This window comes from Oryctolagus cuniculus, chromosome 2 (genome assembly GCF_964237555.1).
Source record: "Oryctolagus cuniculus chromosome 2, mOryCun1.1, whole genome shotgun sequence".
Lineage (NCBI taxonomy): Eukaryota > Metazoa > Chordata > Mammalia > Lagomorpha > Leporidae > Oryctolagus > Oryctolagus cuniculus.
Window position 1 is genome coordinate 129711077 of NC_091433.1, and position 247179 is coordinate 129958255.

The 247179-nt window shown below is 54.0% G+C and overlaps 3 protein-coding genes, 1 long non-coding RNA gene and 1 pseudogene across 8 annotated transcripts in view; 3 read left to right on the top strand and 2 right to left on the bottom strand.

Annotated features, from left to right (window-relative positions):
- Positions 1-23960, top strand: part of LOC103347655 (uncharacterized) — a 57132-nt gene extending 33172 nt beyond the window's left edge. The window contains exons 2-3 of the long non-coding RNA XR_011386532.1: positions 20743-20870; positions 22189-23960. This is a non-coding gene — a long non-coding RNA (uncharacterized lncRNA). The remainder of the gene's footprint in view (positions 1-20742; positions 20871-22188) is intronic.
- Positions 23961-29180: 5220 nt separating this feature from the next.
- LOC100356099 (small ribosomal subunit protein uS2 pseudogene) lies at positions 29181-30135 on the bottom strand (annotated as a pseudogene).
- Positions 30136-57428: 27293 nt separating this feature from the next.
- Positions 57429-93762, top strand: RAB11FIP5 (RAB11 family interacting protein 5). 3 transcript variants are annotated; one of them, XM_017340671.3, is made up of 6 exons: positions 57498-58161; positions 79785-80221; positions 80332-81019; positions 86388-88337; positions 91067-91256; positions 91523-93762. In XM_017340671.3, the coding sequence occupies exons 1-6, from the start codon at positions 57731-57733 to the stop codon at positions 91724-91726; spliced, it is 3900 nt and encodes a 1299-aa protein (XP_017196160.1). In that variant the 5' UTR covers positions 57498-57730; the 3' UTR covers positions 91727-93762. The 3 variants fall into 3 exon arrangements, with proteins under 3 accessions (XP_002709799.1, XP_017196160.1, XP_017196161.1); XM_017340672.3 differs by having other exon boundaries at positions 57507-58161; positions 86700-88337; XM_002709753.5 differs by lacking the exon at positions 86388-88337 and having other exon boundaries at positions 57429-58161.
- A 1739-nt stretch (positions 93763-95501) lies between these two features.
- Positions 95502-218225, top strand: SFXN5 (sideroflexin 5). 3 transcript variants are annotated; one of them, XM_002709756.5, is made up of 14 exons: positions 95502-95699; positions 111485-111553; positions 129833-129910; positions 146091-146117; positions 146650-146704; positions 149393-149418; positions 163286-163339; positions 164277-164333; positions 165675-165740; positions 175508-175598; positions 191848-191963; positions 193126-193211; positions 200830-200947; positions 215285-218225. In XM_002709756.5, exons 1-14 carry the CDS (start codon positions 95592-95594, stop codon positions 215360-215362), a joined length of 1029 nt encoding a protein of 342 aa, XP_002709802.1. In that variant the 5' UTR covers positions 95502-95591; the 3' UTR covers positions 215363-218225. The 3 variants fall into 3 exon arrangements, with proteins under 3 accessions (XP_002709802.1, XP_017196165.1, XP_051693460.1); XM_017340676.3 differs by lacking the exon at positions 191848-191963; XM_051837500.2 differs by lacking the exons at positions 191848-191963; positions 200830-200947.
- Positions 218226-224994: 6769 nt separating this feature from the next.
- Positions 224995-243353, bottom strand: EMX1 (empty spiracles homeobox 1). Its single transcript, XM_051837507.2, has 3 exons — positions 240913-243353; positions 235375-235559; positions 224995-225570 (listed from the first exon to the last, which is right to left on the bottom strand). The coding sequence occupies exons 1-3, from the start codon at positions 241430-241432 to the stop codon at positions 225403-225405; spliced, it is 873 nt and encodes a 290-aa protein (XP_051693467.1). The 5' UTR covers positions 241433-243353; the 3' UTR covers positions 224995-225402.
- Between the last annotated feature and the right edge of the window lie 3826 nt (positions 243354-247179).

Here is a 247179-nt window from a genome sequence, read left to right on the forward strand (position 1 = left end):
AAGTCCCGTGTCTCTGCAGTGGCAGAGCCGGGCTGAGCCTCTGTGTGTGTGAGCCGTGGTCTCTTCTGCTTGCACACGAGGCAGATGGTGGTGACCCCATATTCTGTGCCTCCTGTAGGGGAGTATGGACTGGCGGGGGTTTCCAGGCTTTTCTCGTGGCCAGAGACTGTGACAGGGCATGTGTGAGCAGGTGGGAGTGTGTATGATGTCATACACGGGCTCTGTGTGTGGTGTCAGCTGAAGGGTGCATGGATTCTGTTGGATGCGGGCGCAGGTTTGGGGGGCGTTGGCTGAGTATGTGAGTCTGTGTGTGAGTGTGTAGGTAGTGTCTCCTGGGCTGTGTCTGTGTTTGTGTGGTGTTTGGGAAGTGGTGTCTGGGAGTGTGTGTCTGCAGAGTGTGTGCAGTGCTGGCTGGGACGCACGGGTGTGATGTCTGCTCTGTGTGCACATAGGTGGCTGGGCTCCTGAAGGCTGCGTCATGATGCTGTAATATGCCTGGTGTTCTGTCCCCACCAGTAGCTCTGTGCCTGGCCGGATGCCGCTGCCACACCGGGAGCACCCAGGGAGAGAAGTCCAGTGTCTCAGGAGGTCAGGCAGCTGCGGGACAGCAGTGACGACTGCGACCAGGGATGCAGAGCCGCGGGCAGACACAGGTGCTTGTGCTTGGAGGCCTCGAGTCCTCTTGAACAGAGATGGCCAGGCCCCACACCATGCACACCGGGGAGGAAGATGGGCGAGTCTCGTCTAGGTCCTGATGGGGAGGACATGTCCTGAGCCTGAAGGACCGTTCAGCCCTGGGAGAAGGCACAGCTCAGGTGCTTGGAGCAGGCCGGGGAGAGAAGTGAGCCAACTCTGAAGGGCCAGGCTAAGCCAATGGCACCCTTCTGTAGAGGCAGCCCAATGCCAGGGCATGGGACTCAGTGAAGAGAGCAGGAGCTGAATTATAGCCCCACTGCCCCCAGCCAGGTGTCCTTCCCACCCATACAGGCAACCCTGGACGTCGGCCTGGAAACCTGTGATCTTCTGCTTCCTCCGCAGTGGCAGAGGACCAGAGGACTGAGCAGAAGACACCTGCCTCACACGTGGGAGCCTGCCAGGGAGGGATCAGCCTGGAGGCACTGAGGGTTCAGCCCTGCTTGGCACATTTGTATCACATATCAGGGTGTCTGTCTTGAGTCCTGCCTCTCTGCACTTCTGATCCATCTTCTTTTTTTTTTTTTTTAATTTATTTGACAGGTAGACTTAGAGAGAGAGAGAGAGAGAGAGAGAGAGAGAGAGAGAAAAGTCTTCCTTCCATTGGTTTACCCCCTAAATGGCCGCTACGGCCGGTGCGCTGCGCCAATCTGAAGACAGGAGCCAGGCACTTCCTCCTGGTCTCCCATGGGGTGCAGGCCCAAGCACTTGGGCCATCTTCCACTGCCCTCCCGGGCCACAGCAGAGAGCTGATCTGGAAGAGGAGCAAGCGGGACAGAATCTGGCACCCATATGGGATGCTGGCACCACAGGCGGAGGATTAGCCAAGTGAGCCATGGTGCCGGCCCCCTGATCCATCTTGTGCTTGGGAGGCAGCAGATGATGGCCCAAGAACTTGGGCCTCTGCCAACCCACATGGGAGACCTGGATGGAGTTCCTGGCTCTTGGTTTCAGCCTGGCCCAGACCTGGCTATTGTGGCTATTTGGGGAGTGATCCACAGGATGGAAGATCTCTCTTTGTGCCTGTCCATCTCTCTGTCATTCTGCCTTTCAAATAAACAGATCTATAGGAAGGAAGAAAAGAAAGGGAGGGAGGAAGGGAGGAAGGAAGAAGCTTGAAAGAGGAATCACCAAATGACACATTAATCAGATTCATCATCTTGAGCCATGGCCTCGGTTTTGCCATCTGATTAAAAGGGTTGGATCCTTTCTTAAGGATCCTTTCTCCAGAACTCCAGCCACAGACAGAATTAGCTTAGCTCGGCCAAGGTCAGCTTTTTCACTGGCTCCTGTCCTCATTCCCAAGGGGAACCTGGCTGGGGAGGACTGGAGAGTGTGGCCGGCTCAGTGCCGCCCAGCACCCCCAGACTGAAAACCCAGCTCGGGCCCAGCTCTTGCTGTCTGGAACACCATGCTCCTGTGTGAACAGAGATGTGGGGCTGCTGCATCCGGCTGTCACTTCTAGCTCCGAGGAGGGTTGTGTCAGTCTTAATTCAGGCATCAGATTTGGATCCTACATCTCCAGACTTCCAGGCCCAAGAGTCTGAGAAACACCACTCAAACTCCAGAGCTGCAGCCAGGACCCTGGGCCCCTGGGCCCCTGGCTGTGGAGGACAGAGGAGGGCAGGAGGCAGCTGATTCCTGCCTTTGGAGGTCACAGATGGTGGAGGAGGCGGGGTGGGGTGGAGGTGGGGGGCAGGCCGCCTCACACAGGAGGGAGGGGCAGCGATGAGCAAGATTTTCTAGCCCTTCAGTAAAATAAAACAAAAAAAAATTATTTCTCCCATTTCCTTCTCTGAGATTAATGATAAACTGTCTATCCCCTAGAAGAAGATGATAAAGACTCTAATTTTACTTGGAGGCTTAGAAATGCCATTTCTAGGCAAAACAGGGAGGCGGTAATCAGGCCGCGGCGGGCGCCGCTTTGATGGAAGATGCTCTGCTCTCCCCATGCTTTCTTCCCCTCCTCTCCCTTGCAAACCAAGATGCCCGACAGCTAAGAACAATGCTCAACAAAGTGAAATAATATTTTAGTCAAAATAGCCCGCGACTGCTCCCAGCCAACTGTAAATTAGCATTTTGAGGGCAAATATGCAGACAATTTGAGATAATGAAGGCTGATTATTCAATCCAATGAATGTTAACTAGGGAGCAGAGGCTCCCTGCCTTATCTCACTCCCTTCCATTTATTTTTTTAATCGTTTCACATTTGAACTCTGTATTTGTTTCTGTTTTATGCTCCCCCTTCCACATGCACACACACACACACATGCACACACTCTGTCTCCTGCCTCTCTTCCCTCCACACCTGCCCAGGCTGCAGAACACAACTGGCAGGGGTGCGGCAGCCTGTCCCTCTGGTCAGGGGCAGCAGCCCCCATGGAGCCCCCAGGTGTGCATGGTCCTTTGTGGAGCTGGGTGGGGTGGGGGTCGATGAGCACCAAAGGATGAAATAGGCTCCGAGTGGGGCTGGGGTGCAGGGCCTGGGAAAGTGGTGCATGTTTGGACAGGAGCATTCAGGCTCTTTGTGAGGCTCAGGAGTGGGGGCCACACAGGGAATCGCCAACACCAGGAGAAAGGCCTCTCCCTGACAGACCTAGGAGGAGCACCTGCCCCCAGAAGTCAGGGAGAACTTTTAGCTCTTCTTCCTTCCCAGCAGGACTGACTGGCTTAATGTGGGGCCCAATGTCAAATACACACACAAGGCAAGTTTTTGAAAACTTATTGGCTAGGAGAACATGATGACACCAAGCAGGGATCCATTGGCCCGGGGCAGACGGCTGCAGCTGGCAATGGCAATGGCCTGGCCGGGTAGGTCATCCAGCGAGGCTTTCAGAGTGAGGATGAAGCCATTAAGTTTTTAAGTGATTAATTCAAACCATAGGTTAGTTTAGACTAAGTACATTTAGAGTTAAGACTTCCGTAGGTTAGTTTAGATTAAGTACATCTAGAGTTCAGATGTAATAGTGTGTGATAGGTGATGTAGTATGTTAAGATTAAGTTTTAGTGATGTAAAGTATGGGGCAATATGTCGTATGTGCCGGTGAGAGCCCCAGCTAGCTGGAAATAAATCCTCTTGCTGTTGGATCCAGCCTGCCTTTTGTGAGCTGTTTTGGGGAGGGTCTCCGATCCGGACTCGACAGTAGCACTGTTTCTGTGATCCTGGGGAGGGTTTCAGCTGACCGTGGCTTGGGGGTGACAGGCAGGATGCCCAGCTCCTAAGCAGCTGTCTGTCTGCATGGCCGTGTTTCCCCTCGAAAGTGCCCACCCTCAAGCCCAGACCTGACACTTCCTGGAGTGGGAAGAACGGCTCCTGGGCTCTGGGCTCCCCTGGGGCCTTAGCTTCCTCCTTGGCTCTGGCTCTCTCCCGCAGTCCTCACCCCGCCCCCCCACTGGCTCTGGACTGGGGAGGCCCTTACATCTCCTCCTTCCCGGAATGCTCCTTGCTGCTCTTCCTGGGTGCGGCCGGAAGTCTCCCCTGCCCTGCCCCGCCCTACCTGGCCTCGCCCCTCTCTACCCTTCTTCTGGGTGTGCCCACTGCCTCCGAAGTCCTGCTCCTTCAGTGCCCTGTCCCCACCCTCATCCACGGGGGCCTCCGTCTATGCCGGGCCCTCATTTGGAGGGTCTGCCTTCAGCCCCCTAGCTGCCCATCTGCATCTTTGCACCCTGTCGCCGACATGAGTGGGAAGACAGAATGAGCAGGCAGGCTGGCTGTCCCCACTGGGACGCCTCCTGGGGTTACAGCCTGTAGGGCCAGCTGCCCTCTCAGGGGTCCCTGTCACAGCATACCCCTCAGCCTGACGCCTTTCCTCCACCAGATGGGAGTTTCCCAAGAGTGGTGAGGTGGACACCGAGGATGGGCCCCTCCTCTTTTGTCTGGAGCGGTTGAACAGTTAAGAAGTGTGTTCTCCAGACCCCCTTGCAGCTAAGGTTCTAGAAGTAGATCAGTGGGTTCCATTGATCAGTTACCCTCATGGCACTGGGAAGGGGGGTGGGGCTGAGGCCGGCTTCCGGCGTGAGCGTCTAGTGGCCACAAGACTGCAGAGCAGGACTGGCTTTTCTGTAGCAGGCTCCCACCATCCATTCGCTGGCTTCAAGGGTCAACAGGCAAAATGGCCATAGTGTCAGTAGTGGGTTAGTTCTGCTGTCTTGACCTCTGCTTCGCATCTGCAGCGGTTTTAAACCCATAGTTTGAGAGGTGGCCTCAGAGGTTATCTTGCTACTGGGGCTCAGTTCCAGATTCTTCTGGAAGTCATTCCTGGGTGACCAGGTTGGTACCCACTAATCTGGCCCTTCCAACAATTTCAAAAGTATCTAACTAAATCTGTCCTTGGTTCAAATGCCCAAAGGGGTTTTTTGCGTGGAGCCCTGACAGGCACAGGGGAAAACCAGCCCATTGCCTTCTCCTGAACACCCACAGTGCAGGATCTAACATGGGGCTCCGTCCCCTGAAGAAGCCTCGTCTGTCATGCTGGCCAGCCCAGCACTGTGCTTGACCTCTGAGCTACACACTATGTGCTGGTCACTTGCCCGCGTGTGCTTCCCTTCACTTCCTGTCCTTCCCCCGCCCTGTCCCCTATGCAGGGGGGTGATCCCTGCCAATGACCTTTCCCAGGCTACCTTGTCCACTGGTTTCCTGCTGGGCCAAACCACTGCAAGGCAATTGGTGGAAGATTGGAGGGTGGGAAGAGGGGGTGGTGAGTGTTTCTCATGACTACAATGCAATACCTGAGGGAGGCTAACTTCATACAGAAAAGAGGTTTATTTCGACTCACAATTCTGGCCCAAGGGGCAGGGGATGCATCTAGTTATGGCCTTGCTGGTAGAGTCCCAAGACACAGGGTTTTCATGGTGAGAGAGAGGGAGCACCTGTGGCTATGTGTGTCTCTCTCTGCTTATAAAGCCACCAAATCCTAAGCATTTCCCAAAGGCCTCACCTCTGAACACCATAGTGGGTTAGGTTTCTGCCCTCAAATCCCTCACAATGGGGCTTAAATTTCAACACATGAAGCCTTGGGGGGCACTCGAACCATACCCAAGCTTCAGAAGGCGGAGGCCAGAGTTTCTCTCCCTCCCTCTCTCCTTCCAGCATGGTCTTTTCTGCAGAGTCAGTTTCCGCAGGGCAAGCCCAGTGATTCTGTTCCTAGCTGTGGCTCTGACCCGGCAGCCCGGGCCCTGCCTCTGGCTGTAAGGACCGCAGCTGCTTCCTGCCATTGTGAGTTGCCTTGCCTCCTCCTGTTTCTAGCTTCTCCAACACTCATGGAGCCTGACACATGAACTAAATCCCCCTTCCAGGGGCTGCCTTAGGGCTTGGGCTCTTCTAACCCTGCCATTCTCCTGCACCCCTGCAGTGGGCTGAGGGCCTTGAGCCATAGTGTCCCTCCTCAGGGCACAGAATGCCTCCTCCGGGGCCTGCCTAGCCAGTCTGTCCTGGCCCAGCCTGCAGAAGCATCTGGGCAGCATCTTGGGGGGCCCTTTTCCCAGCCGGGGCGTGGGGGCCAGGGGAGGAGCCGAGTGGGAGGCCGCTCTCCCTGACACCTCGCTCCTCTCTCCCCACGTGTTTACTCACAGGCTGTCTAGGAAGTGAGAATCCTCCCTAATGGCTGTTTCACCCAATTAAATAATAAACCACGGGTGTTGCTAAGCGTCCTATCTTCCAGTCCTGGAGGCTGCCTCCTGCCAGGCTGTGAATGCTGCCAGCCAGGGCCCTGCCATGCCACAGAGGCTGAGACAGGAGAGGCTGCGGGCATGGCCAGGAGGGCCGGGAGGGTGGTGGGTGCTGCATGCTCCTGGGGCAGGGTAAGCACGTGAGTGCACTGAAGGCAAGGAGCTGGCACAGAGGCACAGGAGCAGGCGGCAGAACTTTCTGGAACTTTTCTATTTAGTCCTTCACGTTTTCCCTCACCCCTCATTCGTCCCACATCCCACTTCAAGGTAGGGAAAGGAAAGAGATGGCGACTTCTTGCAGATGTGTGGTCTCTGGTCAGTGTCACAAGAAGGGAGCCGAGCTGAGCTGCTATCCTAACCAATCAGGTCTGCCCGCAGGGGGGAGGTGGGGTGTTGCTGAGTATGTGGTGGGTCATTCATACCCTGGACTGTCACTCAGAAAGAGGTCTTTTTGCATGCATGGGCCAGCAAAGATCTCTAAGCTATTGTAAAGTGGGAAAACAATGCAGGCTCCAGTACATAAAGTTTCATTGAAAATATCGTCCATGCACACGGATGCAGAGTGTTTGCAGGGGTGACTGCTTGGGTAGAGGAAGCAAGGGCCCTGTTTTGCTGGCCGTGCCCTGAAATGCCTGACTCTTACAAGATATATCACTGCTGTCATGAAGATAAAATATAGTGAGGAACGCAATAAAAAATAAAGAAAATACACAGTTATGTTTTTAAAATGGCACAAAAGAGAATGGGAGACTTAGAATAAACTGAAGAGATTCTTAATCCCAAGGAATTTAGTTTTTTTTTTTAATATTTACTTTATTTATTTGAAAGGCAGGGTGACAGGGAGATAGGGAGGTAGAGAAAGAGAGATACCTTCCGTCTGCTGGTTTACTCCCCAGCTGGCCAGAACAGCTGGGGCTGTTGGAACCAAGAACTCCACCTGGGTCTCCCACATGGGTGCAGAGGCCCAGAGACTTGGGCCATCTTCTGCTGCCTTCCCAGGTGCATTAGTAGGGAGCTGAATTGGAAGCAGAGCACTTAGCACTTGAACCAATGTCCTGAAATGGGATGTCAGTGTCACAGGTGGCAGCTTAACCCACTATGCCACAACACTGGTCCTAGATTTTTGGATTTTTTTAAAGATTTATTTACTGGGGCCAGTGCTTTGGTGGAGTAGAGGGTTGGGCCACTGCCTACAGTGTTGGAATCCCACATAGGCATGTGGGCACCAGTTCTTGTCCTGACTGCTCCACTTCTGATCCAGCTCCCTGATAATGTGTCTGAGAAAACAGCAGAAGATGGCCCAAGTGCTTGAGCCCCTGCTACCCACGTGGGAGACCCAGAGGAAGCTCTGGGCTCCTGGCTTCAGCCTGGCCCAGCCCCAGACATTGCAGCCATTTGGAGAGTAGACCTGTGGATGAAAGATCTCTGTTTCCTTCTCCTGTATCTCTGCCTTTCAAATAAATAAATCAATCTTTAGAAAAAAAGATCCTGAACCCAGGAGCCAGAAACTCCTTCCACGTCTCCCAAGTCTTTGGGCCATCTTCCTCTGCTCTCCCAGGAGCATTAACAGAGATCTGGATTGGAAATGAAGCAGCCTGAACTGGAAGATACTGTATGTATACATCCTTTATGAGATGCCAGCATCATAGGCAATGGCTTAACCTGTTGTGCCACAATGCTGGCCCCCAGTTCCTAGATTCTTGAATCAGTATTTTTTCTATTATTTTGCCCTCAACTCACAGTAAGAAATAGGTTTTAAGCAGATCCCAGTAAACCCATGTATCCTGCATTCTTGTATTTGAGACAGTTCTTCCAAAAAAGCATGTTTGCATGTGGTACATACCTCATTTGTTTAGATTTATTTACTTGAAAGGCAGAGAGTTACAGAAAGGCAGCGAGAGAGAGAGAGAGGGAGAGAGAGAGAGAGAGAGATCTTCTGTCCACTGGTTTTACTCTCCAAATGGCTGCAACAGCCAGAGCTGGGCCTCTTCAGGGTCTCCCACACGAATGCAGGGGCCCAAGGACTTGGGCCATCCTCCATTGCTTTCCCAGGCCGCAGCAGTGAGCTGAATTGGAAGTGGAGCAGCTGGGACTTGAACCAGTGCCCATATGGGATGCTGGCACTGCACGCGGTGGCCTTACCCACTATGTCACAGCATTAGCCTCTGGTACATATCTTGTACCAAGATATTTTCTATTCTTCAAATTTTCCCTTTAAAAGGTACTCATTGTGACCTTCTAAATGGATTTCAGGAGCATTAATGAATTCCAAACAGCAGTTTGGAAAATGCTGCCTAAGCTGATGGGCCCTTTTGGAAAAGGCTTGGCCATTGGGCTGTTAGGGACTCAGGGGGACAGAACAGGATCCCTGCAGTCCTGTTTCAGATCCTTGCAGGAGCAGGGAGAGCTGTCCTTCAGGACATGACCAGTGGGTGGCAGTGCTGGCTGCCTTTGCCACCAATGTGGACTCCGGCAGAAAGGTTTATCTTTAAAGGCTTGAGGAACCAGGGTGAACTTCTGTCTGCTTCCCCCTCCCGGGAGGCTCCTGAATGGATGGACATTACAGGTGACCCCACATAAGAAGAAAAGAACCCATAGCACACTATGGGAGCGTCCAAAGACAGAGAGAGAGAGGGTGAGCCTCCCACCTGCGGGTTCCCTCTCCGGTTACCCACATTGGCCAGGGCTGGGGCTGGGCTGGGCTGGGCAAGGCTGAAGTCAGGAGCCAAGAACTCCATCCAGGTCTTCCACGTGGGTGGCAGGGATCCAGGTATTTGAACCATCAGCACTGCTTCCCAATATATGCATTAGGAGGAAACTGGAATAGAGAATGGAGCCAGAACTTAAACCCAGGCCATCCATTAAGGAGTGCAGGTGTCCCAAAACACATCTTCAGAATGTCCACCAATTAGCCCAGTCCTAAGAATGGAAGCTCTGTCTCTCATTCTCTCTCTCTTCTTCTCTCTGTGTAACTCTGACTTTCAAATAAATCTTCAAAAAAGGGGGGGGGGTGGCGCTGCGGCATAGCAGATAAAGCTGCCTCCTGTGAAGCCGACATCCCATATTAGCGCAGATTTGAGTCCTGGCTGCTCCACTTCTGATCCAGCTCTCTGCTATGGCCTGGGAAAACAGTGGAAAATGGCCCAGGTGCTTGGGCCCCTGCATCATCTTGGGAGACCTGGAAGAAGCTCCTGGCTCTTGGCTTCAGATCGGCTCAGCTCCGGCCATTGCAGCCATCTGAGGGGTGAACCACTGGATGGAAGACCTATCTCTGTACCTACCTCTCTCTGTAACTCTGTCTTTCAAATAAATAAAAAATAAATCTTAAAAAAAAAAATCCAAGTTCCCACTATTATCTGTGTGGTCCAGGGGCAGGTTCCTTAACCTCACTCTGTATGTTTCCTCATCTATAAAATGGGTATAGATAATACCCCTTCCCTCGGGGAGTTGTCCAGGTAAAATAGGAGCTAATACCCACAGAGCCCCAGGAGCAGGTGGGCAGGCAGGCAGTGGTAAGAAGTCCTGATTTACTGCACTGCTTTCCTGCTGATTCTGCCCACTCAGAGGGTGAGGCAGGCGATTAACCCCAGAAATGAATGAAACTGGGAGAGCCATTTCCTCCTCTCCCTGAGGCGGGGCAGTGGGCCGGAGTGGTGGGTGAGGGGGTGGAGTGTGGCCGGGCAGATGGGGCTGATAAGCCACGACTCCACTCCCTGGTGACTGGCTCTTGCCTGCCCCCCACCCTCACAGACCCTCCCAGAGGCTGGCCTATCTCTGCCATCACTGGCCCCCGAGCCAGGCCCACCCTTCCCCTGACCCATGGGGCGGCTCAGGAGACATACACACCCTGTGGGCCCTGGGAATGGCCTGTGCTACCCTCTCTGCACCAACCTAACTTCCCTTGGAAGGTGGGGCAGCTCCCACCACCTCCCCTCCTCTACACCTTGGGCATATGTGTGGCTCCCGTCCAGGGCCACTGCCTCTGCAGGGCTCGGCGTCTCAGGTCAGCCCCTCTCCTGGGAGCCTCCAGCCTCCTCCTCCTCCTCCTCTCTGGTTGGGCTGAAAAGCATCCTTGATGCACTGATGCACTTTCTATATATATATATATATATACACATATATATGTATATATATATTTGAAATCATATATATATGATCTAGAACAGTTCATTGTCCCCCCAACATCCCCCTGGGTGGTGTTCTGGGCTACCTCCCCTCCTTGCCATGCACAGACACTCATCTGTTCTCTGTCCCTGTAGTTTCCACCTTGTCCAAAAATGTCTTCTGAAGAGAGCGACACAGTACCTCGCTTTTTGAGTCTGACTTCTCTTGTCCTGCAAAATGCATCAGATGAGGTTCACTCATGTTGGTGATGTGTCAGTCATTTGCTTCTCATTATATAACGAGACTCCCAGCTATCATAGGCATTTAGGGAGTTAACTAGTTGAATGGAAAATATCTGTCTGTCTCTCTGCCTCTCAAATAAATAACTATTTTTGAAAAAGGAAGTGGCCAGCGCTGTGGCATAGTAGGTTAATCCTCCGCCTGTGGTGCCAGCATCCCATGTGGGTGCCAGTTCTAGTCCCAGCTGCTGCTCTTCCAATCCAGCTCTCTACTGTGCCCTGGGGAAGCAGTAGAAGATGGCCCAAGTGCTCCATGGAGGCTGATGGAGTTCCTGGCTCCTGGCTTCAGCCTGGTCCAGCCTGGGTTGTTGTAGCCATTTGCAGAGTGAACCAGTGAATGGAAAATCTGTCTCTGTCTCCCTCTCTCTGTCACTCTGCCTTCAAAATAAAGACATAATTTTTTGAGAAAGTAATTTATATTATTACAAATTCTGAAGATAAAAGAGATACACAGTAAGATGCTTCCTCCCTCCTGTCTTCCAGCCGCCCAGTTCTCATAGGAAACAAGTATTGTTACTGTGGTATCTTGTATATTTTCTCAGAGATATCTTGCTGCAGTAGCTTTACTTATTATTATTATTTTTTTTAAGATCTGTTTATTTGAAAGTCAGAGCTACAAGGAGGGGAGGAAGAGAGGGAGAGAGACAGAGGTCTTCTATCCACTGGTTCACTCCTCAAATGGCCACAATGGCCAGGGCTGGGGCAGGCCAAAGCCAGGAGTCAGGAGCTTCTTCCAGGTGTCCCATGTGGGCACTTGTATCATCTTCGGTGCTGCAATAGTTTTAAAATGTCCAAAAATTCTGGCCGGCGCTGCGGCTCACTTGGCTGATCCTCTACCTGCGGTGCCGGCACCCCGGGTTCTAGTCCCTGTTGGGGCGCCGGTTCTGTCCCAGTTGCCCCTCTTCCAGTCCAGCTCTCTGCTGTGGCCCGAGAGTGCAGTGGTGGATGGCCCAAGTGCTTGGGCCCTGCACCCACATGGGAGACCAGGGGGCACCTGGCTCCTTGCTTCAGATCGGTGCAGCGTGCAGGCCGCAGTGCACCGACTGTGGTGGCCATTTGCGGGGTGAGCCAATGGAAAAGGAAGACCTTTCTGTCCATCTCTCTCTCTCGCTAACTCTGCCTGTCAAAAAAAAAAATGTCCAAAAATTCTGACATGGCTGCATTTGGGAGGCAGCACTTCATCCCATTCCCTTGAGTGGCGGCTGGAACTGGTGGCTCATTTGTAATACGCAGACCATAGCAGAGGTGGGGCGCAGACTTCCAGAGGACAGTGTGGACGGGTTTGCAGCTTCCTCCTTGCCCAGCTCCCACCTGAATCCCTGGTTCTGGGGGAGATAGCGACCACTCCCGAGGACGTTCAAGCAGCCCTCTTGAGAGGCTGGCACAGCCAGGGGCTGCGGCCTCCTGCCAACAGCCAGTGAGTGAGCCTCAGTCAAACCTCGGGGTGACTGCAGCCACTGGCTGCCATCGGGTCTGCAACCTCATGAGCGACCTTGAGTCAGAACCAACCAGCTGAGCTGCTCCGGATTCCTGACCCACAGACGTGGTGAGATAAGACAGCCGAGTCTCATTCCTTGCAGTGGTTATCATCTGTGAAGTTGGCAGCAGTGCTGTGTCAGCAAGTCCTGAACTATGCCTCGCTGCAGCTCCCGACATGCAGCTTGTTCGATGTGTATTTCTATTGAGAGACACCGTATTGAACACATGTTGCTGGATCCACAGTGCATGCCTGAACGAAGCTTCTCCAGCATGTGCAAACTCCTCTGTAAGCCACACGGCAGCCCTGGGCTCAGGGGTACCAGGCAGCATCAGACTTGGAGCAGCATCCACACGTGGAGGCTGCTGTGAACCGCAGACCCATCAACAGAAGCACGTGAATGTGAAGTGCCATCCTATAGACTTTGAAAGGGACACCGGTTTACAGAATGAGAGCTGAGACAAGGAGAGCCTCCCCTTGTTCCACTCAGCTGAGTATGTGTGTGCTGGTCACTCACTTTCAGATTTGTCACTGCTCTGGGCATGTTCATGAATGACCTTAAGTGCCGTTGAGTATTGAGTTGGGGTTGATAAATTAAAGTCAGAGAACGTATGAATTCATAGAGTCTGAATAATGAAAATCAACTAAATAGTTGCTGTTTTAAAAATTATTTTAAAATATGTATTTATTTATTTGAAAGGCAGAATTACAGAGAGGCAAAGGCAGGGGCGGGGGTAGGGGTCTTCCATCCACTGGTTCACTCTTCAGTTGGCCACAACATTCAGAACTGCACTGATCTGAAGCCAGGAGCCAGGAACTTCTTCCAGATCTCCCATGCAGGTGCAGGTGCTGGTGCACAATTACTTGGGCCATCTTCTACTGCTTTCCCAGGCCATAGCAGAGAGCTGGATGGGAAATGGAGCAGCTGGGTCTTGAACTGGCACCTATATGAGATGCTGGCCCTGCAGGTGGTGGGTTTTACCTTCTATGCCACAGTGCTGGCCCCAGGATCTTTTTTTTCTAAAGATTTATTTATTTACTTGAAAGGCAGAGATGCAGAAAAAAGGAAAGAGAGAGATCTTTCATCCACTGGTCTGCTCTCCAAATGACGCGGTCTCCTTGTAGCCAAGGTCAAGGGCAGCTTCTGGGATCCCTGGGTACCCCAGGAGCTCCGCTGCTGCCCCTCCCTCCCTCCTGAAGCCCTGTCTCCGAGCGTCCCCGGCTACACACCCGCTTCTCTGTGTCCCGCCTCAGGTCCAGCAACCTCGGGGCTTCCCTCGCCACCCCACACCCCTCTTTGGGGAACTTGTGCCACAGGGTCCAGTGCCATCCGTGTGTTGAGGTCTCGTCTGCGCCGTGTACCCCCTTCGCCAGCTTGTGCAGCAGCCTTTTTTTTTTTTTTTTTTTTTTTGGACAGGCAGAGTGGACAGTGAGAGAGAGAGACAGAGAGAAAGGTCTTCCTTTGCCGTTGGTTCACCCTCCAATGGCCGCCGCAGCAGCGCACCGCGCTGATCCGATGGCAGGAGCCAGGTGCTTCTCCTGATCTCCCATGGGGTGCAGGGCCCAAGTTCTTGGGCCATCCTCCACTGCACTCCCTGGCCACAGCAGAGAGCTGGCCTGGAAGAGGGGCAACCGGGACAGAATCCGGCGCCCTGACCGGGACTAGAACCCGGTGTGCCGGCGCCGCAAGGCGGAGGATTAGCATGTTGAGCTGCGGCGCTGGCGCAGCAGCCTTCTTAATGGCCTGACAGCACCGCCCCTGGGCTAGTCCCGCGCAGGCCCTGCCATCTCCCTCCCTGGCCTAGTGATCCCTTCCTTCTGCTCCCCATGCTGGAAGCCTGGGAGGAACTCGGGCGCCCTGTCCTGCTCCACGCGGTCAGGAGCACTATGACCAGTGAGCAGCAGCGATTCTGCCTTCCTAGACCTCTTGCCTTCGGCCTCCATCCTCCTGACTGAGATTTGCTTCTGTTTCTTGACGATGGGCACCTGCTCCTGGCGGTGGAGCCCGACTTTGCACCAGGACATCTGTAAGGCTTTGTCAGAGAAGGCACTCTGGTCTGGTGAGGAGGCGTCGAGCTGTGGGACCTGGCACTAGGCTGCCCTGTAGGCCTTCCCACCCACCCTGCAGCAAGAGGGGCGTTTTGAGTTGCCTGCCACAGGGCGCCCATGCATAACCTGGTCCTGCAGGTGGCACACAGCCGCGCCCCGCCCCTCTGAGCCCAAAGGAAGCTGTGCGGCGGGGAGCAGAGCGGATGTGAGGATGGTTATGGGCTGCGGAAGGAAGGATGGCCTATTTTCTCACTGTTGGCGGCTTTGTTGGTCTGGACAAAGCTATTCCCTGGAGAGACCCAAGTCCAAACCCTTAGGGGCCACCAACTCTGGAAGGTAGCCGCACAAAAGAATGGTAGTTCCGTAAGTAAGCAGCAGGGGGCGCCCTCAGTTCATTGTTGCCCAGGGCAAGTGGTTGTATAAGGGCGAGGGGTGCGCTCATGCTTTTGTGTAATACACCCTGGTCCTCAAAAAGTTCATGGAAAACGTATTATTTTAAAAGACTGCATGGGTAACTTCAAACAGTTTAACAATTCAGTACATTATCATTATCTGCAGTCACCTTACTCTGCTATCGAATACCGGAACTCTTCTCTGATCTAACATAACGCAGTACTTATTAACCCACATGCCCTGTAGGCGGTATGACTTTTCCTTTTGATTGCTCTTTTCTTCTTCTTTTTTAAAGATTTATTTATTTGAAAGGCAGAGTTACAGAGACACACACAGAGACACATACACAGAGAGAGAGGTCTTCCATCTGCTGGTTCACTCCCCAATTGGCCACAATGGCAGGGCTGGGCCAGACCGAAGTCAGGAACCAGGAATTTTATCTGGGTATCCCATGTGGGTGCAGGAGCCCAACCAATTCGGCCATCTTTCACTGCTTACCCAGATGCATTAGCAGGGAGCTGGACTGGAAATGAGACAGCTGGGACACGAAACGGTGCCCACATGGGATGCTAACATCACAGACTCAACTTGCTATGCCACAGCACCGGCCCTTTGGTCTTTTTAAAAAACTTTTCATTGCAGGAAATTTCAAATATACACCAAAGTAGAGGGAGCATTTAATGAACATCTGTATTTCCCAAACCCAGTTTTGAAAGTTAGCAATGTTTTTGCCATTGGTTGTTTACTCTGCCTCTCTTCCACAGACATTTTTTTTTTCTGGAGCCTTTAAGGCAAATTCCAGATCTATAGATGGATCAGATTATATTTCTTATAGATAAGGAGCTTTTGCTTTATTTTTGTGTTAATTTCTGAATAATGTCTAACTTGCTATGCATGTTCAAATCCTTCTGATTGGGGTCAGCACTGTGGCATATTAGCTTAGGACTCTGCCTGTGGCGCCGGCATCCCTTATGGGCATCAGTTCGAGTCCCAGCTGCTCCACTTCCAATCCAGCTCCCTGCTAAGGCACCTGGGAAAGCAGTGGAACATGGCCCAAGTGCTTGGACCCCTGTACCCATGTGGGAGACCCGGAAGACGCTTCTGGCTTCTGGCTTTGGACCAGCCCAGCTCCAGCCATTGCTGCCATCTGGGGAATGAACCAGTGGATGGAAGACCTCGCTCTCTCTCTGTCTCTCCCTCTTTCTGTCTATAACTATGCCTCTCAAGTAAATAAATAAATCTTAAAAAAAGACAAATTCTTCTGATTTATCCAAAAGAGGTCTTTTTACAGCTGGTTTGTCTCTCAACATCCAAAGTCCACATAATGCATTTGGACTTTGTCTCTTGTCAGCTGTCACATTCGCATTCTTTTTTTTTTTAATATTTATTCATTATTTACTTGAAAGAATGAGAGAGAGAGAGAGAGGGAGAAAGAGAGAGAGACAGGGAGCAAGCATGCTGGGCCTGTAGGAAGGCAGGAGCCATGGATTTTATCTGGGTCTCCTGTGTAGGTACAGGGGCTCAAGGACTTGGGCCATCTCCGCTGCTTTCCTGGATGCATTAGCAGGGAGCAGGACTGGAAATGGAACAGCCAGGACATGTAAGAGTGCCCACATGGGACGCTGGTGTCAGGCTGCAGCTTAATCCACTACGCCACAACGCTGTCCCCAAAAGATAACATATTTTAAATTTATCTTATAGACAAAGCCTTATGGCTCCATCTGATTATCATTTTTGATTCTGCAGCTGTTCCACCTTTAGCCATTGCCCCATGTTCCTTAAAGGTGATCTTAGTAGCTGTTGGTGGTTTCCTGAGTTTATGGCCTGGGGAGCTCTCCCAGGCTCACCGTGTACACTCTCCACCAAAGAACTGGTTCTCTAGGGAGCCCTGGTTCCCATTAGTGATACATGCTGTTTCTAGAAAACAAAATTGGTTACCAGGGGTACTTCTTGCTACCTTTGCCATTTTTCCAAGGAACAGAGCTGGAAAACACATATTATTTAGAAAGAAAAATAAGGCATGAGTATACTGATGTTTTTAGTTCAATTTTAAAATTGGGTAATAACAAGGCCTTTTTTTAATATTTATTTATATGAAAGGAAGGATGAGAGAGAAATACACACACACAGACACACACACACAGACACACACACACACAGACAGAGAGATCTTCTATCTGCTGGTTCACTCCCCAAATGTTGACAATAGCCAGGGCTGGGGCAGACTGAAGCCAGGAGCTAGGAGTTCCATCTGAGTCTCCCATGTGGGTGGTGGGAACTCAAGTATTTGGGCCCTCATCTGCGATGTAACAGGGCCTAGATTGAAAGTGGGGGAGCCAGAACTTGAACCAGCACTCCCATATGGGATGTGGGTGTCCCAAGCATCAACTCCACTGTGTGTGGATTCATATATTTCATCAGTTCTGAAACACCTTTTCTTAATTTCTTCATATATGAGGGTACTTCAAGACTTTCATGAAAAAGTAGAATTAAAAAGTAATTTTAATGGGGCCAGTGTTGCGGTATAATGGGTTGACCTGCGACTTTCAACTCTGAAATCCCCTATGGGCACTGGTACAAGTTCTAGCTGATCCACTTCCAATCCAGCTCTCTGCTATGGTCTCGGAAAGCAGCAGAAGATGCCCCAAGTCCTTAGGCCCTTGTACCTGTGTGGGAGATCAGGATGAAGCTCCTAGCTCCTGGCTTTGGTCTGGCCCAGCCCTGGCTGATGTAGCCATTTGGGGAGCGAACAGCAGATGGAGGATCTCTCTCTCTCTCTCTCTCTCTCTCTCTCTCTCTCTCTCTCTCCCTTTCTCCCTGTAACTCTTTCAAATAAATAAAAATAAAATCTTTTCAAAATTTACTTTAATGCAAGAAATTTAAAATCTATGTGTAATTCTTATATAATATGCATTTCCATGAACATTTTTGAAAACCCCTTGTATATGTAGATTGCAAATTTTTTTTGCATAAAACATTTATCTTTTAATTTCATTTCCATGAAATTTCTGAAGTACCCTCATATTTCTTTTCTTACATTCTTTCCATAACACCTTTCTGGGATTTCAGTTAGACACGTGACAGGCCTTTTCATACTGCATGCCATAGCTCTCAAACCCTTTCACATTCCCTACCCTTTTGTCTCTCTGCGTTGCATTTCAATATCTACCTATTTATTTGAAAGGCAGAATGACAGAGAGAGAGAGAGAGAGAGAGAGAGAGAGAGATCTCCCATCCACTGGTTCACTCCTTAAGTGCCCATAGCTCCTGGGGCTGGCCCAGGACCAAGCCAGGGACCAGGATGTCCAGCCAGGTCACCCATGTGGTCGCAGGAATGGGTTACCTGAGTCACCATCTGCTGCCTCACAGGGTTGCATATAAGCAACCTGTAATTCTGCCTTTCAAATAAATAAATAAATTTTATAAAAAATGATTTAAAAAATAGGAGTGAGTGTTTGGCTTAACCATTAGGATGTCTATATCCCATGTCCGAGGGCCTGGGTTTGGTTCCAGCTCCACTTCTGACTCCAGCTTTGTGCAGAAGCAGACCCTGGGAGGCTCCAGTGATGGCCCAAGTGACTGGACTGGAAGATGAGCAACCGGGACAGAATCTGGCACCCCAACCAGGACTAGAACCTGGGGTACTGGCGCCTCAAGTGGAGGATTAGCCAAGTGAGCCGTGGCACCGGCCTCTCTGCCTGTTAACATAAATGAATAAAACGTTTTTAGCAGTTCCTGGAGTGGGTGTTTGGCATAGCAGTGAACACGTTACTTGGGACCCCTGCATCCCACACAGGCAGAGTACCTAGGTCTGATCCCGGCTCCAGTCCTGAGTTGAGCTTCCTGCTAACGCAAACTCTGAAGGCAGCAGAGTATACGGGTCCCTGTATACGGGTCCCTGCCACTCACACAGGAGGTCTGGACTGACTTCCTGACTCTTGGGTTCGGACTGGCCCAGCCCTGGCTGTTGTGGGCACTTGGGAAGCGAACCAGAGGGTGGAAGAGCTTTCTCTGTCTCTTTTTTCCTCTGTCTTGTTGCCTTTCAAACAAAATAAACAAAGAAGTATCTTAAAAAGTTATATTTTATTATGAAAAATTTCAAAGATACCTAAAATCCGAGCCAACGGTTTATTAAATTGCCATCCATATACCTGTTACCCAGAATCAAAAATTATCAAGATTTCATGGAGCTTGCTTCATGTTTTCCTCTTCTGTGTGTATGTGTGTTGTTTTTGTTGCTGCTGAAGCATTTTGAAAGAAATTCTGGAATTAATACTTCTCTTACATTTTCTTTTAGAGACAAAAGACCATTATCACACTTAATGAACAATAATTCCTTGATATTCTCTAAATCTAGGACATATTCAGATTTCCCAAATTGTCTCAAAAATGTCTTTTTATAGTCGGTCTGTGGGCATTAGGACTCACATATTGCATTTGGTAATTATGTCTCTTAATTTAGCAGTCCCTCTTCTTGGTTCCTTGTGACAGCAACATGTTGAAGACACTGGATCAGTTGTCCCAATTTCTGGTTCTATCTTCCACCTTCCTCCGGCTGTCATTTGACCTGTTTGTCTTTCCCCTGTGTCGCTGTGAACCAGAACCCAGCTCGGAAGGCTGGAAGATGTGTGTTCTTGTCCAGCCAGGCTGCTTGTCTATGCTATAGCCCATCAAGACACCTGTCGTGTCCAACCATTCCCTGCCCACCAACTTTCCACCTTAACAGTTCCATTGTCCTGTCCTGGAAGTTCTGTTTTTTCTCTAACTCAAAGAGTCTCTTCTTGCTTGCTGACTTTTGCGAGTCCATCCACTTCCTTACATACTTCAGACGTAGGGGTCTCTATCTTATGAACAATCACTGTGCTCTTGGGGGCCTCCGTGTTGTCTAGCGTTTCTGCCGACTGTCATCCACGGTGCTTCGCTTCTCTTTGCCTGAGAACTCGCGTTTAGGTGAGCAGGGATTCGTTGCTAGGAGGGTCTGCTCTGCTCCGGGGAGAAACGGTGGGCACCAAGGGACTGCAATCCTTTTGTTGCCTTGTGGAGTCCGCACCTTGATGCCAGAGTCTCAGGTTCAGGTCGGGGTCTCATGGGCGGCTGGAAGGGCACTGGCAGGGTACCCTGACTAGCAGGTTCCTGGTGTTGCCGTTATGGGTTCAGCTTGAGAGGCTGCTGCTTTGTCTTTGCTCTTTCTTTCCTCCTTTAAGGGTCTTCCTGCTGCATAAACACCATGCTTTGTGCAAGCCCTGGCTATTCTCAGTAGGAGGGTCCTTCCTGTGTACCCAGTGGGCCATGTTCCCGGAGACGGGAGCCCATGGCAGCTTTCAGCACTTGAAATATGGAAACAACCTGAACGCCTGTGTGCAGGGTGCGAGCTTAATGAATTAGGCGCACAAGGGCAGGGAACCCAGTGGAGTCATTTAAATCAAGAAGGGCTGGATCTGTGTGTGGTGACACACAAAATCTCCAAAGAAAGAAAAAAGCCAAGTTATGAAAGAAAAAGGCAAGTTTGGAATCTTTGTCATGTGACCCTTTTAGAAAACACACAGATGAATGTATACGAGGTAAATAAATAGAAAAAGGCTTTGGGCTGTGGCACAGCAGGTAATGCTGCGGTCTGCAGTACCAGCATCCCATATGGGCGCCGGTTCAAGCCCCTGCTGCTCCACTTCCAATCCAACTCCCAGCTATTTGCCTGGGAAAGAGTAGAACATGGCCCAAGTAATTGGGCCCCTGCACCCTGCACTGTGGGACACTCGGAAGAAGCTCCTGGCTCCTGGCTTAAGATCAGTCCAACTCTGGCCATTGAGGCCATCTGGGGAGTGAACCAGAGGTTAGAAGACCTCACTCTCTCTGTAACTCTGCCTTTCAAATAAATAAATAAATCTTAAAAAAAAAAAAAGAAAAAGAAAAAGGCTTTGATGGGTCCACAGCAATCTGTTCACGATCGCTACCTCTGAAGCTGCAGGGCGAGCTAAGGCTGAGCTGGGCAGTGTTTGACTGCTTCTCTCGTTGCTCTCTCGAGTGCTTACATATTACTTGTGCAAATTTCCTCTTCGAAAGGAAGTTGTCTACAGCGCCATTGCCTCAGAGGGGCCAAGAAAGGACTGCAAGGATCCACCGAATTTGGCAACTTCAGGATATTGGTGACTCCAGAAGAGCTGCTGGTGAGGTGGACACCAAACCTCCAGGTAAGGAAAGAGCTGGAGGGGACATGAGGCAGGAGGGTCACCTGTGAAAGGAGGGAGAAAGGCAGGGCAGACGCCTAGGGACCTGGAGCAGGGTGAAGAGAGGTTCGGAGAGGGTGGTGTCTGCGAGCCAAGGTGGTAGCCAGCGCCAGGTGTGGCTCAGAACAGAAAGACAAGAAACCAACAGCCAGAAGTCTGATGACTGGGAGTGGGCTGGGAAGCATAGACAGGTCAGGGTGATTTATTCAGGAAAAGGGCTATGATGCTATTCAAGAACATCAGTGGCTCTTTTTCTGAGTGTGTATGCTTGCATGTGATGTCTGGACCAGGGGTGTTGGTGCCGGGTTAAACGGGCATTGCTGGAGTGGGCATTTGGCACAGTGTTTAAGCCACTGCTCGGGACACCTGCATCCCATATCAGAGAGCCTGGGTTTGAGTTCCAGCTCTGCTTCCAGTTCCAGCTTTCTGCTAATGCATGCAGAGGGAGGCAGCAGGGGATGGCTCAGGTAGGTGGGTCCCTGCCACCCATGTGGGAAACCTGGATTGAGTTTGGAGCGCCTGGCTTTAGCATGGCCCAGCCCTAGCTGTTGCAAGTATTTGAGGAGTGAACCAATAGATGAAAGACCTCCCTTGGTGCCAACATTGTGGCATAGTGGCCTAAACTGCAGCCTGCAATGCCAGCATCCCATATGGATGCCGGTTTTTGTCCTGACTGCTACATTTACAATCCAGCTCCCTGCTAATGTGCATGGGAAGGCAAGGGAACATGGCCCAAGTACTTGGGCCCCTACACCCTTATGGGAGAACTGGAAGTTCCTGGCTCCTGGCTTCCACCTAGCCCAGCCCCAGGCTGTTGTGGCCATTTGGGGAGTGAACCAGGAAGTTCTCTTTCTCTATCTACTCTCTAGTCACATAACTCTGACTTTCAAATAAATAATTTTTTTTAAAAAATGAAGATCTCTTTCTCTTTCTTTGTAACTCTTTGCCTTTCAAATAAATGTAAATAAATAAAATTTAAAATTACAAAAGGAGCCTTGCAGAACAGTGTGATTGACCTTGGATAGTGGCCCCTTGTTGGGGCAAGTACAGGGGAAGCTTCAGGGGCCAGGCTGGGAGTGCTGTGACAGAGAGTTGAAGGGATGCCCCTAGGAGGCCATTAAACAAGGAATGCAGTGAGGAAAGAACATAGTAAGTGCTGTACCTCGCAGGGAGTTGATTTTAATAAATTCTCATTGACTATTTTCAAGGTATTTATTGACTGCCCAGTTACTAGTTGGCCTCTCCTGTGGGCTGACTCACAGGCATCTCTCGGCTGTTCCAGGTCCTGCCAGGATGGGAATTTTCCTGGGCTGTTGGAGCCCTCCCCAAGTCAAGCACACGAGAAACTATAGAAGGAGACATGAAATCCAGGAAATAATGACATTTCTTTGACAAATGTGGCAGACACGGATGAAGTTCCCAGCTCCAGCCATTGCGTGCATTTGGGAAGTGAACCAGCAGATGGGAGCTTTCTCTTCTTCTGCCTCTCAAATAAATAAATTAAATTAAAAAAATCTGTGTCCCCATCCTCTCCTTGAAAGTAATGAGCTGGTTGGGGCCTGCACTGTGGCACAGTGGGTTAACACCCTGGCCTGAAGTGTCAGCATCTCATACAGGCGCCAGTTCGAGACCCAGCTGTTCTATTTCCAATCCAACATGGGAAAGTAATGGAAGATGGCCCAAGTCCTTGGACCCCTGCATCCATGTGGGAGACTCAGAAGAAGCTCCTGGCTCCTGGATTTGGATCGGCACAGCTCTGGCTGTTGTGGCCATCTGTGTTGTGAATCAGTGGATGGAAGACCTCTCTCTCTCTCTCTGCCTCTCCTTCTCTGTGTAACTCTGACTTTTGAATAAATAAATAAAATATTTTTTTTAAAAGAGAAAGTAATGAGCTGGCAGACACTAGGGAGTTGCCTTCTGTTCTTCCCCAAAGGGCATAGTAGCCAACCCCTCACCCCCAGGAAATACGGGCCCACAAGTCAAAATTGTGAGACACCCACAGAGTAAAACTAAGGGCTGGCATTGTGGCTCAACAGGTTAAACCACTGCTTGCGACGCCCATATTAGAGCACTGGTTTGAGTCTTGGTTGCTCTGCTTCTTCTTCTTTTACAAAGATTTATTTATGTATTTGAAAGGCAGAATAACAGAGAGTTGGAGAGACAGAGTGTTCACCTTCTGGTTTACACCCCAAGTGGCTGCAACAGCCAGGGCTGAGCCAGGCCAAAGCCATAAATCTGGAACTCCTTCCAGGTCTCTCATGTGGGTAGCAGGGTCCCAAGTACTTGAGCCATTTTCTGCTGCTTTCCCAGGAGCATTAGCTGGACCAGAAGTGGAGCAGCGGGGACTTGAACTGGCACTTGTGGGATTCTGATGTCAGAGGTGGCGGTTTAACCTGCTGCACTACAATGCAGGTGAAACCCCAAAAGCTTCCTTTAACTCTGTGAGGCAGTATAGCAAATGATTGGTCCTGAGAAGGTTTGGGAACCTCTGATTTATAGCCAAGTCACATAGACGTGTGGGAAACCTGGGGATCTTCTACTGAGGCTGGTGTTTGAAGTGGGAACAGCCTTGTGGGACTGAGCCTTTAACCTGTGGGGCCTGACTCTGACTCCAGCAGATGGTGTCCAAGCCGAAAGGATTCACTGGACAGCTATTGGTGTTGGCAGAGGACAGGAGAGTTAACGTGATATGGAAAAAGCACCCCTCCCATCCATATATGTTTTGAGTATAAATAGTTGGTTTTTCCCTTAAATACCTATAAAAGGGGCCAGCACTGTGGCACAGCAGATTAAAGCCCCAGCCTGCAGTGCCGACATCCCATATGGGCACCAACTAGAGTCCTGGCTGCTCTACTTCCAATCCAGCTCCCTGTTCATGTGCCTGGGAAAGCAGTGGAGGATGGCCCAAGTCCTTGGGCTCCTGCACCCATGTGGGAGACCCAGAAGAAGCTCCCAGATCTTAGATTCAGACTGGCCCAGCCCCAGTCATTGCAGCCATTTGGGGAGTAAACCAGCAGATGGAAGACCTCTCTCTCCTTTTCTGTCTCCACCTCTCTCTGTAACTCTGTCTTGCAAATAAATAAAATAAAATTTTTAAAAGATTTTATTTATTTATTTGAGAGGTAGAGTTACAGACAGTGAGAGGGAGAGACAGAGAGAAAGGTCTTCCATCCGCTGGTTCACTCCCCAAATGGCCGTAACGGCCAGAGCTGCGCAGATCCGAAGCCAGGAGCCAGGAGCTTCTTCCTGGTCTCCCATGTGGGTGCAGGGGCCCAAGGACTTGGGCTGATTTCTACTGCTTTCCCATGCCATAGCAGAGAGCTGGATTGGAAGAGGAGCAGCCGGGACTAGAACTGGCGTCCATATGGAATGCCAGTGCCGCAGGCAGAGGATTAACCTACTGCGCCACAGCGCCGGCCCCAATAAAATAAATCTTTTAAAAATCCCTACAAAAAGCACTTTTTGGAGAAATTGACAAGCTGCTGATGCTGCCTTTTTTTTTTTTTTTAAGATTTATTTATTTATTTGAAAGGCAGAGGCAGGGGGTGGGGGGAGAGGTCTTCCATCCACTGGTTCACTCTCCAAATGGTTGCAACGACTGGGGCTGGGCCAGGCCAAATCCAGGAGCCAGAAGCTTCTTCCAGATCTCCAAACACTTGGGCCATCTTCCACTGCTTTCCCAGGCCATAGCAGAGAGCTGGATGGGAAGTGGAGCAGCTGGGACTCGAATTGGTGCACGTATGGGATGCCGGCACTGGAGTCAGTGGCTTTACCCGCTATGCCACAGTGCCGGCCCCCAACAAGCTTATTCTAACATTAATATGGAAATGCAGAAGATCCAAAATATCCAAAACAATCTCAGAAAAGAGCAAAACTGGAGGACTCAAGCCTTCTGATTTCAAAACTCACTATAAAACTATAGTATTCGTGACAATGTGGTACTTGTGTAAGAACAGACAAATAGACCAAGATGGACGAACAGACCAAGATAGTCATATAGACCAGTGGGTAGAACTGAGAGTTCAGGAATGAGCCCTCACACTTAAGGTCAATTTACTTTTGGAAAAGGTGCCAAGGCACTGCAGTGGGAAAAAGATACTTAATACAGAGTTGGCAAGGATATGAAGAAACTGTATCCTTTATACGATCCTGATGAGAATGTAAAATGTACAGCCCCTTTGGAAAACATTTTGGCAGTTTCTTTAAAAGTTAAAAATAAACGTAACCATTCAACTCAGCAATTGCATTCCTAGGTGGCTACCCAAGAGAAATGAAAACATATGTCCGCACAAAGACTTGTACATGAATATTCATAGCAGCACTACTCGTGCTAGTCCCAAACAGGAAGCCACACAGATGTCCATCAACAGGTTAATGCATAAACAAATTGTAGAATATACTTCCACTGGAGCAGACTCAGCAACAAGAAGGAATGACTGCTAACACTGTTGTGACACAGATGCACTCAGATGCATGCTAAGTGGAAACCACAGACATGACAGGCTGTCTATTGTACAACCCCACCATAGGGAAAACAGGCCCCTGAGCAGGGTTAGAAAAAAGAGTGGACCCTGGGTGAATTCCGGCAAATTCCACCACCAGGGAATCCAACATAGGGGTGGGGGTGGGAAAGCCAATCCCAATAGGACCCTGCTGCATGCACTGGGTGAAGGAAGGGTCAGTACGTTGCAGGGAAGGAGGGTGGGAGAAGGAACTAACACACAAGAGACCAGCCCTGCTTGGTGGACTCCAGCTCTGGGCCCCCTCCTCGGTGTGGGGAGCTTTTGCTGCTTAAGGCAAATCAACTTGCTTTCACTTCTGCACTCTGTCACTGTACTGAGTAACAAGTCCGCAGACCAGGGGAGACCGCTCCCCAGCCAGGAAGCGATGCCACTTATGTCAACCATGCAGACAAGGCAGATTTATAAGGAGAGGAACAAATCAGTGGGGGCCTGGGCGGGATCTGGGCTGGAGATGCACTGCAAACAGCATAAGGAAATTTTTTGGGATGAAGGAAATCAAACGTCCTAAATACGGTTTGTGATAACTGCACTGCCCTATACATTTACCAAAAACAATGGAATTGTGTATTTTGCAAATGGAAGAATCTTATAGTATGTGCACTAAACCTTAATAAAGCTGTCAAGAAAGAAAGGATCATAGGCTCAGAGCCTATGGGGATATTTTATTATTCCACTTAGGGGAAAAAATTGTCATTTGCTCCCATCCCTAACAGGATCCTAATAATTCTTTCTTTGACATTTTCCAACTCTGCACTCCTTAAGAGGAGGGTTCATGCAGACCCCTGCCATCATTAACTTTGGTGCTGGATTCAGATCTGGCAGCTCGTCCCCAATTCCATGTCTGTGGTCAGCTGAATCATACCCCTCCCCAAGATATTCGGGTCCCAATTCTGGAATGTAATGGGAATGTAATTGTACGTGGCAAAGGGACTTGGCAGGTATGGATAAATGAAGGAGTTTTGAGAGAGGATTATTCTGGATTCTCTAGGTGAGTAGGACTTGAAGCAGATCACAAGTGCCCTTGAAAGAGGGAGGTTTAAGTACAAAAGCAAGAGATGGGAAGGTGGAAGCAAGAGGCTGGAGAAAGAGATCTTGAGCCAAATAATGCAGTGACCTCCATAAACTGGGAGGGCAAGGAAATGGATCCTCCCCAGAGCTTCTGGAAGCAGAGCAGCCCGCTGGGCACCTTGCCTTTAGTCCAGCGACATTGATTTTTTAAGAGTTATTTATTTATTTCAAAGTCAGAGTTCACATACACACACAGAGTGGGGGGGGGGGGGAGAGAGAGAGAGAGAGAGAGAGAGATTCTTTCATCTGCTGATTCACTACCCAGATAGCAGCAACAGCCAGCACTGGGCCAGGCTGAAGTCAGGAGCCAGGAGCCAGGAGCTTCTTCCAGGTCTCCACATGGGTGCGGGGGCCCAAGGACTTGGGCCATCTTCTACTGCTTTCCCAGGCCATTAGCAGGGAGCTGGATCAAAAGTGGAGCAGCCAGGAATGCAACGGGAGACCATATGGGATGCCGGCGTTGCAGGAGGTGGCTTCACCAGCCATGCCACAGCCCCGGCCCTGCACTGAAATTGGTTTTGAAAGTCTGCCCTCCAGAGCAGTAAGAGAATGTGTGCTATTTTACAACCAGATTAGTTTGTGACTTGTTGCAGGGGTGACACAACAGGAAGCTGCTCTAATGTCCAGCCTCACGCATGCTTGCTTTACCTTTCACAATTCTTGAATTCACTGCCAACTTACACATTTTAAGATTTCACTTCCAGGTCTGGATGTGTGGTTTTGTTGTTGCTAGATCTTCCCACACATAGGACAGCCCTCAGTGTCTAGGGCTGAGCACAAGGCCCCACCTGCCAGCTGGCTTTCTGGGGCCTGCTTGCCCCTCCGTCATGTCTGCCTTGCCCCCATGTGGCGGACTTGTCTATGATGCCTATTTTAGACTGGGTACCCGGCTTGCATCTGTGTCTGAGGTCGGGCCCAGTCACAGAGTGGCCATGACGCCTTCCCGACTCCGACTGCATGGATGATGACCGTCTTCTTTTCGAGAGACCCTAAGGAAAACAGATGCCTGATTAGCTCGGGCTGTGTGCCTTCACATCTTCTCAACAGCCCTGCCCATGGTACCCTTTTGTCAAGCTTCCTGCCCTTCTAGAGTATATGAGGGGTGGCATGGGCATCTCTCATGTACACACCCAGCTTGTTTTTCCCACTTTCCTGGGTACCGATGCATCACCTCTTGGCAATTAAGGGCCACCACCCTCTCTGGAAAGATGTCAGTGGCATGACGGTGGCCTCAGTGGTACAGGCAAGGGGACACTGGGAAAGCCGTTCTCTGTGTCTGGGGCTTGAACATCGACTTGTTAATCACTCACTTTAGCTCAGAGGTCTGGAAGCAGACACACTTCTTTGAAGTCTTGGGGTGAATCGCAACTTACAGAAAAAAACACACACAAAAAAACAACTCCTAGAAGTGTATATTAGAACAGCCCAGTACTCAGTGGCCAAGTGCCTCCACTCAGGTCCCCTCCTGAGGGGCCGGGGTTGTGTGGCACAGCAGGTTAAGCTGCCACCTTCAATGACAGCATCCCATAGTACAATGATGGTTCAGGTCCTATCTGTTCTGCTTCTGATCCAGCTTCCTGCTAATGTGCCTGGGAAAGCAGCAGAAGATGGTCCAAGTGCTTGTGTCCCTGCCACCCACAAGGGAGACACAGGTGTGGCTCCAGGTTCCTGGCTTTGGCTTGGCCCAGCCCTGGCCATTGCAGTCGTTTGGGGGAGTGAGTGAACCAGCAGATGGAAGATCTCTCTGTGTCTCTTCCTTTCTCTGTTACTCTGCCTTTCAAATAAATACAAGATAAATAAGTCTTTAAGTCCTCTGCTGGGTACTCCCTCTCTCTCAGCCCTCAAGAAATGATTCCTCACGCTGGTCAGCTTTCTGGACACTTTACATAAGCATCCCCATTGGCTGCACCCCACCCCCACCTCAAAGTACACAGTCCTCCTCACTGTGCCCGGGCGTTAGCACCCACCTCTGGACCCGCAGCAGGTGACTCGGCACAGCCAGCAGAGGCCCCTGGGGGCTCCCTGTCCCCAAGAGGAGCTCTGCCTTGAGTCCTGCAGGCTGCCTTCCTGGCCCTCCTCCCCATTTCCCCTCCACCAGGAGGATGTGCTCACACAGGCACAGCTGCGAAGACTGCCTCTCTGACTCATTTCTAGAAAAGGAAACATTTTCCTAATCCTTACATGGTTTTGCATTGCCTTCACTAGAAAATCCTGAACTTGACTGTGGCCACGAGGCCTCGGAGGGTGCCCCTGCTTTTCCTCTGGCCACCCACGTCTCTCCTGAGGCCACCCCAGCCTTTAGTGTCCCAGAATCAAGTCCTGTCAACTCCTCACTTTTCTTCTGACTTGCCCAATGTGCTCTCTTCAGGGAAGCCCTGGTGGACCTGCACCCACCCCCAGGGAGTCCCCTGGAACTTGGGCTCCCAGAATCCCATGTGTGCCCTTCCTGGTGCTTGCCGGGGTTTGTGGTTTCCTATTTCTTGTAGCAATGTATTTCATGTCTCTACTCACAGAGAAGAAGCCATGTCCGTTCCGCATTTGATGGATCTGCAGATGAATGAGAGGTAACGTTATTTTGTTTTGTTTTGTTTTAAACTTTTATTTAGTAAATATAAATTTCTTTTTTTTCTGTAGAAACTGATGTTTATTTTCTGTCAACCTCATTTCCATGTTTGCGTGAGAGCCCATGATAAGCAGCCTAGGACCACTCAGTGGTTGTTCCCACCCACTCGGTGGCCTGAGCAGTGGGCGCTGCAGACCAGTCTTCAGTGGTGGGCTGAGCACTCCAGTCTTCAGTGGGGAACTGCTGAATAGGCACAGAGGGCACCTGCACGCCTTCGGACCAGTCAGCAACCTCTGGCTGAGTAGCAGTGAACTCGGGCGCTGGGGCCGTCCATTCACCCTGAAACTCCTCCTTGGTCACAGCTTTTTCAGCGGCGGCCTACTCTTCTTTTTCAATCTCTTCAGGATCTCTGTAGAAGTAGAGATCAGGCATGACCTCCCAGGGGTGTTCACGGGAGATGGTACCACGCATGCGCAGAACCTCCTGGGCCAGCATCCACCACATCAGACCCACTGAGTGGGCTCCCTTGTTGTTGCATGGGATGGCAATGTCCACGTAGCGCAGAGGAGAGTCTGTGTTACACAGAGCAATGGTAGGCAGGTTCACGTAAGATGCCTCCGTGAGAGGCTGGTGGTCAGCCCGAGGGTCGGTAACCACCAGAAGCCGTGGTTCCCGGAAGGCTGCCGGGATCTGGATAGTGAAGGTTCCAGGTGTGAAGTGGCCAGCAATGGGAGTAGCTCCAGTGGCAGCAGCAAACTTCAGCACAGCTCTCTGGCCAGTGTTCCTGGAGGATATCACACTGACATCAGCAGGGTTTTCAATGGCCACAATAGCACGAGCCGCCAACAGCAGCTTCTCCCAGGTCCTCTTCAGATTGATGATGTAGATGCCATCACTCTTCCTTTTGTAGATGTACTGTTCCATCTGGAAGTCAAGGTTGGTGCCACCTAGGTGGGTTCCTGCTGCAAGGAACTTGAGGACGTCCTCCTCCTTCATTTGCAGGATGTCAAGGGCTCCGGACATTGTGACAGCTTCCCCTTAAGTTACGCCGGGAATCAAAAACAACGCCGTATGGACCCCTTGCCGGGTAGCGCGGAAAGTAAATATAAATTTCGAAAGCACAACTTTTGGATTATAGCGGCTTTTTCCCCCATAACCTCCCTCCCACCTGCAACCATCCCATCTCCCATTCCCTCTCCCATCCCATTCTTCATACTGTTTGAGTAGTAGTTTTACTATTAATTTGCATAGTACAACACATTAAGGACAGAGATCCTGGCCGGCGCTGTGCCTCACTAGGCTAATCCTCTGCCTTGTGGCGCCAGCACACTGGGTTCTAGTCCCGGTCGGGGCACCAGATACTGTCCCGGTTGCCCCTCTTCCAGGCCAGCTCTCTGCTATGGCCTGGGAGTGCAGTGGAGGATGGCCCAAGTCCTTGGGCTCTGCACCCACATGGGAGACCAGGAGAAGCACCTGGCTCCTGGCTTCGGATCAGCGCCATGCACTGGCTGCAGCGCGCCGGCCGCAGCGGCCTTTGGAGGGTGAACCAACGGCAAAAAGGAAGACCTTTCTCTCTGTCTCTCTCTCTCTCACTGTCCACTCTGCCTGTCAAAAATAAAAAAAAATTAAAAAAAAAAAAAAAGGACAGAGATCCTACACGGGGAGCAAGTGTACAGTGACTCCTGTTGTTGATTTAACAATTGACACTCATATTTATGATGTCAGTAATCATCCAAGGCTCTTGTCATGAGCTGCCAAGGCTATGGAAGCCTCTTTTTTTTTTTTTTAATTTTTTGACAGGCAGAGTGGACAATGAGAGAGAGAGACAGAGAGAAAGGTCTTCCTTTGCCGTTGGTTCACCCCTCAATGGCTGCTGTGGCCAGTGCACCGCGCTGATCCGAAGCCAGGAGCCAGGTGCTTCTCCTGGTCTCCCATGCAGGTGCAGGACCCAAGAATTTAGGCCATCCTCCACTGCCTTCCCGGGCCACAGCAGAGAGCTGGACTGGAAGAGGAGCAACCGGGACAGAATCCGACGCCCCAACTGAGACTAGAACCTGGGGTGCCGGCGCTGCAGGCAGAGGATTAGCCTATTATGCCATGGCACTGGCCTGGAAGCCTCTTGAGTTCACAAACTCCAACCTTATTTAGACAAGGTCATAATCAAAGTGGAAGTTCTCTTCTCCCTTCAGAGAAAGCTACCTCCTTCTTTGATGGCCTGTTCTTTCCTCTGGGATCTCACTCACAGAGATCTTTCATTTAGGGTTTTTTTTTTTTCTTTTGCTACAGTGTCTTGGCTTTCCGTGCCTGAGAAACTCTCATGGGCTTTTTAGCTGGATTCGAATGCCTCAAGGGCTGATTCTGAGGCCAGAGTGCTGTTTAGGGCATCTGCTATTCTACGAGTCTGCTGTGTATCCTGCTTACCATGTTGAGTCATTCTCTCCTTTTTAATTCTATCAATTATTATTAGCAGACACTAGTCTTGTTTATGTGATCCCTTTGACATTTAATCCTATCATTATGATCAATTATGAACTGAAACTGATCACTTTGACTAGTAAGAAGGCATTGGTACATGCCACCTTGATGGGATTGATTTGGAATCCCCTGGCACATTTCTAGCTCTAGAGAGGTAATCTTTTACAAAAATTCTCCCATCCTATTCCCAGGAATTTTTTTTAAAAATATATTTTTATTTATTTGAAAGGCAGAGTTACAGACAGAGAGAGGGAGATACAGGTCTTCTGTCTGCTGGTTCACTCCCCAAATGGCCTCAAGGGCCAGAGCTGGGCTGATCTGAAGCCAGGAGTCAGGAGCCTGGAGCTTCTTCTGGGTCTTCCCACGTGGGTGCAGGGGCCCAAGCATTTGGGCCATCCCCCACTGCTCTCAGGCACACTAGCAGGAGCTGGATTGGAAGTGGAACAATGGTAGGCAGTGGCTTAACCTACTATGCCACAGCGCCAGTACCCATCCCCAACAACTTAAAATATGCAGCAGGGATGGCTCAAGTGCTTGGGTCCCTGCCACCCACACTGCAAACCTGAATTGAACTCCTGGTTCCTGGCTTGAGCCTAGCCCAGCCCTGGCTGTTGCAGGCATTTAGGGTGTGAACCAGCAGATGGAAGATCTCTCTCTGTCTCTCTGCCTTTCAAAAAAGGAAAATAAATCAAAACCTAAAATATTTAAAACTGCTTCTTGTTTTTGTTTAATATTTATTTATTTGAAAGTTAGAGTTACAGAGAGGCAGAAACAGAAACAGAAATCTTCCATCTGCTGGTTTATTCCCCAAATGGCTGCAGTGGCTGAAGCTGGGCCTATCTGAGGTCAGGTGCCAGGAGCTTCTCCCACACGGCTGCAGGGGCCCAAGGACTTGGGCCATCTTCTACTGCTTTTCCAGGCCATAACAGAGAGCTGGATCAGAAGTGGAACAGACAGGACTCCAACTGGTGCCCATATGGGATGCTGGCACTGTAGGCGGCGGCTTTACCTGCTACACCATAGCGCCAGCCCCTGCTTCGTTTTAAATGCCTTTTTTTTTTTTTTTTTTTTTTTTTTTTTTTTTTTTTGGCCAGGCAGAGTTAGACAGTGAGAGAGAGACAGAGAGAAAGGTCCTTCCATTGGTTCACTCCCCTAAGGGCCGCCACGGCCAGCACTGCGCCAATCCAAAGCCAGGAGCCAGGTACTTCCTCCTGGTCTCCCATGCGGGTGCAGGGCCCAAGTACTTGGGCCATCCTCCACTGCCTTCCTGGGCTACAGCAGAGAGCTGGACTGGAAGAGGAGCAACTGGGTCTAGTACCTGGCGCCCCGACTGGGACTAGAACCAGGGGTACCGGCGCCACAAGCGGAGGATTAGCCAAGTGAGCCACGGCGCCGGCCTTAAATGCCTTTACTTTAAAATTGGATGTTGGATGTATGTTTCCAGTTTTCCTAACCAAGAGGTCCAAAGCTTAAGACTTTTTGTTTTTCCTCAAAATAAAAAAGTCACAAAAGATGAAGTCTGGCATTTTGAGTGTCACTTGCAGGCCACAGCTTGTCCTGAAGGGGGTGCAAGGTCAGAGAGGCACGCTTCCTTGGAGCCAAGGTGGGGAGCTCGCCTGAGAGGCAGCTCCCCTCTCCTCAGCCACCTGCAGGGCTTACAGATTTTTCTTTCATGTGCTCTTTCTTCCTTATCTCTGTCAAAGAATATTTAGGCTCTGCCCCAAGGGTTTTGCTGTTTTAAATCATCAGGAATCACATCCTTACAATTTCTTTGAACAGGGGCCAGTGTCTGGTGCAGCAAGTTAAGCCTCATGGGAGTGCTGGTTCAAGTCCCCGCTGCTCTGCTTCTCATCCAGCTCCCTGCTAATGCCTCTGGGAAGGCAGCAGAAGACGGCCCCAGTGCGTGGGCCCCTGCACCCAGGTGAGAGACCCAGATGGGGTTTCAGGCTCCCGGTTTCAGCCTGGCCCAGCTCCGACTGCTGCGGCCATTTGGGTAATGAATCATCAGATGGGAGATCACTCTGTCTTTCTCTGTAACTGCCTATCAAATCAATCAATCAATCTTAAAAAAAAAAAAAGGTATTTGAATAAAACGTGAGAATTTCCTTAGGGTAAATTCCTCTAAGTGGCATTTCCAAATTAAAGGAACCACCCACTTTGAGTTGTTGAAAGCAGTTGCAGGCATTTAGCTGGAGTTTAAGATACCCTTGTCCCACACTGGACTACCCGGGTTTGATTCCTGGCTCTGGTTCCCAATCCCAGCTTCCTGCCAATGCAGACCCTGGGAGGCATTGATGGGACTCGGGTAGCTGTGTCACTCGTGGTGGCCATTTGCCTTGATTCTTTTCTCACTGGAGTAATGAGTTACAGATCTGTGAGATGGAAGTAAGGAGATTAAACAAGTTTGTGTTCCAATGGGCAAAATGGGCCAGTTGGGAGAAAAAGTGCCTCCCTCTCTTCCTGGTTTGGGGCTTTAACCCTAGAAGTATGAGGGGCACTGAGTGAAGAAGCAGCTGCAGGGCCCATGACTGGCATTTTTGATTGACACCTGGATGTTGAATGCCTTTGGACTCTCTGCTTTTCTGATTTGACAGAGTGCCCATCCTACCAGGGTACTTTAACCACAAGCTAAACTTTAAAGTGGGCGGTCTTGCATGGCCCTGGGCAGACAGCGGGGTATCACCCCTGGAGGAGGGTCTTGCAGCCCTTCTCCTGGTCACGCATGTCTCCATCTCTGCCTGACACTTGGGTCCCTGTCTCCCACCTGGGAGGCCTGGATTGTGTTTGGGTCTTCTAGCTTCAGCCCTGGCCCAGCCCCAGCTGTAGCAGACATTTGGGGGATGAACTAGCAAAAGGGAGTTCTTTGTCTCTCTCTCAAATAAATAAATATTTTAAACAATTATTCATAGAAATCGCTAAAACAAAGGCTGTGCCAGTTTATGCTCCCACCAAAAATGTCCTCCCACCCCTTTCCTCACCCTCCAGACATCACTGTTGTTTTAAGTTGCAGTTTTATTTATTTATTTATTTATTTTTGACAGGCAGAGTGGACAGTGAGAGAGAGAGACAGAGTGAAAGGTCTTCCTTTTGCCGTTGGTTCACCCGCGGTTGGTTCACCCTCCAATGGCCGCCGCAGCTGGCGTGCTGCAGCCGGCGCACCGCGCTGATCCAATGGCAGGAGCCAGGTGCTTCTCCTGGTCTCCCATGGGGTGCAGGGCCCAAGCACTTGGGCCATCCTCCACTACACTCCCGGGCCACAGCAGAGAGCTGGCCTGGAAGAGGGGCAACCGGGACAGAATCCGGTGCCCCAACCGGGACTAGAACCCGGTGTGCCAGCGCTGCAAGGCAGAGGATTAGCCTATTGAGCCATGGCGCCAGCCTTAAGTTGCAGTTTTAAACCAGTAGCGAGATTAAGCATTTTTGTTTGTATGTCACCTGTGAATGCTCAGATTCTTTTAGCAGACAAGATAGAACTCTAAACTTAAAGAATAAATTCCTGTATTGTGGGGCCAGCGCTGTGGCATAGCAGATGAGGCTGCTGCCTGCGGTGCCAGCATCCCATATGGGCACCGGTTTGTGTCCTGGTTGCTCCACTTCTGATTCAGCTCTCTGCTATGGCCTGGGAAAGCAGTAGAGGTGCTTGGGCCCCTGCACCTGCATAGGAGACCTGGAAGAAACTCTTGGCTCCTGGCTTGAGGTAGGTGCAGCTCCAACCGTTGCGGCCATTTGGGGGGTGAACCAGACGATGGAAGATCGATCTCTGTCTGTACCTTCAAATGAATAAATAAAATTTTTCTTATTAAAGATTTATTTATTTCAAAATCAGAGTTACACAGAGAGAGAAGGAGAGGCAGAGAGAGAGAGAGAGAGGTCTTCCATCTGCTGGTTCAGTCCCCAACTGGCCACAACGGCCAGAGCTGCGCTGATCCAAAGCCAGGAGCCTGGAGCTTCTTCTGGGTCTCCCATGTGGGTGCAGGGGCCCAAGGACTTGGGCCATCTTCTACTGCTTTCCCAGGCCGTAGCAGAGAGCTGGATCGGAAGTGGAGCAACCGGGACTCAAACTATTGCTCATATGGGATGCTGGCATTGGCCCCAATAAATTTTTTTTTTTTAAAATTCCTGTATTGTATTGTATTACTTTAGTGGAGTTTAATATTTACAGTTTTATTCTATCTGACATCTTTTTTATGATTTAGGAGTGGACTTTGTATTTACTATTTATTACTACTCTTTTTTTTTTTTTTTTGACAGGCAGAGTTAGACAGTGAGAGAGAGAGAGAGAGAGAGAGAGAGAAGTCTTCCTTTTTCCGTTGGTTCACCCCCCAAGTGGCCACCGCCACGGCTGGCGCATAGGGCTGGCACACTGCACCAATCTGAAGCCAGGAGCCAGGTGCTTCCTCCTGGTCTCCCATGTGAGTGCAGGACCCAGGACCTGGGCCATCCTCCACTGCACTCCTGGGCCACAGCAGAGAGCTGGACAGGAAGAGGAGCAACCGGGACAGAATCCGGCACCCCAACTGGGACTAGAACCCGGGGGCCAGTGCAGCAGGCGGAGAATTAGCCTAGTGAGCCGTGGCGCCAGCCTATTACTACTATTTTTTTTTTTTTTTAATGAGGGGCCAGCGCTGTGGTGCAGTGGGTTAATGCCCTGCCTTGCAGCGCTGGCATCCCATATGAACGCCCATTTGAGACTGGCTGCTCCACTTCCAATCCAGCTCTCTGCTATGGCCTGGGAAAGCAGTAGAAGATGGCCCAAGTCCTTGGGCCCCTGTACCCACGTGGGAGACCTAGAAAAAGCTCCTGGCTCCTGGCTTTGGATCGGCGCAGCTCCGGCCATTGAGGCCATCTGGGGAGTGAACCATCGGATGGAAGACTCTCTCTCTCTCTCTCTTCCTCTCTCTGCCTCTCCTCTCTCTGTGTAACTCTGACTCTCAAGTAAATCTTACATTAAAAAGAATGAAAAGTAGACTTGTCCTTTTCTAACATATTTGAAATACCATCTTTAGTCACAGATTAAATTCTTATGCCCATGTAAACTATTTTCAGATTTTTTAAATTCTGTTTCTGTTGACTCAATTTCTGTTTCTGGCTCCTCCCCACATTGTCTCAATTATTCCAACTTTGTAATACATGCCTGGCCCCTACCAGGCACTCAACAAATATTTGTTATCCTCCAGATTTACTCTTCAATTTACCCATGAGTCAATCTGTAAAGTTATTTTAAAACCCTTAGAGGTTTTTATTTCTTTTACTTTCAAATTCCTCAAGCTTAACCTGCTACACCACAACACCAGCCCCTACACTGAGTTTTTGTAACCACATCTGAAAGTATTCTTCTTTTCATTGATGAGTTTCAGGCACTCAATTATTGTTATAGAGATATTTAGTCTTGTCATCTTTTTCAATTCCAGATTGCTTTTTAATATTCCCTTGTTAATATTTCCCTTTTTCTATCATTTCCTTTCTGCTCTGTTTTCTTTGTTATTTCTCCCCACTCCTAGCAACTTGAAAAATTCACAAGCATAATTTTTAAAAATTAATCTTTATCTTTTCAATTAAAAAAAAGATTTTATTTATTTATTTGAAAGGTGAGGTTACAGAGAAAGAGAGGGAGAGACAGAGAGAGATGTCTTCCATCTGCTGGTTTACTCCCCAAATGGTCATAACGGCTAGAGCTGGGCCAGACTGAAGCCAGGAGTTTCTTCTGGGTCTCCCACATGGGTGCAGGGGCCCAAGCACCTGGGCTATCCTCTGCTGCTTTCCCAGGCACATTAAAAGGGAGCTGGATCGGAAGTGGAGCCGCTGGGTCTTGAAACGGCGCCCATATGGGACACTGACACCACAGGTGGCAGCTGTACTCGCTACCCATCTAGCGCCAGCCCCTATCTTTTCATTTCTAAAGAAACATATTTAGTCGATGACTCCAAGGTCACTCCTCTTAGGAATTAAGAGAGCAAGCACAGAGTAAATAAAAATATTGAAGATGTAAACAATAAAATTAATACATTTGACCTAAATATAATAAAACTCCAACAGTTTCACTTTTTTAAAATTTGAGAGAGAGAGAAAGAGAGCTCCAACCTGCTGGTTCACTCTAAACACAGCAGAGCTGAGCTGAGCTGAATGTGGGGGTTGGGAACTCCATCCAGGTCTCTCTCATCAATGGCGGAAACCAAATTACTCACCCGCTACCTCCCAGGGCCTGCAGTAGCAGGAAGCTGGAATCAGGAGCTGGAGCAGGGAAGGGAAGCCAGGCACTTTCTTACTTTCTTTTTTTAAGGTTTATTTATTTATTAGAAAATTTATTTGAAAGACAGAGTTACAGAGAGGCACAGGCAGAGAGAGAAAGTATTCTGTTAGAGTCCGAAAAAGCCCACTGCCCGAGGAACGACTCCAAGAGACTTTTCTCTCATGCAAGCAGCAAGGGGAAGCTTTATTGATTATCCAGCATGCCGGGGCTGTCTGATCATACAAGAGCAGAGCAGCCCCGAATAACCAAAGGTTAGGGTTTATAAAGGCAAAAACCGCAAAACCGGGAAGGGGGGAATACACAGTTGCTATGCACAGTTGCTATACACAGTTGCTAAGATCAAAAGAGAGTACATAAAATCAAAAGAGTAATGGTTACTGGGGTCAACATAACCTAAAACCTAAGTGAAATTAATATTCATCATAATCTTGACAATACCAGTTACAATCTTACAATTAGCAATTAGGACTTGACATTAATGTAAGACACAGACAAATCACATCTTTATTATTAGCCCAGGTAACCCAGGTGCAACCTTTCTACTTTTAAGCTTGAGCAATCATGCTAGGGGGTTTTTGTGCTCTGCCAAGGGTGATGTAGTGCACTGCTATTGTCCGACTATTTGAGATCATAGTTTCAGACCAGAGTCTCACGGTGGGGGGGGGGGGGTGCTTTCTCAGAATGGAGTCTCAAGTGCTCCAAAATGGAGTCCCGACTGTCAAGGTGCTACTTCATTCTGTCTTATTTTTACAGCTGTACCAGGAAGGTTTAAACCTGTAAGCTTAAGCTTAACTTTTTACACCCGCTACAATTTTAACTCTTCAATTCCATCTGCTGGTTCACTCCCCAAATGGCTGTAATGACCGGAGCTGGAACCCAGGCACTTTGATGTGAGACATGGACATCTTCACCGCTGGGCCAAATGCCGCCCCCACGTACTTTTAAAAAGTGCCAGAGGAACATTTAAGTTGGCTATAAAAGGAGCTGTAATAAATGTGCCAGAATCATCCGACCATAATGCACTAAAATTAGACATTAATTAAAGTCAGGCTGAAAAGCACAGGTCTCTGGCAGTTCTGTGGTTCTGCTGTCCCCTGCCTGCCCTCCCTCCTGGGCTGCTGGAAGGCTCTGGGAAATTGAGATCCCAGCTGTGCATGGCAGATCGGGGTCTCCTGCCTCCCCTCTCCAGCTCAGCTCCCAGTGCAAATCTCCTGCTGCAGAACCTGTCCTGGGTTCATCTGATTTACTGGGCTCCTCCCACCTAAGGTTTTAATGGCAACTTTAATGGCATCCAAGCACTTATGTGTCATGAGCTAATGAGCTAGAGACTGTGTTGGGCGCTGTGGGGCAAGCTGAGGAGCCAGAGACCCGGCAGGCAGTGGTGCTTCCTGCTCTAATGGCGCTTGTGCCCGGCTGGGGAGAGAGACACAAAATCAAACAGCCTCCCAGACAAGCGTGGCGCTGGGAGCCTTGCTGGGAGACAAAACTGTTCAGTGACACTTGCTAGAAGGGCAAGGAAGACTTTATTCAGGACTGTCTGGTCCACTGCAGTGGGGGAGAGAGATTGGGTTCAGCTCAGAATGCAGCCAGGGTGGGCAAATGGGAATTTATAGCCAAGGGGCAGGGCGGGGTGGGGTTAGGGTGGCAGCAGTCAGTGCATGGGAAATAAGAGGAAATACCAGGGAAAGAAGGGATTCTGACCAAACCAACCCCACGGGATTCTTGATGAGACAGGCCAGGCTGTCTTCACCTGTGTGGTGGTGGAGCATGAGAAACCAAATAGGTATCAAAGGTGATCAGATACACATGCTGGGAGTATTCTCCTTAAACGGACTTAGCAAGGCTGTTACTAAAACTAGATTTACGGGTCTTGCATAGGTGGACCTAGAGGAGGTTCAAGAACCTCACTCAAGTTGGGTCAAACAAAGCATCTTCGTCACTGTCCAGTCAGGGAGGCCAGGGAAAGCTGTATGGGACAGGGGTGCTGGGATGGTGTCAACAGAGGAGTGGGAGTTACCGTGGCAAAGAGAAGGGAAAAGGACACTTGTCGGTGGGAATAGCAGGTGCAAAGGCCCTGTGGAGGGAAATAGCTAGGTAAACATGACAATCGGAAAGTAAGCCAGAGCAGTAAGGTGTCTGCAAGCAGAGAGAGGCTGGTAGGTGGGCCAGCACCAAGCCAGGCTGATACAGCTGCATTTATTCCAACAGTAGTGAGAAGCCTTTACAGATTTGTTTGTTTTGCTTTAAGTTTATTATTGTTAAATATAACACATATTTAGAAAACCCTACAAAGCAAATGTATCATCTAATGAATTACTACAAAGCAAACCCCAAGGAAGACAGGAGCTAAGAAGATGAATGATTAAGTGTGATGTGGGATTCTGGGTTGGCTTTTTTTTTTTTAATTTTATTTAAGTTATACAAGTTTCATGTATTTCATATATCTGGGTTGGCTTTAAGGACAGAAATAAATTAATGGAAAAATTGGTGAAATCTGTAAAATCTGTCATCTAGTAGACAGTATTGTATCAAAAGTTGGTCTTTTACTTTGGCAAGTAAAAAGGCATTGCACTGTGGCAAAGTGGCTGCCTGCAATGCCGGCATCCCGTTTGGGTACCGGTTCAAGTCCGGGCTGCTCCATTTCCGATCCAGTTCTCTGCTATGGCTTGGGAAAGCTTGGGCCTCTGCAGCTGTGTGGGAGACCCGGAAGAAGCTCCTGGCTCTGGATCAGCCCAGCTCCAGCCATTGAGGCCATTTGGGGGAGTGAACCAGCAGATGGAAGACCTCTTTCTCTCTACTTCTTTCTCTCTCTGTCTCTCTGCCTCTGCCTCTCTGTAACTCTGCCTTTCAAATAAATAAATCTTTAAAAAAACTGCATTTCAAATAAATAAAATCTTTAAAAATTTTTCAAATAAATAAGTAAATCTTTTATTTATTTATTTGAAAGGCAGAGTTGCACATAGAGAAGAAGAGGCAGAGAGAGAGAGAGAGAGGTCTTCCATCTGCTGGTTCACTCCCCAGTTGGTGGCAATGGCTGAAACTGTGACATTCTGAAGCCAGGAGCCAGGAGCTTCTTCCAGGTCTCCCACACGGGCGCAGAGGCCCAAGGATTTGGGCTATCTTCTGCTTTCCCAGGCCATAGCAGAGAGCTGGATCGGAAGTAGAGCAGCCGGGACTAGAACTGGTGCCCATATGGGATGCTGGCACTGTAGGCAGTGGCTTTATCTGCTACACCACAGCGCCAGCCCCCAAAATAAAATCTTAAAAAAAAAAAAAAAGGCATTGCATTCCAGTAAAATGTTAGCACAGCAGGAAACCTCACAAAGGATCTACGGGACCACAGCACTGTCTTTGTAACTTTCTGTAACTCTAAAATTATTCTCAAATTTTCAGCTGACGACTACCAAAAACAACCTCAAATCCAGAAAATCATGTTTTTTTTTTTAATTTAAAAAAAACCTAGCTGTTTCACATACTTCTGTAATACTTCTTCCCTATTTGGTGGTGGCAGAGGAGGGGTGATCATATCTTTATACAATGGTTTTGTAATATTTTGTAAGGGGTGTATAACAAGTAATTTAGTCTTTAAATAAAAAAAAGTGGAGTGGGGCACCACTGTGGCTTCGTAGGTTAAGCCTCTGCCTGAGGTGCCGGCATCCTATATGGGCACTGGTTCAAGTCCTGGCTGCTCCTCTTCCAATCCAGCTCTCTGCTATGGCCTGGAAAAGCAGCAGATGATGGCTCAAGTCCTTGAGCCCCTGCACCCAAATGGGAAACCTGGAAGAAGCTCCTGGCTCCTGACTTCAGAACTGCCCAGCTCTGGCCGTTGTGGCCATTCTGGGAGTGAACCAGCAGATGGAAGATCTGTTTCTGTAACTCTGCCTTTCCAATAAATAAAAATCAAAGTAAATAAAAAGTCAAGACTAGAAGGTAGTGTTTATGGATTGCACGTGGGAGATGTGCACTGGACAGGAGCATGCGCTGCTGAGGTCTCCCCCAGGAAGCATGGTCTCCTGAGTTCCCTGCTTCTGTGGTTGCTTCTAGGGTCCTTCCTCACGTATCACCACCTTGGTTACTTTGGAGGGCCCGATTAGGTGTCTTGAGGGATGTCCCTCCATTTGGATGTTTGTTTTTCTTCTCTTGATTGGAAAGCAGCTATGGGTTTCTCAATGGGCGCCCTTCTCGATGGGATCCACGCTGTCAGTAGTCTGGATCATGGAGGAAAGTGCTGTCTGCCAGCTTTGCAGTGACAGTGACAGTGAGAGTGGCAGTGTCCCCCAGTGTACGTGGGCGCCCTCTTCCCTCCAGCCCACAGTGCTCAAGGCCCTCGGGAAGGCAGCATCATATTTGCACAAAGCCTGCACATCCTGCTGCAGACTGAATTGTCTCCAGGTTCCCACAATACCTAGTATCGTGTAAATGCCATGTAAACATTGTCGCACTGCATTGTTCAGGGAATAATGACAAAAAGACTATACATGTTTAGAACACATACAATGTTAATTTTTTTTTTTTTTTTTGACAGGCAGATTGGACAGTGAGAGAGAGAGAGAGAGAGAGAGAAAGGTCTTCCTTTGCCGTTGGTTCACCCCCCCAGTGGCCGCCAGAGCCGGCGTGCTACGGCTGGTGTGCCAAGCCGATCTGAAGCCAGGAGCCAGGTGCTTCTCCTGGTCTCCCATGCGGCTGCAGGGCCCAAGCACTTGGGCCATCCTCCACTGCCTTCCTGGGCCACAGCAGAGAGCTGGACTGGAAGAGGAGCAACCGGGACAGAATCTGGTGCCCCAACCAGGACTGGAACCCCGGGGTGCCGTTGATGCAGGTGGAGGATTAGTCTAGTGAGCCGAAGCGCCGGCTGAAATTTTTAAAAATTTATATTATTTATTTGAAAGGGAGAGAGAGAAAGAGAGAGAAAACTCCCATCAATGGCTCACTCCCCAAATGCCCATAACTGCTGGGCTGGGCCAGGCTGAAGCCAGAGCCAAGAACTTTGTGTGTCTCTCACATGAGACACAAGTACTTGAGCCCTCACCTGCTGCCTTCAGGGTTCACATTAGCAGGAATCTGGTATTGGGAGTGGAGCTAGGATGCAAACTCCAGGCACTTGGATATGGGATGCAGGTTTTCTGAGCAGTGCCTATTTGCTCTATCAAACACCACTCCAAGGAACAGATCTGATTTTTTAAAAATATGTTTGATAGGCCGGCGCCGCGGCTCACTAGGCTAATCCTCCGCCTAGCGGCGCCAGCACACCGGGTTCTAGTCTCCGTCGGGGCGCCGGATTCTGTCCCGGTTGCCCCTCTTCCAGGCCAGCTCTCTGCTGTGGCCAGGGAGTGCAGTGGAGGATGGCCCAAGTGCTTGGGCCCTGAACCCCATGGGAGACCAGGAGAAGCACCTGGCTCCTGGCTCCTGCCATCGGATCAGCGTGGTGCGCCGGGCCGCAGCGCGCCGGCCGCGGCGGCCATTGGAGGGTGAACCAACGGCAAAGGAAGACCTTTCTCTCTGTCTCTCTCTCTCACTGTCCACTCTGCCTGTCAAAAAAAAAAAATATATATATATATGTTTGATCTGTGGTTGGTTGAATATGCACATGTGGAGCCTGCTGCTACACAGGGAACACTGCGCTAGTTTTCAGAGAGAGAGAGAGAGAGAGAGAGAGAAAGAGACCTTCCATCTGCTGGTTCACCCCCTAGTTGGTCGCAACAGCCAGGGCTGAGCTAGGCTGAAGCCAGGAGCTTCATCCAGGTCTCCGGTGTGGGTAGCAAGGGCGCAGGTACTTGGGCCAACATCCACTGCCTTCCCAGATTCATTAGCAGGCAGCTGGATAGAAAGCTCTGAGAGCAACCAGGACTCAAACCAGGGCTTGGATATGAGATGCTGGTGTCACAAGCGGTCGCTCAACCCTCTGTGCCACAACACCAGCCGGCATACTTTATCCTCTGGAAAGTCTCAGAGTCCAAACCCCACCTCTTGAAGGGGGCCATATCTGCATATCTTATTTACAGTTCTGTAAGGAAGGTTTTTCTCTTCTCCCTCATTTACCTTATTTATCCATTCACTCATGTATAGACTCATGGATTTTTTTTTTACTTTATGGATTATAATCTAATACAATTGTGGTTGATTTTGTGTCTCAAATTGTCCCAGCTCTGGCATTAGGAACTTTCTTGGTTGGCTTCTGGGTTGCGCCTCTGTGACCCCAGCCCATTTTCTCTCAAGGACTTTCTTACTTTCCCGCAACACAAAACAATCCAGGCACATCTTGTGGTTTCCTTGCCGAGGTCCAAGACTTAACCATTTCTCGCAGGAGCCTGGTGCTTTTCATGGAATGGCAGTTAGAAACCGTGATCTGGCACTGGCTGTGCTCACTGCTGCTGGTGCAGTTACCAGTTTTTAGATTTCTCTTCTAGCTCTTTTTTCTTTGCAACTTATTTGTTGAAAAGATTGGCTTGTTTGTCCTGTAGTTTCCCATTGTTTGCATTCTGCCAGTCACTTCTCCAATCATTAATTTAGCATTCTTCTCTGTCCTACGTATTTCTTGTAAATTTGTAGCTGGATCTAGAGGCCTGATTAGATTCTGGTTAAATTTTTCTGGAAGGGCAAGACCATCTTATAGGCTGTGGTGTATTCTCAGGAGGCACATAATTCCCGGTTTTCTCCTTTTTTGTGTGTGACATCAACAGCCATTGACTATCACATTCAGTCATTCATTAGGGGATGCAAAATGGTGATATTCTAATGCAATCATTTCTTCCTCATTCATTTGCTGCAACACTTCTCTAAAAAGACACTTTTCCTTACCCACTGTTTTATTTCCTAGTGTTATAGTTCATATAGAAAGGGCATAATTCTTTTCCTGAATGCAACAGTTTTCAACACAAAGTGTTAATTCCTTAGCACCTTCTAATTAGGACAAATTTAATTTAAAAAAAAAAAAGATTTATTTATTTATTTGAAAGGCAGAATGACAGAGAGGCAAAGGCAGAGAGAGAGAGAGAAAGAGGTCTCCCATCCGCTGGTTCATTCCCAAAATAGCTGCAACAGCCAGAGCTGGGCTGATCTGAAGCCAGGAGCCAGGATCTTTTTCCGGGTCTCCCACATGGGTGCTAGGGCCCAAGCACTTGTGGGCTACCTTCTGCCACTTTCCCAGGCCATAGCAGAGAGCTGGATCAGAAGAGGAGCAACCGGGACTCGAACTGGTACCCATCTGAGATAAAAGCAGTACAAACAGTGGCTTCACCTGCTATGCCACAGTGCCGGCCCAGACAAATTTAATTTTTAAAGATTTCTATGAAATGAAGGATTTAAATATATTTAATGTATTTCAGCACACTGGTTTATTGTCCTTAATGATGCTTAATTTATTGTGCCTTTGGCCAGTAAAAGCATCTCAAGTGAGCTCCGGAGTGCTTTTGACATCTTTGCTAGCATCTTCACTGGTTTTCTTCCAATTTGACACCTGGGAAGCAGGCAAGAGGCAATGCCTTGTGCAGCCGTGAAGTGGCAGTGTTTCCACCTGGTATCATCCTTTTTTTCCAAAAAAATTTTAGTTAGCTTTTAGCAGATTCAATATAGTTCATAAATATAATGTCCAGTATCATCCTTGAAGAGGAAAATACTGCAATTTCTAGGTTTCTGGTTAGGGCTCTGAGGGATTCTCCAAGGCAGGAAATAAAGGAGAGGGAGCACATGGAGGTAGGGATGATGATGCATTCAACTTTATTTATTTATTTGGTTAGTTGCAAGGCAGAGTGACAGAGAGAGATGGAGAGACACAGAGAGCGCTCCCATCTGCTGGTTCCCTCCCAAAATGCTCACAACAGCCAGGGCTGAGTCAAGTTGAAGCCAGCAGTGAGCACTCCAGCCAGCTCTCCCATGTTGGGGGCACGAACCCAAGTGCTCCAGTCATCATCTGCTGGCTCTCTGTACAGGAAGCTGGGCTGGGTGTGGGGCGGCACTCGATCCCAGGAAACCTGATGCGGGATGCGAGTGACCCACTGCCTCAGCGTCCACCCTGAGTTCAACTTTTGACTTTACTGTGGGATGAGCTGTGTCCCCTCAAATTTCGTATGTTGGAGTCCTAATCCTCGGTGCAATTGTTCTTGGAAACAGAACCCTGAAAGAGGTGACCGAGGTAAATGAGATCATTTGGATGGGGCCTAATCCACTATGACCAGTGTCTTTGTAAGAAGAGATTAGAACACAGAAAAACACCCAGACCTAGGAACAGCTATGTGAAAGATACAGTTGGGGGGTCAGTACTGTGGCAAAGTCGGTAAAGCTGCCGCCTGTGACTCCAGCATACCATATGGGCATCATTTCGAGTCTCGGCTGCTCTGCTTCCCATCTAGCTCCCTGCTAATGTGCCTGGGAAAGCAGCAAGTCCTTGGGCCCCTGTACCCATGTGGGAGACCCAGAAGAAGCTCCTGGCTCCTGGCTTTGGTCCAGTCCAGCCCTGGGCATTGTGGCCATTTGGGGAGTGAACCAGCAGGTGGATGGAAGACCTCTGTCTCTCTCTCCCTCCCTCTCTCTCTCTCTCTCTGTAAGTGTGCCTTCCAACTAAATAAAAATAATTTTAATAACCAGATACTAAAAAAGACAACCATCTACAAACCAAGGAGAGAGGCATCAGGAGAAACCAAATCTGCCAGCACCCTGACCTTGAACTTCCAGTCTCCAGAACTGTGAAAAAATATTTTACCACTTTTTTAAAAAAGATTATTTTCATCTACTTGAAAGGCAGAGATAGAAAGAGAGAGAGATGAGAGATATCTTTCATCTGCTGGTTCAGTCCCCAAATGCCCGCAATAGCCAGGGCTGGTCCAGGCCAAAGCCAGGAGCCCAAAATTCGATTCAGGTCTCCCTTATGGGTGGCAGGGGCCCAAACACTTGAGCCATTGTCATTGCCTCCTGGGATGCATTAGTAGTAGGCTGGGGAAGAATTGAAGTAACTAGGACTTGTACCAGCATCTATAGGGGATATAGGTATCCCAAGCAGCAACTTAACCTGCTATACCATACCACCTGCCCCTTTTCTGTTTTTTTTTTTTTTTTCAAAACTACTCTATCTGTGGTCTTTTATTAAGGCAGTCCTAAAAAACTAATATAGGCCTGTTAAGTTGGAAAGTATGTGTGGGATGTTTCATGGGTGGAGCTGGGGTTTAAGGAGGAGGACTGAGCTGAAAGTAGATATATGGGAGTTGGGGACATATACAGCTGTCTCCAGGGAGAGTCCAAGGAGTGAAAAGAGGAAAAGATTGAGAATAAACCAAAGCTTAGAGATTGAGGAAGGAAAAGAAGTCTCTGAAGTTCTGATGGCTAGGTAGGAGGAAAAGTAACGAAGAATGAAGTCCCGGAGGCAGAGAACAGGTTGAGGGGGTTTGGAGAGGTTTAATTATCAAATGCCACAGACAGGCTAATAAAGTGAGCACTGAAGGAGGGCCCCAGGATTTTGCAATTTTGAATGGGGAAATGGTTTGGGTGGGAAGACAGAGGCCAAGCTGCAGCGGCTGGAATGTGAATGGGGAAGTGAGAGGGAGAGTCTAAAGATAAAATCTGGCGGAAAAGGGGACATGGTATAGGCTGTCAATGAGAGGAGTCTGTTGTTTTCTGTTTTTATTGGGAGTGATGAGAGGAGGAGACGTGGAGGAGAGGTACAGGGACAAAGGAAGGGCTCCGGCTTACTCCAGGGCTGAGGAGGGGAAAGGAAGCGCATGGGAGCACCTTTGCAGGTAGAGATGGGAGGTAGGGTATGAATGTCCACACACAACTTTCTGGGTGGCTGTGTGCTTTCATTTCTCTTGGGTATGTATCTAGGAGGGTGAAATTAGCAGGCCACACCAGAATTGCTATGGCTTGAACAGGATTTGGCTCTTCAAACCCATGCAGATGTTTAAACCCCAAAGCCTTAGGGGTTAACAGTGAATGGGTTCATGTTAGTGGCTGATGCATTAAGACTTGGACTTGGAGACTTGGTCTATTTATGGCATCTGGGAGGTGGGTTTAGTGGGACACCTGTAGGTCTCTGGGTGTTGCACTTGGAGGGTAGTTTTCCTGAGAGGGTTGGTTATTGAAGCCATGTGTCATTTCCTGCATCTCTGCTTCCTGGCTCACTGTGTGACCATCCCTTTGCACGTGCTCCTTCATGGCCAGCCTCCACCAGACGCCTGACTCATGGGACTGCCTGATCTTGGCCTGTGAACCTCCAAACTGTAAGGCAAGACAAGCTTTCTTCCATCGTAAGCTGCTCCTCTCAGGTGTTTCAGTTAAAGTAGTGGAAAACTAGTATACTAACAGCAAAGTGGCTGTACCATTTTGCATTTCTTCCAGCAATAGATAGAGATTCTGTCTCTACATCCTGACATTGCTATTATGACTTTTTTTATTATTATATTCATTCTAGTAGGTGGTATCTCATTGTGATTTTGATTCACATTTTCCTAATGGCTAGTGTTTTTGGTGTCTTTTCATGTACATGCTGGCCATTTGCATATCTTCTTCTTTTTTAAAGACCTATTTATTTATTTGAAAGTCAGAGTTACACAGAGAGAGAAAGAGAGGCAGAGACAAAAGAGGTCTTCCATCTGCTGGTTCACTCCCCAATTGATCGCAATGGCCATAGCTGTTCCAATCTGAAGCCAGGGGCCAGGAGCTCTTCTGGGTCTCCCATGTGGGTGCAGGGGCTCAAGATCTTGGGCCATCTTCTACTGCCTTCCCAGGCCATAGCAGAGAGCTAGATAGGAAGTGGAGCAGCTGGGTCTCAGACTGGCGCCCATGTGGGTTGCTGACACTGTGGGTGGCAGCTTAACCTGCTATGCAATAGCACCGGCCCCAGCATATCTTCTTTAAAGGCTATGCATTCAAATCATTGCCCATTTTAAAATTGGGTTATTTATTTTTTATTGTTGAATTATGCAAGTTCTTTATATATTCTGAATACTAGTTCCTTATCAGATACATAAGTATTTTTTATTCTGTGAGGTATCCTTTCATTTCTTTCATTTTTTAAAGTATTTATTTATTTGAAAGGTAAAGTTACAGAAACAGAGAGAGAAAGACAGATTCTCCATCTGCTTGTTCACCTCCCAAATGGCTGCAATGGCCATTGCTCAGCCAAGCTCAAGCCAGGAGCTAGGAATTCCATCCAGATCTCCCATGTGGATGACAGGAGCCCAAGTACTTGAGCTGTCTTCTGCTGTCTTAAGCAAATTAAGAGGGAATTGGAGCAACCAGCACTCAAACTGGTGCTTGGGTATGGGATGTTGATGTCATAAGTGTTGGCTTAACCCATGCCACAACATTGGCCCTGTCTTTTTACTTCTTGATAGTGTTCTTTGAGGCATAAAAGTATTTTAATTTTGATGAAATTGGGGCTGCGGCTGTGGTATAGTGGGTAAAGCCACTGCCTGCAGTGCTGGTATCCCATATAGGTGCCTGTTTGAGTCCCAGCTGCTCCACTTCTGATCCAGCTCCCTGCTAATGTGCCTGGGAAAGCAGCAGAAGATAGCTCAAGTACTTGGGCCCCTGCCCATGTGGGAAACCTAGAAAAATCACTGGCTCCTGGCTTCAGATTGGCACAGTCCAGCCATTGCAGCCATTTGGGGAGTGAACCAGCAGATGGAAGGTCTCCCTCTCCCTCTCTTCTCTCTCTGTAACTCTGTCTTTCAAATAAATAAATAAATCTTAAAAAATTTTTTTGATGGAATTCAGTTTATTTTTCTTCAGTTGCTTGTTCTTTTTTTTTTTTTTTTTGATTTCTTTATTTATTTGAAGGGCAGAATTACAGAGAGAAAGGGACATGCACAGAGAGAGAGAGAGAGAACGAGAGAGATCAATCTTCAATTCGCTGGTTCATTCCCCAAATGGCTGCGATGGCCAGGGCTGAGCAGGAATCATGAGCTTCACCCAGGTCTCCCACAGGAGTGCCAGGGACCCAAGCACTTGGGCCATCTTTCACTGCTTTTTCCAGGCCATTAACAGGGAGCTGGATTGGAAGTAGGGCAGCTGGGACACACACTAGTGCCCATATGTATTGCTGGCATCAGCAGCTTTAACCACTATAACACAATGTCAGCCCCTGTACTTTTGTTTAAAAAAAAAATCTATTTTTTACTTACTTGTAATGCAGAATGACAGAGAAAGGGAGAGATGGGGGTGGAGAGAGATAGGGGGTGGGGAAAGATTGAGAGATTGTCCATCTGCTGGTTCACTCCCTAAATGGCCTCTGACTGGTGCTGGAGCAGGCCAAAGCTAGGAGCCCAGAACTCCATCCTGGTCTCTCACATGGGTGCCAGGGGCCCAGGTAGTTGAGCCATCTTGTGTTGCTTTTTCCAGATGCATTAACAGGGAACTGAGTTGAAAGTGGAGAAGCTGGGACTTAAACTGGTATTCCGATACTGGTGCTAGCCTTGCAAGTGATAACTCAACCTGTGGTGCTATAATGCTGATCCTTAGTTACTTGTACTTTCGTTGTATATCGCAGAAGATTTTGCCTGATCCAAGAGCTTGAAGATTTACTCCTATATTTTCTTCTAAGAGTTTTATGGCTTTAGTTCTTTTTTTTAAAGATTTATTTTATTTATTTGAAAGCCAGAGTTACATAGAGAGTGAAGGAGAGGCAGAGATAGAGAAAAGTCTTCCGTCCGCTGGTTCACTCCCCAGATGGCTGCAATGGCCGGAGCTGTGCCAATCTGAAGCCGGGAGCCAGGAGCTTCTTCTGGGTCTCCCACGTGGGTTCAGGGGCCTAAGGACTTGGGCCATTTTTTTTTTTTTTTTTTTTTTTTTTTTTTTGACAGGCAGAGTGGACAGTGAGAGAGAGACAGAGAGAAAGGTCTTCCTTTTGCCGTTGGTTCACCCTCCAATGGCCGCCGCGGCCGGCGCGTTGCAGCCGGCGCACCGCGCCGATCCGATGGCAGGAGCCAGGAGCCAGGTGCTTTTCCTGGTCTCCCATGGGGTGCAGGGCCCAAGCACCTGGGCCATCCTCCACTGCACTCCCTGGCCACAGCAGAGGGCTGGCCTGGAAGAGGGGCAACCGGGACAGAATCCGGCGCCCCGACCGGGACTAGAACCCGGTGTGCCGGCGCCGCTAGGCGGAGGATTAGCCTAGTGAGCCGCGGCGCCGGCCACTTGGGCCATTTTCTACTGCTTTCCCAGGCCACAGCAGAGAGCTGGATCAGAAGTGGAGCAGCCGGGACTAGAACCAGCGCCCATATGGGATGCTGGCGCTTCAGGTCAGGGCTTTAACCCGCTGTGCCACAGTGCTGGTCCCAGACTATACTTTCCCTGTTGATAGGTCGTGGCACCTTTGTTGAAAATCAATTAGCCATAAATGTTAAGAGCGTCTTTCCAGACCCTCAGTTCTACTGCACTGATCCATAGGTCTGTCTTGATGCCAGTACAAGACTTACTTGATGTGTAGGAAGTTTTAAAATGCAACTTTGCTCTTTTTTGAGATTGATTTGGCTCTTATGAGCCTCTTGTATTTCCATGTGCTTTTCAGGATCAACTTGTCAATTGTGGCAAAAGCAGCAGTTGCGATTTTGATAGGGAACGTGTTGGATCTGCAGGTCAGTTTTGGCAGTATTGCCATCCAAACAATAAAATCTTCTCAACCATGAACATGGAATATATTTCCATTGATTTATGTCATTGGTTTTTTTCAGCAATGTTTTATGTTTTCCAGTATACAAATCTCACATTTCTTTTGTTAACTTCTTTTACAAGGAAAATCTGTCTTAAAATTTTTAAAAATTATTTTCATTTTTTAAAGATTTATTTATTTATTTAAAAGGCAGAGTTACAGAGAGGCAAAGGCAGAGAGAGAAGTCTTCCATCCGCTGGTTCACTCCCTAGATGGCCGCAATGGCCGGAGCTATGCTGATCCGAGGGCAGGAGTAAGGAGCTTCCTCCGGGTCTCCCATGGAGGTGCAGGGGCGCAAGGACTGGGCCATCTTCCACTGCTTTCCCAGGCCATAGCAGAGAGCTAGATCGGAAGTGGAGCAGCCAGGTCTCAAACTAGTGCCCATGTGGGATGCCAGCAGTGGCTTTACCCACTATACCACAGTGCCAATCCCTTATTTTCATTTTAAAAAAAAATTTGAAAGGCAGAGAGATGGACAGAGAAATATCTTCCATCTGCTGGTTTACTCCCCAAATACTTGAGATACCTTGGACTGGGCCTGTCTGAAGCCAGGAGCCCAGAATTTAATCTGCGTCTTTCACATGGGTGCCAGGGACCCAAGTACTTGAGTCATCACCTGCTGTTTCCCAGGCAAGGTGCACATCAGCAGGAAGCTGGAATTGGAAGTGGAGCCAGGACTTGAACCCAGGCACTCTGACAGGGGATGAAGGCATTCTAAGCGATGTCTTCATTGCTGAGCCAAATGCCTCCCCCACTTCCCGTTAAATTCATTTCTAAGATTTTGCTTTTCTGATGCTATTATAAATGGAATTGTTTTCTTATTTTAGTTTCAAGTGTCCATAGCTAGTGCTTAGACATGTGGTTAATTCAAGCATATTGATCTTGTACTCTGCAACCTTGCTGAACTCACTTATTCTAATTGTTTTTTCTAACAGTTTCTCTATTTATAAGCTCATATAATCTGCAAAAGGAGATAGTTTTTCTTTTCTTTTTCTTTCGTAATTGCCTTGCCTAGAATCTCGAGCACAATGTTGAATAGCAGTGGAGAGAAGGCATCCTTGCTTTGTTCCTAATCCCAGAGAGTATATCATGACTTTTAATTGGATAACTGTAAAGATGTCAACTTCTCTCACAATTCCAAAAAGAATTAGAGCTCACTGCAGATGAATATATGGGTAATAGCAGCTGTAATATCTTTCAGAGAAAGAAATGAATAAAGATTTGCTCTTCCATTGTAAAAAAATTTAAAAGAACAATAATTAAAACAGACTGATATAAATATCAATGGACTAGAATGCAGTGACTATTATTATGTATAGGATTTATGTCATAAGCCTGATTGCTTAGCAATAAGGTTCTGCAATACTGGGAAAGTTGGGTAGCTTTTAGGGATGAGAGTTAGATTATACCTCAAATCATTCACTGAAATATCTTACAGAAGGATTTAAGAAGAATGAAAGAACAAACAAAAGCCCAACAACCTAAAAAGTAGAAAACATTTGAATGAGTATCATTGGACTCTTGAGTGTGGAAGAACCCAAGTTTACTGTGGAAGACATTCAAGGATTTTATATAGCTTCTTATGTCAAAAACATGTTTGCAGCTGGCGCCACGGCTCACTAGGCTAATCCTCCGCCTTGCGGCGCCGGCACACTGGGTTCTAGTCCCGGTTGGGGCGCTGGATTCTGTCCCGGTTGCCCCTCTTCCAGGATAGCTCTCTGCTGTGGCCAGGGAGTGCAGTGGAGGATGGCCCAAGTACTTGGACCCTGCACCCCATGGGAGACCAGAAGTACCTGGCTCCTGCCATTGGATCAGCGCAGTGCGCCGGCCGCAGCGCGCCGGCCGCGGCAGCCACTGGAGGGTGAACCAACGGCAAAAAGGAAGACCTTTCTCTCTGTCTCTCTCTCTGTCCACTCTGCCTGTCAAAAAATAAAATAAATAAAAAAACATGTTTGCAATAAATGTAAAAGACGAGTTTTCTATTCTTTTCAAAAAATATTTATTTATTCATTTGAAAAGCAGAATTACAGAGAGAGGGAGGAGAGACAGAGAATCTCCCTTCTGCTGGTTCAATCCCCAAATCGCTGCAACAGCTAGAGCTGGGCTGATCTGAAGCCAGGAGCTCCTTCCAGGTCTCCCATGTGGGTGTAGGGGCCTAAGCACTTGGGCCATCTTTGCTGCTTTCCTAGATGCATTAGCAGGTAGCTGGATTGGAAGTAGGAGTTGAACCAGCGCCCATATGGGATGCTGGATCACAGGCAGAGGCTTAACCCACTATGCCATGATGGCAGTCCCAAGTTTTCTATTCTTAACATAAAAAGAGGGGCTGGCGCTGTAGCGTAGCAGGTAAAGCTGCTACCTGCAGTGCCTGCATCTCATATGGGTGCTGGTTTGAGTCTTGGCTGCTCCACTTCCGATCCAGTTCTCTATTATGGCCTGGGAAAGCAGTAGAAGATGGCCCAAGTCCTTGGGCCCCTGCAACCACGTGGGAGACCTGGAAAAAGCTCCTGGCTCCTGGCTTCGGATGGGCGCAGCTTCAGCTGTTGCGGATAATTGGGGAGTGAATCAGCAGACGAAGACCTTTCTCTCTCTGCCTCTCCTCTCTGTGTAATTCTGCCTTTCAAATAAATAAGTAAATCTTAAAAAAAAAAAGTAGAAAGAGTTAATATGAGTTAAGAACATAAGGCTTCAGAGAAAAATAGGCACAGTAAATAACTTAGAAAATAGAGAATTCATTATAGGAATAAATACAGATGACTATGACCTGTTGGAAAAAATGTCGAATTTCACTGGCAATCAAATACACGCAAATGAAACAGAGGTATAACCATTTGCTCTTAGGTAAGATATCTAACATGGTAATATTCATTACTGCTTATGGTGCACCAGGCTAGCTGTCACACTAACCCTATGAAATCATTTCCTATTACAGGACCATTTTAACAGATGTAGGAACTGAGGCTCAGTTATTTGCTCCAGTTTATACAGCTCCTAGGTGGGGGCAGCAGGGTTCAGTCCTGACTGTGTGCCTGTGCTATCAAGAGGAACTCCGACAATGGCTGCAGGAGGTGACCAACAGGGGTGGAGGGGTGTAGCTTGAAGAGCCCAACAACTGTGTCTGGAATGCCTGCTTGGAGGACAACCTGGCTTAGATGGTATTGCAGGGGAGAGAGATGAGAGGAAGCTGCCGGGGCCAGCTCTGCCTGCAAGAACTGTTCCTACTGGCTTAGAGGCCCAGGTCAGCAGTGAGGACAGCCAACCTGGGGGTGGGGGGAGCAGAGCAAGCTGGGACTCTCCGGATTCTCACGCAGGCTGTAGGAATTAGGGGTGGGAGGTCTCATCTTCGAGGAGGGAAGGACACCTGTAGGCGGCCAGGACCTGGTGTCTTTGGAGTGTCTGCTCTGTTTCCCACTGCAGCCGCTGGCAGCCCTGCCCTTTCCTTCTCCGGCTGAATAACTATTGGGAGAGCTCAGACTGGCTTCACTGGCCCCTGACAACCAGCACAGTCCTGAGCCAGCAGAAAGCTGCAGCTTGCCAAACTGCAGGGCCCAGGGCAGGAGGAAGAGCGAGAGGTGGAGGAGCCCCTCTGAGTTCCCCTTCACCCCTTCCTGGAGCCTTGCGGCCCCAAAGGGGTGGGGTGGGCATGGGAGCAGTCCCTTTGGAGAGTAGGCAAACAGGAAACAACCTCTGAAGGAGTGGCTCGTGTTGGCTGACGTTTGGTAAAAGTATCTTCATTTGCAAAGCCCTTGCGAGAATCCACTCTTTTTTTTTTTGTTTTTGAGGATTTATTTTATTTATTTGAAAGGTAGAGTTACAGAGAGACAGAGAGACAGAGAGAGAGGGAGAGAGAATCTTCCACCCTCTGGTTCATTCTCCAGATGGCCACAACAGCAGGGGATGGGCCGTGCTGAATCCAGGAGCCAGGAGCCGGGAGCTTTAACTGGGTCTCTCACATGGGTGCAAGAGGCCAAGGACTTGGGCCATCTCCTGCTGTTTTTCCCAGACCATCAGCAGGGAGCTGGATCAGAAGTGGAGTACCTGGGACTCAAACCAGTGCCCACACGGGATGCCAGCATCAAAATGGCAGCTTAATCCTGTCCACCACAACACCGGCCTCAGAACCTACTCTTAAAGTGGGGGCTTCATCCTGACTTCTTAGCCTCGAGTAAGTCTGTTAACCGTTTTGTATCTCAATTTCTTCATCTGTAAAATGGTATGAGCACTTCCTGTTAATCAACATTAAATGCAGGCAGTGCTTAGATGACCCACAAGTTAGTGTGGGCACAGGGAAGTCTGCAGTTTTCCAGTAGGAGGCGTGGGGGCGTGGGGGCTCACCTGAGCTCCCTCTGCTTCAGTCTCCTCATCACTGAAGTGGGAGGTAGCAACGGCACCTGCCTTTAGTGATGGTGAAAACATGGCTGTAAACGATAGATTCAGGACGCCAGATCCCCCGGGTTTAACTCTCACACTCAAAGCCACAGTGCATATAAAACAAGATAAATGCAAAGACTGGGAAGACATTCAATACATTTCTAACAGGGTTTATCTCTGAATGGTGGGATTTTGACTCATTTTTATTTTCTCCATGGCTTTCTAAATCACTTTTATCACCAGGGCAAAGGCTGCACTTTGTGATTGGATGCCTGGACATCATTTGTGGTGATTTCCGCTTCCTGAAAATCTCTGACGATGTTTTCTCATGTCAGCTCAGCAACTGTTGGGGGGCAGGAATCATCGTCCCCATTTTCCAATCGGGCTGTCTGCAAAGCCGGGGGCCGTCCACAGGGATGCGCAGGGAGTGGGTGTGTTTCTGTGGGTGCCCTCACACACAGCCTTGGAGAGTGGGAAGTCCAGGGCACTGTGGGGGGTCTCCCTAAGGAAAGAAGGCTGCTGCTATCCAGGTACCCTACAGAAGAGCTACAAACCTGAGGGCAGCTACCCTACCCGGGCAGGGAGGTGGCCATGAGGGCACCGACTCTCCGTCCAGTGCAGCAGGCAGGCCAGACAATGGCCAGGCCTGGTGAGCAGATACAGCTGCACAAGCATTTTACATGGCCATGCAGGGGTGGCCATCAGGGCACACGAGCGGCTTGAAGTACAGTCCCTGGACTGAATTTCAGGCTGGATGGAGAGGCTGGTCCTCGTGGTGAGCCTCTGACCTATTTGATCTTTTAAAGCCACGTACATTTGACTTAAAAATTATTTTAAAGGAACAGGCCCTGAAAATTAAAAAAAAAAAAAAAAAGTACAGGCTGTGGTGGCGGCGGAGGGGTCATCCATGTGGATTCAAAGGCCACCTCTGCCATTAGGGATCTTAGGCAAATTTCACCTAAACTGCAATTTTACCTCCTGGAAAACAAGAATAAAAACCACACTCGCGCCTTGGGGTTGCCCTGAGGATAATATGAGGTAATGTATATGAGGCACAGGGCCGTGCAGGGTGAAATTAGCATCTGTGATTATTAATGCTAATATCAGAATTATTAATAACAGCCGGCGTGCAGGGCCTCGGCATGCAGTGGGCGCTCCACTCAGGGTGGGGGCCATTATTTAAAACCCCCACCGAAGCCTGCAATTTCCCCCACCCCGTGACGCACGAGCTGCAGGCTCGGGGTGGACACTTAAATATTGATGCGGTCACTCATTTATTCATCACCCGGCTACTCGGCCTCGCCCTCTGGCGCCCCGGGCGGGGTCGGGGGCGGCAGCAGCTCACCCGCTTCCAGGTCGCGGATGCGGGGCCCTCACGAGGCGGGGCACGACCCGCTCCGACCTCACGCGGGCATTTGTCCTGGCAGGGGCGGGCGCTTTCCGGAGCGGGGGGCACCCAGCAGGAAGATTCGGGATTGGCCCGCAGGCCCAGAGCGCGGATTTCGGACCTGGCCGAGGGCGTGGCGCTCCCGCACAGCGAGGCGGGGTTGCGCGGGCGCCCCCCGTCCGGGGCGGGGCCGCGTGGGAGCCCCGCCCACCCCGCTGCAGAGGCCGCGCGCCGCCCCCTCGCTCTCTCCGCGGTGTGCGCCGGCCGGGGCGGAGCGGCGCTCCCGCGCCACTGCCGCACCGCCGCGCGGGTCGGGGCCGCGGGCCGCGGGGCGGGGCCGGGGCCGGGCGCTGACGTTGCGGCGCGGCCGGCGGCCGGCGGCCGGGGAGGCGGGGAGGCGGGGAGGCGGCGGCCCCTCGGCCCAGCCCAGCCCAGCCCGCAGCTGCGGTGGCCGGGTGTGCGGGCGGCGGCGTGCGAGCAGGCTCCCCGCCACCCTCTGCCGCTGCCAAGTTTGTCGCCGAGTCCCCGCGTCCGGCTCGCCAGCCCCGGCCATGGCCCTGGAGCGGGACGCCGAGCCGGCTGCGGGGCCCTCCCGCTGGCTCCCTACGCACGTCCAGGTGACGGTGCTGCGGGCCCGCGGGCTGCGGGGCAAGAGCTCGGGCGCCGGCAGCACCAGCGATGCGTACACCGTGATCCAGGTGGGCCGCGAGAAGTACAGCACGTCGGTGGTGGAGAAGACGCACGGCTGCCCCGAGTGGCGCGAGGAGTGCTCCTTCGAGCTGCCGCCCGGCGCCCTGGATGGCCTGCTGCGGGCGCAGGAGACGGACGCGGGGCCGGCGCCCTGGGCCGCCGGCTCCGCCGCCGCCTGCGAGCTGGTGCTCACCACCATGCACCGCTCGCTCATCGGCGTCGACAAGTTCCTGGGCCAGGCCACCGTGGCGCTGGACGAGGTCTTCGCTGCAGGCCGCGCCCAGCACACGCAGTGAGTGGGGTCGCGGGGGCGCGGAAACGGTTGAAAACCTAACCGGAGGGGCTGGTGAGGGGAGTCAGGACCCCGGACCCCTCCAGGGCGGTGAGCACTTGTCTCGTGCTCAAGGGCATACATAAACTGACAGGTCGCTTCTTGGCACGCTGAGGTCCCCTGCTAGCTCCCCAAACAGGTGCTGGGCGCCCGGTGGGCCCCAGGCGGCCTGGGGGGAGGTGTGAGTGTTGCGGAGGCAAGTTAGGGGTGGGATCCAGCAGAAGCCTGGGGCCCTGGAAACCTCTAGAAGAATGATCTTCGGGCCCCCAGGCCTGTCTCCCTTTCCTGGAAGCCGAAGGGGTGCCCAGCGAGGAGCAGGCCAGGTGTCAGCCGTGCAGACCTGGAGGTGGCCGAGGGCATATGCCTCTTGCCTGTTCTTGGATGCCCTCCGGCGTGCCCTGTCCCTCTGCATCCTGTGTCCCTGGTCTGAGGACAGCAGGTCTCCTGAGTAAAGAATGGAGACTTCAGTCAGCCGGCAGGGGCCTGCCCCATCCCAGGTGGGGACTGCTGGGTGGGTAACGCACAGCAGATCGGCTCCCAGCTACTTCCACCTAGAAGGGCCACTGGGTTTTCTTAATCATTTATTTTGGCAGCATTTCACCTTCCCTGGGCGAAGATCAAGGCTTCAGACCTGGAGCCCCATTTCCTGTTTTGGGCTCTGGAGGGATCTGGAAGCCAGCCCCAGGGCTGACAGCCTGCTGTGGATCACTCAAGGGATTAACTGGGGGGTGGGGGGTGGGGTACATAGGCGTGCCCTAGGTGGGGAGAGGTGCTGCAAAGGTCTGCCCCAGGGGGGCATGTGGATACTGGGTAAATCTGGGAAAGTTCCCTGGAGGAGAGGGATGAGCTGTAAGCCCTGTGCAGACCCAGGTGAAAGCAGGTTTTGGGTGGCAAAGGATCTGACCTTGACTGTTTTCAAAACCATGGGTGGGGAAGGGCCTTCCTGGCTGGGCTGTGGCCTGCCTTCTGCCCCCCTCCCCGCCTTCTGCCCTGCTTCCCTCATGACTTTCTCCTTGGTTGCTGGGTGTGGATCATGTGGTATAGCTTGGCCCTTGTTTTGTTTTTGCCTCCCCCTTCTGTCCTCTCCCTCCTTCCTGGCTCAGGGAGCCCAAGGGGATGGGTGTGGGGCAAATGCCTTCCCCTGATCTCTCCTGTTCCTCCCCTCCCCAGCCCGGTCCTCACCCCTCAGCTACTGTGACCACACCGGCAGATGGCGGATCTGGGTGGGGGGGGGGGGCCTGGGGGTGGACCTGGGAGAGACCTACAGGCAGGAGCTGCTTTGATTATTTTTTCCGAGTTCCTGCCCTTGCTTTCCTCTTGGCCTCTGGCTCTTCCTTCTCGGAGCTGGCCGAGCCTGCAAGTCCAGGTGGGCCTGTTTTCAGCCAAGAACAGTGTGTCTTGGAGAATTTGACTTGCCACCCCTTGGTCTGAATGGTAGCTATAGTTCGCTTTAGAGAAGTCATCTTTTCCACCGGGATCTGTTGGCGTGCACCTGTCTGGCTGCCTTGCCTCTGATGCATTGACCAGGGCTATTTATGGAACCTGGACAGGGCAGGAGTGGGGTGGGGCACATAGGATGGGCACAGGAAAGGTCTATGAAATTGGCTCACTGGAGCCAACAGCATGCCCATGGCAGGGTGAGGGTCGCCACCTCTGATGGCCACTCCTGGTGGTGGTTCCTGGAGTTTCCTGGCGTGGGCTGTGGCCTGCATGTTGCCCAGTAACAAGAGGGCAAGACAGAGAAGACCCTCTCTTTGTGTAATGATGGGAAGAACAATATCCACTCTCTTTTTAATTTTTTAAATGATTTATTTATTTACTTAAAAGAGTTACAGAGAGAGATCTTTGTCTGCTGGTTCACTCCCCAAATGGCTGCACCTGGGCCAGGCTGAAGTCAGGAGCCAGGAGCTTCTTCCAGGTCTCCCCACATGGGTGCAGGGGCCCAAGGACTTGGGCCATGCTCCCCTGCTTTCCCGGGTGCATCAACAGGGAACTGGATCAGATGCTGGCACTAACCTGCTTAACCCGCTGCGCCACAGCCTGCCCCAGTATCCACTTTTTAAGCCCAGGAGCCAGCTGTGGTGGCTTCTTGGAGGGCAGATGGTAGCCCCGTGTCTCCAGGATGGAACCCGACTGGAGAAGAGTAGGTCCATGGTCAAAAGGAGGGAACTGTGGATTTGCACCCAACAGATGCCAGTTCCAATTCTGCCACTTGGTGGCAAGTCACAGAAATTCCTGGGGCCTTGGTTTTCCCATTTGTGAAATGGGGATAATTTATGCCTTTGCAGTACTGATGTGAGGAATAAAATGGAAATTCAAGTTCAGCTCCTGGTGCAGTCCCTGGGCATGCTAGGTGGTCGGTGAGCAGCAGTGATGGTGGAGGGAGATTTTGGTCACAGTGTGTGCTAGTCCCTCTGTCCTTTGCTCTGAAAGAGCTCCCCATGAAAGGAGGGGAGACAGTCCAGACCTCAGAGCCTGGGGAAGCCTCAGGCTGTGGGTGGTAAGGTGCACCCCTAGTGTGAGGCGCCATTCCCTTTGCTGCCAGTGGGTCAGGAACTAGGGCTCGGGGCCGGCGCTTTGGCGCAGTGGGTTAAAGCCCTGGGCTGCAGTGCCAGCATCCCATATGGGTGTTGTTTATAGTCCTGGCTGCTCCTCTTCTGATCCAGCTCTCTGCTATGGCCTGGGAAAGCAGTAGAAGATGGCCCAAGTCCTTGGGCCCCTGCACCCACGTGGGAGACCCAGAAGAAGCTCCTGGCTTTGGATCGGCACAGCTCTAGCCATTGTGGCCATCTGGGGAGTGAACCAGTGGATGGAAGACCTCTCTCTCTGTCTCTACCTCTCTCCGTAATTCTGTCTTTCAAATAAATAAAATAAATCTTAAAAAAAAAAAGAACTAGGGTTGGCTTGGGAGTCTGCCCTGAAGCCGGGCTCAGATCAGTCTGCAGCTAGCCGGGCAGCCCTCCTCCCTGGCAGTCTTGCCTGGAGCTGCCCCTGCCCAGTGGGAAGGCAGGACAGCACCATGTTTAAAACCTGGAGGCTGGGGATTTGCTTGCAGTTCTGTGACGCCCTGGCAGGCAGGCAGGGTACGTGCCCCGTTTCCTCACTTGTACAGAGGTCAAGATGGTGGTCATGGAGTCGTGCAGACTGGATAGCACACGATCTGGACAAGCCTTTGTGTGGTGCCCGTGCGTGGACGCTTGTTCAGCCCTTCCATTGGGGTCACTCTGGAGCCCTACTCTCTGTGGTGCTGGGGACTGGGGTTCTAGGCGCCCGGGTAGCCCCCATCAGCCTTTGTCAGCAGGGTGCTCTTTGAGGTGAAGGATTTTGCTGGAAGCTTCCAAATAATTGAAGAAGAAATTCCCAGACACAGTTTGAGATAATGCACAGATTCTGACCTCTCCCCTCGATAAAGCCGCGTGTGGGACCTCACAGTTCCCCCGGGTTCTGGAAATCCTGGGAGCTGCTCCTCCGCCATCCCTTCTGCTCTGGCTTTGCCTCCGGCATCCTTCCCAGTGCTCCCTGCAGTGTTGTGTGCCTGCCTCCCAGGCTTCCCCGCCAGCAGTGGGTCCTTTGGACCTCTGTGGCCTTCCTGCTGTTGGTGTGGGTCCCACCCCCAGGGGAGTGGCCTTGGGCAGTCAAAAGAGGGGGCTGAGGAAGCAGCAAGGTTGAGTGGGAAGCTGGAAGCTGCCTGAGGTGGTGGTGGTTGGAGAGACTTGGTCTTTGCCCGCTGGCTGGGTGTGCCGGTGAGGAGGAGAGGGCTCAGGGGTACTCTGCCTCCCTCCCCTGTCCTGATGCAGAGTAAACCCGTCGCTGCTGTCAGGGCTGGAGTGTGCAGAATAGAACCTCTGGGCCCCTTGGGAAAGTCGAGGCTGTAGGTTCCATTTAGGCTGGGACTAGTTTGCCTTTTTCCATCACAAAACCTGAAACGTCGGGACCCAGGGAGAGGTTCTGGCAGGCCCTGCCCTGGCTATGGGTGGAGGCAGAGTGCTCAGAGAGGCCTGTGGTGGTGGAGGATGGGAGACTGAGGCCAGAGCCTGTGTCTGCCTGGGCGTAGTCTTCTGAGCACTGCCCCCCCCCCCCCCCACACACACACAGGGGGCGATGCAGCCCTTTTATTGACCTGAGGCTGGGATTGGCTGTGAGGGCTGCCGTCCATCCCTCAGCCCTCAGCCAGCACGTGACCCCACAGCCCTCCCCCACTTGCTCCCAGCTGTGACCTTGCTCTTCCTGAGACCTTGGGCAGGGTGCTGCCGGGCAGGGCGCGGTTGCACTCCGGAGGCAGGCAGTCATTAGGATGCCGGCTGCCTGGGTTATAGGCAGTTTCTCTTTGGAGTTGCTTGAGCTGCAGCGTCTGGGGGAGCGGGAAGGGGTAGGAAGTGTGCCTCCTCCGTCAGGCTGGGCGGCTCCTGCTCGCTGGCACAGCGGCTTCCCCTCCCTTCCTTCCGTGTCTGCCCCTGTCCTGGGCACTGGGTAGGAACCCGGAGATTACGAGGGGCCTGTGGTCAGCCTCATCTCAGCCCTGCTCTCCCCACCCTGGGAGCAGCTGGGGCCAAGCCCAGCTCAGCAGAGCCAGAATCCTGGCCGCCCTCTGCGGGCACGCGTTCCTGCTTCCACTCTGGTGCCTTGACGCCCTTGCCAGATGTTTCCCCTGTCCCCGGGACAGATTATTAACCACCACAGGAGCCCTTGTTGGTCTGTGGAAATCAGCTAGCTTTACCCCACCCCCACCCCCCGCAAATGTGTAGCAGAGAAGCAGCTTTGTCCTTCCCCTTGGCCAAGTCCACACTTGGGTCCTCTGCACCTGGCAGTCTTAGCTGGCCTGATCTCTTTAGCTAATTTCCTCCTGCAGGAAGGCTAGTGGCTGGGCAGGAGAAGGAGGCTTTGGTGGGGGCGGGGAGGGCTGGGCCCAGGCCCCTCCCCAGCCCCAGTAAGCAATCAGTGAGTCTCAGGTCAGAGCTGGAAGACAGCTTAGCCGCCTGGAACCTGAGGCTCGAGGATGGACCGGAGCCTGCTCTCAGCTGTGGAGCAGTTGGTGGTGGGCTGGCCCTGGCTGGTTTCTGTCAAACCCCAGCCGCCTACAGAGCTGCGTTCACCCCGAGGTGTCTGAGGCAGGCTGCTGGGAGAGGGATGAGACCCTGGCACCCTGGGTAGAGGCCAGGACCGGAGGGGAGGACATGGTGGGAGACGTGCTGGTACTCAGTACTGTGTCCTGGGGCCTAGACAGGGAGCCCCGGTGATGGCCAGAGCAGGCAGCCAGTGGAGTGGGCTATCATGTGGACCTGCCCGGTTGGCCACTGGCCTGCCTGTCTGCCACGCCACCCTCGTATGAATCCCCATGCCTGGAGCGTGGATTGTTACTGTGGCTGTGTTGATCTACTGTGTCACTTTAAGCCCTTTCTAGGGCTGGCCCTGCCCAGAGGGCTTCCATGAGCTCACAGCAGGCCTGCTTCTGTGTGCGACAGCTGAACAGACGCTGGCACAGGGAGGTGAAGTGACTTTCCCAAAGGCGCACGCACACGCAGAGTCAAGACCTGAGCCCGGCACTCCTGACTGCAGGGCCTGTTCTCTCTCGCTCTCTCTTTTTTCTCTCTCTGTCTCTTTTTCTTCCCCCCAAAATGTTCCACGTTTTATTACTGACCCAACCCACTAGTCCCACCCCTAATTACACATGTCCAGACAATGGTGACACCTTGCCCTTGGTAATGGTTGGGGTGATGGTGACTTTGATGCATCTGTGTCATCTGAAGTGTGGTCTTTCATGGACATCGCTTGATTCTTCTCCACTGTTTCCTGTTGGGGCGCACCTGATACTATTACCAGTGACTCTCTTCGATTATGAAGGTGTTGTGAGAAGACATGGCGAGGAGGCGTCAGGTACACCCACTGCAACAGTAGAGAAAAGGAGGAAACCAGAGCTTGTTCTCCCTCTTTTTATTTATTTATTTATTTGAAAGGTAGAAGTAGAGAGAGGAGAGACAGAGACAGAGACACAGAGAGAGAGAGAATCTTCCATTTGCTGGCTCATTTCCAAATGTCTGCAACAGCTAGGGCTGGGCCAGACCAAAGCTGGGAGTGTCATCCCGTCTCCTATGTGGGTGCAGGGGCTCAAGCACTTGGGCCATCTTCCGCTGCTTTCCCAGGCCATCAGCAGGAAGCTGTGTTGGTAGAGGAGCATGGGGACTCAACCCAGCACCCATTAGGGATGTTGGCGCTGCAGGCAGCTTTATGCAGTGTGCTACAGTGCTGGCCCAGGCCTGTTCTCTTGACCATTGCGCCGCATTGCTTGTCTCTGTCTGCCCCAGGTTTCCCCCGCTTCTGCTCTGCACAGGGCCAGGTGTTCAGCAGCCACCCTGTGCAGGCTTCCTCTGTCCTGCGAGGTGCAGATCTGGGCTTGGGCGTGGGCCTCTGGAAACGAGACCTGCTTCTCCTTGGCTAGCTCTTGGTATGTGGGAGCGAGCACGTGTTCTCTAGCCTGGCAGTGTCTGTCCCAGGGGCAGGAATGTTGCCTGGCACTTGGGGAAGGAGAACATCAGAGCCAGCAGGTGCCTCTCAGGAGCGGGGTGAGGCCTGCAGAGCTCTGCCTTGGCCTGGGCACTCCCTGCCCCAGGGCTTGGGAGCGTCTGCCGAGTAAGCCTTGCTGGCCTTTCCCAGAACCTCATGTGGCTGTTTACCGCCGTGGGACATTCCAGGCCACCCAGTTCCTCCTGCAGCTGGGCAGCCATCTGCTGCTTGTCCTCTGTGCTCATCATCCAGGAAGCTGCGGTAGCCATTGTGCCTAGATCAGTGCTGGGCAGGAAGCAAGGGAAAGAAAACAGCCCTTCCCTTAACAGGGCGGAGCATGCTGGGGACCGCACTCACACAGGAAGGAGAATCACTCTATGAAGCCGCCTGGGAAAACTGACCTGGGTTGGTGTGACCAGGGTGGGCATTTGGGGCGAGGCAGGGCAAGTCAGAGGCTAGGAGAGGGACACTTGAGGGTGGTGGGGCCAGGCCTGTCAGCAGGACGGTGAGGAAGCTCACACGGGCCTGAGTTGTGAAGGTGCGGAAGGTGCATGCTCGCCCCGACCACGAGTGGCCCAGCTTCTGTTCTGAGGCCACCAGCTTTTTCAGCTCTTGTGTGACCTCCCTAAGATATTTTGCACATTAACGAGCAAGTGCCTTATATATTTTCTTCTCCACTCCCTTAAAAATTGTTTTTAAATTTATTTGTTTTATTTGTAAGGTAGAGAGGCCAAGGGAGAGAGAGAGAAAGTTAGACAGAGATTTTCCCATCTGCTGGTTCATTCCTCAACTGCCTGTGTCAGCTAGGCCTGGGCCAGGCCCAAGTTAGGAGCCCAGAACTCAATCCAGGTCTCTCATGTGGGAGACAAGGACCCAAGTACTTGGGCCATCGCCTGCTGCTTCCCAGGGTGTGCATAGCAGGCAGCTAGTGCTAGGATCAGGAGCAGAGCCTGGACTGGAATGGAGCCGGGACTCTTTCAGGCCCCTCCCTGTAGGGTGCTGGAGTCCTGGCCTAGTGCCCGCCCCTCCTTGCTGTCTGCTCCCATGCAGCATTCTCAGCACCCAGTTCTGTTTCTTCCATGGCCCTGCCTTTCCCACACAGGGATGTTTGCTGTTTGTCTGCCCCTGGCAGCTACTGGGGCTCCTGTGTGAGGGGGATATGGGGTGAAGAGCACACTGGGGAGGGGATGGGTTGAGTAGAACTCCTTGTTCATTCTCCTGGCGCCACGGATGCCCTGGGAGAGGTCATCGCGCGGGGCTGATGGCGGCCTGTGAAAGGCCTCTGGTTGACAGTAAGCCCAGGTAGCCGTGTGTGGTTTGGCCTACTTTTCTCAGTGTGTTCCCAGCATCGCCTCATTTCCTTCTTCCCCGAGGGTGGCAGGGTGACCCTCATTTTTGCAGACTTGGAGGCTGGGGTCTCAGGAGGCGGAATGACCTGTCCCAGGTTGTGGAGCTCGTGAGTGGCAGCTGGCCCTCTGACCGCCAGGCCCAGTGCCTCTTCCCCTGCATGGTGCTGTTTGTCCTGAATGATTTTTGACCTTGCCTGCTCTCTGCGCGTTTCTATAGCTGTCCTCATGCCAGGCAAACATGGGTCCCAGGCCCCTCCTGAGACAGGGTGACAGTGACAGAGCTTTGCAGCCTGCAGGAGTAGCATGAGGAGTAGACAGAAGTGTTTGTGCCCAGGAGCGAGGGTTGCCAGGGGAGGGCCTGGTTGGTGTCTCAGGGGAGCTGAGCCCTCGGAGCTGTGCCCACAGAGGCAGGGGCACCTCATGAGTGACAGCCCGTGCCAGGCCTGGTGCCGTGCCAGAGGAGGTGATAAGAACCACCTTCTGTCTGGCCTGCTAAGAAACCGAGTCCCGGCTGCGATTGGGTCTGGCGTGCCTTTCACTATGGATAGCACATCAAAGGCTGGGTTGGCTTGTGGGTGTTGCCAGACAGAAGGATTGGCCTGAGGCCCACACACCTCCTCTGCTGGCGTGCAAGACGCTGCCTGGGCGGGCCATTTGGAGCTGAGAGAGGCGGTCTTCTGGATGGAAGAGACTGTATGTGTGTGTGTAGGGGTGTTGGGGGAGGGATTTCCCGGTTGTCTCCCCAAACCCTGAGTGCAGCCGTCCCTCCTGGGTCCAGGACCCCGTGGGTAGCCATTCTGTAGATGCTCAGGTCCCTTATGTAGAATGGTGAGGTGTCTGTGTAAAGCCCATTGTACATGCTCGCGTCGACTTTAAATTGTCTCTAGATTACTCATAGTATCTAATGTGATGTCAGTGCTGTGTCTGTGGTTGTTAAACTGTGTCATTCAGGGAATCATGACAAGAAAAAGCCGCACATGATGCGTGCAGGCACCAGACTTTTTAAAATTTTTTTTAAATTTTTTTTTATTTGAAAGGCAGAGATACAGAGAGAAGGAGAGCGAAAGATACCCTTCCTTCCGCTGGTACACTCCCCAAATAGCCACAACAGCTGGTGCTGGACCAGGCCGAAGTGAGGAGCCAGGAGCTTCTTCTGGGTGTCCCACTTAGGCGCAGGGGTCCGAGCACTTGGGCCATCCTCTGCTGCTTTCCCAGGCATATTAGCAGGGAGCTGGATTGGAAGTGTAGCAGCCGGGACTCGAACCGATCCCCGTATGGGATGCCGGTATAGACTTTCTGAGTGTCTCGCGGTCTGGATGTAGAGGGCCGACTGTATGAGCATTGTAGCTGGCACTTTTCTCTGTCTTTCATTGGCGCATTTGATCCTTTTACCAAGCTGCCGTGACTCATTTAAGCCACTTGGTGACTCAGAGCCAGGACCAGAACCAGGCCTGCTGTCTTCAGGCTGCTGGGAGTTTCCCACAATGGCCTTACAATAGGTTTCTTTTCCGACTTATTTTTGAGACTAAAACCAAGCCCTCCTGATTCCTTCTCATTTACCTGACAGGTGTTAGAAAGTGCCCTGTGTTTCAGGCCTTGCCCAGGTGTGAGCCACAGTCCTCACTGTCAACAGCTGTGAGAGCACAGGGTGGCATGGCTCTGGCCCTACCTCCCCATGGCTCCTCTCCTAGCTTGACTCATTCGCTCCTTCTTTCCTCCCTTCCCTCTCTCCCCACCTTCTTAGAAACCAGAGTGCCAGTTTATGATGAAAAATAACTATCAGGCCGTAAGGAGTTGCTTGGGTCAGCCTGGCCAAGGGACCTTCCCTGCTCTACACCTCTCTTCCTACAGCGAAGTGTCCACCAGGCCTGGTCTTTCACTTGAATTCTGCAGTGCACTTTGGGGCCCAGAACTAAGTTGCAGCTCCTCAGTGTGATGTTGGAGGCCGTCTCCTCTCTCTGCCAGTCTTTGCACGTCTAACCCATGTACTGTGTCCCTTGCTCTGGGTGTGTCTCCCTGTGCCCCCTTCCCCCCTTCCCCCCACTGTGCAATGCCTCCTAGATGCATGATCCTTTTGTGGTGAGAAGGATAAGCAAATGCTTGGGATGTCCACATCCCATGTTGGAACGCCTTGTTCGAGTCTTGGCTACTCTGTGCTTTCTGCTAACGCACCTGGGAGGCAGCAGAAGATGGCCCAAGTCCTTAGGTACCTGCCACCCATGTGGGAGATCTGAATGGAGTTCCTGGCTCTGGTTTTGGCTTGGCTCAGCCCTGTCTTTGCTGGCATTTGGAGAGTGAACCAGCAGATTGAAAGGTAGAAGGGGGCTGGGGAGAGAGAGAGAGAGAATGAGGGATAATCCATTTGCTGGTTCACTCCCCAAGTGTCTGCAATAGCCAGTATTGGGCCAGGCTGAAACCAGGAGTCTGAAGCTCCAGCCAGGTCTCCTACTGGCTGGCAGGGACTCAAGTACTTGAGCCTTCTCCTGCCGCCTCCCAGGATGCACATTAATAAGATGGACAGGGACTGAGGCACTCAGATACGGGATGCAGCTGAGGCTTAACCCACTTAATGCCACAATGCCCACCCCAGTAAATCTTTTTAAAAAAGCCTCTAATATGTAACCCCCTCCAAAAATCATCTCATCATTCCCCTTTAACCTGTGCATGCGTTTGTGTGTTTTTGTGGTGTTGATCACCTTCTCCCTTTATTTACCTGGCTGTCTTGTTTCTCTCCCAAGATATAAGAACACCCGCTTTCTTGTTCCTGCAAATACCTGAGGAACACGTGAGCAGGGACCTGGCTGGCTGAGGCCTGTGCTGATTGGATGGGATTTCGCTGGCATGTTCCCCATGCCTCTAAGAGTGGGTGAAAGGTGCTGGCATTGGGGGTGTCAGGCTGGGCTGCAGGATTCCACAGGCCAGCCCCTGTGCTGGGGTGCTGAGCTGAGTTCACATGTGAGCACGAGGCCCAGGGACTAGGATGGGATGAGGAGTGGGGGCTCAGTCCTAGGAGCAGGGCCCCAGGACCATGTGCTAACCTGACGCTAAGCCCTGACCTCCACAGGGCTGTGTGTGAACCCATGGTTAGTCCTGAGTGGGGCCAGGAGAGCAGGAGTAAGCCGCCCTGGACCGGCCGGACACTCTGCGGAGCAACAGAGATTCTGGGTCCTCTGTTTCCAGTCTGGTGATGACTTTGAAATGAAAACTCACACTGCCTCGTGATAGCATTTGTGACAAGAATCACTGAAGGTTGCGAGCCTTTTGAGAGCAAATGATTTCACCTGCACAGTGTCCCTCGAAGTGGCCGCGCTCTGGCCTGGTGTGGAGCTCTGCGGCAGGCCATGTCGGGCAGATGTTTCGGTGTCTTCCCCAACCTTTGCTCTGAGTCCCACGTCTTCTCTGCCCTGGAGCCCTGTGGGCTCCTGTTTCTGCTGACTCTCCAGGGAGGCCAGGAGGGGAGATGGAGGCCAGGAAAAGGAGAACTGAACCTGTACTTCTTCTTCACGTTGGCAGCATACTTTCCCTTCCAGGAGATTCCGCCAGCCGGTACACAGGGGCAGCCTAGTTGCCTTGGCTAAGGGTGTCCTGAGTCCTGTGCCTCAGGGATGAGGCTGCAGAGCTGGGACTGGCTGCCTCGTGGATGAGGCTTGGGTGAAGACCAGCCCAGGGGAGTAGGAGATGGTGGTGTGGGGGGCCTGATCCAAACAGGCTCCCTGCATAGCCTGCACCCCCGCTCGCAGGCGCACGGGGCGTTTGTGTTTCTCTGGTCACCTTGGTCAGCAGGCCGAGTGTTGAGGGGCAGCCAGAGCACCGTGGCATGACGCTGCTTCCCGCTGCCCTTCAGAACCTACTTGTCCCTGGGTGCTCCACAGTGGGTGGGGAAGTGAGGACCTGGCCTCCTCTCCACCCTGGAGTCCCTCCCCTTTTCCCACAGACCTCTTTGGTGCCTGGTTATGCCTAGGGAGCCCCCTCTCAGAATGAGGTTCTTAACGCTTCCAGGATTACAGAGTACAGCAGTGGTCTTGAAGCGTGTTTCAATGTCTGCTGAGCCAGTTAAGAAATGGCCAGAGCCTTACAAAGGCACTTTTCAAAAGAGGAAATCCACATGGCCAACAGACGCGTGAAAAGATGCTCAGGATCACTAGCCATCAGGGAAATGCAAATCCAAACCACAATGAGGTTTCACCTCACCCCGGTTAGAATGGCCTTCATACAGAAATCAACAAACAGCAAATGCTGGCAAGGATGTGGGGAAAAAGGTACCCTAATCCACTGTTGGTGGGAACGTAAATTGGTAAAGCCATTATGCAAGACAGTATGGAGATACCTCAGAAATTTGAATATAGACCTGCCATATGACCCAGCCATCCCACTCCTGGGAATTTACCCAAGGGAATGAAATTAGCACAGGAAAGAGTTATCTGTACTCTCATGTTTATTTTAGTTCAATTCACTATAACTAAGATATGAATCAACCCAAATGTCTTTCAACCCCAAATGCCCATCAACTGAAGCCTGGATAAAGAAATTTGGGGGGGAGGGGCGGCGTTGTGGCGTAGTGGGTAAAGCTGCCACCTGCAGTACTTGCATCCCATATGGGTGCCATTTGAGTCCCGGCTGCTCCACTTCTGATCCAGCTCTCTGCTGTGGCCTGGGAAGGCAGTGGAAGATGGCCCAGGTCCTTGGGCTCCTGCACTCACATGGGAGACCCAGGGCAGGGGGTGGTTCCTGGCTCCTGGCTCCTGGTTTCGGATCGGTGTGGCTCCGGCTGTTGCAGCCGGTTGGGGAGTGAGCCGGCAGATGGAGGACCTCTCTCTCTCTCTGCCTCTCCTCTCTCTGTGTAGCTCTGACTTTCAAATAAATAATAAATAGATCTTTAAAAAAAAAGAAATTATGGGATATGTAAACCATGGAATACTACACAGCAGTAAAAAAGAAATCCTGTAGTTTGCAACAAAATGGATGAAACTAGAAAACATTATACTTAGTGATACAAGCCAGTCCCCAAAGGACAAATACCATTCCCTGATCTGTGATAACTAATAGAGCACCTAAAAGGTACTTTATAGAAATGAAATTGACACTTTGAGATGCAATGACTTTGAACAACCCTTGTCTTAACTGTTGAGGAATAGGTCCCCCTCCCCTCCCATACTATTTGTTGAACTCTTTACTTACTATAGTTAATCATATGTATATAAAGTGAATTGGAAATAGATATTAGTGAAAACTAAGAAAGGGAATAGGAGAGAGAGGAGGAAGAGAGGTGGGAGTGTGGGTGGTATGGTGGAAAGAATCACTGCGTTCCTAAAGTTGTATTTATGAAAAGCATGAAGTTTGTATTCCTGAAAAAAAAGGTTTTTTGGGGAAAAAAAAGTGGTATATCCCATTGAAAAAATGTCTGCTGAAGACATGTGCTCCCGTAGTCCTGTGTTGCATACTGTGACCTGGTGGTGATCTGACGACTTTACGGTTCAGGACAGTGGTGAGGAGAACACATTCTCTGGCTTCTGCAGCAGCCACAGTGCGGCCTGGAGCTCCCTGCTTTCTCCGGGCGACAGGCTGGCTGGCACTGCGGCTACACCGTGATGGTTCCACGCCACATTTCAGTGACTGATCAGGGGAGATAAGGAGTTTGGATTCCTTGTCTAGGCAGAGACGTGGTAGGGGGCCTCTCGAGCCTGGGGGTGTGTTGTGCGTGACACAGGGTGATGTCAGGGCGCAGGGTTCTCTTGCTCCTGTAGGAGAAGTGACCTCAGCATGGGGCCCGGTCTGTTACCCCACCTCACAGAGAGCGAGGAAACTGAGGCACACAGAGGTCAGGTAGCCTGCCCAGCGTCACACAGCCGGTGGGGGCTGGGGCTGGGGCAGGGGCTTCAACCCCAGCAGCCCTGCTCCCCTCATCCACACCTCCAACTGCTTTCAGGGCCAACCTCCCACCCTGCCCTCAGCTGGGGTTGTGAGGAGGGCAAAGGGAGGTGTCAGTCAGGTGCTCGGGGAGCAGGGAGTGGCTGCCCCGGGGATGGTGGTAAGGTGGTGGGCGGGCATGGGCGGGGTCAGCACTCACCTCCTCTCCTGAGGCCCAGGGACACTCATGACGTTCTCAGCTCAGAGGTGGGGGCTGACGGGAAGTCTCACACTTTCAGAAGGCTCCCTCTTTAGGGTTCCCCCTTTGAGCCTGGCCCTTGGGCTCCCGTCCTCTGCAGGCCCCTTTCTAGGGACAGGGAGGACCCTCTCTGCAGGAGCCCATGCGATGGCACTGGTGGAAACACCAGAGAACTGCTGTGAGCGGGGCCCGGCCTGTTCCTACGCTGAGCTCATAGAGGAGCGCGCTGGGCCATGGGATGCACATTTGAGCGTCCGCTGAGGCGTGCCGGGCACGTGGAGATGAGCAGAGTGTGCTCTCGCCTGTCAGGCTGGGAGACAGATGCCAAACAAGGCCCGTGTGTCCATCCACTGCTGTGCCGTGTGAGCTGCGTGCAGGCTCGCACTGTCAGCCGGTGGTGAGGAGGATACAGTGCAATGGGGCAAAAGGCGGTGGTAGCTGTCGGGGTACTCTGGAGGATGGACGAGGTTGGGCTGAGCAGAGGCCTGACTGCAGTGAGCAGTGATTGGAAGATGCTGTCCTCAGTGTCAGGTGGATGGAGCAGCAGGTATGGTGCCCTTGAGGTGGGGACACCCCTCCCGGGCTCAGGGACACCGAGAGCACCAGAGTGGCCCGTGAGGTGCAGAGACCCAGGGGAAGCCAGGAGCCGATGTGAGGTGCTCGCTGGAAGGAGCGGGGCCGCAGGACATCGCAGTGCCCAGCAGGGCGGAGTCCATGGTCTGGGCTGCAGGAGAGAGGAGTTGAATCCTGGAGATCATTTGCAGGCAGAGCTAACAGAGCTCAAAGTTTAGATCTAGGGTGCAAGGGGGCAGGGAAAGAGACAAAGCAGGTTCCTGGGCTTGAGGTCTGGAATGAAGGGTGGGCAGGGGCCCAGAGAGGGGTCTGAGTTTATCACTGTTAAGACACAGAGTTGCGGGGAGAGGCAGGTGTGTGCTGGCTGCAGCTGCTCACAGCCCTCAGCTCCCTGGTTCTGCCGAGAATCCCCCAGCACCTGCAGGGGCGTGTTGGATGGCAGCCCCAGGTTGGCTCTCCCCGGAGGCTGGGGCTTCCCTGGTTATACTGCGTCAGCTGTTCTTCCACTTGTGTTCCCGAGAGACAGGCAGAGAGCTGGGTGTGAGTGCCCGGAGCCCAGACAGGCAGCGTGAACATCTAGATCCTCATCTTAGTGACAAATGAGCAACCTTGTCACCTCCCACTGCTCCCATCCCGTCTTTGTCCTCTGCACCTGGGGAGGTTGGGGGAGGAGGCTGAGGCCGAGTCCCAAGTCCATGCTGGGCCTGCTGAACTTTGTCAGGCAGAGAAGCCTGGGGGAGGTACTTCAGCCGAGCAGGGGCCCCTGTTAGAGCCAATTACTGCCCACCCAGGAATGCAGCTCTGTGGTGGCTATCAGGGGAGGCCGGGCTGCTCTCAAAGACTTGAGGGATAGGACAAAACCCTGAGGTTCCCTCAGTGCCCCGTGGGCAATGTGTTCCTGTGTTGTGTCAACCTTTAGAAAGGGGGGCTTGGTCTCCAAACCCCCCCCCCCCCGCCTCGTCAGGGCTCTGATGGACCCTGGCCTTTTCCAGCCTCTGTCCCCTGTGGGTGCCCAGAGCCAAGACTGTTTGCCTTCAGCTCCCTGAGAGAGGCTACACCTTGAATGATAAGGGCAGGAGCTTGGAGTCGGTCATCTTCATGTTCAAGTTCCAACCCCAGGGACTGATGGTGTGGTGCAGTGGGTCAAGCCACTGTCTTCAGCGCTAGCATCCCAGATGAGCACAAGTTTGGTTCTGGCTGCTCCACTTCCCACCCGACTCCCTGCTAATATGCCTGGGAAAATAGTGGAAAGTGGGCCGGCGCCGTGGCTCATTAGGCTAATTCTCCACCTGTGGCACTGGCACCCCGGTTTTAGTCCCGGTTGGGGTGCCGGATTCTGTCCCGGTTGCCCCTCTTCCATTCCAGCTCTCTGCTGTGGCCCAGGAGTGCAGTGGAGGATGGCCCAAGTACTTGGGCCCTGCACCCGCATGGGAGACCAGGAGGAAACACCTGGCTCCTGGCTTTGGGTTGGCACAACATGCCAGCTGTAGCGGCCATTTGTGGGGTGAACCAACGGAAGGAAGACCTTTCTCTCTCTCTCTCTCACTGTCTAACTCTGCCTGTCAAAAAAAAAAAAAAAGAAAAAAAAGAAAGAAAGAAAGAAAGAAAGGAAGAAAGGAAGAAAGAAAGAAAGAAAGAAAGAAAGAAAGAAAGAAAGAAAGAAAGAAAGAAAGAAAGAAAGAAAGAAAGAAAGAAAAGGAAAAAAAAAATAGTGGAAAGTGGCCCAGTTACTTGGGCCCCTGCCACTCTCGTGAGCAAACCCAGGTGAATTCCTTGTTCCTGGATTTGACCTGGCTGGGCCTGGGCTTTTGCAGCCATTTGTGGGGAGATCTCTCTTCTTCTCTCTCTCTAACTCTGCCTTTCAAATAAATAATCTTTAAAAAAAAAAAATAGGAAAAAGTTCTGACTCTAGCACTTACCAACTGCGTGGTCTTGGGACTCTACACAATGTAATTCCCTGAACTGCAAACTGGAATTAATGATCCCATTTCCTCAACTGGGTGGGTTGAAGAGGTGTGGAGCCAAGCCTACCACGGGTACTTGGTAGATTGACTCTGGCTGGTCTCATACCCCCTCGTGTGTATCCCTCCACTCTGGTGTGGTCTGAGGAGCTGGGCAGAAGTGGGACCTTCTGGGCCCATCTGCACATAGGTTGTCAGAATCTGCATTAAAAAAATTATTTATGAGGCTAGCATTGTGGCATAGCGGGTAAAGCCTCCACTTGCAGTGCCGGCATCCCATATGGGTGCCGGTTCTAGTCCCGGCTGCTCCATTTCTGATCCAGCTCTCTGCTATGGCCTGGGAAAGCAGCGGAAGATGGCCCAAGTCCTTGGGCCCCTGCACCTGTGTGGGAGACCCAGAAGAAGCTCCTGGCTCCTGGCTTCGGATTGTCCCAGCTCCAGCTGTTGCAGCCAATTGGGGAGTGAACCAGTGGATGGAAGACCACTCTCTCTCTCTCTCTGCCTCTCCTTCTCTCTCTGTGTAACTCTTTCAAATAAATAAATAAATAAATCTGAAAAATTATTTGAAAGGGAGAGAGTGTGCTTTTGTGTTATTCACTCCTGGGGCTGGGCCAGGTAGAAAGCAGGAACCAGGCGCTCACTCCAGGTCTCCCATGTGGGTGGCAAGGACCCTCTGCTTGAACTGACACCTGCTGCCTCCCAGGGTGTACTTTAGCGGAAGCTGGATTTGGAAATGGAGCTGGGACTGGATTCCAGGCACTCCAGTATGGGATGTGGATGTCCCAAGCAGCGCCTTAACTGCTGCGCCAAACTCCCTGCCCAGCATTTGCAGTGATTTTTTTCACTTGGCAGTTTGAGAAGCCCTGGTGCGTGTCTCTCCTGAAGCAGTGTCCATCGTGTGTCCAGGTGTAGGGACTCTTCTGTCATGCCGTGGCTGCAGAGCCATCTGGGAGAAGGCCCAGCTGTTCATCATCTTTATCGACCCTTGTGTCCTGAGCAGGTGGAGCCTGGGGCTTGGAGAGCTAGATTCCCCCGACTGTGTGAGAGTGGGGATGGGTGGGCTGCAGGTGGAGCGGTTGGCCACCCATAGGAAGGGCGTGCGGGTGGGGGATTTATGTGCCTCGGGCTGAGGAACTGGGTGGGTGTCAGGGATGTACTGGGCAGGATCTCCGCCCTGCCTCCTGCCTGGCGAGCGTGATTGTGGAGAGGGGCTCAGCTCCTCCGAGCTCTCTGAAGCGGTCGACCATGCTCCTGTCGCCCTCTTGTTCCTGTGACAGCCGTCCGTGTGCTCCTTACAAAAAAGCCAAGCAGGACAAGCGCAGGTGCTCTCACCCAGAGAGAGGCCCACTTGGGGCCGTTGTGTGGACTGGGACCAGCGGGGCTCCCAGCCCCAGACTGCTGAGCCCGGTGGAGGCTGTTGGGGCTCGTTGGTTCCCGTTTCTCAGTCGGGGCCTGACTGGTCTGGGGCTGGTGTTCATCCGTGCCCCCTGACCCCACCTCCCAGGATCTTGCTGTGCCCAATGACTGGGGCCTCATCCAGGTTTAGGAAGGACTTGGGCCCTCGAGAAGTGGGAGTTAACAGGGTCAGGCCCAAGGTGCACGCTGGGTTGAGCAAGTAAGGGCTGAGGATGTTGTGCTGGCGGGCTGCTCTGTGCTGAACCTCCCCTGGGGCCCCTGTGAACCCCCTCACACACAGCCCGTCTGTCTCGCTCAGCACTTCCCGCCCTGGCTCATGCAGGCACCCACGGCCTCCCAGCACGGTCCTCTGCCCTGCTGTGTGAGCTGCCGCCTGTCCTGAGCTTGCCTTCCCAGGGCCTGGCCCCCGAGATCTGAGAGGGAGACTGCAGCCCAGGCACCCTCTGCTCAGGCCTCCAAGTGGGGCCCTGGGAGGAACCAGGCCCCAGCCCCTGATGACCTTGCGAGGGTCTAGTCAACATGGACTCTTCCAAAGGGGTGCAGCTGGAGGTGGGGAGACCGCCAGAAACACGTCTGCAATGTTCAGAAACAAACTGAAACCAGCCACTGCTGCCAGCACGCCCTCACAGTGACTCAGGTCTGGATATTTGAATCCTCAGGAACTTTTGTACAATGGACTGCCCACTCCTAACCCCTTTGTGTCTATCCAAAGCCTGGGTGGGTGGCTCCCAGGGGAGCAATGACCCCTATGCCACTGACCAGGGTATGCGTGGGCATGTGGTGTATGTGCCTGTGTGGGGGTGTGCCTGTGCTTGTGACGCATGTGTGTGTGTGTGGTGTATGTGAAGTGTGAGAGGGTGTAGGTGTGTGTGCACGTGGTGTGGGTGTGGGTGTGGGTGCAGGGTGTGTTTGCACGTGTGTGTATCTCAAGGGTCTTCTGCACCCTCTGGTGACATCTGACCACTTTTTCAGGTTGTGGTCTCCCTTGCTTGATTGGCTGGATCTAGAGCTGGGGGCTGGGGAGTTTTCCACTCCGATGGGACGTGGCACTGCGCCCTGTGTGTCCGTGCTGCAGTAGAGGGCTGCAGTGCTGTCCCGACGCTGGTGTCTCTTTCCCCTTGATGGGAGTCTGGGCCTCCTTGCTGCGTTTGGCAAGGGTCAGAACCCTCGTGGTGACATCTTTTGGCTTGAGTCTGTCTTTAGTCATAGTGCTGCATACTTGAGGCTTTCAGACTTCTTAAAAATTACTGTGTTGAGGCCAGTGCCGCGGCTCACTAGCCTAATCCTCCACCTTGCGGTGCCGGCACACCGGGTTCTAGTCCCGGTCGGGGCGCCGGATTCTGTCCCGGTTGCCCCTCTTCCAGGCCAGCTCTCTGCTGTGGCCAGGGAGTGCAGTGGAGGATGGCCCAAGTACTTGGGCCCTGCACCCCATGGGAGACCAGGATAAGTACCTGGCTCCTGCCATTGGATCAGCGCGGTGCGCTGGCTGCAGCGCGCCGGCCGCGGCGGCCATTGGAGGGTGAACCAATGGCAAAGGAAGACCTTTCTCTCTGTCTCTCTCTCTCACTGTCCACTCTGCCTGTCAATAAATAAATAAATAAAAATAAAAAAAATTACTGTGTTGATTTGAGGCGCAGAAAGAGCAGGACAGATAGACATAGACTGAGCTTCCACCCACTACCTCACTCTTCGGAATCCCACAACAGCCAGAGCCGGGCCAGAGCCGGGCCGGAGCCAGGAGCTGGGACTTCAATCCAGATCTCCCATGTGGGTGGCAGGAACTCAATTACTTGAGCCATCATCACTGTCTCCCAGGGCCTGCATTGGCTGGAATACGGGGTCAGGACTCTGATGTGGGGTGCAGGCATCTTTACCTCCAGGCTAAACGCCCACTCCTTTGGGGGCTTTTTTTTTTTTAAGATTTTATTTATTTATTTGAGAGGTAGTTATAGACAGTGAGAAGGAGAGACAGAGAGAAAGGTCTTCCGTCTGCTGATTCTCCCCAAATGGCCATAATGGCCGGAGCTGCACCAATCTGAAGCCAGGAGCCAGGAGCTTCTTCCGGGTCTCCCATGTGAGTGCAGGGGCCCAAGGACTTGGACCATTGTCCACTGCTTTCCCAGGCCATAGCAGAGAGCTGGATCAGAAGGGGAGCAGCTGGGACTAGTACTGGCTCCCATATAGGATGCCGGTGCCACAGGCGGAGGATTAACCTACCAGACCAAAGTACTGGCCCCTACTTGGGGGCTTTTTGTGTTGGAGCTCGCGTAAGTCTTCAGTTCAGGAAAACTTGTATTTCATGGTTCCTTCCTTTTTGTATTTTCTGCCCTTTTTTTCCTTTTTAAAATTTAGTTTATTTTTTAGTGTAATGGTAATTTTACAAAAAATGGGTGGAAGGTAGGCAGTTTGGCTGCCCTGTGCTCCCCGGCCTGCCACCCTGCAGACCCGCGTCGGCCACCCATCTTTTCCCTGTCTCTAGCAGAGTGGCACATGGTGGAATCTGCATGTACGAAGCCTCTTCAGGTTGGCTTCTTTCGCTTGTGCCCTGAAGGCCCTCCCATGTCTTCTCACAGCCTGAGAGTTTGCTGTGTGGGCCTCTGTTACCTGGAAGCAGCGTGATCTATCCATTTGCTCTACAGAAGGGCGTCTTGGATGCTTCTGCCCTTTGGCATGTGTGAGTGGAGCTGCTGTAGACATTTGTGTGCAGGTTTTCTCATGGACATGGGTTTTCACCTCACTTGGGCAGATACCAGGGAGGGCCATGGCTCCTTGCGTGACTAGAGTGTTTGGTTTTCTAAGAAGTTGCCGTCCTCTGTGGTGTGGGAGCATCGTGTGTGTCAGGGATCACGTGTGTCTGGGGTCACGGGTACCAGGGATCTCTTATGTAATGGGAAGAATGGGCTTTGGTATAATGAAAACCTGGCTCTGAGTCTCCCCTCTCTTTCACTGGCTGCTTGTTCTTGGAGGAATTACCTTACCTTAGAGCTTCAACCTCCTCATCTATAAAATGGGCATAGAGTCTTTTATGGGTCACAACACTGTAGTTGCTCAGTGGATTTGAGTGCCCATCCTCTGCCCTGGGCCTCTTCAGTGGCCTCTTTCTGCCACTCCCGTCTCTTCCTCCCGCCACAGGGTACCCCTGGCAGGACCTGGGGGTGAGTCAGTGTGTGGGTGTGGGGTGTGTGCGTGTCTCAGTGCACTGCTATTTCTGGGCCCGGGCCTCTGCGTTCTTTTCTGGGCTCACTGGTGGCTCAGAGTAGAGCTTTGGCTGGCAGTGGCCAGAGGAAGTGACATAAAGAGGGGAAAATGTGGGTAGGTCTTTCTGTGCCAGGGGCCTCCAGATATGGGGTCTCCTCCCAGGCCCAGTTCACCCCTCTGGGCCTCAGAGTTTCAGATGTAAGGGATGGAGCTGAAGGGGGTGTCTCCGAGCTCCAGGGACAAGCATTGGGGTGGGTGAGGGGCATGGTGTGGTGGCCACTGTCCTGCTTGGTGGCCCCTGAGGAGCTTCCCCTACTCAGGATGTGGTTTTTTTCATTGTGGGAAAGTCCAGGCTACATTCTCAGCTATGCCAGTGGCCAGTGTGGGGAGCAAGAACCCGTGGGAAAAGGCAGTCAGCCGGGGCCCTGTGGGGTTCCCTGGCTTGTGCTGAGAGCTCTGCCCGCTCCCCTCTTCCCGCAGGTGGTACAAGCTGCACTCCAAGGCAGGCAAGAAGGAGAAAGAACGCGGGGAGATTCAAGTCACCATCCAGTTCACCCGCAACAACTTGAGCGCCAGCATGTTTGACCTGTCCATGAAGGACAAGCCGCGCTCCCCCTTCAGCAAGATCAAGGACAAGATGAAGGGCAAGAAGAAGTTTGACCTGGAGTCTGCCTCCGCCATCCTCCCCAGCAGTGCCCTGGAGGACCCCGAGCTGGGCAGCCTGAGCAAGATGGGCAAGGCTAAGGGCTTCTTCCTCCGCAACAAGCTGCGCAAGTCCTCGCTGACCCAGTCCAACACCTCGCTGGGCTCCGACAGCACCCTGTCCTCGGCCAGCGGGAGCCTGGCCTACCAGGGCCCGGCGGCCGAGCTCCTCACCCGCTCGCCCAGCCGCAGCAGCTGGCTGTCCTCAGAAGGCGGTGAGCATGCCTCTCCCCTGTGGGGGTGGGGTGGGGAAGGCCCACGGCCCACGGCCAGGCACCGGCTTCCTGCCTCCCCGGTGCTGACCCCACGTGTGTTTCCATTTCAGGCAGGGACCCTGCACCCTCCCCCAAGTTGCTTGCCCATAAGAGGACCTACAGTGACGAGGCCAGCCAGGTGCGCGCCGCCCCTCCTCGGGCTCTCCTGGACCTCCAGGGCCACCTGGATGCCGCCTCCCGCTCCTCGCTCTGTGTCAACGGGAGCCACATCTACAACGAGGAGCCCCAGGGCCCCCCGCGGCACCGCAGCTCCATCTCGGGCCCCTTGCCACCCTCCAGCTCCCTGCACGGCGTCTCTTCCCGGCCCTCGGAGGACGCGCCTCGCTCCACGGATGACTCTTGGGGCAGAGGCAGCCGCAGCGCCAGCAGCTCAGAGGCAGTGGCCGGACAGGAGCGGAGCGCCCAGGCCAAAGCGCTGGCCGGCCGCTCCCGGGAGGAGGAGGGGGCCCTGCCCACCGAGGGGAAGCCAGTGCAGGTCGCCACTCCCATCGTGGCCCCCCCTGAGGCTGTGGTAGAGAAGGAAGGAGCCCGGAAGGAGGAGCGCAAGCCTCGGATGGGGCTCTTCCACCACCACCACCCGGGGCTGAGTCGCAGCGAGCTGGGACGCCGGGGCTCTGTGGGAGAGAAGGCGGCTCCCACTCTGGGGGCCTCTCCCCACCACCCCTCCAGCGGGGAGGAGAAGACCAAGAGCAGCTGGTTCGGTTTGAGAGAAGCCAAGGAACCTACCCAGAAACCCAGGTGGGTGTTGAGCAGGGCCAGCTTTGCTCCTGGGGAGACTCCCAGGGAGTTGGAACCTGCGTCCTGGAGCAGGGGCCTTGGCAGGCTGCTGTGCGCTGGCTTTGCATGGGAAACCGCGGCACCTGCCCAAGCCCAGGCTCTCTGCACAGACACAGGGGAGTTGCGAGGGCACCGTGCTCTGAGGGTCCCATGGACGGAAGGGTCCAAGTCCTCAGCCCGGCCTCGCTGCACGCCCACCCTCCAGGGAGGGGCCGTTTGTATGGATTTTTGGCTTCTTGGCTGCAAGGTAAGGAAGCCTTGGCACGTAGAAAAGTGAGGGCTGGGGCCTGCAACCCTCTCGTGTCCCCCGTCTCTGAAGCTGGACCTGGCCCCAGCTGTCCTATCAGCTCTGTGAGCCTTTTCCTCTGAGAGCTGCTCCTTGCTTCCTGCTCTCATCTCCATTTGCTTCCCAGCCTGGCCAGAGACTGAGTGCAGCTTCCTGAAATGTGTAACCTTGGCCTTGGCCTTGGCCATGCGTGGCGGCTGCGGCCCTCTCTGGTGTGTCTCATCTTAGAGTGTGGCACTGTGGGAAGTGCTGATGACAGATACTCTGCTGCGAACGTGCCGGGTTTTCCGGCTCGAACCCTGGGCACAGCCTGTCACCCTCACCCTGGCCCCTCCGCCTCCTCCTAACTTTGAGCCTGGGGCGGGGCTCCAGGCGGCGGTCACAAGTGCAGGTCCCCTCTTTCTCAGGCCCTGGACAGGCAGCATGTGTGGCTACCCCAGCCGGTGTGGCAGGGCGGCTGCTTGTACTCCCTGAGCAAACCTGCGTCCACCTCCATGGAAATGGAGACAGGAGGTGGGGTGGGGAGGCAGGGTTCAGTGGCGAAGGGTGAGAGACCGGGCAGAGGGAGGGCCTCTGAACGCTGCCGTCCCAGCTTTTCTCTTTCCCTGTGAAATTCCCAGTGCTGAGGGGTGAGGGGGAAGCAGGCATTCCTGGGTCTGGGCCTTGGCCTGGTGGCAGTGCTGGTAGAGCCTTCTGGATGCCAGGTGTGAAGCTAGATCAGGCCCGAGGAGCTGCCACCCTTTCCCCCTGCTTGGGGTGGAAGCTTTTGTACCCCACCCCCCACCTGCCCTTGCTCCCTGGAACCCAGGGAGCGGCTGGCCGTCTGCAGTTGAGGAGAGGAGAGGAGAGGCGGGGATGATGGGTCTCTGTCTGCCCAGCCTGAGCCTGGTGCCTCTGTGGCACCTAGAGGGATTTGGAGTTGGCAGGAGATCTAGGAGGTGCTGGGGGCTCTGCATTCAGTGGTGTCCGTGGGGGAGCGGAGGTGGGGCCATTTCTGTGAGGTATGGAGGTGATCATCCAGGCACCTGCTGGCCGTGACCACATTGATGTAGAGCTAGCGTGGTGGCCACTCCTGGGATGCTGATTGGCCCCCTCTTCCTTCTCCGTGCTCCTCATGGCCTTTCAGAGTCTGGAGAACTTGGGTCACAGATCAACACCCGGAGGCTGATGTTTCTCTCCTGCTCCCCTTGAATTCTGAACCTTGTCCTTGTCCTCAGGAGGCTGTGGGCACCTAGGACCTCCCTGCCCTCCTTGGGGGCCCATTTGAAGGTGGCAGCTGCAGGGGTAGGCTCTGGGGTTGGGCATCCAGGCAGAGTGGAGAAGGGCTGTTCTTTGGGTAAAGTGGCCTGGCCTGGACCAGATAGGCGAGAGCTGGACAGTGAGCCCCGTCAGCAGCACTGGCCCCACGTGCCTTGAAGGAGGGGAGGCTCACAGCTGGAAGCTGCAGGTTGGACTCTGAACTAGGAGGCTCAGTAGCTGCAGGGTCTCCCGCCGGAACCCAGAGAGCCCCTCCAGAGGGCCAGAGGTTTGGGCGCTCTGCCCTGCGGCTCCCGGCGATCATTGTAAGGGCAGCGGCGCCCTCTAGTGCTCCCATGCGGCACCGATGCCCCAGGGAGAAGCCTGAAGCTGTAAGAGTGCGGTATCCAGATAAAGGCTGCCGTGGGAGAAGGCAGAAGAGAGCAGCAGGGCCCGAGGATGGGGGCTTCCCAGGGGTGGTCCTCCTGTCCTTCCTCACATGGCTCCCGCCTGCTGGCCCCAGCAGGGTGTGTCTGGCGGGGGAACGAGGGAAGTTGAGGAGACTAAGCTTTTATCTGGGCCTCAGGACTCACCCCTGCCCACCAGCCCTGCTTCCGGCCATTCCCACTGAACTGTGGCATGGGCTGCGGCTGGGTGTTTGAGGACAGGCAAGACCATGGTGTCAGCCCCTGTCGCCCCCGCCCCCTGTGCATAGTCAGGGAGCACAGGTGAGTACCCGGCTTTTCTCATGGGCGTAGGCCCTGCGAGAGCGCTCGGGGCCTCAGGTTGCATTCTTAGTGGGTAAATGAGGACTCACTCATGTGTCCAGTCACTTGGCATCAGCGTGGCCTTGCCTGTTTTGCTGGCATGGTTGCTGTATTAAGTGTTCTTGTTTCAGAGACAAATCACATGGTCTACCCCTGTGGCTAATGAGGCCCCCGTGTCACCTGATTGTGCCCAGAGGAGGAATGAGGATGTGTCCAGCCTCCTGGACACTGGGAAACACCTCAGGAAGAGTCTGGGCAGTTGGGGCCTGGGGGCATGGCTGAAGGGCACAGGGCAGGGCTGGGCAGGGCTGGGCATGCCTTGCAGGCCTCCTCAGGCCTTTTGTGGGACAGCCTGGTGGGGCACCTCTGTGGGCCCAGTCGCACCCCACATTCCCCTAGGACTGATGCTTGGAGAAGGAAGGGCACAGAGCCCATCTCAGTGTGGCCAGGAGGTGCCTGCTGGTAACACCCAGTGACTGAGGTGGCACCCTGGTGTGGGGCTGAAGTATCCAAGGAAGCAGATGATGGCTGCATTAAGCGGCAGCTTTGTCTGGTCATCTTGAGGTCCCTGCTGGCCCTAAGTGTTAGTCCTTCAGGGGCAAGGTGCAGAGACCCTTGAACTTGGGGTTTCTTTCCCCAGCATTTGGTCCTAGAAGAGAAGAGAAATCAGCAGATTTAGCTGCCCGCACTGCTGGGGCCAGGGAGACTTGCCAGACATGCAAGTGTCCGTCTCTGTCCCCTGAGTGAGCGTGGCTGTCTGCAGGTTAACCATGCCCAGGAGCAGGCCTCAGGCCTGGACCACATGGAGTGGCAGGGAGGGGCTGTGCACTCGGTGTGCAGTAGGGCCAGGAAGGTGTACCACACGCCCAGTGGCCCTCAGAGGCACCGACTGCTCCGGGAAGCCGGCCAGGCCTGGTGCCTGGAGCCCCAGCCTCTAGAGAGAGCCCTTTGCTGGTTCCCTACCAACGGGAGCCTGTACCTCTCTGGGGAGCAGTGGGAGGAGGCCGACTTCTGGGCCTGGCCTGGGGCTTCTGGGCTGTTTCACTGGTGCCCCTCTCCCTGCAGCTCCTGCCGCCAGCCAGATTGCTCAAGCCTGGGAGGGTGAGTGGAGCTGTGGGATGAGCTGGCCACTCTTGGGAGAATCTGATGGGACTCCCTGGCCGCTGGTCATAGCAGAGGCCAGGGAAGGGCAGCTCCGAGTGCCCCAGCCCCATTCCTGGGTCAGGACTGTGCCTGGTACAGAAGCTGCAGCAGGGTATGGGTGGGGGCAGAGTCCTTGTCCTCGAGGCCGGCACCGCTGCTGGGGCCCTGGGGCCCACTGGGAATGAAGGGAGCAGGGGCACTGCTGGTGCTGGGCTCTGGAACCTCCCCCTACACTGTGTCCTAGAGCAGCGTGGCGCTGGGAGGCCCAGGTGGGCTGGGAGAGGACATGAGCTTTCACCTCCCTCCTCCCCTGTCTCACAGCTGGAGGGGACCGGGAGCCTCCCTCAGATGGGAAGTTATTGTGGGGGCTGTAAGAATCTCTAGAGACTAGGTCAGACCCCTGGGTTTGGAGCAGGCCGTGTGTGGCCTGTGAGCCTGACTGCTCCCTTGTGCCCGTTGGCCTTGGGAGCCCGCTCTGCTCCAGTTGAGTGGACGCCTGCCCGTCGCTGTGTGGGCCTGCCCTGTCCTGGGCCCCCGGCAGCTTGGCATTTTCCCCAGGTGCCCATCCCGCTCTAACAGTGTCCCTGGTGCCTTGTCTGTCGGAGCCCGGCTCCTGCCACCTAAGCTCACCCCCTCGTTCCCTGCAGAGGGTGCTGCTGGAGAAGAGAGATGTGTAAGCTTTCCCCAGGGTGTTCCATGGGCAGCCAGGGGTCAGGGAAGGGGGCTGGGACTCAGCTGGGAGCTGGGACACTGCTCAGGCAGCAGTGAGGGAGGCTCCTGCGGCCTGGTCTGACATTAGGCTCGATTTTGAGCCAGCCACTGTCAGACTGCCGAAAACTGGGGGCGTTTGATCACCCTTTTCCCCTGCACCGTTCTAGCCTCTATGTCCCTGTTTCCATCTCTGAAACAGCCAAGTTCCGAAAATGCGGCTGTGTGCAGGACGGGCGGCGAGCGTGTGTGGATGTGGGTGTGGATGCCTGTGTGTATGCGGGCATGTTGTGTGCACGTGTCCACATGTATGCGTGCATGTGTGTGTGTGTGTGTGTAAAAGGACCCTGCAGAGGATACCAGAAGGCCTGAGGGTGTTCTCCCATGTCACTGAGAGTGGACTCATGGTTGTGGAGTGGATTTCCTCGGGGCCCTGTCCTTGCCCATGGCCCTGGGGGATCCATGTGTGGGACACCAGGGTGACATTCAGAGCTGCTGCCGCAGCCAGGTTTCCAGCCTTCGTTGCCTGAAGCTGGCCCATAGGAGGTTGAGGTGACGGGCCATGTCTGCCAGCGGCCAGGCCGTGTGGACACCTGACCCCCAGTAGATGTTCTCAACAGGTGTCTTGCCCTCCTCGGCTGGTTAGGGTGCCCCTCAAAGAAATGAGAGGGGTGGGTTCTCTTTCTGACACCTTGGCACTGCTGATGAGAGCCCCATCCTTACCTCCTGCTTCTGTGAGGCATTAGTAGAAGGAGCCGTTTGGTTTTGGGAACCCCAGTTCCAGGTGCTTGGTCCCATCACTGCTGGCTTTGCCCAGCCAGACACCCTGGCCCGGCCTGCCTCTGGCCTCTGTGTTGCCTCCAGGCCAGATGGGATTTGCTCTTCTCTAGTGTCCCCGGCTTGAGGTGCAAACCTGTTATCGCCATCCAGTGGACACGACAGCCCGGGGGAGCAAGAACACTGGGTTGAGGCTGGGATCCAGCCTGTAGGATGGGCCTAGAGCTCGCTCTGCCCAGCATCCTCCTCCTCGGGTAGCGCCCAGTCGTGTTCACTCTGTGGGCTCTTGCTGTGTCCCCTGCCCGAGTGACCGGTGGCGGGGAGGGGGGAGGCGGCAGCGGCGCGGTGCTCTGCACGGTGTTTCCGGTCTTGGCATTAACCAGGAGGCTCACGGTTTTGTCTCCCTCCACAGCCTGGACGTGTCTCCTCAGGTAGAATCTGACCCAGCCGCTCCTCCTCACCACCTCCCCTGCTCCCCCTGGGCTGCGGCCCCCCCCACTCCTGCTCCCGCCGCTGCTCCCATGCTAAGCACTAACCTTTTTGCAGTCGCCTCCCCTGCTGCTGCCACCGCCGCTGCCACCACCACCGCCCCCGAAGCCACCCCATCTGGATTCTTGGGTGTCACCAACCCGTTCCTCACCTCCTTGCAGAGCAACCCCTTCTTCGAGGAGCTCGTAGCCGACCTAGCACTAAACTCTCCTTCACCTGCTCCCTCTCTCCCCAGGGCCTCGAGGGCCGGCCCCGCCCCCCTGGCCTCCCCTGGGAAAGCCCTGCCTGAGTGGGACGACACCTTCAACTTCTTTGCTGCGAGCAGGCTGCGTCCAGAGGCCAGGAGCGAGATCCTGGTCCCTGCAGGAGTGGGGCTGCAGGTGGCTGGGCCGCAAGATCCAGGCCCCGGGGCCATGACAGTGAAGGCAGCTGAGCCCCCAGGAGGCCCTGGGGGAGGAGGAGGAGGAGGTGGTGGGAGCGCTTCCTGGCCAGAGCTCAGTATTCCCCTGGACTTGGGACTGGACCCACAGAGCATGAGCGCGGCCGCCCTGGGGCCTCGCGGGTCTGTCTGGGCTGGCCTGCCCGCCACGTCAGCCCGGCTGCACTCAGATCCAGACGGGGAGCCGCCAGCCCCAGACGGGGAAGCAGGGCAGAGCTCGGCGGGCAGTGGGACGCCTCTCTTTAGCTCCCCAGAAGTAATCAGCGTGTGGGAGAGGCTGCCCGGCCTTGATGACGCCCCCGAGGGCCAGGACCAGGAGGCCTCCCGGGCCGAAAGGCAGATTTCCCAGCAGCTCAGCACAATGGACGACTCCTGGCCCTGGGACGTGGTCACCGTTTCTCCTGCCACCGAAACGGCCTTGCCAGTCCTGCAGGGAGAATCTGATGAGCAGCCCCTTCCCCACGTACAGCCAGAATTGCCGGAAACCATTGGCCCCAAGGGGAGCGAGGGGCTTCCCCCCCCGGAGCTGGAGCCACAGCCTGAACCGGAGCAGGTGTCGGACAAGGGACTGCAGCCCAGCACGCCACCCCCCAAGCCACCGCGCCTCTTCACACCTTCCCAGTCCCTGGCCCGAGAGGAGGAGCAGGAGGAAGAGAAGGCTGCTGGGGGACTGAGTGATGCCGGGGCCGGGGCCAGGGCACGGGGAGAAGACACCGCCTCGGATGTGCTGGCCGCTGGTCCCCAGGAGATGCAGGAGGAGGGAGAGAAGCGGGAGTCGGAGTCTGACAGCCATTCTTCCGGAACCCTGCTGGGAGAGCCAGGCCTGGAGGATGTAGAGGACGCCAGCGCCCCTGTGTCTGGACCCTGCCTGTGTGCGCCCACCAGCTGTCCCGAGGGCCCTGCCCCCAGGCCCCCACTCTCAGCCAGCTTGAGTCAGCAGATGTGGGGGGCTCCAGAGAGGGAAGGCCCTGAGGCTCCTGAGGCCCAGAGCCAGGGACCTGGAGGAGAGGGGCTGGAGCCCCTGTCGGTCACCCCCCAGCAGCCTGATCTGTGGGCTGAGGATGATGCCCTGGACCCCTTGTCTCAGGGGAGCCAGGATCCCCCCAGCCTCCCATCCACATCCCCACCAGGGTCCAGAGAATCTTCTGTCCACTCTGGTCCGGAAGAGCTGCCCACCCCTCCGGAGCCTGCCTTTCCACCCCCCCTCCCACCCTGGGCCAGCCACCGCCACGGGGGGCCTGACCCTTTGTGCTCTCCTGTGCCTGGAGCGTGGCCCCTGACCTCTTCCTCCCCACCCCCACGGGAGCCAGCCTCTCCCACTGGGAGTGCCCCTCCCCTACTCGGGGAGGACCACGCTGCAGCCACCCCAGCCTCCCCGCTTGTGCTTCTGCCCTTGGAGACACGGCCAGCTGAGGAGCCACAGCCCAGTGCCAGGTGAGCGGCCACCCCCAGAGGCACTTGGCAGGAGGAAGAGGGTGGAGAGGGGGCAAAGCAACTGGGGAAGGGGGGGGGTCCCATTCGAGCCTCAGGCTTTCAAAAGGCAGCTGAGGGGCCCTCTGCCCTGGGGGAAGGACTGGATTGAAGACCCAGGCTGTGCCCACCAGCTCTGACGGTGCTTCCTGGGACAGGCAGGGTTCCCCCGTGAGCCAGAGTCTGCTGAGGAGCCAGGGTGAGCAGTGAAGTGGAGAAGCCGGCGCAGGTGGCTGGGGCAGGGCGCGGGAGCTGAGTGGCGGGCGGGCCCTTCCTGAGCTCCTTCGCTTGGCCCTGGGGAGCCTGTTCACATCAGGACATTGGGACGCAGGCCAGCAGAGGAGCCATCAGCAGTTTCCTGTCCAGGCAGGGGATGCAGGGAGCCCGAGGAGGGGCCAGGACTTGGGTGCGAGAGCAAGCGGGAGACACCTTCAGAGGAAGGCGCATAGCGCGCGTGCGTCCCTCGGAGCACAGGTTCTGCAGCAGGGCAGGCGCTGCCTTGCCCTCCCGCTGGCTGTGTGCTCTCGGGGCTGGCTCCCAGGCTTGACGGCAGCTGCTGCAGGGCTGAGGCCACTGCAGCTTAGCCTGTTGGGGAGAACTAAGCCGAGACCTCACCCGGCGGTTAGTGAGGGGTGGTGACAGCGGAGGCACCAGGTGCTGCCTGAGTGAAGTGGGGTGGGGCTGGGATGTAGGGAACAAGACAGGCACCAGCACTGGCCTCCGAGCTCGGGCAGTGGCTGGTGCATACATCCGTTCATGCCAGTTCACTGAGCATCTCTCTCTGTCGCTGTCCCCCCTGTGTTGGCGGGAGCCCAAGTACAGCAGGGGAGACAGGTGCACCCAAGGGCAGACCTGGGTGGCCAGTGCTACTGTGTGAGCAGCGGGCAGGAGGGAGCCCAGCTGCCCCCAGCTTGCAGGAGGGACGAGCTGGTGGTCACTGCCTGACTCCAGCGTCCTCGCTGCCCATGCTGTCCCTAGCATCACCTCTGGTTTCTCTGCCACGCTGGGGAAGTGTGGTTCTTCCCAGAGGGGATTGGCTTGGTGTCTGTGCCTGGCCCAGGCCTTCCATCGTGAGGTGGGTGGGCCACGTAGAGCTGTCACCATTTCTGCGTGAGGAAATGGGGTCCACGAGTACTGCGGGCTCCAGGGTCCCTCTGCTGGAGACCCCTCAGACTGGGCGCTTTGGGGCTGCATTGGCTGCCCTCCCCATCCTGGAGCTGCCACCCAGTCCTGGCCTGATGTAGGCTCCTAGTGCACAGCAGGAAGGGACCCCGATGGGTGCTGCCCCGAGCCTGGGCGCTCTGCCATGCTTGCCGATTTGAGAGAACCTACAGCCATACCACCTAATAATAGCTGGCTTCTCTGGGTCTGGGTGACCCTCCTCCTGGTGGAGGTTAGGGCCTTGGACTAGGGTGTTTAGTTTTCCACCCCAGGGTGGTCTAGATCCTCAGCACAGTGCGCATTCATCTGTAGGAAGTGCCCAGGGCAGGGCCTACTGCTCACAGTCTGCGTAGCTGTCAGAGGAGCAGAAGTCAGCTCGGGGATCAGGAAGGCTTCCTGGAGGAGAGATCTTGCACAGCTCAGAAGCGTGTAGGAATTAGCAGGCTGACGGAAGGAAGGGGCAGTGTTCCTACAGAGGAATAGCTTCTGTATAAGAGCCTGAGAATAAGAGAAGGCACGGTTTCCTGTGGCTGTGGGGGCGGAGGTGGTGAGGAAGGGGCAGGGGCCAGATTGCGTTACCATGACAGGGAGCCTCTGGAGGGCCAAGGTCACCTTCCTGCTGTCCTGCGGCAGGAGGGAGGAGAGGTTTCCACAGACTGCAGGGGAGGAGCTGATTTAGCGGCTGGGGCCACAAGGACCTCCCGCCAGCACTGGCTTGGTGGGGAGGGGGCAGGACGAGGCTGGAGATCAGTCCCAGCTCTGACCTGAGCCCTGAGGAGGCTAAGAAAAGGGCGGTGTGGAGGGAGTGTGAGAGAGCCAGAGAGGTCTGGCCTGGAGGTGGAGATGGGGGGTAACCCAAGGATAGACAAGCGCCAGGACTGGGGAGGGGCCGTCAGAGGCCTAGAAGCCAGATGCCGGTCTGGGGTGGGGTGGGGGAAAGCAGTGTGGTCTAAAGGCTGCAGTGGTGCAAGTGCAGGCTCCACGGTGGTCAGGGAGGTAAGAACTCACAGGGTTGGCACCCTCAGCAGGTGCACTTGTGGGGGGCTGGTGAGTGCAGGAGTCCACAGGAGGTAAGCAGGTGGAGCCAGAACGTCTCTGAGGGCTCTGCAGAGGCTTGGTGAGAAGAGGAAGGCAGCTGTCTGAGCGTGTCCTAGCGGAGCACATGCAGGGCTGGGGAGGGTTGGCAGTCCCGTCTAGATAGGGCTGGGAAGCAGCTGGTAGCCAGAGGTGGGTCTTCCCTGGCTTTAACATCCTGTCTTGGGAATCCACACAGTCCCAGGGAGCTGGGAGGGTTGGTCTCACCCCTGGAGAGAGGTCACAGCACGGCAGGGGAGTGAGGGAATGGGCCCAGGGGCACAACTTTGTAGGCTGGTCTCTGCTGTCCCTGACCGGGCACAGATGGAGGAATGCTGGGCACAGCTGCCTGGAGGCCTTGCCCATCCAGCAGGCCACAGGCTGCGCAGGGAAGCTGGCCCCACCTTGGCTGTGCCACTCCTCTCTGCTCACGGCCTGTCTCCTGTCTATCTTCACAGTCCCCACCCCGTGAAGCCCCTCAGCGCGGCCCCCGCGGAGGGCAGCCCCGACAGGAAGCAGTCCCGCTCCAGTCTGAGCACAGCCCTGAGCAGCGGGCTGGAGAGACTCAAGACAGTCACGTCCGGCAGCATTCAGCCAGTGGCTCCTGCACCCCAGCTTGGCCAGAGTGTGGACACCAGGAGGCTGAAGGTGAGGCCCAGCAGGGTGCTGGGGACATCTGGCAGATGTGGGGTGCTGTGGGGAGAGGCCAGGAGTCCTGGGGCAGGGTGCTAGGGAGGCTGCGGTGGGGAGCAGCCTGGGTCTCCCACGCCAGGGTCCTGAAGCCAGGTGGGCCTTCTTTGGCCTGGGAGACAAGAGGCCGCTCTGGGGGCCTGAGCTGGTGCAACTGGGTGTTGGTGGCGGATGGGGCCAGCGTGCAGGCGGCTGCCCCGCTCACCATCGTTTGCTGGCCTCAGGACTCGGCTGTGCTGGACCAGTCGGCCAAGTACTACCACCTGACCCACGACGAGCTCATCTGCCTGCTCCTGCAGCGGGAGCGCGAGCTGAGCCAGCGAGATGAGCATGTGCAGGAGCTGGAGAGCTACATCGACCGGCTGCTGGTGCGCATCATGGAGACCTCGCCCACACTGCTGCAGATCCCTCCCGGCACCCCCAAGTAGCCCTCATCCCCCTGCCCAGGGAGGGTCGGCTGGGACTGGCTGCCACACAGGACCCATGCGCCCTCCCTCGCTCCTGCTGAACACTGGCCTGGGGCAGGCCACCGCCCCGTGGCCACTCCCTGCTCCCCTCCCCCTCCTGCCTCTGCTGGGGCTGCTGGTAGGGATGCATCCGGCTCCAGGTGCGTCTCGTGTGTCTTTGGGACCCTGGGTCTTTCCCACCGGCCCACATTCATGCCCTTTAGCTTTCGGGGCACCAGTGAATTGGAATAAGGAGTTTGACCCTCAGGATGGAGCCAGGGGCACACTGTGGTTTGATGTGACTGGAAGGGGATTGGTGGCTGGTGCAGACTCCACCACCCTTACCCCGTGGATGGTTGGCCATTTCTTGCCACCACCAAACCTTCATCCTCCAGCCCCCAGAGGGGCTCCTAATGTCACTGGGATGGGGACAGGGACCATGCTACCTGTCTGAGTTAGGAACAACCAGGGTGCCTACTATTCAGCCGCACACCTGTCGCTCTGAGAGTGGGGAGCCTGTGCGGTCTAGCCTGGTCTCTGCCGTGTCCTGAGTCCGTTTCCATCCTTGCTGCTGGCGGAATGGTCACAGTGGCAGGGGTGGATGCAGTATGTTCTCCAGGACGCTCCGTGCCCCCTCTCATGACCTTTCCACTGTGGGTCACCTGTGAACGTGTGGCAGGTCGGGGTGGTGGGCAGGGAGCTGCTCCTAGCTCTTCAGGTTCTCACGCCTCGGATGTGTGGACCCCTGCAGGTCAGGGCTTTGGGCTGCTTAGGGTTTGGGGATCAAGCCTCCATGTCTGTTCTTGCTGCCTGTTCAGATGCCAACACTCTGCTGCTGCAGGGTTTGAACTTTTGGAAACCAATTAAAATGTGCCTTTTGTGGGCGAGGTCCAGCGCCTCTGGTTGTAGACCTCTCCCCTGGGTCGTGTCCCTTTCCCTCCTGTTGAGCACATGGGGAGGGCTCTGCCAGGACCTGGGACTGCCAGTGGAGGGTGGGGGCAGCCCTGCTGTGTGCCCTGCCCTCTCCTGGAGTTCATCTCTGTTAAGCGTCTGGCCAGGCTGCTGCTGCTTCCTCAGCTACCTTCTCCAGTTGGGGGATCTGAGGATAAACTCACGGATGGGCAGGGCGGCCTGGGGCTGCCCTGCGCTCTCATTCGGTCTGACCTCAGGCCTGGAAGTGGGAAGTCCACTCTGGTTTTGCAAGACACCTGAGCTTAGGGAGAAGCTGCGGTTGCCCTTCCATCTACCCACAAAGCTGCCATCCCTGTCTGTCCCTTTGCCCACATGGCTTTGCCTCGCAGTACGCTTTGAAATGAAGTATCTGTCCTTTGGCCCACAGCCCCTCGTTTCTTGCAGGAAACAGCGGGCTTCTCCCGGGCTTCTGCAGGGGACCTCTGTTTGTTGGGGGGGAGCCGGTGCTAGTGAAAGCTAGACACAAGGAGGTGCTGAAGGGAGATTCTTCTGGCCCAGGGAGGAGGCACCAGCTCCTATGGGACCACCTCTCCGTGGGAGGGCCTTTGGGCTATCTCCAGAGGAGACGTGCTCTGTGGGTGATGTGTGTCTTCTGCCAGGGTGCAGCAGAGGGGAAAGCCCCTGTAGAGTTAACCCACCCTGAGGTGCCCTCATCAGTGCTGGTCAGACAGGTAGCCACAGGTGCCTGGGACGGCAGTCACGTGTCAGGAGGGTCACGAGGAGCCGGACAGAGAGCTCTTCCGGGGGAGGAGGTCACTCCCCTGCTAGGTGTCCCTCTGGACTCCATCCCGTCCCAGCCCCAGCTCTGAGCTCCCACTGCTCCTTAACCATGAGCCTCCCCTGTGCCCAGGGCAGGCATGTGACCCATGGTTCTCGCTTGATGTTTCTGCTGGCCACAAGTTGGAGCAGAGCTGCAGGTGGGCTGGGCAGGGAGCAGGTGAAGTTCTGCTTTGCTGTTTGTCTTCCTAGTTGTAGCTCCTGTTTATAAAGAGCTTGTTCTTCATGTTTTGAGCACTTTATGAAGAATAAAACGTTCACGGACTGCAGGTGTCTGTTGTGTTCCCATTTTGGAATGAGTGTGGAGAAAGCAGCCTTAAATCAAGCTGGTGGGGTTCTGGGGCCACACTTCCCCCTCCTTGACACCAGGGGGCAGCAGCACTGTGTTGCCCGGGGGCCTGGACTGTCTCCCAGGACGCTGCAGTTCCTGGATGAGCCTTAGCCATCCCAGGCTCATTATTGGGTATTACAGGGGACTGCGGCGGGCAAAACGATCGATTCTTATTCTTAGGCTGGTAGAGGGAGATAAGATACAGATCCAAAATACGAATTGTTCTAAAGGGCTAGCTAGAATCTCCCTCCGGCTTTTGAGAAATTTGGTTTCTTGTGGTTCAGCCATTCCTGGAAGAGGAGCTCTGACTGCTATAGCCCATGCAACATCCAGAAGACATGTCAACCTCACACCACTCCGTGAGACTAAGGAGACCCAAAGTGGGGTTCCCCAGAGTGGGGATCCAATATCCCTGCCCTCGTGGGTGCAGCAGGCGGCCCAGTGTGGCTCACTGACCCGGTGATTGAGCTGCTGCATTCTGCAGCAGTGTGTTCATTATCCGTGCTGGAGCTTTGTCCACAGCCTGCGGTTCTCCTTGTATTTAAAGTTCTCATTGCTGCTACTTGGTAAACACTACTGAACCCTGGTGCTCAGCTCCCAGTTTGCTTCCTCCCAGCAGTTACCAGAGGGTCTTACTTGGTTCACCAAAGGATGGGGAAGTGGAGGTCTCTGGGGCCCTTTGCTCTCCTGTTTTAACTCAGAGCCAATACATGATTTGAGCCCCAACTGTGAGTCCCCCTGTGCCTGGCTTTGAGGACTTAGCAGGCCCATGGTGCAGTAGTTACAACACCACTTGGAACACCTGCATCTTATAGCAGGGTGCCTGGGTTCCAGTGTGCGTGCTGCTCTCGATTCCTGCCTCCCCTAATGCTCATCCCGGGAGGCAGCAGCTGATGACTTCAGTAGTTGGGTCCCTGGCACCCACGTGGGAGATCGGGACTGAGTGCTGGGCTCCTGACTGCAGCCTAGCTCAGCTCTAGCAGGTGGAAGCATTTGGGGAATGAACCAGTGGATGGGAGCTCCAGCACTTGCTCACTCTGCTTTTCAAATAAAGTTGACACAGTGTTTTTGTTTTTGCTTTTAAAGACACGATCCTTGCCCTGTGGACCTTGTAGTAGGAAACACAGATACTGAAAACCAGAACTAGTTATACATGCAAGACCTGAAAAGGCTGGGCGCTGCGGGAGTCCACGGCGGGTTTTGGGGGGGGGGGTGGCTGATGTGTGGGGAAATGGCAATGTTTAGGTTGAGGTCAGAGCGACCCTGCGTGAGGGGAAGACAAAAGTGTGTCTTGTGCAGAATGTCCCCATTGGCTGCTGGAGAGCACAGAGCAGGGGGCAGAGTGGCGGCAGAACTGTAGGGAGCTCCCCGCAGCGCACCTGCTTGCAAACAGCCTTCCGAGATGAACCCTGCTCCGCCCGGAGTCCTTACTCGTCTGGTCTGGGGTCCGGCCCGCTTGAGCAGGGCCCTTCTGGTCTGGGCTTCAGCTGCAGGGGACAGGTCAACAGCGAAAGGTCGCCCCGCGGGGCCCGCCGGGAACTCAGAGCCGTGCGTTGCCGCCCCTCTCGGCTTGCGGTCCCCGCGGAAGGTGGCGGGCCCTCCGCAGCGCCGGGCTGTCGGGCGGCGGGGCGGGAGAGACTACACTCCCCACAACCCTCTGCGCCTCCGGCTCGCTGCGGTTGCCTGTGGCCAATCGGCAGAGGCCGCCGTGGCGGGGGCCGAGGAGGGACATTTTAAAAGGGCCGGAGATTGCGGGTGTCAGTGGCCATGGCGGATACAGCGACTACAGCACCGGCGGCGGCGGCCGCGGCCAGTGCCGCTAGCGCCTCGACCGACGCACCTCCCTTCCAGCTGGGCAAACCCCGCTTCCAGCAGGTGAGGACCAGGCTGCGGGCTGCAGGTCGGCGGGTGGCACAGGGAGGGCGAGCAAACTCCCTTCTAAAGTCCCCTTCAGCCTGAGGGTCTCCGACCCGCGGCCACCGGAGCCTGCAGCTGGTGCCTCGGGGAGCCTCGGCCACTGCCGCCCCTTCCCATTGGTCACTGGGGCGGGCGAGGACACCCACCCTGCTTCCCTATTGGCCTGTGGCGCCGTCACTCTCCGATTGCCCGCGCCCTCCAGCCTTCCCCGCCCGAGGCGCTCTGTGATTGGCTGCCGCCGGCCGCGGCCCCGGATCCCCGGCACCCGGGTCCGATCGGCTCCCGCGGGGTCGCTCCAGGGCTGTGCAGCTTCCCACGGGTGCCAAGTTCGAGCACGGCCCCGGAGAAGTTGGAGCGCCCGGGATACCTCCTAACTTTTCCCCCGGGTGGAGACTGACGCCCCCGCGGAGCCGCGGGCAGACCCCGCGCGGCCGCGCTCCCGGCCCGCAACCCCACGCCGGGTCCGTGCGGGCTGAGGCTTCGCTGGCGCCGCTGGCCGGCTGCCGGGTACCCCGCGGGGTGGAGCCGGGGCGCGGGAAACGCTGTGTCATCCCCAGGGCCGCTGCCTCTCCGAGGGGCCGCGGCGCGGTGCGGACCCCCTGTTTCTTCGCGGCGTGGTGACCGGGACTTCCGCCGGGTCGCGCCGCAGATCCCGGCCCCGCGGCCTCCGGCGGGGCTCCGCTGGGTGAAAGGCGGAGAGATTCGGCGAGGGGACTCGGCCTGCGGGGTAGCGCGGCGGCGGCCGGAGAGAACTTTCCTGGGAGAGCTCAGAGAGTCGGAAGGCCGGCGGAGGCTGTCTTCTGCGGGGTCGGGGCGGTGGGAGGCGGATGCGCTCCCGCGCAGCGATACTCCAGGGAGCTCCTGAGCCCTCTGGGAAAATGCCTTCAATGCTTCTAATCAGGACTTTTAAAAATAGACGGTCCCGGTATGTAGGTGGTGGAGGGGAGGCTGGCGTCTTACTGCGGGTATCGGGGCCGCCCAGGGTAAGGCGGCGGGGCGCCCCCTCCAGGACCGCCCCTCCATGCGACCTTTAGCCAGGCCCGCAGGCCCACAGCCTCTAGGGAACACTGGCTCCGTTCTTATTGCTCCGGGGTCCTGACTCTCCTATGTACCTTTGGCCCCGCTGTGGGGTCCTCACAGCCTACCCTCCCCACAGTCTGCCCTGCGCTCTCTGGATCTCCCCAAAGCCCCGTCAGACAAGGGCTGACCTTGCCCTACTCTTCCTTACAACCGAGGCATGAGCCCAGTAAAGGTTCCTGGGTTGGGCTTTTATCCCCTGGCACCTGTTACCGGTGAGTGGCACAACAGACACATGCTGAGTACCTGTCAGTGACTTCCGTGCCCCAGCCCTTTGCCCCGGGCACCGTGGGGACCATGGATGGGCATTTGCAGGGCCTTTGCTCCTGGCTGGTCCCTCTCCTGAGGAGGGGAAAGTGAGTGCTGTCTCTGCTGTTGAGGCTCTCCTCCTCCAGCCTAGTGACCTGCGCAGAGCACAGGGTGTGTGTGATTCATCCATGTTGGGGAATTTCTGCTCTTTCCTCCAAGCCTGCTCCTCCCACTCAGCTCCCTGGCTCTGCAAGCAGCTGAACCTGCCGCCCCGTGCTGGAGTGGGGAGCCTCAGACTTCCCTGTGGACTGCCCTCCCCGCCTCCAGACGCCAGTGATGTTACCTCCGTCACAGCCCTCAGGTCACACAGGGCTACCACCCATCTCCCCTGGCGGATCCTCCGCTGAGCCCCCACCATCTGTTTCCTGGGTCACTGCCTGTGTCCATTCTGGCCCTCTTCCAATCTCCCCCACCCTTCCACACAGCAGAGTCCCAGCCATGCAGGCCTGATCAGGTGGTTTTCCCTATTCATTACACACCGAAGTACCCTGCTTCTGAGATAAAAACCTCACTTTTTTTTTTTTTTTTTTAAGATTGATTTATTTGACTGGCGCCGCAGCTCACTAGGCTAATCCTCCGCCTACAGCGCCGGCACCCTGGGTTCTAGTCCTGGTAGGGGCGCCAGATTCTGTCCCAGTTGCTCCTCTTCCAGTCCAGCTCTCTGCTGTGGCCCGGGAAGGCAATGGAGGATGGCCCAAGTGCTTGGGCCCCTGCACCTGCATGGGAGACCAGGAGAAGCACCTGGCTCCTGGCTTCGGATTGGCGCAGTGCAGCGGCCGCAGCACGCTGGCCGTGGCAGCCACTTGGGGGGTGAACCAACGGAAAAAGGAAAACCTTTCTCTTTGTCTCTCTCTTTCTCTCACTAACTCTGCATGTCCAAAAAAAAAAAAGATTTATTTATTTGAAAGGTAGAGTTACATACAGAGAAAGAGAGAGAGCTTCCATCTGCTGGTTTACTTTCCAAGTGGCTGCAATGGCCAGGGCTGGGCCAGACCAAAGTCAGGGCTCCCACATGGGTGCGGGGGCCCAAGCACTTGAGCCATCTTCTGCTGTCTTCCCGGGCACATTAGCAGGTATCTAGATTGGAAGTGGAGCAGCAGGGACTTGAATTGGCACTCATATGGGATGTAGGTGCCCAAAGACCTCATTTCTAAAGGGCCCCAAAGGTCTGCATGACCCCTCCCCGTCCCTGACTTCTTCCCTGAATTTCATCATCCACCCACCCTTGGCATCCTGCTTCCCACGACACTGGCTGCTTCTTAGCTGTTGACCCCATGGTGTTCCCCCAGCCCATTGGGCTGTCTGCTGGAACAGTGCCTCTTCCCCAGCCTCAACTCCTGCCCCACCCCTCCCAGTTGCTAAACTGTCAAGGTGGCACCCTCTTATGTCCAGTTGACTGCACCCCCTTACTGCAAAGCCCCCAGCACAGTGCATGCATGGATTTGGTTACTTATGTTACTACCTTCTGTCTTGCCTGTTTTTAAAATTTTTTTAAATTAGGCCGGCGCTGCGGCTCACTAGGCTAATCGTCCGCCTTGCGGCGCTGGCACACCGGGTTCTAGTCCCGGTTGGGGCGCCGGATTCTGTCCCAGTTGCCCTCTTCCAGGCCAGCTCTCTGCTGTGGCCAGGGAGTGCAGTGGAGGATGGCCCAAGTGCCTGGGCCCTGCACCCCATGGGAGACCAGGAGAAGTACCTGGCTCCTGGCTTCGGATCAGCGCAGTGCGCCAGCTGCAGCGCGCTGGCCGCGGCGGCCATTAGAGGGTGAACCAACGGCAAAGGAAGACCTTTCTCTCTGTCTCTCTCTCTCTCTCACTGTCCACTCTGCCTGTCAAAAAAAAAAAATTTTTTTTTTAAATTATTCATTTGAAAGACAGACACACAGAGACAGACAATGCCCATGTGTTGGTTCACTTCCTCAAATGCCTGTAGTGACTCCTGAGTGGGGCTGAAGCTGACAGCTGGGAACTTAACCCAAGTCTCCAAGGTGGACGGCAGGGACCTAATTACTTGAGCCATCACCTGCTGCCTACCAGGGTGTGTGTAAGTGAAAAACTGGACTCAGGAACTGGAGCCAAGGAGTGAACATGGGCATTCTGATATGGGATGTAAATGTCTTAACCAGCATATCTTTTTAAAACATTTTAAAAGTTTATTTTCATTTTTTTGAAGAGCAGAGAGACAGAGATAGTCTATCTGCTGTTTCACTTCCCAAATGTGCATAACAGCCCGGGCTGGACCAGACCAAAGCCAGGAGCTTAGAACTCAATCTAGGAACCAGTGCTGTGGAGTAGCGGATAAAGCTGACACCTGTAGTGCTGGCATCCCATGTGGGCGTTGGTTTGAGCCTCGGCCGCTCCACTTCCAATCCAGCTCTCTGCTGTGGCCTGGGAAAGCAGAAGAAGATGGCCCAATCCCTTGAGCCCCTGCCCCCATATGGGAGACCCAGAAGAAACTCCTGGTTCCTGGCTTTGGATCTGCGCAGCTCTGGCCATTGCGGCCATCTGGGGAGTGAACCAGTGAATGGAAGACCTCTCTCTCTCTCTCTCTCTCTCTCTCTCTGCTTCTCTATAATTCTTTCAAATAAATAAATCTTAAAAAAAAAAAAAAACTCAATCCCAGTATCCCATGTGGATAGTAGGGACCCAGCCACTTGATCTGTGACTTGCTGCTTCCCAGGATGCACATTAGCAGGAAGCTGGAGTAGAGAGTGGAGCCAGGACTTGAATCCAGGCATTCCCACATGGGATGTGGATGTTCCAGTGTCTTAACCACTGGACCAGATGCCCACCCCTTCACTGGCATCTTAGCCACTAGGCTAAATGTCTGCCCTTGTCTCCTTCCGGCCAGAGGCTCCGTGGAATCCAGGACTGTGCTTGATTTGACCTCCTGCTGACTCAGCACAGTGCCTGGCACTTAAGAGATACATCATAAGATTTGTTGAATAAGTGAATATACTGGGGACTTCTCAGGGGTCTTTGTGGGCTTGACTTAAATTGTCATGTAAGGTTCGGCACACGTTCTCTCATACTTACTCCTAAGGGTAAAGCAAAAAACTTGCCATGGAACTCCAAATCCCATTAAGTTGGCAGGCGCTAATGCCACTTACATGTTAAAGTGATCATTTTAAGTGCATAACTAATCATAAAGATAGGAATAAGTGTCAAAGGGATCACATAAATAAGACCAAGTGTCTGCTAATAACAATAGATAGAATTAAAAGAGAGAGAATGATTCAACATGGGAAGCAGGCCACACAGTAGACTCATAGACTGACAAATGCCCTAAACAGCACTCTGGCTTCAGAATCAGCCCTTAAGGCATTCAGATCTGGCTAAAAAGCCCATGAGAGCATTTCAGGCATGGAAAGCCAAGACACTGTGGCAAAAAATGGCCAGAAAGATCTCTGTGAGTGAGATCCTGGAGGAAAGAAGGGACCATCAAAGAAGGAGGTACCTTTCTCTGAAGGGTAAAGAGAACTTCTACTTTGGTTATGGCCCTGTCTAAATAATGTCAGAGTTTGTGGACTCAAAAGGCTTCCATAGCCTTGGCAGCTCATGTCAAGAGCCTCAAATGATCACTGATATCATAAATAAGAGTTTCAATTGTTAAATCAACAACAGGAGTCACTGTGTACTTGCTCCCCATGTAGGACCTCTGTCCTTAATGTGTTGTACTATGAGAATTAACGGTAAAACTAGTCTTCAAACAGTACTTGATACTTTGTGTGCCTGTGTGGGTACAAACTATTGAAATTTTTACTTAGTATAGAGTTGATCTTCTGTATATAATTAAAAATGAATCTTAATGAAGAATGGGATGGGAGAGGGAGTAGGAGGTGGGACAGAAGTAGGGGCAGGAGGGCGGGTGTGGGGGTGGGAGGGTGTGTATGGAGGGAAGAACCACTATATTCCAAAAGCTGTATGTATGAAATTTATATTTATTAAATAAAAGCTTTCTAAAAAAATTGTCATGCAAGGTTGTACCTGGGGAGATAGGCTGACTTTTCTCCAGTTGTTCCCTAGGGGTCTTGCAGAATTGCAGCCAAATGGGGAATCTTCAGCCCTGAGATGCCCAGAGTAAGAGGGTCTCTAAGGAAGTGAGTACTGGGCTGATGAGCTACTTCAAGGCTTCCCCACAGCTCTGGCTCCTGCCCTCAGTGTTTGGCACACAGTGGGTGTCCAGTGGATGCTTCTAGTGCCCTGTGCTCACTTGATAAAATCCTGCCTCCAGGTGCTTCCTAATCCAAGGTGCATTCCCAGAGCCCATGCTAGGGATGTCCCTCTGATTCCAGCTGGTCTCCCTGCTTCTGCAGGTCTTTTGTGGCTTGCGCCATTGCCCAGGAAACCCTCTTCCATTCCTCCCTCAATGTCTTCTTGTGCGAGAGGATGGGAGAAGCCAGCGCACTGAGCAGGGTCAGGGGCTGCAGAAAGGATGATGGCTTTGGAGTGTGGCCGTGTTTCTCTCTGAAATATGATGATGACTGGGGCTGTTGTGGTGCAGCGGATTACAGCCACTGCTTGTGATGCTGGCATACCATATGGGAACACTGGCTCAAGTCTCAGCTGTTCTACTTCCAATCTAGATCCCTGCTAATGCACCTGGGAAAGCAGTGGCAGATGGTCCAGCACTTGGGCCCCTGCCACTCACTTTGGAGACTCAGATGCTTCCTGACTTTGGCTTGGTCTAGCCCTGGCTGTTGTAGCCATTTTGGAAGTGAATCAGCAGATGTAAGATCTCTCCTCTCTCTCTCTCTCTCTCTCTCTCTCTCTCTCTCTCTCTCTGCCTTTCTAATAAATACAAATCTTTACAAAAAGATCATGATGATAGCGAGCATTGGTCATACCTTGTTGCACATTAACTAATTTTTACAGCCCTGTGAATTAGGTACAGTGATCTCCTGTCTGTAGGTGACGACATTACAGCACACAACAGGTTAAGTAACTTCCTAGGTAGTCTGGTCCAGAGTACACGTTTGTTTATTGTCAGCCTTTTTATCCTGGTGGTTTTCAAACAGCTGACAATCATCAGTGAATTTCCATGCACCCTGCACTCAGCTTTAACAGTTGCCAACTTAAGGCTGATTATTTTTAAGCAAAGCACAAATAACCTATCATTTCATTGAACTAAAAAAAAAAGAGTAGATATCTCTAAAAAAATAAGGACCTCCTTGGTTTTTTTTTTTTTTTTTTTTTTTTTTTTTTTTTGACAGGCAGAGTGGACAGTGAGAGAGAGACAGAGAGAGAAAGGTCTTCCTTTGCCGTTGGTTCACCCTCCAATGGCCGCCGCTGCAGCCGGCGCACCGCGCTGATCCGATGGCAGGAGCCAGGATCCAGGTGCTTTTCCTGGTCTCCCATGGGGTGCAGGGCCCAAGCACTTGAGCCATCCTCCACTGCACTCCCTGGCCATAGCAGAGAGCTGGCCTGGAAGAGGGGCAACCGGGACAGAATCCGGCGCCCCGACCGGGACTAGAACCTGGTGTGCCGGCGCCGCAAGGTGGAGGATTAGCCTATTGAGCCACGGCGCCGGCCTCCTCCTTGGTTTTTTATAATAAATATTTGATTTTTTTTTTTTAATTTTAGAGGCAGAGCACTCTCATCTACTGGTTTACTCCCCAAATGCCTGCAACAGCCAGGGCCAGGCCAGGCCAAATCTAGGAGCCAGGAACTCAGTTTAGGTCTTCTATGTGGGTGGAGAGACCAAAGTGCTCGAGCCATCACCTGATGCCTCCCACATTGCACGTTAATAGGAAGCTGGAAATGGGAGCCAGAGCTAGCATTGAACCCAGGCATGTTAACCACTACACCAAATGCCTTCCACTAAAATAAACTTTTATTTGGGAATAATTTTAGATTTACAGAAGTAAAAAAAGGTAGCAAAGGATTCCTGTGTATCCCACACCCAGTATCCCCATGATACATTTGTCAAAACTAAGAAACTACCCTTGCTACATAGCTATTGACTATACTTCTGACTTAACTGGATTTCACTATTTTTAACAAACATTTATTATTTATTTGAGAGAGAGAGTGAGAGAGAGAGAGAATCTTCCACCTGCTACTTCACTTCCCAGGTGGCTACAATGGCCAAAGCTGGGCTATGTGAAGCCAGGAGCTTCATCCTAGTCTCCCATGTGGATGGCAGGTGCCTAAGGACTTCCTCTGCTTTCCCAGGCTCATTAGCAGGGAGCTGGATCGGAAGTAGAGCATCCAGGATTTGAGTTGGTGCCCATGTGGGATGCCCACATCGCAGGCGGTGGCTTAACTCACTGTGCCAGCCCCTTCACTATTTTTATACCAGTATCTCTGTTCCAGAACCCTAACTGGGATCCCACACTACATGTAGTGTTCATGCCTTAGTCCACGCTGGTCTCTCACCACCTCAGCCTTGCTTTATTTCTGATGACTTTGGCAGTTCTGAGAAGTCTTAGTGGAGCACTTTGTAGGACATTCTCAGTTTGGATTTGCCTGATGCCTCAGGTTGTGCTTTGGGGGAAGAATATCACAGAGGTGAAGTGCCCTCTTCCTCGTGTCGTATCAGAGGTGGTTTTATTTATGTATTTATTTTTTGCCTAATTTTAACAATCACAGCACTCTTAACATCCCTAAAGTAATTATTTCTTAAAATCATCAAATAAGCAGTCACTATTCACTTTTCCGTGACCAGCAAATGACTTTTTTTTTTTTTTTTTTGACAGGCAGAGTGGACAGTGAGAGAGAGAGAGAGACAGAGAGAAAGGTCTTCCTTTTTGCCGTTGGTTCACCCTCCAATGGCCACCGTGGCCGGTGCGCTGCAGCTGGCGCATCGCGCTGATCCGAAGCCAGGAGCCAGGTGCTTCTCCTGGTCTCCCATGTGGGTGCAGGGCCCAAGCACTTGGGCCATCCTCCACTGCCTTCCCGGGCCACAGCAGAGAGCTGGCCTGGAAGAGGGGCAACCGGGACAGAATCCGGCGCCCTGACCGGGACTAGAACCTGGTGTGCTGGTGCCGCAAGGTGGAGGATTAGCCTAGTGAGCCACAGCGCCAGCTGCGAATGACTTTCATAGTTGCTTTATTTGAATCAGGATCCCGTGAGTCTCATGTATTACATTTGACACGTATCTCTCTCATATCTTCCACTCTGTGTTTCTCTCTCCCTCTTGTTTCCCTTGTATCTGTTGAACAAACTGAGGTGTTTGTCTTGTAGGAAACCTGACGCCCACCCCTACTCTGATGGTGACCACTGGCATCTCCGTGGTATTCCTTAGCATGTGCCTCTGTCCCCTGTGTCCCTGTGCACTCAAAGTCCATGCTTTCAGCCACTACCCCCAAGGACTCCAGGAAGGGGAGAAGCTGACAACAGCACCTCGGGGAGGGGGGATTGGCTCTGAGGCCTTCCCTTGCTTCCTTCTCTGCGACTTCCTCTCAATTTTGGCATGGAGGGGCCCCAGAATAGGAAACAAGCCCCTCTCCATTTGTGTTTGCTTCTCCAGAAATCTCGCTTGTCTACTAAGATGAGCGGGACTCAGAGCACTGCTGGCGTCTGAGAGGGCCTGAGACCTGGGGCAGGGAAGGAGAGAGGCTGAGGGTTTGGGTGGGCCTAGAGTTGGGAGGTGGGGGGAAGCCGTTCATACAGTTTGCCTGAAATGAAGTCCCCATACCACAGTGCTTTGCAGGGTGTTTTGTGTTTCTGTCTTTTTTTATCCCGTGCACCTGAGGGTGTCTGGGTGCTAGAGCTGCTCCTGGGGCTGTCACTTCCTAAGGCAGTTTGGGCAGGTGTTTAAGCAGGTGCTAATGCCTGGAGCCCATGCTGGAATGATCAAGTCAGAACCCCGGGGTGTGTGGCCTGCTGTGGGTGTCCCCAGGTGGGGACACTGCTGAGGGACTCCTGCCTTCCTGCCTTGGGAACTCTATTCCTATATGGAAGAGCAGCAATTTAGAGGGAGGTCTCGGGCACGGGGCTGCTCCAAGGCCTGTGCTCCCCCAGGGCCCCACAGGTAGGGAGGGGGCAGCCAGGAGCAGTGGGAAGGTAGCCTGCTGAGGCGAAAATTAGCTGACTTGCTGACTCACCTTTCTTATGAAGGCACAGGGAAGGAATCGTTGGGCTGACTCATTCTTCCGGTAAAGAACAAGGGAAGGAAAAGCAGCCACTGACTTTGTGACTGGCGAGAGATGGGGGCTGGAGTTGGGGGGGGGGGAAGCTGTGCCTCTTAAACTATTGCGGAAACAAAAACGAACTCCCTGAGAAAGTACAGCCCTTGCTCACCTTCATCAGGCAGGGAACACAGTGGCTGCTGGGAACCGATGTGTCTCTGCAGCACTCAGCAGCTACAAAGTGTCACAGGGGCCTTCCCGGAATCATGCTTTGATACTTTCATCACCACTGCCAAAAACTTGGCCACTTAAGAAGGAAGGGGCCTGCGCCGCGGCTCAATAGGCTAATCCTCCACCTTGCGGCGCCAGCACACCGGGTTCTAGTCCCGGTCGGGGAGCCGGATTCTGTCCCAGTTTCCCCTCTTCCAGGCCAGCTCTGTGCTGTGTCCCGGGAGTGCAGTGGAGGATGGCCCAAGTGCCTGGGCCCTGCACCCCATGGGAGACCAGGAGAAGCACCTGGCTCCTGGCTTTGGATCAGCGTGGTGCGCCGGCCACAGTGCGCTGGCTGCGGTGGCCATTGGAGGGTGAACCAACGGCAAAGGAAGACCTTTCTCTCTGTCTCTCTCTCTCACTGTCCACTCTGCCTGTCCAAAAAAAAAAAAAAAAAAAAGGAAGTAAGGAACTGTCTACCTCAGCTGAGCCACTTTACCTTGAGAACCCACTCACGTGCTTAGCTTCAAATAAGGGGTTTCTGGGCCTGAGGCTCCACATGGACCTTTCCTTCCTGGTTTCTGTGGAATCCAGGCCCAAGTCCTCCTGTCTGACCCGACGAAGACGACTCCCTCTCCTGGGGCCTTGCTCACTTAGCTTTTACTCCACCTGCACCCGGAATTCTGCCCTAACCTGACAAGGCACCCCGTAGCTCCTTGCTGCTTGGGCCTGCCTCTCAGAGAGGAACATGACGTCACCAGACTCTGGGTTTGTGCTGATTGGACGAGGGTCCTGTCATCACACTGCGTTTGCAACTCAAACCCCTCCCACGAGCCACAGACCTCTGTTTCCAAGCATTAAAATCTCTCTCATTTGCCGGGGTGACCAATACAGACTCTTTATCATCCTCCCCCCTGAGTCATTCTGCCTCTGGCTTCTCCAATCCTGGTTACTAAGCGTTAGTGTCTGACTGGAAACTGAGGCAGCGGCTCTCCCAGGACCCAGGGCAGCACTGTGCGCACAGTAGGCTGAGGGTGCTAGTAGGGCAGTGAATGGATGAGGAGACCTCAGGAGTGCGGTGCAGGGTCTGATGTCATGCCGACCACAGTCTGCAGGCTCTTGCCTTGTGTCCATGTCGGCTTAGGAAGCTCATCCGCCTCCTGGTGCCTGTGCCTCTGAGAGGCCTTGGTGACTGTGAGTCCCCAGCATGCTTTGCGAGCCTCAGCCAAGCCCTCAGCCTGGGGTTTGGCCATCATTTGCTCACTGTTGGTAGTTGTTTGTCTTACCTGCTGGGCCCCAAGCTCCTGGCAGGCTTGTTCCTTGAGCCTCACCCTGTCCCTAGGACTTTGTAGATGTCTGCGGAGCAAATGCTTCACCTGGGATGCTCCCCAGGCGCAACACAAGAGGGCTGGCAGTGCTGGGGACAGGGTACAGACCGTAAGGGGCCCAGGGCTGGGAGCTCCTGCTGGGCTGCCAGCTGCCCCACGCTTCCCTTTTCCAATCATACCCTCCCTTCAAAGCCCCACCAGGGTTCCCTGCCTGCAGGAGGCCGTAGGCGCTGGCTGGTCGGCCTCTGGCTCGTTTGTGCAGGACTATGTTCAAGGAGGCTGGGTGCCCAGGAGCGTGGGGCAGGAATGTCCAAGCCACACTTTTTGTTGTTAGGATTTATGTATTTGAAAGACAGACTACAGAGAGGGAGATACACACACACACAGAGCTCCCATCTGCTGGTTCACTCCTCGAGTGGCTGCAATAGTCAGGTCTGGGCCAGATCAAAGTCAGGAGACAGGAGTTCCTTTTGGGTCTCCCACGTGGGTGGTGGGAGCACAAGTACTTGGGCCAGTTCAGCTGCCTTCCTGGGTGCATTAGCAGGGAGCTGGATTGGAAGTGGAGCAGCCGGGACTCAAACTGGCACTCAGGTATCAGATGCCAGCACCACAGCAGTGTCTTAACCTTCCACACCACAATGCTGTCCCTCCCTGGCTTTCAGTTGCTGTCATCACATCTATTATCTAAAATACCCGCTTGGGGCTGGTGCTGTGGTGTGGCAGGTAAAGCTGCCACCTATAGTGCCGGCATCACATATGGGCAAGTCCTGGATGCTGCACTTCCAATCCAGCTCTCTGCTATGGCCTGGGAAAGCAGTAGAAAATGGACCAAGTCCTTGGGCCCCTGCACCTGTGTGGGAGATCTGGAAAAAGCTCCTGGCTCCTGGCTTTGGATCAGCCCAGCTCTGGCTGTTGCGGCCATTTGGGGGAGTGAACCAGCAGATAGAAGACCTCTCTCTCTCTCTCTCTCTCTGCCTCTGCCTCTCTGCAACTCTGCCTTTCAATTAAATAAATAAATCTTTTTAAAAAAGTACCAACTTGTGTTCTAATTTAAATATGTGTTTAAACAAGACAGTATTATTTCTACATGTTATACATAATATTGCTTTTTTCATTTTAAAAGCAAATTAAAAGATACAGAAGTAAAAATAACCTGTAATCCTGTTATCCAGTGACAATCTCCATTAACATTTTAATGTATTCTCATCTAACTTTCTGAATAATATTTTAACTGTTTACTTTTAAGCACTCTCAGCCTTACAGAAAAATTACATAAGAAGTTCCATATGCCCTTTTCCTAGATCCACTTTTTCTTTTTTTTAAGATTTATTTATTTGTTTGAAAGGCAGAGTTACAGAGAGGGGGGGGGAGAGTCAGAGAGAGCTCTTAAAGCCCCCTAACCCCCGTTCACTCCCCAGATGGCTGCAACAGCCAGCACTGAACCAGGCCAAAGCCAGGAACCAGAAGCTTCTTCTGGGTCTCCCACATGGATGGCAGGGGCCATGGCACTTGGGCCATCTACTGCTGCTTTTCCCAGGCCAGTAGCAGGGAGCTGGATCAGAAGCGGAGCAGCCAGGACCATATAGAATGCTGGTGTCCCAGGCAACAGCCCCAGTTCAGTGGTTTTTAATCTTTATCACATTTCCTTATTCTCCTTGTCTATAGGTGATCATAAAATCTGGAAACATAGCAAATATGCATTATGCAATTAAGGATGTCTTTAATCTGTAAATAAAATTATTCTTGCATTTTTCTGGATTTTATGGCTGCCTTGTTTATTTACACTGTTATTTTCCTTCAGCCATTTTATAAAATTTATCACTGGGGCCAGTATTGTGGCATGGTGGATAAAGCTGCCACCTGTGACATTGGCATTCCATATGGGCGCCAGTTCGAGTCTTGGCTGCTCCACCTCCAATCCAGCTCCCTGATAATGTCCTTGGGAAAGCAGTGGAACATACCCCAAGTACTTGGGGCCCCTGCAACCATGTGGGAGACCCAGATGAAGCACCCAGCTCCTGGCTTTGGCCTGGTCCAGCTCTGGCCATTGAGGCCATCTGGGAAGTGAACCAGTGGATGGATGTGTTCTCTCTCTCTTTCTAACTCTGCCTTTCAAATAAATAAATAAATCTTTTAAAAATTTATCATTTAGATTTTTTTACTTACTTTATTTGAAAGCAGAGTGACAGATCTTCCATCTGCTGGCTCACTCCCTAAATGCCAGCAACAGCTGGGACTGGACCAGGGCAAAGCCAGGGGCCCAGAACTCAGTGCATATCTCCCACATGGGTGGCAGGGATCCAAATACTTGAGCCGTCATCTGCTGCCTCCCAGGGTGTGCATTAGCAGGAAGCAGACGCCAAATCCCAAGTGGTGAGGTCACTGCTGCCCTACGTGCACCCCTGCCCCAACCATTTGAGAATCGGTTACGTTTATTCATCCATTCTTGCTCCAGCGTATCTCTTAAGGACCGGAAGCTTCTCTTATATAACCACAGCACAGTTATTAGAGTCAAGAGATTAGTATGATGTAATATCTTTATTAACCCATGGCCCATGTTCCAGTTTTGCCTCTTGTCTCGGGAATGCCCTGGAGAGCGTTTCCCGCCTGGCCAGGGTCCCGTCCTAAATCATGCCTCGCGCTTAGCCGTCTCCTCAGCTGCCTTTAGTGCAGAGCTGCTCCTCGGTTTTTGTCTGGATGGCACTGACATATTTGACAGCCAAGGCCAGTTATCTGAGGGCCGCCTCCTCAGTTTGGCTTGCCCGATGTTGCCTCGTGATTGGATTCAGTCCCTCCAGGAGACCACCTCAGTGAGGCTGTGGACTTAAGGTGTCACATCCCAGGCCTTCCACAGCCGCCTGCCCCTCCCTGGCCCTCCTGACGTGTCCCCGTCATTGTGGGGGGCCCTTTGTTCCATCCTGACACAGTGAAACGTGCGGCCTCAGCTGGACGCACCCTGCCCTAGCTCTGCCGTCGGCCGCTTCCCTGAGTAGCCCTGGCTCCCCGCAGTGGACCGGGACCCCCTGTCTTTCCATCTTTTCACTCTTCATTTGGAGCCCATCCAGCTCTGTTTATCGCCTTGTTTATTAAGTTGGAATCACACTGCTTATGTGTATTTTTATAACACCCTAAGCTTTGTCCATGTACAAATCTTGTCTGAAAACATTTTGAATGGCTGCAGCATATTCAGTTCTGTGAATGCACTCCCACTAATTAACCTCCCCCCTCGGTAAGCAATGCAGCTGAGCACATCCTTAGCATGTGCCTCCACCTATATCTCTGATTGCTTCCTTAGACTAAATTTTTTTAGACTAAATTTGTTTATTTTGAAGAGGTACATGGAGAGAGGGAGAAACAGAGAGAGAGAGAGAGAGAGAAGAGAGAGGAGAGAGGAGAGAGATCATCCATCCACTGGTTCTCTCCCCAAATGACCACAACAGCCAGGCTGAAGCTAGGAGCCAGGAGCTTTATCCGGGTCTCCCACATGGGTACAGAGCCCAAGGACTTGGGCCGTCTTCCACTGCTTTCCCAGGCACATTAGCAGGGAGCTGGCTTGGAAGTAGAACAACAGGGACTGGAACAGGCACACACATGGGATGCTGGTGTTGTAAATGATGGCTTAACCTGCTGCACCACAGTACCAGCCCCTAGGCTAAATTCTTAGAGATGAACTTTTGCCAGGACTACAGTGTGAGGATCGTGTATAGACAGGCTCTTGACTGGAGGGAATGGTTTGGCCATTTGAATCGTAAGAGATCAGAGAGGTGCCTGTTCTGGGTAGGCAGGTGCTGAAGCTTGATGTGGGCTGTGGAAGGATCACCTGGCTGGGCCAGAGAAATGGAGGTGGCATGGGGCGTGGTGTGGGCGGGGCTTTGAGATGACTTGGGCAAGATCTTTACTGGGAAGGGGAAGGAGCCTGAGCCATTGCAGAGGTGCGGTGTCGCGGTGAGCAGGGGAGGGAGTGTGGGGCTCCTGCTTCCCCCATGGTGCGGAGGATGTGCTGGGAGAGCTGTGGGCCTCCAGGGAGGGACTTGGGGCCAAGCCCAGAGTGTAGTGAGGCACGAACTCCCAGCGTTTGCAGCCTTCCCCTTCATCCTGAGCCTGGCACCCTGTCTCCTCCCCTGGAGCTCGGCTCTGCCCGGCTGGCTGTGTCCCCGGGGCAGAAGCCCAGCAGCAGCGGCGTTGCTTGGTTTCCTTTCATTGTGCTCTAATGCCTGTGGCCTGCTTAGCACAAAGCCCTGTTTTCCAGGGCCTCTGCTTTGGGGCAAGGCTGAGGGCAGCTGGCCCCTCTGTCCTGCCCCTCGCAGGGACTCCAGGCTGTGGGTGAACGTGGGCCCTAGGGCCGTAAGCTGGGTGCCATCAGGCGGGGAGCTTCCCCCTGGGGCTGAGCTGGATGTTGGAGGGGAGCCTTGGCAGGGCAGGCAGGACCCTCTCTCCCTCAAGAGGTCCTCACAAGGCAGGGAGGTGGGAGAGGGCTGGGCCCAGGCCTCCCCTCCAGTCTGCAAGCCTGCTGATGTTAGGAATTTCTGAAGGGTGCAGATTCTGGGGCATCTGGGGGAGAAGCTGGGACACTCGCTGAGTCTCTTCAAAGCCCTCAGCTCTGGGAAAACTGGGCCCCCCATTGGCGTCTGTTACCCACAGGGGGCATCCTGGGACCTGGGGACCCCACTCACAAGGGTGGGCTGTGAGCAGGGATCTGGGGAGCAGGGTCAGCCACTGATCTCCTCTCCTCTCTCCCACCCCCTCTGCAGACATCCTTCTACGGCCGCTTCAGGCACTTCCTGGATATCATCGACCCACGCACGCTCTTTGTCACCGAGGTAAGGCATCCAGGCCTCTGCACCTGGTCACTTCTGAGTGTCCCAGGCAGAGTGGGCATGGGGGAGTGAATAGGATAGGGGAGGTGGGAGGTGAGAGGAACTCACCTGTCTGTCTTCCGATCTGTCTATTGTACATGTGCTGTGCTGTGTTGTGCTTTTCTCCACCATTTCACTGGAATCTCACAACACCCCTTTAAGACAGACATCATCATTATTACTATTTAAAAACTTAGTGAAATTGCCAAGTTCAGAAGTTACATGCCCATTACACAATTCCTGCAGAAGTAGTTCAATAGAACAAAAAGTGATCCTACAATCATCCTGGTCGCCCAGCTCTCTCCACTCATAGCTAACTGTCAGTAACTGCTCATGGCAGTTTATCGAGGTATCATTTACCTGTTTTAGGTGAGCACTTCCGAGTTGGGACAAGCATAGTCAGGCGCCCACCACAGTCAAGATGTCCCACGGTTCCATCACCCTGGCATCTTCTCTCATGCCTCTTTAGGGTCAGCTTCCCCCAGGCCCAGGCCCTGGCAACCACTCGACTATTTCCTGGTTCCATTGCTTTCCTGTTTCCAGAGTGTCCTGTAAAGGGAATCCCAGAGCCTGCAGCCTTTTGTGCCTGGCTTCTTTCCCTTACCGTGTGTTTTTGAGAGTCATCTCCTTTGCTGCACAGATCAGTAGTTCCTCCTTTCTTATTGCCGCGTGGTGGTTCATTGAAAGGATGTTCCTGGATTTGTTTATCTAGGGCTCTCCTTAGTTTGGGGCTAGTATGAATAAAAACTGCTACGAACATTCTTTGTGTGGATGTCTGCTTTCAATTCTCTTGAGTAAATAACTAGGAATGGGATTGGTGGCTCATGGTAAGTATGGCCAAAAAAAAAAAAAAAAAAAAGTATTGAACTTGTTCAGAAACGGCCACCCACTGTTCAAAGTGGCTGTGCATTTCCTATCCCCATCAGCAACGTGCAGGAGTTCCAGTTGCTCCACTTCCTCACCAACACTTGCTGTTGTTAAATATAAACAGTTTTAAGTTTTAACCATCCTAAGAACTATGTCTTTTTAGGCCTTTACTCATATTTGCAAATGTGTGTAGAGAATACATGCTTGTATAAAATTGTAAATATCGACTAAACAAGGCAAGCAAGCAAAGCAACTTGTAAGCATTTTACATGCATTAGCTCAGCAGATGAATTCCAAGTAGCCAGTAGCCCTAGGAGGTGGATGATACTATAAGTTCCGTTTTCCAGATGGGGAAACCAGCAGAAAGAAGCTAAGTCTCCCGGCACAGGGCACTGGCCAGTGGTGGGTCCAGGATGTGCACCCAGCCATGCTGACCTCCAGGCCCTCATTCTGAGCCACTTGGCATTCCTGTTCAGGTGCCTTGTGTTTAGGGAACTGGCACAGGAGTACTCAGTGGGCAGAAGGCCTGAGCTCTGGCCCTAGGCCCCAGTACACTGTGAGGCAAGTCACCGAGCCTGCGAGTCAGCTTCTCGAGTGCACTGCACTGCAGGCTTTCTCTGGGCTGGCCGTTGGCTTTCCTCATCCCTGAGTTGACCAGCACAACGCTTGCTGGGCACCTGGGCCTGGAACACCTCCAGTGTGCCTGGGGGAGCAGCCCAGGCACTGGAATGTGGGAATCCCCTGAGGGGCCCAGGTATGGCTTCCTGGTACATGGCAGCAAGGACAGGGGACTGCTCTGCCCCTCGAGCCTCGCACCTCCTGAGGGCGGGGCTGCTGTGTCTAGGGCTCTGTTGGGATTCTCCTGAAGGAGGAATCAGTGCAATTACATAAAACCTTGAAAAAGCATCAAACTAGAGAAACTACCTCCTAAGCTTAGGTAATGTGGCAGTCTAGAAAGTTCCAGAACCATGCAAAGCTAGATACAGTTGCAGCTCTAAAATCCAACGTAAATGCCACCTGCTTGGCAAGGGGTCAGCAGAGGCTGGCGCTGAGGGAGGTGCTCAGGTGGGCCCTGCAGCAGATTGAGAAATGCTGGGGGGGGGTGCCTGTAGGCTTGGGAGGGGCTCTAGGGCTTGGGGGATAAGGCAGCAACTACAGGGCATGGTGCCACCCATACCTGGAATTCTTCCTCTCCCTTCTGCCAGTCCATCCTCTGTCCATTCCCAGACCATTTCGCTTTATTACTCTTCCTTGTTCCACATCCCCCTTCTTTAACTCCTGCATATTTATTTTATTTTATTTGAAAGGCAGAATGACAGAGACATAAGGGGAGAGAGAGAGAGAGAGAGAGAGAGAGAGCTTCCATCTGCTGGCTCCCTCCCTAGATGGCTACAAATGGCTTGCAGTGGGCCAGGCCGAATCCAGGAACCTGGAGCTCCACCTGGTCTCCCACATGGGTGACAGTACTTGGGCCATCTTCTGCTGCTTTTCCCAGGCACATTAGCAGGGGGCTGGATTGGAAGTGGAGCATCCAAGACTCATGTGAGCATCCAGTGCTCATAAGGGATGCATATGTCACAGGCAGTGGCATAACCTGCTGTGCCATGACGCTGGCCCTGACCCCATCATTCTTATATATCACTAACTCATTTGGGATCTGTTTATCCTGCAGTAGATTAAAAAAATAACCTCATACCTTTTTAAAAACTATTGATTGAAATGTCAAAGCAACTTCAATATTTCTGACTAAGAAATAACCAAGGCAATAGCAGTTTTAGAATAGTTTCAAGTTTCACGTCTTCCTCCTCCTTATCAGAGATTCCGATAGGCACCCTAGAGGGAGCTCTCTGTCCTGCTGTACCCCAGTGGGGGTAGTTTCTAGACTGCTTCCGGTGTTTTGGAAAGTTCCCGCCCCCAGAACTTCTAGGCCTGGAAATCTGTGGAAGGGCTCTGAGCAGGACCTCCAGGCCAGCAGGTGTTAGCAAGGTCATCTGCATCATGCAATGAGAAAACATAGGCACAAGGACAGCGAGCTTGTCATCTGAGCTGGGCGCTCCTGGTGGGTCAGGCTCCTGGATGGCTGGGCTCAGGTCCTCGGACCCTACTACATGTCTCTGAAGCCCTGTTTCTCTCCCAGGACCATTGGCTGGCATAGGAAGGGAGGCAGTGTGGGGTGGCAGCTACCCACTTGGAGGAGCTGTGGACAGGCCTATCTCTAGGGTGGGAAGGTGGTGGACATGAGGAGGTGCCTATGGTGGAAAGACTGGCCAGCATGCACCACATAATGACCCCGTTAGCAGGGGCCCGGCTGACTGCACAGCCTCATCTTGAGCGCGTTTTGCAGCTACTTGTTTGTGATTTATAACTGACCAAGCTTGAAAAGGATTCCAACCCTTGTATGTGTAATGAGGCGGAGATGTGATTCGCTGTAATTTCTCTTAGGAAGAAGGCCGCCTTTGTTCTAAGATTGCCTTGAACAAGGCTTCTGAGGAGGAGGAGGCCGCTCTGTTTGACAGAGGACAAAGAACTTAGGTTTTTGATCCTACAAGGAGAGAGAAAAGGGAAGGAAGAAGAGGAAAAACAGTGGGGAGGAGGGAGCCCTGAAACTGGGGTGAGGGAAGGCAGAGCCACGTTGGGGGCTGGCGGGGGGCTCTTTTGATGCCTCCTGTGCTTGTGAATTTTCTTGTGAATTTACACTGTCCCTGCCACGTCATTCCTGGGAGGTTGTCAGCACAGCCTGCCTGGGTCATGAAATCTCAGGAAGAGGCCGGCGCCGCGGCTCACTAGGCTAATCCTCCACCTGCGGCACCGGTACCCTGGGTTCTAGTCCCAGTCGGGGTGCCGGATTCTGTCTCGGTTGCTCCTCTTCCAGTCCAGCTCGGTCTGCTGTGGCCTGGGAGGGCAGTGGAGGATGGCCCAAGTGCTTGGGCTCTGCACCTGCGTGGAAGACCAGGAGAAGCGCTTGGCTCCTGGCTTCGGATCAGTGTGGTGCACCGGCCACAGCTGCCATTGGAGGGTGAACCAATGGAAAAGGAAGACCTTTCTCTCTGTCTCTCTCTCTCACTGTCCACTCTGCCTGTCAAAAGAAAAAAAAAGAAATCTCAGGAAGAGTAGGTTATTTGCAGGGGATCTTTAGGGAGCGGGCGAAGTGTGTCCAGCCCCAGGCCTAAGGAACGGGAACCACCAGCAGCTTGCAGAAGCCTTGGAAGCAAGGCCATGGAGTGAGCCCCGCTAAGGGCAAGGCCATGCCACGTGACGGCTGAGTTGCTCTTACTTGTGGGCCGAATTCAGTGCTTACTTAAGGGAATGAACCGCTGACCAGTCATCACCCTGGAGCATACAGAATGCTACCTGAAGTAGTAATGGCAAAACCAACTCCGCCCTGCCATGGGTGGGTGGGTGGGTGGGGGTTGCTCTGAGCCTATTCTGAGTGCTGTAGGATAGAACAGCAGTGATGCTGAGGTCCAGAACCTGGGTTCTTGCTGTGGCAGTGCGGGATACAGATAAGGAGGAGGGGGAAAGAACTGGGCAATGTTATAGGTGGATGGCCAGTGTCAGCATGGACTCAGGAGTGACACGTGCACGCACGCGCACCACACACACACATGTGTATCTCTGTTTCATAACTCGCTGGCCCTGTTCACTCACAGGTCCTAGCAATAATGAGGCCCTAGGAACAGTAAACATCCTTAGCCCTAGAATCTCAGCTTCTCGGTACCACCACCCACAGAGAGAGACCAGGGTTGGGGCAGGGAGGGTCGTTGTAGGAAAAAAGGAAGTGCTCAGAGAATGATGGAAACAGAAGCTGACTTGAAAGGAAACCCACCAGCCACATTTGGGACTATCTGAGCAGTAAGAAGAAAAACAGCAATGGAGTCTAACGTGTCACATCAAAAAGAAAATGCATGGGTCCCTGGTAATACTAAAAATGAGGGAGTGGAGTCGTCCCCTGCAGAAGATTGCCCACTGGTAAGTGCTGTAACTCTCGGGAAGTCGCTGGATCCGACTGGGATCTCCATAAAGCAGAAGGTGGTTTAGAAACAGGTTATTTGCCCTCGAAGTATCAGCTGATAGGCTTTTTACTTAGCAATTACATGGAGGAAGAGGTACAGCAGAGTGTAGATGATACCTTTGACCAGGTGACCCAACTCAGCATCACTGACATGAAGGAGACTGCCAGGACGTGGACTCTGGTTGGCATCCCATCTAAAGAAGGAAATGAAAACTCAAGAATCCCACCCGCTGGAAACAGTCATTAATGTTTTGGTGTGTGGATACAAGTTGTACAAAAATGGGATTGTTTATATAATATGTATCTACATATATATATATCTGTATAGTCATATATCTCTGCATAAAGCAAATCATGAACAATTTTCCTTGCCATTAAATGTTTTAAAATGTATTTCATAGGTGGTGGACCTTTGGCCTACAGGTTAAGACTCTGCTTCGGACACCCACACCCCATATTGGCATACCTGGGTTCAAGCCCTGGCTCTACTCTTTATTCCAGTTTCTCTCTAATGCACACCCAGGTGGGAGCAGGTGACGATTCAAGTGGTTGGGTCCTGCCACCCATGTGAGAGACTTCGATTGAGTTCTCAGCTCCCAGCTTCAGTCTGATCTGGCTCTGGTGGTTGTAGGCATTTGAGGGTGAACCAATAGATGGGAGTTCTCACTTTCTCTTACTGTCTCCCTGACTTTCAAATAAATAAAAATGTTTTATAGGCCGGTGCCGCGGCTCACTTGACTAATCCTCCGCCTGTGGCGCTGGCACCTCAGTTCTAGTCCAGGTTGGGGCGCCGGATTCTGTCCCGGTTGCTCCTCTTCCAGTCCAGCTCTCTGCTGTGGCCCTGGAAGGCAGTAGAGAATGGCCCAAGTGCTTGGGCCCTGCACCCGCATGGGAGACCAGGAGGAAGCACCTGGCTCCTGGCTTCAGATCAGGGCAGCACGCTGGCCATAGCGGCCATTTGGGGGGGTGAACCAACAGAAGGAAGACCTTTCTGTCTCTTTCACTGTCTAACTCTGCCTATCAAAAAAAAGTTTTATAAAGCTAAAAAAAAAACTTGTTTCATAACTGTATAGTAATCCATCACATGGCTATTCTATAATTTATTTAATAATTTTCTTTATTATTGGCCTTCAGGTGGCTTCAGGTCTTTAATTGTGAAAAAGTGTGCAAGGGGCTGCCATGGTTAAGTCATGATTGGGACGCCAGCCCGTATCAGAGTGCCTGGGTTGAGTCTTGGGTATTCCAATCCAGCTTGCTGCTTATGTGCACCCTGGGAGGCAACAGGCGCTGGCTCGAGCACTTGGGGCCCAGCCAGCCATGTGGGGGACTAGGGTTGGCTTTGACCCAGCCCAGGCTGTTGCAGGAATTTGGGGAGTGAACCAGCAGATGGAAGTTCTCTCCATCTGTACCTTCCAAATGAGGAAAAAAGAAAAGATGGATGGATGGAAGGAAGGAAGTCTGAAATCATACTGTAAGTATTATTTATTATCATAAATAATATTGCAGTAATGTATTTATACATAAATTGCACAGTATTTGTCTTTTTCCCCCTTTGGATAAATTCCTAGAAGTGGAATTTCTAGATGACAGATTTTTTTTAAAGGTTTATTTTATTTATTTGAAAGGCAGAGTTACAGGGAGAAGAAGAGACACAGAGGTCTTCCATTTGCTTGTTCACTCCCCAAATGGCTGCAATGGCTAGAGCTGAACCCATCTGGAGCCAGGAGCCAGGAGCTTCTTCCAGGTCTCCCACATGGATGCAGTGGCCCAAGGACTTGAGCCATCCTCTACTGCTTTGCCAGGTGCATCATTAGCAGGGAGATGGATCAGAAATGGAGCAGCCAGGACTTGAACCAGTGCCCATATGGGATGCCAGCACTGCAGACTGGGGTTTTAACTCGCTGTGCCATCACACTGGCCCCTAGATGACAGATTTTTAAGGCTTTTGATGTACATTGCCAAATTGCCCTGCATATTGTACCAACCTGTGCCAAGATTTTTTCCCCAGAAAATTTTTATTTAAGAAATAACAAACTTTATAAATTTCATAAGTACAACTTTAGGAACACAGTGATTCTTCCCACTGTACCTGTCCTCCCAACCTGCTTTCTCCTCCCTCTCTATTCTCATTCTTATTTTTTATTAAGATTTATTTTCAATTAACTATACAGATACGATTAACTCTATACTAAGTAAAGAGTTCAACAAATAATATGAAAAAGAAACTGTTCCTCAACAGTTGAGAGAAGGGCTGTTCAAGGTTATCACATCTCAAAGTATCAATTTCACTTCTATAGATTACTTTTTAGGTGCTCTATTAGTTATCACAGATCAGGGAGAATATTTGGTATTTGTCCTTTGGGGACTGGCTTATTTCATTAAGTATTATGTTTTCCAATTTTATCTGTTTTGTTTCAAACAACAAGATTTCATTTTTTACTACTGTGTAATATTCCATAGTATACATATCACATAATTTCTTTTTCCAAGCTTCAGTTGATGGACATTTGAGTTGATTCTGTATCTTAGCTATTGTAAATAGAGCTGCAATAAACATGGGAGTACAGATAACCCTTTCCTGTGCTAATTTCATTCCCTTGGGTAAATTCCCAGGGGTGGGATGGCTGGGTCATATGGTAGGTCTATATTCAGATTTCTGAGGTGTCTCCATACTGTCTTCCATAGTGGCTGTACCAGTTTACATTCCCATTAACAGTGGATTAGGGTACCCCCCCCCCCCAATCCTCGCCAACATTTGTTGTTTGTTGATTTCTGTATGAAGGACATTCTAATGGGGTGAGGTGAGACTTCATTGTGGTTTTGATTTGCATTTCCCTAATAGCTAGTGATCCTGAGCATTTTTCATGTGTTTATTGGCCATTTGGATTTCCTCTTTTGACAAATGCCCTTTAAGTCCTTTGACCATTTCTTAACTGGGTTGTTTGTATAGTTGTTGTTGAGTTTCTTGATCTCTTTATATATTCAGGTTTTTAAAATATTTATTAATTTGTTTGAAAGTCAGAGTTACAGAGAGGCAGAGAGAGAGAGAGAGAGAGAGAGAGTTCTTCCATCCACTGGTTCACTCCCCACATGGCCACAACAGCCAGAGCTGTGCCCATCCAAAGCCAGGAGCCAGGAGCTTCTTCCAGGTCTCCAATGTGGATAGCAGGGGCCCAAGGACTTGGGCCATTTTCTTCTGCTTTCCCAGGCCATAGCAGAGAGCTAGATCAGAAGTGGAGTAGCCGGGACTCAAATTGGTAGCCAAATGGGATGCCTGCATTGCATGTGGTGGCTTTACCCACTATACCACAGAGCTAGCCCCATAATCAGGTTATCAATCCTTTTTCAGTTTCATAGTTTGCAAATAATTTCTCCCATTGTGTCAGTTGCCTCTTCATTTTGCTGAGTGTTTGTTTTGCAGTGCAGAAGCTTCTCAGCTTGATGTAAACTCATTTGTCAATTTTGACTTTGATTGCCTGTGCCTCTGGGGTCTTTTCCAAGAACTCTTTGCCTATGCCAATGTCTTATGGGGTTTCTTCAATGTTCTTAACATTCTTCTCCAAAGTTTTTAATCTATTTTGAGTGGATTTTTGTGTAAAGTGTAAGGTAGGGGTTTTGCTTCATACTTCTACATGTGGAGATCCAGTTTTCCCAGCACCATTTTTTGAGGAGACTGTCCTTGCTCCAGGGATTGATTTTAGCTCCTTTGTCAAAGGTAAGTTTGTTGTAGATGCTTGGATTGATTTCTGGTGTTTCTATTCTGTTCCATTGGTCTATCCATCATTTTTGCAGCAATACCAGGCTGTTTGGATTTGGATTATAACTGCTCTGTAGTAGGTCTTGAAATCTGGTATTGTGATGCCTCCAGATTTGTTTTTGTTGTATTAGATTGCTTTAGCTATTTGGGATCTTCTGTGTTTCCATGTGAATTCGATCATCATTTTTTCTAGATCTCAGAAGAATGTTCTTGGTATTTTGATTGGTATGGCATTGAATCTGTAAATTGCTCTCAGTAGTATGTACATTTAATGATATTAATGCTTCCAATCCATGAACATGGAAGATTTTTCCATAATTTTTGTATCATCTTCTGTTTCTTTCTTTAATATTTTGTAATTCTCATCATAGAGATCTTTGATATCCTTGGTTATGTACCAGTATTTTATCAGCTTATATTCCCAAAAGAAGTAAATGAGTATGTTCCTTTAAATGCATCATAGACAGCATCAGATCCTCTAATTTAAAGATCTTGAATTTTTAATCAAAACCTGAGCAGGAGTTGTGGCTCAGCAGGGCAAGTTGCTGCCTGAGATGCCCACATCCACTGGCAGAGTCCCTAGTTCAAGTCTTGCCTCTGCTTCTAATCCGGCTTCCTGCTAATGCACACCGTGGGAGACAGCAGTTGATGGCTCAGGTGCTTGGGTGCCTGCCACACACATGGGAAACTCAGATGGGGTTCCTGGCTCCTGGCTTTGGCCTGACCCAGCCCCAGCTTTTATGGGCTTTTGGAGAATGAACCAGCAGATGGAAGATCTTTCTCCCTCTGCCTTTCAAGTAAAAAAAAAAAAAAAAAAAAAAGAAAGAAAGAAAAAGAAAAAGAAGGAAGGAAGGAAGGAGAAAGAAATTGATATGTTATAATAGAATAAATTTTAAAATATCAAATGTCAATACTGTTGTACACTTCAAATCCTTGTCTACCTGCATACATTTTTGGCATACTTACAACATGGAACATTTGAGGGGCTTCAGAAAGTTCATGGAAGATGACACTAAAACATATATTTATTGGCCTGCGCCATGGCTCACTTGGCTAATCCTCCGCCTGCGGTGCTGGCACCCCGTGTTCTAGTCCTGGTTGGGGCACTGGATTCTGTCCCGGTTGCTCCTCTTCCAGTCCAGCTCTCTGCTGTAGCCCGGGAAGGCAGTGGAGGATGGCCCAGGTGCTTGGGCCCTGCACCTGCATGGGAGACCAGGAGGAAGCACCTGGCTCCTAGCGTCGGATTGGCACAGCGTGCCGGCCGTAGCAGCCATTTGGGTAGTGAACCAATGGAAGGAAGACTTTTCTCTGTCTCTCTCTCTCACTGTCTAACTGCCTGTCAATATATACATATACATATACATATACATATACATATACATATACATATACATACTTATTTTGGTGCAAAAACCTTTTGAAATCCATGTATAACTTTTTCATAAGATATATTTTCCATGAACTTTTTGAAGACCTTTCATACATTTTTTACTTTTCCATTCATTTGCTAGTCTTTGTAATTTTTTTCAAGTTAAGTTTTGGGGCCAGAGTTGTGGTTTAGCAGATAAAGCCACCACCTGTGATACTGGCATCCCATATGGGCACTGGTTCATGTTCCAGCTGTCCATGTCTGATCCATCTGCTTGCTAATGGCCCTGGAAAAAGAGTGGAGGATGGCCCAAGTGCTTGGGCACTGCCATCCATGTGGGAGACCCGGATGAAACTCATGGATCCTGGCTTTGGCCTTGCCTAGCCCTGGCCATTCAGGGAGTGAACCAGCAGATGGGAGATCTCTCTCTCTGTGTTTCTCTCTCTCTCTCTCTCTCTCTCTCTCTTGTGTGTGTGTCTCCCTCTCTCTCTCTGTAAGTCTGACTTTCTAAATAAATAAATAAATCTGTAAAGCAACAACAAAAGCTGTGGTAGGATGCCGCGGGCAGTGCAGGGCTGACACAGGTGAGCAGTCAGTGACGGAGCAGTCCCTGCTGGCCTCCCCACCATCGTGCGCCCCCCACTGCCCACTCCCTCTCCCCCCACCCCTTCCCTGTTTCCTTTCTGGGTCTCCAAGCTCTGGGATTCCCAAGCTCTCCAGTGTGCCTGAAGAGCCCGTGATTCAGTCCTGCCCTCTCCCTGTAAACGCGCTCTCCATTTTTCTGTATTAGGCTGTGCTCAACTTTGAATGAGAGCAAAAGCCCTCGCCTTTTCTTACCTGGAATTCCCCTGCCGACAGCTGCGGTGCTGACTCAGGCCTTGCTGAGGTTTCTTTGGAGACTGTTGCTGTCATGAGCACAGGAAGTTCATCCACGCCAATGTCTCAGGAAAATGGCTGAGAGGCAGGGTCAGGAGACCTGAAGCTTGTAGGTGCCACCCACACACTCTGACCTTGGGCAAGGAAGAACCCTTCATTCTCTGGCTCTGGTCTTCCCAGAGAATGGACGGCCTGGTTGGTTCTATGATCTACACACAGAGAGGTGTTCTTCTCCATGTCCTGTGTCTCTTGGAGTCCCAGGGTTCTGTGGAGCCAACATCATCATCAAGGGACTCTGGTCTGCTGAACTGGAACCTGAGTTCTGACCCTGACCGTGCCCTTCCCTTCTCTCTCCAGCAGCCCCCTGCACTGATTTCTGCTAAATGCCCATTGTGCACGGTCCTGTGTTGAAGATGGGCTGGGAGGTGAGGGACGAGGCCTGTAATCGCGAAGATTCCTAAACCAGTGGTTCCCTGCACTTTGTCATCTCTCATAGAAAGGGGGAGGGGGGTGCATGGGAAGTGAGTGGCCAGGGACCTCAGCAAGGTACAGACCAAATCTTCTCTGGCTATCTGGACAGGGGAGGGAAGGTTTCTGGAAGATTTCTGAAGAAGGTGGCACTGAGCTTGAGGGGTGGGGTAGCTGGGGAGAAGGGAGATAGAGCATCCTGGTGAAGACAGCATGGGCAGGGTTGGGAGTGGGGGACAGGCAGACACCCCTACGAGGAGGGTGAGACTCTAGCAGCAGGGAATGAAATATCTCTGGGCACTGCTCACCTCTTGGCCAGGTACTGCTGCCATGTTAAGATATTACCAAGTGTCGGCCGGCGCCACGGCTCACTAGGCTAATCCTCCGCCTTGCGGTGCCGGCACACCGGGTTCTAGTCCCGGTCGGGGCGCCAGATTCTGTCCCGGTTGCTCCTCTTCCAAGCCAGCTCTTTGCTGTGGCCAGGGAGTGCAGTGGAGGATGGCCTGAGTACTTGGGCCCTGCACCCCATGGGAGACCAGGAGAAGTACCTGGCTCCTGCCATCAGATCAGCGCGGTGCACTGGCCACAGCGTGCCAGCCGCAGCGGCCATTGAAGGATGAACCAATGGCAAAGGAAGACCTTTCTCTCTGTCTCTCTCTCTCACTGTCCACTCTGCCTGTCAAAAAATAAAAAAAAAATTTTTTTAATTAAAAAAAAAGATATTACCAAGTGTCGTAATACATTATTTAGATCCTCGTGACACCCTCCCTTGAGCCATCTTCTGCTGCTTTCCCAGGCGCATTAGCATGGAGCCGGATTGAAAGCAGAGCAGCTGGGACTAGAACTGGAGCACCTACAGGATGTCAGGGCTGCAGGTGGCAGCTTTACCCACTGCACCACAGTGCCACCCCCGCCCTTCCTTTCTGTGCCCTTTCCTTCTAGTCCCTGCATCCCTGTGCTTTGCCATCGGGCGTCCTGCTGTCTGCACTGTTGCTTCCTACCCTGCCCCTCAGGGCCTTGGGGGATGGACCCAGCAGGGACTGCCCTCTGTTCAAATGCTCTGCTTCTGGGACAGACCTCAGGATGCCTGCGTTTCCAGAGGGACCTTCTGCAGACCACGTTGCTGTGGATTTCATGGAGAGATTCTTGTGGCTGGCTGGCCAGCGGCAGACAGGCACGTGATGGAGGTGGGGTTCTAGAGTGGGTGACAACAGCTGCCTCTCCGCCAGCCCAGGGCTTTAGAGAGGGGCAGCAGCCTTGCGTCCGGGTGTTTGCATTCAGGGGCTGGCTGCCTGCTTGTTCCAGGTTGAAAAGACTTCCTGCCAGGCTCACCCGGCTGCCCACCTGCCAGCTTTGCCCACCCCTTACATGTCCGCGTCCTCCTGCCAAGCCTCACAATACAGCAGTGTGAGAGGAGGGTTGAAAGCCAGGAGACCCTCCTCCTCTCCCCTGTGTCTTCGTGAAATGGCCCCTTCTCCGCAGTGGGGACAGCAGCCCCCAGACAGCCCGGCCGCAGGGACCTGGCAAGGCAGGAAGCTTGTCCCCCAGGGCCTGGAACCCAGCCCCTCAGCCCTGACAGGGGCTTAGTGTGGCCGAGGTCAGCCTGGAGCACCAGGGACAGAGAAGCCAGTTTGGCTGCCTTCAGTGCTGGTCCTCACCCTTGTCTTTCGGAACTTAGGATTTGCATCTCTCCCACCCTGCGCCCTTTGCCAAGATCAAGGCTCTTTGGGATTCACTCTTTTGGCGGGAGGGCTCCCTTTGATGGCTGTGTCAAATGGGATGGAATCTGGCCAGGTTGTTATAGGAACTCAGGAGAATCCCTGGAGTGGGAGAAATAATGAGGACATGGGGCCATTCACCACTGAGTGCTGGGAAGTGGAGCATCCATTGTCTGGGGCCCGCAGAGGCCCAGGCGGCGGCAGGAAGCAGGCCTGGGCGGGGGTGGGGGGGTGGGGGTCTTGCTGCAGCAGCAAGCAGCTCTCTGGTTGTGTAGAGCAAGGTCCAGCTAAACTGTGGGTTCAGATGCAAAATCACCCACTTCCTCTTTGTGTGACCTTGAGCAAGTTATAGCAGACAATCGGCATGACCCAATTTTGTTGAAAAACCAGTGTGTTAAGTCTAGAGAGAAAATCGTCCTCTTATTCACAATAGTTATCTTGGTGGCATGTTTACAGAGGGTTTAGAATTTTGTGTGTATGTGGTTTTCAATTTTTTCCAACATTTTCTTTAAACAGCATGGATTACTTGGATCATCGGAAAACAAAAACAATCAACAAATAACCACAAAGACATCCCTACTTTGGAAATGAACAGATTTGGGGAACTGAGATCCACATAACTGAAGGGAGGGACAGTACGTTGCAACCCTCAGGCCACTCCACGTAAGGGAAGGGTTCCTGGCCCCCTGACTGCCCACAGTTCTGTTGTGAGCCAAGTCGGAGTTAGGCCTGTGCTGCCCACAGGTGCTGCACACACGGGCCTGATGGTCAGGGCCTGGCTGGCTTGTCCACTTGGTAGCTACTTCTGTGACAGCAGGAGAGATGGGGGTTCACTTCCCACTGTCAGCTGCTCAGCAGCCCCATCTCTGCCCTATGAGGTGCTCTTCTGGGTGCTGCCTCCTGCAAGGAGCTTTTACTGACCTGTCTGCGCTCCTGTTCCTAGCCAGCCTTCCCTCTAGGGCAGAAGCGGGCAGAGCAGCTTCCCTGGGTGGCTTGCTTCCATCCTGCCTCCCCTCCCTTCTCCCCCCCCCCTCTTTCCCTTTTCCCTTCCCTTTCTCCTTCTCCCTCTCTCCCTCCTTCCCTTACTTTCTTTTTTTTTTTTTTTTTTTTTATGGTGAAAAAACATATATTTAGAATTAGCCAGCTGGACTCCGTTCAGATGATCCCAATTTTGTTGGCAACGTCCAGAGCATCATAGTCCGGAGCCAGCCGCACATACGCCTTCTTCTCTCCGTCAGGTCTGATCAGGGTGTTGACTTTGGCCACATCAATGTCATAGAGTTTCTTCACAGCTTGTTTGATCTGGTGCTTGTTGGCCTTGACATCCACAATGAACACCAGTGTGTTGTTGTCTTCTATCTTCTTCATGGCCGACTCCGTGGTCAGGGGGAACTTGATGATGGCATAGTGGTCAAGCTTGTTTCTCCTGGGGGCGCTCTTCCGAGGGTATTTGGGCTGCCGTCGGAGGCGTAGTATCTTGGGCCGCCGGAAGGTGGGGGACGTGCGGATCTTCTTGTGTCTGCGATGCCTTTCAGCACTGCCTTCTTGGCCTTCAAGGCCTTCGCTTTGGCTTCGACTTTAGGAGGGGCAGGAGCTTCCTTCTTCGCCTTCGGCGCCATCTTGGTCCCTTACTTTCTTCCAAAACTTATTTTATTTATTTGAAAGGCAGAGTGACAGAGAGAGAGGGAGAGACAGAGAGACTGAACTTCAGATCTTCCATCTGCTGGTTCATTCCCCAAATGGTCACAAGGGCCAGAGTTGTGCTAGTCTGAAACTAGGGGCCTGGAGCTCCATCAGGGTCTCCCACATGCATGGCAGGGCCCCAAACCACTTGGGCCATCCTCTGCTGCTTTCTCAGGTGCATTAGCAGAGAGCTGGATCAGAAGTAGAGCAGCCAGGACTTGAATCAATGTCCTCTTCGGGATGTCAGCGTGCAACATGGTCTTTTTTTTTTTTTTTTTTTTTGACAGGTAGAGTGGACAGTGAGAGAGAGAGCGACAGAGAGAAAGGTCTTCCTTTGCCGTTGGTTCACCCTCCAATGGCCGCCGCGGCCAGCGCGCTGAGGGAGCCCTGCGCTGCTCCGAAGGCAGGAGCCAGGTGCTTATCCTGGTCTCCCACTGGGTACAGGGCCCAAGCACTTGGGCCATCCTCCACTGCACTCCCTGGCCACAGCAGAGAGCTGGCCTGGAAGAGGGGCAACCGGGACAGAACCCGGCGCCCCAACCAGGATTAGAACCCGGTGTGCCGGCACCGCAAGGTGGAGGATTAGCCTATTGAGCCGTGGCGCCGGCCCAACATGGTCTTCCACATATGCTGTCTTCTTCCACTGTGGTCTGTTTATTGTTAGTGTTTTGAAGTATCCCATATGAAAGACAAAGTGCATGGCTCCAAAGTGTATGGTTTAAGGATTGTTTACACACCTATGCCCACAAAACCACCACTCAAATCAAGACCCAGAGAGGCCCCAGTGTTTTCCCCCAGTTGGTAACCCTATCCCACCCCCACCGTGTACCACTCTCATGATCCGTCACCACTGTAGATTAGTTTTATCTGCTTTTGAGCTTTTTATATATGAACTTTTGTGTCTGCCTTCTTTCACTTATCTTTTTATGTGCATCATCCTTCTATTGCTATTTAACAATTCACCCCAAAATTTCATGGTTTAAAACAATGATTTTGCTTACTGATCTTCAATTTAAGGCCTCAAGGGGCTGGTTTCTGTCTGCTCCCTGTGGCACTGGCTGCGGTCGTGTGACTGGGTGGGGACTGGAAGGTCCACTCACAATGGCTCGGTTGCACGGTGGGCTGGATGGTGCCGGCTGTCAGCTGGTGCCCTGGCTTTGGCTGTGGGCCGGGGCCTCGGTTCCTGTGCACATGGATTTTCCTGAGCCTCTTGGGCTTCCTGACAGCATGGTGGCTGGGTCCCAAGGGAGGGGCCATCCGAGAACAAGGAGGAAGTGCAAGATGTCTGAATGATCTAGCCCCAGAGGTCTTCTTGGAATCAAGGGGAGGGGTATAGACTACCTTAGACAGAGATGGGGGAAGATTCTAGAAGAGCATGACAGACAAGAATATTGGGATGCCCAAGTTTGGAAAAGATTCTGCCACATTATTTCTGTGAGATTCATCCATGTTGTAACATGTATTCGGTTTCCCTTTTTAAAAAACATTTATTTATTTGAAAGGCAGAATTAGAGAAAGGGAGTCATGCACACACACTCAGGGGGTAGGGAGAGGGAGGGAGGGAGGGGTCGGTCTTCCATCTGCTGGTTCTCTCCTAAATGGCCACAATGACCAGGGCTGGGCCAGGAGCATCTTCTTGGACCATCATTTTTTGTTTTCTCAGGCCCATTAGCAGGAGGCTGGATTGGAAGTGGAGCATCCTAGATTCAAACCAGTGCCCATATGGGATGCTGGCACTACAGGCAGTAGCTTTACCCACTACATCACAGTGCTGGCCCCTTCAGTTTCCTTTTTTTGCTATATAATATCCCCTTGTATGGATATACTACAATTTACTTTTCATTTTGCTATTGAATTATTTGCAACTTGGAGCTATCTAAATAATGCTCCAATGAGTATTAAATATTCTTACAGAAATCTTTTTTTAAATTTTTTTTATTTGAGAGGCAGAGAGAGCAAGTATAAGCTCTCATCTACTGGCTCACTCCCCTAAATGTCTACAATGGCCAGGACTGGTCTGAGCCAGAGCCAGGGACTCAATTCAAGTCTCTCATGTTGGTGGCAGCAACCTGAATCCTTGAGCTATCGCCTGCTGCCTCCCTGGGTCTGCACTGGCAGGAAGCTGAACTCAAGCTGGAGCTGGGAATTGAACCTAGGTACTCTGGTGTGGGATGTGGGCATCTTAACACTAGGCTAAAAGCCCACACCTTCTGCAGCTTTTAAGGTCTTAAAATCATATTCTATCCTCCCCTCCAACCCCCCATCAATTACTGTAGTTGTTGGCACTTTAGGGGGTAAATATCTGCCAGTGTTGTTAAAATGTTGAAATTCTGTGAGTACCGCTGGCCTTCCATACCCATGAGTTTCATAGCCATAGATTTAACCAGTTGTGGATCAAGAATATTTTTAAAAATTGCATTTATACTGAATGTGTACAGATTCTTTTGGGGCCTTATTCGCTAAGCAATGTGGAGTAACAGCCATTTACCTGGCATCCGTGCTGTAGAAAGTGTTCACAAGCAATCCAGACATGACTGAGAGTGTGTGGGATATGCAGATGCTGCCCTGTCGTGGGAGGTTTCTGAGCATCCTAGGATTTTAGTGTGGGAACCACACTCCCGCAGATTCTGAGGGGAGACTACCTTACATAAATATATTATTTTATTTATCTGAAAGAATTACAGAGAAGCAAAGAGAGAGAGAGAGAGAGGTCTTCCATCCACTGGTTCACTCCACAGATGGCCACAATGGCTAGAGCTGTGCCGATCCAAAGCCAGGAGCCAGGAGCTTCTCCCGGGTCTCCCACGTGGGTCCAGGGGCCCTAGCACTTGGGCCATTTTCTACTGCCTTCCCAGGCAATATCAGAGATCTGGATGGGAAGTAGAGCAACTGGGACTCAAGCCAGTGCCCATATGGGATGCCTGCACTGCAGGTGGTGGCTTTATCCACTATGCCACGGCACTGGCCCTATAAATATATTCTTATAAAAACCTTCGGCTATTACAATGAAAATGAAAGTTCCTTCTGATGTCCCTCAAGGCTGGACCCTTTCTTCCTCCCCCAAGGTAATTCCTGCCACCATTTGGTGGGATTCTTTCTAAGGCTTTTTTTTTTTTTTAATGCTTTATACACACATGAATAGTCTTATGGAAAATGGTGTGTGTGTATGTGTGTGTGTGGCACAGCAAGCAACATCATGCTGCTTGGTGATTTGCTTACTGAACAAAATGTCTTAGAGACGGGCAGAGCGATGACATGGGCCCCACTTCACTTTTTAACTGCTGAAGGATGTTCCCCAGTGTCATGATGCCACCCTTGCTTGGCTGCTGCCCTGTGGTGGGACGGCGGATGCTTCCTGTTTCGTGAGGCTCCGGGCACTTGGCGCTGGTCCTCGTGCACACTGTCAGTACCGGACTGACACTGATGGGACCCCTGGAGCGATTCGCCGGAGCCCTGCATCTGCACCCCTCACCGTCTCTTCCTTCCTCTGCAGAGACGACTCAGAGAGGCTGTGCAGCTGCTGGAGGACTACAAGCACGGCACCCTGCGCCCCGGGGTCACCAACGAGCAGGTAACCGTTGGAGGTGGGGCTGAGGCGTGGGGAGGAGAGGGCAGGGGGTGAACTCACAGCCCCTCCTTGCAAGCAGAACCACCGCTCTTTCTTGCAGTGGCTGCACTGACTGTGGCCACAAACCCCCGTGGACTCCTGGTCTCTCTCGTGGCCTGAACAGACCAGAGAGGCCCACAGCTTGGCTGGAGTGGCTTGCCCTGGCTTGCAGGGCTGATGGTGTGCATCTTGTCCCAATTCTACATTCAGCGGCATTTCAGTGGCAGCTAGGAACCGGCCATGACGGGGACATTTGCAAATTAGCAAATTAGCAAACGCCACAGAGCAGGGCTTCTGCTCCAGGAAACTGGTGATTGAACGTCAGCCAGCACATCGTGCCCCCTGAACTCAGGTTGAGGGTGGGAAGGCGGAGGCGGTCTAGGCCAGGACACTATGAAATCTTATTTTGATGTCATGGAGGGACTTGCATCAGAGCTGCCTGAAATGTTGATGCGTGTATTTGATTTTGGAGAATGGTGGGGGATGTGGTACAGGACGACCTCAAGGTTCACAGGGCCTGATGGGTAATGTGCTGAAGTTTTTCTTTTGTTCATAAACGTCAGTTAAAAACTTTTTAAAAAATTGGCTTCCGATTTTTCCAGAGTAATATATGTGCATAGTTCAACAAGTCAGGCAGCACTGAGATGTGGGTAAGGAACTAGTGTGCTGCCCCGCCCGTTCCTCCCCAGTTGCCATTCCTGCACCCCATAAGCAGCTACGTTGGCTATTCTTCAGGTAGAAATCTCCATTTCCAACAAACAGACTTATCTACACTGCTGTTTCTCAACTTGTTCTTTTTTACAAATAAATCATTTTCCTTTTTCTTATTTGAAAGAGAGAAGGAGGGAAGGAGAGAGGAGAGAGAGAGAAGGGAAAAGAGGGTAAGGAAGGGAAGGGGAGGGAGGGAGGGAGGGAGGTCTTTCCTCTACTGGTTTTTTTCCTCCAACGTCTGCAACAGTCAGGGCTGGGCCATGCTGAAGCCAGGAGCCAGAGCTCAGTCTGGGTTTCACGTGAGTGGGAGGAACCCCACTACTTGAGCCATCGCCTGGTGCTTCCTAGAGGTGCATCAGCTGGAGGCTGGATTGGAAACAGAGTAGCTGGGACTCAAGTCAGGCACTCCCACAAGGGATGCAGAGTCCCAGGTGGCAACTTAGCTGCCCTGCCAAAAGTCCACCCCTCTCAGTTAGTCTTCCGCATTGTCTATTGTGGTAGCTGAGGATTCACCTCTATTATCAGCCACGTCTATGAACACTTCTCTTCCCCGTCTGCCTCCAAAAATAGCTACCATGGACTTGGGGCCTACACATATTCAATATTCGTGTTAGTAAAATTATATAAACGACATTTATTGTATAGCCATGTTGGCTGTGTTGTGACTATGTTTTTTTTCCGACTTTATGTTTTAACTGGATTTAATACTGCCCCGTGTTTTCACTGCCTCGTGTTGGCATAGTTTCCTCTGTACCAGCTCCACTCTTCATGCACCCTTCGGCTGCCTTCCCTTGTTTTCAGTGCCCACTTTCAACCTGAAGACTCTCGTCTAATCTTCCACTTTCATTTTTTTCCCTCCTGAAATTTTCTTCTCTGGGACTCACCTCCCACCAGCTCAAGTCTTGCTTTTGCTTGGTGTAGACTACAGTTTTGGTGAAACGCCTCTTCCAGTATCTTCATGTGAAAGAGAAGAGAGCTTGAGTCTTTATGTCTGAGGAATCATATTTCTGCGCTCAACCTTACCTGGCAGATTGGCTGAGGGGACAACCCGAGGCTGACAGTTATTTCTCTGCGGTGTTTTGAAGGCCGCTGGTCTATAACCCATTAAACAATCTGATGCCTTTGCATTCCTGATTCTTTGCAAGTGGCCTCTTCCTTTAGAAATGCTTAGTCTTCTCCTTAGCTATGCAATTTCTTTTTCTTCCTCCGTCCCTCCGTCCCTCTGTCCCTCTGTCCCTCCGTCCCTCCTTCTTCTTCCCTTCCCCCTTCTCCTCCTTCTTTTTAAGAGATTTATTTATTTATGTGAAAGGCAAAATTACAGAGAGTGAGGCAACTATCCACTGGATCACTCTTAAAATGGCTGCAACGGCCAGGGCTGGGCCAGGCTGAAGCCAGGAGCCAGGAGCTTCATCTGGGTCTCCCCTGTGGATGGCAGGGACCCAAGTACTTGGGCCGGCTCTGCTGCCTTCCCAGCCACATTAACAGGGAGTTGGATCAGAAGTGGAGCAGCCAGAACATGAACTGGTGCCCATGTAGGATGCTGGGCTCAGAGGTGGCAGCTTAACTTGCTATGCTACAATGCCATCCCTGAATTTATTTCTGAGATTCCACAGTGCTGTCCTTGCTAAAACTCATTGTTTTGGATTCTTGGCGACTTCTTTGTATTTGAAGACTCTTGTCTTTCAATTCTGGCAGTTTTTTTTTTTTTTTAATATCCTGTTTATTGGAGAACTTCTTCTCATTCCAGACCTCCTATTAGTCCCATATTGGCCATCTGAGGCTGTCACACTCAGGTTTTGTGATCTTTTCTCTCCTATGCCATCACTGCAGGACAGCGTGGAAGCCGGGTGAAGCTCTGGCCTCGTGGACCCTGCGTGAGCCAGGCAATGGTACTAGAGATATACGACGCTGTAGGAGAGCAGTGGAGAGGGCACCAGCTCAGATGCTGCGTGTCTGGAAGAGATTTTTCCCCTGATATTTGAGGGCTGAGGAGTGAGCTGGTGAGGAGGGGGCTCTGGGAAGCAGTGGTCCAGACCAGGAAGACCACTGTGCTGGAAGTAGAGAGAGCAAGCCTTGCAAATGAATCAAATGAGGCAGACAGACTGGACAAGGTGAAAGAAGGCATGGTGCCAGGGTGGGTGCAGCTCCTCAGCCAGCGCCCTTGTACAGAGACCGGGGGAGGGATGGCCGGGGGCACCACCCGTGATGCAGGGTCCATCTGGAGGTGGGAGCGCTGTGTGCTGAGTCCTGGCAGCCATCTGTGGGCAGGGCAGGTGCTGGCGCCTCCCTCCTGAGCAGCGTGCTTCTCTCTGCCCTTGGGCACACAAGAGCCTGGAAGGCGGGACTGATACCCTGCTCCCCCAGGCTGGAGTACTCTTCAGACCCTCTCACATCTGTCAGGGCTGGGTCCAGCCCTAGGCCCTCCCTGACCCTGACAGTGTCCACTCCCAGCCCTAGCTCCCGCTGAGCTCAGCCTCTGGGGACCTTTGCCAGCTCCCTGGGGAATGAGGCCACATTTCCTGTCTTTTCCCTTTCAAGAGCTTCAGGCTGCCTGTCCTGATTCCCGGGCCGCCTTTGTTTTCTACTCTGAAAACCCCCTGTGCTTGCAGGGATCGAGGGAGGAGGGGGTGAGGGCTGGCACTAGCCGGGCGTCCCAGTTCTGGCTGGGTGGGTGATGCCTGTGTGTCCATCTGGTGGCTGGGTAGCACAGTGCTAGGTGTGAGCCGGCCACTATGGCCCTCTGGATGCAGATCCGCCCACCGCCTGCCTCCCTTGCCCAGCCTGCTGGCGGCCTGTGCGTTCCCGCATTGGCTCTCACAACCTGCCCTCCGACGTCTCCATCAGCAAAGTCGCTCAACCCATGACCTCCGCGCTGCAGACGCGGGAACAGGGGATGGTGACCGCACGGGGACCTCGGGCTCGCGGAAGCCTCAGCCATCTGGAATCAAAGCCAGTCCCTCTTACTGGCCCCAGCTGGCTCTGCTGCAGGGCCATGGCTGTACCATCTGACAAGACCCGGGCTGGCTCTTGGTCTCAGTCTGGAAGGGGCCTTGTCCGCAGCCTGGCTCTGTGTCTGCTCTGACGTCTTTCTGTGGGCGTGTGGATCAGCAGCCCATTGCCGGGGCTGCTTGCCTGTGGGCCTGTCCTGCACTGTGGACAGCGCTGAGGAACTTGCACATGCTTGTCTCTATCCAGCGCACTGCCCTCCAGTACAACCCCGCCCCTGTGGGTGTGCACAGTGTGGTCATGATTTGGTCACTCCTGATGGCCTGAGTGTACCCTTTTGTTGGTGGGCGGCTCACATCTCCTCCAGAGCCCATTGCTCCACCCACAAGCAATTCATTCTGAGGATAAAATAAGGGCCATGTACCCTTTGGGCTTAGCAGGTAGAAATGTGAAGCACTAGGGCCCTAATAAGGGGCACGGCTGTCAGACAGCAAAGCCATGGCTGAGCAGAAGTTTCTGGATGTTGATTCTGATTTGTGCACTTGTGTGTGCTGAGGCTTGGCTGGAATGGTTTGGCATGGATGGAGATAGGTGGTGCTAAATATAAAAGACCCCCACCCCTCCCACCACCACCATGGTGAGTCACCACTCACTGTGTGTTTGCCAAGTATTGGACAGCCACCAAACACAGCCGGCCCTCCACCTCCGCGGGCTCTGCGTGTGTGGATTCAACCCACCCCAGACTGCGTGAGTACTGAGCATGTGCAGACTTTTCTTTTTGTCGTTGTCCCCTAAAAATTCACCAGCTATTGGCATAGCACTTACCTGGCAATGGGTATTGTGAGTAACCTAGAGGTGACTTACAGGCCGCAGCAGGATGTACGCAGGTTACAGGCAAATACTACCCCTTGTTCTGTCAGGGCTGTGAGAAGCTGAGAAGTTTGTTGTCCACAGGAACCAACCACCTGTGGATACTCAGGCACAACTGTACCAGGGCTTTGCATGGATTACCTATTTGGTAGGTACCTGTATCAACCCCATTTTGCAGCAAGAACATTGAGGCTCAGAGAGGTTACATTACTTGCCCAGGGCCACGAAGCCAGACTGTGCTAGCTGGGGAAGAGGTCTGACGCCAGGCCCGTTAGATCCAGCAGGAGGAATAGTACCTGCAAATCACCTGCAAAAGCCAAGATGTAAAATGGAATGGAGAGACCAATGTAGGGAGAAGGAGAGACAGAGGCAGAGACCAGGGGAAGGAGAGAGATGAGATGAGATGAGATGAGATGAGATGAGATGAGATGAGATGAGATGAGAAGAGAAGAGAAGAGAAGAGAAGAGAAGAGAAGAGAAGAGGATGATGCAGGGGGTTGGCCAGTAACAGGGCAGATTGTGAAAGCTTTTGAAAGCCATGAAGCCATGCTGGGAGTGCTATGAGACAGGAAGAAGTTCTGGAAGGCTCTGGAGCAGGGGAGCAGCGTGAAGCGTGCTGTGGTGGGATCAGCCTGGTGGTAGTGCCAGGGTGGACAGGGAGGAGTAATGCTGTCATGGAAACACCTGGAAACCACGGGGTGGCCGGGTGTGCAGCATGCAGGTCTCTGAGAACCACTGTGGGCATCAGAGAGGGTGGTTATGGTGGTGTTCTGTGTTCCCCAGAGGCTGGGAGCCAGCCCAGCTCTCCTGAGTGCCCTCTGCACCCAGGGTAACCTGTCCACTGCGCAGAGCCCTGTGGGGGGTGAGCTCTGCCCACCACCTGCCAAGGAGAAAGGGCGGCTGTGATGCAACAGCTCCCCTCTGCTGGCAGCCAGGATATGGGTCAGCAGAGCAAACACCAGGGGCTTAAAAGTACCTGCACCCCAACTCTTCCATGGGTGCCCGTAGGTTTGCCAAAAGCTGGCTGAGGGGAAGGCTTGGCTGAGCCCTGATCTCACCCGGCTCTCAGCTTCGGGCTCTGGGGTCCTGGTAAGCACCTGCTCCTTGGTGCCAGCCCCAGCGTGGCTCTTACCAGGCACAGAGCAGCACCTGGTCAGTATTAGCAGGGGCACTTGTACGATGTGCTTGGTGCTATACTGGGCACTACGGATGCAGCTCTGGACTGGGCCACTAGGAGGGGGGGAGCTCCAGGATGGTCTTCCCATTCTCCCTGGTCCCTTCTGTCCCTCCCCAGCACAGCGGGTAGAGAGATCTGTGAAAACACACACTATATTCTGTCTCAGCCCCGGGGTCCTCAGCCTTGGCACTATTGGCCTTGTGGTGGGGGCTGCCTGTGGTTAAGAACATGCCTGGCTCTGGTTGCCAGTGGACTCCACCCCCCCCCCCAGCTGTTACCAATAAAACTGTCTCCATAGGTTGCCATATGTCCCCTGGGTACAAAATCACCCCCCAACAAGAACGGCTGCTCTAGTAGAAACCTGGTGTTGTCCCTTTTCCCACTAAGAGTTAAGCTGCAGTTGTGAACAAGTCCTGTAAAGCCCTCACTCCTCTCTGACCTGGTCTCCTCTGCTCCACCTTGTTCAGTCCATTGCGGTCACACTGTCCTTCACATGTGCCAGGCAAGCCCCCTTTCTGCCCCAGGGCCTTTGTACTGGCTGTTTTGTCTGCCAGAACAATCTTCCACCAGACACCTGCGTGGTTCCCTCTCTCTTGAGCATTTCCTCCAAGGTCACCTATGTAAGGTCACACCTTACTGCTATAACCTCCTCCCCCTACCACCAGCATCTACTTCCTGTCCTCTGACCCTGTGCTACTTCCCCTTGCTTCCTGAAGCACTATTTTCCTTACATATCAGAACACTTACTCTGTATTTGTATTTTTTTAAAATATTTATTCATTGTATTTGTTTGAAAGAGTGACAGGGGAATGGGAGAGGAGAGAGGAAGAGAGATCTTCCATCCGGTGGTTTACCCTCCACATGCCTGCAAACAGCCAGCACTGGGCCAGGTTGAAGCCAGGAACCAGAAGCTCCATCCAGGTCTCCCATGTGGGTGGCAGAGGCCCAAGCAGCTGGTCCATCATGTGTACATTAGCAGGAAGCTGGATTGGGAGTGGACCAGCTGAGACTCCAACCAGCACTCTGAAATGGGATGCGGGTATCCTAAACAGGCTTAACGCTTAATTATTTTTATTGCTTATCACTCATGTGTCCCCACCAGCCTGACTCCATAAAGGCAGAGGTCTTCATCTTTTTATTTTTTTCACTGATGCAATCCTTACTGCTTGGAGTAGTGTTCAGCACATAGTAGGTGCTCAGTCAATATTTGTTAAATAAATTGTTGATTTTCGCAATGACCTTGAAAGTGAGTATTCAAATCCTTGCATTACAAATGAGGACCTGGAGTCTCAGAGTGATTAAAGAAAAACACTCAGAATCCTAGGGCCCCACGTGGGAGCCCTGAAATTCAAAGCCAGGTTCAGCTCTGGAGTGTGCCCTGGGTAGGGGGCAGCCGTCTGGGGAAGCGGTGACAGCTGCTGTGTGCCATGTGGCAGCAGCAGCAGGAGGGCTGTCTTCTGCTAGGGAGCTCTGGAACTGGGGGGGGGGGGACTCCGCTCCCCATGGATTGCATAGGTACACACTACCTGTGAGTAACCATGGCAACAAAATTAATGGTGCCATTTTGGCCCAACTGATAAATTAGGAAGTTTTTTGTTTGTTTTATGGAGGCATCCTTTGCCTTACAGAAGGCTCCCCTTCAGGCTCTCTTTAATTACCTTCTGGAGGTTGTTTTAAATAGGCTCTGTCTTCGCTGCCTTCCGAGGTTTGGCGAAGCAGCTTGGAAGCAGGCAGAGGGGAAGGGGAGTGAGCCAGACTGGGGGTGGAGCCTGGGCAGTGGCTCCTCCTTGTGGATGCTGTGGCAAGGCCTGGGCACTGGCTCCTCCCTCTGGGTGTTGGGGGTGGGGCCTGGGCAATGACTCCTCCCGCTGGGGGTGGGGCCTGGGCAATAGCTCCTCCCTCTGGATGCTGGGGCAAGGCCTGGGCACTGGCTCCTCCCTCTGGGTGTTGGGGGTGGGGCCTGGGCAATGACTCCTCCCTCTCGGTGCTGGGGGTGGGGCGTGGTGAGTAGCTCCTCCCTCTGGGTGCTAAAGTATGCCCCACTCCTAAGAATGCAGGGCTCCTGGATCTGCCATCTCTGGCCCTCTCCTCCAAACATGTTTGGACCTACCCTCTGCCCCTCCCTTGGTCTCTAACAGGTTCAGATATGAGGGTGCTTCAAAAAGTTTGTGGAGAAATGGAATTAAAGGATGAATTTATTTGGGTGTAAAAATTGTTTTGAAATCCATGGATAGTTTTTTCATAATACATATTTTCTACATATGATGAAAAATGTGCATGGAAATAAGCTCATACTTTTAATTCCATTTTTACACACAATGTTTGAAGTACTCTCTTAGGTTCAAGTGGCAGTTCTGGCTACTTCCAAAATCGGCAAACTCCTGCATTCTTCCAGGCACCTTTCTCCCAGACTGCTCCCCACCTGCCTCCTTTCATTCTGCAAGTGGGACAACCAAGCCAAGCCCAAAGTCTCATATTCACGCTGGTTTGTTGCTGAAGCCAGTGAGTTTCCAGGCATCAGAGTTGCACATTTTTTTAAAAAAAAGATTTTATGGGGGCTGGCACTGTGGTGTAGTGGGTGAAGCCATTGCCTGCAGTGCTGGCATCCCGTGTGGGTGCCTGTTCGAAATCCGACTGCTCTACTTCTGATCCAGCTCTCTTGGGAGAGCTCTGCTTGGGAGAGCAGCGGAAGATGGCCCAAGTACTTGGGTACCTGCGCCCACATGGGAGACCTGGAAGAGGATTGGTGCAGCTCCAGCCATTGCGGCCATTTGGGGAATGAGCCAGGGGATGGAAGACTTCTCTTTGCTCCCCCCCACCCCCACCCCCGGCCTCTGCCTCTCTGTGACTTTGCCTTTCAATTAGATAAATAAATCTTTAACAAAGAGTTTTATGGAGCCAGTGCTGTGGCATAGAAGGTTAAAGCTCCGCCCACAGTGCCAGCATCCATGTGGGTGCTGGTTCAAGTCCCTGCTGCTCCACTTCTGATCCAGCTCCCTGCACCTGGGAAAGATGCCCAAGTACTTGGGCCCCAGCACCCACATGGGAGAAGCTCCTAGATTCTGGCTTCCACATGGCCCAGCCACAGCCATTTGGAGGGGTGAACAAGCAGATGGAAGATATCTCTCTCTCTCTCTCCCTCTCTCTCCCCCCTCTCTATCCCTCCCTCCCTCTCCCTCCCCCCATCCTCTCTTCTGTCTGTGTCTCTCCTTTCAAACAAATAAAACATTAAAAAGGATTTTATTTATTTATTTGAAAGGCAGGATGATCGGGGGGGCAGAGGGAGAAAGATAGAGATCTTCCATCCACTGGTTGTTCCCCAAATGACTGCAACTGCCAGGGCTGGGCCAAGCCAAAGTCAGGAGCATGGAACTACATCTAGGTCTCCAACGTGGGTGTCAGGAACCCAAGTACATGGCAGTCATGCACCGCCTCCCAGGAGCGCTAGCAGGAAGCTGGATCACCAGCACTCAGCAGCCAGGACTTGAACCCAGGCACTCTGGTTTGGTGGCAGGTGTTCCAAGCAGCAGCTTAACCCACTGTGCCATGACACCCAGGCCTGCACATTTTCATGTTCACCCAGAGGCACACAGGGAGCTGTGGCAAGTCCAGATGAGATCCAATCCCAAGTAGAAATTGCAGTTCCAAGTGGGGATGCTGGAGGAGGAAAGCCCAGACCAAAGGCATCAGACCTGAGTCCTTGTCCTGGGCTGCACGTCTCTGAGTGCTGGCCAGGAGTGGGGCCTGCAGAGACTTGGTTCCACCTCCTGCCCCTTCGGCCTGAGTAGTTTTCAAAACGATGCAGGTCTAAGATGTGAGGAGACTTGTGCAGAAAGACCATGCATGTGTGTGATCGCCTACGCCAGGGTCAGAATCCACAGATGACTGCTCTCACAGCAGCCTGGAGTGGGCCAAGCCCCAGACAAGCTCAGCTCATGGCCAGGAATTGGTGTTGATAACAGGGATGTTCCTCGCACCTTACCCAAAAACCTGAGGCTGAGCATTGCCGGATGCCACCGTCTGAGCTCCCAGCACCTCCTCTCTTCCCTGCTACCATGGGAGGTGGCTTCATATATCCCCCAACGGGTTGTACTCATGAGACCAACACTAGGGTTGCGATCACAAAAACGTCTCAAAATGCACTAAAGTTTTTGTCTTTCCTGTGTAAAAGTTCAAGTTTCAGGTGGGCGAGTGGCCCTGCTCCACACGGTCATTCAGGGCCCCAGGCTCCCTCCATCACCCCTCTCTTCCATCTCCTTGCATACTTCCTGTCTGTAGCTGAGGCTGAGCTTAAGCCCCCTCCCGGCCTAGAGGAAGGGGACAGAAAGCATGGAGGGGAATCGCTGGCCGGCAGAAGGCACATCTCTCTCTTTGGATGCCAGCAGGAGGCTGGGAAACGCAGTGCAGTGGGTCAGCCACCTGCCAGCTCCCAGGGAGTGAGTGTGTGAGAAAGGGACATGGATTTTGTTGGACAGTTACTGCCCTGCACCGTCTGGGTCGATAAAGGGCAAAGGTGTTAGTACAGTCTACTTCTGTATTCTAATGGTCACCTGCAATGTTTGAAACATTTCTTTCTGTAGGTAATGTGATGGGGCTTCCAAACATTTGTAGAAGATGGAATTAAATAACAATGGGCATTTTCCATGGAAAAAACAACTTTGAAAAAGTTTAGTGATAATTACTGCTTCAGTCTCATGACTTGCTATGCATCTGTTTGGACTATTTCTTCTTGACTTAATCTTGGTCGGTTCTATCCACTTCCTCAGGGTTTTCCAGTTTGCCAGCAGAGAGCTGTTGATAGTAGTTTGTGAACATCCTTTGTATCGCAGTGGAATCGGCTGTAGTGTTCTGTGAACTTTCTGAAGCCTCCTTGTTTATGAACAAGGTTTAGAATTCTAAAGGTATAAGAAGGGCTGAGGATTAAAAAGAAATCTCTCTTTCCTGTGCTGCATTGCCCACCTCCCCTCCCTAGAGTAACCACTGTTTTTTTTTTTTTCCCCGTCACACCCCTGCTACCTGTACAATGTATGCCTTTCTTTAAACACTGCTGATAAAATGAGGAGTCCACCAAAGCCCACTGGAGTGTGGTGTATAATAGCTCCGACAAGATGCTGTGATCACGAAAGCACAAACAGTGCATGATTCCAGGCCACGAGACACCAGGTGCAGTCAAATCCGTGGAGAGCGAGAGTGGAGCACTGGTTCCCAGGAGCTGGAGAGGGAGGACCGGGGCGCTGGTGCCTGATGGGTGCAGAGTCTCTGTTGGGGAAGATGGAAAGCTCCGGAGAAGGCCGGTGGTGATGGCTGCATGGCACTGTGAATACACTGCAGGTCACTGAACTGCACACTTGAACTTGGCTCAGGAGCTAAATTAAAAAAAAAAAAAAAAAAAAGATGGGAAATGGTCTAAAAGCCCACCCATGGGAATGGTTCATAGTCTGTTCACTCAAGGTCTCCACTTGGGAGAAAGAGGCTGCTCTTTGTGCCCTGCTCAGGGAAGAGCACTAAAATGAGTGCCATGGCTGTGGGCGGACCACAGGCAACGTGTGCTGGCCTTTGACGTGGGGTGCGCTGTGCTTAACAGTGCCGACTCTGGGGCCAGCATTATGGCGCAGCAGGTAAAGTTGCTGCCTGCAACACTGGCATCCCAGACCCGCACAGGCACCTGATTTGAGTCCTGGCTGTTCCACTTCCGATCCAGCTCCCTGCTGTAGCCTGGGAAAGCAGCGGAGGATGGCCCAGGTGCTTGGACCACTGCACCTATGTGGGAGACCCAGGTGAAGCTCCTGACTCCTGGCTTTGGCCTGGCCCTGTGCTGGCTGTTACAACCATCTGGCTAGGGAATTAGTGTCTCTATCTCTCCTTTTCTCTCTGTAGCTCTGCCTTTCAAATGAATGAAAATGAATTACTTTCTTTCTTTTTTGAAGAATGCAGACTCGAGCCATGCTTCCTTGGTCTGGGGCTTTGGGCAAGTCCCTCAACTGCCCTGTGCCTCAGTTTCCAGATCTGTAAAATGGGGGATACATTAGTCCTTCATCCTAGGGTTGTTGAAGGGATTAAATAAGGTAATGAGAACAAAGGCCTTAGGAGAGTGCCTGAGACATAACACGTGTTCCCTACATTGGGGTGAACCGATGAATGGACCTGAGTCAGCTCCAACTTGGAGACCTTGGGCATGGCTGTAAGCTTTGGTTTCCTTCTTGGTCCAATGAAAACAGGTTTCTGAGTGGGAAAATCCGGGAGTCGGCGGGAGAGAAAGCATGGAGTTGTCATGGGAGGCTTTACGATTGCCTTTTACCAGGGCATCAGCCTGCTGGGCTGGGGGAAGCAGCCCTGGAGTCCGAGGGGCACCTGCAGCCCGGGCCGACAGTGCAGTGCAGTTCGGCTGGGTTTTGGAGGAGGGGAGGGACAAGGGACTGGTGGGAGTACCTGCTGCTAGGCTGCAAGAGGACCTCAGGATGATGGCGGCCGCCCTGCCACCTCTCATGCTTCCGGCCTGCTGGTCACCCAGTGAACCTCTGGCATGGGTCAGCCCCCAAGGCGCTGGATTGCAGGGAGGACCCAGCCTGAAGCCTGGGGGCCCACCTCTCTCCTGCCACCGGACCCCTGGGACCCTGGCTGAGTGGGCTGGACTCTCCGAAGTAAGACGTCTGGGAAGGATCTCCCCACCTCTCAAGAGTGCCGGAGGAACAAGACAACAGAGAAGCTACTTTGCAAGATGATTAAATCCCTAAAAAAATGCTGCTCATTTGAGTTGCTTGTTTTAGGCAACCATATTGAGCACGTTCTGTGAGTCAACTATTTTATGTACGCATACCTCATCTAACCCTCTGTCTCGGTCAGGTTAAGCCAAGTGCTGTACCAGGCAACTCTCAGACGTCAGGGACTTACTTAGCTCTGCAGGGTCTATTTCTTACTCATGTCTGAACCCAGTGCAACCTGGGCTTGGTTGTGTGCCAAGCATGGGGATGAGACTCCTTTCACCTCGTCGCTTTACCACCTTCTAAGGCCGTGCTGTCCTCCACTGGGTCCTCCATTGGGAGTGACGAATGTCGTTTCCACCCGCAACCCCTGGCCAGCTGAGCCACCTGACTAAGCAAGCTGCCAGGGGGTGCCAGACACCCTCTCTGCCCTGCCCAGGGGAAGTAACCCATTTTATTGATGAAGAAACTGAGGCCCAGCCACCAAGTGCTTGGCCCAGGGTCATATGTCCAGTAAGTGGCAGAGCCAGGATTTGTGCACACAGACCCCACCCCCTACTTTTCACTCCATTCTGTTCTTTCACGTCCTCCTCCTCTGAAGATACTGCAGTATTTTAAAAGTCTCTTGGTTCCTGAATTATCTCATTTCATCCCAATTCCTTTTTCCTTTTACCTCCAGAATTCCTTCTCTCTCTCTCTCTGTGTGTGTGTGTGTGTGTGTGTGCGCGCGCGCTCACTGAGCAATGGTCTTCCTCACTCAGAGCCTCCAGATATCAGGAGTTATAGGCAGAGCCAGTGTCATCATTCGTGTGGCTCAATGCAAGATGAAAATGCAAGAGGCTGGCGCTGTGGCACAGAGGGTAAAGCTCCCACCTGCAATGCCTGCATCCCATATGGCTCCGGTTCATGTCCCAGCTGCTCTACTTCCAATCAAGCTCCCTGATAATGGCCTGGGAAAAACAGCAAAAGATGGCCCAGGTACTTGGGTCCCTGCTACCCATGTGGTAGACTAGAATGAAGCTCCTCACTCCTGGCTTTGGCCTGGTCCAGCCAGAGCCTTTGTGGCCATCTGGGGAGTGACCAGCAGATAGAAAATCTCTCTCTCTCTGGACTTGTCATAATGTTTGTTGTTTGTTATTTAACATCTCCTTGCCTCAGCCAGGGGGATCACTCATGGGGCAAGGGGAGACGCGCACAGGCACCTGGAGCCCTGCCCCTTGCCTTGGTGTGTGGCACCTGCTCCTCCCATCCCGACTTTTCCTGTACCCAGCCCTCGGGGTACAGTGGAGCTGTTGTTGGGCAGTGCTGAGAAGCAGGTGGCTGGCAAGGTGGCAGAAGGCAGGTGGATTGAGGCTCTAAGCCCCCAGCATGTGTTCCATCATCGCTTCAGTCTTCACAGACAAAACACAGATGCACAGGTGAAGATACACAGGAATTCACAACAGCGACCACACGGTTTTTTTTTTTTTTTAAGATTTATTATTTATTTGAAAGACAGACTTACAGAAAGAGAGAGACAGAGATTTTCCATCTGCTGGTTCACTTCCTAAATGGCTGCGACAGCTGGGACTGGTCCAGGATGAAGCCTGGAGCCTGGGACACCATCCAGGCCTCCTACATGGGTGGCAGGGGTCCAAGTACTTGGGCCATCCTGCACTATTTTCCCAGGCACATTAGCAAGGAGCTGGATCAGAAGTGGAGCAGCCAGGACTTGAACCACTGCTTATATGAGACACTGATGTCAAGGTGATGGCTTAATCTGCTGTGCCACAGTGCTGGCCCCTGCTGGTTTGCTCTTTTGCTCTTTTATTAAGGGTTTGGGAGGAAAGGGAGCTAAATCCATGTTTTTGGTTCACCACACTTAACCAGAAGTTAGGTGAGCCTTGGGGAGACCTCTGTTTTAAAGAATGATGTTCCTTCTCCAAGTATTTATTGAGCCCCCACTGTGAGCCAGGTGCTCTGGCAGGTGCCAGGAAATGGTGTCAAAAAGCAAGCTCTGCTCTGGGAGGCTGGACCATGGCATAGAGGAGAGAGGACCCGGAGATGGAGGATCGTGACTTAAGGCATCAGGGGTCAATGCAGAGGGCGTGGGGCTGCAACTGGAGTGGAGTCTAAACTTGTGGGCACAATTCAGGAAGACGCTTTCCGAGCAGAGAGAAGAATGAGCCTTTCACCACTTAAAAGAAAAGAAAAGAACCTCTTATTTTCTCATTTAACTTTGTGCTCAAGGTTATTCTGCATTCAGTTTTTCTTTTGACAGTCTTCTCTGTTGCTCAGTTATTATTTAAAAAAAATCTGCTTCTAATCTTCCTGGATCTAGAATAGCAGACAATCAAGTGTGTTTGAAATGTATCTAAAATAGAAGTTAATTAGGCTGTGAGTCAAGGTTTGGACTCAGCTGTGAGTAAAATGCATAAACTTTAATGTATCAATTTTATAACTTCTATTTTTATTGCCCAGTAGCCTTCCTAACTCCTGCAGCTTAATTTATATTCCAGATGACCAACATTGATTGTCATACAAATGAAACATACATTCTGTTACAAAACTTGAAACCTCAGCTACTGACTCTCTCCCTTCTAGCCACATGCCCTCTTTCTCCATGAAAAAAAAAAAAAAAGGCACTGGCCTAAAGTTTGCCCACAATATAAACTTCCATTTCACACATTTCCTTGGTTTAAAAAGGCTGATTTTATCACATTTTGTTATCTCTAAAATGTTGATAGGGGTCTTGGCATTAGTTTCTTTCTTTCTTTCTTTGTAGAGAGAAAGAGAGGGAAAGAAAGGCAAACTCCCATCCACTGGTTCACTCTCCAAATGCCTACACCAGCTAGGGTGGGAGCCAGAAGCCAGGAACTCAGTCCAGGTCTCCCACATGGGTGCAACTTGAACCATCACTGCTGCCTCCCAGGATCTGTATTAGCAGGAAGCTGGAGTCGGAGCTGGAAATCAAACCCAGGACTCTGATGTGGGAGGCAAGCTAGGCTCAATGCCTGCCCCTGTTGCTTTTCTTCCTTATCGGGCATGTAATAGCATGTTTTAGAATCAGTGATGTCTTAGTGTCTGTGAAACACAGAACTGATATTCAGAGCAACTGGGAACTTGTTCAGTTCCTCTAACCTTTCCCTGTGCTATGCTGGAAGGAGAACCTTAGAACCTTATACTCTTCACTCCCTTCAACCTTCTAACAACAACAGGGATGATGACGTCAACAGTGATAGGCACTTATAAAATACCTGCTGTGTGCTGATGCTTCTCTAAGAACTGCTCATATACTTCAACAATTCTATGTCAGAGAGGTGGCTATTATCCCCATTTCACAGAGGAGGACATCAAGGCTCAGAGGTAGAAGTGGAATCCAGGCAGTCTATCTCTTAAAAAAATTTTTGTTGTTGTTGGGCTGCCACTGGTGATTCTAGGAGACAATAGAAGTATCTTCATTCTAATCAGGTGTTCTTATCTGACTGTGACTTAGAATCAACTAGAGCTTTAGCAAAATGAATCCTAAAATGCAGCCAGAGTTGAAGATCCTGGTTTAAATGATCATTGTGAGACCCCTACCTGTGCCAGTCTGGGATCTGTGATGCCACCTCCGGGATGGCTGCCCAGTCTGGGTGGTAACAGCCTGAACCCCTTAGGGTTGTGCAACTGGATCCCTTGGTTAGAAAACGAGCGTGTGAGACCTGAACCTCATATATATTTTTAACTATTTGTTTCTTTTCCTTTCTCCTTCTTCCAGCTCTGGAGTGCACAGAAAATCAAGCAGGTAAAATCCAGCTTTGATTTGTTCTCTTCCCTGCCGTGAGCTCTCCTGGACCTCACCCTGCCCTGTCCCTGGGGTCCGGAAGCCTTCCTTCCCATGGTTGTTGTGTGCCCAGCCTCTCCCTCCCTCCTGCCCAAACCCCTGCAGGTGTGAATTTGTAAAGCCTGGCCCTCCATCCAGGCTGCCTTTGCCTTGGTTTTTAGAGCTCCTGAAGGATCGGGCTCCATTCCCAAAAGCCTTAGGTGTGCCAGGCCAGGGGAGAGAGGGCCTGCACAGCGGACCCCACCCTGGCTCTGGGGGCTTCTGGTCTCCCCTGTGTTCAGTTGTAAGGATTGGTCAAGGGATGGCCTGCTGTTATGGCCGTGTTCTGGGCTTCTCCTGCCCTGACAGTGGAGTGGTCTCTCTGGCCAGACAGTAGTGCCCAGCCCCGTTCCCCTGGGAGGCTGCCTTTTCTCCCCCTCCTCCCTAATGCCTCTGCTTGTCCCCCTCCTTCCCTCTCCCCTGGACCCTGTGCACTGTCCCCGGCTCCTGCCAGGCCATTCTACACCCGGATACTAATGAGAAGATCTTCATGCCCTTTAGAATGTCAGGTAAGCACCTGGGACCCTTCTGGTTCTGCCATCTGAGGTGCTTAGTCCTCTCATGGCTCCAGGGACATCCAGATGTGGAGCTGGAGGAGGGGCAGCACCTGTTCCATAGACACCTGCATGTTCACTTTGGCTGAACTGCCCCTACGGAGCTTTCCTGCCTTTTCTTTCTTCTTTTTTTATTTTTATTTATTAAGATTTATTTTATTTATTTGAAAGAGTTAAAGAGAGAGGTAGAGACAGAGAGAGAGGTTTTCCATTGCTGGTTCACTCCCCAGATGGCCACAACAGCTGGAGCTGAGCCAATTCAAAGTCAGGAACCAAGAGCTTCCTCCAGGTCTCCCATGTGGATGCAGGGGCCCAAGGACCTGGGCCATCTTCCACTGCTTTCTCAGGCGCATTTATAGGGAGCTGGATCGGAAGTGGAGCAGCGAGAACTCAAACCAGTGCTCATGTGGGATGCTGGCATCGCAGGTGGCGGCTTAACTATGCTACAAAGCTGGTCCTGTTTCCTGCCTTTTCTGCCTGGGCAGTTGGGGTGGAGCTATGGCCTCCATGGGGGAAGCTCATCACCACCCTGCAGGTTCCCAGCCCTGGCTTCTTCACATCATTCCTCTCCTACCTGCCCACCACCCATTCTTCCCTTCGGAGTCCTGCTCCCTCTTCTTGTCCATCTCCAGATGAGCCCCCTGCTCCCTAAGGGTGCTGCATGCCCTTCTTCCAGGAGGGTGTGTGCTGTTTGTCCATCTGCACACACAGGAGGCAGAGGCAGGAGTTCTGCCAAGGGGAGAGCTCTGCCCCAGGCCATGCCCAGTGGTCACTAGGGGGAAAGCTGTTTCCGGGCTTAGGCTCAGAATGCACGCTGGCCCGTTTATCCCATTGATAGTTCTGATAGTCACCTGCCTAACCTAATTACCTAAAGAGGGTCACACTCTGGGTGCACTGACGCCTTGTCCTTGCCAGCTCTCAGTGCAGTGGGGTGAGCACCCTGGTTACAGGGTGGCACCCAGAGCTGCTGGCTGCTGCCTTGGGAGGGCCGTGGTGGCTGTAGAAGGGCTTCTCAGGTGCGTGGGACAGTCAGGGCCCCCACCCCCCACAGAGCCTGATGCAGACAGAATGCAAACCAGGAGATGGGTGCACATGCGATGTTGTTGTACAAACCGGGGCCATTAGCACCCTGTGGCCTGGCCAAGCCTCTGAGCATCTCATAGCTGCAGTCATAGTGCTCCCCAGTCCCTCTCACCCATGCCTGGCTGCCCTTGCCTTTCTGGCCCCCACCCCCCCAAGATTTATTTATTTGAAAGCCATATATATATTTTAAAGGCAGAGAGAGAGAAAGAGAGAGAGAGGGAGAGAATCAGTCTTCCATCTAATGGTTTATTCCACAAATGGTCACAATAGGTCAGACTGGGCCAGGCTGAAACCAGGAGCCAGGAACTCCTTCTGGGTCTCCCACATGGGTGGCAGGAACTCAAGTACTAGGGCCATCCTCAGCTGCTTTCCAGGCTGTACATTAGCAGACAGCTGGATTGGAAGTGGAGTAGCTGGGACTTGAAGACTTGGGATGCAGGTATCCCAAGCAGTGGCTTACCCACTGCACACAGTGCCTACCCATCAGGTATTTTTTTTTTAAAGATTTATTTATTTATTTGAAAGTCAGAGTTACACAAAGAGAGGAGAGGAAGAGAGAGAGAGAGAGAGAGAGAGAGATCTTCCATCCGATGGTTCACTCCCCAATTGGCTGCAATGGCCGGAGCTGCGCCAATCCGAAGCCAGGAACCAGGAGCTTCTTCCAGGTCTCCCATGTGGTGCAGGGGCCCAAGGACTTGGGCCATCCTCTACTGCTTTCCCAGACCGTAGCAGAGAGCTGGATTGGAAGAGGAGCAGCCGGCAGTAGAACCGGCGCCCGTATGGTATGCCGACGCTTCAGGCCAGGGCGTTAACCCACTGTGCCACAGCACCGGCCCCAACACCAGGTATTTTTAAGTGGCATATTCCTTGGAGGCCCTGATCCAACTGTGCCCATCTGCCCAGAGAGAGGGAAGCTGGTGTGCATGCACAATTCCCCACACTCAAAAATGAACCTTGCTTTAGATACAACTCAGGTAAGCACGCTCCTGCTAACGGGCACCAGCTGAGGGGCTGCCTGCTGACAGCAGTGGGGGTGGCAGAGGGAGCCCTGCCTGGGGCTGCTGGGCTCCCCCCAGCTCAGTACTGCTCTACTGAGGGTGTCACCTGGGCACTGTAGACTGAAAAAGCTGTTGCACATACAGGTGCACCCTTAGGTGGGGAGGGAATTCTCTTCCCAGAAATGGTCACGATACTGGGGGATAAGGGTCTGTGCTAGAAAGACAAGCTGAGAGGGACAGGAGGACATTGCCTTGGAAGATGTCCAGTCTTGTGTCATGAGTGTGTGTAGGGGCATGGTGACCCATGGAAGAAATTACCAAGGGGCACTGGTGGGCAGCTTTGCCTGGAGGAACGGGTCTCTAGGTTCTGGGAGTGGTGAGTTCAGGCTGGCTATAGGGAGCAGTGAGTTCAGGCTGGCTATAGGGAGCAGAGACAAGGAGGCTGGGAGCACAGGGGAGGCTGGGGCTGGAGAGCCAGGGCCAAGCCCAGAAGGCCCCTGGGAGTCTTGGTTGAGGGGTGAGTGCGTTCTCAGACTTGACTCTTTTCTCTCTCTGCTCACAGGTTACATTCCTTTCGGGACACCAATTGTAAGTGCTACCTTCACAGGATTTTCTTTCCTTAAAAATTTTTTTGAATGTATAACTTTATATCGTTGTTCATAGATACTTGACTGAATGATTGGTTTAGGGTAAATTCTTAGGAACTATGGGATGAAGCGATATAGATTTCTATGAGCAGTGTTGTGGCGCAGCAGCTAAATCACTGTCTACAATGCCCAAATTCTATATGGGCGCTGGTTCACATCCTGGCTGCTCTACTTCCTGTCCAGCTCCCTGCTAATGCACCTGGGAAAGCAGCAGAAGATGACCCAAGTGCTTGGGCCCCTAAAACCCATGTGGGAGACATCCTGATGGAATTCTGGCTCCTGGCTTCAGCTTGGTCCAGCCATCTGGGGGGTGAACCAGTGAATGGAAGATTCTCTCTCTCTCACCTCTGCCTTTCAAATGAATAAATAAATCTAGAAAAAGAAAAATAGTATATATTTCTTTAAAAAGTTAAAATATATATATTTTAAAATGAAGACAAAACATATAACAAAATGTTTCAAGCACACAGAACAATGCAATGAGCACCCATGTGTTGTCCCACATATACATATAATATATACATATTTTATATATATATATATATATATATATATAAAATTTTGGGGGCAGAGAGACAGCAGCAAACCCAAGAAAGCTCTCATGTGCCAGTTCCTCCTCAAATATCTACACTAGCTGGTGTTGGACTGGGGCTGAAGTCCGGGGCCACAGACTCCTCCAAATCTCCCCTGTGGGTGGCAGGGACCTGACTCCTTGAGTCACCACAGTGTCTCCCAGGGGCTGCACTGGCAGGAAGCTGGAGTCAGGAGTGGAGACAGAAACCAAAGCCAGGCTCCCCTGTGGGACACAGGTGTCTTGACTGGTGCTCAGCCGCTAGACCAAACGCGTGCCCCTCTTTCTGTCTCTGTTGTTGTACACCATCAGACTTCTGAAAAAAGCGTGCTGACTTGCAGCCAGCACAGGATGGGCAGTGCCTTTGTCCCAGCACTGTCATTAGGACCTGCTGGTTACAGGGAAGTTTTCCAAATGAATTTGGAAAGTAGGAACGTAAGGGTACCTTTAGAAAGTTACCGTTTAAAATTAATTCAGAAAGCATTTCCAGGACACCTTTCATCCCATTCTGGCATCAAGCTTATCCCTTGTTCCCTACTTTCTTTCCTGTGTTCAGTATTCCACGTTTAGTGGTATGGATCAATCTCCAAAACAATTTTGAATGAAAAAAATAGTAGCAGAGTACTGATATCCTCTGAGGTCATTTGGGTCATGTTTAAAAATGTGCAAAGTAATAATCTACCTGGTTTACTGGTATATTTTTTATAAATCCATGAAAACATTCATGGGTGCAGTAAGCCACAGATTCCTGAGACGTTGACCCCTGGGAGACACAGAGAGAGATGGAATCAGGAGGGGATGGGGTGCCTCGTGTGTGTTTGTGGTTTTGTTTCTACACAATCATCAGAAAAGTTTGATTAAGCAACATTGTTTGACGACACGTGGGTGCTCATTGCATTGTTCTGTGTGCTTGAAGCATTTTGTTATTTTATGTTTTGTCTTCATTTTAAAAATTGTTTATTTTCCCCAGATATGTGTTTTTGAATTAAAAATTGTAATTGTACACACTGATGGGGTAGGATGTGATGATCTGACTTATATATATGATGTGTAATGATCCTATCAGGGTAATTAGCATCTCCGTCTCCTGAAACATTTATGATTTCTTCATATTGGGAAACGTCAAAGTCCTCTCATCTTGTTCTGTATAAAATATATAAGAAATTGTTGCAAACCACAGTCGCCCTGCTGTGCTGCAGGCTCATTCATCTTCCATCTAGTTTATGCAGACATCGTGTAAACCCGGAGAGGAGCTGTCCGTCCCCATCCTCATGAAGTTTCTCTGAGACTACTATGTCGTTCTGAAGTATTCCGAGAAAAGGGTTGCAAATCTCCTACCCAGCATAACTCTGTGTGTGTGTGTGTGTGTGTGTGTGTGTCTAATTTCTCTGCATTTCTTGCAGTTATATATATATTAGTGCAATGGTGTTGGGTGTATTCATGACAGTTTATTTTCTTGACGTTTTCTCTCTCTCTCTCTCTCTCTCTCACACACACACACACACACACACACACAATATCTTTGTAACCTTGCCTTGAATTCTGCTTATCTCATGTTAGTATTTCGGTTTGCCGTGCTTCATGTGTTTGCCAAGTATATCATTGCCTATCTGTGTTTATGTCAGTAAATGTTTGTGTCTATTCTACACAAAATAGCTTGATTTTCCTTTTTAACCCAATCTGAGAGGCACCATCTTTAATTTACTTCTATTTACTGTACCACTGACTGTGTGGCCACTGAGCTCTGCCGTCAGGTACATTTGGTGTTTGTTTTGTTCTGCTGGTTTGTTTGTAAAGAAGTGTTACTATTTCTATTTCTTGTCCTGATTTGCAATGGAATGGCAGTTTTCAGAGGTTCTTTTGGTTTCTTAAGTCATGTGGAAGAGGAACATTGAATTCTCTCTGGCTACCATTCATCTCTAATAGTTCACTGTAAGAGAAGTTGTGTAACATATCAAGTCAGGTCGCTGCATTGTAGTGCAGTTGGTTGAGCTGCCGCTTGTGACTTCGGCATCTCATATGAGTGCTGGTTGAGTCTCAGCTGCTTGACTTCTGACCCAGCTCTTGCTGTGGCCTGGGGAAGCAGTGGAGGATGGCCCAAGGGCTTGGGCTCCTGCACCCATGTGGGAGGCCTGGAAGAAGTTCCTGGCTCCTGGTTTTGGCCTGGCACAGCCCTGGTCATTGCAGTCAAATGGGGAGTGAACTGGTGGAAGGAAGATCTCTCTATCTGTGTGTAGATATGCCTTTCAAATAAATAAAAAAAAATTTTAAAGAATCAAGTCATAAATGTGACTTCTCCCACCCTGCCCATGTAGGAAGAGGCATTCACATTATACTTTTTTTTTTTTTTTTTTTTTGACAGGCAGAGTGGACAGTGAGAGAGAGAGACAGAGAGAAAGGTCTTCCTTTGCCGTTGGTTCAACCTCCAATGGCCGCCGCGGCCGGCGCACCGCGCTGATCCAATGGCAGGAGCCAGGTGCTTCTGCTGGTCTCTCATGGGGTGCAGGGCCCAAGCACTTGGGCCATCCTCCACTGCACTCCCTGGCCACAGCAGAGAGCTGGCCTGGAAGAGGGGCAACCAGGACAGAATCCGGCGCCCCGACCGGGACTAGAACCCGGTGTGCCGGCACTGCAAGGCAGAGGATTAGCCTAGTGAGCCGTGGCTCCAGCCCACTTTATCCTTTTTTAAAAAACTGTTAAGATTTATTTTTTATTTATTTGAAAGACAGAGTTAGAGGGGAGGGAGGGAGGGAGAGAGAAAGAGACAGAGAGAGAAAGAGAGAGAGAAAGAGAGAGAGAGAAGGAATATCTTCCATCTGCTGGTTCACTCCCCAAATGGCCGCAACAACTGGGGCTGGGCCAGACCAAAGTCAGGAGCCCCAAGGTTTTTCCAGGTCTCCCACATGCATGCAGGGGCCAAGCACTTGAACCATCTTCTGCTGCTTTCCTAAGCACATTAGCAGGGAACTAGATCAGAAGTGGAACAGCTGGGACTTGAACCAGTGCCCATATGGGATGCCAGCACTGCAGATGGAGGGTTAACCTGCTAGGCCACAACGCTGACCCCTCAGCATTCTACTTTGCTAACTGTACCATTTTCCCTCTGTGCGCTTGTCTGGTGTTGGAGCCATCACCATCATCATCGTCATCACCACCATCATCCCCGTCAGATTTATAACATTTTTCTTAATATCTGTATTAAGCTTCATAATTACTTAGGCTGTGTGTTTGTGTGTCTGTTTTTTTTTTTTTTTAATTTATTTGACAGGTAGAGTTATAGACAGTGAGAGAGAGACAGAGAGAAAGGTCTTCCTTCCGTTGATTCACTCCCCAAATGGCCTCAACATCTGGAATTGTGCTGATCTGAAGCCAGGAGCCAGGTGCTTCCTCCTGGTCTCCCATGCGGGTGCAGGAGCCCAAGCACTTGGGCCATCCTTCACTGCACTCCCGGGCCACAGCAAAGAGCTGGACTGGAAGAGGAGCAACCGGGACTAGAACCCGCTGCCCATATGGGTTGCCAGTGCCGCAGGCAGAGGATTAACCAAGTGAGCCATGGCGCCGGCCCCTGTTTTGTTTTTTTTTTTTTTTGACTAATCATCCGAGAATCGTATGAGGACAGTACACTGCGAATCCTCGCGAGTCTCTGGAAGTGCACTTTCCCTGCCCCGCACTTTGTATAGGAACAATACTTGGCCTTCTCCTCCTCTTTTCCTTCCTAGGTAAACATCCCCTCTTTCCTTGGAATCATTTGGTATTTTTTTTTTTTTCAATTTATTTTTGGAGTTCAGAAATATCTTTAAGATTAAAAAAAGTTCTTCCCTGTATATTTTATAAAATGATACAAGTAATACATGAATATGTTCTTGGGGGATTCAAAAATACCACCAAGAGTTTTTTTTTTTTTATAAAGAATATTATGGAAGTTACACAAGTAATAGATGCAGATTCTGTGCACTCCAAATTCAGCATGAACAGAAGTGTGCTTCCTTCTGACCCTGACCCCGGATCCATGCCCAGAAGTGACGCCTGACAGAAGCTTGGTGCAAGCTTCCAGGCTTTTTTCTAGGTGTTTGTGTGCATGTAAATCATATACATTACAGTGAAGCAGATAGCGGGAGACAGCACAATGGGCTCCTAGCCTTAGCGGTTTGCCTATGGGAGGCCGGGCTTCATTCACTTGCTCACCAGCTCGCTTTATCTGCTGAGTGCTCTCTTCTCCCCGCTGGTGGGTTAGGCTGATTCTGGTTATTTGCACTCTGTGAAAAAAGCCTCGTCAAGCTCACATTGCACAGGCATGGGGCTCTCTCAGGGGCACATTCCAGGAAGTGAACTCGCACAGAGAGGTCTGTGGGGGCTGCAGCTGGAGTCCCTTCCCAGAAGGCAGAGTTCCCCACACCTCTGCAACAGCGCTGTGCACCTTCACAGGTTTTGCCTGGGTGCTGCGGGAAGGCGTGGCTTCTCATGAGGGTCTGAACTTTGATTTCCCTGAACGCCAAGCAGATGGTGCTTTCCATCCACGCGTTCTCTTTCCTCTTCGTTGAGTCACCTGTCCATTCCCTTTGTCCCTCCTTCTGCGGGCTGCATCTTTCCAACTGATTTGAAGGAATTCTTTATATATTTTAGAAGTTAATCCTTGGAATTGTCTTTATTGCAGATCTCTCCTCCAACTATTTTTTCCCCTTTTTTTGTGGTGCCTGGGCAGAAAAACTTTTAAGTGTCTGTCTGTGTGTGTGTATGTGTGTGTGTGTATTTTAATTTGAGAGGCAGACAGAGCTCCCATTTGCTGGCTTACTCTAATGCCACCAACAATTGAGACCGGGCCAGGCCAAAGTCGGGGGCTGGGAACTCAGGTGCACATTAGTAGGAAGCTGGAGGGGTTTTAGACGTCTCAGTTAAGGCTGGACCGCCGGGCCAGATGCCTGCCCCTGGCATTTTTAAGTCTCGGGACCTCTCATTTCATGCTTCTGAATCCAGTGCTGCTCTCCCGCCCGTCTTCTTTATTAAAAAACTGGATTTGCGAGAGTTGAGCCAAGGAATGAGCTCTTGGATGTGTTTATCAATTCTCTAATTTATGAATTTCTGCTTTTGTTTTTATAATGTCATTTTTCCTTTTTGTGGTTGGTTTCTTTTTGCTTTGAATGTTTATTTTATTTGTTCTCATTCTTATAATTAAAATGTTTAAGGCTATGATTTTGCCCCTGAATTTATCTAATATACGCTTAAATCTAAATGTTTTCATATACAGCAATCCTATGCTGTTATTTTCTAAATGATTTTGACATTGTAATTTTGAATCTTCTTTAGTCAATGAGTCAGAACACATTCTGAAGTCGAAATGGTTATTTTAAAACAATGTATTTTGTTATCTTGTTTTCAGAGTCAAGTCTACAATTCTGTCATTTGGGACTTACTGTGATTTTCTTTGTAAACACAATATGTATTATATCAGATAGGATTAGAATAACCTGTAATGTAAAATCCAAAGTAACAGCTTAAACAAATTATTTTGTTTCTCTCATGTTAAAGAAGTTTGGTGCAGGCAGAACCCTACAGTGTCACAGGAACTCAGATTTCCATTTTCCTTTTTTTTTTCTTTTTTTTTTTAAGATTTACTAATTTATTTGAAAATCAGAGTTACACAGAGAGAGGAAAGTCAGAGAGAGAGAGAGAGAGAGAGAGGTCTTCCATCCAATGGTTCACTCCCCAATTGGCCGCCATCAGCCAAAGCTGCACTGATCTGAAGCCAGGAGTCAGGAACTTCTTCCGGGTCTCCCACGTGGGTGCAGGGGCCCAAGGCCTTGGGCCATCTTCCACTGCTTTCCCAGGCCTTAGCAGAGAGCTGGATCTGAAGTGGAGCAGCTGGGACTTGAACCAGTGGCCATATGAGATGCCAACGCTTCAGGCCAGGGCATTAACCTGCTGTGCCACAGCGCCAACCCCTAGATTTCCATTTTTCTACACTACCATTTTTCATGGTAACCTTTATTATAAAAGTCACCCCATGGCCCCAAATGATTGCTGGAGATCCAGCCATTACATTCAGATTTCAAAGAGGATAAGGAAGAGAGGAGTAAAATGATGTATGTCCAGCTGAGTCAGATCTCTCTAAGGAGGCTTTTTGGAAGTTTCACACAACAGTTCTTTTTACATTTCATATAGAATTTAGCTGGGTATAGAGTTGATCTCCATTATGTAGGGATTTTATTAGTAAGAAAGAAGGGATAGGTGGTTAATAAGCTGGAAATAGTGAGTCTGCTATAATAACTTTTAAAGAGACTTTATTTTTATTTACTGAAAGGCAAAGCATGAGAAAGAGGGAGAGGAAGAGAGACAAAGGGAGAACTCCTCTCTCCACTAGTTCCTTCCCCACGTGGTCACAACAGCTGGGGCTAGACCAGGCCAAAGCCAGGGGCCTGGACTCCATGCTGGTCTCCCACGTGGGTGGCAGGGACACAAGGACCTGGTTCATCTTCTACTGCATTCCCAGGCACATGAGCAGGGAGCTGAATAGGAAGCCGAGCAGCTGGGACTTGAACCAGTGCTTCGATATGGGATGCCGGCGCTGCGGATGGCAGCTTATCCTACTGCACCACAATGCTGGCCCTGATTTTTATAAATATTCCATCAATACCCAGGAAAGAAAATACATTTTGCATTTTGTATTTTTGCCAAACCAGAGAACTGGGTGTTTGAACTGGCAAAAATCAAGTATGGGACTCATTTCCCAAGAAGCCAATGGACCCCTTTCAAAGTTAACACCTTTGACTGGGATGAATTGGCTCCCCCAAGAGATGCCCATGCTGTGTCTCATTCAAAAGCTGTCACTGACTTAGGCTCCCCCCGTGCTCTCCCACCCCTTCCCATGCTCCCCAAGACAAGCCCAGTCATTGCAGGGTCACTGCGGTCCTGTGGGCATCCCGGGAGCGTGGGTGCTGGTCCCGTGCCGGCGTTCATTGCTGGAGCAGAGCTGCAAGGGTCCCATCAGGACCAGTGCTTGTGTGAGTGGATGTGTGCCACGTGAGAACAGATGCTGTGACCACTGAGATCCTGCAGGTGCACTTGACAGAGGCGTGACGACTCATTGGCCCCACTGCCCCTCCCGCCACCACCCTGCCACTGCCTCCCCTTGCGTGGTGGGAGCGTGGCGGCTGCTCCAGCATTTGCCCAGAGCCTGGCGCCCACCAGCCACCTCCACTGCTCCAGGGCCCTGCTGTTGCCTGGTAGCGCTGAGCCTTTCGCTAACTGCTGGGTCTGAAGGGGAGGGACGGTTCCAGTCCGCACCTTCAGGAGGCCCCTGGCCTGATGGAGTGGGTAAGAAATTTCCGCCTGCAGAAGCCACTAAAAATGCTTACCAAAATAGAAATGGGGGTGCCAGCAAATGTGCTAGGAAATGAGGCCCTGGGTGATGCAGGGGAGGGGCGACAAGGCTGGCAGGTGCCTCAGCTGAGAAGCTTCTGGAAGCAGCCCCGGGCAGCTCCTGGCCAGTGTGGCCATCCCGGCTCTGCCCCCTGGCTGAGAGTTCTCCTGCCCCCAGCCACACACCCCGCAGAGCTCAGGAGGAGCGAGCTGGTTTCCTCCCAGAGGCTGGTGCCAGTTTAGTCAGCAGATTTCACAGATCCACTGGCACTCATGGAGTGGCTTATTTTAAACTTAACATTTGAAGATGGGAACTTTTCTCCCTTTGGTGTGTGGCAGAGCGATCCTGATTTATACACACGCGCAGCGGCGGAGCCGGGGTGCTGAGGCTGCTCTGTGGGCCACCTTGGTTCAGCGTTCCCTCTCTTCTGGTATCTTGTTGCCAAAACCCTCCCCAGTGTGGTCGCTGCTTACCAACAGCCTGTCCGTGCCCAGGTGCCCACTAAGACATGTGCGGCCCTGGCCTTTGCGGGCACAGGTGACTGGGGGATGCAAACCCCAGGGATCCAGTCCCATCCAGCTTTCCCCCACATTTCCACCTGCTGCCTGCCCTCGCACCCCTGGCTTCCGTCATCCCTCAGTGTCAGAAGCCAGATTCCTCTCCTGGGAGCATTTGCACCTTCCTCTCGCACGGCTGCCCTGCCCCTGTCATGTCTGGAACTCTCCACACGCAGGGGTTAAGTGCCTGTGTGCAGCAGGGGAGGGTGAGAACTGGCTGGCTGGCCGGGAGCACCTGTGAGTCTGGTGGCCTTGGGTTAAGTCCAAATCCCAGTCGGTCTCGGGATACTCGCCTTCTGATTTTAACCCAGGAGGTGATCCATGGACTTGGAAACCCTGTGTCTCACAGGTGCCAGTGTAGGTCCTGTCCTCCCCAGGGTGTGCCAGGAGAGGTGGGCAGGACTGAACCCCATGGCTGGGCCTGCATCTCCCACCTCTGCTCATCCCAGACCCTGCTTCTCCCCTGCTGATGTCCCAGTCCCTCCAGGACTACTGGGCTGGCACTGGATGGCAGGGATACATGTGTGCTGACAAATAGTATTTTCTTGACCTGGCTGGCATCCTTTAGGTAGCCACACCCCTCAAACACTGCAAAGTCAGCCCCATCAGTCAGGAGATGGAGACAAAAGAGAAGGAAAAAGCAGACCCAGCGCGAGGTAGTGGGGCTCGTGGCAGCCCTCCTGGAAAGGAAGAGCATGTCTGGTTGACTCAGGGTGGGGGCATGGGGCACAAGGTCAAGGGGGCAGCTGTCACCCTGTAAGCTCCATGAGAAGTGCACATCACAGGGTCCCAGTCCTCATGACACCTGCTGCAAAGATGAACCTTACAGTCGGAGGCTGGGGAGGCTCCCTGGAGAAGGTGACAACTGAGCCCTGAAGGGTGAGGAAGGAAGCACTAATGAGCCTCAGGCATGAATTCCCCCTCCTCCCGGGCAGCCCCTGAGGGATGGAGGGTGAGGCGGCCAGGCTGCTCAGGCACCAGTGTCTTGTGAAGATGTGATGCAGGTGCACACGTCAGGCGAGGGTTTGGGCCGGGAAGGACAGCACAGGCGCTCTTCCTGCATAGCCATCGCAGAGTGGGTCTGCTTCACGCCTCCTGTCTCTTAGCCTCCTCGACCAGGAGTCTAGCCAGGGTCGTCACTTTCTCCTGGCAGCAGTAGACACACAGGAGGGCAGGCAGAAATGAGTGCGGCCTCTGTGGCCTGGGCTCAGAACCACACGGTTCCTCTTCTTCCCTCGGGCCCTTGGCCGGAAGCAAGCAGGAAACGCATTCCTCCCAGGAGGAGGTCGCGGTGAGGGTCTGAATGTGGAGTGGTCGGCTGGGGAGCAGCGCTCGGGACCCGCGGGGCGCATGACTAGACTTTTAGAGCTAAGGAGGGGATGGCGGTGCACTCGTGTCCCAGGCCAGCGGAGAATTGTTTGAAGCGCCTCAGAAGGAGTTAGCAGCATTCTCTCAGCCTGGAGCATGGGCCTCTCAGACCTTAGAGAGCAAAGCCCTGATTCAAAGCCCCAGGAGCGATAAGGCCCGTGTTCAAAGACGGTGTTCAGTCGTGTAGTGCAGGCTCTGGAGCTCGGAGCCCGGAGACCAGCAAAGGCTAGAGAAGAGCTGGACAGCAGGTGCAGGACACTCGCACCTGGCGTCCAGCGGCACCGGCTCCACAGCAGTCCCTGAGCCGAATCTTCCTTCCTCGCCTGGGAGCGCCCCATTAAACAGAGGAAGAAATGGGGGCACGGAGAACTCAAGTGACTCACCTGTGGCCACACAGCTACTAAACATGGGCTCCAGCGTTTGACAACCAGAGCTTGAGGGTTAGTCCCCAGGGTCCATGGCCAGACTCCGGAGGGGAAGGGGACAGGTCAGGTGGAGACAGATGTGCAGAGAGGAGAGCCGCCTGGGGCTGGAGCCACACAGAGGCCTGCAGCCCTGCTGGGACTATAAATGGGAGCAAAGATAGGCTGTGAGATTTGGCCAAGGTCCTGCAGCAGGCGAGGCGGGAGGCTGGGCTAGAAATCCTAGCTGTTGGCTCCTGCTTCGCTCTCCTTCCACTCTGCTGGGTACCAGCGCATTCTGGGCTTTCTGCACCCGTCTGCGCGGCCACGCCTGCCGCGTCTCCCTCTTGGAAGAGGTGCAACCCACTGGCGTTGGAGCCGGGTGGACCGGCTCCCTCTCTCCCTCCGTCTCTTTCTTCCTTTCCCCTGCCACGTTCTGGAAAGGGCAGCGGGAGGGAATGTGGGCAGGTTGCACCAGAGATTTACATCTGAGAGCTGAAGGGAACATTTATTTTTAATTTAGACTTAAAAAGAAAAAAAGGAAGTTATAAAATATCTGCTCCTGCTCCTGGGATTGCGCAGATGGTGCTGCGCTTTGCCTATTAGGGAACAGGGCTGGCATCCGCGTGCTGCGTCCCCGCTCACCGCGCGGACCTGGAGGACAGGGTCCCTGCCTGCCCGCTCAGCCCAGGGCTCCCCAGGGCTCCCCAGGGCCCCGTGTGGCCAACGCAGCTTGGTGCCCGCTGCCGCCTAACCTCACCCTCTACAGTCTGCTTCTGCCGATTTCCCAAACCTCCTGCCCAGTCAGGGCAGTCCCTCAGCTCTCCCTGCTCCTGTGCACACAGGCACACGTGCACACGCACATGCATGCCCACACACTCACATGTGCACGCACACATGCACATGTGAGCACAGCTCCGCTCCATCCCCCCTCTCCCTTTGCAGATAACCAGGGCACACTGTCCTGGCCCCTCCCCGAATTCCTTTTGGATTTGAGAATTTATCAACTCACACCAAGTACCTGTTAAACCATCTTGTTTGCAGGCCTCAGGGCTACAGAGGACGATTTGGTACATTTTCTGTCTTTGTGTTCCGGGTTCGGAACCACTTCCTCCTCTCTCCCCAGTATTCTCCCAGGGTGGGGAGGGGGGGTGGCAGCATGCAGTGTGGGACACAGTTGGCGCCCCTACACAGGCAGGAGGGGACTGAATCCCCTCTTCCTTTGTGCTCTGGGGGATGAGCTGGGCCCTAAGGCCAGGAATCTGAGACCTGAGTGTGTCACATTGGACAGATCACTGAATTCCTCTAAGTCTCAGTTGTCCCATTTGCAAAATACGGAAGGTAATCTCTGTTTTTGTTTGGTCCCCAGAGTTATTGTGAGAATTATGGTGAGAGACACGTGGGGAAATCTGGCTCTTTAAGAAGGTGCAAGATGTGTTACAGCATCCAGGGGTGCTGGCATGGACACCAGGCTGGGCCAGGACAGAAGTGGGGATTGTCCAGCAGGTCATAGCCAGGTGTAGTGTGTGTGTGTGTGTGTGTGTGTGTGTGTGTATGTGAGAGAGAGAGAGAGAGAGAGAGCGAGAGCGAGCCCGCCTGGATCCTCATTTAGGAGTCTGTGTTGTTCTGGGAAAGAACTGAGATCACTTTTAAAAATGTGTGCCGCAGGATAAAACAAGCGAGGGCGAAAATGAGGCACCAGGAAGTTCAGGGAGAGGGAGGCAGGACCAAGGACTGGGCCTGGAACCCAGGCAGGGCAGCTCTGTGTGCCTGGCAGAGGTGGCTGGGGACAGCTGGCCTGTGTTTCTTGACAGCCAGGGCAGAGAGGCTGTGAAAACCAGAAAAAATGTCCCCCAGTGGGCTCATCGTGGGATCCTGTGATGGAATGAGCCTGAGCCCTGGTGTGTCGTATGGTGTCCCTGGTGTCCAGGCACATTCCAGGGGGGTAGGATGTTAGGGAGGAGACAGCATAGCACACCCTGTGATGGAAACTCCGGGCTCGGGAGAATGGGGTGCTGAACTCCAACCAGGGAATAGCGTAAATTCTCTGGCTTTGGGAGGCAGTCACACATGCACACACACACACACACACATCTGTGCACACACGCTTACTCCCCCTCCTCTTCAGGCTCGGCTTTCTCTCTGTTCCTGGCTCCTGACTCAGGGCCCTAGGGTGCTCCCAGTATGTGGAACCCCATCATGGGCAGAGACAGAGGGGCTGTCTCTGTTGTGATCATGCATGCCACTTGGAACAAGGCTGTCAGCCGAGGTAGGACTTCCGAGGTCTTGCCTTTGCTTTATAGGTCAGAAAGCTAAAGTCTGGAAGGGGCCATCTTCCCCCAGGGCCACAGCGGGACTGGGCTGAGGCTGAAGTCTGAGGTCTCCTTTTTGTCACTTTGGCTCCCTAAGCTGCCACTGCAAAGGAAAAACCCAGTCAGGATCTCGCTTTGGTAGAAAAATCTAAATCTCCTAAGAGAATTCCTCTTTGGAGCTGCAGAATGCTTTTCCATTATGTAATTTTATTCAAACTGATATGGGCCAATAAATATATAAGTGTGTATGTGTGTGTGCGGTGTTTTAAAACATTTTAATGTTTAAAACATGATTTACTAATGCTGCTGAGGATGTCTAGAATTTGATTTGCTGCATAGTATTGAATGTTTATACTTGTTCCTTGCAGAAATTCTTGCCAAAGAGCCGTTTTATGTACGGGAATAATAAATAAGTCAATATGCGGATGATTGTGCACATTTTCCCCATATGCAGTGATGCTTAGGAGATTTGACTTTGTGCAGAAACACTCAGAAGGTAGACTGAGTCACCCACATGGAGCCCTCAAGTCCCCAGTCTGGGCCAGCGTGGAGTCAGAGTTACTCTTGCTTTTGTTAATAAATAGAAGGAGTCCAGGTGATATTTGGGCTTAGGAAATAATGGATTCATACTTAGCTACACGGAGTAGCCACAGTTAGCCATATGTGTGCATTCATTCAGTCATTCATTCGTTCATACATTCAACACGTCTGTTAGACATTTACGTTTCCTTCAGTAGCTTAAAATCAGAGCAGGCTTCTCCTTCCTGGAGGTCCCCAGGTAATGATACAAATTCCCCCAAGTTCTGTTTAAACACCACCTAAGGCCTCTGAAAATGCTCACAGCAGTGGTGGGGGGTATGCAGGGCGCAAAGGTGTCAGGTTACAGCAATGGAAAGAGGGATCTCCTCTTGTCTGTCTGTCTGTCTTCATCATCCCTCCCCCCCCATGAAAATACTATGCAGAGACACCCAAGAAGAGTGTGAGAAAGTGGCCCAGAACCTGACCCCTGGCGACAGTTAGCGCACAGCAGATGCATCCATGCTTGGAGGTGTGTGTGTGCGCGCACATGCCTGTGCCTTTGGAGAGGAGGGGGTCTCTGTCCTCACAGAAGTGGATCACGCTATGAAGCCCACCCCTCTGTGCTGGCCCAGCTTGCTCTTGTTTGAGGGTGCATGATTTTTCTTTGCAAAAGTGTAGGATGTTTCTCCTGCCGCCTTCAGCCTCCCTCTATCTCTCTCACAGGTGGTCGGTCTCCTCCTGCCCAACCAGACGCTGGCATCCACTGTCTTCTGGCAGGTGAGAGTCTTAAAGGAAGTGTCCACGCAGGTGCTGGCGAAGAGCTCCCTGCCCTGGAGGCTCCTGCCCCGCCCAGGCCCAGAAACCACTGGAGACTGAGCTGGGACTTTGGCCCCACTGAGTGGGTCCCTAGCAGCCCAGCAAGTCTCGGAGGCCATGCCGTGTCACTGTAACCTTTGGAGGGAGTGCTGAGGGCTAGGCTGGGTGCCCTCCCCTGGGACACAATGGTTGGCCACCCAGTCTGCCTCGTGTCGACATCAGCCACACGCACATCTGTAGGGGAGGGTAAATTCATTCTAACCCCAAGGCAGAGAAGTACATCACAGACCTGGTCCCTGCTCCCAGGGGCAGCCGGGGTCATGGCTTGCTGAGATCAGTTGCAGATGCCTCTGTGTGTGTGTCTGTGCAGGGGGGTGGGGGGGGTGTGGTGCAAGGAAGATCTGTCTGTATCTGGGAGAAGATCCAGTCTTCCCTGAACAAAACCCCTAGGGCATTTGTGTCTGTGCTGGAGGTGGTGCAGACCCTGCGCTGGAAGCCTCCTGCAAGAGGGGCAGGGCTACCAATCATTGCAGGAGCCTAAATGCATCCCCCCACACACACACACACTTCTGTGCAAGGATGGTGTGGCAGAGGCAGCAGAGCCACTGGGGCATCAAGTGCCGTGGTTCTGTGGGGCCAGGTGGACTGCTGGGGTGGGCGCGACCACATCCCACCTGAGACTCGTGACATTGGGTGCAAAAACCAGCATGGGCCCAGGGAAGCTGAGACAGTTGGTCACCCTAACCAGGGGGCTGGACAGGACCATCTGTGAGACTGGACACAGTGTCCTGTGGCTTCCTGCACGTGTGCGGCCTCCCAGGGCCCAGGCCTGGCTTTCAGGAGGGTGCCTGCACTCGCCCTGACTTCTCTTGACTTCTCTTCTCCCCTTGCTTTTCAGTGGCTGAACCAGAGCCACAATGCCTGTGTCAACTACGCAAACCGCAACGCTACCAAGGTGAGTGCCGATGGCAGGGCTCTGGCTACGGTGGCCTGGTCATCCTCCCTGTGGTGCAGGCTAACACTGCCCTACTCTCCAGAGCTGGCACTGCCCTGCTCTAGTGCCCTCATGTGAGCGGCCAGCCCTCCAGGAGGGGCAGTAGATTCAGGCCTGTCTTTGGCTGTGCTTAGCAGGAGTCTGGAAGCAGGGCCCCCTCTGAGGGGAGGAGCTGTATACTGGGAGTGAAGAAGGTTCTCGAAAGGGGAGTGCAGTGGGTGCAGTACAGGGGTGAATTCTGCTGGCTTTAGAATTCTTACACGCAGGTCTTGGACTAGGAGGAAGTTCTCCACCTGGGGGCCCGAATCCCCCAAAGCTTCCTCCTAGTGTGCCTGGAGGCTGCCACAGTACCCCCTGCTCCCAGACTGCTGGCCACAAAGCTAAGCTGGGGGACTTGAGAAGACCTCCCTCTCAGCGCCCCTGCACCCCTGGGATAAGCTTATGGCGCAGGTCACACTTCCCTCGTCCAGGAAGAGCTGCCTCACCCCTGCGTCACTGGCAATGCCATCAGTCCTTCCGGTCAATGCAAAGGCAAAGGGAGGGGAAGGACCAAAGTCTCTCTGGGAGGCCATTGGTTTGGGGAAGGGAGGGTCTCCGTATTTTCCTGGGGAAGAGGGTGGGGCCTGGGCAGTAGCACCTTGAGCTTGACCCTCTGAGGGTGCCGCCCCCATCTACCCATCCAAACCAAGTCCCCTAAGCCCCTCACACATGGGCATCTCTGCTTGGCTCGTTCCAGTTACCTTCAACCAAGCATCTCCCAAATGAAAATTGTATAGGACACATTCCTTAGCCTTTTCTTAATTTCCTGGATTGGGCCTTGAGGTGTATTTTTCTGTAGAAGCACTGGGTAGCCCTCATATATTGTCATGGGAGCCCAGGTGCTACAGGGGCCAAGGCCTGTGAGCACCCCTGACCAGCTGGTCGCCACACTGCCACTGCACCCAGGCAGAGACCCAGGCGCACCAGCTCCCTCACGTTTCCGTCTGAAACGTCGGCACCGCCTGCCACAGCCGCCAGTGCTCTACCTGGGCCCCTGCTGTCCTTCCCAAGCTTTCTAGAACAGCACGGAAGTGAAGTGGGCCCTTTGGCGTGTCCCTGGATACCACCTCCATGTGCTTCTGTGACGGGCTGTGAGCTGAGGGAGGCCTGGACTCCTTGGGGTCCTGAAGGACCCTTCCCCCCCACACACAGCCTCCAGGCTGCTGGGCAGGGGTGCTTCTTGCTGGCTGGGGCTGTTTGCAGGGTGGGGGTGTGTGGGAGCTTTGGGTACCCAGTGGGCCTGGAATTCTGCCTCTCTTCCAGCCTTCACCTGCATCCAAGTTCATCCAGGGCTACCTGGGAGCCGTCATCAGCGCTGTCTCTATTGCCGTGAGTAACCCACCCCCACCCCAGTTCTGCTCTCAGCCTGCTCGCAGCATCTCAGGCAGACCCTGGTGTGAGGGCCAGGAAATCTGTGGGAGATGGGTGTAGGGGCTGCCCGGAGTGCCACTCTAGGCAGAGAGGCTTTGATTGATAGAGTGCACAAGCAGGTGCTGGAGGGTGGCGGAGGAGGTGAGGGGACCCTGCAGGCACCAAGGGAGCATGGATGTCTGGGGAGGGCCTGAGTGCACCCCACAGTCCTCTCAGCAGCTGGGCTTCATGCCAGGGTTGCTGCGGCTCCCTCCCCATGGGGCCTTGGTGGAGCGGTCACGTGTTCAGTCCCTCCTGAAGGCCTGGTAGGTGCCACGTGACAGAAGCGTTCGGCTCATCTCAAGTCTGCACAGGATGCTGAGAGCAGAGCAGCATTCTCCAAGAGGCTTGTAGGCTGGGCAAAGGATGGACAGGTGGTCCTTGTTTGCCAGATGAGCCAGAGGGCAGTGGCACAACGAGGGTCTCGAGCCATAGCAGAGCAGGAGGTCACACTCCCGGGCCCTTGTGCACGCTTGTCCTCCCCATGAGCCCACCCCTGGTGCTTTCAGGATCCCTACAGGGGGCCTGCGCCACCCAGTTCCAGGGCAGTGAAGAGTGCCTTCACTACTCTGTCATTTCACTCAGAAGGCCATAAACACTTGGAATTGGGAAGAAAAAATAATTAGAAAATGCAAATCAAAAGACATTCCCATATAATGAAATAAGTCACAAATAACCATCTTTTGGTGCAACCCACTTTCCTTGTCTTTGCAATGTCACTAAATAAACAAAACTCTTGTCCACAGTGATTGCAACATCCCCTTGAGTCCTACTCTGTAGTTACTTTCACCAGTAAAGACTTGAGGTGTCCTGAAATAACCTCATATATATCACTCCCACGTAGACCGAGTTCTCTCCGGATCGCTGTTAAGTGGGGCGCCCCATCCCGTGCCCACAATCTCTTTCCTTCCCTCATCCTCTGTGTCACCACAAGCAAGGAGCCAGGCGGTACAGGTCTGTCCCGATGCGTGGCAAGAGGCTGCCATCCCCACCCTGGTTGTCCTGCAGCCCAGCACAAGATTTTGGGAGTCAAAAATATCAGGGGCTCCTGCTCCTGGGGACTGGGCTGAGGCCAGGGGCTCCCCTGAGAGCCAGAAAGACATTGGTTCCCTGCTCCTTGCTCCTTTCCATCAGAGCAGCACACGATCGCCTGGCTCAGCGGCTCGGAAATCCCGTTCCTTCCTGGACATGTAAGGGTGCGGTGGGCAGGGGCCAGAGGGGTGGCCATCGAGGGAAGGAAGGAGCTGGGTGACCCCACTGGGGGCCATGCCTGAATGAAGGGGGCCACTGTCCCAGGGGACTCCCTTCCTCCTGCAGGCCTGGGGCTCCGGGAACAGGGCTGAGTTTGTTGAAGGACAGCTCTGGGCTCACTGTGTCTCCAGCCCTCACTGTCCCACCAAGGGACCACCAGTCATTCTGTCCCAGCCACCTCCCAGGGCTCAGCCTCGCCCAGATTTGTGTAGTGGGGTTCTGAAGCCCAGGCGCAGCCCAGGACTGGGGCCTTGGGGCCCGCTGGGGTGCCCAGGGCTGAGGTCTCACCCAGCAGGGACCGGGGCCTCACTCTGGGCTGTGTCCACGCACAGCCCAGCTCCACAGCCGCTGGAGGAGGCACCCCCTGACCATGCACCTCTCCCCCTGCACGTCCTAGAAACTTCTGTGTTCCCCACGTGCTCTGTGATGCCCCAGCCCTGTCCCCGCCTTGTCCCCAGCCGCATGGCAAGTCGGCCATGGACAGGCCCCGTGCCTTGCGCCCCGCAGAGGGCAGCACAGGGCGCTGCTCCGACCGCGCCGATTAACGAGGTTGCTGACTGATGGCTGGCGTCGGAGGCCCCTGGCCGCTCCCGTCGGCATCTGAGCCGCCGCGGTGTCCTTCGCACAGCGAGGGGCTTACTCTGGCAGATGGAGCAGAGTTTCTGACTTGGAAAATCGGCAGCTTGCTTGCTTTTCTTTCCTGTGTGTAAAATCACAAAACCTCCGGAGAAGGAGGCTTTATTTTCTTTTCCTTTCCCTTGTTCTCCCACAACCCCAGGCCCCACAGCCTCATTAACTGATCTCCACTTCAATTAGTGACAAATCCCCTCCCAGGGCGAGCCTGTTAGGAGGAGATGACCTGCAAACAAGTGTCAGGGCCCCAGTGGTTGGCCCGGCTCTGGCATTAATTAAAACGAGTCCCCACAAGCAGGCGGCGCGGACTGGGGGGGTGGGGTGGGGTGGACTGACAGACCGAGAGCAGGTCCTAGGGATGGCGGGCGAGCTGGAGTGGAGGCCGGCCTCCTCTGAGGAGCCTGGAGAGCCCTCTCCCCACCTCCAAAGAGCCCCTGACCTTGGCCAGCAGCCCCCGAGATGAGGCATGCCCAGGTGAAGGCGGGGGCCAGGTGCGGGGTTTGCCGCCTCCCTGTGAACCTGCTATATAGACTTGGCAGTGCCTGGCTTCTTGCTTAAGAGTCAAAAAGAAATTCCTCCTTAAGTTATTTCTGAATTCTCACAGTTTGCTGTCTTTTAACAAAAGAAGCCTCTTTCGGTCCTCGCTCTGCTCAGCGCTGGAGTTTGTGTCGAGTGCGTCTGTGGTCAGCCCTGACTGGGCTCCGGCTTGTTCGGGGCAAGACCCTGACCCCTTTTGGGGGTGTTGGGGGATGGCCGGCACGTGGCAATACTGGGGACTATAGAGACAGGCGTGGCCTTTACTGAGCCGAAAGGGGACACAGCTGTACTGGGGTACTGTCCGAGTTATGAAGGAGGTGCCCGAAGGTACCATGGGGCCAGGGAAGGGGCCCCCAATTCAAACAAGCTGCCTCTAACAGAGAGCCCAGGAAGGCAGGGTGGGTGTTCCAGAGAGGGCACGGCACGCTCAGGAAGAGAGACAGATTCCAGAAACCATCAGCAAATGAGTGTGGCTGCCATGTGGGGCGTGAGGGTGGGAGGTGCTGCTGTTGGAAATGGAGCAGCAGCAGGGCCCAGTGCCTCGCTCTGGAGGAGAGAGGAGCAGCCAGGAACCCTCGCTGAGTGTGGTGCAGGGGCCACAGGCAGAAGTAGGCTGGGGGAGGCGTCATGGGTGGCTGGCAGCCCCAGCACGAGGGCCCCCTGCATGGGCACGAGGTCCAGATGAGGGTGCACCTGGGGCTGGAGAGGAAGGCTGTGGGCTGGAGTCCTTCGTGGCCAGTCAGGAGCTGGCTGGTGGAGCCTGGTGATGAGAGATGCTTCGTGGCCTTCCTCCAACGCTGGCCCTGCAGCTGGTGAGCTCTTCCCCAGCTCTGGGCCCTGGAGGGATGCAGTGGTTTTCTGTTACCCTTTACTGTGGGGTCCCTGCAACAGGCCCCTAAACCCGGAAGCCGCTTGGGCTGAAAGCTGTGTGATGATGTTCTGGTCCAGGAGTCAAAGGTGCACCCTCCCCGCTACCTCCTGTGAGCCCCGAGAAGAGCTCAAGGTCTGGGGTACCCCTACCCCGAGCCAGCCTGTCCTGCGGGAGGCAGTGCTGCTGATGCAGTTTCTGCTGGAAACACAGGAACCACACGTGAAGGGAGGCGGAGGGTCCCAGAGGGGCCCGAGGCTGAACCCCAATTCCCATTGCTTACAAGTGACTCCATGTCCCTTGATAGCCCGGCAGTAATAGTCACTGGCTAACATCAAGCGTGTGCAGTGTGCCACTTATTGGTGAGGTGTTCATCCCATTCTACAGATGGGATGAAGACAGTGGCAGAGCTGCCCCAGCTTAGTCACATTCTCTTCTGCTAACACAGAGACTGTGTTTTTCTCTCTGTTCCCCCTGTGGCATAAAAGGAGGGGAGAAAAGCCAGGTGGCCTTCTGGACTTCCTGCTTGTAGAGGTTGTGATCATGCCCCTGCGGGAAGGCCCTGGAGACTGTGAGGAATTGCTTTTGAAATTTGTTAATTTATTTATGAAAGGCAAAGGGACAGAAAGAGACTCACAGAGAGAGAGAACTTCCATCTACTGGCTTACTCCCAAATGACCTCAACAGCCAGGGCTGGGCCAGATGGAAAGTCAGAAGCCAGGAACTCCATCCTGGTCCATCATGTGGCCATCAGGGATTCAACCACTTGAGCCATCATCTTCTGCCCTCAGGATTGCATTAGCAGGAATCTGGATCAGAAGCAGAGTAGCAGGGAATCCCACCAGACACTCCAGTGTGGAGTGCGGATGGCCCAAGCTTGACCCACTGTGCCACGGCACCCAGCCTGGAAGGAATTTCTCGGAGGCCTTTTTTACCCTCCTCCTCCCTTCATGCCTGGCTCCTGTGTTTCCGGCCGAAACTGCAGCAATAGCCCTGCCTCCCGCAGGACAGGATGTCTCTGTGGTTGGGGGGGGTACCCCAGACCCTGTGCTCTCCTCGGGGCTCACAGGCGGTAATGGGGAAGGTGCACCTGTGACTCTTGGACCAGAACGTTGTCATGTGGCTTCCGGGTTGGGGGGCCTGTTGCAGGGACCTCACAGCAGATGGTGGTGCTGGCGAGTCAGACATGAAACGCAGCTCTGCTTCTATTCTGGGGAGGACAAGTTGCTGCCCCCCCCCCCCCCCATGGCAGGGGCTGATGGAATCGGATTCCCTGCAGGTGGCTCACTGGTGCCTGGGGGGCATGGGTCAGAGGTCAGGAGTCAGTGTCAATCACTGCTGCTGGCAAATGAGCCACAGGCCACAGCTGAGCAGCTGGAGCAGCTGGAGCTGACTGGCATTTCAGCCTGTTCACAGCTCTGTCCCAGCCACCATGGCCACCTTGCTCTTGAGCCCATTGCTGGGCAACAGCCTGGCTGGGGTGGAGGACCAGACCTCCATGGAAGGTCAACGGTCCACCTGGTTACCACGCTTCTTCTACAAAGCATGCCCTCTGCTGGGTATTTTTGGTACTTCAGAGATTCTTTGCCCTACCCCAAGCCCTTGCCCCCAAACCACACAAACCCTGACCATTTGGTTATATCATTTGCCACCATCCAAGAGTGGATCTCAGTTCTGACCCCTGCCCTCCTCTCCAGCACACCCCTTTTTCTCCACTGTTCCGTGGGGCAACCTGGACCCCCCTCCTTTTGTCTGGCCCCAGCAGTATCCATAGCTGCCTGCAGACCATGCTCTGAGCACCTGCAGGCAGCTTCACGCCCTTGAACCTCTGCTGTGCCTCCCCCCTTCCTCCCTGGCTGCTTCCTATTCATTCTTTGGGGCTCAGCCAGGCATCACCTTTCTCAGAAGACTTTGTGGCCCTTGGTGTTCCCACCCTTCAAGGCCCCAACCCCCGGCCGAGTGGCTGAAGCGATCGGGGCAGGTGCGTGGTCAGGGCCACCCGGGCAGCAGCCAGGCTGGAGCATACCCAGTGCTGCTGTGGTGGGCAACAGGGGCTGCACAAGGCAAGTGTCCTCTGGGGCTCATTTTTTTCCTTGCCTCAGAGATGGTTCCCTTGGTTTAGTCTAGCAACATTTATCAAGCACCCACTCGTTTCATCAGGAATTCAGTGAGGAGCAAGAGAGACACGGGTCCTGCCCACCGTGCTCAGGGTCTCCTGAGAGAGGCAGTCTTTGGGTCAGGAGCCCACAGGTCAAAATCTTCCGTGCTGTTCAGTTTACTAAAACAGATACGGGTCTCATTTTGACTTGAACATTTTTAAGAGGGTAAGAAAAAGAGACTTAGCGACTGTGGCAGGTACACAAAGTTCCAGGTTCTTTAAGAGATGGTGAGAGGGGAGTCCTGAGTGAAGGGGTTGGGGGGCTGGCATTTGAGCTGAAAGTGAGGAGGCCACGAGGGGGAACGGGGTGAGTAGGACTGAGTGGCTCCCTTAGGTCTGAACCCATCTGAGCAGTGTCTGTCCATCCTGAGGTCACTCTGGCTGCTGTGGAGTAGATTGGAGGGACGCGGATGGAGGCAGGGAGCCCACTTAGGGGCAGGCAGTCTTTCAGGAGAAGGGGATGGCATGTGAAGTGGTGGGAGTGAGGGACAAGAGGCGTGTTCCACACCCAGACTCTGAACAGGGAGCTCCAGCCTTGGGCTGGATGTGGCCAGAAGGGGCTCCTGTCTGGAAGACTCGGAGGTTTGTGGCTTGAGCAGTGGAGCTGGGAATGGGTGAGAGGATGGGGTGTGTGATGAAGAGTGACAGTCTTCATTTGGGGGGTGTGAGGCCCTCTGAGCCAGAGGCACCCCCAGAGATTGGATTGCAGGCTGGAATGCCAGACACGGCCAGTGGGAGAGAGATGCAGGGGTTCTCCAGCCCCTTCTGGCCTCTCCTCGCTGGCCTTGTGGAAATTAGGCTGCAGTGGGCCCAGAAAGCCCTTGGTGCTGCAGGAGATGGCCACCGGCCATGCAGCCCACAACATTAAAGATCCACCCCAGCCATGGGCTCAGTGCTGCCCCATTCCCCATCTTGTGGGAGCCCCCAGGAAGCTGGTCCACCCTCCTCTACCCCTGGCCTTCTGCCAGCTGCTCAGACAGAAGTGGCCAGAGAAGGCCACCGGCCTCTTTAAGGCCAAGGCTGAAGTCCCTCAGGTCCTGCGTCTCCCAGAACTTTTCCTCCTGTTGGCCACACGAGGGATGCTTGGGCAAAACCTGCACCTTGTTTGTTTTCCCCCTGCCGAAGTAGAACCCCTGTTTGGTTAATTTCTATTTTGTGGCTTATCGGGAGGCTGTTCCAGCAGACCCTGGGGGACGCTCCGCAGCGATTGTTCGATGTCTCATTATCTTCCCCCAACCTGATCATTAGCTCTGATTTTTCTGATCGCTAGCTGCTGTTCGTGATGGGTTGTGTGCCATTAATGCCAGCTGGTTCCCTTAAACAGGACCCACCATGCCAAGGAAAGCGAGCTGGCATTCTGAGCCCCCAGCCACTTGGCTTTTTCATTTTAATGGGATCCACCAAATGTTCCAGGCCAAAGGGCCCTTGAGGAACAGGAACAGACGGGCTCCCAGCCCCCGGCCTGCAGCCCACCCTGGGCTCCTTCCCCAGCTAGTGCTGTCCTAGCCACTGGGGCGGCCGGGCCTGGGCTGCAGGCTGGAGAGGACCAAGGAGAAGCGGCCGCCTGCTTCCTCCATGTTTGTGCCCTCTCAGCTTTGGGCCTGCCGGTGATGCTGGGTGGGGCGGCCGCTCCTACTCCCAGGGAGCTCGCTGCTGCACACAGGTGTCCATCCTAGTCTCCCAGGTGGTTGACAGGGGCCCAGGTACTTGGGTCATCATCTCCCACTTTCTCAGGCATGTTAGTGGGGAGCTAGATTGGAAACGGAGCAGCAGGACTCAAAGATACGGGATGCCAGCTTTGCAAGTGGTGGCTTAACCTGCTGCACCACAACACTGACCCCTGCTCTCTCTCTTGTTTCTTTCCTCCCCTGGGCTCCCATGTGAGATTGGGAAGACAAGGTGGGTCACTCTCCCTGGACAGGGCCAGCCCCAGCCTGTGAGGACAGTGGATGGCTAGGGAAGGGCCGGCTCCAAGACAGGTGGAGCAAGTCTGAGTGTTTGCTCTTCTTCCTGCCCCCCACCCTGCCCCATCACCAGCCCTGTCCATGGTCTGAGGCTCCCCGCCCGCTGTGTCCTACCCCTCCCTGGTACTCCTTGCATTTTCCCAAATAAGCTTGCTGGTGTTTGAACCCACCTGCTGACTGCTGGCTGCCAGGGCAGGGCAGCTCTGGGGCCTGATCCTCCTGACAGGAGCCGCCTTCCATTTTCCACTCATTTGGACCCAACTGCGAGCTGGCCTCTGTCAGCAAGGCTCTTGTCACACAGATAGTCGGCGGCGGCACCGCTTGCTTGCCCAAGATGGAAGATAACACCGTAAAGTTAAGAGGCAAGTGTTGCAACTAACAGGCTCTGGATTCAAATCCCAGCCTTGCCTGAGCCATAATAGCTGTCCTTGGGCAAAGCTCAAGGCTCTCTGAACCTGTCTCTTTCCTGCAGGGGGCAACGTGGACTATCCAAAAGCCTGGTAGTGGGGCTTTCTTTAAGAGCTTTCAAGGAGCTGGCACTATGGCACAGCGGGTTAAAGTCCCAGCCTTCAGCGCCAGAATCTCATATGGGTGCCAGTGCGAGTCCCGGTTGCTCCACTTCCAATCCAGCTCCATGCACCTGGGAAAGCAGCAGAGGATGGCCCAAGCGCTTGGGCCATTGAACCCACATGGGAGACCTGGAAGAAGCTTCTGACTCCTGGCTTCAGATTGGCTCAGCTCTGGCTGTTGCCGCCATTTGGGGAGTGAACCAGTGGATAGAAAACCTCTTTCCCTCTCTCTGTCTCTACCTCTTTCTGTACTCTGTCTTTCAAACAAATAAATCTTTTAAAAAGAGAGATTTCAAGTACAGGTGTACTGAACCCCCTCCCTCTTCCTCATCTTCGTTGTGTGGGCCTGTCCTCTGCCTGTCCCCCTCCCCGCCCTTCTCTTGGGGGCGGAGGGAGCCATTTCTGAGTCCCTCGCTGCTGGGACTGGAGAGGCCTGGACTTGATGCATCCATCTGCATGGCAGGGGCGGCAAGGCCCCGTGTGGCTGGCAGCTCCCCAGCCTGCCCCGCTGTCCCAAGGCTATGTGTCTAAGCTACCACCTGTCTGCTACCTCCCAGCCCACCCTGGAGCCAGCGTCAGTTTGAGACTGAGAGTGGTGGCCAGGTACCCGAGAACCTGGGCTGGGATTGTCAGGCAGCCCCCAGCTCTGTGGGGCCTGGCAGGCTGACTCATCTTCCTGCAGCCTGGGCCGTTCCTTCTGTGCTGCACCCTGCCCTGAGTGCTGAGGGCCCCAATCCCTAGAGGTCTTCCTAAGGTGCCAACACCCAGAAGATTGAGGCCAGAGCCAGTCCTGGGGGTGCAGAGAGGCCCGCTGGGCTGCCAGGTGCACCAGGGCTGAGGCTGTGGGGAAGGAGGGAGGACAGCACCGGGTCTGGACCCAAGTGAGGAGGGCCCGGGGCAGTGGGGAAAGGAATCCTGATGGCCTGGGCTGGGGAGGGAGCTGGAGTCTGAGTGAAGGCAGGGCAGTGAGTCCAGGATGGCCACTACACTCTCCATTCTGCTGTGGGCTGCTTCACTGTACCCCGCAGTTACCCATGAGCAGATGCAGGGGCCCACTGGGGGCCCCGAAAGGCTGAGTGGGACTGAGGGGTTCCTAACTTCCTCTGTTTGCAGAGTATATCCCTCCACCAGCCGCAATCCTGCCAGTCCAGCCCTTTCCTGCACGGTGTGTGTGTGTCTGAGGTTTGCTCTTTTCACTCCTTCCCACGCGCTGGTAAACAGGATGACTGGGCAGTGGTACCTTATCTGTAAGAAAAAAGTTTTTTGAGAAGCAGAGGTCGGGGGGAGAGAGAAAAGATGGATCCCATTTACTGGTTCATTCCCCAAAGGCTGACCATGATTTAAGCTGCTCCAGGGCCCAGGGCTGAAGCTGGGAGCAGGAAACTCAACTCTGCACCTCCACGTTGGTAGAAGGGACCCAATCATTTGAGCCACACCTGCTGTCTCGAAGGGTCTGTGTTAGCAGGAAGCTGGAGTCAGGAGCTAGAGGCAAGACTTGAATCCAGGCACTGATATGGGACATGGACCTCCTAACGGTGTCTTGTAACTGCTAGGCCAGTCACCCACCCCACCCGGCAGGGTTGCTGTAGCCACAATAGCCTTCGCAATATCGAGTAACACTGAGGACTGGGGGGCCCCTTCACTCTGTGCTCTTCCTCCCACAGCCACTGCAGCACCATGCTCTTTTTCTGTTTTTCCTCTCCAAGGTGGGCCTTAATGTCCTGGTGCAGAAAGCCAACAAGTTCACGCCAGCCACCCGCCTTCTGGTCCAGAGATTTGTGCCATTCCCTGCTGTAGGTAAGAGCTGCACGGTGCAGACACGCGCATGTCCCAGGGAGCCGGATGCCCTTCCACACCTCTCCTAGTGCCACGGGGGCTCCGGGATGGGGGCACTGGAGCGAAATATACATGCGTGGAAGAAAAGACGAGGGGACCCACTGACCAGCCTTGGGCCTGACATTCTGGTTTCAGCACAGGGATTCTTAACCTGGACTCCCCAGACCCCAAAGGGCCTGCAGACTGACTGTATGCCGTGGGTCCTGTGAACTTGAATGTGGAAACTGTTTACACTAACCTGTAATGGAAACATAACATTTCCTTCCCTGGAGAATGTAGGCAGCAAACCACAGCGGGAAGCAGCGCCTGTGACTTTGTCGCCAGCAGAAGCCACAGATGTTCCCAAGTCACGCAGTAGTTGTTACAGAGATCTTAAAATGTCATCTGCACTCATCAATAAATCAATTATTTTTAAAGATTTATACATTTCTTTGAAAAGTAGAGTGAGAGAGGGAGAGAGAAATGAAGAGAGAGAGAGAGATTGAGAAAGATGGAGAATCTTCCATCTACTGGTTCACTTTCCAAGTGACTGCAACAGCCAGGACTGGGCCAAGCTGAAGTCAGGAACCTGGAATTGGGTCTCCCACATGCGTGGCAGAGGCCCGAGTACTTGGACCATCTTCTGCTACTTTCCCAGGTGCATTAGTAGGAAGCTGACCTGGAAGTGGAGCAGCTGGAAGTTGAATGGGTACTCAGCTATGGGATACCAGTGTCATAGGTGGCAGTTTCATAGGTCCCCTCAAAATTATTCTATTGAGGGGCCAGTGCTGTGGCACAGTGGGTTAAAGCCCTGGCTTGCAGTGCTAGCATCCCACATGGGTGCTGGTTGCAGTCCCAGCTGCTCCACTTCTAATCCAGCTCCCTGCTAATACACCTGGGGAAGCAGCAGAAGATGGCCCAAGTGCCTGCAACTGTGTAGGAGACCTAGCAGAAGCTCCTGGCTCCTGGCTTCGGATCAGCTCAGCTCTGATCTTGTGGCTGCGGCATTTGGGGAGTAAATCAGCAGATGGAAGACCTGTCTCTCTGTTTCTACCTCTCTCTGTAACTCTGTCTTTCAAATAAGTAAAATAAATACTTTTTAAAAATTGTATTGAATACTTTGGTAGATCTTATGTTTTGATTCATTGATTAAAAAGCGCATCTATTACCATACCACAATTTTTAAAATATTTTGATGACCTCATTGAATATAATCCCCTTGTAATGCTCAGTATTTGGTTTTATGCTCTTAGAAGCATTATTATGGGAGGGTGCACAGGTTTCAAACCTCGGAGCCTGGGGGCCCTTTGCACATTGCCAGGCGGTGGGGAGTATGCATCTGCGCGTGGAGGGACTTCTGCCCTTCTCCTGCCCTCTGCCAAGTCTTGGTTGGACTGAGCCTGTGTCCTGACAGCAGGTGCTCCTGGCCTGGGCCCTGGGGATGCCACAAAGCCAGGCTGGTTCTTAAGAAACCTGTGCCTTGTTGGGGAGAGGAGCAGCATGGTGGGAATTTCTTTCAGAATGAAAAGAAACAGACAACACTGAGAGTAGCACGAGACAGTGCACAGTCAGTTGTCACAAGAGAGGCACAAGGGGACTTCAGGAAGGGGAATAAAAAGATGAGCTGCCTTTGGCGCCAGCAAAAAGCCTGAAATTCACATATGCAGGGTCTTCCAAAGTTCATGGAAAATGAGGAATATGAAAAAACTGTGCATGGACTTCAAAACTTTTGCTCCCGAATAGACTTATCTTTAGTTTCATTTTTTCCAACAACTTCTGAGGTCCCTTCAGAAGCAGGTACTGGTACCACAACAGCCGAGTCCCCCAGCTGGTGCCACAGGACAAAGACGGGGCCAGCCCAGCACAGGGCCTGAGGTCCTGTGACTTCCCGGTACCAGGCTCAATTAGAAGTTTGGGAGTCATACGCAGGCTCAGGGGCCCTGATCTGTTCCTTCCCTCCCAGCCTTTGCTTCCCCAGCTGTCAAAGCAGGCCGGTCTGCAGCTGCCTGTAGCCCCGAGCTCTGGGTGGAGCTCAGGAAGCCCTGGTTGAGTTGATAGGCTAGTGCTCTGAGCATCTGAAAAGCTCCAGTGAGGGGTTGGGGGGAGATCAGGGAGATCGTTACTGCACAGCCCCGCCTTCTCCATGGCCCAGAGGCTAATGAACTCCAGAACCAACCACCCGGCTGAGCCTCTGCCAACCCAGATAATTGCTATAGCAACTCCACACTTTTAATGAACTCTCAGCTATTTCTGTCGTGGACCATTAATGGAATAACTCTTTAGATGTGACTTTGTTAAGGGGACTAATTGAGCAAATGTGGCTGCCCAACTAGTGTTGGGCTAGGGGTCAGGGGCACCCTGGGAAGGGGGCAGCTCTTGGCTGCACTGGACTGGATCTGGGGCTCAGTGGAGATGTAATCTGTCTTGGGCCATGCTTCAGATAAGAACTTTGCCGGGGGCCCATTCCAGCCTTTCTCTGCCGCTGTGTGACCTTGGGGTGGTCTTAACCTCTCTGGGACCCCTTCAGGGAGAGTCTGAGACTTTCGGGCCTGCGGGCTCAGCTTTACTGCCCTCCCCTCTCGTCAATGGGGAGATGTCTTCAGGCCCCTTGCACAGGTCCAACCACAGTTGGGCATCTTAAGATCCCGTGCATCCCTAGCCAGTTGTACAGGTTGGTCACAGCATGGGTTGCATGCCTGACAGCAGTAGCTCACCAGGATCCTGAGAGAAGCAGGCCCTTCCTGCCTCCCTCCTCAGGCCCAGCTGGCTGAGTCCTGGCTGTGTTCCTGCCTGCCTTCCTCCCCCAGCCCCAGTCTCTCTTCTCCTGCATGCAGGCGTCCATCTCTCCGGTCCCACCATGTCTATCCCAATGCTGTCTGCAAATGGGCGGTTGCTGGCTGCCCTAGTCAATGATATTGCGATGAATGGGTGTGCCCTCGCCCACAGGGGCTCAAATGCCCGGCTGGTCCCTGCACTTGACCTCCCTCCACCCTACCCCACTGCATGCTGATGGAGCCTAGGCCCTGCCCAGTGCTCACCACTGCTTTCTGATGCAGGCTAGGCTGGACACACCATTAAAAGCTACGGAGAAACTTGCTCGGGATGTGCTTTCCCTCGTAGAGGGCCCTTTGCCCCCAGTCACTGGCACGGTGGGGAGTCAGGGCCACGGGGCTATGGTGCACGGGGGTAGCACATGGATGTGAGTGGAAGTGGTGGCATGAAGCTCTGCTGGTTGGGAGTGGAGTGTGTGTATGTGTGTTGTAGCAGAAGGGGATCCTCAGGGTGACAGGGATCCTGAACAGGCTGGTGTCCCCTGTGCTCAGAGGCCACGCCATACCACCCTCCCGGGCAGCTGAGTACGCAAGCTGTGGGGAACAAGAAGCTCCCAGGAGTCTGTGGCTTCTTCCCACTTCTCTGCACCACCCCTCCTGGTATCCCTGCCCAATCTGAGGCCTGGGAGTGGGGAAGGGACCGAGAAGAGGCCTGGTCCCTGCACCCAGCTCAGCTGCCCCCTCCCACTTGGGAAATGAAGCCTTTATCCCCTCTGGCTGCCACAGGACACCCCACCCCCACCCCCAGGATTTATCGAGCCCAATGCTCCCAGGGGCTCCACAGCTCGGCTCAGGTCCCCAGCAGGCCTCTCCTCTCTGTGTTCCTTGCTGTGTGCTGGGAGAACCTGCAGGCAGAGCTGCCAAACCCATTTTATAGGACAATAAGCAAATTCACTCTCGCTGCATCTGGCCAGAGTCCAGGCCACCCAGGTCCAGCCAGGACTTCAAGCCCACCTGGATAACCACTGGCCCCTTGTAGCTACTTCGAGTCCTGCCAGGAGCTCTCTGTCTCCAGGCTCACCTCTGGGTTTTCAGGTGGTGTCGTTGCATGCGTGTGTACAGAGGTGTGTGCAGCTGATGTAAGGGCACGCAAGCAAGCCGAAGCCCGGGGTTGCCCGGCACAGCGTGCTATGCCCCGGTCCAGAGCAGCAATCATGTGGGAAATCTCGGTTTCTGTTTCTATGCGGAGATGTCAGCAAAGACGGTGAGCCCCGGCGTATGTGTGCTGGCATCAGAATCGATTGGGGACTGGTAATTAATTTGTTTAGACCTTAATTAATTCTCCAGTTCTTTCTTATTTGTGGACTGTCACGCTTAATTGTGTTCAGGAGCTCGGGCTTGGAGCAGGCCCTCCATTAACTGCCGTGTGTGGCTGCAGGGCGGAAGTTAATGGTGTGGGAAGCTGGGCAAACAGTGTAATTAAAGGTCGAGAGAGGAGGCGTGGGCAGAAGCCACCCCCTCCCCGCCAGGTCCGGCACCCCTTCCATGAGCGGACTCCATTCCAGGAAGGCAGGCCCCACAAACAGCCTTCCTGTGAGGCCTTTCAGGAGGGGCGGTGGGCAAATCACCAGCTGAGGGAGGGCCAGGTGTGGGTCTCAGAAGGACACTGGCCAGAGAAAGCCACATCTGTCATCAGGAATGGTGGGCCAGGGCCTTTGGACAGGTGGAAACCCCAGTGTCACTCAGCAAGCCCAGGGTGCATGTGTGCATGTGTGTGTGTGCATATGTTCGTGTGTGTAGAGGGAGGGCAGGACATCCTGAAGGTCATCTCGGCTGCCTGGCTGCAGGCACATGGAGCAGGAGACAGTGAGTGTCACAGGCTCTTAAGACCCCGTTTGGGCTCCCATTTCCCATCAGGAAGACGTGAGCCTCACACCAGCCGGCTGATTCCTTCCATGGGAGACAAACCTTGCCTGCGTGGGCCGGAAAGGCCAGCCTCAGCATCTCTTCCTATGCCGTTCCCAGCACCCCTTATGTTAATGTCACAACGTATTTCACTGTCATGGAGACATCTCTGTGCTCTGTGCCCCGAAAGCCTCTTGCTCAGGGAGTCCCGGCAGTGTCTGGGTGATGGTCTTCCATCACTCACACCCAGTGTCCCCAGCCCCACCGCCCATGCTCAGGCTACCTGGCTTCTCTCTTGCAGGAGGTGGCTGGGGCTCCACCCCCAGGTGCCATGCCTGGTGCTCCAGGCCTGCTGCTCCTCCGTCCCCAGTGGGAGTGTACCCGGAGCAGCTGTGTGCACGCCCTCCATGCAGGTCACTGGTGCCGCCTGCAGCAGCCGCAGCCCTTCAGCCTCCCCTGGAGGCCCCGGGTCCTTTCCTTCACCCACTCTTCTCCTGCCCATCTGTACCGACTGCAGCTGCGCAGGGTCTTCTGGTCCTCCTCTGTCGTCTCTGCTGGGTCCTGGGACCATGCACATGGCCCTGCTGGCCTGGATGCCCACTCTTCCCACTTCTCAGTCCCATTCTCTGCTTTCCTTGGCTGCCAGGTCTTTGTGACTTGACTCAAACACCACCTTCTCCAGGAAGCCCTCCTTGGTGACCAGTCACCTGTGTGTGCCTGTATCTTTCCGGGACTGCTTATTTTATTCCTAAGCCTGCACCCACATCATTCTGTGGATGCTGCAAGACGGGGACCAGATCTCATGGATCACGACCCCAGCTCCTCCCAGCCTGGGACGGTCAGTGCTCAGTGTGGGTGTGTTCAGTGATCACAAGAGTGCTTCGTCACAAAAGGCTGGAGATTAGGCACTTGCCATAGAACCCTACCCCGATGACTCTGGTGACGAGATGCTAGATTCTGTGGCACCCTGGACATTTAGTCTGGGTTGTTTTTGTTTTTCAGGATTGTTCTTGAGTGGTCTGTTTCCTTCTAGAAGTTTTCATCATCATCATTTTCCACCTTTGCAGTCTGCAGGCCTGGTGTGGATGAGCAGTGAGCTCACCACTCTTGGACACCTGTGAACATTCCCTACCCCTTCCTGACCTTGGCTGTCCCATCTGTAAAATGGGGGTATTAGCATCTCCAAGAACAGTTTCCATGGGCATTAGACCTGTCCGCCTCCTGGCATAGCATGAGCACTCAGGAAATGCGAGGCCTCCTCCAGCTCCACTTTGGCCCAGCCTGGAGTGGCCAGAACCAGAGAGGACACATTTCTGCCTTCAGGGAGCTTGTTATTTGGGGATGAGGGTTGGTCAGATGTCCAAAATGGCACAAAAGGCAAACATTCTAGTGATAATGTGCTATAAAGTTTAATAAGTGATGAGCTTCATTAGACATTAAGTCATCTTCCAACACCTACTAGATTTTAGGAGCCTAATTGGAACAGAAATCTTTAGGGAAAGGGTGTTTATTGAAAGAAAGGGAGAAGGAAGGGAAGGAGAGAGAGAAGAGAAGGAAAAACAGGACCATTAGAACTTGCTGAGTGTGGGTGCAGTGGCATGGATTTTGAGGGGCCATGGAAGGAAGTTCTCGCCAGAGCTTTCTGGAAGGCTAGGTGGGCTGGGCGAGGTGCCAGCCTCCCAGGCAGCCTCAGCACTGGCCTGTGTCCCTGGTGTGTGCCAGGCCCTGACAGGACTGGGCAGGGGGTCCAAGCTGGCGAGGGGGACGTCACTAGTGTGTCCTAGGACTGCCTTGGGTCTCTTCCTCTTCCGTGGTTTTATGACTGGGTGGAAGAAGGCTCAGGGCAGCCAAGCCGGCAGAGACTATGAATTCAGGACCAGGATCTAGAAAGATCTCCGTAGAGGTGGGCTGATGAGCTCACATAAGCTTTGACATAGACTGGTTGTTCAAAACGTGTGGCAGCACAAGTGTTAGGGTGCCCAGATCCCACCCAGCCAAAATACCCGGCCAGGGACCTCAGTGGCTCTGGGGGTGCGTGGGCTGTGCACTCAGAACGGGTCCAATGCCTGATGACTGATGCCACACTCTCGGACTTCCGCTGCGTTACCAGACGTATGGGCTCCGAACGAAGGCGTCTTCGTAGCCCTGGGCCCAGCGTGGCCTGCTGAAAACCTGCCCGTCCGCTATGGGAGTGAGCTCCCTGGCTCCCAGGATTTAGGGAAGGGTCCTGTTAGCAGACCGGCCCCAAATGCTGGGAGGGGTGCTGTCACATGACCTGCCTAGTCTCTGCCCCGGACCTGGCATACAGAAGGTGCTGAGTAAATGCTTGTAGAGTAAGTGGCCTTCCAATCCAGAGGTTCCATCATGCCTAGGATCCAGAAGGCAGGGAAACCCAGAGGCAGACAAGGTGCAAGCACAGAGGGCCAGGCGGGGGAGGGCGGGGCTTGCTGGGAGCAGCAGAGGTAGAGAAGACTGGGGGGGTGGGGGGTGTTAGTCCAGGGTGTGAGCCTTGTGTTGTGGTTAAGGAGGAGCCCACAGAGACTGGCCAGCTGGAGCAGTGTGGGCATTTTTTCTTTTTAAGTTTTATTCTATTTGTTTGAAAGACAGTGACAGAGAGAATCTTTCATTCACTGGTTCACTCCCCAAATGGCTGCACAGGCTGCTGACCTAGGTGGAAGCCAAGAGCCAGGAACTCTGTCAGGGTCTCCCACGGGGCTGGCAGGGGCCCAGGAATTCAGGCCATCTTCTGCTGCTTTCCCAGGCGCATTAGCATCTGGATGGCATCCAGATGTGGGATGCTGGTGTCACCGGCATTAACCTGCTGTGCTGCAGTGATCTATAGATTCCAAACTCGGGAGTCAGCCTCCACCTAGATTGACAGGCTTTTTTTTTTTCTTTTTAAAATTGTTTTTCTTTTTAAAGATTTATTATTTGAAAAGAGAGTTACAGAAAGAAATCTAACATCTGCAACAGCTAGGTGGAAGCCAGGAGCCAGGAACTTCATCTGAGTCTACCACGTAGATGGCAGAGGCCCAAGCGCCTGGATCATCTTCTACTGCCTTCCCAAGTGCATTAGCAGGGAGTTGGATCAGAAGTGGAGCCGCTGGGACTTGAACTGGCGCTCATATGGGATGCCATCGCAGGCATTGGCTTAACTGGTTGGGCCACAGTGCTGGCCCCTACGGGCTGATTTTTCAATTCAGAATTTCCCAATCCTGAGTTGATGACACTTTGGTATGGGTTGTGAAACTTGCCCCAAATTCTCAAGCTATTTAAAAGAAACTCTGTGCCAGTTCGCACTGCCTCCAGGTGGAATGATGGGGAATGTGAAATCAGGAAAGTATCAGGCTGCCCATCCTCACTGAGGATCATCTGTTTAATGCAGAAGGTTTGGGTTCTGCTGTGATTATGGTGTGAGACTGTGTGTGTATGTGTGCATGCGTGTGTGTAAAGGTTGTACACGGACACTTGTAAATGCATGGACCCTCCCTGGCAGGGGCAGGCGAACCTGACCACAGTGGTTGTCTCTAAGGAGAGGGTGAGACTAAAGGTCAAGGTTGGAAGGGAGACTTATATCTTATTATGTACATGTGTTACCTGCAGAATAGCTGGAGGCAGGAAAGGAAGAGGAGGAAGGGAGGGAGGAAAGAGGGAAGAAAGGAAAGAAGGAAGGCGGGGGAGGAGAGGAGGCCAGCATCACCTTCTGCCTGGGGGAGGAGGAAATGGAGTCTGGGAGTACTTTGCCCAACAACAATCTGGAGCCAGACTGGGAACTCAAGTCTTCTGACTGCTTCTAGAGGGCTTTGTTTGATGAAAGTGGCCCCTTTTCTCCTAGTACATAACAATGGTATAAAGTTAAACCATCCTACTTCTCTCCCCCAAGACAAGTCTGGCATATAGCCCCCTCCTCCTTGGTTTACCTGAATGCCTACAAGTGTGAAGATCTCTGCCCTGTATTGTATCTGTGTGCCTTGGACCTAGGCCTGCACAGGTAGGAGTCCACACGAAGGCCATCACCTGTGTACACTGTTCTGTAAGTTGCTTTTTTAGCTTCCCGATGAATTTTAGGCAGCTTTCTATGGCAATCATAAAATTCTAACTTGCCCTTTTGAATAGCCACAGTAGTTCATGCCACAGATCATTTTTTAGTTATAAAACATTTCAGATACATAGAGAATGGAGAAACTTGAGAAATGAAATCTTAGACTCCCAAAACCCCCATGCCCTGCACCTTCTTGCTTCTGGTTTTCTTGTCTTCCCTGGGAAGGCTGCTGACCTGGAGTCAGAATCCTCCCACTTGTGTTTTATCATCAGTGCCTGCACCATAATCCGTCAACTGCATTTTTGCATACTTTAAAAATTCACAATAACTATCCCACTATCCATATCCTTTTGAAACTTGCTCTTCATTATGGTTTTGAGATTTATCTGCCTCAATACCTGGTCACATGTTTGTTTCAGGGATTCCACTGTTTATCTGTCCACAACCAATTAGTGGGGAACACTTAGGTTGTTTCCGGTTTCTCAGTTTTGCACACACAGTGCAGCTGTCTGCGCCCTCATGGCCATGGCCATGTATACATGAGGAAGAGTTTCTCCTGGGCAGAGCTAAACACCAGGGAGCTTAAAACGAAGCGTAGTTCAGGGCTCAACCTCACTGTTTCGCTTGTGCAGCCAGTGTGGCGAATCGGCAGTCTAGGGAACGGGCCTAGAAGGGGTGGGCAGGGTAGAGTGGATGCACTGGGTGTAGCCACATGGGCACATCGGCCTTCACGGCACCAACAGGGTGTGCATTCTTGCTTCCTTACATCCCCTTTAACACTTGATATTATTGATCTTTTCAACTTTTCATCCATAGGAAATGGTTTGTTTCTCATTTTCATTTGAGTGCTTCTGATTCCCAGGATGGTTGGGAACCTTTTCCTAACTTTATTGGGCTTTTGGATTCCCAAACAGAAGACAGAGTGAGAAGGAGGTCCTTATTTCATCCCAGAGTTCCAAATTAAGACTCAAATATGAAAAGCAAAATGTTAACTTTTAGCAGAAAATCACAGATGAACATCAGGATGTGTGGAGTATTTTAATGACACAAAATGCATATATACTGGGAAGGAAGGGATTGTTTGACTACATATTAAGCTATATGACAGGAGACACTATCAACACTGTGAGAAAAGCAAACCATGGGCTGGGAGCAGCTATTTGTAAACCGTTTCACCTAATGAGGATTCACCTTCAAAACATGAAGAGCTCCTGTGACTGATTTTATTTCAGACTCAGAAATTTGTGTTTGTTAAGCTTGAGTTCATTTTATTGGTTTTTATATTTTATTAATTTCCCACTCATTTTTCCTGTGCTTTGTATGTGTGTGTGTTTTAGATTTATTTATTTATTTTAAAGACAGAGTGACAGAGAAAAAGGGAGAGACAGAGAGAAGATTTTCCATCCACTGGTTCACTTCCCAGATGACCTCAAAAGCTGGGGCTGGTCCAGGCTGAAGTCAGGATCCTGGAACTCCGTTTAGGACTCCCACAAGGGTGCAGGGGCCCAAGCACTTGGGCCATCTTCTGCTGCCTTCCCAGGACATTAGCAAGTAGTTGGATCAGAAATGGATCAAATTGGCACTCTGACATGGGATGCCAGCATCACAAGTGGTGGCTTAACCTGCTGTGCCACACACCAATCCCTCTATGATTTTAATTATTGAATCTTTTTCTTAAAAAATTTTTTTACAGGCAGAGTTAGACAGTGAGAGAGAGAGAGACAGAGAGAAAGCTCTTCCTTCCGTTGCTTCATCCCCCATGTGGCCGCTACAGCCGGCGCTGCGCTGATCCGAAGCCCGGAGCTGGGTGCTTCCTCCTGGTCTCCCATGCGGGTGCAGGACCCAAGCACTTGGGCCATCCTCCACTGCCTTCCCAGGCCACAGCAGAGAGCTGGCCTGGAAGAGGAGCAACCGGGACAGAATCTGGCGCCCTGACTGGGACTAGAACCTGGGATTAGACAAGTGAGCCGCGGTGCTGGCCATTCTTAATAATTTTTTTATATATTTGATGGATGTTTTGGCTGAAACAAGGAGAAATTCTCTTCTGGCTTCTCCTTCCACAGCTGTAAAATGGCGGCAGCAATTTCAAACATCGTGCCCCGCCCCACAGTAACCGCAGGATGAAGGCTGTGTGCCTGCTCCCCTTTCTTCGGTGGGAGGAGACTTCCCCACAGAAGTCCCCAGCACGTGTCCCTCGTGGGCTAGGACTGGGTCATGTGTAGCCTCCTAGCCCAGGCACTGGAAGGAGAGGACTAATCTGGAGGTGGAGTAACTGCTGGGAGTCCACCACCACGCCCGCTATGGATTAGTGCTAGCAGTCCTTTGTTTGTGATATACACTCACTCTGTCTCCCACTTTCCCACTTCTTATCATAATGGTTTATCAATAAACCTTGAATGCCGTACTTCTCAGATGGCTCATTTACACGGTGTATTAATACAACAGCCTTGCTGGAGAGGACTGTAACTGGTGGTCGTCCTCAGCAGGAGCGAGCAAGCCTCCCAGACAGGTGGGGACCCGGCCTTCCTCACCGGGTTTTTGTTTGTTTGTTTGAAGATTGATTTATTTGAAAGAATTACAGAGCGAGTGTGCGAGCTTCCATCTGCTGGTCTCCCTCACCTTTTCTAATTCCGTTTGGGATTTTGGTTGTTAAACACAGCATCGTGGCTGCCGCTGCTTTTCGTAACCTTTGCTTCTAATCTTGACCCTTTTAAAATTGACAGTCTAATTTCAAAGCACGTTAAAGAATATCAGGAATGTTTCATCTGAATTTCCTATCTAGTTTCACTTGTGGTTACGTTTTTTTTCTTTACTTAAAGGAAAAAATATTCTTGAAGTTAATCAGCTTCTTTAGGAAGCGTTCTAACATACGAGTATAGATACCTAAGTGTGGGACCCGCGCCAGCCCCTGCTGGTTTAACATTTTTTTATGATCTTCTTCAAGAAGTTTGGCAATTTCTTTGAAGTTTTTAGGTAAGTAAAGCATGATTACATTCTCATGGTGAAAGCTCAATAATACAGAGGGATTTCGTGTAAAGAAGTGGCAGTCTGTCAACTTCTCCCTCTCACATTGAGTTCCCCGCCCCAGGGGACCGCGCTGTGAGGCAGGAGCCCGCCACGCCTGGGCGGTGGCTTTCGGCACAGGTATTCTGTGCATCTGCCGACTGCGGGGCTTAAACCCTGTAGACCGCCCTGGACGTAGTCAGGAGCTGTTCTCACATTGCAGTTTGTTTTGGAGATCTTCCCGTGTGAGCTCCCTAATGGTGGACATTTAGGTTGTTTCTAATTATTTGCTCTTACAAACAGTGCTATAATTACCATCCTTGTAAATGTCTCTTTGTGCATATGGGCAAGCTTTTCTTTAGGGGAGCTATCTATGGTTTGGCAATTTCTACTGCCTTTAATTGCATTGCTTGGTTTCTGGCAGACGATCCTCTGCATGTACAATAACTTTTCATGTCCATACACCATTATAGTGTAAGTTTTAAAAAGATGTTTTAGGCAACAATTAGGAATCTAAGTTTAAGTTCAAAGTCTGTGTGGATTGCTGTGGTCAGCTAAGGTGACACTTGAATGAACGGATATCTGCGCACGTGGCCAAGTTCACATAGGAACTGGCAGTTGTGTTGGGCAGCAGGCAAGGTTCCCCACCCACCCACCCCCGTGTCCATGGTAGAGCACATCATGATTTAAAAAAAAAACATTAAAATATAGGGAAATGCGTCTGGAAGTTGAGGAGCGCTGGTGTGTCACCCTCCCCAGGTCAGCAGCGCGTGGATCCGCCTCCGCGTCTGAGCGGCCTTCCCTGGGACTTTCCCCCACCGATGGGTCTGTGTTGCAGGACTGGTATTCGGGGTTGATCTCCTTGTCTGTTCAGGAGCGCACTGCCCATGCTCTCATGCTGGAGAACTTCCTGGCCCGCGTGTCCTCCTCTCCTGCTCTCTCCCTGTGCCCACGCCGTCCCTCTAACACGGGTGCTTCATTAGCTGCTCACAATCTGCATGATTTTGCATCGCAATGGGCTGGATGTGAGAACATCTGCAGCAGTCAGGAGCGTGTTTTCCTCAGGACTTGACACTGAGCTTGCAATCAGCGTGTAGCACTCTCTCGCTACCCCCCTCCCCTGCCTTCGCCTCTTTCTTTTTCTCTCTGTCTCAACCCGTGACATCTCCCAGCGTTGCTGCTCCAACATCATTGATGCCTGAGTCTTGAATGGTGTCAATCTGAGTTGAAAATGTGCCAGCTTTCTTAACATTATCACTAACAGACTGCTTAATTAACCTGCTGATACCGTCAATAATAGATCTTGGGGTAGGCGTGTGGCACGGCGGGTTAAGCCTGTGCTTATGCCAGCATCCATATCTGAGTACCTGGGTTCAAGTCTTGGCTACCCTGCTTCCAGGTCAGTTTCCTACTAATTCTGCCTGGGAGGCAGCTGATGATGGCTCAAGTGTTTGGGCCCCTGCCACCCATGTGGGAGACCTGCATGAAGTTCCTGGCTCCTGGCCTCAGCCTGGCCCACTGCTAGTTATTGCCAGCATTTAGGGAGTGAACCAGCAGAGAAAAGATCAATCTCTCTCCTCTCTCTGCCTTTCAAGTAGTTGAAACTAAATAAACATTTAAAATTAATGACTGGGTGTTGCCCAGGTGTTAGAAAGCAGAGCCACAGCCCATGGCTGTGCACAGTTTCCTCTCCTGTTTGTTGAGAGTCTCAGTGTCGGTGTCTTGGGGGCTGGATTTGAGGTGGGAGGGGCCAGGGAAGGCTTGAAAGGGATGCAGCAGAATCCAAGGTTCTGGATGAGACCACAGCCGCGAAACCACTGTAACAGCTGGCGTTCTCACTGCTCAAAGGCAGGCATGCCCAGTAGCCTGTGCATGCAGCAGGTGCTCAACAAGTGGACAGCTGGCGTGGACAGTGCACAGAAGACATCAGGGAGTGAGCATGTGTGGTCTAAGGTGGCAGCAGGACCTGTGGCTGCTCCGAGGGAGGACCTGGACCTGAGGCTGCCATCATTCAGAGGGGGTTCTCTTATCTCCCATGGTTCTGTATTTGTCCCTGCTAGCCCTGCGTTTCACAGTGGGAAACTGCAGGGAGGACAGACGGGGAGGATGGGAGATGCTGCCCCAGGGCCTGGGCTGCTCTGCCACACTCTGTCCATCTCCCCCACATTCACAACTGGAGCTGTCCCCGCTCCCCTCCCCTGGCCCGGGCGCAGTATGGGGCCCGAATCTCTGTGTAATTTCGTACAGCAGCCGAGGAGTCTGTGGGGGACCCCTAAACGCTGCCCCATCGTTCACAGCCAGGGGTGCCAAGCAGGAGCTGGGTGGCAGCTGCTCAAGTTCACCTGGTGGACTGGCTGCCCTTGGCCTTAAGGGTGCAAGAACACTGAGCCGTGCTCCTGTAACCTTGCCCTTACTGGAAAGGTGGTGGAGTTGGTGTGATGGCACGGTTTTTTGGAGGGCAAAAAACCCCACTGTCTCCTCCAGAAGTTCTCCTGCGTCTCCTGGGAACTGAAGTCTGCCCCCCCCCCCGCCCCCACACACACACCCTGCCCTCTGGGGGTTGCAGAGCACCCCTACTGCCACTAGAGGGCAGTTGCTATTAGAGGCCTTTGGGGGTGAACAAGGAGGGACACAGAGTCGGAGCTGCACTGGAACCCAAGGCCAGATGGCTGCAAACCCAGCCTCCTGACCCCTCCTCTAGGACATTCCCTGCTGCTCCAAATTCCCTTATCCTGATTCACTTTCCTGATTCAGTCAGTCTCTGGCTGTGGTTCAGCCAAGAATCTCTCACAGCACCGTTGACATTTGGCACCACATAACCCTTTGTTGGCGATCTGTCCTGAGCATTGTAGGGTGTTTAGCAGCCTCCCTGGGCCCTGCCCACAGACGCCAGAGCACCCCACCCCCACCCCAGACTGTGATCATCAAAACAGTCTCCTCCAGACATGGCCAAATGTCTGACAAGATCAAGGCAATGTTGATGCCGGGCGAGTGCACCTGCTGTGGGGACCAGAGGGGTGCGGGGCCGAGTCCCAGGCACAGAGTCTGCCATGGTCCCCATTGCAGAGTCGTGCAGAATGGGAGAGAGGCTCAGAGATGGCACGTATGCTCTGAACACATTTAGAACCGCATTTGGTCTCCCAAACCCTACACAGCCTCTCGGTCCTCTCGTCTGCTTATCCCTCCCCACCAAAATGACTGAAACAGAAGATGGAAGCTCAGAGCCCCCTGGGTCGTGCCCCCCCCCCACCTGCAGAGCCCTGTCTCCCAGCTGCAAGCATCCTGGGCCACCCTGCCTCCAGTCGCTGGCTTGGGCAACAGCGGCATCTGTGCTGCCTCCCACTGCGCCTGCCCACTAGGCCTCACCACCCTCCAGCTCCCCAAACCCCGGTGCCCCCCCACTGGAGGGAGGGGGAAGCAGCAGGTGTTGATGCTAATCAGCGTTCACAGCCCAGAACTGCAGTCGCTCCCAGGCTCACACACTCCCCAAAATTAAACACTCATTATACAAAATTAATTGACATTAATTAGCAAAAATTAAAACTTTAAACACAGCAAGGCGCTTTGGGGGGAGAACGAAGCAGGCAGGCTCTGCATTTGTCACCCCCACTTCCCACCCACCTACCACCCCCTTGTCCCCCTACTTTCATTCCGAAGCAGGGTTGGAGGAGTTCAGGTGAGGTCAGCGCCAATACCCCACCACACATCATAGGTGAGGGGAGCAGCAAGAGGCTCCCTGCGAGCTAGGTGGCCCCCTGACTCTGTACCCAGTACTTAACTAAGGAGCCGGGAGCCCCCCTCAGCCCAGGTCCTGAGATCTCAGCTGAGACAGGGGAGGGGGACAGTCAAAGGCCTGCCGTGACCTGCATGCCTCCCCCATGCCTCCCAGCTCCTGGGCACCCAGAAGTTTCTGTCCTGTTGCCTTTCTGCCCTGTCCCACTTTGCTGTGTGACCTCAGCTCTATCACTCCCCCTCTCTGAGCCTCCGTTTTCCATCCATATGATGAGGGGGCGGTGCTGGGTGATCACGGAGGTTCCTGCCTGCTCTGGCACCTGCTGTCGGGGGTTGTGGGAGGGGACGTAGCTCTCTGGAGTTGATTCACTGTGAGGCGTGACGGGATGAGTGAGTACCGGCATCTAGAGAGGATGGGGTGGCTGGAGGGACTGAGGTGCTGACAGCAAACACTGGGCTCCAGGGGCTGTGTCTTCAGGACAGGAGGCCCTCCCAGATAGGCGCGCGCTTCTGCTGCCGCAGCCAAGAGGAGAGGGAGCATCAGCCTCAAGCTGTGGCTGCTCTCCACGCCCTGGTGGCTTCCTCCCTAACACTGGGTGATTCTCCACCTTGGCTCACCAGGTGCTCAGGGGCCCCCAGATCCCTCCCTAGAGACGACAGAGCCCCCACCTTGCCCACTGTGTCTGCCGCCAGGTGTTCAGAACCCCAGGAGGCTGGGGGAAGGAGGAGCCTGGAGACTCCCCCCTCACTCCTGCTCCCTGCACCCCTCTCTCTGCAGCCAGTGCCAACATCTGCAACGTGGTCCTGATGCGGTACGGGGAGCTGGAGGAGGGGATTGACGTCCTGGATGCCGATGGCAACCTCGTGGGCTCCTCCAAGATCGCGGCCAGACACGTGGGTTGGCCAGGGGCTCAGAGCTGGGGGAGGTGGGGGGAGGCCAGCAGCAGGGAGGGGCTTGGTTTTCTCAGCATATTCATGGCTCCAGGGCTTTTAGCTGCAGCTCCCCAGGTTTGCCTTGTTCAGGTCTCCTCACCCCACCCCCACCTCCCCTTTGGATGAGCCCTAGGTCTTCTGGTTGGCTCCAGCCAAGCTGGTCTCTGGACAGCCCCTTGCTTCTCCCCACTCTCCTGCTGCTGCTGTGAAACATCCCCATCTCTTGTCCCAGCCCTCCCAGGACCCGGCTTCTCCTGGGATCCCTCACCCTGAGCAGGTGCTAATTGGTGAGGACAGAGGCGATACCCCCAGAGCCGCCTTCTCCCTCCCCAGGACTCAGTGCCCTGCTGCTCTGGGCCTTTCTGGGCTCCTGGGTAAGAAGGAGGCTGGGAGGCGAGTGGTTTGTGGTTTGAATTGCACTTGTAATTGAAAAAAAGAAAAGCATCCGGTCCATTTGTCCGTCATCTGTGCTTTCCCAGCTGGCTTCCTGATGGGGCTAGTGGCTCATCCTGCTGCCCTGAGCTCTCCTCTGGGTGCTGGGACTGGGGGGAGTCAGTACAGAGGAGGCTGGGCATTCACCCCTGTGACAGCCATCCAGGAAGAAGCCCCTCTTAATCGCTGACCTCCCCTTGCCCCCAGGTTTGGGAGGGCCAAGGGCCAGCTCAGGCTCGGGGCCCCCACATCACAGCCACACCTGTTCAGGAGAGTAAGGGAGCTCTCCCAGGCCTCCCAGAGGCTGAGCACGGAGGGCCCAAGGTCCTGTGGGCACTTCTCAGCCCTGGGCCCCTTATCAGAGGGGGTCGATTCTCAATTTCCTGCTCGCTCCCAATCTGCCGCCCCAGTCCTGTCCTCTTTGCCGGCTCTGTGAGGGAGGGCGGTTGTGGGCAGTGCTTCCTGTGCGGACGGTGAGCCCAGCCTGCAGTTCTTCTCAGATGTGTGTGGTCCTGACCCAAGGCTGGCTTTTTCCTGTCGTTCATAATAGGCGTCGTGAGCGACACCACGAGTAATCCTGCCCGGCCAGATGTGCTGGGTGGTGGCACTCAGCTCCCGGCGCGGGTTTGCTGCCAGGTGGGTGACAGTGCCCGTGGGAGCCCTCTCACCACAGCCTCTGCTTGCTCCTCAGGCCCTGCTGGAGACGGCACTGACGCGAGTGGTCCTGCCCATGCCCATCCTGGTGCTACCCCCGATCGTCATGTCCATGCTGGAGAAGTGAGTAGGGGCCTCCGGGACAGAGGGGCAGCTGGTGGGGATCTCTGCCGGGCACTGCTGCCCTGCCCTGAGCAACTGGCCATTCTGGAAGCATGTGGATATGTGTGCCTGTGTGTACGTGTGCGTGCGTGTGCGTGTATGTGCCCACTGTGCTAGTGAACAGTGCAGGACCAACCATTTTTGAAGACAGACTCTGAGGACTGGTGAGAAGACTCGATTTGGGGTCAGTGCCACCCCTTGCAAGGTACCCAGCATGAGCCCAGTCACCACCTCACTGAACCTGTTTCTCCCCTTAGAAAATACACATAGTAGTAACTGCTTTGCCTCCCTCAGAGGTTATTTTTTTTTTTATTTGAGAGGCAGTGACAGACAGAGGGAGAGCTTCCATTTACTGGTTCACTCCTCAAATACCCTCAAAGGCTGGGCCCAGGCTAGGGTCAGGGCTAAGAGCTGGGAACTCAATCCAGGTCTCCTGTGTGGGTGGCAGGAATCCAATTACTTGAGCCATCATCACTGCTGGCTACCAGGAAGCTGGAGTCAGGAGCCAGAGCTGAGTATTTAACTCAGGGACTGGTGTGGACGTGGGTTTTCTAACCACTAGGCTAAACTCCCAGTCTCCCTCAGAGATGTTTCTGAGAACACATATTTGTCATGACTTAAAACAATAGATAAGGTAGGGGCCATTATTGTGATGCAGCAGGTTAAGCCTCCGCTTGCAACACTGACATCCGGCATGACTGCTGGTTCTGCTATCTGCTGCCCTGCTTACAGTCCAGCTCCCTGATAATGCACTCTGGAAGGCAGCGGAAGATGGCCCAAGGACTTAGGCCCCTGCCACCACAGGGGAGACTTGGATGGAGTTCCTGGCTCCTGGGTTTGTCCTTGACCACCTCTAGCCTTTTGGGGAGTGAACCACCAGATGGGAAATTCTCTGTGTCTCCCTCTCTCTCTCTCTCTAACAAATCTTGAAGAATAATTAAGGGAATGTAACAGCAGCAGTAATCGAGTGTTCATTAGTGAGTGTGAGGTTGAGTCACAGATACCAAAATGCTGCTTGTGCAAAGGCTGAGCAGAGAGGGAGGAGGCGCCAGGGCAGACCCTCCTACGGGTCTGGACAGGCCCTGAGGATTAGGGTAGACCTAGGAGAAAGGCACGGGAAGGGGTGTGAGGTGCAGACCCCTGGCTTGTGTGGGGAATATGAGGAAGGGACCTCTCTCCAGTGCAGTGATTGAGATTAGGGGTGCACGGTAAGGACAGGGCTAGGAGACACCCCTCTGGCATCCTGGGGCCAAGGCTTCTCTTTGGGAAACGTTGCCATGATACTAACATCAATTAAGCACTTGCTACATCCCAGTTCTTTCCCAGTCAGGTCTGTGCCCAAATGTCACTTCCTCAAAGAGGTCCTCCCTCGCCTTGCCACCGCCTCCAGAGGACAGCAACCACATGGGTGGGTGTTTGGTGCAGTGGTTGAAAAGCCACTTCGCACACCTGCATCCTGCATTGGACTGCCTGGGTTCAAGTCCTAGCTCCCCTCCCCAGCCCAGCATTCTGCTAACACACACCCTGGGAAGCAGCAGGTGAAGGCTCGAGTACTTGGGTCCCTGCCACCCACATGAGATACCTGGATTGAGTTCCTGGATCTTGGCTTTGGCTTTACCCAGCCATGGCTATTGTGGACATTTAAGGAGTGAACCAGTGGATGGGAAATTTCTGTCTCTCTGTCCTCGTGTCTCTTGGTCCGTCCTTCCTTCCTTCCTTCCTTTCTTTCTTTTTAAAGATTCATTTATTTATTTGAAAGTCAGAGTTATGCAGAGAGAGAGAGAGAGAGAGAGAGGTCTTCCATCCACTGGTTCACTCCCCAATTGGCTGCTACGGCCGGAGCTGCACCAACCCGAAGCCAGGAGCCAGGAGCTTTCTCTGGGTCTCCCACGTGGGTTCAGGGGCCCAAGGACTTGGGCCATCTTCTACTGCTATCCCAGGCCACAGCAGAGAGCTGGATCAGAAGTAGAGCAGCCGGGTCTCGAACTGGCGCACATATCGGATGCCGGCACTTCAGGCCAGGGCTTTAACCTACTTCGCCGCAGCGCCGGCCCCTTTCTACCATTCAAATAAAAATACAAAAATGTTAACATTTAAAAAGAAGACAACCACCCACCAGCATCTGATGCTCTGGTTTATTATCTGCTCCACGAGGAGAGACTGTCCATGAGGGCAGGGAAACCCTGTGCGTGCTGCCCTGCTCAGAGGTGGGCCAGCTCCCAGCACACAGCAGGTGCCCAGTGTTTGTAGAATAAATGAACGAAAGCTCTCGCCACACTGGGAAGGGATGAGATATCCCCATTTCACAGACGAGGAAAGGGAGGCTGTGCCGCCTGCCTGGGGTCACACACCAGGACGTGGCACAGCCTCAATGGCTCAGGAACGGGCTGTGGAACCTGGGCTCCTCGTGGCACACTGGCTGCCCCTGAGGACTGCAGGTCGGATTGGCGTGTGTCTGAGTCTTGTGTTGCATGGAGCCAGGGAAGGAGCAGACTTGAGGCCTGGCTGTGGGGAGCCTCCATTTTTATAGGAGAGTTGGATGAGACCACCCCCCGCCCCGACCCAGGGCAGCTGCAGGAGAGACCAGGCAGTATGTACCAGGGCCAAGGTGACCTTGGCAGGAGGCAGCACACAGGCCCTGCAGCAGGACCACGGCCGGCTCTGAGAGCAGCACAGGGTTTGCAGAAGGGGCGCTTGCTGGCCAGGGTGGAGGCCTGTTGTGTGGATGCTGTGGAGTCGAGCCTGGCCAAAGTGAAGCGTGTTCGTGGTGGCCGGCTGATGAGGGGCTGTGTGTGCCCACCCGGGAGATGAGCCCCTCCCACAGTTTAGGGAGAGGGTGGTGCTCTGGGAGTCCCTAGGCACGGGTATGGCACTGGGATTTCAGCAAATGAACCAGCAACAAAATTAGAGAGACTTAGGAGGTCAATCACTCTTGTACCCCCGACCCTTGTATCCATAGTTCCCCCCCACCCCCCTCCGTGAACTGAGGTTGTCCCCAAATACCAGCAACTGCAAGTACACACAAGGAGGACGGCCTGTCTGTCCTCGAGACTGCTGAGCCCTGGACCTGTGAGGCAGGTTCGCATGCACCAGTGGCTCTGTCACCTGCGTGAGCTGGTGAGACGGGACCCTGACGTGACACGTTCAGTGAAGGAACTTTACTATGCACAGAGGGGTGTCGAGGGCAGTGGAAGCGTAGGACTCACGGGGAGCCTCCCACACACACACCTCGGGAAGGCTGCCCGCAGGAGAGCGAGGAGTCTCCTCTGCCCTGGTCCTGTTTGGCACTGCAGCTCCTGCAGGCTCTCCACCCTGGGTTTTGTACCAGGAACAGCCAGGATTGCTGGGCTAACGTGTTGCTGGATGTCTCTTCTTGGAAGGGCAGAAGCAGAGCAGGGCTTGTTCTCGGATGTTGCGTGCCTGACATATTCTACAGTTACCCTGAGAACTACCGCCGTGGGTGGGGAAAGCTGGGTCAGCTAGTGCCGTCCAGGGACCTGTCCTGTAGGGACTGACGGAGGAAGGAGGAGCTGTGACACCTTCTCACTTGGCATCTGAGTTGTGCTTGCAGAACATGGAGTGATGGTTAGTGTCCAACTAGTTTGATGGCTTAACCTTGGCTTTGGGCTCACAGGAGGTGCAGATTATGCTAGTTCTGAACCTCCCCAGCCTAGGTCTGGGTGCCTGTGGACTGGTTGAGTTCAGGGTCCAAAGAAGCCCAGCTTAACCTTTGGTGCTCCTTGCAGCCTTGTGTTTGGTTGGTTCTTGCCTGGAGCTTCTGGGGGGCATCAGAGGTAGGAGAGAGTCCAACCCGAGTTGCTTTGGGACTATTAGGGTGAATGAGACCCTCCCTGTGCCCCCAAAGACGCTAACCACAGGACGGTGTGGTGGAAGAGGCAAGGCAACCTGGCAGAGCCAGATGAGACCTTCGGTAGGAAAATGAAATTGGGGTTCCTGCCAATCTAATGTGGTCAGGGAGCCTCCCTCAGCATCAGTTTTCCACCTGGAAAACGCGGACCCTACCCCTTCACCGCTGGGCTCACTGGGCCTTTGCCATGGGTACCCCCTCTCAGGTCCTTGGCAGGGGCCTCTGCTGAGGAGGCTGATGGGAGTGGCAGCCCCCACGATCTGGGAGTCCCAGGTGGGTGAGGGAGTCCAGACTGCCAGGGAGAAAAAGACAAAAGAACACTTACAAAGCAGCCTACTTGCAAATTAATGGAGCGCAAACTAGCTGTGCTACAAGTGCTGAAGGAATGCATCGCGGTGGGGGAGACCAGCTGTTGTGTGGCAGGCCAGGGGCTGGGACCTGGCTCCTCTGGTCTCAGTTTATTCTCTGCAGGAGGAGCTCACTGAACCCAGGGCCCGGGCTTCCTTGGCAGGGGTGGAGCAGGGCTGGGGAGTGGGGAAGCTCAGAAGAGTCTCAAGTCAGAAGCTGGGACTCACCCAGCCCAGAGGTGGGCTGCCTTATGGGGGGCGGGGGGGTGTGCACACAGGCAGGCAGGCATAGGGTGCAGCCCCTTGTCCCACTGCAGCATGGCATGAGCTCAGCATCCAGGCTGAGTAGGAAGCTGGTTTTAGACCCAGGGCTGGGATCAGCCTCCTCCCAGCTCAGAGGCAGAGGCCTGTGCTGGGTCAGGGGGCTGCGGCTCCCTCTCCTGCATCGCTGGCCTTGGGGTGAGGAAGGGCTGCAGAGGCACCAGGCTGCATCCTGGAAGCTGGGTCAGGGACCAGACCACACCCTGGTGGTGGGTCTCCGAGTCCGCTCCCACAGCCTCCATCTCTTCCTGGGATCCGGGTCTTTCCTTTCTCCCAGGCATTTGCACATCTCTCCATCTGCATATTTTAACTCCCCCAGCTGCCTTTCCAATCCCTTCCTGCCATTTCCCTCTCCTCCTCCCCTCCCCCAGCCTGCTGTATTCACTCTCCCGCCTGCTTGCTCTGGGCTGGGACTCAAGACTCCTGCTTGGCCGCAGCCTCCCTCGCAGCCGCAGCCTTGGGTCTCCCTTCTTCCTGAATTGGGAGTTTAGACAGCCCTGGGGTTTCCTGTACTTCCTCGCCAGTGGGGACTTCAACCAATCACACCTGAGACAGGGACTGAGGCCACAGCCCTTTGTGGCAGGGGAGCGATCCAGTGTCTCCATCAGAAGGTCTCAGGGGTTGAGCCCATGGCCTGCCCCTTACTCTTTTCTCCCTCCCACCCTTGCCTACCCTCAGTGACCCTTAGGGCTGTGCCTATGGGGACTTCACACCCTCCTGCCACAGTCTCTTGGGAGCAGGGACTCTGAACTCCCACATGCAAGTTTGGAGAATGAGCCAGGTGTCCCTCTATCCTTGCCCTGCTGGAGAAGTTGACCTGAGTTGAAAGCCAGCTGGTCTGCTTCAGGCTTACTGCAGCCCCTCGGTACTCCTAAGGAAACCAGCAAGGCCCTGCGCTGAGCGCGGGGAGGGTGTGGGGCTTGCATGGCCTAGCCTGGGAGAGGATGAGGAGGCCCAGTGGATGTGAGCTTGGTTCCGGCGCCTCTGTCTCTGTGGCTCTTACTGTTGCAGAAACCACTCTCCAGTGGCTCCACCCAGGCTTCCCTCCTCGGCTGGACAGATTGGGGGTCTAGGCAGGTGGGAACCGCAACCATTGTGCAGGTACTGAGCACTTAACGGGACTGTGGGCATGCAGAGCCCATGTCTAACACCAGCTGAGTCAGGGGTCATGGGTAGGGGGCCCTGGGGAGTATGCCTTCTTACCTAGCTGTCCCGGGCCACTCCATGTACATTCTGTTACCACCTGGTCAGGGCCAGGTGCCCTGAGATTCTTGCCTCAGGAGGTGAGGATGGTGTAGGGTCTTCCTGTTCCCACAATGCCCCCATCTTGCCTGCCTTGAGCCTGGCTCTCTTGGAGGAGGGGAAAGACCCCTGACTTGATGGTCACGTGGATGCAGTTATAGAGATCAGACAGTGAGGGCTTGGGGGTACCTAGATCCTAGACTTTGCTTCAAGAAAGAATTCAGGAGTGTGTTGGAGGACAGTGAATAGCGAGCAGCAAGTGTTTCTTGAGAAAGCGAAGATGCACACTGCACACACAGGGCACACAGGGTGGGGCCCACTCGGAGGGGAGTGGCCCTGGCCTGAGCCATGTTTTACGTTCTAAGGGCCGTTATGAAAGGGGAGGTACCTACTAATAAAGGGGCAGAATACTCATGTTTTTTTCTGGTAGGCAGGCAGGTGGAGATTTCTCAGGATTTATTTACTGCCCCTTTTTGCTCCTTGTATGGTCCCATGTTTCCTATCTTGGCAGCTGGTAGGTGTGTTATTGAGCATGCTAAGATATTCTAATTAGTGTATATGGAGCTACGGGTCAGTCTGGGTCAGCCTTGGCCCCTGGTGTCAGCCTGGTCCAAGCAGGGGGCCTGTTTATCTTCAGAGCAAAGGGAACTAAAGCCATATCCCACAGGCCTTGAGATACTAGGCATTCCTCCCAGGGGGCTTGACTGTCCAGTCTGCCTCCCTGTCTCAAGTTTTAGTGTCTGCCACGTGCCCCCTTGCACTTAGTCCAGTCGTCCATGCTGCTGGCACCTCCAGGTCTCCCCAGGTGAGTGCCTGTGGCCCTGGCTTAAAGATCCTGCCTGTGGATTGTGCAGAAGGGAGATCCCTGGTGAATGTGGTGAAGGTGTATTGGGCAGCTGGTGTGACCTCTGCCCTGGGGAGCCCATTTTGTCCTGGAGCTGGAAGACCCTGGGCCCTGGAGGAAGGTTTCCCTATTCCCTCCTGGCCCAGGAATGACAGCTCCCTGCAGGGAGCAGGTGCCAGGTGGGTCATGCTGGAGGCAGAGCTGACAAAGGGGCCCGCAGCAGGGAGCCAGGAGCTGTTTGAGGTGACAGCACTTCCAGGGAGTCGGGAGTCCACGCCTGCCGGCCCCCTGCAGGCTTGGCCTTGGGCAAATCACTCTCCCTCTCTGTGACTCTTGGGTAGAGCTGAAAGGAGGCCAGAGGGGTGTGTTCTGTTCCTGGACACCGAAGATGACCTCCTCAGGCCGTGCGGGTACATGTGTGTGAGTATATGTGCGCCTGTGCTTATGAGTGCATGTGTGTGCACCTTTGTGTGCCTGCATATATGCACACATATGTGTGAGTGCATGTGCTTACATGTTCATGTGTGTGGGGGTGCACATGCTTTGTCTCCTCCCTGAACTTGGCACCTGCTCTGGTTCATTTCACCATGTGTTGCCTTTGAAAGTGGTCTTACTCCCGCGTGTGTCTCCCTGGGAGCAGGGGCTGGCAGAGTCTTCTGTCTTCTCCCTCTCTTGGGACCTTATTGGCACAGGGCTAGACACATGGTGGGTGGGTGCCCTGCAAATGTTTAGAATTTGGCCGGCAGTGTGCTTCCAGGCAGGGCTTGGGCTTTAGGGGTGTCAATGGAGGCAAGCCCTGAAGACATAATTCTGCCACATCTACTTCACTAATGCCTGACCCTGGGCCCAGAACCACGCTGCCCTGGCCCCGAGACTGCTTGGGACCCAGCATGAGGGCTAGTGGCAGCCTGCTCCATCTTCAGGCCTCATGAAGCTCCTCCTCTCTCTTCCCCACAGAACTGCTCTCCTGCAGGCGCGCCCCCGGCTGCTCCTCCCTGTGCAGAGCCTCGTGTGCCTGGCTGCCTTCGGCCTGGCCCTGCCACTGGCCATCAGCCTCTTCCCGCAGATGTCGGAGGTCAGTGGAGCTGGGAGCGGGTGGGTAATGGCAGGGTATTTCAGTCATTTGTTAGCAAGTACCTTTTCAGCGCTGACTCCTGAGCTCTGTGCTAGGCACTGGGTTAGAACCGGGAAGGCAGCAGAGGATGGCCCAAGTGCTTGGCCCCCTGCACCCACATGGGAGACCTGGAGGAAGCACCTGGCTCCTGGCTTCAGATCAGCATAGTTCCAGCCTTTGCGGTCAATTGGGGGGTGAACCAACAGAAGGAAGAGCTTTCTCTCTGTCTCTCTCTCTCTCTCTCTCTCTCTCACTGTCTAACTTTATCTGTCAAATAAATTAAAAAAAAAAAAAAAGAATTGCACAGGGAATAGCAAATGAGGAACAAGGACTGTTGGGATGGGGGAAGTTCAGCTGCGCCTAGAAGAGGGGACAGTACATCACACTCAGCCTGCAGGAAGGTGGCATTTCCCTGGGACCCAGCGAGAAGGGATGTGGGGGGACACACGGACTGGGGGAGCTGGGGGGAGGTTCTAGGGTAAGGCGGCACTCAGCATGTCCTGAGAGCTTAAGCAGAGCAGAGCCAGATAAGGGAGGCCAGGCTGGGGAGCTGGGCCCAGGTGGTATTGGGAGAGTGGACATCAGAGTGGATGGTTGATGTCCTGATTTGGAGTGGACCCTGGAGCTGCATCCCGAGTAGGAGCCGGAGCTCTGGAGAAGGAGCCATCGGGAGGCTGTGGCGGGCATCCAGCCGGAGACCATAGCGGCTTGGACCAGGCTATTGGCAACAGGCGTCCAGAGAAGGGGGCCCTGTAAGGGAGGGTGAGGAGGGACTGTGTGTGGTGGGAGGGAGAGGGAGCCGGCAGGATGCATGCCTGGGTTTCGAGTTTTGTACAACCAGGTAGGTGTGGGGGCCAGGTCACAGGATGGAGCAGGGTGGAAGAGGGAGCTGGAGGGGTCCATGGGGGCGAGGAGCCTGGGAACAGGCAAGCGGAAGTGCCCTGCGGGAAGCTGCTCTCGCTCTGGAGTCCCTGAGGCTGCAGGGCCAGGGCAGGCCCAGGCCAGGTGGGACCAGGGGTAGTGGCTGCCCACAGCTCAGTGCCCCAGGAAGTTGAAGAGTGTCCATCGGCATCTTGGGCAATGAGGGCCGGTCCTGTTCCCTGGGGGAAGGGGCCCAGGTGACAGGTGCAGCTCAGCACCAGGGAAATGAGACAAGCAGAGTCCCCCGTGGGACCAAGAGAGGCTTTGCCGTAGCTGATTTTCCATGTTTTCCATGGGAGGGACAGCAGCTGTGTGACTGTGAAGGGGAAGGCGGGGGGGACAGGGCGGGGATCCAGGGCCTCTGCTGGGGGCGAGCCCCTCCCACTCCAGCAGGCTGCAGAGGAGAGGGGGCAGATGAAATTGGGGTGGGGAAGTGGAGGGAGTTGTTCTGGTGGCTTCTGTGTTCCGTGACAGCACAGAGGAAAGGAGGGAGGGGCAGGGTAGACGAGGTTTGAGGGCTTGGAGAAGGTTTGAGATACTAGGAGGCGGCCATGGGGGAAACAGCTGATTGCGGGTGGCGGGGAAGTCTGGTGGGTTGTGCAGGGTGGAGGGTCAGCAGAGGGGTAAGGTCATGGGGTGGGGTGGAGTGGGGCAGGGACTGGGGCAGCCAGTTGGGGGATGAGCTACAGGGCCCCCACCCTTCGTGCCCCACATAACCCCATTTTGCAAGGCAGGGTGGGCAGGGCGTCTGGTAAGGAGACAGGCAGGTGGGGCAGCGCTGGACCTGTGCTCTATGCTGGGTTGGAAGTGGAGAGGGCAGGACACTGTGTGCGGGGCAGACCCAAGGAGCAAACTGAGTGCTGGTAGGAGTGAGCCAGCATGGCGTCTGTGATCTCAGGACTGACCCTGCAGCTCCTGGAGAGAAGTTGAGGGAGACGATGCTAGACCCCGGCTGTGAGGCCTGGAAGAGGGGGTAGGGACCCAGCTTCCAGGCCCCCAGGGTCCTTGGTGGGTGAGCACTGGAGTCATCTCCCTCCCTGAGCCCCGGAGGAGGTGAAGGTGGCGGGTGAGGCTCCTGTCTTGAGGGACGCCACACAGGACACAGCAGGCTATGATCTGAACTCTGATCTGTGCCAGCAACTGCTTCATGCCCAGAGGGCCCAGGCCAGCTGTAGTGAGGACAGGGAGGCTCCTGCCACTGCCCAGCCTGGGAAAGCTGCAGTCCAGGGAGGCCCAGGGGGCTGAGAACCCAGGCAGCCTAGCAGTTGTGCAGATGGGACAGATGGCATTCCTCAGTGGTCCTTGGCATCCCCTTCCCCTTCGGGTGCTCCCTGAAGCTGCTACCTGTCCCCGAGAAGTCAGCCGGGGTCCAGGGTTCAAGGCGAGGATCCAAATCACCTGGGTGCTTGTAGGCGCCCTGTGCGCTGAGCTTCAGGCGGCTCTCACAGCTCCCCCTGCCAGCACAGGGCCACCCAGGGCAGAGTCCGCAGCACGGAGTCGGAGACCATCCCGGTTGGGAGGACTTTTAGGGCCTTCCAGTTCACTGCCTTCCAGCTCTGCCAGGGAAGCGGAGGCCCAGGGCAGCCACAGAACTAGCCCTGGGTGGGGCTGATGTGACCGGAAGGCCGGAGGGCCACACTCCCGGTGCAGAGCAGGAAGTGCTGCCGCCTCCGCTGGATCTCTGGGACTAGGTTTCTCGCCTCTCCCAAGCGCCTGTCTACAGTCTTAGTCCATTTCTGCTGCTGTAACAAAATGCCTGAGGCTGGGCGCTGTATATAGAAAAGAGGTGTGTTGGGCTCATGGTCCAAGCAGCATGGCGGAGAAGCAGAAAGAGAACTGACCACAGCAGAAGGGCCCAGGGATGTGGGGAGCTTTACCGCAACCAGCTCTCTCCGGATCTACTGCATGTGTGAACAGTGTCAATCCCTTCTCGGACCTAACTGCCTTCCACGAGGCCACACCTCTCAGAGGTTCCACCATCTCAACACGGACGCACTGGGGGCTCAGCCTCTAGCATGTGAACCTCTGGGGACAACCCACAGCAGCTGTCCTGGGGTGGGGGTGGGAGGCAGCAGAGAGAGGAGAGGGCTGGGGCCACACTGCGGTGGGGAAGGTGCTGGGTGTGCTTCAAGAGGCAAGTAGTGGGGAGGGGGCTGCCACCCGCCTGCACCAGCCTCCAGCTCTGATGACCCCAAGTGAGCTGCCCTGACCTTGCAGAGGCTCCACGTCAAAGTCCAGGCCCCTCTCTCCCCATGCCTTCCTCATGTAGACCCGCAAGTTAGTTCTTCTGCACACCTAACCAGAGTCTCTCTTACTGCAACCCAAGCCTCTTTCTCAGCACTGGGAAGAGTACAGTCATCCCGTAAATCCTTGTCCTCTGGGAAGGGAGAGAAGGGGCGTGATCTTGAGAGCTCGCTCCTCAGCTGTGTCCACCCCTGCAGGATGAGGGCTGGCTTGGGTACCATGGGGTATTCTGAGGCCTGTCTGTGAGCCAGGCACTGAGGCCCTCCGCCGATTGGCTGAGGGGACCTCGTTCCCCACGAATCCTCTCAATTAATCCTCCCTAACGAGGTGTGCTTCTGCTGTGTAGGGATCTCGTCTCCCGTCCCCGCTGCCAGTGGGATTTGCTACAATGAGTCTGGACTTGCTTGGGCTGACCCAGCCTTGCCAAAAGCCACCAAGGCTGTCAACAGAAGTAATCACTGGAACACTAGTTAATTAATTGGTGGAGATGGAGTTTAGGCTCTGGCTCCTAGAACGGCTGGCCTGCGGTGATTGGTGCACGGTTTCTGACTCCCTAACCCCAGAAGTTGAGGGAAGAGGTTCAGGGCTCCCTGCAAATCCTTCGAGAGAGTTTACAAATGAGGATCTCTGCCTGTTACGATGGTGGTGGGGGCCAAATAATCCTAATCATAGCTACCGATTACTGAGCGTCTACCAGGCCAGCACCGTGCTGGGAACTCTGTGTGCTTTACTGTATTAAGTCCATGGTAAGGCTGGGGGTCAAGCAATGTTATGTCAACAGATGTGTGCCTCTGTGGCTCTGGGGAGAGATTTTGGTTGGCGACAAGGAAGCCTCAGTGGGCGGAGGGACTTGAAGCCCAGGGAGGGGAGGAGCTCACTGTGGGAAAAAGAGTGACCAGCAAGAAAGGGAGAGTGCTCAGGTGGCGTGGCTTCATGTAAGCCTAGGACAGGGGCGTTGCAAGGAGGAGGGGGCTCTCTGCACAGGGAGTTCCTGCAGAGGGCACTGGGAGGAGCTGGGGCTTGGCAGCTGGCTCAGGCAGCCAGGCCTGGAAGTCTGGTAGGCAAAATGGTCATACTCACGTTTCCTCATGGAGAAGCGAGCTCTGGGCTGGGAAACCAGGAGAACGGCAGAGGAAGTGTCCCTCACTGTGAGAGGAGGGTTAGGGGCTTGGAGGGAGGGCAGTGATGTAGAGGGAAGGCTGCTAGCCCCAAGGGTGGGAAGGCATGGCTGCCATGTGGTCCCTGGGGCCGACGAGGGAGGGGCCTGGTTGACTGTGGTAGGGAAATAGGGGCCCAAAGGACGACAGTCCTATGAGGTAGGGCTCCTTGTTTACACATGGGGAAACTGAGGCACGTCAAGCCAAGTGCTTACCCCCAGGTCCAGTGTTTGTACTGATTGAGTGGGCTTTGCACCCAGACAGAGGATCCTGTAGCCCTCTGCAACCTGCCCACCCCTTGCCCTTGGCTGCGCACCAGAGCCTTGGGTGCTAACTTATCAGTTAGGGCATCTGGGGCTCTCGTCCGGTGTCCATCTTCACAGGGACCTCTGCAGAAAGTGTCTGTGTCCTTGCTTTCTAATCTAGAGCAGAGGAAGGAGCAGGAGGGGCCTGGGAACCAACAGGTGGGGCTGGAAACCGCCTTAGAATTTGGATCAGGGAAGTAGTGTCAGGCTCTGGCCTCCTTCTGGACTCCAGTCCCGTTGCCCAGGCAGACAGCATGAGGTCTGCCCTGGTGGGTCCTGGGACCTGGAGGTTAGAGCCACTGAGGGACGATGGCCAAGGCCTGCTCAGCCTGGCTGTCCCCAGGCGTGGACGGGCTGTCAGCACCAGATTCTGTTCCCTAGCCTACAAAGACTTCTGGGATGATGACCGCGTAACAGCTCCCCGTGGGGCAGACAGAGCTCAGGTGCAGATGGGCAGGATGATGCAGATAAAGAGGGCTGCGTGCGTGCCGGCCAGGGCCACTTCAGGTCCAGTAGGCTGTGGAGGCCTCCATGTGGCGTGTGCGTGGGGGCTGATTTGTGGTGGCCTTTCTGCCCTCCAGGTGACTGTGGGCACTGCTGTCCTTCCTTCCCAACCCCCTCACACACACACACACACACACACACACGCTGGTGGCTCACGTCCCCCAGGGTCCCCTCTCCAGTGCCACAGGCTTGGCTGCCACAGAGGTAGGACCAGGCTGTGGCGAATGTCTGCAGCTCCACCAGCCGGAGCTCGCTATGTGGGAGCGCTTCCAGTCCTTAATGAACCTCGTGTCCCCTTGGAGCAGGAAGCAGTGCGCGGCCCCGGCCCCTCCCGGCGCCCCACCTCTGTTTCTGTGGCGGCTTTCTTTGTGCCTCTCTCTCCCTCCCTGGATTCCTTGTGGCTGCCCCCCCCCCCCCCGCCCCGTCCCCTGTCTGTCCCCCACTGTTCCCCCAGGAGCTCGGGGGCCGGGGGGACAGGGCTGCACGCACAAGCCGGAGCCATTGTTCGACAATCTGTTTTTGTCTTCATCTCGTTGGCAGGCGGCAGGAGAGGAGCAAAAGGTTAATGAGGCACTGTGAACGGGCGGCGGCGGGCGGGCGAGCCAGCGTGGTGACAGGGAACTAATTAGGAGCAGTTTAACAGGAGGAAAAAGTGAAATCTCCTCTTCACCAACTGTCAATAATTAGCTGATTTGGTGAGGCTGAAATGTGTCCACAGAAGAAGGCGGGGCCTGTCTGGGGACGAGGGAGGCCTGGGGAGCAGGGGCAGAGGGGGCTTAGTCCTGCCGCCAGGTGGGCTGGGGGCTGGCGGGTCACCCCACGTCCCCCAGGCCTGCCCTCCACCCTCAGCCTCAGCTCCTCCTAGGACTAGGACTCAACCTCACAGGCCTCGGTTTCCCCAGCTGTCAAGCGAGGAGTTGGAACCGGGTTTCTACCTGGCTCGGCCCAGGAGGATTCTGGAAGTGTAGACACAAGCCAGGACCCTGCTCGTGGAGTCCAGAGAGCTGTCTGCGGGGCCAGGCCTGGCTCGTGAATGGTGCCAGGGGTTGACTGGGCAGGGCCTTTGCCTGTCCTGTAGTCCCCGGGACCCTCCCAGCAGCTGGCAGACAGAAGGGCTTGGGCAGTGCCCTGGGCGGGGCTGCCGCTGCAGGGGCTGGCGGCCAGAAGGGGGCGCTGCTCTCCCTTGCCCCAGCTGTTGACGTGGCCATGGGGCAAGGAGTCAGCTTCATGTCCTGGGCTTGTTTCCTGTCCAGCCTGTTTGCCCTGTCGGCCCCTGGCCTTTGACCTTCCCCTCCCCAAACACCTTGAATGGAAGAAAAGACACCCTGAGAGCCCCTGGGGCTTCCTGCTCTGAGCCTGCCCCCCCCCAGCTCTGGGGGGTCCCAGGCGGGGCTCACCCTGGCCCCAGAGTGGGGCTCTTAGGGACCTCCCTCACTGGGGTCCAGCACAGCCTCCCCCTTCTCACTCCTCACCCCCACTCCTCCCTGTTCTCTTTGCTGTGGTCAGAATTAGTAAACAAAGAGAGACACCTGTAAGGCAGAGGAATGTGGGTACCCCCGAAGCTGCCGGAACCTCCACTGTGTGCCTCTACCCCTCACCAGCCCTGAGGAAAATGGTGGTTCTGATGAACCAGCTCAGCGAGGCAGCTATGACCCTGGGAAGCACACGTGCCCCGCAGTGATCTCTCTTCCTCACAGACATTTTAGAACTCCCATCCGAGAATGGAGAAGGGTTAGAAGTAAGCTTGGACCACATTCAAGCTATTCTAGAAGTGACTCTTCCTCCAGGCAGTCCTCTCTGATGTGCACCCCTCCCCGTGTAGACTGGTCTTCTAGGTCCCATTATCCCCCTGGGACAACAGCCCTTTCTGTACCTTGCCACACATGGTGAGTGAGAACTGGCACCCTTTTTCTACCATAATACGGAGCATGGCTCATCACCTTGGCTTTGTTGGTTTCTGCTTGTCCCACTTCCCCAGGGCTGATGTGAAGCAGAAATAATGTCCAGGGGTCATTGTGTCCCTCCTGAGGCCACAGCAGTGTCCACTGTGGCCAGAAGCAGGGGCGTCCTCCCCTCCAGGCCCAGATCCATCTCCTACTTTACTCACGGATGTTTGTTTGGGGTTTTTCTCCTTTACCGGTTTCATCAGTCCCTACTGAACTCCAAAGTGGGCTATTTTTGCCATCAGAAATCTGCCGCCTCCCCGCCCGCTGCTTTCTTGGAGTTCGCCCATAGGACCCCCCAGGAGGGATGGATGGGAATGGCAAAGCCACTCAGAGCCCAGGAACGCCAACGCCACCTGTCATGTTGCCTGTTCCCCACACCCCCACCCCAAGCCCGCACATGCACACGGGCCCACAAGCGCACATGCACAAGTGTGCACACAGGCCCGGACAGCAGGCCTCAGCAGGGCCACCTCCCAGCCCGTCCCTTCTGCTTCCCCCTCCTGGGATCTTCTAGAACAACTCGCTGAATTTAGGTCAGGGAGAGAGGGGTTTGGTTGCGCAAGCTTCCGTGGAGAGTATTAAAGGCATCGATAGGTACAAAGTGTGAGAATAAGCGTGGCTCGGCCCAGTGAGCTGAGAGCAGGACACAGGCCAGCGGGACGAGCCTGGGCTTTCCAGGCCTCCATGGAGCTCTCCTATCCATTTCTTGATATTATCTTCGTCCCAGTCCCAGAGGAAGAAAAATCTTCCCACTGTACGTATAGGGAAACTGAGGCCTCCAGGCTGCGAATCCAGAGGACAGAGAATGATTCTGAGACTGGTCCACCAGAGGGCACCCAGGAACAGTGCAGAGCTCCAAGATGCAGAGGGGGCACCCGCGGCACACAGGAGGCAGGGAGTGTGAGACAGGATCCTCACTTGACGGAGGGACTTCCGTTCCATTTGCTATCGCTGGTCGCTGGTGTTGAGGACCGCCTGCCTACAGGCCCAGGGACGCTGAGCTGCTGTGAGTGACAACAGGGAGGGGTGGAGGCCACCGTCTTCCCACCTGGTTAAGGAACGAGTCAGCCCATGACTGGGGATGTGACAGAGAGGGAAACAAGTGCCAGGAACCAGAGGCAGCAGCAGTACATTTGGTTTGAGGTCACAGGAGGCTTCCTGGAGGAGGCAGCCTTAGAGGAGTAGCCTCTCAAAGCCTGTGAACCGGAAGCCTGACACAGTGTCCAGGGATCCAGGCTCAGGCTGTAACTGCTCCCTGGCCCCTGCCTAACGCCCTTGGCCTCCAGGGACCCTCAGGAGAGCTTGCCCAAAGATGGGGCCTGGCTGTGTGTGTGTGAGCCTGCCCAGCCCTGGCGAGGAGGGTGGGATAGAGCTGCCCGGCGGGCGGGTAGGTTCCAAGCCTGGCAGAGGCCTCAGACATACAAGGTCAGCCAGGTACATGGACCCTGTGTCAATGCTGCCACCACCCGCAGCCCCTCAGAGTCAGAGTCCTGGACCCCAGCCAGGGGCAGGAGATGGCTGGGAGTTGTATCACACGGTCACAACAAACACCCCGCCCCCAGCCCCATGTCTTTGTAAAGGAGGCAGAAAGCCACAGAAGAAAGACCGGGAGGAGGAAGTTCTTTGTAGTAGGTAAAAGCCCCCGCCAGAGGGGCACAGGCTGGGGGATCCAGTTTCCTGTTTATGTCTCTGCACCTCAGCTCCAGGTTCAAATATGTCAACTATCCGCTGGCCACGGCTGCAGGTGTGTGCTCCCAAGGCTGTGAAGGCAGAGGTGGCCTCACATGCATTCCTGACTCTGGCCCCCCCACCCACCACGAGCTGGGAGACAGAGGTAAATAGCTCCAGGTTAACCCTTCCCATGCCACCAAGGAAGGGCATCGGGCTGTTCCGGGGCTCTGGAGCCGGCTGGGCCTGGGGTGCTCAGGGGAGGCCGGGGACATCTCCTGGGGGGGTCAGCAGGGCCTGAGCTAGGGCCGGAGGGTGGGACCAGAGCTCTGATGTGGCATGGGATCGGGTGAGGACACCTCTGGATGGAGCTATGGGAGCCAGGGCGCACGTTCTGCCTGGAGGCAGGGAGTCCTCGCGGGGTTCTCTAGGGCAGCATGTTCCTAGCACCCCCAGTCCTGGTGTTGATTGTTAACCTCCACTCTCTCAGCGGTCCCCGTGCTGCCGCCCTCCAGCTCCGACGCCCACCTGAGCAGCTCTCGGGGGCTGGGGAGCAGCCTGCCAGATGAGAATCTGGGCCACTGGTTGCACTGCCCCAGCTGGCAGCCCAGGGCTGGCTCGCCCCTCTCTCTGCCCAGCCTCCCTTTTGCTCATCACCTTCTCCTTGGAGAAGGCCTCTCAAAGCTGCTGTCGCAGCTGAGGGCCTGCCCTCCTTGTCCCCAGGCCCTGGTCTGCCCTGGCCCCTCCTCTCACTGAGCCTGGGCACCTCCTTCCATCTCTCGGTAGCCATACCTATGAGCCACTGCGGCAGGGTACCCGGGAGGACAGCACAGCACTGGTCAGGGCAGCGAGAGGCGAGAGGTGGCAGGTGGCAGCGGAATCGAGGCAGCTCCGCCCTCAACACCCCTGAGAGGTGGCTTCCCCAGGAGACCCTTGATTCCTGGGAGGAAGGGGGGAACAGCAGCGCTGGTCAGACAGGCAGCTCAGGGGTCCTTTCTCCAGCCTCCTGCTGCTGAGTCCACCAGTGAGGACCCCTACATGGTCCCGTGCCAAAGATGGTAGGTAGGTCACTGGCCCAACACCCTGATGTGGTGGCAGGGTCAAGGATGTCCTAGTAAATGGCCAGTTGACTTGGCCCAGGATGGAAGGGAGAGGCTGTGACCCAGGGTCAGCATGGGTGGGGGTGGGGAATCTGGACCATAGGTCACCAAAATCCAGTTGCCAAGACCCAAGCCCCCTGGCCCTCGGTGGGACCACTCCCTGGTGTCCGTGGTGGCTCAGTGTCAGAGGTGACACTGCTTCTGCTCGTTGGGCTGGTCCCCTGAGGCCACCATCATGGGCCTGTTCCCTTCACCCACCCCTCAAATGTGCCTGTTCCCCAGGCCTTGGCACCCTCCCCTCCATCTGCTCTCCCGGGCAAGCTCCCCCACTCTGAAGCTGGGCTGTGTGCACACATCCCGGGCTCTCCCCCACCCAGAGCTCCAGAACGCTGGGCCCATCTGCCTCCACCAGGGCCTCTCCACCAGGGGACCCCACAGGCACCCCAGATTCGACATGGCCACCCGTGGGCCTCCCATCCGCACCCCCATTCCCTGCCTCTGAGAATGGCAGCAGCAGCCTCCCGCTCCTGAGCTAGAATTAGGAGTCACCCAACGCACAGTCATCCTCAACACCTCCCTCTCACCCCCCACAAGGGATTGGTCATCAGCTCCTGTGGATTTCACCCGCAGGAGGGATCCACAGTGCGCCCTCCCAGCTGCCCCCGCTGGCAGTGTCTCTGATTCTGACAGCTGTGCCCCCAGCCCCCCGGCCCATCCCCGCACTCCCCTTCACCAGAGACCTTTCTAAGACAGTCTGGGTTATGGCCCCGTGCTCAGCGTCCGTCTGGGACTCCTGGAGCCCTCAGGGCCGTGTGTCTTGGCATATGACCCCTTCCTGTAGCCCACAAGGTCCTGCCTGCCCCAGCCTTGCCTCCATATCTTGTCCATCCCACACTGCCCCGGCTCTTGCCTTTCCCCTCACCCAGCAAGCTGGCCCTGCCCTCTCTGATCAGAATACTCCATTTTCTCCCTGGAGCACCTCCTCTGAGAAGTCTTCCTGCCTTGCTCCTTCATTAATAAATGGTACCCTCCCCAGCCCCTCCCCAGTTTCCACGGCACTGTGCTAGAACCGCCTGCCTTCCATGTCGGACTCCTCCCCCTAGCTGTCGAGTGTCTCAAGGACACGGACTGCTCTTTCCCACCTCAGTGTGCCCAGTGGGGGGTGTGGAGTTGGCACCAGACACATCTGTGGGTGCGAGGGCAGATGGGATGAAGGGAGAGAGAGAGAGCCTAGCACGGCACCGCTGGCCCCAAGGCCCTGTTCCTGAGTGCCTCAGCCACCTCCCCCAGGCGCCTTCTCCCTGTCAACCTCTCCCACCATGCTTCCCCTCCTACCTGCTGCCCTCAGCACGGTGGGGAGCCCGGGGTGCCTGGAAGGAGCGGCCTCAGCGTGCTCCAGGCCCGCGCTCTCTGGGGAGCAGGCACAGTGGGCCGTGGCCCTGGGCCGTGTCCTCCACCGCAGCGCCGAGAGCAGCATCTCTGATTTCAATGCGGGCCTCAGTGCTTCAGTGAAAGCCGGCATGGGAAGTTGCTAATAATGGCACTAAAATAAAATATGCTACATCTGTTATGGGTAGCAGAACAAAATTAGCTGCTCACACCTCTGACATCCAAGATGTCTTAACTTAAAATACTCCTTGGCTTACTTTACATCATTTACTGATTATATTTAAAAGAAATACAATTTTGCAATTACTGTTCTTTCCAGTGTGATATCTATGCATCATTTTCCTTTTATGTTTATATATTTCTCCTTCATTAGTGCAGTCTGAAGGGTGATTAGGATTCTTCAAACATTTTACAGAGGTTAAACGTTGATTAAGATTTAATTATTACTGTAAATAGCTTGCAATGACATATGGTGTAAAAGCCTGACATATGTGCATTTGAATAAATGAAGTGCTATTTCCCAGGATGCCTCAGTAGCTGTTTAACAGCTTTCCCGAAGGGTTATGTTACACCTCATGGTAAGATTGCTGGGATGTTATATTTTGTTGGTTTTTGCAGCTGAAAGCTAAGAACAGTTTTCCAGTTTTTTAAAAACATTGAATATTTTAAATACCTAAATTGTTTTGCACAAATTTTTGCTAATTTGTCTAACTAGGTTAAACATTTTCAAAAGCATTTAGATTTTTAAGCGTGGGCGCTGTGCATTGTGTCAGTGGGAGCATGGGGACGAGGGGAACTGGCGGGGCGGAGGGGCCTCGGGGGCTGGGAGGGGTGGGGAGGGGAAGGTGGTCTGAGGAGAAGGGCTGGGGACGAGGCCTGGACCCCGAGCCCACCCGTGTCTGGTTGGCTGTCTCCAGGCACCAGAGCCAGGGACCACGTGGGGAGGGGCCGCTTCTCCAGGAGCCCCACCAAGCCCACCAGCTCCGGTCCTCACCAAACAGCATCTTGTCTGGACTTTGCCACACGCAGCCTGGCTTCGACTGAGCTCTCCGAAGGCCAGGCCTCGCTGTGCTACCTTCTGCCCACTTCCCAAGGGTGGCCGTGTCTTGGCATATGGCAGGTGCCCAAGACCAAGTTCAACTGAGCTGAACTACAAGGGCTTCGGTGACTGCGCAGAGCTCCCTAGGGAGCCCCTCCATCCGGGCGCACTTCAGGCTGGGAGCTCAGGCATCCCTGCGGGCTCGCTCCCTACATCTGCAAAGCAACACCTGAGTTGCTGGGGCATCTCCAGCGGGAACCCCAGCCTCCTAGTGCCTGACGCCTTTTTTCTTCCCACCCAATTATCCAGCACTTAGGGAGCACCTGCTGTGTACCAGCACTGTGCTAGGTTTTGAGGATGCAGGGAGCACACCCTGCATGTTCACTGCCCCCAGGGGCTGCCATCTAACAAGGAGAGATGGAGGACAAAGGACCCCAGTGGCCAGACAGGGCCACTCCAGCCTGGATACAGAAAGGTGTCAAAAGCCGAGGCACAAAGCTGAACTGAAGACAGAAAATGAGATGGGGCAGAGGTGGAAGTGAGAGGGGGGGTCTCTGGAACAGACTTCAGTGGGGGGGCCAGGAAGGAATAAACAAGTTGAGTCTGCGGAACCAAAGCAGCTTCGTGGGCCCCCTGTCTCCAGTACGGGGGAAGAGGGGCAAGTGTCCGGACTTGGCCAAGGCCCTGAGCCACGTGATAGAGCGGAGAGGTGTGGCCAGACTTGCGGTTGAGGGGATTGGCACTGGCTGTGGTAGGGGACGGACTTCAGGGAGGAGATCCTGCGAGGAAAGTAGGAAGCAGGAGGCAAGGCAGCTCCGGGGTCTCTGGCCAGAGCAGCACTGCAGGGAGTGCCATTCCTGAAGTCGGGGCCTGGGGAGATGACGCATTCACTTCCATTTTCAGACAGGTTGAGTTCAAGGGCCTGGGAGAAGGTCATAGGCAGGTCTAGCAGGCAGTCAGCAGTGGGTCTGAGGTGCGAGGGAGAATGGTGGCTGGGGATGCCTCAGACGGGGGACCCCAAGGACTCAGAGAGGCATCCAGGGGATGTTGTGGGATGGGGGATGGCAGTGACCTCGGAGAGAAAGATTTTGGTGGCGTATGGTGGGAACAGAAGCCAGATTTGCTGCAGGATGAAAAGTCAGTGGGAGGTGAGGAGGCCGATGGTTCTCTAAAGAAATACGGGCCCGGGGAGGAGAGAGAGCAGCAGGAGCTGGAGCAGGGTTCTCAGTGTGTGTGTGGCTGCGCTGGGAGGCAGGAGGCGGCCGTGGTGGGAAGGAGATGGGCCAGGCCCACATGGGCTCCCTGAGTGCGCAGAGTGGGTAGGACCAAGTGGGCAGGTGCCTCTGCAGGGGAGGAACAGCTGCTGGGGGCAGACACGGGTCTGCTGTGGGTTTGAGGAGGGGCCGTGGAGGGCACCTTCCCCGGCCCGATGCCTTCTGTTTTTTCCCTGAAGCTCCCTGGCTCAGGATGAGTGGGGTGGCTGAGAAGAGCAGAGAAGGTTCTCAGGTGGCTTAGGAACATGGGGGTGCCAGCTGCTGTGAGGGTCCATTTTGAGTGGTGTCCACGGTGGTCAGGTTCAAGTGTGGAGATGCTTCCACCGTTCAGGGCTGGAGGGACGGCTCCTGGAGGCTGGGCTGGAGGGGAGGATGTGAAGGCTGGGAGGTAGGGAGTCTGGGATCTCAGATCTCAGTGGACCTGGATCTCATGAATCCACCATGCACCCTGCCAGACAGGAGCAGGGTGCTAAAAGTTTAGGGTACTGTAGGGTCCAAGAGGGGTTCAATGTAAGGAGCCTGGGTGGCATCCAGGCCCGGGGAGTGGCCCAGGGTGGGGGACAAGGTGGTAGGAGATGAGGGGTTTGCAGAGCTCAGAGGCCAGTGTGTGGGATAATCAGCCACAGGGACACACTGTCAGAGCACGTGAGCCCCAGGGTGGGAGAGGAGAAGGCAGTCGCCCTGACTGCTGTCCCCAGCTTCCCCGGTTCCCTTCCCACTCCCGTCACTTCTGTCTGTTCTCTCTCCTCAGATTGAGACGTCCCAACTAGAGCCTGAGATCGCCCGCGCCACGAGCAGCCAGACAGTGGTGTACAACAAGGGGCTGTGAGTGGTGCCTGCCGGCCTGGGGACTGAGTGTGGTCCAGGCCAGGGAGGTGGGGGCCGCGCCTGCAGGGAGGGCCTGGACCCCCGGCGGTGCACTGAAGCCACAGTGTAGGGAGACTAATCCATTCACATATTAACTTAGGGGAGAGGAATCCTGACACATGTCCTATACAGAAGAATCAAGTGCATTTCTGGGCCTTAAGTGGGGTTGCTAAAACTCCATTCAGCACAATATCTGTGAAGCTGAAAAACTGTCACGTGCCATGGGGTAGATTTAGGATCCTTTTATACTTTGGTTTCTTTTTTATTTTTCTTTTGTATCAGAATCAAGTCTGAGCCTTGGTTGCAACTGACCAGAGTGGCAGATGCACAGGTGGTAGGAGGCGGAGTGGGCCTGGGAGCGGGGTTCACTTGCTAGCTGGTGTGGTAGGTGTAGGATATGACAGTGCCTGGGCGGGATGGTTCTCTGTGCTGGAGTAGGGAGGGGAAGGTGGTGGTCTGCACCCCACAGGATGAACTAGCCATAGTTGAGGTCCTCAGGAAATGGCCCAGAGAATCAAGGAGCCCTGGAGGCCTCTGGGAAATTCCATGGGCAGTTGACTGTGAATGTGGCCAGCCCCATGCCTGCAACAGCTGCAGAACAAGTTCCTTCGAGTGAAGCCCAGTGACAGTGGGGCTGGCCGGGGTCACCCTCTGTAGAACTCCGAAGACTCCTGAGATGTCCCCAGATCCAGGCAGGGAGCACCCAAGAAGGAGTAATGCCTGGCAGGACCTGTGGGCCTGCCCTTGGTCTCGGTGGGAAAAGCCTTTTTCCAGGCACCTGGCTGCTGGAGGCTGGGCGTTGGGGCTGAGACTGCCTGCCATATTGTACCCCTTCCAAGAGGGTCTCATGCTTGGCAGTGCCAGGGCTGGACCTCTAGGAACCTGTCTGAGAGGCAGCACCAACCAGGAGCAGCAGACCCGGGGTCTAGCAGACTGTGGGACCTTAGACAAGTTCTGTTCTTCTGGGAGCCTCTACTCTGGAACTGCAGGCCTGGATCCAGGGGTTCCCATCAGCTCTTGCAGCTGGACCTCACCTTTGCCTGCCCTGCCCGGATGCTGGCCATCCCAGCACACCTTCAGTGCAGACACCGGACACCCTGGGAAAGCTGCTCCATCCTTCAGTGGGGAAACGGTAGGCCCCTTTGGACATGGCCAGAAGTTGGCCTCAGATCCTGTGACCCCACGTCCCAGGAGTACTTGACCTTCATCAAACACTTTGCAGTGTGGAAGAAGAGGTAGCCTGGGCCATACCTGCAAACCGCCTCTTACCCCTGCGGGCTCAGAGGCCCCCAGTCCAGCTCCCATCTCCTTCCCATCTGCAGGCCAGGGTCAGGGTGAGCAGTGTGAGCAGTGTGACCCTCATCTGAAAGGCACCAATGAGGGGAGGCATTGGCCTTGGCGCACTCCTATCTTGCCTCCAATTGGAAGGAAGGCTTTGACGTGCAGCCCCTGGGCCTCCCTCCCCTGGTGATGCCGCAGTGGGCAGGATCTGGGCCATGGAAAGCCTGTGCAGGGCAGCAAGGGCATGGCCACGGAGCCGCTCAACATCTTAGGGCTGGAGGAGTTGTGACGTGGGTCGGCCACGGTGTTGACACCATGCACCCACTGGAAGCCCTGGGGCCTTTGTCTCTCAGCCAGCTCCTGTGCCGGCCAGCTGGCTCTGCTGGGTGCTGCCCTGCGAGCCCACCCCTCTCCTCAAGGCCCCCCCCCCCAACTCATCAAGAAGGGGAGAAAGCATAGAACAGCATGGGGGACAAAGCAGCCAGGCTGAGGGGGTGCAGCATGAGAGGGGTGGGTCATTTTGAGCCAGTCCCACCATAATGTGAGTGCCCGTGACTGCTGGGCAGTGCTGTTCTCCTGGCCTGGACTGCAGGCTGGCCATGTCTGGGGCCTCTGTGGCAAAGCTTAGTTCAGGCTCACCCTGCCCACATCTGTCATAGGGTCTTGTTCTTGTGCACTTTATCTTGGGACCAAAACTGCCCGCCCCATCCCTACCCTGCCCCCTCCAGAGCCCTCGAAGAGATGGGGCCTGTCCTGCTCCCCTCTGTGCTGGCTGCTCCGCCCACCCCCCCGTGTGGCTGCAGAATCTGCTATCCTTGTTGCTTTGTCTCTGGTTGACTTCCCTCAGGCTCCCAAATGCAATTCCAAGTGGACTAAGGGGGTTGCTCCACAGGGAGAGGGGGGTGCAGCGGCAAGGGGTGGGGGTGGTGACAGAGGGACAGCAGGCCCGGCTGCCGAGCCCTGACCTGGCTTTGGAAGACCCCACGGAGGGGAACTTTGAGCCAACACCCACACCCGCTCCACTGAGGCCAAAGGAGAGAGGACTGGGGGCAGGTTGGCTCATGGGAAGAGACTGGACCCACAGTCAGGGGGTGCCGGCCTGGCTGTGCCAGAGCACAGGGCACCCCTGCAACTGTTCTGCAGCCCCGGAGTCCCTGCCTGACCCCACTCTGGTCACTGGAAACATTCCCTCAGCCTCCGGATGCCTCTCCCGTTCTTGAGGGCAGTCGGAGGTACAGGACGGAAGCCCACGGTGTCCAGATGGCTGCCGAGTCAAGATGGCCACCAGGCCCCTTCCCACTTCCTGAGTGGGAGCCAGCTTGTTTCCTGGGCTCTCCTGACCTGGGAGCAGGGAGGGGCTCCAGAGGAGGAAGAAGGGTCCATGGACAGAGCCACGGTGGTCCTCCAGCCTGGGGCTGGTGGGAGTGAGGCCCCGGCCACACCCAGGGGACTTTGCAGTGTCTTTTTAACCTTCTCAGAAAATCTCTTCATTGTGTGAACTATGAAGTACTAATGAGCTGTGGGCAATAAATGATGGATTGGAAGCACCAGGTGTGGCTCTGTGACTTGTGGGTGGGAGTGGGAGGAAAAGCAAAGGACTGCCTGAGGGCTTGGGGGGAGAGCGGCTCCAGGGCGGGTCAGGCCAGCTGGGGTGCCCAGAGGAAGGGCAGAGAGGCGGGTGAGGCCGTGTGAGGGCAGCAGGCTGGGCAGAGGGAGGCCCCTTTCCCGAGGAACCTGAGTGAATAAGGAATTGTAGTAGATTCCCACGTGGCTTATCTCCAGTGGGAGGGGCTGCTGCTGACCCCTGGGGCCGGCAGTGAAGGTTTGGGCCAAGCAGAAAGTGCTGTGTGCAGCAGGCATGGCACCAGCCCTGGGAATGTTGCTGCACCCTAGCTCCGGGATGGTCCCCGTGGGGGCGAGGACCCCACCACCTCCTGATTGTCCTGGCTCCTTCTCTTCCCAGCAGGCCCCAGAGTTCCCAGGGAGGGAGGGAGGGAGGTGTGACCTCTTCTCTGGGTCCTCCAAGTGTCTTTCCAGGCCTGCAGGAGTGTATATAGCAGAGAAGAGCTGTCGGGGTCGGGCAAGCCCGGTTCTGGCCCCAGCCAGCCCCCTCCTTTATCCACCCATGTCTGTTGAGTGACTGCTCTGTGCTGGGCACTTCTCCAGCCGAGCCTCAGTGCCCTGCTTTGCAGAATGTCAACCACAGCATCCCCACTGGGCTGCTGTGAAGATGGGGAAGGCGCCAGACCCTTCTCTCTAACCTCCCAGGTGTGTGTGGGGTGGGGTGGGGGGAGTGCTGGGCTGCCCTAGGAGAGTGGGAGGAGGGAGAGGGTGGGGGAGGGGTCTGTTCTCAAAGTGCTTCCTCTAGGTCAGGGGGCTTCTGGTCTCTGGGGAATTTCTTTGCTTAAGAGCCCCACTGGCCACAGCCCCCATCCGGACGGAAATCCTTGACTCTCAGAACAGACACAAATCCCTCCTGGGAGCTGTTTGTTGTTTTTAGCTAGTTTGGGGGCTCAGCTCCTGCCCAGCCAAGAAAGATCATTAACACTCCAGGAATGCGGCCTCCCCTGCCCCCCAGCCCTACCACCTGGCCCTTAGGGCCTCCCTCCTCCTACTCAGGGGTGGTGGGAGGAGTCAGAAGGCTCTAGGAGGACAGCAGCAGTGGATGACCCTTTCCCAGGACCCAGGGATCTGGCCTCACCCATTCCCCTACAGCTGCTGCTGCTCCGGCCATCGCACCCATCCCCAGATGGGAATGTCACCACCATGTCCCTCAATCCTTTCCCCACAGGCCCACCCTTCCTGCAGTACCAGTCATCTCTCAGGGCAGGTGCTGGGAAGGGTCCCCTCCATCCCCCTTACCAAGGCTACTGTTAACAGCCTTGTCTAAGGCCAGAGCCTGCCTCCCTCAACCACAGCAAACCTGGGACTTGGTGTGGGCACATGGCCCAGCAGTTAACTTGCTGCTTGGGGCACCCTTATCCCACATCAGAGTACCTGGTTTGAGTCCTGGCTACTCCACCTCTACTAATAACTTCTACTAAAAGGCACCATGGAGCCAGCAGGTAATGGCCCAGGTACTTCGGTCCCTGCCACCCAGGGTGGGGGAGTTCCAGGCTCCTGGCTTTGGCCTGACCAGGCCCTGGCTGTTACAGGTATTTGGGGAATGAACCAGTGGATGGAAAAGCTCTCTCTCCCTTTCAAATAAAATTTTAAAAAATTAAAAAATTTTTCAAAGACTGCAGTGTTCCAACCCAGTTCCTGGGCTCTTTTGGACGGTGGAGAGTGGGAAAGGAGAGAGCGGAAAGGGAAAGGAGGGGGTGGGCAGGCGGTGGATAGCAGCACTTGTAAAGTCCCGGGAGGACGCGAGGGGCCACCTGGGAGGACGCGAGGGGCCACCTGGCCCTGCTGCTTCTCTGTAGGCAGGGCAGAGAGGCGGGGAGACCCGGGCCGAGCCGAGGGCAGCCTAGCCGAGGGCAGCTCAGTGTTGTTGAGAGCAGCGAGCAAGACCCTGCTTCCGACCCAGGACAGCTGGAGCCCTGGTGGCAGGAAGTGGGGCGTGGTCTCATCTGACTACAGGTGAGGGCAAGTCAGGGTGGGGAGGATGAGGCCCGGGCCTGCGTGGAGAGAGGGGAATAGACGCAGGACTACTCAACTCTCCGTGTTCCTGTGGCGGGTGTGGCAGAGCCGTGTCCGTGGGGACCCCAGGGCCCCACCTGGAGCAGCTGAGAAGAGGGCGGAGCGCAGATCTGCAGGAAGGGGCGTTCTGTTTACAGGCATGGTAGCCCACGAGACGTGGGCGGACGCTAGGGCGGGCATGCGCAGAGACAGGCAGACGCTGGGCTATGTCGACCTGCATGCGTGCCATCCTCTGAAGGAGAGAAGCCAATGGACCACGCCGGGGAGAACGTGTAGGTAAGAAGACCGGGGAGGGTCTGCTAGGGGCCCCGCCTGGGAGGCTTGGGATGAGATAGGAGGCCACCAAGGAAGCTCCGCCCCAGCAGTTGCCACCGGCTGAGCTGTCTTCCCAAAACTCACATGTTGAAGTCACAACCCCCAGTACCTCAGAGTGTGGCTGCATTTGGAGCCAGGTCCTTTAAAGAGATTACTAAGGGGCCAGTGTTTCGGCACCGTGTGTTAACTCACCGCGTGCTGGGGACGCCAGGATCCCATACCTGACTAGAACTGACTGGAACCCCAGCTACTCCACTTCGAACCCAGCTCCCTGCTAATTCACCTGGGAGAGCAGCAGAGGATACCCAAGTGCTTGGGCCCCTGCATCCACGCGGGAGACCCAGTTGGAGTTCCAGGCTCCTGGCTTCGGATTGGCCCAGCTCCAGCCCTTGTGGCCATTTGGGGAGTGAACCAGCAGATGGAAGATAAACTCTCTGTCTCTCTCAAATAAATTTTTCTTTTTTTTGACAGGCAGAGTGGACAGTGAGAGAGAGAGACAGAGAGAAAGGTCTTCCTTTGCTGTTGGTTCACCCTCCAATGGCCGCCACGGCCAGCGCACCGCGCCGATCCGAAGGCAGGAGCCAGGTGCTTATCCTGGTCTCCCATGGGGTGCAGGGCCCAAGCACTGCCCTCCCTGGCCACAGCAGAGAGCTTGCCTGGAAGAGGGGCAACCGGGACAGAATCTGGCGCCCCGACCGGGACTAGAACCCGGTGTGCCGGCGCTGCTAGGTGGAGGATTAGCCTGTTGAGTCGTGGCGCCGGCTTCTCAAATAAATTTTTCAAAAAGAAAGGAGAGCCTGTGTGCTCTGGGGCAGGTAGAATCTGGGGGCCAGGTCGGGGGCTCCTACTGGGTTAGGAGAGAAGGGTCTCAGATGGTAACAGGAGGCAGGGTAGAGGATGGGCTGGGTGCAAAAGCCCCCTGCACTCCATCCACCTGCTCTCTGCCTGGAGGCAGACTCCATATAGAGCTGCTGTCTGGCTTCCGCCCCTGGGAGCACCAGCAGGAAACTCGGAGGCGTGGAGGAGAGTGTGAGTTGGGTTTATCTGAAGATGGAGGTGAAGTTACAGGAGGAGAGGTGTGGGGGGACGGGTGGCCATCTGAGACCTCTCCTGTGGGGTGTGAGGGTGGATGTGGAGGGGTGCTAGCCCACACGCTCATCTAATGCCCGCATGGACTCAACTACAATGGGAGACGGAGAAATGGGTTCAAGCAGGCTCGCGTTGCTGTCCAGCAGGTGCACCACGGGCAAGTTGGCTGATGCAGGGGGAAGAGTGAGCGGGCAAGTGGGGAGCATTTGCAGTCTGATACAAAAGGACATCCGAATGTGGCGCTGAGGGAGGGACCACTTCTGGCCCTGGGAGTCCTGAGAGTAGGTGGGATGTTGGGTGGGCTGTCCCACAGCTGGTAGGCACAGTCTTTGACAAATGAGGGGGCCCGAGGGGGCTGGGAGCCACATACTTCACACCTGCAGCACGCATGCACACCCACAGCCATCCCTGCAGTTACATGCCTGCCCACAGCCTTCCCAGACGCTCCCGCACCCTCGCAGGCACTCACCCTCACACGCGCCCCAGACGGCAGATGGGGCGCTCGGGTAATTGGTTAGACCTGTTCCCCATGTCTGGCTCTGCCTTGGCAGCCCTGTCTGACAGGAAAGCTGGCGGGGTCTGCTTTCCCCTCCCCTCTCCACCCCCTGCACGCCTGCCCTGGGGCAGGGGCTCCAGGAGAGGCCTCTGGGCCCCTGCTGGCTCCTGCCTGGGCAGAGCCCAGTTCACCTGCAGCTCTCGCCCATTGGGATGCAATCACAGCACCTTTGGGGAGGAGGCAGCGCCAAGAAGCAGAGATGCTAACAGCACACTGGCCACGCTGCTCCAAGGCCCTGGGGAATGAGCATGGAACATTCTACGGATGAGAGGATGTGTATGTGCGAAGACCCACCCCTGAACTGACTTGGCTTTGAGAGCTCCGAGCTCCCTGGGCTGCCTGCCCTGGAGCCACTCGCTGTCCTCACAGGTGTTCTTGATTCCGCAGCCCATTTGAGCCTGCAGGGCCCGGGCACAGCCCAGTTGGGGGCGAGCAGCTGACCCTGGCTCGCTGCGGCCGGCCGGCCTGGAGTCTGGACACTGCTCCCGCGGAGGCCAGCAGCAGGCGGGATCCGCTCCGCTGCCCCCGGGGCAGGACACTGCTCTGCGGGTGGGAGGAGCCCTCGGGAGGGAAGGGAGAACAGTCCTCATCTTCTCCCCTTCTCGGCTGCATCTGCGTCTCTTCGAGAGAGACTTTGGTTTGTTCCCTGGAGAGGGCCCAAAAACTCCCAAATTAGCAAACCTGGCAAGCCCGCAGCTCAGAAAATAGTTCATCCTGATTCCATGTTTTTCAGGCTCACAGAAGCCTTTATTAATGAAGTCACAACACCAATATTTACCGTCTGCGGGGAGAGGCACAACATGGGGGATGGATGGGACTGCAGCAGGGACTCCCAAGCCCACCCCCTCTCGGGCCTGGCCCAGGAAGATTGGCAGGTTCCCTTGGGTCCCTTCCAGCACTTTCTCTGGATGCGAGGGGGTGCTCTGCTGTGGTCTTCCTGATCCCCTCCCCCACCAAGAGCGACAGCATCTTGGGGGGACCCTGCTCACCCTTCCTCTGCCCCAACAGGGGTCAAAGGATGCCTATTCTCACCTCAGTCTTCTGTGTGTGCACCTGCTCCCCAGAACATGAGTCACTGGGAGGTTTAACTTGGACGTATGCAGGTTAGGACTTCAAGATGTGTGGGTCAAATTCCTAGGTGACGACAGGGGTACAGGAGGCATTTGGGGGGCGGGAGACACAGCCCTTTGGTTTGTAGCACTGACTGGACGGGGCAGGAGGGTAGACAGAGTGGGACCTGGGTGTGTGCTCAGACACCTGCCTGTGGCCCTGGCAGCACCTGGGCCTTTAACACCTTTCCAATTAGTTCAGCATCAATTAAGCACCCATGGTGTGCTCACCTGACAGTCCAGGTGGGAGGAACAGCATAAGCGAAGGCACAGTGCAGGGGAAAACTGTGGATGCTCAGGGGTAGGGGTGCGTGGGACAAAAGCACAGGACACCAGGAGTCAGGCAGGAGAGGACCCGGGTGGGAAAGAAATGGGCAGAGAGGCTGAGGAGGGGGACATGGTCCTACCTGCATGTGAGGAAGAGAACCCTGGCTGCAGCATAGAGGGCTGGTGTGGGTGGGCACCAGTCTAGACAGGAACAGATGGGGTCAGAGAGAAAGGTCAGGGAAGACTCCAGCTGGAGAGACAGCATACGAGGCTACTGTTGTCGGCCCAGGTGAGTACCTGGTTGGGGGGGGGGGGGCGGGGAGTGAGTCCCGCTGCAGGTGTGTTAGGTTTGAAGCACTGAGGGTGCCTCAGGTGGAAAACCTGATGGGTCTGCAGCTCAGCAGAGGTCAGCCAGAGACATGGACCAGGGAGCCAAGGCCCTGGGTGTGAACATGAACCCCCGAGCAGAAGGCATGAGCAGGAGGCGGCAGGAGCAAGGACTGAGCACAGGGTGGACAGAGGTGAGGCATGGGAGGGGCTGGGGGGAACTCAAAGACGCTGGAGAAGGGGTCACAGGTACTGAAATGAAGGGCAGGGGAGGGCATCACGGAGGGCATGGCCAGCAGACCAGGGAGCAGGTGAACCCAGGTGGGAGGCAGTCGGGTTTGGCCACAAGGGAGTGGCCAGTGGCTGGTGACCATGGGGGTAACTGTGGCATCCGCAGAGAGCAGAAGACTGGGAGGTGAAGCGGAGATGGATCTGGACGCCACACGGGAAAGGCTGTTGGGAACACAGGTTTGGCTTTTCCAGGATGAAGGGATCTTAAACATGACAAATGAGAAAGACAAATGGACAAACTGAAGGGATATGAACAAACAGCTCAGTGGGCCCTGCCTTATTGCGCTTTCCTGGGCTTGGGAGGCCCCGTCTCTGAAGCTGTAACCTGCCCAGGACTTGTCTGAAGACAGGTGAGCATCCTGGGGACAGCCTTTGTGACCAGCCCTCAAACTCCCTTCCTCTGGATTTTCCTCAATTGCAGAGGCCACAGAACGGCCTGGCCTGATTCCCACCCCTCAAGGGGTCTGGAAAGACCTGGAGCTGGCGCTGTCCCCTGTGTCTAGCCTCCAGTTCTCTGGCTGGGGAGCTGTAGATAGGGACCAGGGTCTGTCCCTAGCAAAGAGAGAAGATAATGGATTGACTGAATTCCAGCCCCCCATCCCCCCCGCCCCAGACTCCAAGCCTTGTACCCAGCTTGCTCTACCAACCCCCTGGGGGCCCCCAGAGTGGGAAACCACCGCTGTGGGTTCACAGGCTCTAGGGTTGGAGTGGATGCCCATGGCAATAAGAGAGAGACTTTTATTATTCCCATAGGGAAGGGAGGCACAGGGAAATCACTAGGAACTACAGCGGGCCTGGAAAATAAATTAAAACAGAAGCGCGTTGAAACAAAAAGGTCGAGAGGAACGGAGAGCCGCTGGGAGCTGCGGTGAGGGCGGCCCACCCGGGCAGGCAGGCTGGCTGGCAGGCTGGCAGGCTCTCCGTGGAGAAGGCCGAGTGGCCCCAGGCCTCAGCCAGCCCACTTCTTGTCCCCCTGTCCGTGGTGGCCCCAGGCGCCAAGCCTTGTGGGGCCGTGACTCGAGGCCTCCCCACAGCCTGGCCAGGGAGTGGCCGGAGTCCAGCTTGGGCCCCCCAGGGGCCTGGCCGGCAGCAAGCAGCACCCTGCCCTCGTGGGTTCATGGCAGACCCCTAGTCATTGGAGGTGACATCGATGTCCTCCCCGTTGGCCTGCTTCGTGGCGATGCGCCACCGGTTGATGTGGTGGGAGCCCTTCTTCTTCTGCTCCGACTCGGGCCCTTCCTCCTCCAGCTTCTGCCGTTTGTACTTGGTCCTCCGGTTCTGGAACCACACCTTCACCTGGGCCAGGGAGGGAGGGGCACCGGTGAGAACACCCTGAAGGCTCCCGAGCAGCCCCCGGGGCGCTCAGCACTTGAGCCAGGAGTCGTCAGGGACACTGAGGCTACACAGGGCCGGGGCTCCTGGGCCAGGGCCCTCTCTGCTGGCTGCCTTGCCAGATGCAGATTCCGCGGGGCAGGCAAAGCACACACGAGCCAGACGTGAAGGCAGCTCTCCGGTCCTGCTCCGAGGTCAGGAGGGGGCGTGGAGCTGCCAAACCTGTGGCCACAGCGAGGCAGCAGGGCAAGGAGCACAGGCTCTGCCCCATCCCTCGGCTTCTGGAAGGAGACGTGAGGATGGCGTCCTCCTGGCTGAAGGCACGAATGGTAAGCGAGAGAGGATGTGAGGAGCCATTGCATGGGCCCAGGGGGCTCAAGAGGGCCCCCAAGGCAGAAGGGACTTGGCTGGGTTACCGGGAGGCATTGTTCTCGCCGGGAGCAGAGGCCTACAGGGGCCGGACATGCTGCTGGAAGCTGCAACCTCACATGTTCTCTGTCCAGCCCCTCAGGGACCCTTGCTTAGCAACTGCACGTGGAACTGCAGGTGGAATTTCCCACACCAGAGAAGGGGCTGGCTGGGTGGAGCCCTGGTCCCTCGGGTGCCAGCTTCTCATGCCCCCTGGGGTATTCTGAAACCCACCGGTCAGCAGGACCCCACCCTCCTCACACACACAGGCCCGGGAAGGAGGCACAACTGCCACCCCACCTGTGCGACCCATCCAGGTGTGGGAGCAGGTGCCCCAGGAAGCAGCTGGAACACAGTGAGCATCCCCCCTCCTGCACAAGGCAGTGAGAGCCCTGGCAGAGGAGGGATGGGGCTCAAACTGAGAACTGAGACTGTGAGGTGGGAAGCAGGAAGGGGACGGGCAGGCAGCTCTATGATTCTAAGCCCACCTCTTCCAGGAAGCTTCCCCAGACTTGTCCCATCTCTCATTGTGCCCCTCTTCCCCCTCCTCTAGCAGTGCTGCTCAGTGCCCAGGACACAGCCTTCACCGTCCTCCTGTGCACGAGCTGGGAAGGCCACCCCCGCTCCCCAACTAGCCTCGTCGTCTGTGGACTGTGGACAGCCTCCCTCTGCAGCCTCCCACCAAGGTTCTTTGTGGGCCTTGCAGAGCCGGGCCAGGCAGGAGAAGCCTGGACGCTAAACCCTGGCTAAGTCCCACCCCTTCTGGGGCGTAAGACCCTCATCCTTGGGAGGAATGTTCTGAGGACCCTTGCAGCTCTGGGTGATTTGAGGAGAGTCTGGACAGTTTCTGGACATGCCCGCTCTCTATTCAGAACTGCAGCTGCTCGGGGCGGCCAAGCACCTCTGTCTGGCTGCAGCAGTGACTGCTGAGGGAGCCCTGGGTAGGGCTAAGGGCAGTTCTCAGAACAGCTGCCCAGTCCAGGCCCTGCTCCCTGAGACTGGGGGGAAAGCACAGTGGCAGTCTTAAAACCAGGCAGTGGGTAGCCCCAACTGGCCTGGCCTCCAGGCCCTGGGTCTCGTGCCCAGGTGTGCCCCCCCTCCCACGGAGCCCACACGCCAGGGCTCTCCCTCACAGTCCCCTTGCCAGGGTTTCCACGGCGCCATCTGCCCTGCCTTGACTTGAGAGGGTGGTGATGGGGCAGCTGGCAGAGGACAGGGAGGCTGTCCCTGGAGGAGAGGGTGCCAGTCTGGGCGGATGCAGTGACGGCAAGGGGCTTTCCCCCTCATTTCCAGGGTTGGGTTCAAACCTGTAGCCTGTGTGTCACCTTAGGTAGACAGGGGAAGGAGGCAGAGGCTGTGGGCACAGGGCTCATGGACTCCATGCCCGCCGGTCCTGTTCTCAGCACAGCCATCTGGCAGCCAGCCTGGCCCCCAGTCCCCGCCCCGAGCCTGCTGTGACTGTGCCAGCCAGTGGGCGGGTGAGCTCGCCCTGCCTCCTGGGTGTGACTCAGGGCTGGATGTGGGGCTGGGGCATCACTGCTGAGAAGCCCAGGTGGGCTGGCCGACGGTGGCCACCAGGTAATGGTGGGCAGCTCCAGGGACTGTGCCCCTTTCCACTCCTTTCTCCCTCCCACACAGCCTTCCTTCTGAGTTTCGTTTTAGGAAGGAGACTCCAGCAATCACACCAGCCTCTTGGGACAGCCCAGAGGCACGGAGAAGGATGACTTCCATGATGCAACTTCAGGCCAGCCCCAAGTGAAAGGTGACTGTCAAGATCTCCTCCATGAGAAACACTGGCATCGGGGCTGGCATTGTGGTGCTCTAGGTTATGACCCTGACACCCCATATTGGAGCATTGGTTCGAGTCCCGGCTGCTCCACTTCCTATCAAGCTCCCTACTAATGCGCCTGGGAAAGCAGAGGAAGATGGCCCAAGTGCTTGGGCCCCTGTAGCCATGTGGGAGACCCGGATGGAGCTCTGGGCTTCTGGCTTTGACCTGGTCATTGTGGCCATTTAGGGAGTGAACCAGCTGATGGAAGATAACTTTTTTTTTTTTTTTGACAGGCAGAGTGGACAGAGAGAGACAGAGAGAAAGGTCTTCCTTTTGCCGTTGGTTCACCCTCCAATGGCCGCCGTGGCCAGTGCGCTGCAGCCGGCGCATTGCGCTGATCTGATGGCAGGAGCCAGGTGCTTATCCTGGTCTCCCATGGGGTGCAGGGCCCAAGTACTTGGGCCATCCTCCACTGCACTCCCTGGCCACAGCAGAGAGATAACTCTCTCTTGTGCTTGGTCTCTCTGTCTCTCTCTCTTTATTTGACAGGTAGAGTTATAGACAGTGAGAGAGAGACAGAGAGAAAGGTCTTCCTTCCGTTGGTTCACTCCCCAAATGGCCACTACGGCCAGCGCTGCGCCTATCTGAAGCCAGGAGCCAGGTGCTTCCTCCTGGTCTCCCATGTGGGTACAGGGCCCAAGGACTTGGGCCATCCTCCACTGCCTTCCCGGCCACAGTAGAGAGCTGGACTGGAAGAGGATCAACTGGGACTAGAACCTGGCGCCCATATGGGATGCCGGCACCGCAGGTGGAAGATTAACCAAGTAAGCCACAGCGCTGGCCCGGTCACTGAACTCTTACTCTTTCAAATAACTGGTGTTTTTTTTTTTTTTTTTTTTTTTTTTTTTAAGCAAAGAAAAATCCTGAGGTCAGTGCAGCAGCTCTCTAGAAACAGACACCTAGAGCCCCTCCCAGGCAGCCTGGCTAGCTTCCGGGAAACAGCCTTGGACTGAGTGTCCAGATGCTGTTTACAAAGATAATAGCAGGGGGACGCTTATGCTACATGATATTAGTGGTAAAGCCAGCGCGCACAGTGTGATCACAACTGTGGAAAACGGAAACCTATGCGTAGGGGAAAAAAGACTGGAAGGAAATATACCCAAAGTAGAGGTGACTTTTCTTTTTTCTACTTCTCTGAATTTTCTTGGATGCTGATAACAACAGTGACCTTGTATCTGGATAAAGAAAAGGAACTGGAGTTTGAGTGTACTCAGAGGTCAGAGTGATGCCCCATCACCTCCCTAACCCAGCTGGGCAATTCTGGAGTCATCCCAGAGCCCCCTCCTAGAGGTCAGAGATCCAAGAAAGGAAGCAGCCGCACGGTGCAGCCTGCAGCTGCACAGGAGCAACCCCAACACCCTGCTCACTCCTCTCAACCCAGAAGGCACACTGGGCATCGTGGCTGGAGAACCCCCTTTCCCAACTTGGGCCCCTCTGGGTTTGGGGAGAGGTTCCTGTGGTCTCCTAAGACCCTACCTCTCTGAGCATCTCTGTTTCTTTTTATTAAAAAAAAAAGGATTTATTTTATTTATTTGAAAGACAGAGTCATGGAGAGACAGGGAGAAACAGAGGTCTTCCATCACCTGGTTCACTCCCCAAATGGCTGCAACATCCAGAGCTGGGCAAGGTCAAAGCCAGGGCCCAGAAGCTTCCTTTGGGTCTCCCACATGCAGAGGCCCAAGTACTTGGGCCATTATCTGCTGCTTTCCCAGGTGCATTAGCGGGGAGCTGGATCGGAAGTGGAGCAGTGCCCATGTGGGATGCTGGCATCACAGGCAGTGGCTCCACCCACAGGGCCACTGCACTGGCCCCCACATCTCATTTCATTGATGACCGGATCCGTCCAGGACTCTGCACTCACTCTTGCCTGAGTTTACCCAGCCTGGAATACGCTCTCGGACTTAACACCCTGCTTGAACATTCCTTGGGGGAGCTGCCCTGTCTCCTGTCCGTGCTTCCCTACTGGTACTTCATCTCATCTCCATCACAACAATCCAGAAGTGCACTCATTTATTTGCTCACACCTGTGTCTCCTCACCAGACTATTCGAATCTGGAGAACCAAAATGGTGTGGTACTCAGGTTTGGCATCCCAGTGCCCAGCCCAGAGGACCTGTTCCTTGGATGGTCATTCAGCTGGGCAGAGGTGAAGTGACCTAGCTCTAGGTAAGAGATGCCTTGGCTAGACCTAAAAACAGGATAAAATCGATAGAAAAGGGACCGAGGTCTGATCAGAAAAGGGGTTTGGGAGTGCTAAGTGCTAGAAAGATGGGAATTTTTTTTTTTTTTTGCTTAGTTTATTGGACATGCTTTGCAAGAGGGTCAGTTCTTAATTCTCCTCCACTTGTGGGGGCAGTTGGGGGAGGGAGACCTACTGTTGGGAGCAAGCAAGGGTGGGCTTGAGTCAGGCAGGATGAAGAAGTAAAGTTGAGGGCAGCCGTATGGTGCAGTGGTGAAGATGCGGCTTGGGACACCTGGATCCCATATCAGAGTGCCTGGTTCAAGTCCCCAGTCTGATTCCAGCCATGGCTAGGGCGCTCCCTGGGAGGCAGCAGGTGATGGATCAAGCAGTTGGGTCCCTGTCACCCACATGGGAGATGTGGATTGAATTACTGGCTCCTGGCTTTGGCCTGGACCATCTCTCAATGTTGCAAGCATTTGGGGAGCGGCCCAGCAGATGGAGGATATCTGTCTGCCTTTCAAATAAATAAAAATAAATAAAACTTGTTTTAAAAGGAAGGTGCAACTTCTGTGGATGAGTGAATAGGTGGATTTACTAGGGCACAGATGAATGTATGCAACTAATGAATGGAGGCATGCTTGTGTTATTACATAACTGAATGGACAAATGAACTAACAAGCAAACTACAGCCCCAGCCAATATTTCAGAGCTAATCAAATTTTATTTTTAAATAACATGGTGTTTTGGAAGAAGGAGATCTAGATCCTGTTTTTCACCTTTCTCTGGCTACCTTAGCTCATCACAAATGGAAGCATCTGTGGCTCAGGTCCCAGCAATTTCAGGTGAGTGACCTGTTCTGGAGTCCTGATATCTCTATCAAGGTCTTATTGGGGCTGACACTGTGGCATAGTGGGTAAAGCTGCTGCCTGTGGCACTGGTATCCCATATGGGCACCAGTTTGAGTCCTGGCTGCTCCACTTCTGATCCAGCTCCCTGCTAATGCACCTGGGAAAGCAGCAGATGATGGCACAAGTGCTTGGGCCCCTGCACCCATATGGGAGACCCGTAGAAGCTCCTGGCTCCTGGCTTCAGATTGGCCCAGCTCTGGCTATTGCAGCCATTTAAGGAGTGGACCAGTGGATGGAAGACTTTTCTCTCTGTCTCTCCCTCTCTCTGTAACTCTACCTCTCAAACAAACAAATAAAAAATCTTAAAAAAAAAATTCTTGCCTTCCTGACCTCCAACCTAGAATCCTATCCATCCTTCCAAGCCTTCAAGGTCTGTCCCTGCAAGGGGACTCCATCACTTCTCTTGTGTATGTCCCACAAGTGTGCGTGTTGTGCACTAAGTCTCCACCACTAAATGAGGAAACTCCAAGGCCAATCAATGGCCACATTTCTGCACCATTCCCTCCCCACCCCCACCCCCCAGCTCAGCTGAATTCACAGTCAGGCAATCAAGAAAAGCCTAATCAATCAAGAAAAGCTAATCTGTGCAGATTAGCCTGGAGCAACCAAATGCTTCCTCTCACTCCCCTTGAAGCCAAAGGACCCCCATACACATACACACACAGATGCACACTAGCTTTGTGCACTCCAGGGCCTGGGACTGCCTCAGGCATCTGATGTGGACCTATGACACCACCTGAGCTTTAGGCATCCATCACACTAAGCCTATGCCTGCCCCACGGTGTGGGCACACACAGTTACACATATAAAAACACACACACTTACTGCACTGAGAGCTCCGATCTGACCCAGGCCTGGGTCTCCCCAACCAGCCCTCAGCACTGAATGTTGAGTGGGTGTCTTCCTGATCAGACGCCAGGGCTGCACCACAGCTGTGAGTAACAACTAATCAGAACCAGGAGGGAAGACTGGCCCTTGCCCAAGGCCCTCCTCTCCACTTCCCGGATTGACCCGCTGGTCATCCCAGCACACATCCCCCACTCCACACTAAACGTAAGCCCTATTCCAGGCTTCCCACCTCCCAGCACTCCTGGAGTTTCGGATTAAGAACTCAACCACACATGGATCTGCTTAACCTTCCCAGGAGTATTCATCCACAAAGGGATGTCTGCATCATTTAAATAAACAACTAGTGAACATGCAAGGACAGATAGAATGAGGGGGACGGGAGGGGACAGTGACAGCAGAGAGCAAGGGGACTGACAGAGAAAGCATTCAGAATGTGTGTAGAATCGAGAGTCATGCTCATTCACTGGGTACCTGTTTATTGAGCATCTATTCCTGCTGGGCATTGAGCTGGGCCCGGCGGGAGACAGACAGGCTTGGTCTCTGCTTCTCCCGGCCAAGATGCTCAGCTCCATTCATCAGAACCACCCAGAGAGCTCTTTCAGAATTTCTTCCTGGGCCCCATCAAGCGAGTCTCCGAGGAAGGCTATGGATCTGTATTTGAAGGTCACCTTGCAAGATGAATGCAGCTGGCATTTAGACCTTACAAACTGCACAATGACAGCAAAGTTTGACCACACACGGTGATAGGTGGGGGGCACATGGTGCGTGCTGAGAACACAGAGGAGGGGTTATTCAGAAACAGAGAAGGAGACTGTAGGTGGGCCTGAGAGAGTCGGGGCTGGAGAGAAATCCTGCAGCTGACTTGGTCCAGTGGCACAAGGTACAGTAATGAGGCCCCAGAGAGAAGACAGAGCCCGAGCCAGCGGGACGATAGACGACCATGAGCAGACACGCAAACACCATGGCTGGTGCTAGATAGCTCTACAGAGATGCAAGTTCAAGATAGATAGTGGACACGCACAGTACGAAACAGATGACAAACAGGTGATCAACAGATGGGTGGATGGGAGTTACTGTGAGGAAGAAAAACATGTAGCAAACAGGAAATATAAATTAACCAGCCTGGGGGAATGGTTTAAGGAAAGCAGAGGAAGTAGAAGGCCAGATCTGAGACAGCTATGTGTGGAGGCCAGATTAGAGAGCTCTGAGAAGTAAGCACAGACACTGGCAGGAGAGACGCAGGGCAGGGGCTGGTGGAGGGAACTGACACTTGACAAACAGCTGATGGGGGACAGGTAAGCTCCTATGGCGAATGCCAAGAGGTAGATGGCGGTCACTGGTTAACTAACAGATTCAAGCAAGTCGCAAGGGCCACAGGAGACGGCTCTGGTGATGGAGAGGGAACATGGAGCCGAGGAGACACTCAGGTTTGGGCCTTCCTGTACACTAACTCTACCTCTCTACCTGTTAGTTTAAGCAAAGGGAAGAGAAGGGGCCTGGGGATGGGAATCAATATGTAAGTTTACATAAGGTGCCTCTAATCCCTAAACAACCTAATCCTGGATGAGGAAGGCAGAGTAGCCTGCCCAGGGTCACACAGGCAGTGGGCAGCGGGGCAGGGGCCTGAAATCAGGCCAGCTCTCCACCTCAGGGTGCTCTTTAGGGAAGACAGCAGCCGCAAGGCGCACCCCCGGGCTCACACCTCCCATAGTTCTCTATTTTTTGTTGCTGCTGCACATGCAAACGCAGCTCATTTAGAGATGGAGCAAGATCAGCCCCAAGTTTTCATGGTTAGCGAAGCTGGACTCAGTGCATCATTTAAATCTGTGCTTGAAGCATCTCATAAAAAAAGGGGAAAAAACCCAATCGCTGGATTTACTAACTGGCACTGGTGGCAGCCAATATTGACAGTTAGATTCAGTTTGAAAGAAAGTTCATTAACAATGCTCTCACTGAGATAAAAAACTGAAAGTTTAGAAACAATGACATTATTTCAACAAGAACTCATCTGTAGGTGGTGGGATTACAAACCATTCTGTTTTCTTTCACTTCTGTAATTAAAATTTAATAAATATTACTTTTTAAGCGAAGTTAATTATAAACACCACTCTTAAGTTGACACCTCGTCTCAAACAATAATTTTAAAACACTGCTTGCCAGGAAGGAGATGAGGGTGTTATTTTATTAGCTTAAGTTTAACACGGTTTTCTTTCAACGTTTTTTAAAATTAACTCTCTTGTGTGCTGCATGCTTTTCTTCTGCAGTTACAACAGCCCAGCTCCTGCGGTAGAGCTGGGCGCCATGAGCTGGGGGTTAAGTGGAACGGCCACGATCGACCAAAACCGGGACCACAGCACCAGAGGCGGGGCCGGCGGCCGGGGGTAGCTGGGGTCTAGACCCTCCCGCGAAGCCCCTTCTTATCCTAGCCGCCCACGGGAGGCCCCAGGCCGCTCCCCCCGGCCAGAGCCAGGCGCCTCTAGCCGTCTGGTGGTAGGGTCGAGACGAGAAGAGGACTGCAGGAGGATGCCCACGGGACCGCCAGCTCACCTCTCCCGTTGGAGAGAGGAGCTGGCGGAGGCGGGGAAGGCCCAGTCCTCCGGGCAGCAACCCGGCCGAGGCCGCTCGCCTGCTCGGCCGCTCCGCCTGCCCCATGCCCTGGCCCGGGAGGACCCAGCGCCCAGGCGGTGCTGGCGGGCAGCATTTGTGACTTGTGAACCGCAGCCCGTCCTCACCGTGAACCCAACCCTGCCTTCCTCTTCGCTCCCATCTAATTCTTTCAAAATATATATATATTTTTTTCACTTAAATTATCAGCTACAAAAATACTCTACGATAACTGCCATTTTATCCAGCTCGAATCCCTCCGTCAGCGAAGGTGCTTTTTCCTCCCCGGCCTTCACGGCCACTGAACGCGGTGCCCGGGTTCCCAGGGCCCACTGCCCGGTCACTGTCAGGCCCCTGAGGCCCGCGACGCGCACGCACCGGGGCTTCCGGAGCCCACGCAGCCCGCCTGCGCGGGAGCAGGGCCACGCTCGGAGCCCACGCGGGAGTGGCCCGCCGTGGCCGAGCCCCTCGGCTTCTGACGCTGCTAGCCCGGGATGCCAGGTCGTTCTCCCCACCAGCCGCACGCCCTGGCGGGCAGCCGCGAAGGCAATGCGGGGAAGGCCCGCTCATTCAGCGGCACGGGGAGCGCCCCAGGGCCGTGGCGAGGGAGGGACTGCAGAATCCCAGCACTGGGACCGGCTCCCTTGGACGCGGTGCTGCCCCCTGGTAGCCTGGCGCCCCCTCGGGGGGGCTTTGGGAGCCGGATTTCCAAGTGCGGATTTTTATTTACTCTGCCTCCGGCGGAGTCCCGACTGCAGCCTCTACAGCCTAACCGCCAGCGCAGAGAAGGGGCTCCAAAGACAGAAGTGGGCCAGCGCCGCCGTGGCGGCCTTTGGAACCAGGCGGAAGAGGACTCGGGGCCAGGCTAGGGGACGCGGGACCCGGCTGCACCCGCCCACCCGCCCGCCGCCCGCCGCGGCCTCCTCCACCCGCGCCCCAGGTGCCCTGCCGGGCGCAGGGCAGGCCGCAGCCGGGGCTGAGCGTTACCTGCGTCTCGGAGAGGCTGAGGCTGCCGGCCAGCTGCTTCCGCTCGGCGCCCACCACGTAGTGGTTCTTCTCGAAGGCGCGCTCCAGCCGCAGCAGCTGCGAGGGCGAGAAGGCCGTGCGGATCCGCTTGGGCTTGCGCGCGAAGGGGCCGTGCAGAAGCAGCCCGTCCTGGGGCACGTCGCTCGCTGCGGCCGCGCCGCCGACGGCAACACAAGCGGGTGCAGACAGAGAGAAGGGGCAGGGGCGCGTGAGCCGCCGGGGCGCCGGCCCAGCTCGCCCCCAGCCCCTCCGAGCGCTCCGCCACCCGCTTCAGTCCTTAACACCCGCACCCGACCTCTCCCCTTTCCCTCGCGCCGCCGAGGTCCTTCCCCCTCCCCAAGCCTCTCCGCCCTCGGAGGGCTGCCCTGGCTCGGGACGCGCGGAATCGCTGCTCTGCGGCAGGGCACTCGGGAACCCAGAGTGGACCTGGGGCCTAGTAAGCCCCGACCGGCCCCCAAACCCACACAGCCAAAGAGGCCAAGGGCTGGCAAGTGCCTCTTGCCTCCTTTCCCTCCCTTTTCCAGCGGCGCTGCCCCGACCCCCAGCCCCAACGATTTGCTCATAGATGTCCAAGCATCTCCCTGCAAGAACGGACAGGACTGGGTGTCAGGAAGGTGATGAGGGAGCCCCGTGAGACTGTGGTGCACACACGCCACACACAGATTCAGGAGCTAGAGGGTCTCCAAGCGCTCTCCCTTCACACTTGCTTAAACTAGTCTTGCAGCTAAACCCTCTTGCTACCAGCCCGCTGGAAACACCTGCCAACAGGCCCAGGCTTGACGGCCTGAGCCTCCAGGTCAACTCAGCAGGCAGCTTCTGGAGGCCTCCAGGGAGAGGACTCCTTCCCCTTCACCCTCTCTCCAGGGAAACCCCCAGCTCCAGGTAACTTAATGCTATCTGGTGCGGAAAGGCCCTGCCTCATCCCTGAATCCTGCATGAGTATTTAGATGTCATCGTTCTGATAGGTACAGATATATTGGTTTCTGCAGGGCCTGTGTACATAGGTGCTGCAGCCCCCTTCCCTCTTACTCGCCCATCTTCTGTGATGGATTTTAGAGCGGCGCGGCCCCTTGACAAATGCTGGCCATCCTGGGGACTCAGCTGCCACGCACAGGAGAAGGGACCAACACGGAACTGGATAGTGCTGGGGCTAGGGGTTAGGAGCGACAAAAGCCAAGCCACTGTCCTCGAAAACCCCTCAAGAGGCCCTCTCGCCATCTCTAGCCCAGTGGCTCAGGCTCACAGACTCAAACAAGCCCAGACAACACCACCTAGTCCCTGACCCACCCACAACACACAGCCCTGGTGGAATGTTTCCACTGATGAGATTGATCCAGTTCATTCATTCCACAATGGCCACTGGCTTGACTCAATCTGACCTGTTGTTTTGCTCTGAAGACAATTATCTGGATAATTCAGGTGCCATCTCCCATCCCTGGAAACTTCAATGTAAGTGAAGCAGAGGCACCCGATTGAGAAACTGTTGTAAAAACTCCCCAGGTACCTGCTCCTCTGCTGGTGGGGACTGCCTAACCTTGGCCTTCTCCAAGACCCCTGGGCTTGGGATACCCACACAGGCTGATTGCATCACTGGGGTTTTCTGTGGAACAGGGTTGCCCATACTGAAAGGCCTACAGCCTCTGTGAGAGGAAGGCGGCGGCGGGGGGGGGGGGGGGGGGGGGGAGGGGTGGGTGTCCAGCCAGTGTCACTGCCCTCAAAGAACCTTATCCATTTCACGTGGTTGGACCTATGCTACTAGCAAAGGGGAGGGCACTGAGTCACGGGTGCTGGACGAGGGACACCTGAGCCTCACAAGTTTAACTTGGGGTGGTGGAGAGGACAGAGAATGAGGGAAAGTGGCCTGGCAGAGAGAGGGAAGAGGCAGAAAAAGCCCCATGAGGGGGACGAACGTCTCTGGGGTGGGGACCCGTTTGACAGGCCAGGGGAAGGTGTTGGAGCTGAGTGGGGAGCAGACGCTTCTTGTGGGTGTTAACAATGGATTGCCTCAAAAATCACCATTTTTCTGAGCCCTGGTGAAGTCCCAACAGCGGTGTCCTCTGGACAAATGAACCAGCGAGGGAGGGAGAGCGCCTAGCACAGCCCAGCATCCCCTCTGGGCATGTGTCACCTGTATGGTGGAGTGGAGTGCTCTGTGTTTGTCTTTAAAAATTCAGGCTGGCTGGAAGATAGAAGTCCCTTTGCCTCCAGTCTGGAGGGTTTAGGGGACAGCCAGGTTGCTTGGGCTCTACCCCACTGAGGCAGGCCCCAGTTCGTTGTAAATATCCTGTCGTTGGGGGCAGCATGTGTCCCACACTCTGTGTCCACATGCACCTGCAGAAACAGGGTTCCTGCTAACTCAGGCACGAAGCTGCAGCGGGAGGATGGACAATTATTCAAGATGCTGATACGTGATGACAGGCTATTTCATTCAAAAAAAAAAAAAAAAACAGCAGAGCTTTCTCTGTAGGAAAAAGGATTGCTTAGTACAAAACTAAGCATCTTGAGGCAGTGATCAGTTGCTAGGTGTCAGTAGGGACAAGAGTGGAGTGTGGGGGGGCCTAGGCACCTGGGCCCCTCTCCCTGTGATCTGTGGGACGTGGTCCCTCCCTTCCTATCACGACTTTAGTGTCCTTGAACAGGAGCACAGGGCACAGTAAGCTTAGGCCTGGGGTGCTGCCTGTTTGAATACAGTACTTGCCGGCTATGAGAAGGGGCTGTGAGTGCTGGCCAAGCACAGGTGGAAAAGTGGAAGAGAACTGGCACAGCCTTCCCTGGAGCTAGGAACTGACTCCCATCCCACTGTTCTCTCTGTGGGATGGCCTGAGGTGGGAACGGGAATCCAAAGTGCTCAGGGCTTGAGCTGCAGTTCCTGCTGGAGAGGAGCTGGCCAGGAGCTTGAGGCTGGATGGCAGGGCGGAGGGCGCTGGGGCTAGGACACAGAGAAGCAGCCCAAGCAGCTGAGATAACCATTCCCTTTCCTCCTGCAGGAACAAAAGCCCCCTTTGAAGACCGGCCCAGTTACCATCACAGGTCAGGAGGGCTGGTCTCCCACAGCCCCCACCCAACACTGCTCCCCTGCCAGGAAAGTTCCCGAGCTCCAGGAAACTGCACCGAAATGCGGGCCTCTCGAGCAGCCCGGGGCTTCGGAGGCTTGGCCGTTCCACACTCGCTGTTCCTCCTCCCGAGCCTGGCACATTCGAGAAGCCGCTTCCCCGCGCTCTGGACTGCACTGCCCACAAGCGCGGCGCACAGAACTCAGACATGTTCCTTTTCGTTCCTGTAGGGTTTCGTTTCTTGCATTAAAACCGGGCTGAAATGAGCATCGCAGAGACCCGGTTCTCTAGAAAACGCGGCGCCGGAGGGCCCGGGACGGCTCGGTTCCCAGCGTTGAGGCCGGGCGGGGACCAAGGGTGCACAGCCGCCCGGGAGCGGATCTGTCTGCCGTGGTGACGGTGGGTCCCAACCACGGCGGAGACACCGAAAACATCCTCCAGTTCCCGACAGGTTTCCGAGTTCAAAAATGCGGCTACACCAGACGCAGGGTTCTTGAGAAGAAATCCAACCGTTTGTGCAACTCCACCGCGTACTCGTTGGAACTGGTGGCTCACGGAGCAGCAGCAGTTTCTTAGAGGGTTTTTGCGGAGAATGGGTCTGGCCTCGCCTAGCTGGGGATGCTCTGAGCCAGAGCTGGAACCCTTGCCTGGCGCTCCCAGCTCTTGAGCCGCGAGCCCGCGCAGGGGAGGCTGGAGGCGCGACAGGCGGCGCCGCACGAAAGGCACGGGGTTCCGGATCCGAGGCGCGGGGCGCCGCCTGGGAGGCCACCTCCGGACCAGAGTAGCTGCTGGAAGCCACAGGGCTGAGGCCCCGCCTCACCTTGCCCTTGGTGCCTCTGTCTCCCCGGTGGTTCCCTACCCACCGGACGGCGGGACTCACACACCGCGCGGAGACTACAAGTGTGCCAGTGGGTTTCAGGCTGCAAGACCTAGGCTGTGGCTGAAGCTCCCGCGCTATCCGGGCAGTTAGCAGAATTCTGAACCAAATCGCATTTTATTGGCAAACAATAATTTGTAAGTGACAGGAACTTTTGCCTAAAGTGGCTGAGGCGTTAGGATTTGTGATTGTTTTTGCTTTAATTCGGATTTGGGCAAATCTCAATATCCAAGAGAAGACTTTGCTCACAAAAATTCTTGTTCATTCAAGTTATTGTAGTCTTGGCTTTGGTGGGATCCGCTGGGCAACTATCTACTGACAAGGTGGGACTGAGAAAATCGTTTGATAAATCAGGACAGGCAGAGGACTTCTGTAAACCAGTCAAGCAGCTACAGCCAAAGATTCAATAGATCACTTTTCTTTGATTATCTAAGTAATTGTACCCCCCATCTAATTTACTTTGGCAGTGTGGACCTGGCTTGCTCAGATCGGCTGTGAGAGCCGAAGCCCAACCTTGTCCCTTTTTCAGTTGTTTCACAGAAAAACAGGGTTAGCCAGTTCTGAGCGGTGAGGAATCACAGGGCTGGGGTCCCGTCTACACTGACAAAATAAAACTGGGAACCGAAGCAATTACTGCACAGATCAAGGCCGGTCTTAAGAAAGAAAGAAAGAAAAACAAACTCCAACAAATTCAAGGAAGAAAACGAACTCCAACAAATCCAACTGTCTTTTCTTTTCGAAAGTCAGATAATTGGGGTGTGTGTGTGGGTTAGGCCAGTGGGGGATCTTAATTAGTCAGCCAGCGGCGGCCGGGTACAGACCTGGGGACTAGGGCTGGCTACGACTTTAAAAGCAAGCCCTGGGGCCCCCTCCCCCTGCTCTGGAGGACTCGGGTCGGTCCCGGCAGCCGAGCAGGCGGTGCAGGAAGCCAGTTTGCTCACAGCAAACCTTGCCCACCCCGGGCCTCAGAGGCACGTGTGACTTGGAGAAGTCGGGCCAGGGTTGCTGAGAAACATCCCGAGCCAGCGCAACACCCCACACTGAACATTAACTCTCCAGGTGCCCTCCCCGCTGCCCCCGCATCTCACAGAGCCCGGGCGCGCGGGTGGACTTTCCCCTGCCCCGACGCGCCAGCGAGGTCTGAGCCGTGCGCGTTGGTGTCGGCCGAGCGAGCGTAGTACGGTTCCGGCTCAGGCCAGCGCCGAGGGAAGGCGGCGGGAGCTGCGCTCTCGGGGTTGGGACTGGTTCATTAGCTAGAGAGAGGCAGGCAGGCCGCGGGAGGGCCCGAAGAGGCTCGCAGGATGCGCCTGGGCTGGGCGTCCAGACTGGTCTCTTTCGTGGGAAAGCCTGGAGGTCGCCACCTGGCTCTCCGCCTGGGACCAACGAGGCAGAGGAGCGCGCGGGCGGATCCGGCGGGGCTTTTTCCCGGTTTGGGAATCGACCTCGGCGGACCTGCTACCTTCTCCGCAACAACTTCTGAACAGCCCCCGCGCGCCCCCGAGCCTCCCTCGCGTCCCCGTGGCACGGGCGCCGGCCAGCCTCCTCGGCGGGCACAGCGTGGGCACTCACCCTGGAAGCGGTGGCCGAAGAAGCGGTTCCGCAGGACCCAGGGGTAGAAGTGGAGAGGGTCCCGGTGCTGGGCGCCGAAGAAGGAGTGCGGGGGTTGCAGCGGGGAGGCGCCCAGCTGGTGTGCTGGGTGCACGGTCAGCGCGGGGTGGTTCATGGCTTCGGGGAACACGAGCTCCGGCCCTCCGTAGAGCGAGCGGCCAGCACCCGCGGCAGCTGCGGCGGGGAAGCCGCTCACGAAGGCCGCCTCGGCCGCGCTGGGGTGAGGGTAATTGAGCGCCGTGGGCCGGAGCGGTTCCTCCGAGGCGGCTGCCGCCAAGGGATGGGAGCCCGCGCCCCCGCCACCAGTGCCGCCGCCAGTGCCACCGTCCTTGGCCACCAAGGACTCGATAGTAAAGCCGCGCTTGGCCGCGGGCTGGAACATGGTCGCGGGCTCCGGAGCCGTGCGAGGCGGCCGGGCTCCGGGGAGCGCTCCGCGTCCTGGCGCTGCCGCCGTGCGGGGTGTGCACCCAGCCAGGCACATGCACACACACCCGCACCCGTCACCTCCCCCGCCCGCCCGCTCGCGCTCGGCCCCCGCCTGCGAGCCGGGCGCCGAGCGGCCAAGGGTGTGCGAGCGAGCGAGCGAGCGCGCGCGGAGTGGGGCCACCGCGCACGGCCGGGAGCGTCGGCCCCTGCGGCCGAGCGGGCAGCTCCCAGAGCCGGCACTGGCGCGGGTTCGCTGCGGTGCCTCGAGCTGCCTCTCTGACCGGAGGGCTGAGCCCAGCTCCCTCCCTTCCAAGTCGCGCCGGGACCGACCCCCGCCCTCGGTCCTTCCAGCACTGCCCTACGGGGCCTCGGCCGCCTCGCAGCGAGGCGCGAGTTAGCCGGCACCTGCCCGGCACTCGCCCATTGGCCGCCGCTCACCTGCCCCAAGGTGGGGGGCGGGGCGGGGCGGGGCGAGGGACCGCGGGTGGGGAGGGAGCCCGCAGTCGGAGGCAAAAGCCGGACTGGAACCTTGGCGGGGCGGTCCAGCTGCCGCCCCCTACTCCCACCCCGGCCCCTGGCCCCGCCACTGGCTGCTGGGGACTCCGCCCTTCGGGGGAGTCTGGCTGCCTCCCCAGCCGTCTGGGTCGCCGTGGAGCCCAAGAATGCGCTCAAAGGCCCTGGGGCTTGGGGGTGATACTACACACACACACACACACACACGCACAGGCACACGCACCCACACAGCCCTCCCCGGCGTGTAACTGAGTTGAACCTTCCCCAGGTCGCCTCGAGACGTCGTCTCAGAGAACTCGGATGCGAACGTCGCGGGGGTGTTTGGGGTCCAACAGAGCGCTCTGCCGGAGACCCCGCTCCCTGCTCTCTGACCTCCAGACCCTCCCGCTCACCACCAGCGCTGTCCGGAGCCGCCGTGCGAAGCCGTGGCCCTGCTCCCGAGGTTTCTCGTTTCTTGGATGTCACGGGGACAGCTCCGGAAAGGAGGACGTGCGTCTTCTTCCGAGCGTGCTGGCAGGGAGCAGCACCCGGGCCGTCGCCCCGCAGCCCTCCGGCGGCGGCAGAGCCTTTCCCCAGCCTCGGCGCGGCGGCGCGCTCAGACTCGGACTCCGGGCCTCAGCTCGCGGGGCTCTGCCTTCCTCGCCTTCTCTGGCTGTGGGACTCAAGTGTTCGCCGGTCGAACCAGGCTGGGGTCTCGGGGACATTGTGTCTTAAATTGGAGCTGGCAAAGCAGCCTGCGCCGGCGCCCGGGAGGTCCCGAAACGCAGCAGCAGCCTGGCCTCTCCGACCTTCGCCGTCCACCCGCGGCCGCGGAGCAGTGGCCAAGTGCGCTCCGGCCGGCTTCCACGCGGTGCGCTGATTCCCCGGGGAGAAAAGGGAGGTAGACTGCGAGAACCAGAACGCCGCAAACTTTTCCACCCGGGCCTTCCCCGCCGCAAGGAAACACCTCGCCGAGGCCTAGGAGGGCGCTGGGCGGTCGTGGGGAGACTGGGACCCGGACCTTGCCGGGGCGCCGCGGGGAGGGGACCACAGCGAGTTCCGCTGTCCTGCCGCTGCCGGGGTCAACCAGAGTGGCCGGAGCACTGCCCGGGCGCCGCGTAACTCTGCAGGGACTCCAGGCCGGGTCTTGGCAGCGATCGGCCTGAGCGCCGAGAGACTTGGTCCGGGAGAGCGCTCCGGGCGCCCTTGCAGCCACAAAGCAGGTTAAAGTCTATTTTCCACTCGACTGCCCCGAAAAGCCCCCGCGCGCCGACGCCGCCGTTCCGGCCCCCTTGGGCGAAGTGGAAGGGGGCGACGAGAGGAGGGGGCGGCAGGGAGGCCGCACCCTGCAGCCCTTAGCGTCCAGGGCAACCCGAGGCCGGGCACCGCGGAGGCGCCCCTTGAAATGCCTTCGAAAGGAATTTTTACCGAATCCGCGGGGAGCGCTCGCGTCTCCTTCACTGGCCTCTCCGGATCATTTCCGGATGTGATCGAATTGCCTCCTCTCGATTTTGTCTTAAGCTGTCTATACCACCCCCGACTCCCTGCCCCCCCCCCCATTCCCTTATCTTTTGCCCACCCCTTAGTCTTTGAAAAGGAGGCGCGCGGCCGGGAGAAGGACCCCACTGGGCCACACCACTATAGGGGCGAGGCTGTGGAGCTAGGCAGAAGCGCCAGCCGCGGAACCAAGAGCCTGGGAGGTGACCGGGTTCTGCGCGCGCGAGGTCCCCGCACTCACGCGAGTTCGGGTTAGATAAACAGGGCCCGGGCCTGTGCTCTGCTGCGACAGACCTAGTGCTGGGCGCTGCGCCTGAGAAATCAGTAGCCCTGGAAAGTTGAACTGGCCCCGGGGCCTCGTGCCCTAGCCCAGAGGCAGTCTCCGCCTTCTCCCGGCACCGAGGGGCTGCCCAGGGCCGCGGACTGGCTGAACTGGGCGGGTTCCGGAGTTTGGCATCTACCCGACCATTCCCTAGACTTCTGCCTGCCCTGGCCACGTCTGTTTTCCTACGTACTGCTCTGGGTGCACGTGTCCGTATCCAAATCCATAGACTTTTATAATAACACCTTCTCTGCGGTGCTTTCCAAAGACACCCAGCTGTCTGTAATTAACTCCGTTTTACTCCGACTGCAGAGAATCTGCTAGATCGCGTTGGGGGGTGAGCAGGGACAACCCAGGGGTCCTGGCCTACCGGGTTCCACCTCCATGGGACCAGCCCAGCTCCCGCTCATCCCCAGCAATGAGGATGGGATGCGGGGGTTCCCTAGGTGCCGGGAGATTCCCTACCCCAAAGCCTCCCCCCCCCCTTAAAATATTTATTTGTATATATTTGGAAGAGTGATGGAGAGAGGGAGAGACTGAGACAGTGAGAAATTTCCAATCTGCTGGTTCACTCCCCAAATGGCAGCATTGGCTAGGGCCAGGCCAAAGTCAAGAGCCTGGCGCTCCAGCCTTCACCCCTTCCCAGGTGCATTAGCAGGGAGCTGGATGGGGACTGGAAGTGGCTCTTTGATACAGATGCTGGCTTCACAGGCTGCAGCTTAACCTGCCTTGCCACAACACAGCCTTCCTCCCCTGTAATCCCCTGACGTCCTTCTTCTCTTCCCTTACTCTGCAGATATTTACCCTTTGCCTGTTGTCCTCTATCTCTGCCCCGTGAGGACCTCTTCCCTCTGGTGGACTCCCCCGCAGCAGGTTGAGTTGTCACCCCAGGGGATCACTAAACCCGCTAGTGCTAGTGCTGGGGACTCCGCCTTAGTGCTCCATCCATCACCATCTCTTCCTGTGCTGTCTCGGGCTGCTCTGTCTCTCAGCCTCTCACACTTCTCCCTCCAGCACCACCCCCACTGCTGATCCTCTTCTCCTTATTTGCCTCAGCCGCCCACCCTAACCAAATCCTGCTGCCCTCTCCTCTGCCTTTCGTCCCGTCCCTCTATTTCTCTCTTCCCACGCAACTGCTGAGCTCTTCCCTGGGGGCTGCAGACTGATCACGCCTTTCTCCCTACTTCCCACACCTGCTTACCCTTGGTTCCACACCTTTGCAGCCCCCTCCCCGATCTGCGCAGTCCAGGGCTTGTTTCACTTGCTGTGCAGGAGCGTGGTGCCTACAACCTGCATCAGCCATCCTGGCTCTGGCCTCACCTCGTGTTTCTTCTATCTCTGGAATGACCTGGGCTCAAAGCCTGACTCATCCCGTTACTAGTGGTGAGACCTGGGGTCGATAATCTTGCCTTGATTGAACATCTGCCAATGTGAGGACTGAAAGAGATACCTATTTACATATTTAAAATATGTGCATTTTATTTGAAGGGCACACACACACATGCACACAGACGATCTTTGGAGTTCTTGGTACAAGATCCCCAGCCATCTCTGTCAGCCTTTCTCCCCTCTTTCCTCATTGCCCTACCTTGTCTCCCCAAGCTGCAGGAAACTCTTGGTCCTTACATTTCCCTCAGTCTCTTGGCTTTTCTTTTTTGCCACCAAATTTCTTGAATAATTTGTGGCCTCTCTTTCTCTCTTTAACTCTCACTTCCTGTAACAAAATAAACCTTTCTTTTCTTTCTTTTTTTTTTTTTTTTTTTTTGACAGGTAGAGTTAGACAGTGAGAAAGAGAGAGACAGAGAAAGATCTTCCTTCCGTTGGTTCACCCCCAAAATGGCCACCATGGCCGGAGCTACGCTGATCTGAAGCCAGGAGCCAGGTGCTTCTCCTGGTCTCCTACGCAGGTGCAGGGGCCCAAGGACTTGGGCCATCCTCCACTGCCTTCCTGGGCCACAGCAGAGAGCTGGCCTGGAAGAGGGGGGACTAGGACACAATCCGGTGCCCCAACTGGGACTAGAACCCGGTGTGCCGGCGTCGCAGGTGGAGGATTAGCCTAGTGAGCCGACATGCCGGCCGTAAGTCACTATTATTATTTTCCAGAATTGCACTGTCCAGTACGTCAGCCATGAGACACATGTGGTTATTGGGCACTTGAAATGGGGATAGCTCACATTGAGATGTTCTGTGAATGCAAATACATATCACACTTAGTGTTAAGCAGGCTTGGTTCACTCCCCAGATGGTTGCAACTACGAGGGCCAGGCCAGGCTGAAGCCAAGAGCCAGGAGTTTCATTTAGGTCTCCCACATGGGTGTCAGGGGCCCACATATTTGGCCATCTTCCACTGCCTTCCCGGGCCATTAGCAGGGAGCTAGATCAAAAGTTGAGCAGCTGGGACTTGAATCAGCACCCATATGGGATGTTGGCATTGCAGGCAGCAGCTTTACCTGCTATACCACAGTGCTGGCCCCAGATTGGTGTTTTAAATAAAGTAAAATATCTTACAATATTTCCTATTTGACTACATGTTGTGATTGTTATATAATATTATTAAGATTAATTTTTATCTGTTTTTTTCTCTTTAAAATTTTTAAAAATATTTTTATTTGAAACGCAGAGAAAGAGACAGAAAACACATTCCTTCCATTCAGTGACACATTGCCCAAATGCCCACAATAGCACAGGCCAAAATTGGGAGCCAGGAACTCAATCCAAGTCTCCCACAAGGGTCGGGGCCCAACCTCCTGAGCCGTTACACTGCCTCCCAGTGTCTCACTGGCAGGAAGCTGGAGTCAGGAGCCAGAATTGAGTATGGAACACAGGGACTCCTATGTGGGCCAAGGGCATCTTATCAGCTAGCTTAACCCTTAGGTCAAATGTTTGCCCCATTTTTTTCCTTTTGTCATGCAGCTACTAGAACATTTGAAGTTATATATGTGTCTCACATTATATTTCTAATGGATGGAATTATCAAAGAAAACACAGAAGCCTGCGCTGCGGCTCACTAGGCTAATCCTCTGCCTGCAGTGCCGGCACACCGGGTTCTAGTCCCAGTTGGGGCGACGGATTCTGTCCCGGTTGCCCCTCTTCCAGGCCAGCTCTCTGCTGTGGCCAGGGAGTATAGTGGAGGATGGCCCAAGTCCTTGGGCCCTGCACCCCATGGGAGACCAGAAGTACCTGGCTCCTGGCTTCGGATCAGCGCGGTGCGCTGGCCGCAGCGCACCAGCCACGGTGGCCATTGGAGGGTGAACCAACTGCAAAAAGGAAGACCTTTCTCTCTGTCTCTCTCTCTCACTGTCCACTCTGCCTGTCAAAAAAAAAAAAAAAAAAAAAAAAAAAGACACAGAGACTGCAAAGGAGGGGGAGGAAAGACAAGACAGATATCTTATAATTATAACATGCTAGTGTCAGAAACAACCATCATGAAATCCTTAGAGTGTATCCTTCCAGATCTTTGTGTGTGCACATCCCTTTAGAAAAATGGGATC

Excerpts from the sequence above, each read along its gene's own strand:
- RAB11FIP5 (XM_017340671.3), top strand. The coding sequence starts at position 57,731 with ATGGCCCTGGAGCGGGACGCCGAGCCGGCTGCGGGGCCCTCCCGCTGG. Across the intron at positions 80,222-80,331 it reads CTGGCTGTCCTCAGAAGGCG|GCAGGGACCCTGCACCCTCC; the intron begins GTGAGCATGCCT and ends TTTCCATTTCAG. Across the intron at positions 81,020-86,387 it reads GAACCTACCCAGAAACCCAG|CCTGGACGTGTCTCCTCAGG; the intron begins GTGGGTGTTGAG and ends CTCCCTCCACAG.
- SFXN5 (XM_002709756.5), top strand. The coding sequence starts at position 95,592 with ATGGCGGATACAGCGACTACAGCACCGGCGGCGGCGGCCGCGGCCAGT. Across the intron at positions 191,964-193,125 it reads CCAAGATCGCGGCCAGACAC|GCCCTGCTGGAGACGGCACT; the intron begins GTGGGTTGGCCA and ends CTTGCTCCTCAG. Across the intron at positions 193,212-200,829 it reads GTCATGTCCATGCTGGAGAA|AACTGCTCTCCTGCAGGCGC; the intron begins GTGAGTAGGGGC and ends TCTTCCCCACAG.
- EMX1 (XM_051837507.2), bottom strand. The coding sequence starts at position 241,432 with ATGTGCCTGGCTGGGTGCACACCCCGCACGGCGGCAGCGCCAGGACGC. Across the intron at positions 235,560-240,912 it reads CTTCGGCCACCGCTTCCAGG|CGAGCGACGTGCCCCAGGAC; the intron begins GTGAGTGCCCAC and ends GCGCGGCCGCAG. Across the intron at positions 225,571-235,374 it reads TCAGCCTCTCCGAGACGCAG|GTGAAGGTGTGGTTCCAGAA; the intron begins GTAACGCTCAGC and ends TCCCTGGCCCAG.